The sequence below is a fragment of the Lacerta agilis genome, chromosome 11 (assembly GCF_009819535.1).
Source record: "Lacerta agilis isolate rLacAgi1 chromosome 11, rLacAgi1.pri, whole genome shotgun sequence".
NCBI lineage: Eukaryota > Metazoa > Chordata > Lepidosauria > Squamata > Lacertidae > Lacerta > Lacerta agilis.
Window position 1 is genome coordinate 24775948 of NC_046322.1, and position 249133 is coordinate 25025080.

The 249133-nt window shown below is 41.3% G+C and overlaps 3 protein-coding genes across 6 annotated transcripts; 2 read left to right on the top strand and 1 right to left on the bottom strand.

Annotated features, from left to right (window-relative positions):
- Positions 1-31651: 31651 nt before the first annotated feature.
- Positions 31652-82444, top strand: RGS7BP (regulator of G protein signaling 7 binding protein). 4 transcript variants are annotated; one of them, XM_033164119.1, is made up of 6 exons: positions 31661-32601; positions 35925-36091; positions 70743-70873; positions 78747-78894; positions 79309-79379; positions 81411-82444. In XM_033164119.1, exons 1-6 carry the CDS (start codon positions 32440-32442, stop codon positions 81506-81508), a joined length of 777 nt encoding a protein of 258 aa, XP_033020010.1. In that variant the 5' UTR covers positions 31661-32439; the 3' UTR covers positions 81509-82444. The 4 variants fall into 4 exon arrangements, with proteins under 4 accessions (XP_033020011.1, XP_033020013.1, XP_033020010.1 ...); XM_033164121.1 differs by lacking the exon at positions 31661-32601 and adding an exon at positions 37264-37323 and having other exon boundaries at positions 35989-36091; XM_033164120.1 differs by lacking the exons at positions 79309-79379; positions 81411-82444 and adding an exon at positions 79208-79302 and having other exon boundaries at positions 31652-32601.
- A 14875-nt stretch (positions 82445-97319) lies between these two features.
- Positions 97320-106802, bottom strand: SREK1IP1 (SREK1 interacting protein 1). The gene is made up of 5 exons (XM_033164359.1): positions 106663-106802; positions 102290-102337; positions 100386-100526; positions 99468-99546; positions 97320-97626 (listed from the first exon to the last, which is right to left on the bottom strand). The coding sequence occupies exons 1-5, from the start codon at positions 106673-106675 to the stop codon at positions 97437-97439; spliced, it is 471 nt and encodes a 156-aa protein (XP_033020250.1). The 5' UTR covers positions 106676-106802; the 3' UTR covers positions 97320-97436.
- Positions 106803-107485: 683 nt separating this feature from the next.
- On the top strand, positions 107486-217364 carry CWC27 (CWC27 spliceosome associated cyclophilin). The gene is made up of 15 exons (XM_033164839.1): positions 107486-107616; positions 109946-110042; positions 111373-111485; positions 112821-112964; positions 113705-113803; positions 114664-114767; positions 115032-115101; positions 116564-116643; positions 116960-116993; positions 117566-117568; positions 118871-119025; positions 179801-179904; positions 191910-192019; positions 193337-193440; positions 217039-217364. The coding sequence occupies exons 1-15, from the start codon at positions 107575-107577 to the stop codon at positions 217199-217201; spliced, it is 1422 nt and encodes a 473-aa protein (XP_033020730.1). The 5' UTR covers positions 107486-107574; the 3' UTR covers positions 217202-217364.
- Positions 217365-249133: the final 31769 nt, after the last annotated feature.

Consider the following 249133-nt stretch of genomic DNA (forward strand, 5'->3'; position numbering starts at 1 on the left):
TTTATTTCTATGAGCCATTATATTATTCTGGGATACATAGTTCCACCTGTCATGTTTATTATGGGGCTTACAGTAGCATCTGATATATATTTGGCACCCGTTTTAAATATTAGCTTATCTTTGGAACAATTAAATTGGAATATTATTTGCAATTCAATTTTATGTCTCTGCTTTAATTCCCTATGTACTTGGAAGCTATAGACACCACTCTTCACTTTTTGTAAAAGTATTGGTCTGTGTTCGCTGCATGATAACCTAAAACAGCTTGAAGAGCTTTAGTTTGAAAATTGATCTAGCATATCTGGCTGCAATACGATTCCAATGTCACCATAATAGCAGTGTAACTGCACGAATATGCAAGTTTCAAAGGATGGTGAATTCAGAGCACAGGCAAAGGGATAACCTCACCTACTTCAGAGGCAGCAATGGGGAGAAAGGAGGACAGATAAGAACCTCATGGATAGGCAGAGGTAGGGAAAGATGCATATATGTCAGAGCAAGATGGTGTGCTGTAAAAAAAAAAAAAACCACAAGGATGGGCCCCTGAATGCATCACCAATCAGATTGTAGTCTGGTATGAGAGATGTAGAAGTTTATTGATATACATTAATGGAAAGTTAGGATGCACAACCTTCAAAGAAATGTGATTTATATAATGAAAAAAGTCTAATGCAGTGGTATTTCTATGGAAAGATGGGCTATTCTTGTTGGTCCTTGTCTGGTGGGGGTGGGAAGAGTGTTCTGGAGTGGCTCAGTAGTATAGTGCCAATCCACTAAAAGACTGTTTTCCATACTTCTGATATATAAAGCATACTTCCCTCAATGGAAAGTACTGCACCTATGAATCTACACATAATGACACCAGGTGAACGTCACTGAGGAAGCTGTTCCATGACTGCGGTACCAGAGTAAAACAAAACACAAAACAAAACAAAACTTTCTCAAAAGTTTGTTTTATCTCACCTCTGAAAGGAAGATGCATTCAGAAAAGGGAATCTGAAAGCACCAGATGGTGGATATGAGAGTGAGGGGTTCTTCAGGTAACTGGATCCAAAGTAGTTTGGGCTTTAACAGGGCATACTAGCAGTTATTTGAGAAGCAAGTAGGATGGATTTATTTTTCAGTGGTTAGAGTGTTGGACTAGGACCTGGGAAACCAGGGTTCAAAGCCCAACTCAGCCACAAAGCTTACCAAGAGACCTTGACCCAGTCACTGTCTCTGAACCTAACCTACTGAGAAGGGAAGAATTATGTGAGATCTTTGGTGAAAAGGTAGGGAATTAATAGGAGGAGGAGGAGGAGGAGGCTTCAAAACCTACCTAACTTTCTATTGGGGGGTTGCATTCTAGGCCCAATTCAAAGTACTTGAATTAGTGTTTAAAGCCCTAAACAACAAAGACCCCAAATATCTGAAAGACTGCTTCCTTCCCCATAGACTGTCTTGGGTGCTAAGATCAGCGGAGGGGCACTCTTGATGACTCCACCCCCAAGGACCCACTTTATGTTTTGTGACTGCATTTTGTAGTTGTTATTGACATCCATCTGTCTTGAGAAATAAGGGGTGAAGTGAAACTGCTGCATTAGCAGCACCGAAGTAACCTCCCAAGGTTTCAAGCGTGATTGGTGTGTATAAATGCCCTGGGCTGCCCAGACGACAAGACACGCCCCTCCCCTTTGCCTTGCAGATGTGGTCCAAAGGAAAGCAGAGCAATACATTGGCACACATTATTGGCTGCAGGAGTTGCCATTAGGAGGAATCTAATGTTTCTTGCTCCCCTCTTTACTTTCAACTTTCCTGAGCATATGAAACTAACCACAATTATCTCGAATTTTTGCTTAACCCTCAAGAAAGAAGGGCATTTTCACTGGCCATATTAACTCAAATCCATCAAACTCCTTTGGGGGAGGTTTTCAGGCATGGTGGAAGAAGGAAGAATCTGCCCATGTGAAGACCTGGTGGAAACTCTTACACATATGGTTCTTAAATGTAAACTATATGCTGATTTCCACCAGCAATTCCTAAATCAACTCTGTATCCCTAAATGGAAACCAGAGTTGGAGGTCATACATTTTCTACTATTGGGGAATGATCAGGAGCACACCACGTTAGTGGCCAAATATGTTTATCTGGTATTCTGTCGTCAAAACACATTGCAGACGTCTGATCTCCCTGGAGACCTAGTGATGTGACAATAGTCTGCTCCATCTCTGCCTCTCCTTTTTTGGTAAATGTTCTGTACCATGGGAGAAGCAGTGACTGTATTGATAGGTTATGGATGTTTGTATGTGATGTAGCCCTTAGTCTGCATATTTGAAAGATATTGTCTAAGGTGTTGTTTTTTAATGTTTGATATTTTATTGTTTTCACATATGCTGTAAACAGCCCAGAGTGGCTGAGGAAACACAGCCAGATGGGTGGGATAGATAGATATATATTATTATTATTATTATTAATAATAATAATAATAATAATAATGTTTCTCTCTTTTTTGTAAGTTTTTAAAACTGTTTTTAATGTTTTATTTTAAATTGTTGTAAGCCATCTTGGGATCTGAGTGTGAAAGAAGGGTAATAAATTAAAATAATAAGAATAATACCAACATATGTCAACACTGTAAGGGGATCAGGGCTTCCCCTATTTTACCACACCATAGTTCTTGTCACACATGACTTCGGCTACAGTGCATTTCCACAGGACAGGAAGGCGATCACGCTGGAAACCAAGTGTGACCAAAGGACAAACTGGTGTACAAACATATAAAAATATGTTTGCTGTCTCATAAAAACATATTCATGTGAGAACATGGACTGGAATTAATGGAATTTAAGATTCAACAGAGCTATATTTGGCACTAATTAATTCTAGAAAAGACAGGAGTTTAGTTTTCTGACATAATAGTCTATTACATTACAGTGTTCATTAAATGAGGAAATGAAAATAATAGTTTTAAATACCTTTTATTATCTCACCCTGCCTTCAATAATAATGCTATGGGAATCTCAGCTTTTTAGATAATCTAGCTACCTTTAAAGAATGTTTGTTTGACTCACAGCCTACATGTAAATAGGAAAGTGGGGGGGGGGGGGCTATTTTCAGTCTACAAAACTGTTTGGCCCAGGCAAGCTGAGCCAATATGACAATATGACACCCTGCCTCGCTGGCCGCCCCTGCGGCTCCACCCCAGCAGTGCCGAAAATAGCCTTTAAAAAAAAAGCCCAGGGGGCGGGGCCACCACCCAAAGTGTCACCCCCAGCAGGGCGCTGCCCAAGGTGGTCCGCCCCCTTGCTACGCCCCTGTTCGTAAGCTGCAGATGTGACCTTTACATAAGGAAATAGAAATGATGATGATGACAATGATGGTGTAGGCATCCATAGAGGTTCTTAGCAATTCCACGAAGTTGTATTTTATTCAGCAACAGCCAGTCAGTTTATTATCACTATTGAGTAGACTCAGTCCATATTGGGTTGTTTTGAGGATCCCTCTACTTTCCCCTCTCTAAATGATTTGTTATACAGGGTTTCCCCAAGCCTGCTAATAGTTGCCTCTTAGGCATGGGTGTTGTCATTTTCTGGCTACAAAAATGGCACCCACATCAGGAGCAGAGGAAACGATTTGAAAACAAGTGCAGAACCCTGACAGGAACTCTCTGACTGATTTCACATATGTTGAGCTGTCCCATTGTGAGTACAACTTGGGATAATACGGTATACCCGTTTTTAGACTATCCAAGCAGTTTGAATATAGGCTGCTCAGAGCTGTTTTTATAATCAGGCTTACAGGGCTATCTGACATCCAGTCATGCTGAATTTTGAAGGAAAGCTTTTTGCTGACCTTTCTACTTTTTGTGTAAAGATTTTTAAATGAATTTGAAGCGCATAAAAATGGTTTTTCATTACAGAGGCTTTAACCAACATAGAGTAGCATAGATATATTTTCATGAGCTATACATTAGTTTAATTCAGAAACAGGTTGTCTGGTCTTTTCTCCAAATGGAGATTGACCAGTTTAGTCAATTAACTGATCAATTAAAACATAAAAAACTATAGTGAGTATGCTGAAATGGGTGACATCTGGAACATATTTAACCATGCTTAAATAAGGAGGTAATTTCACTGGACAAGCTAAACCAAAGTAATTGTTTATTTACTGGAAATAACTGTGTGTGTGTGTGTGTCCCCAGAGAACTGCACACTTTAAAAATATCCTTTATTGGTTTTGTAAATGAGAACATAAAAGGACCCCCTTTCCCTCAATTATACTTTTTTTTAACACTGGCACTAGCAGTAAATATTTTTGCCCAGGTTATAGCCTGTGATTAAGGATCAATTAATGTTTTCAAACCAAATTAAAATGAAACACTAGCCAAAATAAATGCAAGCTGACAGCAAAGGATACTAAAAAGAATTTGAGGAGCACATTGCTAAAATATTTAAGGCCATAAAATTTATAATATTTAAATATGCTAATAACAGGAGACTGGTTAGAGAGGCAGTTGGACCCTTGAATGGCAAGGGAGTTGAAGATTCACTAAAGGAGGATAATGAGATTGCAAAAAATCTGAAGAGAATATGTAAAATAAAATGAAAACCAGAATCAAAACATTCTAACACAAATAATATCGCTGCAGTGTCACTTTACACCACTAAGGTAACATTTCCCCAACGATCTGACTTGGCATGAGATGGTTTGGGTAATCCTAATCTGATTTCTCACCATCGTTGCTAGGAAGTGGAGAAAATGCATGGAAACTATTCAAAGCTGTCGCAAGTATTCCTTCATGTTATTTGAAATGTGACAGCTCCTTCCTTCTACACCAGGCACAGCAATTACCACTTCTTTTTCCTCTGTTTGTGTTTCAAAGGCTTGAAATTAAATAATGAGATATTAGTCACTGGCTTATTAAAACCTGTCTTGTACTCTTATGCTTAAAGTCTTTCACTGTTTTAACAACACTTTCAGGGATACTTCAGCTGGGGTCTACAAACCAGTTCAGCCAAAGAATGCATATAAACCAGTTAGAACCACTGATGATGAACCTGTGATGGCAAGTTATTTTTAGTTTAGTCAGAGCAACATGGGAAGCGGCTTTATACTGAGTCTGGTTATTGGTCCATCTTGGGTTCAAGCCCCATGTTGGGCAAAAGATTCCTGCATTGCAGGGGGTTGGGCCAGATGACCCTTGGGATCCCTTCCAACTCTGCAATTCTATTATTCTAAGCTCAGTATTGTCTACATTGACTGGCAACAGCTCTCCAGCCCTACTTGGACATGCTGCAGATTGAGCCTGGGATCTTCCAGTGAGCTTGTGCCATTTTTCATTTGCTACAGAAATGTTATATTTCATCATAGCACACAGTACATGATTCTGTCCTTAGTTTTTTTTCATCATTCTTTTGCTCCAGAGCAGTGATTCAGATTATCCTTTGAAGATACCCATATAGTAACTATGTTTTGCCCCATGGAGCAGCTTTGGTGAAGATCCATTTCAGCTGGGAAAAGAAACATGGGGAAAGCATTAAAACACTTTGCCCCAGTGCCCTCCCCCAGACTGCTTTCTTTAAAAAATCAGCAGGATCTCTCACACTATATGTACCGTATTTTTCGCTCCATTGGACGCACCGGACCATAGGGCGCACCTCATTTTTAGAGGAGGAAACAAGAAAAAAAAAATTCTGGTTTTCCTCCTCTAAAAGCCCTGGTTTTTTTAGGATCAGCTAAAGGTTTTGCAGCTTTCTTTGCAAAGGGAAAAGCCCTGGGTTTTTTTTGTTTTTGTTTTTTTGAGGATCAGCTAAAAGTTTTGGAGCTTTTTTGCAAAGGGTAAAGCCCTGTTTTTTTGAGGATCAGCTAAAAGTTTTGCAGCTTTTTTGCAAAGGGAAAAGCCCTGGGTTTTTTTGAGGATCAGCTAAAAGTTTTGCAGCTTTTTTTGCAAAGGGGGAAAAGCAAAGCTCCTTTTGCAAAGGGGAAGACAAAGAGGAAAAGCCCCATTTTTATGGGGTTCAACTCACATTTCTGAAAAATCTTAAGGAAAGGGAGCTGTTTCTAATGTTTCCAGACAGATAATCTAATCAGCCAGTCACATGTCCTGGGGAAACAACAACCTCCCTCTGCAGCACATTCAACAAAGGAGGGTGGGGCTGAAAGGGAGCCGGGACTCTTATCTCTCTCCCGATCTCTTGCTGATCAGCTGCTGAGCGGGGGCCTTTCAACACCCCCTTGTTTCTTTGTAAAATAAAAAGCACAACCTGCTTCTGGCCCCTGGGCAAGTCAGCTTCAGGGACCACCATTCGCTCCATAAGACGCACAGGTATTTCCCCTTACTTTTTAGGGGAAAGGTGCGTCTTATGGAGCGAAAAATACGTCGTTTGATCCTTAGGTTTAGGAGAAGTCTAGCAAATCTATTCAACAGTTGTTGTTGCTGCTGTTGTTGTTGTTGTTGAGAGAGAAAGAAATGTATTGTATTAGAGCAAAGGGTTGTTTTTTTTAAAAAAAAATGAAACATGAAGTTCTTGATCCTTAAACTGCTCTTCCCTTGTTTATATATTACTAGTATATTAACCCCGTTAAATTAACGGGCGCTAGAACATATGTGGTCAAACTGTTGCCCTAGCAACGTCGGGGACATGCGCAGAGCTGACTGAGCGACTCTCGCTTATCTCGTTTTTTTTCTAACAACCGAGCAGCTCTCGCTTGACATCGCTTGCCCGCCGCCACTTGTAACGGCTGCTGCCGCTTAGAAGCAAGTCCACGCGAGCGTGCACCCGCCGCGTACCCGCGCACACCCGCCGCTTCAACAGTTTCGCCCGGCCGCCCGAAGTCTCTGCGCTCCAAGTCCCAACAGCTGTCTGTGGGGCACATGCACAGTAGCGCAATCCCACAGACACAGGGACTGGATGCAGAGACACTTGCACTTTATTATAGGTGATGTCACTTCTCAAATCCTTTCTGGATTGCAGGTTACAAATTAGTTTGACATAATTGCAGGCAGCATACTTGGGCCCCTTCTCTAGCTTTTTATCAAATTAAAAAAAGTTTTTGAGAGATAAATCACAAAAGTATACATTCTTGCGTTAAGACTTTGATAGTTTAAATAATGAGAATGGTTTAAAGCCAGCTTGCTCTCACAATCCAAAATGCTTTTAAAGTAGATGAACTGGAGGAATGATGAGCAGCCCACACAACAGCAAGAGTAGCTTTTCCAGACAAGCATCACTCAGAAACAACTTAAGTGAGTAGCTAACAGCTAACTGTGTTTGTGCTCCTTGCTCACCTCTGGCTGTCTGAAGATGGCATATTGAATTATGTGGGTGATGCTACCAGGGCAGTTCACTTTCTTTGTGAAGTGGGCAGTTACTTTCTTTGTGACTCTTCCATTACATATCTATTCATTACCATTTGGAAATTTGGACTCTGTGTAGCAAAAATTTGTAGTAATTTTTCCAGCTGTCAAGTTCACAAATATTGCTGAGGCTGCACCCACTACAGCTTAGTTCGCACTGTCATCCAGGATACATTACATTACATTACATTACATTACATTACATTACATTGATGAGCTGGCTCTTTGTAGTGCTGGGTTCAAAGGCTGGCTTACGTTTTTGTTCATTTATGAATCACTTCCCATGAAACACCCCAAAGCTATCCAAAATAAAAAGATCAGCAATAAGAAGATATATAAATACAGTTTCTAGCCCAATGCAGATAAAGACTACTCAGCATCACTTGGAAAACTAGAAGTGTGAACTGAGCTTTTTATAGTTTTAATAAACTCAAATTATATCAGCTCAAATCCCTTCCTGCCCCCATACAATTGACTCAGTGGTGGAAGTTTTTTTGTAACTTAACGGTATTTATTTTTTTAAGGAGACTATGCCTTCATTAGGGACGCGGGTGGCGCTGTGGGTTAAACCACAGAGCCTAGGGCTTGCTGATCAGAAGGTTGGTGGTTCGAATCCCCACAACGGGGTGAGCTCCCATTGCTCGGTCCCAGCTCCTGCCCACCTAGCAGTTTGAAAGCACGTCAAAGTGCAAGTAGATAAATAGGTACCGCTCCAGTGGGAAGGTAAACGGCGTTTCCATGTGCTGCTCTGGTTCGCCAGAAGCGGCTTAGTCATGCTGGCCACATGACCCAGAAGCTGTATGCTGGCTCCCTCGGCCAGTAGCGCGAGATGAGCACCGCAACCCCAAAGTCGGACACGACTGGACCTAATGGTCAGGGGTCCCTTTACCTTACCTTTTATGCCTTCATTGAAAAAGAACTAAGTGTAAGAGAGAGAAAACACGGGCAATAGTCCCAGATGTATCAGTGCTGCCTGCATGAGGATGTGATGCCAAATAACAAGAAGTCTAAATTTGAAATGCGCATTTCTAATTCACTGTGACACAGAACAATTAATAGTCCATACTTCATTAGTCATAGCAATTGCATTAATTCTGGTAACAACAAAGGTAGCAAAATTCCACTAAGATTAATTTCCTAGCACAATGTCAGCTATTCACCTTCCGGCAGCTCTGAACCTTAACCAGCCCTCTAAGAGGGAAACAAAGCTGGACTGGAAGTGGAAGAGTTCTCATTGTAGGTGTGCAAATGTTGCAGTGTGTGTTCCATTTCCTACATAAGCCTCTGGGCAGCAAAAGCAGCAGGTGGCTATAGAGCTGAAGAGAACAGTAAGCTTGGCAAAGCAGCAGTGGGTGAGACGGCTTGACTGGGGATGGAGTACTTGGATGAGCCACATACTAAAAGCACCTAGGGAAGATACATCAGGCTGAGGGGACTGTGTAATCCTACAAGGATCCACCTATAACTAAGCAACCCAAGGAGCATCAGAGCTAATGAAGAGTTGAGTCCCCCCACCAACATCAGTGGAAGCTACTCCATCAGGGCAAATGGGGCACTGCCTCCATCTGCCCTCAGCCAGCCCCCACCTGCCTGCCTTCTTAATTACAACCAATCCAAGGGGGTGGTGCTATCTATCAGATTCCTCCTGCTTGGTCTCAGTAATGCCTTTTAGAACTTAGCATGAAGGAGGATGGGGGACAAAAAGCAGAATTAGTTGACTCTGCTTGTCATTGGTTCCAGCTCCACCCTCTATTGGTCTCCTTGCCTTTCATCTTACCAAGCTCACTGGGCACCAGTCATCACCACCTCGCATCCTGACAGAGAGTAGGATTGGGAGGTTGGAAAGGAGAAATTTCCTTCCTGAGATGTCAGATGACCAGCTTCAAACCCTGCCTTTCGACTTAAAAGGAGAAACAACCTGACATAAACTTCTTTTCTTTTAGCTAGGTGAGAAAACAGTGGTAACCCAACATATTTCCAGTAGAGAAAATAATCAACATGGCATATATGGAGGAATACACAATGGTTTATTTTAGGACAACACTCCTTTGGGCAAAATTAATTACTTATTTGTATCATGCCATTATCTATTTACCTATTAATGAAGAGGGTGTGCATTTTGTAATTAAACTCATTCGGTGACCAGAGAAGCAGTGCTTGATTCCTCATACAATCTTGATGGAGTCAAAGTGATTAATAACTACTGCGGAAAGTGTCTGCGCAGTTTCTGTATCAAATAACAGGGAGCAATTCTGAAACGTCATGTAGCCATCCTTTCCCTGAAAAATCACAGACATTAAACTTGTTCCCAAGTATACATACTCCTTCAGATACAGGCATCTAAATACATATTTTAAATGTGCATTTGATTATATGCACAATGGGCATAATAAAGAATGATTATATGAAGATTTACTGGCAAACTAAGAATGATGAAGACTCAAATATATCCAATGCAAACATTTAGTTTGGCATTACTCATAGAGCAATGATCTTTGAGTGCAGCTTCCAAATCTAAATATTCATATGTGATATTTACCAGGTTTGTTTAGTATATTTGTAAAATTTAACTCCAAGATTTCCTTTAGCTTCAATTAGAATATGGTATATATATGACACCATAAGGCAAATGTGGAGAGACGGTCATGAAAAGGGTACTTTGCAGCATCTGTGGTACACCTGACCCCTGGGTGGAAGCATTTTAATGTCTTTGAAAGGGCTGTGTGCATAGCCTCATCTGTTAAATCCAAGTGGGAAACTGAGCATACAGCACCCAGTTGGGCACATGCTTCCCAAAACAGATGGGGATATAAAATTCTCAGAAGCTCGCATTTCAAAATTTCAATTGTTTCAGAAAGTAAACTTGGTGAAGGGACCCCTGACCATTAGGTCAAGTCGTGTCTGACTCTGGGGTTGCGGCGCTCATCTCACGTTACTGGCCGAGGGAGCCAGCGTACAGCTTCCGGGTCATGTGGCCAGCATGACAAAGCCGCTGCTGGCGAACGAGAGCAGCACACGGAAATGCCGTTTACCTTCCCGCCAGAACGGTACCTATTTATCTACTTGCACTTTTGACGTGCTTCCGAACTGCTAGGTGGGCAGGAGCTGGAACCGAGCAACAGGAGCTCACCCCATCGCGGGGATTCGAACCACCAACCTTCTGATCAGCAAGCCCTAGGCTCTGTGGTTTAACCCACAGCGCCACCTTATTAGATGCCAAGATTCTGTGAAAGTGAAACTAAATGCTAGCAAAGTACTTCTCCTGGAAACACAGGAGGAGGGGAGGGGAAGCATGCAAGTCCAGGCCTTCACTTCAGCTCATTCCAGCTAATGTGCATAGCACTAAACCATAGTTTAGTGTGACATAAATTCAGACAGTGAGAATAGTATAATTTGCATACAATACGGAAATTGATAAATGCTGACTATTACAACATTAAAAATCCATTTTCAGATGAGTTCAGGAGTTGGAGGAAGAGGCACTTAAAATATATATACTTCATACCTTCCATCAAGAGCTGGGTATCTATAAACTCCATTTTCAAGAGCTTCCAGCAGTTGTTTGCCTGTCACTCTGATAACGAGAAGGGCATCAGTAAAGGGAAGAATATTCAAAAGGTCATGCATTGTAAAGTCTCCTGCTGGGTGTATTCAATTTGAGCGAAGTGTTCCTATAAAAATCAAAATAAAATCAATCAAAATTGCAACACTGTTTTGTGAAACTGAACAGATAAACAATTAATGATGTTTTATTTAAACAGTAGTAATGCTGGTACAGTAATTCAGTGGGGAAATGTTTAAGTCAGGGCACAGGAGGCTACATAGGGGTGGGATTGGTGAAAATAAAGTATCATGCCTTGAATAAACAGTAATGCTTTTCACTAGTGTAAAGCCACCACTGGATACCTTCGCATTTCTAACTTTATTACTAGATTTTTAAAATTTGAGGTAGCAGGCTATTTGCCATAGTCTTGGAGTCTGGCCTCCAGCTTTCTTTTCTTTAAAGCAAGGGATATATTTGGGAAAGGTTACTGTGTTAATAATTCAATTATTAGGTTTAGTTACTAATGATGCTGTTTTGTGAAGTTTATTGTAGTATTGCATTGTAATTTTATCTGACTTACGTTTATTTTCCCATTAATTATGCTGCTTTAAATGTGTCTTTTATATGAGATCTTCATCTGTAGTGTTTTGATATTTTGTAATTTTTATTACATGCTTTAACTTAGATTGTATACATGCTTTGAGGGTTTCTTTAAAAAATATAAAGCAGTATAGAAATGATATGAATCATTTGATGAAACAATTAAAAGGCCACCTGAATTATGCAATGCTACATCTGCATGAGTAGCTTCCAGCATTGCATTAGCTACCATATTTCCCAAATTGCACTCCATTCTTCTAACAGTTTTGAGACAACCATCTAAATCAACATCAATTGGGCAGAGAACTTCCTTTAAAAGATTCTACAAGAAGAAAAAGGTTGAAGCAGTTCATTAGAAGCAAATTTTGCAGCAAATTCCAAAGCACCATATGTAATATTAGTCAGGGAATATGTAGGAGAATTCAGGAAGTCTTCTCCCTCCATGTGCATTTCTTGATTTGGCCCCCTTCCTTGTGTCACTGTTGCCATTCCACAGCCAGTCTTATCTGCAATGTTCATTTAAAGTGCATGGCTTTCCCTCAAAAGTTCTGAGAATAGCAGCTTACCCGACAGAGAACTACAACTCTCTGCACCCTTAAGAATCTAAAGTTCCAAGGATTCTTTGGGGAGCAGTCATGCACTTTAAATGTATGGTGTGGATGTGATACATGTGCTGGAGAATAAGCTTCTCCAGTAGGCCACCTGCTCTGTTCATGTAGGCTCCCTCTGTGGCTTGGAACAATGGGAGTTCAGGGTTCCAAATCTAGTGGGAGCCTACATATGTAAAAGAGGCTTCCCACTTATCCCTCCAACTTATGGAGCACAGCAGGAGTGGCCACAGTGATATGAGGGAGGGGATGCCCTCTTCCCCTTCAATCACACAAGGGAGATGCTTAGGGCTAACAGAAACAATCCAGGATGAAGTTAGATAGGGTCACTGTATATAGTAGGGCTTGCATCTAATTATTTTAACTAATTAGTGAGATGGTGCTTTGTTGATTAAATGCGCATATGATAAACATTAGTTATGAGGGGAAAGAATTTTTTTTTGTTTGTAAATGATATCTGCATGCATTGGACCAGGGACAATATTGATAGATCTGACCAGGGACAATAGTCAAAGAAACATTTTCCTGTTTTATGAGAGAAAGAGAGGAGTCTCCTCAAAGATTGTGCCTATTACCCAGTTTTTATGCTTGCATATATTAAAAGTGGCAGTTCTGATATGCTGTAGACTTCATTGCTGAAGTAAGGAGCTAACCCACACTGATAATCTTGCTTAAACCAAGATTGACAATATCATTCATTGTTATCCTTATCCATGTGATATCTGAATGAGGCCTAGGGATGACATAGCTTTCCAAAATGAAAAGTAGTACAGTACTTACCAAACACTGCAAAGTGTACTCCAAATGCATTTAAAATTGGAACCATGTTTTCCTTTTGTTATCACACTTAAGGCTGATGGATTTAAACAGTCCCCACTAAATATTAGAAGTGGACTCAGTAAACTGAACTTTTTGATAGCTATAGCAAACCTGTAGGACAAAAATGTAAACATGTTCTTGGTTTTCATCTGGTGCTATTAAAATACAATATATGAACAAAATGTTTTCATAAGGTAAATCAGGTCATCAGCCTGTTAATTCCTTTGCCTTTCTGGGGAATATGTTTGAATGGTTGCCTTACACTTCCCCAGCATCCTGTTTTCACAGTTGCCAATTTTCAATATTATACTTTCAGTATTACAGTTTTTTTATAAAAATTGATAGAAATAGATATGGACAAAAATTGATTATTTTTCAGTACAGCGGGGAACTGTTCATCATCAGAGATCATAAACAGAATGAATGTCATCATAAATTATTCCTAAGTATGCAAAGCTGATCCAATATTTATGAAAAGAACCATCTTGATTCATCACTGTGCCATGATTCCCAGAACTGTATAAAGTCCATTTATAAAAGTCCAGTATGTTGATGACACTCAGATCTATTTCTCCATAATATATGAACCAGGAGAGGCTGTGCAGGCCCTGGACCAGTGTCTGGATGCAGTGGTGGGCTGGATGATGGGAAATAAATTGAGCTTGCATCCCAACAAGACAGAGGTTCTGTGGGTTAGTGGTTGCTGCATCTGAGAAACTGGCCAATAGCCTGCCCTGAAGGAAGAGGTATGCAGTCCAGTAGGTGCTCTTGTATCCACTGGAGGCCCAGGTGGCCTTGGTGACTAGGAGTGCCTTTTTACCAGGTTGGGCTGGTATGACAGTGGCAGCCATTCCTTGATCAGGATAGCTTGAGTACATTAGTCCTGGTGCAATGCACACTTCCTGCTGATTAATATTACACAGGCACCCTTGCAACATTGTTTTAGTATTTCAGCAGGCCTATGCAGACACATAATTTAGTTATATATACTTGTTTACAATTTTATCTGTGTATTGTTATATTTTGTACTATTGTATGTGCACTGCTCTTTTTTTTATTAAGCAATTTATAATTTTATATATACACACACATGAAGATATTTTACAGTGTCTGACATGACACTCACTTCTATTCTTTCTTTTTTTCAATCACACCTACAAAAAAATTGTTAAAGTTTTAGTTCTGAGACAGTTCTCAGATGAATACGATTAAACAAATTAATCCAGACTTGTTAGTAGTGATGGTACTTATGGCTCTCTGGAATCCTAAGGAAGTGAATTTGCAAATGATTAAAAGATGTTCCCTCCAATGGTTGAGAAGCTGCACAGCTGGTCATGGCCTCAGTTTCAGCTTTGCTTCTGACTACCCAGTTGGCAGCAAGGTTCCTTTTACAAGCTGTTTATTTATTTTCTTACATATATATTTTATCTTCCTTCCTTCATGAAACCCAAGGCAGCATTCCCGGTCTCCACCCGGATGCAAGGTGGTAGCAATCCATGTTCCTTCAGACCACACCCTGGGGCCATTATAACTGATTAAATAAATATCGTTTTTTCTTATGACAGGAGCACTCATATTTTATTTACTATTCTCAATAGTTGACTAGTACAATGCACTTTACATGGATATATGACTAAAGTGCCATTCACATAAGTTACTTATTGTCACAATCAAGTCGCAGCGTTCTAGATCACGGCTGTTGCGTCTTACAAAGTGGACTACTCTACATTATAGCTAACTCACTGAATGATTTTCAGCTGCCTGCTATTTTATGCTGATTACTTATGGTAATTTTATGGAAGGAAATGTGTACTTGGGGAATGTTTAGTGTGACCACTTTTAGTTATTATTGTTGGTACATTTTAAAATTTACTTGTTTACTATGTAAAGCTACTTGAGAACTTTGGGTATGAGACAATGCATAAATAAAGTAGTGGTGGTGATAAGAGATATATTTCTTTCCTATGTACTTAGTAGTGTACTTTGTAGTGTATTTGAGTAACATTCCAATTTAGTATACTCCTTTTTCTTTGCTACTTGAGTCTATAGCCCACAACTCATGTGGGTGATAGCTGGGCAACACAGATGGAGAAGTACTTTAGCTGCAGTAGATGTATCACTTAATTGAGTCCAATAATATTTGCTAGCAAGCTGTTACATTATTGTGTAATTTATTCATCACAGCAGGAGGAAATTTATTCGAATTCTGCCCACTGCCCTCTTAACTTTAAGACACATTTGTAGGCGTCAATCCAGCAGTTATACAAACTTAAAGCTCACTGAGCACAATGGATTTACATGTGCATCATTGTGCACTAGATTATATTACTAGAATCCTGCTAAATTTTATAAAGTTATAGAACTATAGGTATTTATGAACAAAGTTTCTTTCCCTTGGAACAGATTATATTTTCTTCTGGATTTTAAATGCGGTTACACCGCTTGTGCTTGTTTTTAGCAGGTAAACTGAATGACCAATTTTTATTGTTTAAAATGTATCCATTCATGTTTTAATATAATGTTTGAATTTATTTATTTTGTTTATTTAACAAAATGTATATACCACTTGATTGTTTAAAAAAAACCCTGCTAAGTTTACAAAAATACAAAACATTAAAATTATATGTTAAAATGAGTATTCAAAAATATTGAATCACTATTAAATAAATTGTTGATTAAAATCAACAAAAGCTAAAAAGAAATACAGTAAAACACATGCATCTTCTGCATGTCTGTTGAGGTTTGCCTTAAAAAGATGTTACAAGTAGGTGCTGAAGAGTACAGCAGAGGCAGCCACCTGATCAGTAGGCAGGAAGTTCTAAAGTGTAGGTGCTGCTACACTAAAAGATTGATTTCTTATACGTGCAAAACAGTGCCAGTTCCACAGATTGAACATAGGGTAATGCAATCCCACAAGTAAACATCTTGAACTTGGCCTGGTAGCAACTGGGCAACCAGTGAAAATCTCTGAGCAGAGTGTCATTCTGCACTAACTGTAGCTTTCTGATCAAGTACAGTGGTACCTTGGGTTAGGAACTTAATTCATTCTGGAGGTCCGTTCTTAGCCTGAAACTGTTCTTAACCTGAAGCACCACTTTAGCTAATGGGACCTCCTGCTGCTGCTGCGCCGCCAGAGCACGATTTCTATTATTATCCTGAAGCAAAGTTCTTAAACTGAAGCGTTATTTCTGGGTTAGCAGAGTCTGTAACCTGAAGCGTCTGTAACCTGAGGTACCACTGTACAAGGGAAACCTCAACAGTGGCGTAGCAAGGTCAGGTGGTACCCGGTGTTTTCTTGTCACCCCCCCCCCACACATTTATTTTAATTTGCTTGCAAAAAATGGGAAGCCAGAGTTGTTGAGCTTTTTTGCAGAGAGGAGTCTGCCTGTCACCCTACAGCTGAGGGGGAGCCGGCAGGCGGACCATTTCGGCAGCAGGAAGCCTTGTGTGCCGAAGCCTTAGCATCTCTCACAGATGTTGAGTGCTGCACAGCATTTTGTCACACACACACCCCGGAGGTGACACCCAGGGCAGACCGCACCCACCTTATTCCGCCCCTGAGCCTCAAATACAGTGCATTGCAGTAATCTGATATTGAAGTCAGTAGTGCCTGAACTACTGTGGCCAAGCTCTCCCAGTTCAGGAATGGCCATAGCTGTCACACCAGTTGCAGAGGGTAAAAGGTGCTTCTAGCTGCTGAGGTTACCTGGGTCAACAATGCAATAGCTGGATCCAGAAGAGCCCCCCAGACTATGTACTTGTATCTTTCAGTGGAGCATAACCCCATCCATGACAGGCAGTTTACTATTTTCTTGGACATGGAAGCTACACACACAGTGTAGATTTTTTGAACACCACATGAGCTGTCGAAAGGAATTTGTTGATTGGGTGGTCAACAAATATTCCACAGAAATAAGTAATAATTTTAGGTTTAATTATTTTCTCTCAGAAGGTTGATCTCTAATACTTTTTGAATTGTCAATGTACATATTTAAAATATCATAGACGTTTTAGCTCAGTTGGTTACAGCATGGTGCTGATCCCTTCCAACTCTACAATTCTATGATTACACCCCATATAAAAATAAAATAAAATAATTCTAGGATTCTAAAACACAAAATTATGTCTTAAAAAGGTTTACTTCTTGCCAAGCATATACAGAGGCAAGTAACAAGGCAAATATTCTTGGTAAATGGAAACAGATAACAAAACATTATAAATTATAAATTGTGCCGAGCAGATCTCAATGAACCAGATGCTCCTGCAAGTGAAAAGAGGTGGGGTGATTTTTGCTGGTTTCTCCTTCTCCATGCAGTCCCTTGTGCCCCTGCTCTCAATTTGTTCTAAGGGGTTGGGCAATCCTCCAAAACAGCATGGGAAGTAGTGCTGGGGGAATTAAGGGAACAGGAGGAATCAATGAAAATTGCTTCCCCACCTTCCATTCCCGATACTGCAGGTGTGGTTCCAAACCTATGGCACCACAAATACACACATATTATAAAGGCAATTTTAATACACATAGTTCCCATTATACCCAATGGCTGTCATCTGTGATAACTTGCAATGTTCTATTAGTTTTGGTATGGCTTTTGTTGGTTCAGGCTCTTTTGCATATGAGCAATATATGCTGTCCTAAAACAGCAGCAGTACATAAAAAGTCTGACATGAATATGCACATAACACAGGGCTAAAAGAATAGGGAGAACACTGTGTGGAACAGGGAATTTCAAAATAACTTATTCCTAGACAATATCTACTGGTGCTGTGAGTTATAGTAGCTTAGTGCTCTTTGGAAGACAGGGTAAGTGGGCCTCTTGGGGCCTATCATTCTCACTCTCTCTGCATAGTTGGAGGGTATTCATATAGCTCAAATCAAGCATGCTGTTCCTTGCTCTCAAAGTTTATGTTTGTCTCTTTCCTTGCCATAAAGTGGGCACCGGGGGGGGGGGAGCCCGTTCACAGTAAGAGGCTTGGAATGGAGGCAATGCTGCATTTTCCATAGACAATATGACAAACAAATACTGTAGAAGAATCCAAACTGTAGTTCAGGGGTAGTCAGTGTAAGGTCATCCCAGGCCTGACTGTGCCTCACCCTCATCCCTCACCCCCTTCCCCAAATCCTAGATACATTGGGGTTGGTTGTGAATACTTAGAGGTGAACAAAAGACATTCTACTTGTGCTCAAATCATCTGTTCTTCCTTCCCATATCACCATGCTGAGTCCTGACACTGAAATAATGTGCTAAGGCTAAGCTATAGTGAGCCCCAGCTAAATTTAAGCTCTGGCACCAAACAATACTTATTTTCACCCACATCTCCATGGTTGGTTGGTTATGCAAAGACTGACAGGCTCCCACTTATTCCATTTTGAGACAGCATTTGAAGTTTGGTTTTTTTATATACCGGAAGGCATTTAATGACTAACGGTGCAAGCCTATACATGTCTACTTACAAATAAGTCCAAGTGATTTGAATGGGGCGTCCCCCCGGGTAAGTATGTATAGCAAGTGGCTAACTTTTTTGCTTGAGAGCCGCATTCACCCTTGGCCAGTGCTCTGGGGTGGTTACGCATATGCAACACACACAGGGGCACACAACCCCTTCTCATTTCATGTGTGGAGATCAACTGAGGAGAGTAGCTATTGTGTTGTTGTTTTTAAGCAGTTTTTCCAACTCTACAGTAAAAATAAGTAAATAAATAAAAGCAGAACAAACACAAAGTGTGCTTTACACCTTGCTTATGTGACTGTTTCTCTCATACTTCTTATACAGTGACAACACATTTATGAATCCATCTTAGTACAGTAACTAACTGGTGCAAAAACAGGAGTACTTTGTGTTTACAAGGATGCGGCAAAGCATTACCTGCCCAAAGATGAAGGTGAAGAAGAAGCTATTCGAGCCAAATAAAGGGGGTGTTTTACTGTGGTTTGGACATTAGGCATTCTACCCTTATATAATTTGTGTACATGCTCACTCTGACATTACCTGTCATTTAACTGCTTAATGAACACATACATCTAAAATGTCTCATTTCAAACTTTGTATTATCAGTTTTATGCACAAATATTTCACTCCTCTGTAGCCTATTTTGTGTCTAACAACACAGAAAAAAACACCCTCCCTACCCATCAAACTATCAGTCTGATTACTGAGGAGGAAGCAGTTTCTGTCTCTATGTTTTATACTAGGTGGAATCGTTTAAACCTCTCCGCTCACACCAACCCCATGTCTATATTACATTTTCTTTTTCGCCGCCGCCACCAGCAAATTTGAGAGGGGTCTGGGGGGAGGCAGAAAGACTTGCTTGTCACGTCAGACCCCTGGGCTAGGGATTAGTCACCTGTGACAGATAGGATTGCCTCCTGAGTCTGCTGTTTTTAATGTGTGTGTGGTGGTGTTTTTCATTTGCAGCGTCATTTTTACATCATATATGTTATTGTTGTTAATTTGTTTGTTTTTTTAAAAGCAAGCCCCTTTTAAAACTTCATCTGAAAAAAGCATGGCATGCAACACAATAAACAAGTTAAGTTTCCTGGATGAAAGCGGTGCAAAAGATACCACAGAAGGAATGCCTTCTCAGAATCTGATGGAAGGGAGGAGCAGAGAGAAAGCTCTATGCCCTAATCTGTCTCGTGAATAATATCCCCCCCCCCTTTCCTCAACCCACATTTCCCAAGTTGAAAGGACCTATCTATTTATACTTCCTACAGGTTCCTCTTTTCTAGACTCCACCTCATAAACATCACTGAAGTGAAGAATAACCAGGTCAATCTGGCTCTCGTCTGGTGACTCTGGACTAAGACTAGTATTATCAGTTTTACTAGCCCTGTCTCTGGTGTCTGAAGGAAAAGAAGAGCAGCCTTGCTCCTCAGAAGGCAGATTTTCCATTATTCTTTGTGAGCTAGGACAAAATGGCTCCTGGTTATCAGGAGTGAGACAGGATGACATTTGGAGTCACATGTTCTGAGGTTCTGAGGGAGATGAGGGGGTGGTGGCAGAAGAAATTAACTCTGGGGGAATTTGATGCTTCATGAGAAAGGAAACGTGTGTTTATTTTCTGAGGAAACGTGCAAAAGTTAATTCTCAACACGCCTTCCTATCCTATCATAAATCCTGTTTATCTCTCAGATAAATTCTTCATAGAGAACTTCCCACTGGAAAAGGCCTTGTTTCTATTCCTCCAGGCAAATCATGTTTTTTATATTTCCCCAATGATAAGGCGCACACAGGGCCCTAAATATAACAGCTTAGTGCAACATTATTATTTCAGAAACCATGGCAACAAGAAACCACAGACCATCACAACTTCATCATGGCTGCAGCCACAAGGAAACAGCAGGCCACGCCTCTATCCCACAACATGATTTTTTTTATCTCTTCAGGATGGGGGCATGGTGGTGTGTCTCATTTTGAAAAGTGATCTCAAATCCAAGTATTACGTTCACTGATATTTCAGACACAGCTTTTTCTCACAGGACATGCCACCACTGAGGATGGCAGCTCTATATTCATAAGAAAGGCAACTGTTCTGCAGTTTGGGGAAATAAATAGCGCCCTACCCATTTGGATCTAGAAAACATTTTTATTTTATTTTTTTTAAAAAAATTGTACTTAAAGAACTGCTTTCACAGAACTGCTGCTGTTTGTTGCATGTGTTCATAAATTTAAATATATTCAAATTAAATATGTCCATAGCCAAGCATCAGAATATCTTTATGTATCAACTAGTACATTAACCCCATTAAATTAACGGGCGCTAGAACATATGTGGTCAAACTGTTGCCCTAGCAAAGTCGGGGACATGCGCAGAGCTGACTGAGCGGCTCTCGCTTATCTCGGGTTTTTTTCTAACAACCGAGCATCTCTCGCTTGACATCGCTCGCCCACCGCCACTTGTAACGGCCGCTGCCGCTTAGAAGTAAGTCCACGCGAGCGCGCACCCGCCGCGTGCCCACGCAACCCGCCGCTTCAACAGTTTCGGCCAGGCGCCCGAAGTCTCTGCGCTCCAAGTCCCAACGGCTGTCTGTGGGGCACATGCACAGTAGCGCAATCCCACGGACATAGGGACTGGACGCAGAGACACTTGCACTTTATTACAGAGGATTGGCTGAGAAGTGGGGGTGGGGGTCACCCAGGGAACATGGCAGCTTAGGCCTGTACAGTATCTCACTTCCATAGTTCCAACCAGAACACCACTAAACTAACTAGTTCAGCAGCTGCTAAAAAGAAGCACCCACACAGGGCATGTTACAGCACAGTTTTGCAAAAAAGAATTGACCATGGATACATATTTTTGGACTAAAGAAGCAATTCCAGCATCTGAAATAGGACAACAAAGAGGAGTCTTCCCTGTCACCTAAAGTCTGGAAGTCTTGAGTTTTCAGAGTTTAGGATTGAAATGACAGCTCTGTTAGCAAAAACTGAAACATCGTCTTACAGTGGCGTGGACCTCTCCAAGCTAAGCTTTTGTAGGAATGTGGATACAACCTCTGAAATAGATGTGATTGCTAATGAAACCAGGATTCTAGGGCTGTAAACAGAAATTAAAGTAACATCTCTAGCTAAGAAAAGCCAAGAGCCTCAGTTTAAAATGGAAAACATAGAAAACTGCTATCACAATTTGACCACATAGTGATTGACACTTCAATAACTGATTTCTGTCCTTCCTAGTGTGGGATTGTGCCTCATATTTGAACCAGGGATCTACAGCATGTAAAATAAAGTGTTCCACCATTTCAGATTCTGGAAAAGTCTAAATACATCCATGATCTGTGTTGATTGCATTGTTATATAAATATGAATTGCAGCTTAAACTACCGGTACTCTGAACACATGAAAGTTAGTGAGGGGTTTGTTCATGCTTGCATCAAAGTAATTTGTTTTTCCACATGAATTCGTGCAGCAATTAGCTTAGCCTTTGGGGGAGAAAATATGAAAGAAAACTGGCAAGAGGTAAAAATAAAGACTTTCAAAAATAATTTTCACAGCTTCAAGTCAACCATAGAAAGGTAATAGGGCACAATAAAATATATAGGCAGAATTTACACTGTGTTCTCTGGAAATATTTGAAAGGAATCAAAGTTCAAGTTATACAGGAACAATATCAATAATTACAATACTTGGTTGAAGGAACAGCTGCAGGGCTTTTCCAGCTTGTCCTATGTGTTTGTTGCCCACTTGAAGCATTGGACATTCCTACATGGTTTCTGCTATTAAATCACTGGGCAAGTGTGCAAATCTTGTGAAGAGCTTATGATGCCTTTGTGTCTGTTGAAGTGCAAATGGTCCCCTCAGTGAGTAGGTGTGATCTTTTTGTAGAAACAGGCTTCTCTGTATGTCTGCTGCAACAAGTTTGCAAAAAGGTGTGGCACAGAAGGGCAAAGAACGCAGAGAGCAATCACATGAAACCTTACTCCATTTGTATCTGCATGTGAGTCTGTGCACAAGCTATTGCTTATGCTCACAGATACTAGTGAAATGAGCGACTCTTTTGCTGCTCTCACTATACTGTGTCAAGCAGGCATTGTTATTTGTGATATTGCCACATAGGCTGTGTGCACACTGTACCCTTAAAACACATTCAAAACACATCCCCCCCTCCTTGTTTGTTAAAAGGGTTGCTGGGAGTTGTAACTTTCTGAGGGGTAAACTGCAGGACCCAGAATTCTTTGAGGGAAATAATGTGCTTCAAAATGCTTTAGGTATGTACAGCACCAGTCTCTGCATTTAGAACTGCTTTAATTTTCCCTTTGTGATTTGCTAGCAACTGATAAAGCGTTGCTATATACAGTATCATCATAAACTGATTGTTCCTATTTAGTAAATCTAACCCTAGACAAGAAAAACCTTCCTCTGCCACTCTGAATTGCAAATGGAGCATCAGACCTTGCATTGTCTTTTCACTTCAGCCATACAATCTGTTTTATCTCAGTCATATTCAACCACCCATTAATATTTCTTCTACAGCTCAGTATTTGACAGTGTGGATTGGATGTCTGTTTAGTTGACTGGACAGACACATGTGTTTGAGGCCAGAACACCCACCAGCCAATCTGGTTTACCGCCTATGACTATTACTGGAAGGATCTCTGAAATAGTATAAATGCAGGTTACAAAAAAAGAAAATGTAAAGAGAAAACACCATCTTCACTTTGATTGCAATTGACAAATCCTGTAAATGGCTGGACAACCAATAAACATCTTTTGGAACCACTTCTCTCCCTTCAGGTCCCGTCCCTCATCAAAACCACATTTTCTCTCTCTTAATTCTCTTTCCCAACTTTTACGGGCAACCAAAATTACCATAAAGCCAGAGTAACTTTACTATGAGGAAAGGCTACAGGATCTGGGGCTCTTTAATTAGAAGAAAGATGATCAAAGAGGAACATTTCAGAGATTTATAAAATGATGCTGCTTGGGATGGAGAAAGTCTTTCTCATCCAATGCAACTTGATTGGTAGGAAATTCAAGGCAAATGATAGAAAGCAGCTTCTTCACAAAATGTGAAGAATTCACAACATGGCTTTAAATGTGCAGATTAGATTCAGGGAGGATAAGGCTACTAGTCATAATGGCCACATGCAATCTGTAGCCTGAGAGACAGTATATTGCCGATTACCAGCTGCTGGGGAGCAGCTATTGCCTTCTTGCTCAGCTTGTGTGGGCTTTGCCATGGTGGGAAATGGGACCAGAAGGACTAGTAAGCTGCCTTGACTAATGCATACACATCAATAAGGTTTAATAAGGTGGGGCAAAAAAGAGAGAGGTATCATTATATAAATAAATAAAAGAAATCCAGCAAGACTTCACTTATATAAGCAATTGCATTTATTGTTACTTAATTAATTGTTCTTTGTTTACACATTTATCAAAATGTTTATGCCAATAAACATCAAGATATCCAATTGGTGTGCAAAAAAAAGGAGAAAAATCCATAACATAAAAAAGATTATGTCAAAAAAGAGAGAGCAAATTTGGCAAAAGCTTAAATTGCAGGAGCCTGGCACATTTCAAGAGGAAGGGATTTACGGAGAATTGGTTACATATTAGGCCCTGTTCCATGTAGACAGTGGCATAGCTTCATGCTCCGGCACCAGGGTGGTGGTGGTGGAGAGCAGGCGGGGGCGGGGCTGGTGCCCGTCCTGGGAGCGGGGCGCCCAGTGCGGGGGGCAGCCACAATGGCACCCTGCCAGGATTGCGCTGCCGGGGCGGTGCGCTCCCCCCGCACCTCTTCCTCCGCCAGTGCATGTAGAGGCCCACCAAGCCCCAAAATTATTGTGAACTCTTTTTAATTGACAAATAGATTGAAATGTTAAAATAAATCAAATGTGTGCTCGTTCATTCTTCAGTACTTTTTCTCCTCCCGCCCTGTTGCTTTCCTAATATCCATTTAAATTGTAAGGTCCTTGGAGCAGGGACATGTCTGTTTTTGCCAATGTACAGTGACAGTGCTCTATAAACACAAAACCATTTAAAAGTTCTAGCTCCATCTTTTGTTGAAGGTACAAACTGTACATAATAGTTTTCAATATATCTATACAAATATCACTTCCAATACAATATCATTTCTGGCAGCTCATCTGGCAAAACGCCACTTGAAACATTGCCAGAAACCTCTCTTAGAGGCTTTCTGCTGAGTTCATGTTCACAGTCTTGTGGATAACTCTTAAATATCTGTGATGTTTTGGACAACTCCACCTGGACATCTGATCAAATACTGTAGTTTACTCTCAGCAGCTTTCAGGAGTCATTTTATTTTCAGACTGCACCCTAGTTTTCTGTCTTGTGGGCTGCTCTTCATTTTATTGACTGTGGGTCTTTCTAGCAAATCTGATGGCAGATATGAATACATAAATTTTCACAGGGAATTTTCTTTTATGCAACTCATTTTAGCTATAAATATCTGTGTTTTTGTAGCACTGCGAAGCAAGGAAGGGCATGGACTTCATCAAGGCTATGAAAGCCACTCTGACAGTTTTTCCTTCCATTTATAAATTAATGCAGCACTCTAACAACAGCAACATTTTAAAATGAGAATCACAAAAGTTCAAATTTATTTAGGTGAAACCTAATAGGAACCACCAATGTCCAATCCTTTACACACCCTTTTACACACTACCGTCACAGAAAGCAGAGCTACAAAAGGAAGCAACAGAGGTGATGGTGAATGCAATGGAGTGTGTAGGCAATAAGAACAGCTGGGGATCACTCACAACAGTGGCTTCAGAGTCTCTGACACCATACTATCACTCCATGCCCCAAAGCCCCAGGGGTCTTGCAGCACCTGTAGCACAGAAGCAGAGTTGTAATGAGTACTGTGGAGGCTGTCACTGTAATCAGGCTGGTTAGCCATATTTCTCATTGCTATTTTACTTGGAAGCATGTTCCAGTTAATTAAAAAGAACTGAGAAAATTTGCTAAGGATCAGGCTTTATGTTGGCATGGTTAGCTTCAGAACTGTCCATACTTGATTCAGCCACTATATAACTTGTTTTTTTAATAAAGAAAAACATTGACAGCTTCCATCTATAAATCTTTTCTGCTCCATAATGAATTGCATAATAAAACAACAAGTTCTTGCAGTATCACTGGATGAGCATTGCCCAGCAAGACAGCCTAGAAATATTTTTAATGGCCATTGGCTATACTGCCTGGGACTGATTGAGTTAAGAGTCCCAAAATCTGGAGGGCCAAAGGTTACATGTCTCTAAGTCCTAGAGCAGGGATAGCCAATGTGGTACCCTAGAAATATTGTTGGGATCAGGGATTGCTACCATCCCTGACCATTGGCCATGTTGGCTGGGGCTGACGGGAGATAAAGTCTATTAACTTAAGTGACCTTAAAAAAGCCTTACCCTTCAACCCCAATCATGCAGTTCCCTTGGCATCTAGTTACCATGGTGGTACACAAGCAGCAACCCAGTAATTGTTTCTCAGGCTAAGAAATTGGGACCTGTGGTACCTGCTGCTGACATAACTTTGCTGTTGGCTTGGAAGCCAACGTAACAGCAGCAACTCTAATGGGTAGTAATTAAAGGCTAAGTTCTACACACAGTACTTTAGATCCCTAAAGAAAGTATTTGCATGTTATGTTTTTGGCTTGATAATTTCTCAAGTGTAGGCCTTTGTTCACACTCATTAGCAAAGGTCTGATGCAATCACCTCAAGTGGAAAGCTAGTACCTTCCATTCTCCAAAGATTCTTGAAAAACCTTAGTGGCTTTACATTTAATTACTTCTTCATTTTAGAATTATAGCTTCAGTTTACCCCATTCCAAAATCTCATGGTGCCCTACCTTTTTTTTCTTGTTGTATTACATTACAAAAGAAAATTTGAGGAGCCATTGTTCAAAAGAATCTCCTGCAGAAACCAGTGATGCTCACAAACCTTTGGCTCTATTACTGTCTCTAAGAGCATCAATCCATATAATATGGAAAGCTCATGATCTGCTAAAGATTCCAAGGCCAAAATATATGTGGTTACCAGAGAGGTGAATTGATCATAATAATAACTAGTGAACATGACCTGCTTCTGCATTGATACCTGTGCTGTTTGAAAGACTGCTGTCCTCGTGTGAATTTTGTTGTTTCTATTGCTAATATTATTATTATAAGGAATACTCATAATACAAAGCAAAATCTTGCAGTTCTGATGTGCTTTCTCTTCGATGTGATATTTCTGAAATTCCAGATGGCTTCATTTTCTCCATCTGTGGGCAGACATTTAGAGGATTTGTTTTGGAAGGAGAACCTCACCATTCCAAGCCGATGTGATCTGGACATTTGTAACAGACTCTAAGTCTATATGAGTAAAACGCACTGCTGGTGTAAATAGACCATGAGTGAAATAACAGAGAAAGCCAGCATGAAAATCTTAATAAAGAACCACTTAGCTGGAAAGGGCCTCAGAGGTAGTCTAGCCTAACCATCTGATCAATGAAATATCTGCAGTGCAGGATGAAAGTGCAGCTTCTCTGACAGACGGCCATCTAGCTGCTGCTTATACCTCCAGCAAAAGGGGAGCCCTACACCTAAGCAAACTGTTCCACTGTTGAGCAGCTCTTACTATTAGTGAGTTTCTCCTAACACTGAGCAGAAATTCACTTCCTTGCAATTTCCACCCACTGGTTTTCATGCTGTCCTCAGCAGTAACAGAGAACAAGTCTGTTCCATCTTTGGCATGAAAGCTCTTCAGCAATTTGAAGATTGCTCAGCACTTCCTGCAAGGTGGTGGCATGAAGCTCCTGAAGTCAAGCAACCAGCATGGTATAACTACTATACCATGCTGGTTGCATGACTTCAGGAGCTTCAGGAGTCCTGGACTAGGACCTGGGAGACCAGTCGCCCCGCTCAGTCATTAAGTCCACCTTGGACCAGTTGCTATCTCTCTGCCTAACCTACTTCACAGGGTTGTTGAAGGGATAAAATGGAGAAGGGAAAAAGTGTGTGTGTCACCTTGAGCTCCTTGGGGTGGGGGGGTGGGAAGGTAGGATATGAATGTAATAATACAGTAAATAAATCTGGCAGCAGCTGCACAATTGCTTTCAGGTATGGGAACAGCAAGAAGGGCAATATATGAAGAGGATGCATTTGGGTGAGGCTAGCACAAGACAGTTCTCAAAAGCTTCACCTGTTGTAATTTATTTGCTGTGTAAACTCTGGGTCTGGGGAAAAATATTATGCTACCCTTAACCGTCTTGCTTCCTTCTCTGCCTGCCCACACCCTCAAAAATGAAATTTGACGATGGCTGTCTCGTCTCTTCCTTAATGTTCTCCAGCTCTTTCAATCATTCCTCCTATGACTTTTTCTGGGCCTCTTCCTACCCTTGTCTCCCTGTTCTACAATGTCATTCTTAAAACGTGGTGCCTAGAACGGGATACAATACTCCAGACTATCACTGTCCTACTTGCTTCAAGGGTTTTCAAGCTGGGCTCCCATGCCTTTAACAGACAGGAAGAAATTCAGTAGGTGAAGCTTTCCCCATCACATCACTTCTATGCTGGCAACAAATAACTGCTCAGTTTATGCATCCTATGAAACTGTTAAGGAGTAAGAAATCAAGTAAGGAGAGAAAAACAGACAACTTTACTTCTGGGGTTTTCAAAATGCTAGCCTGGGTGGTTCTATATACTTTTAAATGTTTGGCATCTTGATTGCCATTTAGGATTGTCTGCAGTGCAAAAACAACTGTGCCCATCAAGTGCTGGTAGCAGAATGTTCTCTGTGCACAGCATTTGATTCTGGAAATTGTTTTCTAAAAATATGAGTCCAAGCCAGTCAAAGCCGCTTCCCTCAGTGAACTGGCCAAGGATCATGTTTTTCTCCATCTGTGTAACCACATAACACAAGTATACTTGAACACCATTAGTGTTATTTATTCCAATGAACACAATGATTGCTGTTATTGCTGTAATCCGTAATACACATGACAAGGCAGCACTGCAAGAATACAGGAAGCTCCCTTGTACAGCGTTAGACCATTGGTCCATCTGGCTCAGCAACTACTTATACTGATTGGCAGTGGCTTCCCAGGGGTCTTTCCCAGCCCTTCCTCAACCTAGATTGAACTTGGAAACTTATGCATGCAAAACATCTCCTCTAACACTAACTTGCAGCTTTTCTTCCAAGGAAACATAAGCTATAGCACTGGCATAATTAAATCCTTATCATCAATCAGCTCACCTTTCTGCATTAATTACAGCTCCTTTGCCTTCCAAAATATGGTCCCTTCTATGCTGTGGTTGGGACACGGGTGGTGCTGTGGGTTAAACCACAGAGCCTAGGGCTTGCTGATCAGAAGGTCGGCGGTTCGAATCCCCGCAATGGGGTGAGCTCCCGTTGCTCGGTCCCAGCTCCTGCCCACCTAGCAGTTCAAAAGCACATCAAAATGCAAATAGATAAATAGGTACCGCTCTGGCGGGAAAGTAAACGGCATTTCCGTGTGCTGCTCTGGTTCGCCAGAAGCAGCTTTGTCATCCTGGCCACATGATCCGGAAGCTGTACGCAGGCTCCCTCGGCCAGTAATGCAAGATGAGCGCTGCAACCCCAGAGTCGGACACGACCGGACCTAATGTGGAATTTGCTGCCAAGGAGTGTGGTGGAGTCTCCTTCTTTGGAGGTCTTTAAGCGGAGGCTTGACCGCCATCTGTCAGGAATGCTTTGATGGTGTTTCCTGCTTGGCAGGGGGTTGGACTGGATGGCCCTTGTGGTCTCTTCCAACTCTATGATTCTATGATTCTATAATGGTCAGGGGTCCCTTTACCTTTACCATGCCGTGGTTAGTACAGCATGCCAATTTGGTTTCATTGCTTCCTTTTGAGTGGTGTGAAATAATTCTGCCATATAGATCAGAACACCATCTTCATTCATTCATTGTAGAGATGAAGGATTAAGGTATACTACGGTGTATATCAGAGCCTATTCTGCCCGACAGGTATGCACTGGGCAGAGCTGTAGCTATGTGAGCGGGGGAGGGGGAGCTGGTTTTTTTAGCCCATGTAGGGCCTCCAGAGCGGTGCCAGCCTATGTGTGTGTGTACACAAATGTGTGTTGGGGGGGTGCCAAACTGCATCTTTAATCCGGTTGAAAGAAGGCAATTCAGATGTGCTACACATTAACACATTTCAGGCATGAGGTTCAGCTGCAATTTCCTTATGGGTGAGAGCACCTTTGCTCCGCTGCACATATCATGCTTCAAGGAAAGTACCGGTATGTGGGACTGCCTTTGAAGGCAGTTTGGAAAATGCAGCTACTGCAAAATACAGCTGCCAGAGTTTTGATGGGCCTAATGGTACAAAACCATATGACACCAATGCTTAAACAGGCACCACTGGCTGCTTATTTGCTACTAAGACCAATTCAACTTGGCTGTGAGTTCTGGAAGACCTGCAACCTGTTCTCTGCTTTGCAGACCTTTTCCCACCTGCGGCCCTGATTGGCTGTCTCTTAGTGTAGACCCAGGACACTGAGTCTGAGCTTTTGTAGCTGCTGCCTGCCATGAAACACCACTAGCAGGATTGGCAGCAACAACAGCAGATATTTTAGTATATTGTAACCTGCTTTGAGATGTATATAAAGCAGTATAGAAATGAAATTAATAAAAAATAATAAAAATACACAGCTTAAGGCCTAATTACATGAAGGAACACATCTTCCTATGATCTGAAATCTGTTGGGGAGGCCCTTCTGCTAGTTCCAACACTTAGTATGTGACTCATCAGAAAGCCTTCTCAACAATAGCACCCGGGTTATGGAGTACACTTCCCTCAAAAAATCAGCTGTTGCCAATTTTTCAGTGCCAGCTGAAGACTAGCAGTTTTCCTCGGGCCTTTCAAACATGAAGGAACTGGCCTGCATAGTGATATACTGACAGATGGTTGAAGTTTTATTTAACTATACTGAATGGTTTATTTTGTTTTAATGTTTAACTGTTTTATGTTTTATAGCTGTTATATCCTGCCCATCTTCCAAAGTACCAAGGCTGGATAATTCTCAAACACAAATTGATTAAAATAACAACCACAGTCCATGTTGTGTGGATATTAGTCAAAGAAACCTAAGTACCGATTTTCTGGATCAAACCAGGTCCACCATTTTCCTTCTAGCAATAGCCAGCCAGATGCAAGGAGGTGCTCACAAGCAGGGTATGACAGCAAAACACTTCATTTGTTGGTTGTACCTTCCTGTGCTCATGGAAGCTGGGATAGCTAATTGTTGTAATTATTCCCATGAATTTCACTACTTTTTTTTTTAAAAAAAAAGATCATCTAGTGATAGTGAAACCAAATTTGTGATTGTGAATTCAGTACATTGAATTAAGTGTTGAACACAACATAACCTTCCTGAACCTGCAAGCCAGCCAGTTTCATTGGGTGACTGAATTCCAGTGTAATGTTTTCAGGCATGTTAGATGTGTCACAGGTGGCCCTTGAGGGTAAGCCTCCATTTTTCGAAAGATTTTTGAAAATGTTTTTTTTTAAGTCAGCATTTCCCAGGTGATAACTGGTGCATTACAGATGTAATGATTTTGTGCTGATAGAACAAAAATTCTATCATATTTGCAAGGGGCTACAGAAAAGGTATGTGTACGCAACGAAACGAAAAGGGGTATAATATAAATTTTTCACCTGCTGCGACACCAATGTGTGTAAGGCCACCCTAACCAGTAACTCGCCCTGCCCAAAAGTGCTGTTATGGCTGGTTTCAGATCCAGCATGAATGGGTCTGGTTCCTGCATGCATTCCTTGGAGTATGGGGGGCTGACTCCTTTGCATGAGTAATCTTGACCAATCTGTGGTCAACACCTCTTTCTGCAAAGCACCTGTCCTTTTGCCCGTGGCACCCCACGATCCAGATTCCAGATGGCACACAGGTTGACCTAAATCTAAGTCTTTGCCATAGCAGGCAGAATGGAGGAGCGGAGGGGGAGGGGGAGAGAGAGAATGTGAAATAATGGGTCACAGCGCCCTTGCGTACTCCCAGAAGTGGCTTTTTGTGATGTCCTGTCATGCAGCGCAATCCCAAAACTGATACCAAATTTACAAGGGCCCATTTTCAAACCTTTTCCCCGGCCGCTCCTGTTTTGATTCCTAGGGATACGAAGGACCGTTTGGGGATAGCGCTGGGGAGGGGGGGGTGGCGTTCCGCCTGCGTTTGAGTAGCGCCAAACTAGGCACAAAATAATCTGGAGAGCTAGCCCAATCCTCTCCCTGCAAACCTTTCGCCCTGGGGATCCTTGGCCAAGGGAGCCTTCTTCCGGAGACGGGTTTAAGGCGAGCGATTAGAGCCGAGCAATTCGAGCCAAGGGAAAACGAAGCGGCCCACCTCTCGGCTTGCGCCTGCGCGCGCCCAACTCCGGCTCCTATACACACGCACACATGCACCCGCTCCGTCTCTGCTCTGGCGCGGCTGTTGCGGCGCGGAGGGAGGGAGTCGGCGAGCCAGAAGCTCGGCGCGGAGGACACAAAGAAGCGGCTCGCGGGCAGCGGCGCAGGGCTTAGGGACGAGACGGGAGAGAGACTGCTGCGCGTCGCTCCCTCCTGAATGGAAGCGCCGCTTGCGCAAAGAAGCGCCCTCGGATTTATTACTCTGCCTGGAAATCGCGGCGGGGAAGAGGAGGAGGCGGCGGCGGCGGCGGCGGCGCAGGAGACCAGGAAGGAGGCAGACAGGCTCCGCGATTGCTCCAGGGATTGAAATGCTTCTGCCGAAGGGAAGAAGTTGCTTAGCATCCCCCGCGCTGACCTCGCTGCTGTAGCCGGAGGAGAGCGATGCTGCAACAAGGCGCGGCGACCGCGTACCCGGCTGCTCCCCTGCAAGCGGAAGGCGCCCAGGACCCGCAGCAGCCCTCGCGCCTGTGAAGCGGCAGCGGAGGGGGAACCAGAAGAGCCCGAGCGGTTCTGGGTCCCTCGTCGGGCTCATCGTCGACGACGCGCCGCCGCCGCCAGCGGCGCTTTGGGGCCGGCGTGCTGGAAAGCCTGTGCCCGCCCCGGCTGGGATCCGCGTAGCAGCAGCAGCTTAGTGGATGCGTATGAATGAGTTCTGCACCGAATGGGCGCAAAAAGCGCCCCAGGTCCGCGGGCTCTATCTTCCAGATCAACAAAACGCCGCTGCACAGCAGGGACGGTGAGCGCAGAGGCAGCGCCTCGGAGGGCGCCCCCAAGACCCAGAGACTAGCCCTGGATGACTGCAAGATGGTGGGTAAAACGCAACGGCTCTCTCCCCCACCCCTGTTTCTTTTTGAATGCATTTGGCTTGTTCGTGGTAGGGACCACTCCTCTACCCCCCCCCCACTTTTTTTCCTTTTTCGCCTTGTCTATTCTGATCACGTGCAGTTGCACTATTTGTAAAAACTGCAGTACGTATTGGAGTTGACACCCTTTCCTCTCCCCCCCCCCCCCGTGAAGTCGTCGCGGCTTAAAGACAGGCGACGTACAGACGACATGGAGAAAGAGGGGAGGCATACTGGGATCTTGCTGGTCCTCGGGCAAACGTTTCTGTTGATGTCTGGCGGGAAGGGGAGGAGGAGGGAGAATGGGTTTAGGGGCCAGGGTTGGATCGTCGAAGAAACAATCTCCTGTGATGTGGAGGGAATATTGTGAACTCCGTGCATTCAGTGCACCCGAGGCTGCAAAAATCTGGACTAAGCACCTGTAACTCAAGCGCAGGCAAAATCCCACCCCAGGAGCTAGCTGCGTGTTGTATGAGCTACACAGGAAGCGTGTATTCGTGTGTGCACCGCGGGGGAAATACGCTTCCTTGTATCCCGCCGTAACTGTGCTAACTGATCTGACACAAATATTGACAGGTCTGCTGAATTCTGTTTCCAAGCCTCCCAAGACCAGCCCGAAGTGAATCTAGACTGGCCATAAGTATGCTGTTGCCAAATCTCAACGCTAATGAACTCAGTCTGCTCTGAAAACTCTCCGCAACTGGATAAACAGCTGCTGACTACTGCAATCTCATAAACTAGTTTCCTTTTGAGCACATCAGAATTGCCCCCCTCGACTGGGTAGCGCAAAGCTGCTGTTATTTTTAAAGGAAAGTGTTTTGTATATGCACAGCCTAAACCTCAGTGCTAGGCAGAGTAAAAAGAGGGAGCCGAAAGCATACTGTACTACACCTTATGTTACTGGTGAGGGAGAATGCCCTAGGTTTTTAACTGCCCCCTTTTATCCACTTTGGGGGGGGGGGTGTCTTCTTTCTCCTGTTTTACTGCTTGTAAGGAGAATAATTTTCGACAATGCAAGTGTGTCATAGCAGACACTGACATCAACTAGAAATGAAGCCTTTCCTAAATTGTTGTAAGGCTGTAATCCTATACACATGTTTCCTGGCAATAAATTCTGTTGAAAACAGCAGGACTTACTTTTGAGTAAATGTGTAGGGTTACACTGTAAGCCTTTAGTTTCTCTTAAATCTTGAACTTGTAACAAGTCACGGAAGTTGAAATAGAGTTAGAGAAGGCTTGCTTTTTTGCAGATGAGCAAAGGGAATTTGGGAGCTCTTAACTTGACAGGTGGCCCAAATAGCTTGGACCCATTAGTAGACCTCTTTTGTGTTGGATGTGGACTGTGTTGGGTACCAGATATGTTAATGTAGCCGAGTAGGAAGCACATCTATCTTCTGTTTAGAGTACTTAATGCAAATTCCTGGTAACTCTGTTGAAAAGTGTCCAATTCAGATATTTACTGGGCCTGTAGTTATTATTATTATTATGAGCACCTCTGTTTAGCACAAAGGTCTAAGAGGCCTAATTTAAGCTAATGTAGATACACGAGTTACATGTAATTAGTACAATTTGCATACACTTTTCAAGATCTAGCCCGGTTTCAGTTGGTGGGACAGTTGAATTTACATTGAAGCATTCTTACCCTAATCCTTTGCATGTTTACTAAGAGTAAGTGCCATTAAATTCAGTAGGGCTTACTCCCAGATTGTTTCGCGATCGTATTCTTAATTTTTTTTTACACTCCATCATGAAAAACTTGAATTGATCATTGACTTTTCAGTTTATGGACTGAGCTCTGAAAAGAAATTAATTTGAACCTACTTTTAGCAGCATCCTTGTTTCAATCTATCATATTTCTTAATCCTTGCACTTTGCAAACTTATTTATGCAACAATGAGGGCTGGTAACTTAAACTTTATTAAAAATAAAATATGGAATTCACAGGACTTTACCAAGGCCCTGGAAGCTTCACAGAAGAGCTTTGGAGGATAGCATTGCCGAATCCTAGCTTGGGCGATCTGTCAAATACATATTTTTGACAGTCCAGTGGATTTTTATGCTGGAAAGAAAAGACATGGAAGATTAATTTTCACTCCACAACACTTCTGCACAATAATACCTTGGAGCCTGAACATACTGGGTGGATTATCCCTCTTTATAGTAATTCCTTGTAAAAAAAAATGTAAAAAGCAAAAATTGCTACTAGATCATATGAGCTGTCTTTTAGTTATGTGCTAATAGCAGCAATGATTTGTGCAGTAGGAGCAAAACTGATTTGATAATGCAATTTGAGATTATGGCCCAACATTTGGCTTTGAGATCTAGGTTTTTGATGAAATTAGGATCCATGTTACCATCATGCTTTTGGTAGGGATGCAATTTCCCCCTGTTTTATGGCAAGACTGAGGATTAAGGTTAAAAGCTGAGCAAACCTGGGAGGATCAATATTGTTATTTCTCTCCCAAGGAGACATTTTGGAGAAAGCTGTTCATGCTTTCCCTTGTTTCACATCATAAACAAATGCATTTTATGACCACAAAATAAAATGAAGGAGGTTAATCAAAAGTAAATTAGCACTTGAACAAAATAATAGTCTTGATAGTGCTCAGCTTGTAATGATTTTCCAGAAGCATAAAGATAAATTTGCTAGTTTAATGCTGGTTTGAAGTATTTCAGGTGGGGGGAGGGAATCTGTTTTTCCATCTTGTTTGTTTTGCACAGTCCAAAGAGCTTGCAGGAATACTAAACGGTGAGGGCCTTTTCTAATAGCTCTTATTAGTCAGCAAGTTCAGATTCTTGAGTCTAGTGAAAACTGTGTTGGAGCCAGGAGGAAAATAATTTAACAATAAGTTAGCAATCTCCAGTACAGAAATGAATGGCACATTCCACTCCCTAGATGGGCAGCAAATTGCAAAATCAGTGGGGGGAAAGGAGGCAACTATTTCTGGCAACGTTATCTTCTTTCATGATAAAATAATCCCCCGGTTCTGAGAGAAGAGAAGCTGTTATTTATGCTTGCTACAAGATTTAAAAAACACTTTCAAATATTTTGAGCTTGCAGGATATTTTTTCCCACTGGAAATGTATACTCTTGAGTGTACAGAGGGCAGATCCCACAATACCCTTAGCTGTTTATGACATCATTGAGGCTGAGCCTGGTCCTGTTTAGTATCCAAGAGTGCAGGCTCGTGCTGGGGAAGCCAAACACACACACACACACACACTTCATTATCTCTGAAACACCTTGCATTAGTAAATAGGCGTATAATTTTTATTTTTATTTTTCAGCTTGTCCAGGATTTCAACACCCAGGTGGCTCTGTACCGTGAGCTGGTCATTTCCATTGGTGACGTCTCGGCCAGTTGTCCATCTCTGCGTGCCGAAATGCAAAAAAACCGAACCAAAGGATGTGAGATCGCCTATCAGGCCCACCAAAAGCTATCGGCAATTTCTGGGTAGGAGGCTTCTTCAATTTCTTCCCGTTCCAGTGTTTATACATGTAGAAGCTTCTGGGTGGCTGATAATCCTGTGCAAGTCTCAGCAGAGATGATAGAGGGCTGTGGTGCATTTAGGTGGCACATAATACTTCTGAATTCCTCTTTTGACTCACCCTGCACACACTCAGCTTATATACTGCTTGGCCTTAGTTTCCCCCTGGGACTAGATGAATGTATAGTCTCTACAGTGGTAAAGGACTACAGCAATGTTTAAGAGTGTTACAATGAATTTTTATGCCTTGATGATGACTGGTCTCCCCATACTTCCAATACGGCTCCAAACGAGAGAGTGGCAAAGAATGTAGCCAGGGTTTAACCTACTTTTAACATACTCCTTCTCCCGTAGAAACTCTAGATGTTGTGTTTTTTGAGGAGATACTGAAAAATCTGTAACAGAATTCTAAGTACTGTAGTTCAACAAACTGTGGTTCTCAGGACTGGGTGGGGGATAGCCTGGAGTGGGACTATCCTGGTTTAAAATGCATGTCTGTCTGTCTATATCATCTATCATCTATCTATCTGTCATCTATCATCTCTCTCATGTAACTAGTAGGTGGAAGTGCTAATTCACTGAGACTGTTAAACTGTGAATTGATGAATGCAAAGAGACATGCTACAAAGAGTGGTGCTAGATCAGTAGTAGCTAACCTGTAGCAAGAATCTGCAACTCCCTTCAGTCCTGACCATTGGCCCTGCTGATTGAGGCTGATGCCGGTTGGGAATCCAGCAATAGCTGAGTGGCCACATTTTAGCCATTCCAGATCAGATTTTGTAAATATGAAGCCATAGAAGAAAGTTACTAGACCACAACTATGCATAAGCCTGTGCTAACCAGACAATGGCACCTCACCTAATGTAATTTGCTGCCGGGTAGCTGGACTTTTGTGTGCCTTTACAAAGAATGAAAGAAAGAAAGAAAGGTAATTGCAGCCGAGACAGCAACTTATACCAAAGAAATTCAATAAGCAATACCCTGTTGAAAACGCCATTTCCCTCTTGCAGGTACAGTTTGCATCTGTAAAATCTTTGCTTTTGTTTAAATGCCCACCTTTTATATCTGAGGTGCAAACAGAATTTGGAACACATTTCATTTACCTTGCCTGTTCGTTTTTATGTATCAAAACATACAGGTACTAATTGCACCTGCAAAAAGGAGGCTAAAAATCTATCCTTTTGAAAGCTTATACCAGGTAAGTAGTGAATACTCAGTTTGTACACTAGATACATAGAGTCTGATGCCCATTAGGGTCTTTCTGAAAAACATTTTGAAAGGTGCTCCCAATTTGCACAGGTACTTATAACTACCAGTAAATTGTTCTACATGCCTTAGCTTGGCATGAAGGAGGCTGAACATACCCCATCTTGTCACATTCCAGAAGAGGAATCAGTGCAACTGCTGTGGTATATTTTGGAATGAGGGCACAAAGTTTCTAATTTGCAGTGCCAAATGCCCAGAAAATGGCTAGAAGCGAAATATTTGCAGGTCCCATTATGCCACTATTTTATTATTGTGACAGTTACAGGAAATGCATGGTAGTTGCCATTCAGATATGATGTACACTAGTTCTTAACATCAACTATGACTGAGGAAAGAAGATTAGGTGAAAAGCAAACCACCGTGAACTTAATTGAAAGATCTACCACAACCTTACAGAGAAGCATGATTTGTATTAATTTTATTGTGTTTGTATATTTTCCTCAAATAAGACCATGGGCAAATATCTTTCCTCTTCTGCACTAATTTCTTGTTTGGATTAGCTCTTTAATGTATCAGGGACCATTGGATAGATGAGGGGAAGAACCCCCTTTAGAACTGTTAGCCACACTGGTTAACATTACTGTAGCAACTGCAAATTAGACTTAAAGAAGAATCTGTAGCTAATTAGGCATAAGCAATGGGCAATTGCAGTGGTTTATATAATAACTCATATAGGAAAATAGCTTCCAGATGTCTTTAATACAGACTTGCCCAACCTGGCGCCCTCCAGACTGCAACTCCCATCATCACTGGCCATTGGCCAGGCTGACTGGGATTGATGGGAGTTGCCGTCAAAAACATATGGAAGGTACCAGGTTGAGGAAGCCTGATTTAATATCTAGATATATTAGCTATTCGGAAATTTAACTGCAATTTTTTTCTTCTTGAAGTAATCTTTTCATGTATCTGCTGTTTCTCTCAACTATAAAAAGAAATTCAGAAAATGCTATTCAGAAAACCAGTATTTTCCTAGACTGGGGGAACATTCAGAAAAAGGAATTAATTTGTAATGTGGGAAGTGTCAGAACTTGCAACCGTCTACAAAACATGTTATCTGTACTGGAAGCCTTTCCCTGCAATCTCAGGTGCCTGGGAGCAAGCACTCTGAATATACTGAGAAGCACTCTTTCCCATTATTACCTTGCATACTCATTAGCTGCATTCATGCTTTCATTACAGACACATGCCCTGATGGAGTGACCCAAAGCAAACTGATCAGCCTATGCAATGTAGTTGCATCGTGCAATACTCTGGATAGTGCTACAAATGGACCAACCATGGCAGCTTTAGCTCCTGCTCAGTTCTTGCCATGTCCCCCCATCTCCCGATTCTCAACCTCTGCCTGTCGCTAGGTCGCCTGAGTAATTTTCAGCACCCATGTCGTGCTATGTTTCTTCATAGCCATAATGTTCAGATGAAGTTTTCATAGTTTCAGAAGCATACACTGTTATCATCAAACAAACATTAATATCATCACACACAGGCAACAATTCCATTTGCTTCAGTGAGCATTCACTGGAGGCATTTGCAGTCAATTCAGTAAGCAGCAATAAAAAGTTCTAAAAAAACCCAAAACAACCACTCTTCCTTCAAAAACATAGATTAAAAAAAAATAGGCCAGGCATTTTGTGGCAAAGGAAAAGCAGAGCCACAGAAATCATGAGTAAACACTGACAATAGCCTATAGTACATATAATATAGGAACATCGGAAACTGCCTTATACTGCCTTCGGACTGTTTATCCATCTAGACTGGTGTTACCTATTCTGACTGCCAGTGGCCCTCCGGGGTCTCCAGCAGAGCTCTTTTTCAGAATGTTCTTCCCATAATCTTAACTGGAGACACCAGGGATAGAATTTATGACCTTCTGCAAGCGGAGTGTGTCCTTTGCCGCTTTGCTTGGGTTCCTTTCATATATGTGTGCTTAAGCTCCTTTGGTTTAAACAGGACTTGCAGTTCCAGTCCTAAGCATGTTTACTCAGAAGGGAGTGAGTTCAGTGTAGTAATTAGATTTAGGGTTGCAACCTTACGCAAGCAAACCTCTGTGGTGGATTGTGGCCCATTTAACACCCCATGCAGTTAAGTCGCATAATGTCCATCATTTGTTTCAGGCAAGAAAATGTCTTTTGAGTCATCACTCAAACATTTAAGAGCTGCATGGGTACTCGTGATTGTGCTCAGAACTTTGACAAGGCATTTTTGAATGTTCAAATTTATGGATAAATTATAAAGTGTGCCGCATTGGCCAGGCTCCACACTGTGACCAAAAGGAGAGTGCTTCGGCTTGCACACAGTGGGTCTGGGATGTGTGTTTGGCAGCTCACCTGAGTGCACCCCATTGTGTCACATGGGCATCATGCTCCTGGTAGTGAGTGGGGCTTGAAACTACCTAATCCATGACTGATGATCCACACATTACACTTTGGATTAACACCAGTGTATTGCTACATGCCACACCAATGTCTGAGCATTCTAGGTGCGCTTTCCCTGGGTATGTGTTTCCTTTTGGAAAATGAGGCACAGCGGAGACAGTGGTGCCTCGCAAGACGAAATTAATTCGTTCCGCGAGTCGTTTCGTATTGCGAAAAATTCATCTTGCGAAGCACGACCATAGGAGTGCATAGGAATTTAATTCCCATAGGAATGCACTGAAATTTTCGTCTTGCGAAGCACGACCATAGAAAAATTCGTCTTGCGAGTCACCTAAAAATCGCAAAGCCCTTTCGTCTAGCAAGTTTTTCGTTGTGCGAGGCATTCGTCTTGCGAGGTACCACTGTATATGGTTTATATTCACATATATACAATCTGAGTCTATGATGGAGGGGTTCACAGCATTGACACTCCAAGTGGTTCTGGCTTCTCCCATAAACATAGCAGCTGTGGACTTAAGCAGACCCCAACCATCACTATTAAATGTTGCTCTCTGACTCTCTCCAGTCCTATTTCTGTCTCTCTTGCATTGCTCCTAACAGCCTACTCTAAGCTTCTTGGTTTTATCTGTTGAGAGAGGGAGGGCCCATTCATTTGCATCTCACACCTAGTCCTTTGATCCTGTGTACTCTTAATGGCCCATTCACACAGGCTATTACCTCAAAAAGAAATTAGCCTGACCTAATTAGCTTTTCAAACTTGTTGATTCCCTAGAATTAAAGAGGTGCCTGACATACAACTTAATACGCACAAGTCAATTCTAATCAATTCTAACACGTGGGAGTCTGACACACAAGCCTTAATTAAATTCTAACACTAGCTTGATCTGGAATTTAGGGTGTTTTGCACCCACAAACTCATAAAAGTATATTCAATGGGAAGTCCTTTTTCTGAAATGCTTAGGCTCACCTTATAGAAAGGAGAAAAACCCCAACCACAATAATTATTGGAATAAGTAGAGTCTTCCTGTGTAGTTTGACCACAGTGCTTGTTTTTATTATTTATTGCTATAGTAGTAATTGCCATTTCTGTATAGTTCTCATCAATTTGCTGTATGGGTCACCCAATACCTTGGGCAAAGCAATTGTAGCCCTGGCTGAGCAACAATGAAGTGTGACAGAGAGATGTAGCAACTAGCACATATACAGCCCTGCTTCTCATTCCAGCTGGGGTGGAAGATGAGCAGGTGGCAAAACCCTGCTATACCAAGCTGGAGCTGGCCTAGTGTTCAGGCCCCATGCTGTCATATGGCAGCAGTGAAGCCAGTTCAATACCCAGTGGATCCCAGTCCAGCTTAGTCCCTCCCTTCTTCCCTTGCAAACACAGGTGCACACCATACACTCGCAATCTTGCAGCAGTTTCTGTTAAGACACCAGAAACTGGAGACAACCAAGGTCAGCTTCACTGATCATTTTCAGATTGCTCTGATGGTCTGTTCCTTTTCTAGTGAAAATCAGTTGTCATACAGTCATCTCTTACCATTCCTTTATGCATTGTCAGTGAATTCCACACTGTTTTCCTACCTTGTCCGTTCCCTTGTTCTTGGGTAGCTATTGGTAGTTTAGAGACATATATCAGTGAAATCAGACAGTATGCTTGACATAGTCTTTATTCATCAACGCATCTAGTCTATGTGAATGTGTCCCTTCACATTCTATAAAATGGGAGCCCTTTATGTATGAAATTGGATGGATGGTGATCCATGGTAGATTGTAAAATGCCTAAAAAAGTAATGCCATTTTTGTGGGAAACATGTAAGTCAGGCCAATGAAGAACAGGTGCATTATGCATTGTAAGCACTGGAAAACAAATGAGAGTAATGAAAACTAATGTGATTTTGATGAATTAATAACTGACAGAAAGAGGTTTTAATAATAAAAGTAAATGGATGTATCCATTACTTTAAATGTTTTCAGCTAGCCAAAGTAGCTTGATGTACAGATGTGACCAAGTGATAATTTTTGTCTCAGTGCTGTAAAAAGCTTCCTCTGCTAATTTCTGCGTATCACACTGTTTTTAAGGCACAAGAGCAGCTTAGGCCACCATCCAAAGCTTTGGACAGCTGTTGTCATTCCAAGTAGGTAGGAGAGGTACATACTTCCTATGTACCGGTACCTGAGAAACTGTTAAAGGAGGCATATTTGGGCAGATGTTCAACTCTGGATATGCATTAATGCTCAAATGAAGGAATAAACTTTGGTTGCATTTGACCCTATACTGCCCTGGCACTATTGCCTTCTTGCACATACTTTCTGAACACATTTCATCCCATTTTGAATCTTTCCAGTAGTGCAAAGGAAATTCTCAAACATAAATTCCTAGTCGAAACAAAATAAAAAAAATTCCTTCCAGTAGCACCTTCCAGTAGGTATCTGAAGAAGTGTGCATGCACATGAAAGCTCATACCTATAGCTAACTTAGTTGGTCTCAAAGGCGCTACTGGAAGGATTTTTTTTATTTTGTCTCAACTACGGCAGACCAACACGGCTACCTACCTGTAACTATAAATTCCTAGTTTTGTCACTTATATTTTTGTATCCTTGCCATTATTATTATTATTATTATTATTATTTATATTTTACTGCATCTTATTCCCAGAGGACATTGTGTGCAGGAAATACAGTCAGATTTCTTTGTAATAATGTTTCTGCTATATTCAAGGATTTTATGCTCTCCATCTATTTAATGTATAGCGTAATCTAGTTTAATAAACTGTGTTCAGAATCCTTTTTCGCTGCTTCTCTCACTCTACCCTTTTCTGCAAGAATACTGCAACTTCAGAAGCAATAAATATATACTACAGATTGGATATAATATGAATGGGTGAAATGCACCCAGTTTTCATTTGAGATTAGCTTGTACAAGAGAACATGTATTAAAATGTAGGAAAGTACACTTACAGCTTAAAGGCTGTATCCAGCATGGTGCTAAGTTAAAGTCACTCAGCAGTATATTTGCTGCATTGGTGAAATATTCTGTGCCAACAAAATGCTGTGCAAGAGAATGCATTGTTGTTGATTACTTGGTTGTACAATTAGTTGCACAATCCGTTTGTTGCACAATCTGTTGCATAGTGAGTTTCTGCTAATGAACCTGGAGTGTTGGATTCCTTTGTTGCACAACATTAGCACTCCCCTGTCTATTAGTGCAAGAGTATTGGATACAGCCCTATATGTTTAAAGAAAACAGCATTAAACTGGAGATTTTTACATGTCAAAGAAACAGATTTTCCCCCAACATAATAATATACAGTATCACACTTAATATTCATTAAGTGTAATGACCATTTAGATCAGCTAAGCTATTTTAGAATTCCTTTTTATATTCTTTTGCCATCTTTTAAAAGTACTTTTTTGTACTATTGGATAATAATAAACACTTTTAAAAATAGATTTTTATTTTATTTTTTAGACCTCATTGGAGTCTATAGGAAAAACAACTGCAGAACTGTTCCAGGACAGATTCTCCAGAGCCCTGGTCTGAGCATATTGCAGAGTTTTAACTTGCAAATCTAAGCATGCTGTTTTGGGATTAAGGACTGTTGAAACCAGTGGGTTTTATTATGTTTAGGATTTTGTTGCAAGGTTCAGTTTGTTTTGGCTGTTTTTACTAAACAGGAACATGATAATGTGCATGACGGCCAAATTCTCATATCTGTAAAAGCTTCATCTGTTCCACTGAACTGGTGGATTGTATATGTTTACGATAATATTATCTGGCCGAAGTCTTTCAAATGGGATGGGCCTTAAATTGAATACTTATGCTTAAGACAAAGCTGTACTGGAAAACTTTGCTTGTCTTACTTAAATGTTGGAATTATGCATGTCATGTAGTTGAAGTATGCAGGATTACTGCTAAGGAATTTTGACAACCTTTCTTTAAATATTGTGTTGATGGCGTTTCTGGTATAGAAAATGTCATTCCCATGTGTTACTGGGGGAACTATTGGGGAAATTCATAATTATTTGACCCCTGGCTCCAATAGTTTCTAAATCCAAGTTTTACCAAAGTAGCAGAATTACAGTGATAGTGAAGGATGCTGGATCCATCTCTGGAATCATGGCACAGAATACAAGTATAAACTGTTGTCCTCATATGAACTGGCTCACGCCATCAAGCTGAACATGCCCCTGACAGTTCTAGCTAAGTGCATCTCTCCTGCTAGGGTGCCTTTTCAAGCTGTGCCTGGAACATGTGTGTCCATTACTTCAATGGAAAAAGTGTCACAATAATGTGCACCAGAAATCAGAAGAGACCACTGTGAACAAAAGCAAGAGAGTTGGATTTTTAAAGAAACTGGTATCTTACACAAGGGCCCGGTCTATTACATAGCAGTCTATTTGTTGTATATCAAGTGCCATCCATGTCCACAAATTTCTGTTGACCTCTCATGGGCCTGTTCTGTCAAGAGTAGATTGGCAATCTCTCCATTTCCCACCTTTTACTTCCACCTTCCTGGGTTCTTGGAAGTTGCCAGTGGCCCAAATGTCAAATATTGCCCCTTAGAGCCCACAAGCCCACGTGGCCATACCTGATTGGAAGGGTCCTCTCTCTTGTCGATCCAACCCTTGATGGCGCAGAGTTTAAAAAAATGGGTATTTCCTAGGGGGGAAATGTCATTGCTGAAAATCATGTGTGAGTCTTCTTCATGAGTAAGTTTGAGACTCTTCTTTCTGGTTGTCTAGTTTACTCTTTAAGGAAGAATCTTTCAAGGATCCTTTGGTTGTAAAAAATGTACAGAAATCCAAGCTGACAAACAGTTTTATTAAGATGATGTGCGGAGATACAAAGGATAAGGTAAAAGTTAATAAAATGGCTTTTTTAATTTAGAAGATTGGATTTTGCTGTATACTTTAGACAACATAAGGATTTTTGTTTTGTGCCTGACCACATTTCTAGCCTAAATACTTAGATCAAGCAGAGTTAGAGAGGAAAACAGATGGAACTTAACTCAGTAGTGACTGCAGAGTTAGCTCCTTGTTGCCCCCTTTCAGGCTAAATCTCTTGGAGTTCCTCACTCAGGAGTTGGGTGAAAGGAGAGGTGATTGCAAATGTAAATTGGGATTTTACAGGCTGGCTGTGGCCTTAAAGCAGCTGGGCAGTTACTACAACCAACACCCAGCTTTCTACAAGTAGAACAGGAGATGAAGGAAGATGGACAAGTAGCAGAATCCAAGAGTACTATTGACATGTTGGGTGACCTTGGCACAATGTTAAGTGACCTCACTGGCCAACTGGCTACAGAGAGAGCTGGCATATAATCTCAGCAGACCCCAGGATGTCTTGCAGGCAAAAGGACAGACCTCCCTGAATCTCTTTCCTACATTTGCAGCATGCTCAAAGAAGATAAGTTTACTTTGGGATTGTCTTACAAGGCTCTGAAATGGAGATGTAAAATTTCCGGAAATTTTGAAGCTCGGAAAAATTGAAAATAATGCTACATTAGCACTTCTTTTTTCTTTTCCAGACTGAAAGTCATTCTGTTACTTTAGAAAGATAAAATATAACTATGGACAATTTTAATGGGCATAAAATTATCACAACTAGCATATTAAAAGTTTAGTGTATCCAAACAATTATTACAAACAGAATTTACTTTTAAAATAATATTTATTTGCATTTGTAACAAATGGAGCAACAATCTCCTGAACTGTTTACTAGTTTATGTGGAACAAAAAAACTCCACAAAACAATTTTTAAAAATCCAGAAGTAACAATTATTCATATTTCCTCTCCACAGTATTTAAAAAAACATTCTCATAAAAAGAACTGAAGAAGGAAGTGGGACTAAGTTTCAATGAATGGGCATGAAATTTAATCAGAATCATTTTCTGAGCTGTAATTAAGTATATACTTTCAGGCCCTTTTTGTTGCTCTATATTTTCTTCCAGTGCTTTGAGGCCTAGTGAAGAGGAACAGAACCAATGCATACCAACACGCATGCAAAAACAAAACTGAAACCTTTTTCTTTTCTGGTGACAACAACACCTCCTAAAGGAAGAAATGTATCTTGTTCTTGCATTGGAGAGTTCAGTTTGTAACCTAGGACTTGCTTGTCCTCACATAAATTAGAATAATCTGATACCATACATATTTTTTAGAAATGATTTATAAAATATTTGAACTCCTTATCTTAAAATATTTTATTCATCATGTTAAACTAAAACATTCTATAATCTATTTTTAATTTTTCCAATTTTTCGGGGGGAAAACAAAACGCTTCAGGAAAAAAATGGGAGGAGACTGGGGTTTTTCCCGAATTTTTCCACAGGCCTTCACATCTCTACTCTGAAATACTCAGATAATGTTTCCACTGGGACTGGTTTTGCTGCCGAAAATAAATATATACCCATTGTTTTGATTCTACATAAATGCTAAATGGCTTCAGGGTACACAAGATGACTGCAATAAACAAAGGCAAAGATCAGCATACTTGGCTAAGGGTAGTGTTAGGGCGCCAACAAGTTGGCGTGCTGTAGCGCAGCAGTCAGTCAGATAAGCCAAGGTCGAACAGTCCGGGTCAGAAGCCAGCCGAAGTCAGGAATCAGTATGGGGTCAGGAGAAGCCGAAGTCAGAACAGTCCAAGTCAGGAACCAGCCAAGTCAGTCAGGGAAAAGCCAGGAACTAGGAACAAACCAAGGGTCAGGAAGAAGCCAGGAGTCAGGAACAAGCCGAAGGTCAGAAACAAGCCGAGGGTCAGGAACAAGCCGAGGATCAGGAACAAGCCAGGAGTCAGGAACAGAACGAGCAAGAGCAACCACGCACTCAGCATGTCAGTTGCAGGTGCTAGCGAAGGGAGGAGCTAGCCTTTGTTAAGTAGCTGGCCTGCAACCACATCTCTTACGAGATGCAGCTGCCTCTAATTGTTCCCTGCGTCTCTCAGCTCTACGCTCTACAGCTGAGAAGGGAGGAGGGGGAGGGCTGTTTCTCTCCTCACAAGGGCCTGATTCTGGCTCGACTTCCTCCTCCTCCTGTTCTGGTCTTTCCCCCTCTCCATCTGACTCTTCCTCTTCCGAGGAGTGCCGCCACCAGTCTTCTCCAGGTATGAACTCCTCCACTTCCCCAGGTTCATCCGTGGGTGCAGCCTCACCAGGGGGGGCTTGCCACCACTCCTCCTCATCTGGCTCAACCCTGACAGGTAGGAACCTTCATATTTGTAAGATGAATGCTTTCATTAGGCCCTCCTTCAAGTGAATGCTTCAGTGATGCTTTCATTGGGATTCCTGCATTACAGGAGGTTGGACTAGATGACCCTTGGGGTCCCTTCCAACTGCACAATTCTAGGATTCTATGAAAATGCAGTAAATGATGCTTTAAGGCACAGTCTACCACTGGCAAGGAAGAGCAGTAGACTGCACATGGAATCTAATCTGACCAGCCTGTTGAGAAATGACGTTTACTACTTGGCTTCTGGAACAAACAATATAATGGCATGATGAACCATACTGTTTTTTATAGTCCTTACTATAATGTCCTCCTGCTTGCTTGTGTTCTTGCTCTTTTTTTATTTACCTTGGATCCCAAGCGCCCTGGAACTCGGATGTTTTGGCTCCCAAACACTGCAAACCCGGAAGTGATTGTTCTGGTTTGTGAACGTTCTTTTGGAACCCGAATGTCCGACTGGGCTTCTGCGGCTTCTGATTGGCTTCAGGCCGCGATTTGGTTTTAGGACATTTTGGAAGTCGAACGGACTTCCAGAACAGATTCCGTTCGACTTCCAAAGTACGGCTGTATTTATATTCTGCTTTTCATCAGAAAATATCACAAACTAGTTTATTTTAAGAAAATACTGTGTATAAGGCAACAAAACCCCTCAGAATCCATAGGATTCCACTCATTCATTAATCACACAAATTCCACACCTAACTCAGCCATATCTTTACCTATGCTCACACACAACACACTCACTCTCAACAGTTCTTGATCCCAGTAATCCCCTCGGTACATGTACAAAAACATGACTATACACTACAATAATGCATTTTTAATATTATTTTAAAAATTAGAATTGTGGGGTGAAACCCTAGCTGAGTTTTGTAGCAGAAGCGCAGACACAGAAGACCAAAGCTTTGACCTCTGGCATCCTTAGTTTAAGTAGGAGCTGATAGTGGGTGATTTGGCATGAGAGCATAAGAGCTCAGTGGGATAGGCCAGAGCCCAGCCTAGCTCGGCATCCTGCTCCCCAGAGGGACCAGCCAGATGCTTATGGGAAACTTGCAAGCAGGAACCGTGCCAGTAAGTGTAGTACTTGGCTAGACGAATAATGCCTGACCTAAGGCAGCCTCTTATGCCCCTGTAAAAGGACTGAACATGAAAAAACACTGACTTACTGTCAGTTATATAAAAGTAAGTGCTGCAAAGCAACAGAAAGTACTTAAGTGCGAGAAATGGAAGTGAGAAGGCAGGATTATGGTGGGCCTACTTGCATGCCATCTTAATGATCCTCAGGGAGTCAACTGTCTTGACATATAACCCATACTTGAAAGAGAAATGATAGATAGCTGGTTCTAATGTATATTGCTTTGTTTACCTTGTGAATCTAAGACTGTAAAAATTAGGACTCTTTTAAGGTTTCTTGCATGCCTTCTTAATTGCTGTGTATCAATCAGTTCTTTCGTTGTAGGTTTTGGAATATATAATTTCTGCTTTGTATACAAATACCAGTTTCAGTTTGCTGTAAATTGGCAATCTAGCATATTGCAAGTGCATCTTGGCTGAAAATATGAGCATGGCCTTTTTATGAATGACAGCAAGTGATTTTATTATTATTATTGGCCACCTGACAATATCAGTCATCATTCCGAAGTATTTTTGTCAATCAGTCCAAAATTGGACCTAAACTTTGACTTGTAGGGTCACTATCAGATGTTCTTTGAGAGCTGAAATATGAAAAGAGTTTTGCTTGGCCAGTCTTAAGTTGCAGGAGGAAAAGAAAACAACCCAAAAATAGCCATCTGTGGTTTCAGACACTTTTAAGAGTCTCTCCAAGTCTCAAATCTGGGGAAGCAATTAATGAAGTAGAAAACAAGGTCACTTACCTATAACTTGTTCTCAAAATATGTATGCTCCATGGATTCACTTTCACCTCTCAGTCCACTGCATCTCTTGAGGGACTTTCTCGGAAGTTGCAATGCAAGGGTAGAAAGCGCTGGTGCCTCCTTTAAAAAAAAAAATCGGAACAAGTTGGAGCCTGTTCCTTTCCCTGCCTGCTTCTCACAGGCATTCTAGTTGATTTAGAGGCATGTGCAGAACAAGGCAGTAGCATATATTTTTAGGACCCAAGGACCCATCTTATTTATGTATGTTGTTCTAAACTGCTTTTAATAATTCTGTTGTAATGTTATGTTGTAACCCACCCTGGGACCTTAGAGTGAAACTTAATAGGGACTGAAGTGACTGAGTTTAAAAACAAGACCACTTATCCTACAAATTTCTTCCTAGGCAAACAATATTCTCCAGACCTGTTTTAGCAAAATAAGACTGAGGAAAAATTGCAGCAGATGAATGGGGCCTTAATCTACATGAGCAGTGTTTATTTGAAAATGCTGTTGAATGGATTTGGACTAGATAGTGGAGGTTGGGCTACAGCGACCATGTTAAAAGCAAACACAAATGTTTGAGAGGGAGAGGGAGAAAACCATGTCATTGCATTATTCTTTGCATACTCTGCATTTCCTTTTCCTCTGACCTCACTTCTTACCATTTCACCCTCAACCACGGCTATATACTTAGGTGTTATACTTGTAACTCAGGATAATACCTTCATGCACCTGATGAAATAGACTGTAGCTTATGACATAATCCATTTGCTAGTCTTTTTTAAGGTGCTGCAAGATTCTTTGTACTGTAGTTGCTCCTGCAGCATGGATGCCCTTCCAAAAATAGTGAGAATATTCCCATCTTTCTTCAGGTGGACTGCACAGGGGCACTTCATGATTGTTCCAATCTCTGATATTACTGACAGTGCTAGCTTTATACAGACACCATCTAGCTTGAGTGCTTCAGCTATGGCTGCACCTGCACATTTAAAACAGTATTATGCCACTTTAAACCCGCAGAATCCTGCAAACTGTAGTTTGTTTAGGGTGTTGTTAGTAGTTAGGGGACTCCTGTACCCGTCACAGAGCTACAGTTCCCAAAGCTGTTTAACAGTCAACCCTTTCCCTAGAGAACTCTGAGAATTGTAGCTCCAGGAGGAGAATAGAGGTTTCCAAACAATTCTTAGCACCCTTAACAAACTACAGTTCCCAGGATTCTTTAGAAGGGAACCATGATTATTTAAAGTGCTGTGGTACTGCTTTAAAAGGGGATGTGGGAGGCGCTGTGGGTTAAATCACAGAGCCTAGGGCTTGCTGATCAGAAGGTTGGCGGTTTGGATCCCCAGGCCGGGGTGAGCTCCCGTTGCTCAGTCCCTGCTCCTGCCAACCTAGCAGTTCGAAAGCACATCAAAGTGCAAGTAGATAACTAGGTACCGCTCTGGCAGGAAGGTAAACGGCGTTTCTGTGCGCTGTTCTGGTTCGCCAGAAGCGGCTTAGTCATGCTGGGCACATGACCTGGAAGCTATACACCGGCTCCCTCGGCCAATAAAGCGAGATGAGCACCGCAACCCCAGAGTCGTTCGTGACTGGACCTAATGGTGAGGGGTCCCTTTACCTTTACCTTTACCTTTACCTTTACTGCTTTAAATGTACAGTGCAGATGTGGCCTCAGTTTAGGATTCAGCCAGGGAGTGAGAATAAGAATTTTCACAAGTTTCAAACTTGGGGATGGTAAGGGATGATTTGACGTGCGGTGGATGGATGGCACTTTGTCAATACTTGTTCGTTAGAGGCTGACCTTTGTTGCATTTTTTATTTTATTCCCTGGTGTGCTGTGCAAAGATAAATTACTGTACTTTGGTTAAATGAAGTGCAGGCCAGTTGGCAGTCCTTACCTTGATTTCTGGGTGGTCAGACTACCAGTTTCTTCACCCAGGAGTCAGGCAGAAAACAGACCTCTCAGGGTCAGTGGCAGAGGGCAGCCTAGCAAGCGGTTTGGCTGGGAAGATTCTCAACCCCCAGGCAAAAACAGTTGGCTGTTCTGCTTTCATCCATTTATATTTATGTCCCACGCAATTCCTAGTGCTTCATGTCAGGCAGCAATTTTCTCCCCAGCTATTTCTCTTTGCAATAACCACGTGAAGTGGATTGTTACTGTTCCTATTTTAGAGATGTAGGAAGTAAGGCTGAAAACTATCGACTTAGCAATGCCTGAGGCAAGAGTTGGGGGCCACATTTCCATCAAGTCCAATACCTCCTATGGTTCATTGGCATCCTTGCTGAGAAGACTAGGCCTGTGTTTGTTGTATTGACTATTGCCCAATAGCAGGTTGTTCTAAACAGCAAACCCAAGAGGGTGGTGTCAACAGAAATGGAGCAATGAAAAAAACAGATGAATTTGATTTTATTTACTGTATTTCTATGCTGCTTTTCATTCAAATGAATCCCAAATCAGGTTACACACAGTAAATAACAATAACATAATAGAACATCACAAATACAGCATAAATCATACAAAATAACTAACAACCAATTATACAGTTACAATGTATAAAACACTATTAACAAAGGCCCCACTTGTTGAATTCTGAGGTGGAGATGCACCTGTAGGGGGCAGAGTTTGTGTCTACTCACAAAGAATGAACCATCAGCTGACATAGTTCTCCACTGTAGAAGAATTATGTTAACCAAGGATGGAGCCTTTTGTGTATTGTTGACCTTTCCTTGCAACGGGAGCCAGCAACCTCTAGACAAACTAAGGCCCGGGGGCTGGATTCGGCCCAATCACCTTCTAAATCCAACCCGCAGGTGGTCCAGGAACCAGTGTGTTTTTACATGAGTAGAATGTGTCCTTTTATTTAAAATGCATCTCTGGGTTATTTGTGGGGCCTGCCTGGTGTTTTTACAAGAGTAGAATGTGTGCTTTAATTAAAATGCATCTCTGGGTTATTTGTGGAGTATAGGAATTCGTTCATTCCCCCCCCCAAAAAAATATAGTCCGGCCTCCCACAAGGTCTGAGGGACAGTGGACTGCTGAAAAAGTTTGCTGACCCCTACTCTAGAGTCTAGAGTCTAGACCAGCTCTGCTGGCCAGCTACTAAAGAATTCAATGCAGGTTGTAGGCAAGATTGTGTGCATTAACCTTTGCTTGGTTGACTTCAACGCAATATTTGCACCACCAGTGTGCTAGTCTGTTGCTTCATTCATAGGCCATAGCTCTCCAGAATACCAAGGAGCCACTTGGGCTCTGCAACACTGGAGAGGACCCCATTAAATTTGGCACAGGCTTATTTCCAACAGGAGAGTTTGTGTAAAGAAACCTGTTCCGCCCATGTGTGGCCCACTGTTTCAATTACAAGTTTTTCAGGTGCCTTAATTATTATTTCTATAAACCCTGTTACAGCCATAACCTAATCCTAATATGAATATGTGTATTAATCTGTACAGGGAGAGAAAAAAGAGAAGTCAAATTTACATAACATATCAACATATCTTAAACAGATTCTTAATAAATGAGCCATAAATCATTTCTAAACATTCAGTATGAAGTTCATTATTTTCTACACTGTTTCTAATGGATGTTTTCATTATTTTGAAAATTTCAAAACATTGATGAACACGTCTTTCTCCATCACTTCCTTACACTCTCTCTGTTACAAGTAATTGTCTATTAAAAATGTAATAATACTTACATCCCACCCAGAGGTATTGTGAGAATTACTTAATACTGTAAAACACATTTCAAGCTGTGGAGGGAAGACACAATTAACTGCTAAGTGGCACACTTTTATTATCCTGATTGTTCCTAGATAGGACCAGAAAAGTTGTCCTTTTTATGATAATATTATCCCTAAAGAGGCAAGTGGGATGTATCAATTCAATGTCATGTTAAACAGGGTGTAGGTATAAAAGAATGAGCTTTAAGTCTCGTCTCAACTTCAAAGCGGTTCAATGTTTCGCAGAAAGTCTTTTTGTAGCATTGATCTTCCATCTTATGTCGTGAAGTATATAACTGGCAAAACTACGGTCTAGAATCCTATAAATATAAGCAGATAAAGCCAGTTTTCTTTCTTTATTTGTATTCTCAGGTTATCTGAATGTTTCTAGGGAATTTGTCATTGTGTGAATAATAGAATTGTAGAGTTGGAAGGAATCCTGAGGGTTATTTAGGCCAACCACCACTAACACAATAATCTCAAGTAGATCATACATGACAGATGACCATCCAACCTCTACTTGAAAACCTCCAAGGAAGGGAGAGTCCATCACCTTCAGGGTCTGTTCCACTGTTGAACAGTTCTTAATGTCAGAAAGTTAAATCCTGGTGTTTAGTTGGAATCTCCTTTCTTGTAACTTGAATCCATTGGTGCAGTTCCTAGCCTGCATCTTACACAGTGATACCCTAATCCTATCTACACAGTTGGGCTTTCTCCTGCATAATTGGGGTTCAGATTGCAGTCTTTCTGTACAATGCCAAGAATCCTATCCATGGTCACACACTTTTCCCTTTGCCCCCCCCCAAGATGTGGTCCCTGAAATGTTGCAGAAGATGGAATGCAGCCCTTAGCTTTGTGAGGCAACAAGCCAGCAAGCCTACTAGCTACATTCAGTGGCCAGTAAACAACTACTCTTTGTTTTTTTCAGTCCCTGTCAGGCAGCAGTAAAAGGAGGTTTATTGAGCCCCTAGCAAGGTACTGTACACCAGGAGAGGGCAGAAGATTATGTTGGACTACAACTACCATCAACCAAAGCCACCATAGCCAGTGATCAGGGTGATGGGAGTTGTAGTCCAACAGCAACGGAAGAGCATTGCATTGCTTTCCCCTGCAATAAGGAATCAGAACTGAAAAGGAACATTGGTTGTTGTTGGGTTTTGTTTTGTTTTTTACAAATGGTTCTTTTCCAACTAAGAGGTAGAATGACTGGAGGCAGCTGCATTTTAGAGAATACAAATCTACTTTTAAACTTGGGACACAGTACATTTTTGGCATTTCTATTTTGTGCCACCCTCAGGCAAGGACAAGATGATATAATTCCCAAAAGCCAGCTCTGTTTACAACTGTGGGCTGGAAGGCCTGTCAGCCTATCAGAGTAGTCATTAGCACATTGTGAGTTTGGGCCGTGTGTGTTTTTTAATAGACTTTTAACTTCAGTTTGCGCTGACTTTTATCATACCAGAGCAGTGTAATGGAAAATGAACTCCGACAGAGAAATAATGTTTGTTTACTAGCAAAACACTGAGGTCCATAATGTTCATTATGAACATTATAACGTTTCCGAAGCTTTCAAGCTCCTCAGTTCAACCTTGGCTCCTTTTCTAGCTGTAGTATTTTTCAGCGGTGGAAATTAGAAGGTTTTGTTTCTTTGGATTCTCAGGGATTTTTTTTAAAAAATACCCTGCAATTTTAGAGAAGCAAGAAGCCTGTTCACTCACTCTGATCTTATTCATCTTGATGCCTTTAAGATACATTCTCTTAGGCTTTTGCTCAAGGGTGGGGAATCCTTTTCAAGTCAAGGTCCACATTTCATTATGAACAGCCTTCTAGGGTGGGTGGCGGCCAGAAGGCAAAGTGAGTGGAACATGGGTGTGGGCAAAGGGGGGCAGCTGCAGCCCCTAAACCAAGTCAATAAATAAAAATACTTAACGAACTGGCCAGTCACGTCCCAGATAGCTCAGTTCTGCCCCCTGCCAACATAAATCCCATGGTGGGCTACATTCCAGCCATGCAAAAACCAGAGGTTTCTGCACTACCACCCAACACCTATCGCTCTGTCTAGGCAAGCAAGAGTCATTGTTGATCACATTTCAGTGGCATATTCTAGTCAAGGAAAAGCAAGCACACTACACTCTACATACAAACAACATACAAAAGCAGAAGTTCTTGCTGCACTTCTCTCACTCACTTCACATACAAGCTGCATTCAAAAGGCTAGGAAAAGCAAGAGGTTTTAGCTCCATCAGTCTTCCTGCATTTTGATACTGCCACCCACATGCACAAACTGCATCCCAAGCTATGAGATTTTCCTTGCATTTTCCAATCTCTTACTTAACATTTCAATCTATTGTCCATCCAGGATTTCTTCCCCTACAAAAAGGGGGGGGGTGGGGAGGAGGAGAGACGTTATTTGCATTCTTCTTCCTCAACAAATCCAAGGTACCCTCATGAAGTGATAGAAATCAATCCTCTCCATGGTTAGCCTCCCTTGCTCCCAGTCTTCACTGGTATCTTTCATTTAAGTTTAGTTGTGACCCTTTGGTTCAAAATTGCATTGATAGAAAGGAGGTTGGCAGAATGCTTGAAGAATGGCCAACATAAAGTTTAAGTCAATGTTATGGTGAACAGGTGACACTGAACAGGTGACACTGAAAACAGCAGCCCCTCCATCTCATACTCTCCATCTGATAATGTCTAGTGATGCAAGATGCATGTGACCTCTTTGTATACTGTGGAGTTTAACTGCGCCACATTTGTTCGTGTTCTTGATCCAGGTCTACTACAAATGTATGTGAGAGGACTTGAGTGCATGTGATTACATGTGACGCTGCAATATATGAAATTTGTCTTTTACATGCATCCTTTTTAAGGACCAAAGAAAAAAGGGAAATAAATCCATTATGCTGTACAGGATGAGTCCTTTAAAAGAGGCCTCGTGGATACAGAGTACACATGTTCCACGGGGCCTCTTTTAAAAGACTCACCCTGTATATACACAATTATATTTGTCAGTATCTATGTCCCCTCCTAAAAGAACAGAACAAGTTAGAACAATGTAGGGTGGGCCAAATCCTCACAAAATTCACAAGCCATGTGTGGCACCTAACGGGGAGCTCATTATACCTTCTGTTTCTGCTGTCTACCAAGGGCTGGAAAAAATAGGGTCGTCCAGAAGCAGACAGGTTCATGTGCTGCAGTTGGCCTGGTGTTGGCCGCATTGTGCATGTTTGACATATGGCAATAGAAACATTATTTCGCTCTTTTTTGTTTTTGTTTCTGTCAAGCTCAAGAGATTGACGCATTCACAAATCCTGCTCAACAAGCTTTTAAAAAGACGTCCAAATTGAAACCCTTGGATTCTGGCTGCAGTCCACAAACCACTTATTCCATCGTAGGTCCATTGAAATTATTGGGAGTATTAGAGAATAAGTGGGTTTTGGCTGTTAGCCCAGGTCTTTAAAGACATTTTCCTTTTACAGTAACAGCCCATATTTCATCTTCAGTCAGTAAGCAATGGTGGGTTTTCATTATTTTTATTTTTATTTTTATTTTTATTATTTGTGTCATTTTATTATGGGATGCAGCCCCCTAAAGAAGAACATTGAAACACATGTTGCAGATATTGGAAGTAGGAATTAACATTTTCCTGTGCCCACTACTAGGGTAAATTCAACCTTTTTTTATCCAATCACTTTGAGCATATACCATCTTTCTTTTCTGTGCAACTCAATGCAGCATACAAAAAGTTCCCAGGATATCCCCATCCACCCAGGCACTGAACTAGACCGTGGCCTGTTTATCATTAGCTGCATCATGTACCAGTACCTTAATACCATGCCTGACGCCTGTTTGTTCTGTTTTGCTCATTCTTGACATTTGAAGATTTTAAGAGTGAGATGTCTTTATATTTAGGGTTCTGTAAGATAGCGTACCATTGCATGTTGTCGTATGTGAGAGTTTGCTGTCATCCATTTCCATATAGCTTGCTTCTTTGACTACCGAAACAGGAAATTGATGTCTTTGTTAGTAATTGATCCAGGTAGCGTTCCTCCCGGGCAAACTCCCTAGAAATTACTGAAGCATGTGTCACAGACATGCTTGACAGATAGTTCCCAGTGCATTTTTCCTGATTATCCATCCAATTTTTCTATGCAGCACAATATTTTTGAGTATTGAAGTTGCATTTAATGACAAGGCTGCATAAATGGGGAAATATTATACCAAGCCCTCTTTTTCTCTAGCTTTCCTTTCCTTTGTAAAACGAACAAAAAAATCCCTTCAGTGTTTATTTGCCATTCAAAAGAGGAAGTGGGAGATATAAGAGGAGTGAATTATTGTAGGTTAGTGATACCTGAAAGATTATCTCATTCCAGATACTATTTTATGAGGTCTGTTCCACCTAACATAGGAATGTAGTTCCTTTGGTGTTGTGCCCCCCACCCTTTGGAATTCCCACCCCTTGAATATAAGGCAGATTCCATTTCGGTTGTGTTTTTGTCACCTGCTGAATACTTTTCTCTTAGAACAAGCCTTTTAAACGAGATCTTTTCCAGTTTGCATCTGTAGTAGAATGGTTTCTAGACTTTTAAATACATTTTCATTGTTCTGTTACTTGTTGTATTACCCCTAACCCCCCCCCCCGGTCTGGGGAGGGCGGGGTATAAATAAATAAATAAAATTATTATTAATAATATTATTATTATTACTTTGACTAATGGTCTCATCTAACCAGTGAATGTGGGTTTTTCTCCCAAACAGGCTCTCTTTTCTTTTTTTCTCCAGGGTCATTCCACATCAAATCAACACAAAAAACAAGGGCTTCATCACCCACCGTCTCGGGTTTTGAAGAAACTTGGTGTACACCCTTCCCTTATGGTTGAAAGAAAACCCCTTATTTTTTCCTCTCTATCTCAAACGGTTTAAATTTTATAGCACTTCAAAGTTTCGTGAAATCTGCGTTGTCTCTCCCTCTTGAGACCCTTGGCACACGTACATTTATTTATTTTTCTCCATAACCAATGATCAGTTCTCTTTGAAATTTTACACAAAGCTCAATAAGAGGATGAGGATTTCAGGGGAAAAATACGCCAGCACTCAAAAGATTTTATAAATGCCTAAAAAGTGCATTATAAAAGTCCTGATGAAGAGAATATTATCTCATCCTATTGCATTGTTTCTGATGATTTGCATGCATGATGTGAATATGGTGTACAAAACTTTCCTATGGGTTGTAGGAAAGTTGTACCCAGTAGCCACTTTTTCTCCACAATGTCCAAAAAATGTAAAAGTTTCGTTACAAGGAATAAAAAATAAATAAATTTCATTCTTTGTCGAGAAAGAGCATGTCTTTGCAATAATTTTCAACAGCAAAACCTTTTGGTTGCATCATGACCACATGCTGAAAATTGAGGTTTTCTAAACCTAGGTTTTCCACCAAAAAAGTACATTTATTTAAAAAAAAAATAGGCATTTATAAAATCTTTTAAGTGCTGGTGTATTTTTTTTCCTGCAATCCTCATCCTCTTATTGAACTCTATGTAAAATTTCAAGGAGATCTGATCATTGGTTATGGAGGGGAAAAATAAAATGCACAAGGGTCTCAAGAGGGACAGACAACACAGATTTCACGAAACTTTGAAGTGCTATAAAATGAAAACCATTTGAGATAGAGGGGGGGGGAATTAAGGGGGTTTCTTTCAACCATAAAGGAAGGGTGTACACCAAGTTTCATCAGAATCCGAGACGGTGGGTGACATGACCGCGTTGACATGACATGGAATCATGCAAAAATTAAAATGGGTTTTGTATAATGTCAGCTCTTCATTGGTGATTTTTAAATTTATTTTTATTTTTATTAACAGTATTTATATGCAGTCCAATAACAAAGTTTTCTGGCCAGGTTATAATAATAATAAAAACATTAAAATGTTGTTATAAGCCTTAAGAACAAGAAAAATTCCAACACAGCATACAACTTAGCAATAGAGAATAAAGCTGGTCTAATTATTATTATTATTAATAATAATAATAATAATAATAATAGATTCATCTGACTGTGTTGTCCCAGCCACTCTGGGTGCCCTCCAACAAATCAAAACATCAAACACAGTAAATATGTAACATTAAAAGCTTCCCTATACAGGGCTGCCTTCAGATGTCTTCTAAATGTCTACTAAAAGTCAAAGAAAAATTGTATCTTTAAAAGGTCTGAGAAGGTTTTTAAAAATGTTTGTCTGGTCCCAAACAGAGCACAAAGAAGGCACTGGGTAAGCCCTTTTTTGGGACAACATCCCACACCATCAGAAAGGTCCTCTCACCCCAGTATTCACAGTCTGCATCCCACTTCCTCAGGGCACTTGGAGGATTAAGGGCCTTTGAGGATACTCTCAAGGTCTAAGCAGATATACGCGAAAAAAGGATTTTTTTCAAGTTAACATTGACCCGTCAGTATTTTATTTTTATTATACACCTGTCGCACTACTTCCTTCTCTTATCTAGACAAACACAAAGGGTATTTTTTTTTTTTGCACTGGGGCAGCCTTGAAGCATTAGAGAGACTAAATGGTGCTGCTTGGCCATGATGGACCAGCTCTGCAGTAGCAGTACAATACTTATATACTGCAGGATTTGCCCTTAAATTCTCTGTTGCCTTTTTTTGCTCTCCTGTAATATTTGCTCCCTCTCCCTCTCCCCACTTCTCTCTCTCATTCTCTTCTATTCTTATCTTGAACAACTTACCTGGTTGAGCAATATTTTCCAGCAAGCAAACATGTGAGCAAGAGTTCAGACTTTGCCATTTTGTGTTAAGCGATGTGTTCAAGGTGGCTGAAAAAAGCATCTTACGTTAGCAAAAGAAAAAGAGTTCGGATTTCTCTGTAGGCGACAGAAAAGTGGATACTCTCGGGTTCATGCAAGCACAGGCATCCACTATCCTAGTAAAGGCCACTTGTGGTGGTAAGCTTAGATGTTGTTCTACTGTTAAAAGGACTCTTGCTTGAAGTTACCATCAAAGGAGAACGAACTAAGGCAGCTTTTAATTGGGCTTAGGTGATTAGATCAAAATTAAAAGATGTTATATGGCCATATTGTTTTAAGCCTGGCAGGCTGGAGTCACCCAAAGTGTGCAGTCTTTGTCCCTCATTTCCCTGTCACCTTTTTATGTGTTGGATCCTGAGAACTCTGAACAGAAGGAAGCTTGTGGGTGGTTCCTCACCTGTTATCCCCTTGTCACTCTTAAAAGACAACTTGGAAGTTTGGGGGACCCACCTAAGCAACAGGGGTTCTGAGGGTGCTAGGAAAGGTGGAAGGGGCCAAAATTAGTCAGAGAGGATGCTTGTGGTCGCTGCCCAGTTCTGAATTGAGCTATGAGTACAGTTTACTTTGTACTACCTATTTCTCCCACCTGACATCCCGACAACTGGAATACCATTTAAAATTGACAAGCATCATGGCAGTGAGGATGCTCTTAGTCCAGAGATGGAAGGAAGGAGAAGTACTGACCAAAGAGGAATGGCAGACCAAGCTAATGGAATATGCAGAAATGGCGAGACTGACCAGAAAGATCAGAAACCAGGGAGATCAAGTATTCCTAAAAGATTGGAATAACTTCTTAATATACTTAAAAGACCAAGACCACTGTAGACAGTTAAAATCATTGGCAGGATTACAATGGCACTTGTAATGTCAAATGAATTTTGGTAACTATGATTATATAATAGATGAATAACGGTAAAAGATGCAGAAAAAAAGAAAAAGATAAAAAAAATTGGAAATGGAACCCATGGAGGGAGGGGAGGAGGTCCGAAGGTTTGAAAGAACCTTTTTATTTTTATGTTTTGGAATGGTTATAGTTATTGTGTATAAATTTATGTAAAACCAATAATTTGGGGGGGGGGGAAATAAAATTGACAAGCATCATCATTCAGTTTTTTTTAGGAATAATCATAACACCCACAGCTGCCTGCTGAGCACACAATTGAATATTAATTTTTCAAGTTTATTTGCAAAAAGTACACCCCACTTTTCAACTTTGCCAGTTTCCAGAGTTACTTTTAAAATGTCAAAATACAGCAATAAATAAAAATGAACAATCCAAAGATTAAAACAAAATAAAGAAAAACAGCAGATTTACTGAACAGCAGATAAAACTCCAACAAATGAAAAAACAGGGGGGGAAACCAGCAGACACAAATCAAATGCCGTGCCCCACTTTGTGTCAGAATCAAATTTCTATCTTCCTATGTGAGTAGGAGCCAGGGACTGATGTAATATCTGGGTTCCAATATGTGCATTGTGTGAAACACCCATCATATGGAAAACTAGAGGGTCACAGAATATTAGAGCTGGAAGGGTCATTAGAAATCATTTAGGCCAACTCCTGGCTTAATGAATGAATCTTGTAACTACAGTATAGCATCTCTTGGTAGCTGCAGCAAAGGAGAGCCCACCAACAATGTCTGCAACAGCTTGTGCCATTAGGAAGCTTCCCCTAACATTTATATTTTCTGTGGTGGCTCCACACTTGTGGAATTCTCTCCCCTTCGTTACATATCTTCAGGTTCCAGGCAAAAACATTCCACTTCTCCCAGGCCTTAGGCTAATTAAACAGTCCATAGCCTTTTAAACTTGCAGGGGGTGTTGTTTTTGTTTGTTACTATGTTATGTATTTTGTGTTTTTATGTTGTAAACAGGCCTGTGATCCTCAGATGAAGGGTGGTAGATGATGATGATGATGATACCTGAAATTTGCTTTCTTGAAATTTCCACCCATTGCTTCTAGTTCTGTCCTCTGGAACAACAAAGAACAAATCTGCACCATCTTTTGCTTGACAGCCCTTCAGCTATTGGAGCACAGTTATCAGGTCTCCCCTTAAACAGTCTCTGGACCAAGAGCATACCCAGCAATGTAGGCAGATGCAAGATTGGGAGGCAATTCTTGCCTTTGTTTAAGAACATTAGTCTCTGACCATATCTATCCATGTACAACTAATCGTGTGCAACAATGAACGGGAAATAAATGTCTCCATTTGCATCCATTCAGCTCTCTGGAGTCCAGCTATCTATAGCAATGTGAATTTGGAAGTGCCCTCAGAAGTGCATTGGGATCTGCACTGCCCAGTTCTACAAAAGTCCATTTCTATTTGTTGCTCTCCCATGCTAGATAGGGATGAATATATATTGCCATTTTTCTTCCCCTGATCAGATATTAATGAAGCTTTTCTTATTGCGTATTAATGAACGCTACGAAATGAGAGCTCTTTTTTTGAGGGAAACTTGCATGAAAGGCATAACTTACTTATTGTAAGTTCCTTCTAGCAATAAACTTTACAAAGGCAGGTTACAACTTGCCCCAAGTTTGCCCCTAGGCAGTAAAACTGTGCTGTTGATAGTTATACAGTATAGCTTCACCTAGATCCAAAATGCTTGCTCCCTTATATAGCCATTACTTGAGACTTTGGCATTTATAAGCGATGGTATTACAGAAAGCTTACTTTCATGACAGTTAATAGCTAAAGGCCAAGTTCCAAAGAAGCATGAAGGAAGAACTGTGTGGAGCTTTTCTTTTTTCTTTTTGCTGTTGGTTTTTTGTTGCAGCAGTTCTCACAAGCCTTTTAAAAATCTGAATAGTAGATTTTCATCTTCAAAGGTTGGAAATGCCTCATTAAAAAGATAACGCAATGATTCCTTTGCATGCAGTTTTCACAGTTTCTTTTAGATCCTGGCTAAACTGATTTAAAAAAAACAAAATTGCACATCTATCACAGACTATTTAAAAAAAAATACAGGCTGCACAAGCTAACATGCTATGTATTTTAGCTTGCAGGCCTGTATCCAGGGCTTTGGGTTTCCCCCCCTCTTTTGTACAAATCCCAGGACAGAGATATCACAAATAGTATTATTGACGTCACATGGAATCTTCTTGGGCATTCTTTGTGGGACATACTTAGTTCTTGTCAGACATCAATGTATTGGAGGGGAAGGTGGTTAATGGTGAAAATGTGATCTCTTGGGAAGCTTTACTGCTATTATTTTATTTACTGATGATTGCTTCAGAACTCAGAGACTTCCTTGTCCGTATAGGTTGTTTTATCGCACACTTGAGCAGTGTTATGCATCATTGTAGGAAATATGACCAAAAGATGGAAGTTTCTCAAAGGGTGTTTTTTAGTTTGCAGCTAAACACAAAATGTAGAGTTGGGGGGAAATTATGGAGTTGGAAAGCTGATAATGTGCAGTTGGGAAAATGAGAAAGTAGACACATTAAGTGGTATATGTGTATATTAAACAATTAAATAACAGTCCATGTCAGGGACAGCATGTTCACAAATTATATAAGAGTAGAATGTGTTCCTGCTTAAACTGAGCAGACCATACCAAAACACCTTTTTCTTTTTGGTCAGAACCTCCTTCACCTTACATCCTTCTAAATACCCTTAAAATGTTTTGGTATCTATTAGTTACTGAACTAAGGCAGATTCATAAATGAAGCATTGCTGTGCAGTAGATAAGAACTGGTGACTTCTATGGAGAAAGCTTCAGTGATACAAGGTTTAAGGAAGGAGCAAAGCATGCTGGGTTGGGGGGGCAGTGCCCCATTTGCTTTTTGGATCAGCCCCCACTGCTCTGAAGACATCTGTGTAGAGTCTACACTGTAGACAGAATAGTATGTACCAGAATCTGGGGAGTGGAAGAAGAACCTCTGAAAGCTAAAACATCCTGCCTGAAACATATGTTGCTATCTACTCTCCTGCCCATCCAGCAGTTTAAAAGCACGTCAAAGTGCAAGTAGATAAATATGTACCGCTCCGGCGGGAAGGTAAGCAGTGTTTCCGTGTGCTGCTCTGGTTCGCCAGAAGCGGCTTAGTCATGCTGGCCACATGACCCGGAAGCTGTCTGTGGACAAACGCTGGCTCCCTTGGCCTATAGAGCGAGATGAGCGCCTCAACCCCAGAGTCATCCGCAACTGGACCTAACGGTCAGGGGTACCTTTACCTTTACCTTTAATCTCTTAAAATTAGAGCCGTTTGGGTTCATCCAGATTCTAGAGCAGTGATTTTGGACATCCAATGTGGCCAAACTGTCTCCTAAAACAACTGACTGGGTTGATCTTTCCCCAACGAGAAAAATATCACCATAAAGCTGTTCACTGCAATCCACCACTTCCTTTCAGGATCTGGGGGCTCCTGCTGCTTGCTTTTCAGAGACATTAGAAAAGGTAACTAGAGCATTGGAGCTTCGAATGGATTTGGGGTCCGGCCCTGGTCTTTGCTCACATTTGGGTGAGGATACTTTCCATGAAGGGTTATTGGAGTTGAGGGTTGGGGAATAATTGTACCAGGGCCTTCCCCCAAACCATCACCAACTCCTTATCCTAATATTGACTTTAAATTAGAATATTAGAGGGGGGGAATTATCTGGATTTCCCCTAGCATAAGCCTGTTCAACTCCAGATTTATATTGACCAGATTACGACTAGCAATCTGAAACTGAAAGTTTTACATTAAGAAGCAAGTGTGAAAATCTTACAATTTAAAGACTGGCATTCATGGCATATGCTTCCCAGTGCCTAAAAAATGGAAGACTTTTTTTGTGAATTAGTGAACACCGGTAAGATTATTGGGGTTTTCTAGCATTTTAAGCAACTTCAGAAAAGGAATGTGATTTAACAAGCGAATATCCCAGCCACATGCCACAAATAATTTAAATTAACACTTCTATTTATGGTCTCATATTTATTGAATGTAACTATATCTGCTCTTCGGCTTGCTATTGTCAAGGGTGCCATACTGTGCTGTCATATCCTACTTAATCATGTTTCATCGCTAAGGGATCGTTGTATGCAAAAGTAAGCATTAGCATGGAGAGCATAACTTCTGGGAATAGATATCAGCTTTTATTATGAGTTCATCACCTGACTCAGAAAGGGCAAAGCACTGCAGGTCAAAAATGCAAGTGCCAAAGAAACGTCAGAGACTGTATACAAGTGTCAATATGCTAATGCTAGAAGCCCCCGAGACAAGATTTGTGAACTGGAGTGCTTGGTCTTAGAGGATGGCATTGATCTGGTAGGCATAACTGAAACCTGGTGTAACAGAGAGAACCAGTGGGACATGTGAGACACTGCCAGTGCACCTACATGGCCCTGACCTTTCCTGTGCCCCACACTATCCCAGTAAGCAGGAGACACACCACTGTTGGCAGGGCAGCAGCACAACACTGTACCATCTACTCCTGCATGCTCCCTTTCTGTTCTTTTAGCATGCTAGTTGTACCAGTTTCAAAGGATGGCTCTGCCATTTTGGAACTGGCCATCCATGTGGTGGAATTCTTCGGTGGGGATAATGTGAATTGATAATTGGGTAGAAAGCCAGAAATTAAGAATATAGCAAACATTTTCAAAGCAGTACGATTAAGGGGGTGAAACTTCCAGGTAGTCAAGGGAACTGGTTGTCTTGCATGCAAAATTTTAAAAAACTCACACAGCTTGGTTTTCCAGTTTTAATCCCAATCTGTCTACAAACAATATAATGATAGGTTAAATTAGTTACTATATATTACATAGTTGCTTTATAAGTATTTTAGAAATAATATATTCGCTGGTTGGTAACAGCCCCAGTGACGTGAGATTTTTCTACAATCAAGCAGTATATAAATTTTTTGATATAAATAAATATTTTATTTCCAGGGATAGAATCCTTTGTCTGTATATTCCTTTCTGTTTTATGGGTTAAACTGGTTGGTGGTCAAATAACAATGCTGAAAAGGTAATGATTGGTATTAGAGCTCCCTCTATGGGGTTTATATGTAATTGCTTAGTAGCTTGTTTGTCAGTGTAGATGTGTTCTATATAGTAATATTTGTTATTCCGGTTATTATTAGCTAGTGTCATTAATTCTGAATGTCTTAAAAGTAGTGCAAATCCGAAGAAAGATAACTGAGTTTCTTAGCGTTAACAATGTATGTTAAATTGATAACTTTGATAGCATACAACACAAGTTGACTTTCATAGTACTAATTGTAAGAGATTTATTTTGTGATTTTGGACTTTAAGGTCCAAGTAGGAAAATTTATGGATATGTAGCTTTAAAATGGTAGCCAATGGAGAAGTTGTTCATGTAGTAACATGCACTAACTATGGGTTGCTGACTGAGCCAAAATGGGTGGGGGACCTTAGAGGAAATGAATAGGAATAAGGGTGAAATTTGATTCAGTACACATTTAAAGTTGAATTTATCAATTAGACACTTTCCAAAGCAATGTGAGAACTGAACACAGCCATCTTTCAAAATTCTCACTTAGCCGAATTCTGTGATGTACCGGTAGTTCTCCAACCAGTGTTTACAAAAATGCATTATATTAGGAGAGGTTGCTTGCATAAATGTGTGCATTGGTCAGAACTGCAGACAAAAATGTGTTTACTATGAGAAATTCACACTAAAATACTGAAGAATTTCCATGAGGGTTTTTTTTTTATAATGAAATCGACAAATCACTGCAGAAATGTGGAGAGCTGAATTTAAGAATGGAAAAATGAGAAACAGATCCTTCCAATCCTAGAAATGAATATGTGCAAATGGGCATTCAGATTTTGGCTACTTGAGGGTGGCTACATCAGGACATTGGCATCTGGACTTCTGGTAACTTAACTAAGGAACTCTAGGTTGGAAACAGCATCAGCCACATCTGAGACCATTTGTAAGTGATGTTTCTAAAAAATCTTAAGCAATAATAACTCCGGCTCACTCTGAAGCACTATATTTCAAACCTAATTGGAATTACCCTGTGTCACTTAGGAACAGACACATGAGTGAATTCTTAACACTGTATTATCTGGCTTGGTGCTTGTGAAGGGTGGATCTTTTACACACACAAAGGATAGTGATTTAGCCTCTTATTTGCTCTCAGGATGTTCTCAAACACCTGTGATTTTGATACAGAATTGTTTAATGTTCAGAGCTTTGCTGCATACTTACTGTTTTGATTATTTTTTATCACATTTCTTCATCTAGAAAAGTAACACAGAAGCATTATATAGGGTAAAACATTGCTATCAGTGATAGACATCATTAGAGAAGATCAAACCTATCCATTCTTAAGGAAATCAGCCATGAGTGCTCACTGGAAGGACAGATCCAATACTTTGGCCACCTCATGAGAAGAGAAGACTCCCTGGAAAAGACCCTGATGCTGGGAAAGATTGAGGGCACAAGGAGAAGGGGACAACAGAGGACAAGATGGTTGGACAGTGTTCTTGAAGCTACTAACATGAGTCTGACCAAACTGCGGGAGGCAGTGGAAGACAGGAGTGCCTGGCGTGCTCTGGTCCATGGGGTCATGAAGAGTCAGGCACGACTAAACGACTGAACAACAACAACAAATTGGTCATAGAAAAATTCTACTAAGCATTACAGTACTTAGGATTGCTGTTGCTAGTAATTACTGTAGTGTCTTGTCACAGTGACAGTAAGATGTAAAAATCAATACAGTGTAAAAAAATAAAGGTCATATGAGGTATAATAAATGATTACTGGTCGAAATGTTTTGAAGGCCTTTTTTAAAAAACAGGAAATTTTCTGTGCCATAAGTTCATTAGTAACAAAAAATAAATACCAAGCTTGATCATTTCAGCTTATTATTATTATACTAAATACAAGAAAAATTAACATGCTAAATTACATCACTCTGGCACAGAGATAACCAATGTGGTGCCCTCCAGATGTTTTGTTGGACTACAATTCCCATCATCCCTGACCATTGACCATAATGAATGCGGGTAATGGGACTTGTAGTTCAACAGCATCTGAAGTCAATTATAAGATCTTCGCTGGAGTAATGGCAAATACACAGAAAGAGTATTTAATTAAAATAATAAATAAAGACCAGAATGGCTTTTTACCGGGGAGACAGGTTAAAAATAATACAAGGATAGTGATAGACCTTTTAGAATATATTGAGATGAAACCTAGCAAGAAAATAGTGTTATTCCTGGTGGATGCAGAAAAAGCGTTCGACAGAGTGGCATGGAACTGTATGATTTACACTCTGGAGAGTGAGAATAGGTGGAAACTTCCTGAAGGGGATAAAAGCAACATATGAAAGTCAGAAGGCCAGATTAATAATTAACAACAAAATTACGAAGGAGTTCAAAATAGAAAGAGGCACAAGACAGGGATGCTCACTGTCCCCGCTTTTATTTATTGCCACGTTGGAATCATTGTTGACAGCAATAAGAAAAGAGCCTGGAATAAAGGGTGTTGATATAGGTAATAGGTGCTATAAAATTAAAGCCTACGATGTGGTCATTATAACAGAGGACCCATGGGAAGGAGTGCAAAAAGCCCTGGATAAAATAGTAGAATTTGGGGATATAGCACGATTCAAAATGAATAAAGAAAAATCAAAATTAATAACAAAAAATCTAGATGGGAAAGAACAAGAAGAATTAGAGAGGATAACATGTTTAAAAATATGTAGTAAAGCTAAATATTTAGGGATATGGATCACGAACAAAAATACAAATTTAAAGACAATTACATTAAAAGATGGAAAGAAATAAAAGGGGAGTTAACGAAATTGGGAAAATTAAAGCTGTCTATGTGGGGAAGAATCTCATTGAATAAAATGGTAACCCTCCCAAAGATGCTTTATTTATTCCAAAATATTCCAATAATCATAGGTACGAAATGCTTCAGGGAATGGGAAAGGGACGTATCAAAATTTATATGGGAAGGGGGAAAACCCAGGGTAAGATTCAAAATAATGAAGGAGCCAAAAGAAAGAGGAGGGTTCGCAGTTCCGGATCTCAAAATCTACTATGATGCTGCAAGCCTGGTGTGGCTTAAAGAATGGATGTTACTTGAATATAATGAGTTATTAGACCTAGAAGGGTGGGACAGGGTATTTGGTTGGCATGGCTACCTAGGTTATGAAAAGATCAAAGCTCATAAGAACTTTACCAACCATGCAGTAAGGAAATCTCTAGTCGAGGTTTGGGAAAGAAACAAGAAACATATTATAAATAAAACACCATGGTGGATATCCCTGATAGAAGCCCAAGCAGAACACAAATGGAACAGGAAGGAAACTTGGCTAAAATATAATGAATTGGTAGAAGAGATTAATCAATATCCAGTAATTTAAAAAAAAAATTGTTCAGTCGTTCAGTCGTGTCCGACTCTTCGTGACCCCATGGACCAGAGCACGCCAGGCACGCCTATCCTTCACTGCCTCCCACAGTTTGGCCAAACTCATGTTAGTAGCTTCGAGAACACTGTCCAACCATCTCATCCTCTGTCGTCCCCTTCTCCTTGTGCCCTCCATCTTTCCCAACATCAGGGTCTTTTCCAGGGAGTCTTCTCTTCTCATGAGGTGGCCAAAGTACTGGAGCCTCAACTTCGGGATCTGTCCTTCTAGTGAGCACTCAGGGCCGATTTCCTTGAGAATGGATAGGTTTGATCTTCTTGCAGTCCATGGGACTCTCAAGAGTCTCCTCCAGCACCATAATTCAAAAGCATCAATTCTTCGGCGATCAGCCTTCTTGATCATCCAGCTCTCACTTCCGAAAACCATAGCTTTAACTATACGGAAATATGAGGAGTTCAAAAAATATGAGGAGTGAAAAAAATATGAGGAGTTAAAACAAAAGGGTTTAAGCTGGTTGGAATATCATCAGTTAAAATCAGTATATGAGAAGGATAAAAAGACAAGAGGCTATGAAGAGAAAATATCAATTTGGGAAAAGGAAATACTATACAGTAATCAGAAAAGTATGTCTAAAATATATAGGCTGTTACAAGGAGGTAACACACCTAGACAAGAAAAAAGCAGGGTGATGAAGAAGTGGGAGAAAGATCTAGGACATAGTATAGAGTATGAAAGCTGGGAAAAGGTGTGGTCGAAAACTATCAACATTACCTGTCATTCTTTTTGGGTAAAAGGCCCCAGTCCAGCACTTTTAAAAGAGAAAACAAAAGACCTGCTTCTCTTGACCTCATGGTCCACTCTAACTGCAAACTTGGCATAAGAACACCTCTGAGAGGACTCTGCTGGCATTAAAAAGAGAGTTCTGAAACAACGTACAAGGAATGAATCTTTACAACCACCAGGGATGCTGAAGAACATCTTTGTACAAGTTATACTCAGAACAGGATATTTTGCCCTCATGAGTGTGATTTCAAAAGAAATCAATGAAGATAACAGCCATGCATTTGAGAACGGAAGTCAGCTGTAATCTAAGAAGGAGGGTTACAAAAATAGCACATTAACAGGGCATTGCAGCATTAGAGCAGCAAGTCAGCATCTGATCGTGTCTCTGGGCTTGTTGGTTGGAGTTAAAGGGTGAGAGGGTAGAGCCAAAGGAGAAATTGTGATCTTTAAAATCAGTAATTACTCTGAACTTGTGTGGCATCTGCTGCTATAAATAGTGTTTAATCCAAGGGTGGAATTACTTTTGACAGGAATCAGAAATTATAGTACTTAAGTTAAATCTTTCCTCTTTTTAGTCCAGTTTTTATCTTTGTGCAGTACTGCATGCAATTTGAAAACATTTAAAGGTGTCTGACCAGGTTAAATAAAACATCAGGAAAAATGACATTTTATTCACACGTTCGTTTTGCAAGTCCCTCAGAATTCATTACTCACCCAGGGGTGATTGACTCTTTTTAGACTTAAGGACAGAACCTAAATATTGTGGGAAAATTCACACCATGCCTCTCCCCCCCCCCATGCTTCTTTCGTGGTATACTTAGGGCTACAAGCTGAGCTGGTCCTGTTTGCAATTTTTATTTCAGATCAGTATTACAAAATTATTGGTATGTTTTAAACAGATTATATAGGTATGTATATAGTTTTAATTCTATCAATGTTTAATTGTATTTCAATGATGGATTTCTCTACGTTTTAGCAGTTCTTGTATTTATCTGTAAGCCACCTTGAGTCCCACCAGAGAAAAAGGTGAAGTATAAATACATAAATAACAACAACATTATTATTAGCATCTGTATTGTTAAATCATACACCTTCAAAGATATCTATAGAATTACAAGGTTTGTATATAATTTTTCAAAAAATAGACCAGTTTTAAAAACTCTAGAATGTCTAAACTGTGGAGACGGATTAATTATGGAAATGATAACATTTTCTGTTTGTTTTTTTATATATTTTTGCAGCCCAGAAGATGGTGAGATTCATCCTGAGATCTGTAGACTATATATCCAGTTGCAATGTTGCTTAGAAATGTATACGACAGAGATGCTAAAATCCATATGCCTACTAGGATCACTTCAGCTTCATCGAAAAGGTATTCACCTACATCATAAACCCTCTTGGTCTTGCTTCATTCACTTCAGTTGTCATTGGCTATGTGTGAAACAGGACTTTTGCCATGCAGCTTCATCTGTTAGCCTCCAACCAGCCTGCCCATGGGATGTTAGAGCGCTTTTATGCCTCATTCTGGACGACTGTGTCCGAGCCAACATGCATCTAGAAGTCTTGAAAACTTAGCCTACACTGTTGATTTCAGTGGAATGTGCACATGGATTAGTTGCTTCCATTGAAATAGAAAGAATGAATATATTGATCATAGCCATAAGTCATTACAAGATAAAATTTAGATAAGTAGCAAAAAAGTTAATCCAAGAACAACACTATTTCCATTGGCCCATAATCATTAAAAGAGATGCAATGGCTTCCTTTTAGAACTGTAGTTCCTATTTGGTTTTTCCACCTAAATAGGCCTCGGGTGAATTGATTGGGAACCTATGGTCCTCTTGTTGGATGCCAGCTCCCATCAGCTCCAGCACACATGGCCAGTGGATAGGAATGATAGGGGATGTTTTCTCCAGATTGATGTTTGCCTTGATTTATAACTAAAGGGTGGGTTTTCCCTAGGAAAAGAGTGGGGCAAGGGGAAAACCTCTCATGCCCATGCTTTTTAGGCATGGGACAATCATGCCTATGGATGAGCCCTAATCCCTAGTCCCTTCGTCCTCTTCAGTTCTTTCATACTTATCAGTGGGCTGCACACTGAGCTTGCATATGTCTATCTGGTGTAGAGTGGTATGTTACAACATATCTAGCAGGTTGCATTTCATCAATATATTTCACAGCTGCTGCATCTTCTATGCCTAGCACTGCTGCTTTTGGTGTAGCTCTGAATGCGTGGCCAGATAGCCCAAGTGTCTCTGTGTACAGTTTTCCAAGGAAAAGTGTACTGAGCTAGCCCTATACATTGATTTGTGTTAGATTTATCATGGAAGTTTTCCTGAGAACCAGAAAGGGCTGAACAAATGTTAGCATTTGTGAATAAGTATGGCCCAAGTCTGGTCTGTGCTGGAGGAGAGGGGAGGGGGGAAGACTGTGATTATAGGTGTTTAGCAAAAGCAGGCTATGCTGTTCAGCACTTTTGCTAACTTCATCTTCCTCATGGGTATAAAACAGCTCTGCAGAATCAAAGCCTGGGGCTCTTTGTTGCTTTTTATATCTTTTGTAAAGTTCAGCTAGTTACCCAAGTTCAGACTACTCCTGGAGGGAGCTGACCTACAGGAGGAAAAGTAGGCTGCTTGTATAGTGGAAAAAATCTCAAGAACAAAAATAGCTGCTCCACAGAAATACATCAAGCTGTTTCTAATCCAGATGTGCCCTTCTCTTGCAAACACGATGCTTTCCTCCCACACACTAATTGGGCAGAAGACAACGTTAGCATGCCTTGTGCTGGGCACATCTACTGTGGAGCCATATAAGAAATGCATCTCCACTCATCTGTTCTCTGTTAATTCATGCCAGTAAACAATACTAGGAAATGTGGGGACATACTTTCCATCAATAGGACCTATTTTTACAGCCGTCATTATTTATAAAGCACATTTATATAACCGGTGAACGCTTTTTAATGCACAAATGCTGTTGGGTTTTTATAATATTTTCACAATAAGCCCTCATATCTGTAGTAGCTTGCTGCTCTAAATGTCCAGTCATAATTTGGGGAGCTGCTGCAGTGTGATGTGAGTTGGGAAGCCCCATCTGGTTCAAATATTTACTTCAACCATGAACTTGCTAGGTAGCTTTAGGCAAGGCAGCATTTCCTCAGCTTTCTTCTACCCTCTCCCCAATCTGTAGCATGGCAACAAAGATATATTTTACAACATTGTTGTCAGGATTACTAAAGATACATGTGAAATGTTTGGCACAGTCAGGAAAAGTGTTATATAACTGCAAATTTTATTAGAAAATATTCATAGGGAACAAAGGAAGGTAGCCTACACCAGGTCAGATGGTTTTTCCTTCTAGCCCAGCGCAGTTAGGCTGAAAAGTATCCAAAATGACATACCCAGACAGTGTCTTAACTGCATCCACCCCTGACTTTAGGTTAACTATAGCCTCCTGCATCCACCCCTGACTTTAGGTTAACTATAGCCTCCAAGCAGGAATAGAGGTGAGTGGTCTTTATTTGGAAAATGTGGTGCAAATTGATCTCCGCAGGCTTTATCCATTCATCACCTGGGCCCATGTGAAAGAGGCCCTCACTACTCAAATTAGATTCACTGGCCATTGTGGCCAACATTATGCAGTTGCTGTGGTGGTGGTGAAGTAAATTTTCTTCACTACTGTCGCCACCACAGAGCAGACCCTAAAGTGGTTTCTAACTAAAGCTGGAATGAAATATTTGGTCTAGCTTTTTCCAGTATTTTTAAGAGGTGAAGCAAAACACCCTTCCAGTGTTGATTCAGTCTTTGGGGAGCAGGTAAAATTATTTCATGGAGAAGTCTCACCCTTCAAATAACAGGTAGCTGAGAGTGGTTCCTTTCCCTTTTAGCTGTTTCAAGGTTCAGCTTGATTGACCACAGCCATTTAGTAGTATCCATGGGGACAGAACATCTGTGGGAATGATGCAACTTTATGACGTAGCATTGCTCTCCAGAACATTCTTGTGGAGAAAAGATGGCTTCCCCCATGGACATCTAGTCAGGGTGATTGAATCCTAATAAAGCACAGCTACAGGGTTTTATATTTTCAGGAATTCCCTTTTAGGCAGCAACCTAATATATGGAAAGGGTTTTTTTTTAATTGAAATTTGGCTAGGAAAAGTCGTTATTCAAATATTTTTTCACTTAGGCTAAATATGTCTATAACTAATCTACTTTTTAAGTAAGTTGCTGAGTACCACACAGATGTGATTGCAGAAGTGTTGAGTGCACCTATTGGATGGTGCTTGTAAAATCTCAAGTCCATCCCTTCCCTTCCCTCCAGGCTGCCATTTTATCTACTTTTTAGAGCCGAGCACTTTCCCCAATAAAATTAGCTGTGAAGCATGGAGAGAGACGCTTAGAATTGTCAAAACAACAGGAACAACTTTTAAGGAACCCCTTTTTTCACCCACTGCTATTCAAAGGCTATGTACTCTTCTTTTCTACATTTTTAAAATTGCAAACATAATACGAAAAGTGGGTGAGGAAACAACGTAAACTCCCATTAACAATAAAATAATCCATTGAGAAAGATCAAAACAATCTCAGCAATCCTAATTTAAATAAATACATTAATATAAACAGTCCATATGTTCTAATATGAATCTAAGCGAGATTGACAGTTATAAAAGACGTTCAGATGTAGAAAGGGCAGTAAGAACTTCAAACCACTGAGTAATGGATGGTGGGTGTTTGTCCTTTCAGCCTTGAACTATAAGTCTCTTTGCAGTCATGAAGACTCACAGGATCCACTTTTGTTATACCCTTACACTCCATTGCTAAGCACACTCACTTTGGTTATTTATTTCAAATACATCTAAAACTATTTTATTTCCATGTATGAATTTGTTGTATTTATACATCACCTTTCTGTCAAGACACCAAGGTTTTAAAATGCCAAAACAAGCCGAATAAGAGTTTTCTCGGGTCATTTAAGTGGCCCTTTTAGGAGCTGACAGCAGGCCTCCCTTTAATATTTATTATCTACTTTTATTTCTCAAAGGAAACCAACAGCAGGCAAGGGGGTGGGGGAACAGGTCAGTGCAACAATGTCAGAACAGTCAATGTAACAGCGGTTTGAACAATAAATTAAATTAAAATAAATTTAAAAATAAATTAAATAAATAAATCCACAGTTATACCAAATGAACATCAAAACTGTGCCACAAATTCAAAATGCCTATCAAAATTCAGGATAACATGCATTAAATGGCAATTCAGTTCAGGAATAACATAGTTTAAAATCCAAAAACATAGCCTCCTCTCAGTGGGGCTATTTCTCTGTACCAAGGGTAATTCCAGTACACATATCCAGTAAACATAGTAACCTGTCTTGCAAAGCCTAAAATGGATTGGGCTATTGTCAGGAATGCAGCCCAGGATTGCAGGAGGCGTGCACAGAAACCTAGGCAATGCTACCAGTTTTCAAAATACAGTATAATTTCATTTCTTCAAGAGCTGTCAGTCATGCAACACATTCACACATGCTCTGCAGTGATACAGTTACCAAGATATTTGCTCTGTCTAACTAGATGGCCAGTCTAGTAGCACAGAGAGATGTATGAAGTGGGTGCCTATTATTATTATTATTATTATTATTATTATTATTAATACAGTCATACCTCGGGTTGCGAACACTTCTTGTTGCGTACTTTCAGGTTGCGTACTCCGCAAATCCGGAAGGAAAGATTGCCGCGTTCCACGCAGTCTGCGCAGTTCGCGCATGTGCAAAAGCGCGATATCGCGCTTTCGCACATGAGCAAAATGGACGCTCAGGTTGTGTACTTTTCAGGGTGCGAACGGCACCCCGGAACAGATCAGGTACGTAACCCGAGGTACCACTGCAATAATAATAATAATAATAATAATAATAATAATAATAATAATATATATGGAGGTCTCAGCTTACCAATGTAAGCTTCATATGCTGTTTGGTGTGCTACAGAGGTTTTCAACCAAAAGTGGCTCTGGGCCCAAATTTCCTATATGGTGCTTAATCTGTTGCTACTTGACTAGTGAACTGATGTGTTGAATGCAGATATCTTTGGAATTGCAAGGACTTCTCTCAATATGTGACCTAAGGTCATGATCTCTGACCTCTAGAGGGCAAATGGGCATAGCTGTCCTGAAACCTTACTGTTGCGTTCCGAATGCAACATGGAAAACTGGACTCTGAGAAAATCACCACTATGTGGGGTTTGCATGTGTGCAAGTGAGGAAGAGATTTAGAAAGGAAAAAAAACAGAGACTGAGCTCTTGACCAGCAAGGCTCTGAGACAGAGTGAGAGAGGAAAAAAGTCTCCCTCCCCCTCGACCCAGGCTCTTTTATTAAAACAAAGGGAAAACATACATAATTCAAACTAGCCAATCATTCATACAACACACCTCAAGGAGTCTTCACGTGGTAGGCTCAGGTAAACAAAGACATTCATGAGAGACCCAAGAAACTTCCCACACATTCTCACACATCAAAGGACAAGATACATCAAAGGATGGGATAGATGTCCAGGAACAGGAAAGTCATAAAGATAGCAGGAGGATAGCAGGAAAGTAAGATCTAACATCCTAACCCTAAAACCAAATTGTTTACCAACTCCTGAGATTGATCAGGCACTTTCCCCTCTAATGGTAAGAGCAAGATGCTAAATTCAAAGGAATACTGGCAAATGGGACGCAGCATCTGGCCGCAGCAAGCCACAACTTAGAACGTGACCTGCCCGCTTAGAGAGAATGGAGGAGAGAAAGAGCCCTATGGGAAGATGCACAGCCTTATGGGATATTATCAGAAACTTATGCTTATGAATCAGGCCCAGTAATGATATGATTCATATTACATAATTCCTCATCGTAATCCCCAGGTGACTGCCACACCTTACGCTCTTCTTCCAAGGGCTGCTCTCAGTAAACAATGTCCTCCTTATAGCCATCAGCAATCTGTTTTTTTCCCTCTGTGGCATGCTCACATTCTAAGCATTTCGTAATTCATCTCATCCCTACAATAAATTCTTAATCACAATGTAATTGATTACATTAACAATAATATTATAAAGGTATATGAATATTTGCAAAATCTATAGACACATTTGGCAAAATAATACCTGACTTACTGTGTTGTGGGACGGCATTGTCTAGATAAGTCCTTAGACATGTCTTATACGATCCTTGAAAAAATTGGTTGGCCAAACATTTAGATACAAGGCTGACTACTGCCACATCCTGAAACCTCTTCCCTGTGTGTACTTCATAAAAAGAAGCAGAGAGAAGACTAATGTGAAAATTAATCCTAACCATTAACAGGTGAACCAATGACCAGGAAAATCTTGGGAACTGTCTGGCAGCTTATTGTTAGTCATGCCTCATGACAAATTTGGGAATTTACAAGGTGTTGGCCTTCTGTGCACAGATGCCACTTCAGAGTCACGCTTTGTCTGGGGCTGATCTGCTGCACTGGAAAATGTGGAGCGACTGCCTGGAGGCAATCAAGTGCTTCTCATGTGGAAATTGCTGAACGCCAGAGTTTATTACTTTGTCCTCATTGTGAGTGTGCAACTAGCACTTGTGCTGTCTAAAAGAATTCATTATTTTGCAACAGTGCACTCAGTTGTCTCTTATATTCAAACAAATTTTTGATTTAATTCAATTAGAAGAGATTCTGAGCAAGGAACCCTCTAAACTATTAAAGGCTCCCTTTTGCTTTATTTTTTACCTTTGTGAAGCTAGCCCATCACATTCTACCTTACCCCTTTGACTCAGACTACTTGTGTTAGCCTGAGTGAGTTACCTTGTGTGTTAAATGAATTATTTCCAAAGCATGGCATTTTACCTAAATGAGGCCAAAAAAATCAATGTGAGACATGCTCTAAGGAATTCATATAATCAAACAGGTAGTTTTAAAAAATGAAACATCTGTGACTCTGTTACAGTGCTTCCCTGATGGAAATTCAAAATGATATCGAAATGGTGCGCTGAGGAAACTCCAAAATAAAATCAGTGCTACACGGCTAACTATTTGCCAGACCCAGTTCAGAAACCTCACAAACTGAAACTCATTGCACATTTTTTGCTTAGCATTTTGTGTGCAACATATAGCAAAACATCTTAGAACACAACAGTTTTTGATAATATTTTAACTTTCCAGGGTTAAAATATTAAACCAGGGTGTGTTTCTTGTCTATTTTTGAGCTAAGTAAGCATAAAAGGAATAAATTGGTTAAATAATGTGTTCTGGTTCCCTCACTCTTAATTTCAAAACATAAAAGTGCTATTGGAAACAAAAATCAAGTGGGAAGGGGGGTCTTTAGATGTGCTGAGGAGGAGATGTTGAAATCTACTCACCAGTTTTCATAGAGAGAAACGTGGACCCTGAAAATGACTTTTATGTTGTGGTGACTAAAATTGGTGTAGATGTTGCCTGATGCTCCAGGTTTATTCTGCACTGCTGTGTTTTATTTAATTATTGTTTTTTATGTGCCATACTTTATTGTATTTATATTATGTTGGAAACTACCCCAAGTTCACTGTGTGATGAATGGCAGTCAAGAAATCATATATAGAGAGAGGGGGGGGAGAGAGGGAGATTTCTTAGCAGAAATATCAATAATGACTCAAAAAGTTTGTAGAGTGCTGTACAGCAATTGCATTCAATTACGCCTGACAGACAAATTAGTTAAGGAGATCATTACAAAATGCTTCGTGATAAGAATGGGGCTGCATGAAGGAAGAGGCATCATTGACAAATAATTTCATGCTATAAATAGAGTTCATAAGCAAAGATAGCCTTGGAGATGTGTGCATAACAATAGGTGGTGGAACCTCAGAAACAAGAGAGGTGGCTGAAGAGAAGTTGGACTTCTTTGGGAAGAGTAACAGAATAGAAATTTAATAAAAAAAATAATAAAGTTGCCAGGAGGTATCAGGCTGCAGCACGTAGCTCACTAGTTGTTCACTTTCCTCTACTTTAATAGAAGGGGGATGAACTATGCAGAATATGTAAACCCACACAAAATTTCATTATTTATATAGGTCACAGAGAATTGAACTTTCCATAGTACAGAATTTTTATTTATTTTACCTTATTTCGTTAGTTCATAGTATACATAGCACTCAAGTCCAGCAATTATTTCAAGAATGAGAGATGCCGGGTGTGGTGAAATGTGGTTATGAGGCTTTTTGTAATTATATTTTGTTTTGTTTTTGACCATTTGAAAGGGATAGAGACTTGTGCAGCACCCAAGATCATAGACAGTAAAGTAGAGGAGAGTTCAGAAGTCCCTATTTTAGAAGACACATCATCTTCACCAACAGACATCCAACAACATTTATGGCAGGTTTCCACGGATATTGAAAATACTGAAAGGTATGTTTTCTATTTATTATTCCTAATTTGATCCCATTAAACACTGAGGCATGTGTGGAAGTAGACCTTTGTCTCCACATCCCTTAATGGAACTTCACAAAAAGCTTGCTGGAATAAAAATTGCCTCCGAATGAGCAGCCATTCTCCTCCTTAATCTTTATTACTGATCACAATGGAAGAACATACTTGATTAAAATTGGAGACTTACAGTGGTCTTTTTTATTATAACTCCATCAGTTGTCCATTTGACATTTGCAAAACTTATTCAGTCCAACATTCTGATTTTTATTTTATTTTTATCCTTTTTGTTCAGACATAGTACTATTCTCGGAATCCTGAAAAGCAGAAGTAGCTTTTATCTAAGCTTAAGCAATGTCTGTTCTATTTGAACAGTTCTGTGCTTCATTTCTACAGGGATATGAGAGAAATGAAAAACCTTTTAAGCAAACTCAGGGAGACTATGCCTTTGCCACTGAAAAATCAAGGTAAGCCTTTCTTTTCTGCATCTGATAATTGGATAGTTAAGTGATCAGACTTGGTTTCTTCTGCTAATGTTAAACAAACTCCTAATATTCTAAATATGACGATAGAGAAAAGGTTTGACACATGTAACGTTCCTCTAAATTATTAAACATTTTTTGGTAGAAGTGTGGCTTAGCTTCTTAGCCTTTATCCCAGTTGAAATAATGTTTGCGCTCATATACATCCCTTTATTCTTGCCTCTTTCTTTCCATTCATACTTTCCCTCTATGGTCTCCCTACTGTTGAAATTTAAATTGCATGCCAAGGAAGATTGGAAAATGTTTGTGGATTATTTAAAAACTCAGTGTAAACATGTTAAGATGCAAATAGGATTTGACTGAAAGCAGCAGTGGAAACGACAGTAGAATTTTGTGTTGTTGCTTGCTTGTTTGTTGGTAGAAGCAAAGGCATGTTGTTCAGTTGTGTCCGACTCTTCGTGACCCCACGGACCAGAGCACGCCAGGCACGCGTATCTTTCACTGCCTCCCACATTTTGGCCGAACTCGTGCTAGTCACTTCAAGAACACTGTCCAACCATCTCGTCCTCTGTCATCCCCTTCTCCTTGTGCCCTCCATCTTTCCCAACATCAGGGTCTTAGCAAAGGCATGGAGTAACTATAATATGCAGCACAAATTTAAATTTTGGGGTAACCATGGAGGGAGAGAGGGAAAGTCCTAGGTTGACTAATTTATTGTAAAACCCAAAATGTTATTTTATTATTATTATTTTTAAAAGATATATAGATAAAATTAATAAACCGCCCTGAGAGCTCCGTGTATATGGCGGTATATACCGGTAAATTCAATAAAAAAAATGAAAAAGAAAAAGGGCAAGGTTTAGGTTAACAAGGTTAGAAGAAACTGTGGTGTGACTTGAGGGAGCAAGGCAAGCTGAAGGGCAAGAATATTTGCCCATTGGGAGAAGCAGAACCCTCTTGGAATACTGATGCTCTGAACTTCTCCATAGCAGGTTCAGGTTGTATATATGGGTAAATAAACCACACAAAAATAAAAAAGAAATTTAAATTGCTTGCTTCTCAAGCCTGCTATTTTCCTCTCTCATGTTAGTTTGTAAACTTGATGGCACTATATGAATAACATTGTTAGTGACATGGCAGCCAGACCTTGCCTGGTACCCATAGATCAGAACATACAACTATGGTCTTATGTCTCAATTCAAAGTGGTAGTTGTGGTCTCTAAGATCCTTATTGGGCCTGGGCTATCTTAGGGACTGCTTTTCCTGTATAGATGATAGTTGGATTTCTTTTCGTTTCATGTATTTGTAAGCTTCTTTGGGTACAAAAGTAAAAGTAAGGGGTAGAAATAAATAATTATTAACTAGGAAATTATTGACAACTTAAGGAATTAAGAGCTGGACAACGCTGAATTATGAAGGGACATAATATTCAACTTGCTGTGCCTAGAGGAGTTACTTCTCTACTAAAACATAATAAAAATGATGGAGAATAAATTCAAATATTTTTGTGGAGTTTAAATGGAGGTTGCCAACAAAACTCACATTAAAGTTCAGTATGACAGCGCTCATTGCTATCTGCCACTCAGTGATTAGATTTAATCTCCCATTCATCTGGGTCCTTTTTTATATCTTACAAAATGAATTTAAGCACTGGTTTCAGAATAAATTTGAAGATTTTCCCTCCCTGAGCCAATTTCAAATTATACATTTTCCTTCATGGATGAATACTTGCAGTGAGCTGCTTAAACTCCTGTATGTGCAGGGCTGGCCCAAGACATTTCAGTGCCAGAGACAAAACCCCATAACAGCGTTCCTGTCTCCTGCCATTTAGCAGAGGTTAAGAACATAAGAGCCTGCTGGATTAGGCCAATGGCCCATCTAATCTAGCATCCTTGCAGATCATGACCCACAGGTTGCAAAACTCTGAAGTAACACACAGGAAACATGTCCTTCAGAATATATGCTTTGCTGCTGCTCAGTTTAATGCTATCTTTTGGTGTGTTTTTTTAATCACAGATGACAGCAGCCTCCTAAACTTGACTTCAACTCCTTATCCATTAGTGCGAAGACGGAAGCGGAGGTTCTTCGGATTGTGCTGTCTTGTCTCGAGCTAGATGATCCAGTACAGAAATGCACAGATGACCACAGCCAATACAATTTGACCTTTAGCGGGATAAACCTTAATGCTCTAAGTGGTAGTGTGTGTTTTCTACACGACTAATTATTTCTTCCCTCCTTTTCAAGAGTTTTACAAATTTGTTGTTGATAAGAACCAAATCAGGAAACCGATTTAACATTATGAAGAATATTTTTAACTTTTTTTAAAGGCATACTGCATGCCTGATTTAAACCATTCTATGATTAGATGCAAATGTTATAATTATGAAATAAAACATTCAGATATTTTTTTTTCATGTACAAACCACCACAGCCAATTGTGTACAGTACAATAGTAGGACTGTAGCTCTTGCTAGTATGATGTTAAACTATTTGAACATATTCTATTAAGCAATCCTAATCCATAGAAAACTATTTAGAACAGCAAAACTGTGCTTATGTTCTAAAAAGCTAAAATAAAAAGAGCCAATATCATAAGAGAACTTGCACAAACTCTCCTATTGCTTTTTATGCTCTCATTCATATTTAGTCTTCCACTCTATATCTCAACTTATACAAGAACTTCATAATACAGTATCTTAATTTCTATTACACAAGCAACATAACATCGATATGTTGATCCTGTAAATATGAGATAGTTATATCTACATATGTACAATGCATAGAAATAGCTAATTTACTTTTTAAACCCCCCACAAATGTATCTATTTCAGCTTTGGGAAGAAAGGCTAAAAATTTAAAAGATGGTGTAGGAAACTATAAAATCCACAGGTGTAAAGCAAATTATCCTATTTTGTCTCCATTAAAGGTTAAAGCATGGTGTCTGAACATCAATTTAGTGTTACTGCTTTTAGGGCATGCCAGAAGTAGCTCTAACTGTAAAATATTAAACATTTTACATTGTTAATAAATATTTTTTAGTTAAACTAAAACATGTCTTTTGGGTAATAATTGTACAGCTAAATACCATGTATGGTTGCCTCTACCCATCTTGCCTGCTCTGTTTAGAAGAATTTGGATCATTGGTCTCATTCACATGTAATAATAAACCATGGCTTACCACTATGGCACAAGTTAGAATGAGTCTGACCAAAGCCTCAGACTTGCAAATTACACACGGTTGGTGTAAGGATTTCTGCCATGTTTACTTTCAGTTTCCATAAATCCTGCCCTATTGTTATGTACAAACTGGGGTGTGTTTGTGGTCTAAAATAAACTCTTGTAAGTTTCAAAAGTAGCAAATTCAACCCATGGATTATGAAGCTGGTTTCTCAGTTTGTTTAAAAAGACCATCTCTGGAGCATGAATAAACCAGGACTCATAGAAACTGAAAATAAGTGTGGCAGAAGTCCTTCTCCTGGCCAAGATGGAGGAGGCAGAAGTGTTGTAGCTCATGCAGTAAGTAGTGCGAAATCACGTTTCCATGTTATTTGCAAATCTGCACACAGTCTGGCCTGTAGTTGAGATCCCTGCATTGCCGAGGGTTGGACTGGATGACCCTCTGAGGCCATTCCAAGTCTACAGTTCTGTGGTTCAATGACCTGGTTACCTTGCTCTTCCACTTCACCTATGCAAAACAATGGAATGAAGGTGTAGCATATGTGTGCTTAGAGGTGGCCTGCTTAATCCATCTGCCTGCCGCTTTCCCTCTGCAGTCTAGGCTGCAGTCCTTCTACTTTTTCATAAATGTAGCAAATATGTCTTAAATAATGGGGAAGGTGTTTAAAAGACAAAAACAGCATTCAAGGAGGAAGGTTCAGCAAAGCTTTCTTGCCTTCTGCTTCTACATTGTGAATTGCCCCCTTGTTCCTTGGCTTTGAAGCTGGAATATTGATAGCCAAGTTCTCAGACTTGAGCTTGTTTCTGAACACCTAGTTTAAGCTAGTGAAAGGGAGACATTATTCCATATTGTAATTATTTTATCTGTTTCTTGCAGTTTTAGGCACCAATCCAATTGCTTAAACTGGAGCAAAAATAACAAATATATCAAATGCTACCACCAAGTAGCAAAAAAGTGGACTAAAGTGTAAATGATGTCCAAATCTTTACTTCAAATGTTGCTTGCACATTACTGCACAGACTCTAGGAGGGGAAATAATCTTAAAAATAATGTTGATTCTCACAACACCATCAAGGCAAGTCTATGTACTTCTCAGAGGATTGGATTATTACGGTACTCTAGTGATGCCTTCTACACAGAGGGAAACTTCCTCCTAATGAACAGCGAAGTGAGAGTTGTTTATCAACACTCAGTACAGCAATGCCTGGAACAGAGCTTGCTTATTGTTTAACAGCACAATTTTATGCCTGTTTACTCAGAAATAAGGCCGACTGTATTCATTTGAGCTTGCTTTCCTAGTATTATTTTATCTTGTTTATTTATAACCTTTCTTATCCAGAGTGGATTACAAATGGAAACAAATCTAGATGCATTCTATAAGTACTATGAAAACAAAACAGATGATTCTGACCAGTCAACTAAAATAAATATCAACACTGGCACTAAATTGGTCCACCCAAATCCTTGATGAATAATCAGGTCTTCAGCTTGTGCAAAAAGGTTTAAAGAGTAGGTGTCAGCCATATTTCAGAGGGGAGTGAGTTCCAAAGCCGGGTGCTACCACCAAGTAGCAAAAAAGTGGACGACAATATGAATGATATCCCAATCTCTACTTCAAATGCTGCTTGCAAATTACTGCACAGTCCCTAGGGGGAAAAATGAGAGGGTGCAAGATGCTTCCAGTTGACCATGTCCTTTTTACACTTACTGGCCACCTCATGAGAAGAGAAGACTCCCTGGAAAAGACCCTGGTGTTGGGAAAGATTGAGAGCACAAGGAGCAGGGGACGACAGAGGACGAGATTGTTGGACAGTGTTCTCGAAGCTACTAACATGAGTTTGACCCAACTGTGGGAAGCAATGGAAGACAGGAGTGCCTGGCGTGCTCTGGTCCATGGGGTCATGAAGAGTTGGACACGACTAAACAACAAGTCTGCACCACAGTTCCTTCACAGAGCATTGCTGCTGCTTGAGACAGAGATGAGGATTATAGCAGCCTGGTTCACAATTACCACTGTTTGAATAGCAGTTTTCCCTCCCGTGTCAAAGCAACTTGGAGGTGGCGTGTCCATCAGGACTGGGTTAACCCCTCTCTGCCTGCACACTGAAGTCAAGAGCCTTACCACCATCCCCCCCGGTTTGTTTATACAATGCTGAACAAGATGCTTAATATAATATGCAATTTGGCCCTTAGGTAATTTTTATACCTAAAAATATGTACCGGTAGAAGGAAATCTAGGTTTTTTATGTTGAATGAATGGATCTCAATATGAATTCTGAAGAGAAGAAGTGACTCAGAAGGCAGATGGGATGAGAAAGTTCCTGCAATATAGGAGATGAATTTAATTTTAAAATTGTCCTCTCTTTCAAGAAAAATCTCCAAAACAGAATAGTTTTAACTTGTCATTTTTCTGTATTCTGCACCAAAAAAAGGTAATTACACTACAGTATAATAGACACAGAGAACATAAGACTTTAACTAAAAATTGGAGTTTTTAAGTACAATATATTTTATTGGACCACACTAGTTATGTATAATAATATATGTGCTTTTGAGTTGTGTGTAGGTTATTCATGTAGGTTGTGTGTAGGTTATTCAGAACAAAGGCAGTATGATAGATGCTTCATAATTTTGGATTTGGCATCCTTTCTCATCTGACTAGAATAAAGGAAATAAAAGGGTAAAGATTAAATTGAATTATAATGCAGGATGATTCAAGAAACAATTATCAATGGCTTTTAAAAGTGTATCTAGTGCAGAATTGCCAATCCATGGACACATTGCAAATGCTGTGGTGACTGTCCTCTCTAGTTGCCTCCCTAGATAGAAAGAAAAAAATAATTTTATTAGCTTTTCCATAGAGTTGGGATAAAAGATATAAAACTAACATTAAAGCTAATCCTTTTGGATCTGCATGATTTTACATACTATTCCCCCAAAATCACCAGAAAATTAAAGCTTACAGTGGAAGATCATACAGTAATGGATGATAAAAACATAAATTACAGAACATATCTGTGGACATAGAAGCGAACTATCATTTGATGGTGCTTTGTGGGAGCTTTCAAATGGAATGCCACAGGGTTTTGCCCTTAGTCCAGTACTTCCTGTATTTTTATTAATGGTTTTTAAGTTAGAGTGCAGGAAATATGTAAAAAAAGAAGTTTGCAGATTGCACAAAATTGGTTTTGATACACAACACCAGAAGGTGGGAATGACATTCGAAATGGCCTTGATAAAATGATAAACTGGGTTGAAATGAAATATTAAAATCAACGGGGGGTGGGGAATAGCAAAGTTCTGTATTGAGGCTATATGAAAGAATACACACAGGTATATTGTACTACGTATGAAGTTTGGCTCCTATGGAAACAGGCACACGGTGGTGCACCTGTTGAATTTCTGCCGTCTCTTTACGGGGCGCAATACGGAGCGTGTGCAGAGAGAGACTGAAATGGGGAATCAGCCCAAACCTCTTCCAACCCGCTCAGGGCAAAGGCGAATCCTCGCCAGCCTTCTTCCAGCTACCACCATGAGCAACAGCCTCAAGGGTTTGCGCGGGCTTCTTCGCCCTCAGCTGCTCCTCCATGGAGGCTTTCGCCTGCCCCATGAGACAACCAGATATGCTGCTCTACTGCTGCAGCAAAATGGACAGCTCTTTACCTTACCGACCAACCCCGTTGCCCGAGGCGCCTCAGGTAAAGGGGAAGAAGGAAACGTGGAGAAGCCGCCGGGCGGGACCAGGGAAGAGGCCGGGGCTGTTGCCGGAGGGGAAAGCAGGGGCTGAAGAGATGTTAACAGGGAGCCCCTGGCGGGGGGAGCTGCGAGGGAAAGTGTGGGGCGACGGAGAGCAGAGGAGTTTTAAGGGGGGGGGGCTAGGCGAATTCATTGAGCATATGGCTAGCCATGACCTAGTAGCCCCGAGGGCGAGGCTCTAAATGCCCATGGCGGGAAACCGAGGGAGGGGAAGAGGGCTCTTGGGGCCCGGTCGGTCCCGCTTGTGGGTTTCCCCAGGCATCTAAATGACTTTAGATGGGCCATTGGCCTGATCCAGTGGGGTCGTCTTCCGAGAGAGAAGCAGAGATCTCTCTTCCAGTCACCGCCTTTGTTTGGCCTGGTCTTTTTATGCCTGTATGGAGCGTGATGCTGGTAATGCCAAGTTTTCAGGTTCAATCCTCGTATGGGACAGCTGTGCCTGTTCCTCCATTGCAGGACTAGATGGTCCTCAGGGTCATGGGCATAGCCAGGATTTTTGTGGGGGTGGGGCAGAACCAGATCTGTTTTGATTTAGATTGATGGGGGGGCTGTCTTTGCTACTCCCAGCGGTGGAGCTAGCTGCTCGGACTAATAATAATAATAATAATAATAATAATTTATTGTACCCCGCCCATCTGGCTGGGTCTCCCCAGCCATTCTGGGCGGCTTCCAACAAATATTAAAATACATTAAAATATCACAGATTAAAAACTTCCCTAAACAGACCTGCCTTCAGGTATTTTCTGAATGTCAGGTAGTTGTTTATCTCCTTGACCTCTGATGGGAGGGACACCCAGAGTGGTGCACATGCCATGCACCTGGGGGCAGGGCGATCTGGGGGGGGGGGTGATCCAGCGCGGCGGCGATCTGCCTAGGGGGGATTTTGTCACCCCTCCATCAGTGATGGCACTCAAGGCGCACCGCCCCCCCTTCCTACACCCCTGGCTACACCTGTGCTCCGGGACCCTTCCAACGCTACAGATCTATGATTCTATGCATCAAGGGGAGCTGGGGTAGGAATTTGGGGTGTGCCACTTTGTAGACTATGAGTAGCAGGTGTGCTCTCGTTTGTGATTGCTTCCCTAACACAGTGTTTTTCAACCTTTTTTGGGCAAAGGCACACTTGTTTCATGAAAAAAATCACGAGGCACACCACCATTAGAAAATGTTAAAAAAATTAACTCTGTGCCTATATGGACTATATATAAAGTAATTTTTCAATTTTTCCCGCGGCACACCAGGCAACATCTCGCGGCACACTAGTGTGCCGCGGAACAGTGGTTGAAAAACACTGCCCTAACAGGTGGTCAAAAAGCAGAACAGAATCTGATAAAGCAGCTGGCAAGGAAGTGGGGTGAAGTCTTTCCCCCTGGTGGGCCACATTTACTGTATTATGCTTTCCAGGAGGGGTGCTCATGCTTTTGTTCTTCAATTGTAGCTATTTATGTTTTATTAGTCACCTGTTAACCTAGTCCTCTCCCAGCGGCATACAGTGATTTAGGGAGCAATGCCAACTCTGAACGGTAGTGAGGTGGAATAAATTGGCAGAGCCACCACTTCAGGGTAGAAGATGGTGGTGGGGACACTGAAAATGTCATCTGTTGCTCTGCTTACTCCAGGCCAGTACAGTAAGCCCACAACGTACGTGGGGGTTACGTTCAGAGGACAGCGTCTAAAACCAAAATTGTGTATAGTCCTGTGTAATAGCAGGTAGGATTGGCCAAAGTCTTTTTTCCAGACTTCTAAGCTCTTTCCAACGTTTTATTTCGTTTTTTGCCAGACGCATAAATCTGAATGAGCACAAGTTAAATGCACATACAGAGGCTTGGATTGGGGCCACCACCAATAACTGGATGCACTCCAGAAAATCCTTAGCTTGTCCTGCCCCCTGTATGCACTGTGTGGGGCAGGAGGGGGCATAGCTTCTTCCATCACAATGTAGTAGTGGGTAATTATACTTTTAACTATTGTCTCTCATTATTATGGGTTGGCGATAGGACTCTGTAGCTTGCTCGTGTCGTTATTTTCATTGTGGTTATTTTCATTTTCCTATCCAGTTGTGTTAATAGCCTCTTGTTCTGGGCTTACAAAGTGAGTAGCCCTCTTATATTAAATAAGAAATAAACAATTGGCATGCCTGTGTTATGAGGCAGTTTCTGATGTTTCTATTCAGTGGGAAAACATGTGATGTCTGAAGTGGGGAAAGGGTTTTTTTGTGAACCGCTGAGAGGTTTTTACAGGTAAGCAGCATACCAACTCTGTTAAAGAAACTTTATACAATATGAGGATCAATGAGAGTGATGCAAGAAAGGGGGTTTCACTAGAAGCAGGAAGTAAGTACAGAAAAAAGAAAGTCTAGTAAAGACTTTTAATGAGAAAATTGGGTTTGTAGGAGGACAAAATATAATGAAATATGAAATAATTTATGGATTATGGTATTTTCACAAAAACATACTTTGTGAAAATAAACAACTCGAGCCAAAATATTTATTTTATTTAGGATTTTAAAAATTTGAGCTGCCTGGAGACAGAGTGGAATACAACTGCAATAAATATTATCATATCATATCATATTTGGGTCACATTGTTCCTTTAGGACATTGCTGTTTTGGAAGTGCAGAAACAGCTTATAGACTGCAAATTGAGGAAATGCTCACTATGTGTCATAAGACAGTAGGACACTGGTAGCTAATTTTATTAAATAGAGTATCTAATGGTGTGAAAAAAAGATTATTTTATATTGATTCCACACCATTTAATGTCACTGTATAGTCAGTATTTGTGCTTCTTTTTGTCATTTAACATGAATATAAATTATTATTATTATTTTGTATTTCAGTATAGGAGCATTGATTGGCCAGGGGATTGCTGCACTGGTTTTCCTTGCCTTCATCATTAATGTCTTTGTGTTTTTCTATTTGTTTCTTTATGCAAAGCCAAGGAGATTACATACTAGTCTAAAACTACAACATCTGTAAATTCTTTCTGCTCAAGAATGTAGGCATTGAGCCCACTTGACGTTACAAATAACGTCTAACAGTTCCATAATTATTCCATAAAGGACACAGAATGTTTAGTTGGAGTGAAAATTAATTATATCTTGCAGAAGTGTATGTGACTGTTTACTTAAAGACAGAACATTTCACACTGCTTATTTTTACTTGTAGTCTGATACAAACACAGAATGCTGTTTTCTCATGTTTAACTCAGAAACCATTTGTGCTAAACAAGATGGAACGATATTTGTGTGGCCAAACTCTTGTAACAAAAGCTTTATAGTACTTATATAGCACTATAGAGCTTTTGTTGCATCTCACATACCTTATCCTCCTTACAACAATCCTGCAAAATAGATTGGCATTTATTTTTATCCTACCCTTTCTCCAATGAGCTCCTTCCTCTTTTATCTTCACACTAAACCAGTAGGTTAGGTTGACTTATTTGACTAGCTCATCCACTAAGCTTCATGACCAACTATGGATTTGAACCAATTTTCATAGTCCAGCCACTATATCCATATCATGGAAAAGTGCTGAGTATAAGCTATAAAAGTACACCTCAGGCCACCTAGTTTATTAATGGTTGAGGTACAGTCTGAACCAGAAGTTTCTGGCTCATAGCTCACACTACAACTCCTAGAGGCATGAAATGTTAAATAAAAAATACATTCTGCTCCCACAGAAACAATTTCTTTTTCTTGGCCTTTTCCTCACTTTTAGACTCAAGCCATTAATCTTTCTTAGTTGGTAGAAAATACAAAGGGAATAATAATGCAGCAAATGACTTTGGCAGATACAGTGCAGAAAAAGGACATCTTGTCAGAAAACAGAACAAAAGATTAGGAACTAAACAATGCATTTTAAACATGTCAAAATCAAATATATTAGTTAAGCCAAGATTAGGCCCAGTATAATTTTCTAAGCTTTCAGTACAACGTCTTCTTTCACTGGCTTCAAATATATCATACACGTTCACTACTGTTTAAGCAGAATCGATATCTTAAATGCACTCTTAAATCCTAGTTCAGCTCTCCAAGAACAAAGCAGCCTTCCCCTGGGCCTCCTGTTCCTCATCTGGCATGGCTGCAAGTAGGTGTTTGGAAGCCTGTTTCCATTTTCTAACTGTGGTTTGCAGTGTTTTCAGATTAACTGCAGTCAATCTTAAATCTGGCTGCATATGCAACACACAATTAAAGCTCATTCAAAGCACATTATTTCCCCCAAAGCATCCTGGGAACAGTAGTTTTTTTAGGCTGCTTGGAGCAGTAGCTCTTCAAGCAATGAGAGCGTCCAGGCTTCTTTGTAGGAAATAATGTGCTTAAAATGCATGGTGTCTATGCAGCCCATGATTAATGGAAACTGTTACCGGTATGTACCGGTATTAAGTGTTTTGTGTTTGCCTGCGCTTGAGTCTGGACTAAGGATTCTGAGCCCTGCGTTCTGATTCGATACATGATGTCCAATCACAGAACATTTCAGGATTTGGGCCTCTGCCATTGGCTCTTGAACTCTGAGTTGTGATTCGCAGCTTGGAAGTTTAGACAGCCAATCACGTTGGGAGTGGGAGTGGCCCAGGCTTTCAGTTGCTTTGCCCCTGTTTCCCAGTTATGTAGATCAATAAAGGTTCTTGCTGTTATCACTACGTCTTGCCCACCTACACTTCAGAAACAAGTCATCTAAACCAAAGCTGTGGAGCTATCTTGTTTTCACTAAGCACAGTAAAGGGTCCACACAAAGCACTTAAAACTAAAACAAAGTGCAGGGGAAGTATGAAAGCCAAACACAGCCATGGTCACTTTAATGCAAATTATAGAAATCAAATATGTGAACACTCTGAGTCCAAAATCCTGTTAAAAGTTTGAAACTATTCTCATTCTTGTGTTTTATTTCCTGCTAAAATTACTTTTTTGCTAAGTGCCCCCCCCCATCCTCCGCCTCAAAAAGGTATTAACTTCCTCTCCATATTTTGTTCCAGTTTAGACAATACTATCAGGGGGGAAAACCCCAACTGCTCAAATGTAGCTTGGAATTCAGCTGAACAAAAATATAACTAACCTGAAGAATTAATTCAGGAAAGGTTTCAGGGATCCAAACAAGCCAATCTTGTTGAGATGTAACAACCAAATGACATTTATAAGTAGCATAATCATTTGTAATGACTAGGTCATTGTGGAATTTATTTTCCAGAGAGGTAGATGTTTATCTGCTACTGTAACTAAAACAAGAAAACATTGTAGTATCTTAAATATATTGTGCTATAAACCTCCACAGATTAGAATCTCCAAGCAATGCCATAATTTTTTTTCATTATAGTACTGTATGTGTGTTGTTGATTGTATATTCATATGTATTGTATTTATAACATGGCCATAGTAGCTGGATTTTTTTTTATCACCCATTCACTACTATTGAAGCACAATCAGTTTATGTATAAAACTTCTCCCAGTAGCAATTTTCATTGTTGAATTAATTGGCAATATGGACTACCATCATTATTCAGTTCTGTAGAACTAAACTGTTGAATATATGAATCTAAGGCAATCCTGATTATGCTTACCTTGCAAAAATTTCTATTGAAATTATGAGGATTTAGTTCAGAGTAAACATGTATAAGATGGTACTGCACAATACTTAGTCTTAAACAAAGCTACAAGTTGACATCAGCTTAATCAAAAAGTCAAGAAGGTTTTAGTTATTTATCAGTGTGGCAAATTTTAATCACCAAGGCTTATTTTTGAAGGCATTTTGGCTGTTGTGCATTCCAATAATTGAACATGGAGGAGGGAATAAAAATTTAAAGATTTTTCTGTCTAACAGTGTTTCACCTTTTTATTATTAAACTGTAAATCTTCCTACTCCCTCAATTTCCTTTATGGAAATTTAACACTTAATTGTTTAAAAGCTAATATATTAAAACTAAGGACAACTGTAGTTTTGATAGAGAATACATGTGCAATACTATGCTAAATGTGGAAACAAATGATACTCAGTACAATTGAACTTACTTTCTAGTAAGTATGTTTAGGCTTTCAGCCCCAACCTTTCTGCCTTGCTTTCACTAGCAAGCAAATACTTTTTTTCCCCAAATAGAGTAGACCTTTGTCCACTAACTGGCTGTTGCGACAGGGTCTTCTAAGGGTGGGTGGTATTCTCTTTTTTTGCTGTTAGATGTTTTTCCGTGTTTTTCTGTTACGTTTTTAATGGGGCTACTTATTTTACACACACACACACACACACACACACACACACATTTGTATTTATAACGTGGCTTAGTTGTATCTGATTTGATTTATGATGTGAGCCACCTTGGGTCCTACAATGGGAGATAGGTGGGATATAAAATATATGGATGGCTCCCTTGGCTAGAGCGTGGTGCTGACAATACCTAAGGTTGCAGATTTGATCCCCATAAGGGACAGCTGCATAGTCCTTAAGGTCCCTTCCAACTCTATGATTATATGAGAAATAAGGACAATGAACAAGCAGTGTTACCCAGAGGAAGCATAGAGATTTTCCAAATAATAATAATAATAATAATTTATTTGTACCCCGCCCATCTGGCTGAGCTTCCCCAGCCACTTGGGGCGATTCCCAAACGAATGTAAAAACAATACAGCATTAAATATTAAAAATGTCCCTAAACAGGGCTGCCTTCAGATGTCTCTTAAAAATAGGATAACTGTTTATTTCCTTGACATCTGATGGAAGGGTGTTCCACAGGGTGGGTGCCACTACCGAAAAGGCCCTCTGTCTGGTTCCCTGTAACCTCACCTCGCAATGAGGGAACCGCCAGAAGGCCCTTGGCGCTGGATCTCAGTGTCCAGGCTGAACGATGGGGGTGGAGACGCTCCTTCAGGTATACAGGACCGAGGCCGTTTAGGGCTTTAAAGGTCAACACCCAACACTTTGAATTGTGCTCGGAAACGTACTGGGAGCCAGTGTAGATCTCTCAGGACCGGTTTTATGTGGTCCCGGTGGCCACTCCCAGTCACCAGTCTAGCTGCTGCATTCTGGATTAGTTGTAGTTTCCGGGTCACCTTCAAAGGTAGCCCCACGTAGAGCGCATTGCAGCAGTCCAAGCGGGAGATAACCAGAGCATGCACCACTCTGGCGAGACAGTCCGCGGACAGGTAGGGTCTCAGCCTGCGTACCAGATGGAAAATACACAGTAGAAACAACAACAGACAGTCACGGTATCTGTACCTCAGAAAAAATACAAAACCGTGTATATCACTGGAAGAATTGCATAAATATGAAACTAAACTGATAATATCATAATGCAAAGCGCATTTATAGATATTTCATCAGAGGCAAACCTATATGTGCTTTAAATCATCAAAGTGCTAGTACAAAGTGCAATTACAAAGTGCAAAAATACAAAGTGCCATATAATGTTCAATATAATGATGAAGATGGTATAGCAAATGTCTATCAGACGCGTAGGTCCATCCTCACAATGTTGGGGAAGGTTATTCAGAATCCCTCCAACATGTGGGTGTGTTCTCCCGACGGGTGGCTAGCTTCAAACTTCCCGTTTCACCAACGGTTTCTTCAAGGTCTGGACTTTTCTTTGGTAACCACAATACAAACCATCAACTTCACTACAGATATAAATTCATTAGCTGTATTGGAAGGATGGGAGTCTGAGGCACTGAATAGCTGAGTTATGTTTTCTTTCTTTGTTCTGATTTGATGGTGAGTACATGAATTTTTTATTGTATAATTGAATTTTTATTGTATAATTGAATTTATATGGCACTTTGTATTTTTGCACTTTGTAATTGCACTTTGTACTAGCACTTTGATGATTTAAAGCATATATAGGTTTGCCTCTGATGAAATATTTATAAATGCCCTTTGCATTATGATATTGTCAGTTTAGTTTCATATTTATGCAATTCTTCCAGTGATATACACGGTTTTGTATTTTTTCTGCGTACCAGATGGAGCTGGTAGACAGCCGCCCTGAACACAGAATTAACCTGCGCCTCCATGGGCAGCTGTGAGTCCAAAATGACTCCCAGGCTGCGCACCTGGTCCTTCAGGGGCACAATTACCCCATTCAGGACCAGGGAGTCCCCCACACCCACCCGCCCCATCCCCCCAAAACAGTACTTCTGTCTTGTCAGGATTCAGCCATCCATTCTCCAACTGCCTCCAGACACTCACACAGGACCTTCACCGCCTTCACTGGTTCTGATTTAAACGAGAGGTAGAGCTGGGTGTCATCTGCATACTGATGAACACCCAGCCCAAACCTGATGATCTCTCCCAGCAGCTTCATATACATATTAAAAAGCATGGGGGAGAGGACGGAAGCCTGAGGCACCCCACAAGTGAGAGCCCAGGGGTCTGAACACTTTCAACACCACTTTCTGGACACGGCCCTGGAGAAAGGAGCGGAACCACTGTATAACAGTGCTCCCAGTCCCTCTAGGCGGTCCAGAAGGATGATATGGTCAATGGTGTCAAAGGCCACTGAGAGATCCAGCAGAACTAGGAAACAGCTCTCACCTTTGTCCCTAGCCCACCGGAGATCATCGACCAGTGTGACCAAGGCAGTTTCAGTCCCATGATGAGGCCTGAATCCCAATTGGAAGGGATCCAAATGGTCCGCGTCCTCCAGGCGAGCTTGGAGTTGTTCAGCAACCACCCGCTCAATCACCTTGCCCAAGAATGGTAGATTTGAGACTGGGCGATATTTGGCCATATTGGCCGGGTCTAAAGCTGGGTTTTTTTAAGAAGCAGTTTAATGACCGCCTCTTTCAGCGGGTCTGGGAAGACTCCCTCGCAGAGGGAAGCATTCACCACCCCATGGAGCCCATTGCCCAGCCCTTCCTGGCTTGCTTTTATTAGCCAAGATGGGCAAGGATCAAGGAGACAGGTGGCTGGTTTCACTCGTCCAAGCAGCCTGGCCACATCCTCGGAGGAAACAGATTGGAATTGATCCCATGAAACATGACTAGACATTGGCTGTGCAACTGTTTGAAAGTTGCTTGAGAGGTTTTGTTTCAGCCTTTGTTTGACTGACATGCAAGACAATATCATGCTGATGAAGCACCTTTGTAGAGAATGAGCTAACAGTTCAGTAGCCCATAAATTTTGCTTACATTTGCACTTAATACGAATGCATCCTGCTGGAAACTTACTCTGAAATATGATTTGGCACCTGCCTTCTATCTACACTTAAATTAATGCCATCACCAGATTCCTTGTCAACAGTTTGACAACTAAATTGTTTCCGTTGCTCCCTAAAGCATTAAAAATGTTAAGTTTTGTGTTTGTTTATGGGCATGATCCTGACAAAGCTCAGCATTTTCACTTTCAGTCTTTCACATCTTCCTGTTGAAATCAGTGGGACTTAATATTGCTAACTTGACCACGTTCTCTGCTTTTATATAACTGGTCATATTGTTAGATCAATAAAAGGATTCAAGGGTATAAGAGTATACGTAACCACCACTACCACTAAAGTTCTTAGAAACTTTTAATTTGTTGGGCAGTTTTATATTGGGCTGACTCTCTAGGACTAGTGTACACCAGATATTAAAGTTATGCATTGAGTTGGAACAGCATCCTGTTTTGAGCTGAACTAAATTAGGAAAAATTGTGAAATACTTCTTCCTTCATGTGTATAACTTGTAATTTATTCAGTGGAGCCTGACTCAGGCTTGGATTGGATTCAGATGTAATCATGCAGAGTAGGCCCACTGAAATCCATGGGGCTTGTTAGCCATGACTATCGCAAGTTCTATAAATTTAAACAGGTCTGCTCCATGAATGACTAAGTGTGGCTCTGACTCCTATTTCCTTATCATAGAATCACTATTGGCGTACTGTACCATTCATGTTTAATGCCATATTAGTAATCACAGAAGCCGCTTCCTTTAATGACAAGTTGGTACTCATGTAGCAATATTCCCCATACTGTATTCCGGACCAAAGTTCTGCTAACCAGAAACTGCTACATGACGTTTGCTTGCTGGGTAATAAATACATTAATAAGTGCACTCATGAATGAGTAAAGATTTAACCAACTAAGAGAAAGCCTTCCCGATCAAATTAGCTCTGAACTTGTGTTGTGTTTTTACTGCAACAAGTGCTGCAGAGTATTCATTTAAATACAGTTGTCCTTAATGACCCACAAGCTACTTTTTCATGTGTACTATTGATTTGCTGCAATAGCAAGATGCAACATGGGGGAAAAATCAGCCTCACAGAATCATACGATAGCTTTTATCCCAGTTCAGATGCATTAGGGTGGGGTAGCCAATATGGTGCCCCTCCCCCCCCACTCCAGAAGTTATTGGACTAACTCTCAGCAGCCCAAACCAGTGGTCAGGGATGACAGAGCTGTAATCCAACATCTGGAGGGCACCACATTCACTACCCCTGCATTAGGGGGGGGGAAAACCCCACTGGTATGTACTTAAAAGCATACCTTCTAATAGGAATGGTGAGCATGGCTTTTAAATTTTATCTTATGTAATTCCATTCATGAGTGATTCCTGTATTACCACACAAACATAAGTCTTGATCCAAAGATGCACCCACAATTTATATGCACACTTGAGCTCTCCTAAACCACAGGGTGCAATGTACAAGAGGCTTTGACAAAAAATTCCTCCGTTTATGCTGATTCTTTTAGGTGCATTTCTACATTATGTGGCGAGGGTTGCAGTTCAGGAATGACAATCCTATATTGCTAATGAATTGTGGCTAATTTGAAATGTTTATAACGTTCATAAGAATGCTTTCATTTCCTTACAAGTTCTTGCAGAAGCTTGAGGGCATTGATGAATGTTACAAAACTTTCAAAACTAACAATAATGTCCCACAGATCAGCTCAAATATTTTCAATTGATTGTAAAGACATTGAACAATAATGATGTAAAACTAGTTCCTTCTCCAATATGATGTTCAGATAAAACAGTTGTAATGCTTAGAGGGAAATAAGTCTCTGAATTTCAAAAAAATAACCAAACCCCAAACTTTAATGTAAGGTGAAATATTTATAAATAACAGACGTTTTCAATAAAAATATACATATTTTAACTGGGCATCATTATACTCCTAATCAGGACTGAACTACATCCCTAGGCTTGGTCCTCAGTCACTGCTGGAAGAGTCTGAGCTATCAGAAGATGAAGAATCTTTCTCCTTTTTTCTCTTCTTTTTCCCCTTTTTGTGATGTTTTCTTTTCTTGGATTTACTCTTTTTCTCCTTCTTTTCCTTTTTGTGGGATTTCTGCTTTTTCGATTTAGGCTCATCCTCTTCTGTGGCACTTGAGGAACAAGACCTTTAAACACAAGAACATCAATTTGTTCAGTTGTACACCAATGCCCCTAAGTGAAATATTGGAATCTGAGAGATCTTTAGCTAAAAAGAATTAACTTGGCTAAATACACCTAAGCTCTATTGTTCTAAACACCGGAGGACCCTGAACACAAGGGCTGGGCAATACTGGGTTCTCAACATTACAATGTATCACCAGCCAAACATCACAGCTTAGCAATAAACCATGATGTTGAAAGAAGCTGCGTTGGCCCTAGCCGGCGAGATGCGAGGTGAAACTGCCGCAGCTCTCATTGTGGGAGCTGAGGTGCTTACAATCCCAGCGCCTTGGGGGCTGTGGCCAATACAGCTGGCCCCAGCCTGCTGCTCAGCCGGGGGGGTGGGGGTGGCGGAAAGGCTCCTGCACCCAGCTGAGCGAGCTCCAATGTCCCTGCTGGTTAGAGGGATCTCAGGGCGCCTTTGCGAGGCTCCCTTCGCAGGAGCAGGGGGTGGGCAAGCTCCTTGCCCCCCACTCCCAGAAGATAGACCAGGCGCCTGTCAAGCTCCGTGGTTTTGATCTCTTTCCTTGTGGGGTAGTCGTTCACCCCAGGAGGAAAGACGCAGCCCACCCTCCCAACAAAGTCCACAAGGTGCCTTGTGGAGCGGGGCTGCCTGAGGCTGCTGGTGAGTGCTGGGCCCGGCAAAAGCATCAGAGAGCTTCTGCACCATCTGGCTGCCTTGGACCAGGAGGGTGGGCTCCGTCTTCCCTCTGGAAAGATGCAGCCAGGCAGTAGCCAAGCAAAGCTGTCTCTACCCAGAGCCCACACCCGGCTGCCGGCTTGCCCAAGCCAGAGGTGGGGGGGGGGGCTCCTTTAAACTTCTCCATTGAGGGATGTGCAGCAGAAGGCGATGGGAGTTTCACTGAGGTGTATCGCTGGTGCTCCTGAGTCCCTCTGCCTCCATCTCGCGACTGCAGCTTGTTTTTTCCTGGAGGCAGTGGGACTCAGGAGTGGCGGTGGTTTCACCAGCGATACACCGCTGAGTGAAGCTGTCTTTGCGGTCTGTCTCTCATAGTGGTCCTAAGCAATATATTGTTATGTCGCCCAGGCCTAATGAACAATGTCTGTGCTGTCTGTGAGAGGAAACCTGTGGCAAAACCTTGGGAGAGCATAAAAGGTTTTTTCCGGAGATACTCCTCCAATGACCAGTGAAACCAGTGAGAAAAGGGGCCATCTACACTGCATGAAGCAAGGTTTCAATGAGCAAAGGAATGGAAGGTGCCTCTTCTGGGTGGATCTGCCTGGCAAAGCATTCCACAACCATCAACCATTAGAAGCAGGTCCAGCGTCACCACCCCAGCTGATCTCTGGAACATCCGAATGGCTCGGGCCATTGACACGATCACCCCAAGTGCTCTCGCACGCTTCACAGAACCTGTTTGACTCCCTGGTATGCTCTAAAGCATAAGGCGAAGAAACAGACTGGAAGACAGCTCAAACATGAGTGGAGGAAAACTCCAGTAGAATGCAATTGAACACTGATAGGGCTCATCATCACACCTAACTAGTGGCAGTGAAGGCAGCAAAGAAGGCGTACTCCACCCAATACATGCTTTTACTTGCAGAGATTCGTGCAGGATTTAGTAGCAACAGCAATTCATCTTTGAAAGGAAATTAAATTTCCGTTTCTATTATAAAAAAACTTTTTGAACATACAAAATCTTGGATTAGAAAAAAGCCCAAATGGTTTCCCACCCATCTTTAAATGGTGTCATTACATGCAGAGATTCAGATTTGAAGACAATCTGAGCACAATATGTTTCAAGCTTCTCCCTGTTATGCAGAGACAAAGCTTTCAAAATTATACCTTTTCCTTGCTTTCTTTATTTTTGATTTTTCTTTGCCTTTCTTTTTGGTCTTTCTCTTTTCTTCTTCCGCAGAAGTTCCTGTGAGTTAACAAAGTAAGATGTTACCCCTCAAAAAAAGAGATTAATACATTACTTTAATTGTTATAACCCTTTAAGAGGTAAGAACATAAGAATAATCTGCTGGATCAGGCTAATGGCCCATCTAGTCCAGCAACCTGTTCTCACAGTGGTCAGCCAGATGCCTATGGGAAACCCGCAGATAAGAACCAAGCACAAAGCACTCTCCCCTCCTGTAGTTTCTAGCAACTGGTGTTCAGAAGCATTACTGCCTCCAGCTGTGGAGGAAGAACATAGGTATTGTTGCTTGTACTCTCTGAGCACCTTATTATCCATGAACATGTCCACTTACTGTATGTAAGCAAATATAATCCAGGCAAAGCTTTCAGGATAATTAAAACTAACAAATCCATGTACAATCAGGAATGGGTGATAAAACAGTACGTAATCTTAAAACGCAATAAATGGCCATTGCAAATTAAGCAGTGAGATCAACAATTACTAAAACATTGAGTTAAATAACTCTAACCTGAAGCCACAATGAAAAGAAGGTTGTCACTAGGAGAATCTTAGAGAGGCAAGGGCATTCCATAAATGGGGCACCACTACAGAGAAGGTCCTCTCTTGCATCACAAAGGATGGAGCTCTAAGGGGAGCCTTCCCAGAAGATCTCAAAACGTTATTTACACCTAGAACTGGGCAGCTTTTAGTTCTGCATGACTGTAAAATTTAAAAAGGATCATTCTTTTGCTTGGTTGCTATTCTAGTAACACATAAGCAACCAGACTGTTCTAAGAGAATGAAGACAGGAGATATAGATATATTATACACAGACACACTTTTTTAAAAAATCACCTTACCCTTTTTTTCTGGAATGGCCTGCAGTTTTCCCAGCTCCTCTTCTTCGCTGTCCTCACTGCTTGTGCTGCTGACATCTAAAACTATGTCTCTTTTAGGGTCCACCCGAAGAAAGTTTCGGCATTCAAATGTCAGGTGACCAGCTGCATATAATTAAGCAATTGGGGGGAGGAAAAGCCAACAAAATAATTAGCCAGAGGTTGCTGGGATTGTATTATACTCTTCCTGCCACTATGTGTAACAAACATTTTACTCTTAAAAAGCAACGTGAATGATAATGTTGTTCCAATGACTTTTGTCAGAAACATAGCCCGGCTAAGGTCAGCATTCTAGGCTGGGGAGACATATTGCTTGGTCAGCCATATTTTACTCGGATTCTTGCCATGCTATGCAATGTCTGTTTGCACCATTTACTGATCCAGATTCTCAGCTTTCATTTAAAAGAAAAAGCAAGGGTTGTATCTAACAGAATGACCTCTGCAGGCTTAATGGAACTCTCCCCACACTTGCTGGCAGCACCCGATTTTTCCAATACAAATGTAAGTGCTATGATACCAATATTGGTGGGATGAAGGGTGGTTCTGTGGCTGAAAGTGCATGGGTTGTATAAATCCTGCATCGTAGCCCAATGCTGTTATACCCATATTGCTGAGAGGGGCTAAGAATCATGTAGCGGTAGTCCGCTGTTATTATCCAACCTACTGGCATGTTGGATTTTTTTGGGGGTGTGTGTGTGTGCAGGGGTTTGGAAAATATATTTGGGATGTATGTGAAGTTGACTGTTGCAGCTGTGCGTGGGGGAGGAATGATTAATGCCTTAATGGGGTCAGGAGAAGAGAAACGGGGGCTTTTGTGGGTGGGTGGATTTTAATTGCAAAAACTCCCAGAAGGAAAAGGCTAATCACTCCTCCTTCCTTAGTGCTGCTTCTGCAAAACTATGCAGCTCTGTGCCGCATTTCCCCAAACAAACAAACCTAAAACAACTGTGTAGTTTGAGAGTTAAAATTATTAACAATAACTGTGTTTTAAAATACTACAGTAGAAGTCTGATCAGCAGTGAACAAAATGCTTTGCATGCTTAAAATATTTTCCCCTCGCTTGTATTAGCACTATCAAATCCCCCAGTCTATAGATTTTCTCCCACCCTGTGTGGGCTTTCAACTGTCACGAAATGTGACTCTAAGCAGTGAAGTGTGTATGCATACAATGCATGTTATAATGTGCACATAAAGATAGCATTCCACCACTCAGTTCTAAAAATTTCATGAGGAAAGCCTCTGGGCATAGTCATCTTTATGTGTTATGTATGTATGTGCATGAATTCCCCTTTTGGAAACAAAACCAAAAACCAAACCCATAATACATCCAGCAGTAACAAATCATTTAAGAGCATAGGCCAGTTGTAGTTCCAGGCAGGATCTCACTATTACTGACAAATACTTGCAATGCTTGGTAAGAGATCCCATTTCTGAGGAAAAATGGGTTTCTTTCATGAAATGGATCTTTTCATAAGACAGCTTTTCCGGCAGGCAGGCTGATGATGGATAACACTGGTTGAAGAAGAGTTGTTTAACAAAAAGATACACAAGTACAGCTTTAATATGAAAGCACACAAAAACCGTGAAAAATATCACCCTAATATGACTCCGAGACATTTTAACAGCCTCTGCCCTATTTCGATATTACTTTCAGCAATTTATTTAACAATTCATTCTCTGTGTGTGTGTTCCTTCCTTCTGTTCGCAGTTCTCAGGATCCGAATCAGTGTGTTTTGCTGTACATTAAATATGCTCCTACTCAGTTGCTATACACTGATAATGGCATTGCCTGAGTACAACAAACTAGTGATGTTTGTGGTAAATATTAGGAAATACTTAATTATATCTTCATTTTTGTAGATACTTACGATAGCCACATTTCTTGCACCCTGCTCTGATGTTATCTTTATTTCCACCTGAAAAGGCCAAACATATTTCATATTAGTTTAAGACAGATAAATGTGGAATATAAAGGGTAACAATTGATCTGCCATACACATCAGTATTGACGTTCTCCTATACAGAATATCAGTAATTGTATCAGCCACATACTATTACCAAAATGTATGTTGCACTGCATAATAGCATAACTTATCCTGACAGCCAGAGAAGTTCCCAAAGTATGATAAAGACATTATGATAGCTGCCATGCCTTTTGCATCAAGCCCTGCCATTCCAGTTTTGCAAGGCTGGATGCTCAGCCAAATTAAGATGCCATTTCCCCCTTATAGCTTACAAGCTATCAGTGCTACCTTCAGCGGGCCAAATATGATCATGTTTACATACATTATCATTTTCTGACATAGATGGACTAACGGCAGTCATACCTGTATATGAGGCTGGTGAACTTGGTGGGTTCTGGTTGACCAAGAACTGCCATAAGATTCAAGGAAACCTGAGATAAAGTTAACAGCTAAGCCCCTGCCTGAAATTGCTGTTCCTTAGGTTGCAAAGGCTGTATTAGCACACATTCAACTAGCTTCTTTATGCATGTAGATGAAGATTATTCTAATAGGGAAAAATTGTTTGGAATATATCAGGATTTCATATTCCTTTTTGTTTTCATTTTTAAAGATTAGTAATATTGTGGAGGTTAACCAGAGGGCAGCAGCTCAAAATAATATAATGGTGAACATAAGCTAATTAACATACAAACTAAGCAACACTCTAGTTTGCATGAAAAAGCTCCGCTGAATGAATTCATTTCCATAGAAACTGCAGGGGCCAAAATAAAATTAACAGAATTGTACTGATGGTGGTAGGTACATAAATAGCCCATTACTTAAAAGATAATTCAATTCAAAACTCTCCCCATGTTTATATCTAATGAGCTGATTAAGGTTTTGCAGATCATTTTGAATAACCATTGCAATAGCAAAACAAAACATCTACTGGGATATTTTTTTTTTTAAATCTAATTACAAACTAGATTATGAGGTTTAGCAACTCCACTCATCTTATTCATACTATTCAGTTATTATTTCATGCAATAGAAAAGGTAGATTTAAAAGTAAACTTTCACCTTGGAAATATGATTAATAATCTTTATATAGTAAATGGATTTCTACTTGGGATAAAAATGCATCAAATGCCCATTATCTCTAATTATCCTATTGTATCACTTATAGGAAAAAACAGAAGATCTTATTCTCTTGGAAGGAGAAAGCATTGCATACTGGTCACTGACTATGCTGATCAGAGTTGGAGTTGAACAACATCTAGAGGCTCCATGTTGGTCCCTTGTGAGATAATATTTATAGTTGTTGTTGAACTTATTTAGATCAACTTAAGCCAAACTGTAGGATATTAATATGAACTTCTAACTTGGGAAAACAGTTTGTTACATCATACTCCATGCTCAAAGAAGATTGCTTTGTTGTTATATTATACACTTTTGCTTAGTTTAGTATGTGCAACATTTCTGAGGCAAAGAAACTAAAATAGTGGAAATGTCAAAACAAATGTACTATCAAAACCTGGCATAAATATGGGACTTTCTCATCATTCACAACTGTCTTTCCCATAAGAATTTCTAAGGAATAAGATAAACAGAACTTTTCAAACTTAACCTGGTATGTAATTCTGGCAGAAGGCCCATTCAGCTTTACTTGATATATCACACAAAGTTTTGACATAATAATTATTTGTATTTTTTGTATTATTTGTATTTGTATTTTTACACAGCATTGTAACATGAACTGTATTTTGGGTTTGTAAACTTGGGTTTTCTTCTCTGTTTTGTTGCTTGTATATTTTTGGTGGAGAGAGATCATTAAAAAGTCTAAACCAAGTGTGAGGAACCTGTGGACCTCCAGATGTTGTTTGACTACAACTCCTATCATCCCTGAAGGCACTAGTTCCTACTTCTGGTTCAAAAAAATAGATTTTCCAACTCAACAATAAATTCTAGAAAAGGGGAATAAATGTTCTTCCTTTCCTAAAGAAAGTTCTATAATCAAATACGTTTTTTAAATCTATACTTCACATAGCCTTTGGAAAACATTACTGATTTCAGAATCAGCACAAGTTTATAAGAAGCAAGGATTTCTGCAGCCCCCCTTTTAAAACCTTGCACAGTTCTAAAAACCATTATGTCAATGTTTATTCAAGTACTCCACCCACTTAATAAGCAGAAACTAATTATATTATACTTTGATAATATGCTATTATCAAAATCATCATTATATGGTGCCTTTTTGGTAAACAGTGCCACCAGGGGGAGAAACATGCAACCCATTAGCACTTCTGACAAGAAGTGGATTGACATGCTGTCCGCTCTTGGGTTCCGGACAATTGTGGTACTGTACAAATTTGATGCAACAGCTGCAGACCTGCTTTTTTAAAAACTGAGTCTGCCCCCATCACATATAAATATGAAGCCAAATGTTTAAAGCAAAAAGGCATGTGAGTAGTTCTAAAGACTTCTCTGTCCACAGGTGCCTCCCCACCAGCCTCTTCCTTGATGTCACTCCCCAACCCTTCCTGATTGGACCCTAACACCAAAAGCAAGCCCAGCTTGGAGGAAAGCCAGGGGTGGGGTGGGGCAGAGACAAGAACCAATGGGTCACTAATAGCAGACATATTCCAACAACCACTAACCCAAGCATGACTCCTCTTGCTAACTTTCTTATCTACATGCACCTGAATGCTCAAAGTAAATAAATACAGGTGGTAGTAATATTTATTCTTCCTTGTCTAAGTCAGGGGGGTGCCAAAGCGTGATATCTCAGTTATGTGTGGGTCAAATAAAGGCGGAAAAAATATTTGTATGTTTGCCTCAATGGGCTTCAGTAAAAACTCTTGCTTTTTCCTCATTTCTATTCCTAGAAAGTTACTAGGACTGAATGTATTTGCTGACAGATCAAAAATCATTTGAAGGCAGTTTCTTTTGCATGTGTGTTCTTAAAATCAACTCTCAACTAATCCAAGGGGTCACCTGTTCCCTCTCTGTTGACCAGGTCAGATCCTGCTTGTTATGGCTTTCCCATAGGCACCTGGCTGGCCACTGTGAGAACAGGATGCTGGCCTAGATGAGCCACTAACCTGATCCAGCAGGACACAGAACACTTGATGTTTCCTGGACACAGTAGCATCAGAGAAGTTCAGTTAGTCTAGGAGCAGGCATTTGCCTCTTTCCTCTCATATAGCACAACTTTACATGGCCAGAGTGGTCCAGCAGGAGGGGCCTGCTGTATACAGCAATAGGAAGCTGCCTTATCCCAAGTTTGTTTATTTCTCCATCTTGCCTAGTATTGTGTACTGACTGGCAAAGGCTCTCATGAGTCTCCATTTTACAACTGTAGGAATCCACCCCTCCCAACTCTAATGAAGTTACTATCTTACAAAACAAGTATTTTAAGTCATATTTTTCTCCCCCTTTTTATGAAAAGTGAATCACAAATTCAGTAGAAAAGAGGAGGCCAGCAGGAACAGGGAAGCAGTGGGAGAGACATTTTACAATTTATCATATGAATACCGTCACCTAAGGTTTTTGTTTTTGTTTTGTTTTTTACAATAACAGCAGCAGAACACTGCTCCTACATCTTAACACTTGGAGATCAGGCACTGAAAAAAACAGTATCACAACCTCAAGTAGTATACAGATATCGTAATCCAATTCCTACTATTATTTCTTTTAGCTAAGCCCGGTAACTTTACACAACTGAAACCTTCCATCTGAAGTTCTTGTGTGTGTAAAGAACGCAAAGCAAAGCAAGACTGTCAACTTTAAGAAGTTCCGCATTTAGCACATTCCCTCCCCGACAGAGCAAGAGTCACGCCCCTTAACACAACTCTTGCACAACTCTTACAAGCTGCACTGAACCAGTTACAGGTAGGTAGCCGTGTTGGTCTGCCAGTCAAAACAAAATAAAAAATAAAAAACTCCTTCCAGTAGCACCTTAGAGACCAACTAAGTTTGTTCTTGGTATGAGCTTATGTGTGCATGCACATTTCTTCAGATAAGAACTCAGCTCCACTGAGTTCGGCAGGATTTAATCCCCAAACTGCAATCCCGATCACTTACTTCAGAGCAAATCCCACTGAATTCAGTAGGGTCTACTTCTGAGTAGGCATGCACAGGACTGCAGATGCTCCCCGGGACTCCCTTCAACTCGAGAGCACGTTGCGCTCTTCCCCTCGTCCTCGGGTTGAGCTACAGGAGATGCGGTGACTTTCCACACTGCCACGATCTCGCGCTTGGCCCTTCCGCGCCGCACCCGGTTGTCTGAACCGCGCTCACCTGGCAACGCCATGCAGCCCCCGACCTAGACGCCACGATACCCTGCTCTTGGCCGGACGAGGTAGAAATGGCAGCGCTTCCCCGCCGGAAAACTTTGACCCGAGCACGAAGGGCGCGTACCATCAGACAGAGAAGAGGGGTGGAGAAAGGAGAAAGGGGGGCGATATTGCCAGGGGGACAAGTGAAGGAACTGCAGATAGGGAATCCATTTCTGATTCCCGGAGAAAAAGCTTTAAGGTTGACAGGAGAGGCCCTTCGCTGATTCCCGGACTAAGGTGTCCCAGGCCACGCAACTGTCACAGAAACCCTGCAGTAGTGCGATAGTCCCTTTCCTATGAGCCACTCCTAGCCAAAGGAGGCGGGCTGCCTAGTTGATTGGCAGCGCTTCTGGTCCTTGTCAATCGGAATGAAAGCCCAGTAGCTAAAGAAGAAAAAGGAGGGGGGGGGAACAGGTAAATGACTTTTCTTTATTTCCACCCATACTGTAAGAGTTTTTCCATCTCCACCGTTCTAGGGCGGATAAGAACAGTTGCGGCGCCGCTACCCGGCCGGAAGACTTTGTACCGCACACAGCGGGTTGTACCAGTATTCCAGATCTGCGGGTGGATGCCCCTCCCCTGCGATAGAGGAAACAGCACAGTTCCATTCGTAGAGCGGATGCTTTGGCTTAGAAGCTCTTGAAATAGGTTTGTGTGGGTGGGGGAATTTTTGTTTGGTCTTCGATGGTGCGGGTGGGAAGCTTGCCTTCTTTTTAGCGCTGGTTCCCCCTCCTCGGGTAGAAGTGGTAGTTCCCGGCTTCCAACATGGCGGGAGGTTCGCCCTGGATTCCCGTTTAACCGAGTTCCGTGCGTCCGCCTACTCCCGGGACCAGGGACCGCCGCGCAGTGAGCGAGCTGCGTCCAAGCCCACACCATGAGTAACATCTACATCCAGGAACCGCCGACGAATGGCAAGGTTAGGGAGGGGGGTTGCTTGTGGCCGTAGTTAAAATATTCCCTTTCCACCGCTTTTCCTTTATCGGGCTGCAGGTCCCTCCTTACATCGTTTCTTCTGTTATCTTCAGTTTTGGCACTGGTTTCCTTTTGGGTGAAGACAGACGGCAAATGTGTGACCCAATGGCATTTCTCCATCTTCGCCACGCAAGGGACCTACTACTACTTGCTTGTTCTTCCTCTTGCTTCAAACATAGCCCAAGAAACCTTTTGTTATTTTTTAATCTCTCTTGCAAGCCTGTTGCCCTGAAATACAACCAAGGAATAAATAGCGTTTTGCTCTGATATCCTCTTACTTAAATTATATCAGTTATTTAAAACAAATGTAACTGTTCTCCATTCTACTCATTTTGTGTTCTGTGTGAGTAGTTGGCGGATCATATTATTGCTTCTAGCTAGTTCTTTGTTGCTGCTTCTGCTAACTGCACGTGTGAATGCTGTTTCATACGTTATGTAGGGTTGCCATATTTCAAAAAGTAAAAACCAGGACACTGAAAGTTGTTGAGTTTTTTTCGGCAAAAAACCCACAATTTTCCGGTTGATTTGCCTGAAATCCAGGACAAAGCGGTACCTTTAGGAAATCCCTCCCCCTTCAAATGTCAGCTCTGCCTTTGAAATCCCAGGAAAATCCGGACGTATTGCAGCCCTATGTTATGTTATACTTGAATAAACATTTACAGTTTATGTAACACAGGCAATCATTCTCTCATACTGAGATTTTGGTAAATTATAACTACTTGGATGCAACCTGTGAGGATAAATTAATGCAATCTATGATATTTTTGTTTATCAATGTGGTCCAGATTGTCCTCAGTGCACACATTTCCCAGTGTTCCGGATTAAGGAGAGTTTACTTCTCTGAGAAATAGGAGAAATGAAAATGGAAATTGGAAAAGTAAAAATGGGCTCTGTTCTGTGCTTGGTAGGCTCAAAGGACTCGACACTACCCTCCTTTTTTAATGTTGTTTATCAAGGAATCCCGGCTTGTCTGGAACATTAATGGAGCTGAAAGTGAAGAGATACTCTGTTTCCAACCTCTGACCAAAATGTAGATTTGGGAATTAGGGACTGCCTGTGGTTGCCACTCCAAACACCAGGCCAGCTCAGCCCCAAAGCTGAGCAGCTGCTGTCTTCTGGTGGTGAAGGTAGGCTCAAGATGGGAGATAATCAGTGACTGGCTGCTGACATTGTAGCAGGTGGAGAAAATGAAAGGATCAGGTGCACTTTTGCTATGAGGGACTGTTGATTAGTGGAAGAAGTTGAGCAATGGTGGGCAACCATCGTTTGGAATAGTCCATTGCTCCTGTGTACGCTGCTCAGCTAACTTGACATGGATTTATATAGTTTATAAAGAAAACTGAGCAGCATGTGTATGCTTAGACCCATTAGTGTGGAGTTTGGGAGGGGGTTACTTTGAATTGGAAAACCTTTTTCTAGATAATGTTCCATGAAATGTTCAGTCTCCTTAATCAACAGGGATCTAGTTTAGCATGTTACACTTATATTTGGTAAACAGATTTTTTAAAAGCATGCCTTGTTAATGTGTTAAATTAATACCTCTTTCCCCCCTCTAAGCCATAATAATTTGAAATGAAATGTTTGATATGGTGTGGGAAAATCAATAAAGCACACTTACACTTCAGTCTTGTGTATGGCTACACAGCACTTTTTTCCGAGTAGACATGCACAGGATCACACTGTTAATAGAATGTTTAATGCTATCAACAAACAATTTTGAAGACTTCTTTGATTTTTATATATTTACCGGTATATATATGTTACTGTTTTAAAGTTTGTCAACACAATTGAAAACTTAATATGCTAATTCTAGCATACTAAATAAGCTGTGCATTTAAGTTTACTATATATGCATGGATGCTTGCCAGAGACAGTTGATTAGTGTTGCATCCTAACACACCCATTATATTACCACTTCGTTTTTTTAGAATGCGGGAGTAGGGTTGGTTGAGGGGAGGGTAAGGGTGGGGGAGCTGCAGGTTGCTAGGGATTGCATTTGTATGTGTGCTCTCATCTATGTGGTGTCAGTTTCACCAACCCAGAGCTTGCCTGACCGCACCTCTCCCCATTCCTGTGAATACAGTGCCACCACTACCGTAAGGGCACTGTTGCCACTCCTTGTAATAGGATCCTATACCTGTACACAGGACTTACTCAATTTCTTGTTTTTAAGACAGTACCCTGAGGCAAGATGTATTTCTAGTGGCAGCCAGGAAACCATACTTTCTAGGAGTACATATATATTTGTAAAATAGACATATGCTCTTCTACAGGTTTTATTGAAAACGACAGCTGGAGATATTGATATTGAGCTATGGTCAAAGGAAGCCCCCAAAGCATGTCGGAACTTTATTCAGCTTTGCATGGAAGGTAATGATTAAAACTGAAAATACCTAATTATGTTTTGCATGAAATTTAAGGCACCAAACACCTACAAGAATGCCTAGTCCTTAAAGGGGGGTGTGTGTGGACCATTAAATAACCTATCTGTAGTCTATTGCAGTTTTCCATTATCATGATGGGAACTAGTCTAGGGCTTCCTTTGGCTTGCAAGCTTCTCCTATGGCATGACCATGAGAAGGACTTTAATGACAGTTTGCCGGATCATCAGAACCCAAGAGTCTTCTGTTAACTGTTTGTTTAATGCTGATTGTTTCAACAAAGCATAGTTGATGTAAACCACAATTTAGGTTTTGAGTGTAACGGCACACTGTGGTTAATTGAAATCAGAAGTAAAAATTTCCAATCTCCTTGTGGCTTGTTGGAAGAGGCAATGTGAATAGTGAGCATGCAAAGTGGAAGGGACAGGCTGGGCTCATTCCTAGCACAATAAACCACAGTTTATCGTGATGCCCAAATGCAGCCACTGTCATATTGATTGGTAGCCAAGAGTCATAGTTAGAAAAACAGACAAAAACAGTATTTTAAGATTGTTTCTTATCCAAACTTCCATGCAGCTGAGGCAAGGCTCTGCCTCTCTCTCAAGTCCTCTGAGATTAGCAGAGGGCTTGTGGGGAGGTTGGGGTTTCCCACACTTGACATGAAGTTTGGAGAAGGGGTAAAGCAGCAGTCGAGTCTCCTGCACTTTCCTTCCTTCTCTCCTTTCTGCTGCAGTATGAACTAACCTCAGCCTCTTCCCAAAGTCCTGTGTGCTTGTGCTAGAGAAAGTGGGGAGAGCTGGTAGTGAGGACTAAGAGAGGCTGGCTAGTAAACCAAACCAATACAGTGGTACCTCGGATTAGGAACAGTCCTGTTAATGAACTCTTCGGTTTACGAACTCCGCAGAACTGGAAGTAGTATTCCGGTTTGCGAACTTTACCTTGGTCTACGAACGGAAGCTGAATGGTGGAAGGGCACCAGCGGTTGGAGGCCTCTTTAGGGAAAGCATGCCTCGGTTTAAGAACGGATTTGGTTTAAGAACGGACTTCAGGAACAGATTAAGTTTGTAAACCGAGGTACCACTGTATTTGTGGACGACAGAATTTATTAACAGTATTAAAGATAATCCTTTTAAATTTCATAACTGAACTAAGTGGTTTTGGTAGTTTGGATTTTAGCTTCTTCAAAATTAGCATATGCAGCTAATCTTAAGAGGAGAGATATTTTGAAGGAATAAAATTTTGGCAAGAAACCAGAATGCTGTTTATAATGAAAGGTATATAGTCCATGTTAGCTACTCTAATGCTGGTTTTCTTTTCAGATTATTACAACAACACAATATTTCACAGGGTTGTACCTGAGTTTATAGTGCAAGGAGGAGATCCAACTGGTACTGGGTTAGGTGGAGAATCTATCTATGGGGCCCCTTTCAAGGTATGCATCTGTTTTCAGTGGGTTTTATTGTCCACTTATTCCACTGCTGTAGAACTTTGGTTAAAATGGATTAAGATTCAATAAATGTCCCAGCTACAGATAGCTGCCCACCCCATGTACACACAGCGGGTGGCACTGTGGGTTAAACCACGGAGCCTAGGGCTTGCCGATCAGAAGGTCAGTGGTTCGAATCCCCGCGATGGGGTGAGCTCCCGTTGCTCAGTCCCTGCTCCTTCCAACCTAGCAGTTCGAAAGCATGTCAAAGTGTAAGTAGATAAATAGGTACCGCACCAGCGTGAAGGTAAACGGCATTTCCATGCACTGCTCTGGTTTGCCAGAAGCGGCTTAGTCATGCTGGCCACATGACCTGGAAGCTGTAAGCCGGCTCCCTCGGCCAATAAAGTGAGATGAGCGCTGCAACCCCAGAGTCGTCCGCGACTGGACCTAATGGTCAGAGGTTCCTTTACCTTTACCTTTTACACTTAGCTGCCTACCCCATGCACACATAGCTTACAGTAGGCCCCATTGCACTTGGTGGGATGTGTAAAAGTGTGTAGGATTGCATAGTTAATCACTTTTAATTTCCTTTATTTCTTCGTGAGATAATTTGAGCACATGAGATTTTAGTCCTATTTGAACTGGCGGGACTAAAATGACTAACTTATGTCTAGATCTGGGTCAAAGTTTGGGGTTATTGAGGGTCACTTTTGTGAGGAAAGCAACATTATTATTATTATTATTATTATTATTATTATTATTATTATTATTATTATTATTATTATTATTATTCCTGTCTATTTTTAGAACTCTGCATATAAAATGGCATTCTAAACAATTATAGTGAAATGTAGGCTGTTCATAGAATGAAAGGATGGGACTTAATTGCCAAGCTTGGAAGGAAGAACAGATCCTCATCTTTCAAGATTTCTTGTCTATAAGTACAAATAACCATGAGAAAAGCGTTTTTAAAAAGTTCTAAAAGAAACAATTATGTTGTGCTTCTAGAATTAAGAACTGCTCCTCCTACTTGATAACTAGGATAGCCCCCCTTGAACTTCTTACTTCTGGTGTAACTTTCAATATTTGCATTCTTCCAAAAGACACGACTTTTATCTATATCACAACTCCTTAAAATTGGGACGATTTTTTTTATTGTGTTAATTAATGATTTCTAGTTTTTCAATGGAAGATAAGCTGGTGTCAATAATGTAAGTGATTATTGCTTTGGGATTGTTTTTGATGTCATATCCCAGAGGTGCAGCAATGGACAAGCTGTGGAATGAACAAAAGCAGTTTAAACTTATGCACTAATTGCTCTTCCTCTTTAATTTGCAGGATGAATTCCACTCACGGTTGCGCTTTATTCGGCGGGGACTGGTTGCCATGGCAAACGCCGGGCCTCACGATAATGGCAGCCAGTTCTTCTTTACTTTGGCTCGGGCAGATGAACTTAACAACAAGCACACCATCTTTGGAAAGGTCTGAAAGACTTCTATCCCAAGCCCTGTTATTTGTCTGCCTAAATTTGGTTGTGGGGGCAACCATGGCGAAGAAAACCCACCAAGAGCTGTCCAAACTCATCAAATGCAATCTCTGATGAGTGGAAGGGCTAGGTGTTTGGATACCCTCAGCACAATAATTTTATCTGTACGCTTTGTTTCCATAGTTAAAGCTGGGTTCAAGGCAGCTGACAGCATAAAAAGATTTACAGAACAAAAGCAGTCATAAGCAATAAATAAAACACATATCAAAGATACACATCCAGATTGAACAATTTCCACATAAATCATAGGATCTAAAAATAAAGATACTAGAAATGAAGATCAACAACAGCAACAAACCCCTGTAAACAATATCCCAGCCTCAGCAGCCTCAGCTTTTGTAGCTGGAGTCAGTCAGGGCCCCACCCTCCCAGGTCATGTGGAAAAAGGCCTGCAAGGCAGGGAACAGATCCTCCTGTTAAATATATCTATTTCGGCTTAGCCCTAGCATATATATCTCTTATGTCAGGCGTTGGAATCCTCGTATGTTTGTAAACTGCACCTTTTCCAATTGCATTTCTCATTGTGAAAAAAGGCTACATTGATATAAAAATTCATTTTATATGCTGTCAAACTGATAATGACTTTTTAACAGAAAATATGCAAGCTTTCTCAAACTTTCCAGAATGTACTTTGAAAATAATTTAAGCTTTAAAGAACCCTTTTCTAATTTGACAGATTACTGGAGATACCATATATAACATGTTACGACTTACAGAGGTTGAAACTGATGCAGATGAAAGACCACTGAACCCACATAAAATAAAAAGTACTGAGGTAGGTTTAATGTTGTCTAAAATGGATTAAAATATACATTTTCATTGCCTTCAAACCATTAGAATTAAATGTAATTTATTCGTATCTCTGTTTATCTCAAAGCAGTGATCAAAATGAGTACTTTATACAGTTATTTTAGCCTATTAATATGCATCTGTGTCTGCCATTTGTAATATCATTTTAAAAAGCTGTATATTTAATACCTGCAGTTTTGGAATTGACTATGTGTGGTATTCAGCTATGTTTTAATTCGAGTAGACCAGGCATAGGCAAACTCCAGCCCTCCAGATGTTTGGGACTACAATTCCCATCATCCCTGACCACTGGTCCTGTTAGTTAGGGAGATGGGAATTGTAGTCCCAAACATCTGGAGGGCCAGAGTTTGCCTATGCCTGGAGTAGACCTATTGAAATTGGTGAATGTGATTAAGTTGGGTCTATTAATTTCAATATGTCTACTCGGAGTAAAATTTAGGGTGATATTCAACTATGTCAGTTGCCATGAACTGAACTGATGATGACCATGTAGTGGGTTCTTATGGAGAACAGATGTACCTGTGTTATCCTGGTCCTAGGCTGTGAAGAGTTTGGAAGTTAAGCTTGCAGGCAGCAAATGCAGTTGCAGCAGCAGAGCTGGGAACATGCGTTCTCTTCTCCCTCATGCCACAGCATTCTGCGTCTGCTCCAGTGTGAGATTTCATCAGGCTCATTCCAACTCATGCGTGTTATGCTAAACCATGGTGCAAACTGGGTCTTGGTGCGTGGTGGTTTTGTACGTTGTAACTCTTGCAGTTGTAATTCTTCACTGTCTGTTTTACTGCAGCGACCTAAAAGAGGGTTTCTGAAATATTTTTCTTCTAGGTTTTATTTAATCCTTTTGATGACATAATTCCAAGAACCGGTAAAAAGCTGACGAATGAGAAACCAGCTGAAGAAGCGAAGAAAGCAAAATCCAAGGGCACAAAGTAATTATCGCCTATGGTGGCTCCACAAACTCAATATTAACATGGTGAACAAAAACTAAGATCTACTTATATATCGCCACTGAATGATCGAACCCTTATTTATACCCTGTGAAGTTAAAGCAGTAAAGCTCTATACATTTTAGTTCTTTGAATGGGATATTTTGTTCAAAAGTATTCTGAAATGTCATTTCCAGGAAAACAATCTATATAAGATAATACTGTCCGTCTGTCTCCCCCCCCCCTTTTTATTTTTTTGTTTCTAAGGAATTTTAGCTTACTTTCATTTGGAGAAGAAGCTGAAGAGGAAGAAGTAGAAGTCAACAGAGTTAGCCAGGTATAGATACAGGCTAACAATATATTTTTGTGACACTTCTTTGCTTGCTTATATTTGTGAATAACTTCCTTTCCTCTCGGAACCTTCACCTTACAGAGCAGGGCTGGGGAACCTTTTTTGCCTCTGTAGGCCAAATACTTATAAAACCCAGCCTTGTGGGTCAGATTTGACAAGTGGGCAAGGCTGCCCACATGACAGTTCACCTGACATGACCATGGCATCAGGTATTGGGTGCTTTGAAGTCCAGGCATTGGGACTTCAGAGCACCATGCAGGGCTTGCAGATTACTGTCCATCGCTCAAAGCCTTCTTCCTGCAGTTCCTCCACACACAACCATTCCAGGGTGCTTTTGGTCTAGCCTTCTTTCTTGCAGGCATCAGCTCCATGTGCAAGTTCTCCTGTGGATGATGAGCAGTTGAGCCAAAGGCTGCTTCCCTTGCCCCATGGGGAGCGCACTTTAAGATGCATTGCCTGCCACATCTCTACCTGCCCCATATCTAATGACATCAAGTGTGGGGCAGGTGGGGTGGTTTGGGGAAAACTGTCTCTCAGGCCTACTTTGAACCCCTGGCAGGCCAAGTATGGCCTGCAAGCTGAAGGTTCCCCACCCCTTTTGTAGAGCTTTGTGAACCAAATCATACTTGATACAAGACACTGCCAAGTTCAGATAAAACAGGAATATAGAGATGGATGTGCTTATCATGCATCCTTATAAATGTTGTATTATTGTAATACTTTGCTGCTAGATAATTGGTCCTTCACAACTGGCTCCTGATTGGTTTTCTGCCTCAATGCAAAGTGCTGATTATACTGAATATGACCCCCGTAAGCACTGCATGGTCTAGTACCTGATACCTACAAACCTGTTTTTTCTACGTGATCACATTTATATATTTAGTTCAGGGATGGGAAATTTGTGGCGCTCTAGGTGTTGTTGCAGTCCCAGTTCCCATCACCCCTGACTATTGGCTGTACTGACTGGGGTTGATAGGAGCTGGTGTCCATCTGTATCTGTAAGGCTACACGGTTGTGCATCTCTGCCTTAGCTCATGTAGGGAAACTTCGTTTTATGTCCCCCTCTCTGTCTGAGGTGGTAACTTAATTGTGGTAAGACCTTCTTGGTGGTGGCACCAAGACTGTGGAACTTGCTCCCCAGCAAGTTTATTGCAGTTTTTTAAGCAGCACATCACAATTGTTTCATTTCAAGGCACATTTGCAATGAACAATATTGGAAGTTTATTTAACTTCAGCATTCTCTTTTGATGTTTAGTCTTTTGTAGTTAGGTTATGGTACGATTTTTATTAATTGTTATAAGCCCTCTCCTCTTAGGATAAGAACCAATGTGTTTTACAGGAGAGTGATGCTATATTTTTTCAGTTAGTTTGTGTGAGGTTAAAAGAGTGATCCCCCCACCCCTTTTTCCTACTTATTGTTCTGCATCTCTTCTTCTTCTTCTTTTAGAATATGAAAGGAAAAAGCAAAAGCAGTCACGACTTGCTGAAAGACGATCCACATCTGAGCTCAGTTCCTGCCATTGAAAGGTTAATATACTACTTGCTAATCAGCAGCTATGTCAACTTGGGGGAGGCTGCATCTCTGTACCGTAAACTCACAACTACCTGTCCACTTGCCTAACTCTTGCTTTTTAGATCTAGGGGGCTATCCCTAGACCTTTTTTTTTCCTGCCCCTGCTTTGTATGCAAGGTACATATGTAAATGAGTGGAACTCCATGATTTATTTTTTAAAAAATGTTTGTATCTCTACCTGTGTACTTTTAAATTCAGTTTTTATTTCATTAAACTAATTCAAGTAACGTTAGAGAATAATCTACTTACATAAGTTGCATTTCCTTTCAGTGAAAAAGCAGATGACAGTGATAACTCAGATGAGGTGAGTAGCATTTCTACATCAATAGGGAGCCCATTTTGCTGTGAAGTTGTAACATTCTCAGGAAAGTCACACACTGAAGCTTATACATGTTGCCACCAGGACAGTGGTTCTGGGTGTGGGTGATTCCTTTAGGTCAAAACAAGCACCTTGTGTTGAAGTTTGAGTCCATGTGAAGTACACAGCACAAAAACGGTTTAAACTAAAAATACCCAGTGGAGAAGAACCGTATGCAGATGCTCAAATTTTATACATAGTGAAGAATAGGGGCTGTGCTGTCCCATCCCTCTAATGCTTTGCCACTCACTCTGATGAGATGGACCTCCAGTTGTCCTTTTTATTGCACATTCGTGTTAATTTGTGCTCATTATAGTTGTTGTTTAGTCATTTAGTCGTGTCCGACTCTTCGTGATCCCATGGACCAGAGCACGCCATGCACCCCTGTCTTCCATTGCCTCCCGTAGTTTGGCCAAACTCATGTTAGTAGCTTTGAGAACACTGTCCAACCATCTCGTCCTCTGTCCTCCCCTTCTCCTTGTGCCCTCCATCTTTCCCAACATCAGGGTCTTTTCCAGGGAGTCTTCTCTTCTCATGAGGTGGCCAAAGTATTGGAGCCTCAGCTCATTATAGTGGCAGGGCTTTAAATACTGTTTGCGCCTTCAAATGTTACAGGGTGGGCATACAGCTTCATTTCTGCTTGGTGTGTGTCACAGAATCATAGAACAGAACATAACAGAGTTTGAAGGGACCCCAAAGGTCATCTATAGTCCAACCCCCTGCAATGCAGGAATCTCCCCTAAAGCATCCAATGCAGATGTCCTGTAGCTTTCTCCTGAAAACCTGTTAATTTTCATATCACAGATGTTTTGGGGTTGTTGGTGTTTTTTTGTCCTGCTTTTGTTTTGTTTTAGCATAAGAGTGCTCCTCCAGACAGTGATAACATTGGGGAAGCATTGCAGAACAACTAATAAAGCAGAATGCTGTGCATACAGTTCTCTATGAATTCATTACTAACGCACCAATGACATGTTACATAAATGACCATCAGAAACCAAATACTGGTCTGGAGAGGCCTCTGTGAATGTAGGTCCTTCACATCTAGATCTTGTGGTGTACAGGTCCTGTGGATTTGGCCTTTGAGCATTGGGCTCCCCTTTTGCATCTGGGCCACAGGCATAAATTACACCTCACAGATGTTGAGTGGGATGGTGCACGAATACAGTCCCGCTCTCCCAACTTTGTATGTACTGTAATTTGGATATCTGCACAGTGCTGAGGAATAAGATGAGATGATAGTGATGTGGAAAATGAAAGAAAAATGTTGCTTTGAACCAATTCAGATTGGTTCAAGTATGCTGGAGAAGAGGAAACCATATTCTGTCACATTTTAAAAACTGGAGTGTAGTGGTTCTACTAGATCCTAGGAGGCCAGGGCTCGAATCCCCACTGCTCCATGAAGCTCACTGGGTGACCTTTAGCCAATCACTGTCTCTCAGCCTAACCTACCTCACAGGGTTATTGGGAGAATAAAATGGGGAGATGGTGAAACCATGTACTCATTTGCTACCTCTAGCCCCTTGGAGAAAAGATAGAATAACAACAACAATAATGAATAATAATAATGAGAAATATAATAATAATAATAATAATAATAATAATAATAATAATAATATAGAACAGGAATTTTAACTACTTCTTGAGGAGAGCTTAAAATGATTAGAAATCTCTTTTCTTCATGTAAGTATCTCATTGTTTTAGACAGTTGTGTTCTCCAATGTCTATTGCCTTTGGAAATACTCTTCCTGTGATGAACTGAAGTTGTCATGTGTATGAAGAGCAATGAATGGATATTTTATCAAACCAGCCTATTTGCTTGGCAGGAAGAGGGTGCATATGGTGAGGAAGATGAAGAAATTGATAGTGATGAGAAGTATCAGATGAAAGAACGCATTGTGAAGAAGTTAAAGAAAGATGCTGATCTAACAGCTCAAAAACCAACTAAAGAGAAGGAAGCGGAGAAGAAAAGTAGCCGCAGGTGGGTAATGCATTATTTTGAGCTTGACTGTAGTAAAGTAACATTTTCAGATATTCCACCATTGACACAAATAAAATGCTGAGTAAATTGATTTTAAGTTTGTTCCTCACATGATTTTTTTGGTTAACATTTTTAGAGGAGCATCTCTCCATATTTTCATTCTTCTCTCTGGCCCCACCATAGAAAGCTTTTGATTAGCTACAGCATATATGTATACCGTTCCCCCTGTTTCCAGTGTTCAAGCTGTGAGTGACATTGCTGAAGTAACCAAAACCAGTGTCAAGCCTGCACAAAAAAGGATATGTCAGCAGGCTTGTGGGAACACTGCAGTTTGTAGAAGTACAAAAACTACCCAGGAGAAGAAACACAACCCAGGGTGAGGGGCAATAATGACCCCAATGAGGACTGAGCATGCTCATTGGCCGTGGAATGCTGATGGTTGCAGTGGGGAACGGGTGGAAATCTAGCGTGGGAGAGGAAAAATGGAGAGGCTGGAATTCTGAACAGAGAGCACGCCACACTACAACACTTGGTTGCAGATCTCATTTGCAAGCATGCATTTTTATTTTTCTAGATAGTTGTTACTATGAAGTAATAAGCAAAACTTGGGTGTTTCTGACTTCAGTAACAAAGTGCTTATAAACCTTGTGTGTGTAAAGAGTATTATCATAATGTCATCTGCTTGGCTTATGTTTTATCATATTTTATAAGCTATTAGCTGATTATAGAAGTGGGCCCAGACCCATGAGTTAGCGCCACAGCAAAGAAACTCCCAGGATATACCTTCAGTGTACCATTTGCTGTGTAGTTATGCACTGACACAAGGTACCCTATTGGTAGAGCGGGTTAGGGTGGTGCTTTTTAATTAGTAATGGTTACCGTCTTCATGTGCTTAGTGTGCAAAGCTTTTGGACAGATTGAATGGGCCCACCTGGGACCCAGCTGCATCAGTGCAAGAGTCCATGCCTGGCATGTGGCAATACTAACCTGTTGTACTTGGGTGCTTATGGGTCCTGGAAGCCAGAGGAGTGTTTGCAGAAGTCTGTTCATATCTCTTGTCTGCTGAGAAACCTTCACAACGTTAAAGCATATAGTAAGCAGAAATGCACAGCATGCACAGGCTCAAGCTCTTCTCGCATGATCATAACACTTAGTACAGTTCACCGAATAATCAAAATGTTACTTACGACATTTCCAAGTACTGATTTCTCATGGCAAAATTTTGTTAAGGGCAGGTAACACCCTTTTTTGGCATCTTTGAATCATTAGGAGTTGTTGGTTCAATGCCTCTCTTACTCAAGGAATATCACAGTGTTTTCTTTTTGTTTGTTCCAGCTTTGCTAAGATCTTTCACGTTCTGATGAACTCAGACCACAGCCTCTAGCTATTGCCTAGACAATAAATACTAACTTGCACACTTCCATAGTAATCACAGATGCAATATGCTTTGCACATCCACCATTTTTATACAGCTGTACTTGAGACAGTGCTCTGTGTCTAGTGTGCATGCACACGAAAGCTCATCCCAAGAACAAACTTAGTTGGTCTCTAAGGTGCTACTGGAAGGAATTTTTTTATTTTTATTTTGTTTTGTTTTTTGGTGAGTGTTTTTATTTTAAAAAAGAACTTACAGCCTACCTAATTTTTAAAAGAAATTCAAAGTGGCTAACAGATCCCAAACCTCACAATCCCTATATCTGACCCAGTCAGAAAATCAGCATGATTAGCACAACCCTATATCAATTACAATAATTACTTCCTAAAGGGCTACTAAAACTAGAACATCAGCGATATGTGGTGTAGTGGTTAAGAGTGGTGGACTCGTAATCTGGGGAACCGGGTTTGTGTCTCCACTCCTCCACATGCAGCTGCTGGGTGACCTTGGGCTAATCACACTTCTCTGGAGTCTCTCAGCCCCACTCACCTCACAGAGTGTTTGTTGTGGGGGAGGAAGGGAAAGGAGAATGTTAGCCGCTTTGAGACTCCTTAGGGTAGTGATAAAGCAGGATATCAATTCCAAACTCCTCCTCTTCTTCTTCTTCTTCTTCTTCTTCTTTTTCTTCTTCTTCTATACCAGAAAAGTGATCAGCCGAAAAACCTTTTAAAACTGCCATGGTTTTATCAGCCACCTGAAACAATACACGTGAGCCCAGGGCCAGGCTGGGGCAGGCTAGGAAAATTTTGGACTAGGAAAAATACGCAGTGTTTGAGTTTGGGTAAAAAATAAAAGTCCAAGTACATGTGACTGGAGTGTCATGTGTAGTTTTTCCCTAAGAGCAATTTTGTTTTTGTTTTTTAAACACTATTTTGACATCTGCTAGTTCTTTTAGACCATGTGTGATCTATTTAAATTTGCTCTCCGTTCCAATTTGGCTTTAATACTTAAGGTATCTGTTGCATGGCCACACAGTTTATTAAGATACATTTTATTGTACCTCAATCATTTTCTCTTTCTAAGTTTACCTAGTCTGTTGTTGTTGTTGTTAATTAAATTTAGTATAGTTCTTCCTAGGAGTTTAATTTCTGCATTTGGTATGCTACAGCCTAAATACCACTTCTTTAAATCTTTTGAAAATAAATGTTTCTGATCTCAAAGGTATGGTGTGATACCTTTCTGAGTGGTAGAAGCAATTGCTGCAGTTCTTAATGTCACTTCTTAGATATTAGCAGTGAGTTCTGTTTCATTTGAAAACTGTATTAGCCGCCTAAGCAGTGGCAATGCAATTACATATGCACTGGAGGGTGTGTATATGGAATCAAAGATATAAAAATCAAAGTACTCATAATTTACAGGGAAGCAGTAGCTTTTCTACTAAAAGTAAAATCACATTGACGTAGGCTGAGAGTCAAAATATTTATCCACTCCTCCTAAATTTCCTTTTAATTATTATTTTTAAGTCGCTTTTTTCCTGGACATGTTCCATCAGCAGACAAACTTTTAAAATAGAAGAAATATACATTTTAATATTTCTGTACGGTGGTACCTCGGGTTACGTACTTAATTGGTTCCGGGTTGCCGTTCGTAACCCGAAAAGTACGCAACCCGAAAATCTTGCTTTGCGCATGCGCAAACTGTGCAGAACGCTTCTGTGCATGCGCGTATCACTTCCGGGTTACCAGAGTACGTAACCCGAAAATACGTAAGCCGAAGCAGACGTAACCCGAGGTACTCTTCTGTTCTAACATGGCATTCACAATGGTCTTCTATTCAATAAGATGATCGTGTCATGTTCCCCCCACCTCCTTATTAGTTTCAGCAGAATTTCTGCCTCCAAACTCCCAGTCCTTTCACTAGACTCAGAGGCAGGGAGTTATGAATTCAACAGGGATCTGTTGATTCCACCAAAACAAAAATTTAATGTGTTTTGCCAAACAGTTTGACCATTTTTTAAATCAAATGAATAAGCTTTGAAGAATCTACTTCTGGCTGCATGGGACCTGGTTTTAAAGTAGCAGCACTCAAATCTTCCTCTAAAATGTTTCACTTATTTGTATCTAATTTATTAATGTGCCCTCCTTTCCACAATGCATTTGTCAAATATTGTGGGTTAGTCAAATAAGTCATAGTTATCAGCTTATATAATTAATTATGCAAGCCACCGAAGTATCTGTTATGCTTGGAAAAGCCTGTCACAGCGTACTACAGACTTCATTTAGTAATTGGAAACTGAACTTCATGTCATCTTATTTCAAGATGACTCTTACTTTATACAGATGTGCTGGAAGCTGGCGATGCAGCACATTCCCCAGAGAGAGTTTCAAGGATGCTGATTCAAGCGTGCATTGATCAAAGCATGCAGTGAATCATGGGTCTGGGGTGTCAACAGCCACAGAATGGAATCCATGGTGTATGACTTCAGTGGGAGGTTCAGGGAATGTTTTGTCAAACATCTGATAGCTATCAAATTTTTCATTTCATCTGAAAGTTAGATCAGCAAGTGTTGAAATGTTAAGTACTTTATTTGGAATAGCAGCTTATATTTAAGACGGCACTTAACAGCAAGTCTGGTGCAATGGTCAGACCCTGTGCAAATCAAATGCACAAAATAAAGCAACCGCTTTTTGCTTCTGACTGTTCATGAGAGAGCCGTTCTACACTGCTGAGAATTGTGAGTCTAAGGGCAACTGCTTGTTTTGCTCTGGTACAGAAAAAGACATACAGTGGTACCTCAGTTTACGAACTTAATCCGTTCTGGAAGTCTGTTCTTAAAAGGAAACCATTCTTAAACCAAGGCATGCTTTCCCTAATGAGGCCTCCCACCGCTGGTGCCCTTCCACCGTTCGGCTTCTGTTCTTAGACTGAGATAAAGTTTGCAAACTGGGACACTAATTCCGGTTTTGTGGAGTTCGTAAATCGAATAGTTCATAAACGGGGTTGTTCTTAAACCGAGGTACCACTGTACTCCATGTCTTATGTTGAAGGTCTCATGGGTAGGTGAACTATTTCTTTTCTGTTTGAAGCACCTTGGAAGCAACAAACACCAAGAATTGGATGCTCACTTCAGTGCGATCTTCATGGGACACTCGTGCTTCGGTTTGCCACCCGGCCTAGTACACAAATCTATTTTGTTCTTGGTTATCCACTCCAAGTACAAAATTTAACACGAGAAGCTACCCTAATTCTGATGTGTCAGAACTGGACTTTTGGGGATTGTTTGGGCACAGTGCTAAGCCCTCTACCATGGATAAGCAAATGTATCTGCATATGTGTTGCGGTATGCAATGCAAGTTGCCCTACTTTCCTCCTCTTCCATTCTTCCAGGAGGGAAACAAATCCTAAAGCTTTTTTTTTAGCGTTTATGTCTGTATTAGCACTTGCGGTTTGTTTCACTTCAGTCAAGGCAGAATCGGAAGCTATGGTTTGTTCCCAGTTGCATGCGTTTGAGAGAAATAAACCACAAGTGTTTGGTTCCAGATGTACAGTGGTACCTCGGTTTACGAACTTCATCCGTTCCTGAAGTCCATTCTTAAACCAAATCCGTTCTTAAACCGAAGCGCGCTTTCTCTAATGAGGCCTCCGGCTGCCAGTGCCCTTCCACCGTTCAACTTCCATTCGTAGACCGAGGTAAAGTTTGCAAACCGAAACACTACTTCCGGTTTTGCAGAGTTCGTAAACCAAATAGTTGTTAAACAGGACTGTTTGTAACCCGAGGTCCCACTGTACTGCTAAATTAGCCCCTCTGTGGTTTGTTTCTTCATTGGAGGAAGTAAGGAACTGGTGGGGGTGGGGAGCACTCAAGCTGCATGCACAAGCACACAGTTCATGCACAGACTCAATTTATTTAACCATGGTTTGTGGCTTAGCATTGTGCCCTAGTGTGGCCTTTGTAAAGAGTCTTGAGTACAATAGTTATTGAGTGTTGGACTGGAACTGGGGAGATCTGGGTTTGTAACTACTCAGCCATGAAGCTTGCTGGGTGACCTTGGAACAGTCGCCACCGCTCAGAAAAACCTTCCACATTGGAATATTGTGATGATAAAAGGGCAGGGTGGAAAACTCCTGCAAAGTAAAGGAAGACATAAGCCTCCAGTTGGTGCTAGAATGTAGTTGTCACTCTTGTAATGTTTGCCAGTGCATTTCAACAAAAGTCTTTCCAGGGGCCATTAAAGCAAATCCCACACTCTCCTCTTCTAATCAACCATCAAAAGTTTCATTCGAGTCTTTGCCCTGTAGGTGGAGCTCACATGCCACAAATTTATGGATAGACCCTGGCTTGATTCTCCTGCCGTTTGTTGATATGGCAGTCCCTAAGCTTTGTTGAAGTATGTAAGAGCAGGGAGGTGCTGATTGCTAACAACAGATGATAAAATAAAGGCTTTACAGTTTATGACAATATTTTGTAAGACTGTGGCCAGCCTACAGAATATTGTGTTTCTTCAAAGGTTTGTAAAGTAGGGTTGCAACATTTTAATTGGTCCATTAATAGGCAGGGACCAGTTTTGTTAAAAGCCCCTTACTCATTTAAAGTCACAGTTTTTGTTTGTTTTTAGGCTATTTTGGTTTGAGCAATGCATTAAGAAATAAAAATACATTTCTTTTTAAAGCAATGACTGTCTCTTTAGCGTTTGTTATTTCACACACTTACTTCAGCGTCTCTGAAAGGTTTAGTGAAATGATCATTTATTTATATTTTGTTTAAAGTTAATTAAAAAGCAGCATGGAGCAGTTGTGTCTTCGCTGGGATACATTCAATATCCCTTGCCCCTCCGTTGCTTCTAGGCAACACACTCTGACTGAAAAATAAATGAATGTTGCTCTGTCCCCCTCTACTGCTGTTCAGTGGCAGCAGCTGGTGAATACTATGTTCTGTCCCTCTCCAACATCTGCCAAGTTCAATGGAAATTTATCTTTCCAAACAAATTTTCCTTTGGAAATCTTTATTCAGAGCCAAGTCCACACATGAAGAGAACTGTGCATGCACAGTGCAATCCAATATATGTCTACTCATAAGTAAGCACCACTGAGTTCAGTGATAACTTATTCCTATGTAAATGTGTACAGGGTTGCAGTCAAAAGGGCTGGATGGTTTTTTTCTCTCAGCCATTTGCAGGGCTGAAAGACAAGCAAATTTTAAGGTCAAAAGCAACTTGCCTATAGAGTTTACACGAATAGCCCCATGCTTTAAACCTGTGTTTTTCTCCAGTGTAGGAATGGGATTTAAAGAATTAATGAATTCAGGTTCTAGAAACTGGAAAACGTTGCAATTCTAAGAGCACAGCATGCGCGTGTGTGTATAATCTCTAGTGAACACCATTTAATTCACATTTCAATCTTGTTTAAGAAATGAATGGATATCTGATTCAGTGACTAATTAACTAATGAAATTATATCGGTGATCTTAGCGCTTCTATAAGACAACCTTTAAAACTGCATTCTTTAATTGGTTCATGGAGGAGTTTTTTGGAAAGTTAAAGCATGAATCACAGTAAACAAATGATGCAGATGTGGGGGAGAGAGAATTCCCCCCCAGTATCATTTCACTGTTGGAATACAACTATGTCTTGTGGTGCTAAAACATACTGCTTTTAGAGAACCCAAATTATTATAGGTAGAGTCTCATGTAAAAATCTTCCCATAAAAGGTAACATCATTTTTATTCTGAGCTGTTGCTGTTGCTGTTGTTGCTGTTGTTATTTATTTTCATACAATTGTATATCTAATTGTGGTTTCAAAACTACATAAGCAGAATAGATAACACAAACATTCCACTATAGTGACACAAGTTAACCAGACTTAGGACGTTGTTCAGGATAGTAGAAAGCCAACTACTATGACTTACGTTTAAAAAGAAAAAATGTATTGGTCAATAAAACAAGCAGAAATTATTATTTTAAAGCCTTTGAAAGAGTAAAGTATTTGATGCCTTTTTTTAATGCAGAGAAAGAAGGACATAGCACAGCAGATTTCCACAAATGTGGGATCTCTGCTTCAAAAGCCCGGCCATGGGTTTCTTGCCAGTCTGATCCCCCAAGTTTTAGAAATTCACTGTTGTTAAAGGTGAAGTTGATAATGGTGAAAATCTGTGTGCTTTCACATCACCCTGTTCCTTCCCCTGCAACTGCTTTGAAAGAGTTGTAAGGAGCACTTGCTCACTAGAACAGACACACAAAGTGAGTTGTTGAAAGTCAAAACATGGCGTATACTTGAAGCCTATTGGAATGCGCTATTGCTTTTCCATCTGTTATTGCTAAATAGTAAATTTGCGGTGAATTGATTGTTCCTTTGGATGGTAGTGGGAAAATATTCCCCCTCCTCCTAAATATTCCAATGCCTGTTTAAAATATTGTAAAGATCAGGTCGCTAGATAATTCCTAGAGAAAGTAGGTTGAGTGTGTACATTTGGGGAAGTTCCTATGTTCAAATACCTACAGGATCTCTCAGTAGTAAAATGTACCAGCTAATTCTTGATCTCACCATCGGGTAGCAAGTGGGGGGGGGGAGCAATGCCATAAGGAACCATAATTATGTCAAGTGCAAACCGTATCTTGTGCGCTTTCCCCCAATTGCTATTTGATCAAACAAAAAATGCAATTTGCGGGACAGTCTTATTTTTTACTGGTAATCATGATATTCATAAACTATTGCAATAAATATACAATAAACAATGAACATTATACTGTTTGTTTAACACCAACAGCTGGGGCCAATCTTGGGCCCAGTTGTGGGATATGGGTTGTACCACTCGAGCTAAGCTGCCGATGGGAAGGGAAGTATAATATCTGAACAGCATCAAGGGAGGCTATGTCAACAAATCACCATCAATGAAGCGTTTGGGTTCTGTTTAAAAAAAAGAAGTTCCCATGTTGCTCTTCTGCACTATTAATTTCCAGTAGTCATTAATGAATGAATACATTTTTTCCCTTCTACGTTTGATAAAGCATGAACATAAACAGAAGAATGATGGGACTAGCATATTTAATCTTGTTAGCAGGGATTATCCTGCGTAACCCAATTTGTATTTTACCTCACCCATGTTGGTGGGCTGATTATATTTATAAAATATGACAGTGTTTTCCCCAGTTTACTCTGTGTGAAGTCACTAGCTGTGCTTTCAAAATGTTTATTATTTCAATTTCTTTCAAAATTTGAAACGTGGCCATTACTGCATCTGTATGTGGTATTTGCTGTTGTCATGTGTAACCTTCTCTTTCTGGAAGCTCAGTGGGCTAATTGGTCAGCAATTTCAGTCTTTTTTCTTAATGGGTGGTTCTGAATTGCTAGGCAGCTGCGGCATAAAGATGATATCCCGGTTCATACATTCACTGAGGCCTGTACCCTGTTTTTGTGGAGATGGAGCAGAGTGAATCCTACCCTTTGTTCCAACAGTATATTTTGTTGATTAGTGTTCCCTGTGACTACTTGATCACATATGAATGTCATGCTCTCCAACATTTCTCTGATGAAAATAGGGACGTCCCATTCCATAATGATAATTTTACTGTTTATACCCCACACAACTTACTGGGTTGCCCCAGCCACTCTGGGCGGCTTCCAACATGTATAAAAACATAATAACACATTGAACATTTTTAAAAACTCCCCTGCCTTTAGATGTCTTCTAAAGGTTGTATAGTTACTTATCTCCTTGGCTCAGGGGTTGGATAACTCCATACCCTCCCACATAGGGACATCCTAAGGAGAAGTGGGACATTCTGGGATCAAATCATAAACCAGGACAGCTTCTCTAAATCAGGGATGTCCTTGGAAAATAGGGACACTTTGAGCATCTGGAATCTTCCCCCTCAAAGAACAGAGTTTCTTCAAAGTGCCTGAGATAGGATTATAGGTTGCTGCAGTGCTTTTTTTCTTCATCTAAAAAATGTTTATGAGTACTCTCATTTTCCTACTCATATCGAAATACTGCCCCTCAATGAGGCCAAACTTAGATTCACAAAATGTTTAGGGGTATGTGTACCCCTGCGTCCCCCACAGAAAAAAAAGCACTGGGTAGCTGCCTTACACTGAGTCATGGCTGGGTCCATTTAGCTCACCAAATAACCTTTAAATTTTTTAAAAAATGGTCTGTTGTCTTCTGTTTGTTTGTTTGTTTGACTGGCTGACTTCTTCAAATTATATTTTTGCAAATGCTAAAAGACTAGTTTTGTTTGCGTTTAGATCCATTTTAGACTTTTGTTTATCCATGTGGGAACATCCAAATGAGACACAGCAACCTCACTAATGAAGGAACAAAATTCAAAAAGGAATTGTGTTGTGTAGTCCTGTACATATTTACTCAGAAATAAACCCCACTGTGTTCAGTAGAGCTTACTTCCAGGCAAACGCATATAGTACTACATCCATAGTTTCACTTTTGTTGCACAGTATCTGAGGCTGGAAACCCCATTACGTTTCACATACCCTGTTCCTGAAGATATGTACCGGTACTCCTTTGAAAACAAGGCATCTAGGACTAATTAGATTTAGGTCACATTCACATTGTACATTTGAAGCACATAGCTTCACACAAAGAATTCTGGGAACTTTGGGTTGTTAAGGGTACTTAATTATAGCTTGTTCGTTGTTGTTCAGTCATTCAGTTGTGTCCGACTCTTCGTGACCCCACGGACCAGAGCACGCCAGGCACGCCTATCTTTCACTGCCTCCTGCAGTTTGGGAATTATAGCTATGTTAAGCATAAACTCTCCTGCCAACCTAGTGGTTCAAAAGCAAGTCAAAGTGCAAGTAGATAAATAGGTACCGCTCTGGCGGGAAGGTAAACTGCGTTTCCGTGCGCTGCTCTGGTTCGCCAGAAGCGGCTTAGTCATGCTGGCCACATGACCCGGAAGCTGTACGCCGGCTCCCTCGGCCAGTAAAGCGAGATGAGCTCCACAACCCCAGAGTCGTCCGCAACTGGACCTAATGGTCAGGGGTCCCTTTACCTTTACTTTACTTTAAATTAGGGTTGCCATATTTCAAAAAGTGAAAATCCAGACACAAAAGTTGTTGAGCTTTTTTATAATTGATCACAAATTAAAAAAAATTTAAAATGCATTTTAGCTATTTTTGAGGAAAATAAAACTACACTTCCGACGTGGGTTGCCATATGTCTGGATTTTCTCAGACATTTAGGTGATTCCCACCCAGGCACTGTTTAAGAGGGCCGAAATTCCGGACGTATGGCAGCCCTATTTAAATGCTATGTATTGGCCTTAGAGATTCTGAGCAGTTATCAGCAAAGAGTCTTGTGGCACCTAAAGGCTAACAAGATTTTATTATGGCATAAGCTTTCATGAGTACATTTCATCTGATGTGAGATACGATTCTATCAGATATGAAACTAGTCATATAAAACTTACTGCTCTAACCCAGCAGCACAGGTCTGTGGGCTCAGTGGTTTGGTTTTGTTTTGTTTTTTTGCTATTTCCTCTGAGGTGGAGCTGAGGTTGGGACACCTTGGGTGCATGTGTGCCTGATTTGAAGAATTAGAATTTTTACCTTCTTCAAACATCCTTCGTTCATCCTTCATCTGTGGCTTATTTAGTGGTGCCAAGCAGAGCATAATTGCCTTTAAACCTAGTGTGTTTGAGAATTTTTGCGGGGAAGAGAGAGAGAAGCTTGGGAGGAAAATACTTATTTAGTTCTGAAAATGATAATTGTGCACATTTATAATATTTTATCTCTCAACATTATATTACAATAAAAGGCAACTTATGCCTATTTAGCTTGTGCGCATTCAGCTTTAATGCACATGGCCAAAGTAAAAAAGAAAAAGGGGTTCTAGGAAAAGTGACTTTGGCATTCGCATCCACCATTTTGGCTTTAGGCATGATCCCCAGAACATAACATAAGTTGCGGGTTTGCTGTATTTTAAGTGCAGGATATTGTGCGTATCCTGAATTGAAATTCTCTCCAGAAATGTATGTTATTAATATTGTAACACTGGAGGAGCCTTGCTAGATCAGAGCAGTTTTCTATTACCTCAGTGGCCACACAGGTGTCTGTGGAAGGTCCACATGAGTTCAATAGGGCAGTCAGTCTCACTCATGGTCCATGGCAAAATTGTCTGTTTTGCAGCTCTAAAATAGTAGTTTTTCTTCTTCCGTGTTTCTAGATTGCTTGGGATCCTCTGTGTTTCATTGCTCATAGAAATTTTGTTGTATTACCTATAAAGTACTGCGTTGTGCATTTACACTGCAGGGTAATCTGTAAATTAGCTCTCTTTGTTTGGTGTTGAAGGCAAGATTTAACTGATCTTTAAACTCTGAATTAGTTGCCTGAGAAGATTGAGATTGTGGTACTCTGTATTAACCGGTGGGTTGTTATTTATATTGTGGTGTGTTGTGAGGAAGAATCAGGCTTTGCTCTGGGCCATGCTTCCTGTGTTGTCCTCCAGAATCAATTAGATGCAGTATTCATTGTCGTATTGTGATGGCACCAAGGGGCTGAAGGGCACATTGTTTTGCTAGCCACTGTACAAATACAGGACAGGAGGATAATCCCTGGCCTAAAGCACTGACAAATAAGATGGACAAAAGGAGAAAGGGGAAAAGATTAACATACAACTAGAGTAAATAAAAAGAGGGGATGCTGGGTTATTTGAGTTCCAGATTCTCAGTGGCTCTTTCCCCTTCCTATTCTGTTTAACCCTTTACTTTCATTATTTCAGTGTCCATGTAATTTATTTAGAGAATTGCAGCCCAGAGCTCTCAGGTGGGCTAATGAGATATCAAAATTCTTGGAGAACGTTTTAGATGTAAAACCATAAAAAGGGCTTCCCGAATATGCTACTTGTGCATTTAAACAGCAATGCATCTATAAGGCCTGGGCAAATAACAAGCTCTGTTTTTGTTGTCACTTTATTTTGGTCCCCACCTACATCACTTACCTTATTAAGCAGCGAATGATAGCCATTCTTTATGCTTGCAATCCAAGCTACGCAACTAGTTCTAAGAGGTGGGGGGTGGCGGCTTTGGAATTCTGCTTCTTAAATACCGTATTTTTCGCTCCATAAGACACACTTTTCCCTCCTAAAAAGGAAGTGGAAATGTTGGTGCGTCTTATGGAACGAAGGCTTCACTCCGTGCTCCCACCCCCTGCCGCGTTCGGCGGGAGGTGGGGGCGGCGGCGGAGATGTTGCTGGGTCCCCCCCCCCCGCATCTTCATTCGCAAAAACAGGCTGCGGGATGGATCCAGAAGTTCCTCCTCCGCACTGCCAGCCGATCCCAAAAGCAGGCTGCTGCTTTCTCCACCACCCCATGCCCCGCGCCAATCCCAAAAGCATGCTCTTCGTTACTCCCTGCGGGGGGGCGGAGATGCTGTGCGTGGCGGTAGCGGCTCATCTCCGCTTGCTTCAAAGCAAGCGGGGATGAGCCGCTCTGAAGGGGCGCATGGCCCTACCGGGTTTCCCCTTTCTTCGCCCCACTTTAGCCGGTGTCGGCAGGACCGGGGAAGGCAGGGGAAGCCCGGTAGCCTGCCTCCTCAGCACCCCCTCCCAGCCTTTTAGAGGAGGAAAACCAGAAAATATTTTTTCCTGGTTTTCCCCCTTTAAAAAATATGTGTGTCTTATGGCCCGAAAAATACAGTAGTAGCGCTTCCTGCCACATGGCAAGCCAATTTTGAAACAGGGCAGTTCTCAAAAAAGTTTGATATGTAAGATTTTGGGATCAGACCCAAAACTTGGCATCTTGTTTCCGAAGGAAACCAACTGGATGCCACTAGGAATTCCACCAACGGAGCCTTAAAGGCTGCAGAAGTACTTTCCTGCTATTGCTTCCCAATAAATGTTCCTTATAGCCATCATGAATGACAGAGCATTCCAACCACTCTTTGCACTGTTTAGGGTGGCAGTGAATTCGGTGCCCAGCCCTGCCATTGGCCTCTGTATGCAGAGTGAAGCCAGCACTAACCACTGGGCTTAGGACTTTACACTAGGTGCCACTGATAGCCTTAGTTTCTATGAATTTTCATAGTTTCATATCCTTTTAAGACCATCTAAGCTGGTATCCATTGTTTCCTCTTATGACAGTGAAATAAAGTACATGTTTCATGAAGAAGTGCTTCCTCTTCTCTATCCACTTTCTCAAAATACTTGTAGTTTCCTGATCAATCTGGCTGCCCTTTTCTACATCTTACGGAGCTGTAGATGGTGCAACAAGAAATGTACCCAATGGGTGGTAATCAAATAAGTTTTATTTAGAGTCGAACCCATTGAACTTGATAGGCCTAAAAACCTTGTTATGTCCATTAATTTCAGTGGGCCTACTCTTGATTAAAACTTAGTTGCATACCATCCAGTTTTACAAATCTGGCCACATCATAATTTCTCTAAGGGCAATTTAACACAGTCAGTTTTATTTTCAGCTTGTTTTCTAATAGTCCCTCAGAAAAAGTAAACAGATCTTTATTGGGTGTGCTGATGGTAGTTTTTTTGGAAAACCATCAAATGTTTGGATTGAGCCAAATATGAGTAGTTTTTTTGGTTGTAGTCTCAAGACTATAGCATGACCTGGAGAAGAATTTGAAATGCAGTGTTTCTCTTGATCCAAGCTTTTGAGACCAGCTAAGGTGATGTGGCTAGGTTTTTATGATGTTGGTTTATAGGAACTACAGTTTTGATTCTATTGGTTTTTAATGTTACAAGGCACCTGAGGCCTGTCAAAACATGGGGTAAAAATTGATGGCGTAAACAAAAACAAGGTTCATATGTTTGCTCACATCACTCTTTTCATCATAAGGTTGGAAAGAGTTTGCATCTGTTCATTGGAGAAATAGACATCAGTATTCTGTCAGGCTGAAAGTAGCTCAGAATGTTTGTGTCTGACTCATAAGTAGAAACAGGTAAAAACGTGGGGATTACCATTGTGGTTGACCTCAAGGCACATGGTGCCGTTCTGCTACTGAAGTTGAGTGAGTCAGGCTCTGAGCATTGCCTAGAGGAGAGACAACGTGAAAACCACATGTAGGTCATTCTGTGCTCTTTAAAGGAAGAGCAGGGTACAAGCGTATTCAATAAAGGAAGTATCTGTACTGCATTACAAATATTTAGCCATCTAACTGCTTTCCTGCAAGCTTATTTTCCCCTGCTTTACTTGCTCCAGGACCTTTCTAGCATGTCGTAATGATGCTGCCATTAAGCTCACATTTTTGTTAGCAATTTTGGTTTGATTATGGTGTGCAGAAGGAACACCTGTGTTTTACTGCGTGGTGAAGCATACTTCATTACGAAAAGGGAACAGTTGTGATGTTTGCTTTACCCTCCAAAACTCATCCACTTCCCCTTGTTACGGCTCTAGGGTCTGCTACACATTAACTTGGGTGCCTTATGTTCCTGAACATCTGGGAGAGTAGGAGTGACCAGGGAGGCGGCAGAAGAGAGTTGACTTCCGATGGTCAAAGTTGCTCTTTAGACATGCTATACCTTTTCAGCTGCTGAGTCGGTTCCCTTTGAAATATCACATTGTTCCAGGAATCCTTTATTTCAAAAACGTATCTCCTCCCAGCCCCCATTTAGCTGCTTGCTAAACTACATGACTATACTTTGTACATGAATATAAACTTAATTGCATGATTTATTCTTTCACAGTACTGTACATTTGTCTATATATCTCCCCCCCCCACGCCCCCGTTATTGGGCAGTGGGGAATCTCAGCCATGCTCTTCATGTAGAGTGCATGATTGACAGGACTTTGAAAAGAGACTATAGTATATTAAACACAAGCACAGATTGTTTAGGCGCAAAAACTGTATCCCAGCATTGAGATTTTTATTGGCTCAGCTTCAAAGCATATTAATAGGTATAGTCTTGGCCTGAGACAAAGGCTTGATTGTTACAGTGGTATATTTCATCCTGCTGCTACTTGGCAAAAGCCAGTGCACTTTTAAAGTGAAATTTGTGCGTGCACTTGTCTAGTCACCTGGAAAAAAAGGATACTTAGCTTACCCGTGAAAATGCAGCTAGTATGGTAGAAGGTGAGAATGTGTAATCCTTGTTATGCAGTAGATTGTTAATGCCATATGGAGGGGAAATATATCATTTCAAAGCACTACAATGCTCTTGATTGTTTAGCTGTACATTCAGTTTCTGTAGTATATCTGGAAGGATTTAGTGAGGGGTCCTTGCATGCATTTCTTAAGTGCCAAACTTTTATCCTCCTCCTTGCTCCTGTTTCAGTGGAGTTGAGTTAACATGGAAGTATGCACTTTGTTTTTTTTTTTTTTTGCACCTTTAGCTATGAGTAGATGCAGAAATGTGAAGAGGGCTTTTTTATTTGGTTAATCTTAGTATCTGTGCCAAGATGCAAAGTGCTGTATATTCATTCAAAGCATCAGAAGCATATGACTGTTTTAATGAGTTACCTCCGTCCCTTAGTTTTGCTCTTAGGCTTTTTGAATGCACGGCAGATTTAGTGTGATAAATAACCTAAAATATATTTGTGCTCTGGTTGTCAGCACTGTTGTTTGAGGGGGTTATATCAGTTCCTAGTCAGACACATAAATTTAAGCAGGATGAAATGGAGGACTCTGCAGAACTAGTAGCCAGCTCTAGCTGAAAATATAAGGAAGGTGGTATTGACTATAATCCAGTAGTGGGCATCAGTCAGTGTTTGAGGCATAAATGGAGAACCTGTGGCTCTTCAGATATTGTTACTCGAACTTTCATCAGCCCAACCAGCATGGTTGTCAGGGCTGGTTCAGATGCAGATAATTATACAATATGCAGAATTTGGCAGTGTAGTTAATTCTTTATTCAAGAAAACGGCATACGGCTCAGCAATACTTTCCAACGGGACTTGCCCCTATAGAGCAATTGCCAGGACAGTCCTTTCCCTCTCCTCTAGGTCTCCTTCTCTGCTGGATGTTTCCCAAACATCCTCAAACTACGTCAGGGCACCTGTAATCTCTGTTCTGCCCTACACATCACCCTCTGTGTCCTTGGAGTCAAGGGAGGAGGAGAACTTGTTGCAAACTCCAGGGATTCTCCTGTAGTCTTTTGCCTGCCCACCCCTCTGAGTCTGAGCTGCTCCCTGTCACAGGCTGTCCTTGCTCACTAAAGCCTGTTGCTTCTTCAGCATCCAACCACTCCTCCCACCCATCCTTCTCCCTCTGACCTCTCCTCAGTGTCCCACCAACAATCCCTGGACTCTGAGCCTTCCTCCTTTGTGGCTTCCCTTGGGGGTCCGCCAACTGGTACCTCCCACCACTCCTCATCATCTAGCTAGTCCCTGACATTGGCCCAATGGTCAGGGATTATGGGAGTTGAAGTCCAACATCATCTGTAGGCTTGATCACCCCTGATTTAAGAGGTGCTGGTTGGAGTACAGGAGTGGGATCTCTGGCTCAAGGTCAGAGTTGGGCCAGTAGTTAGATATTGCAGCAAGGTAGTGCAGCAGTAGTTCCATATATGTTTTAGTGATAGAGAAAATTGTGTCCACACATCAGTGCTTCTCCCACCCCCTGAACTAGATGTCAGCAAGGTGAAATGTGGTTGGAATGTGACTGCTAAGGGCACGCACCTTAAAGGAACTCAATATAGCAAATGGTCAAAGCCTCTGACCCATATTTGAAAGAACAGGCTGAAGCAGGAGCTGAGCTTGCTCACCAGCATTTGAGCAGGGATTCTTTCTTTCTTTCTTTCTTTCTTTCTTTCTTTCTTTCACCCTTTTTAATGCGTTTGAAATACCTCTTCATTTTCTTCCATTCACACCTTTCCCATGAAGCTTTTGGCACAACCTAGATTGTAACTAAGCCTAAGTATGTGCAACCTTATGGAATTCTGTTTTATCCCGTTTACTGCTTTGCCTCTATTTCCTTTCCTTTCCTCCATATCTCCGGGGTCAAATCATGTCTAGTAACCACCTTGGGTTAGAGAGCCAGTGCGGTGTAGTGGTTAAGAGCGGTAGACTCGTAATCTGGGGAACCGGGTTCGATTCCTCGCTTCTCCACATGCAGCTGCTGGGTGACCTTGGGCTAGTCACACTTCTCTGAAGTCTCTCAGCCCCACTCACCTCACAGAGTGTTTGTTGTGGGGGAGGAAGGGGAAGGAGAATGTTAGCCGCTTTGAGACTCCTTCGGGTAGTGAAAAGCGGGATATCAAATCCAAACTCTTCCTGTGCAGTAAATAAATAACAAGTTCAAATAGCCCAAACGTGTGCTTTTCCTCTCTGCCTGGGCTGGTAATTTTTTAATACTCCCCACCCCCACCCCATTCTGGATCCAGTGACCAAGTGTTTCTAGCTGCTCTCAGACTCTGAGTCGCTGCCAGGTTGAAATAGCTTTGAATGGGAATTGCTCAGCCAAATAGCCCAAAGGAAACCCATGTAACAGGGCAACTTCAGTTATTATTTTGGGAACAGGAAATAACCATTAGGAGCAAGAGTTCCAAAGAGTGCAAGTTAGACTTGGCACTAGGCAATTGACCACAGCCAAATGCTGTACAAAGACAAATTTCTGCTTTAAGCCAGCTTTCATGTGAGTGAGATAAAAGTTGTAAGTAAAACTAAGCTAAGCCCACCACCTTGCCTTACACCAGGTCACACTATTTGTCCATTTAGAACAGCCTTTCTCAACTTTAGGTCCCTAGATGTTGTTGGACTACAACTCCCATCATTCCTAGCAGGCATGGCCATTTGTCAGGGATGATGGGAGTTGGAGTTCAAGAACATCTGGGGACAACAAGGTTGAGAAAAGCTTATCTAGATTAATGCTGTCTACAATGGCTGGCAGCAGCTTTCTGCTTATTCTGGCATCTCCCAAGTTTTTTTTTTTAATAATTGTTTAAATTTGGGGTGTTCTGCATGCAGAGCATGCCGTCTGTCACTGAGCTATGATCCTGTGTAATTCGCCACAATCTGGCATTAATATTTGCAAATTGACTGGCGGATGGAATGTTCAGGCAAGCTTCAAGAACATTAGCTAGCCTGCACACAAGCTCAGGCACACAACTCACATGCAAGTGATTCCCCATTTATGTGGGGGTTACATTCTAGCACCCCCCAATGTGCATAAGTGAAATGCACGTACATGGGGAGCACCCCACTGCACTTCCAGCTCAACAAACTGGCGTCAAGAGAAACTTCTGATGTCACAATAAGGCGTTCAAGTCTGCACCAGAGGAGGATAGGTGCACAAGAAGTACCTCATCCCAAGGCTCATCCTTATAATACAGTCATACCTTGGTTTTCGAACAGTGCAGTTCTTGAACGTTTTGGCTCCTGAACCATGCAAACCCGGAAGTGAGTGTTCCGGTTTGTGAACTATTTTTTGAACCCAAACGTCTGACGGGGCTTCTGCGGCTTCTGATCGCCGCACTTTGGTTTCCGAACATTTTGGAAGTCAAACGGACTTCTGGAACGGATTCCATGCAACTTCCAAGGTGCGACTGTATTATACAATACATAAGCAAAAATCTAAGAAGAATAAAATCACGTCTTCAGAATTATGATGGAATAAAAAGGATTTCAAAGCCCAACAGGAAGAAAGTGGTCTTGGCAGATTACCCAGGCACAGTCATGGTACCATGAGAGAGAAGGCCTCATTTCTGGTACACAGCAAGATGGGCTAGAGAACAGGTTCTCCAACCTCAAGCTTAGTGCTTGGATAGATTCCTATGGATTCATTAACCTGGCCCTTGACTCTGTCAAACGTCATCACTGTCCATGCAACATGATAGTTTCATGACAAATTTGGAAGAACAGTTATTCTTCTCCGCCATTTCCAAATGTGAATACTCTTTCTAAGGCTTATTATTGCCCCTTTGCCATTTTATTCTCCAGGCTTGCTTTGCAGGGCAAATTTGTAGGCACTTGCTGTTTTTGATTTAGATGCCCTGGTACCAAATGAGTTAAATCACACTGTTTTGACAACTTTCCAAATTAAAGAATAGCAAAGCATTCCGCAGTCACAGTTGGATAATTTTACAACAAAATCACTTTTTAATGAGAAGTATATCAGCAGTACAGAGCTTTTGAAGTTCTTCTTAGGATTGAACTGATAAGCAGCCATACTGAGCTCATGAATGGAAAAGCATCATTTTCCGAAGAAAACTCTTGTTAAAGACTGGAAGTCGCAGTTACGTCATTGCTTGGTTAATTGACTGCACCTGTCATTTGCTAACTGCCATAATCCAATAGTCTCTAAACCACTTGTTGAAAGGTCAGAAGGATCAGGAAAGAGCTCAGTTTACTAAGGGAAAATTATTAGATGTTCTAGCTTGGCTGCCTGTTGTGCTTGTTAGGTTCAAACTGTAATTCTTAAACCATAATGTCTGCTTCCCATACAAAGGCATTGCAAATAATAAAGGTTAAGTTAGTTAATATTGGTCCCCCCTCCAATTCACAGTTTATTTAGTACTCTTAAACTTTACATTTTAAATGTTAATTTTTCTCTCTTTTTAAAATTTTGATTTGAATTATTTTGAAGGCAGGGAAACAGGGTTAGTGCTCAGCATAAAACCAGTGAATGACTTTTCTTGTTGCTCTACTGGCTGAGTAGCTGATGCTACAGAGCACATTGAGTGTTACTGGCCATCAGAATATATATTATTAGACTGGGCAGACAAATAGTCCAGTCTAGTATATAGCAACTTCTTGCTTTATCAGAAAAGAATTATTATAAATAATGTATGACTTCTTTATGAAGTTGATTGTGTTCATGGAACGGGTAGGGAGCTGCTAGGTTCCCACAAGACCATTTTGTCATATATGACATCAAATGTGGAGCTGGTAAAGCTCGAAGGTGTGTTTGCAGGCACCACTGATCATTGCTGCCTGCAAAGCCCCTATCAAAGCACACGGCAAAGTAGGCAATCAGCTGATGGTCAGGACTTCAGAAGCCGAATTCAAAGCACAGTGGAAAATAGTGGGCATCTAACATCATTTTATGGGACTCGGGTGGCACTGTGGTCAGAAGGTCGGCGGTTCAAATCCCTGTGACAGGGTGAGCTCCCGTTGATCGGTCTCAGCTCCTGCCAACCTAGCAGTTCAAAAGCCCGCCAAAAGTGCAAGTAGATAAATAGGTACCACTCCAGCGGGAAGGTAAACGCCGTTTCTGTGCACTACTCTGGTTTCGCCAGAAGCGGCTTAATCATGCTGGCCACATGACCCAGAAAAACTGTCTGCAGACAAACGTTGGCTCCCTTGGCCAGTAAAGCGAGATGAGCGTTGCAACCCCAGAGTCTTAACTGTCAGCGCTCCTTTACCTTTAACATCATTATGAGATTATGATATAAGGTCCTTTACTGTTTTAATGCCATCTGTTTATATTATATTTCTTTCTCTTTGCTACTGATTTGCTAACAGCTGGCATGCTCTCCCTTTCCTGCATGCCAAAGAATGTTTACTAGCGAAAGTTCTGCCATTTAAAGCTGGGGGTGGTCTGGACCAGGCATCCCCAAACTCAGCTGTTTTGGGACCACAATTCTCATCATCCCTGACTATTGGTCCTGATAGCTAGGGATGATGGAAGTTGTCCCAAAACAGCTGGAGGGCTCTGGACACAGACTGACTTAAAGATTCCATCTTCTGCATTTTCCTATCTCATGTGCTTGCTCTTTTATGAACCATGCCTGCTTTTTTAAAATAAATTGCCTTCACTGTCAGAGTGAGTATGATAGCAAACTAGGACAGGATCTTTTTTGTGGTGGCATTACCATTATTGAATTTTCTCCCTGTGGAGGTCCACCTGAATTGGTAGATCTTTAGTTCAGGGAGGCAGCTGACTCTTTTGCATCAATTTCAAAAGTCAAATAGCAATTGGTTATGGTATAGTGCGTATTATTGCTTTTAAATGTGTTGCAAGTCTCTTAGAAGCCTTTGAGTAACAAGCTACTAACAAGTCTAATAAATAATGAATCAAGACACAAATCTTTAATTGGTTCAGTAATCAATTTAACATTGCAGCCAAAGCTCTAGGCCTGATTTGATCTTGTTTACATGATAGATTATTGTTTCTATCCTGGTGTGTGATAGCTTGATTTTATTTTGTGTGTTATAATCCTGAACTGCTGAGAATCCTTTGGGAAAGCTTTACATGATAAATACAGGATTTATATAAATGCAGGATTACTATCATGCAGAAGGCTCTAATACTCAGACAATGAAAGATAGGATTGGCCTAAGGGAGCTTTTTAAGTTGCAACTACTGTTTTCCCCCTGCAGAGATCTGAAGGTAAAGTAACTGATTTGATGTGACTGTAATTAATAAATGTATTAGCAAACATTTGTTTCTCTGTGTCACTGTGCTCATTCAGGGTATTTATTTACAGATTCACTGTTCCAATTCCTTTGGCTCACTGAATTGTTTTTACTTCAACGATTGCTGAAATGATAGTTCCTGTCTGTTGGCAGAGAAGAACAATTTTGAATGGTGGCTATTGTTCTCTCAGTGCTGGACCCCTCTAGCTACAGAATCAGCAAGATTGCCTGCTAAGACAAAGTGTCAAGGTTGTCTCCTGATCATGGGAATAGCTTGCTGCTAAATTATAGTTATAAGAAAAGCAGGGCGGGGGAACCATGTTACGTTATCCTTTGTGAATTCCACATCTAAAAGCATAAAGTGGCTTCACACTTCCCTTAAAAACTTCTCACAAATGTCACTGATTCTAAATACAGTACTGTATGCATTATATTCTCATTGCCCTTTGTTAAACATGAAGAGCAGCATGTATCACAAAAGAGGAAAGTCTTTGCATCCATTTAACCTAGAGGCAGGAGATTTCTAGAATTTATTATTCCAAGACATTCTGCTGCTAACTTGAAAGTCACCAGTTACAGGTAGGTAGCCGTGTTGGTCTGCCAAAGTCAAAACAAAATAAAAAATAAAAAAACTCCTTCTCTAAGGTGCGACTGGAAGGAATTTTTTTATTTTTTATTTTGTTTTGAAAGTCACCATTATTAAGCAAAGGAGCTAAACTCTGTTTACATGAAAATATTCTCAGAGAAGGGTTAAGTGCCTACTACTCTCCACCCCGACCCCCCCAGGAAATCATGTTCTCTTTACCCTCAAGCCTAGCCAGGCTATTATGACACATGGTAGTTCCGCCCTCCACTATATCGTAATCCAGTGCTGCATTCGTTGTGTTGCTTGTTATTGTTGTCATGGTTAAAGTATGATTGTTGCCTAAAGAAAGAATCACTTAATAGTGTGTGTGGCCAAGATTCCTCATTTTCAGTGTTTAAATACTGTACAGCGTAGAGCTAATATGGGAAATAACATTTACAGATACGTTGGTACATTAATCAATATATGTTGTTTCAAAATCAGAAGTACATGTTTTTGCTTACGGATTTATTCTTCTGAGTTCATATCATACCTTATGTTTGTTATCCAATAGGCATTTCCTAGATTGCCCTACAAAGTAAATTTATTCACTCTTGAGTTTTTGAAGACTTAAAATAAGCATGTTTGCACCATAGCTTTGTGGTCCTGTGGCTTAAAAAGAGCCTTACACATATGCTAATTGTTGCATCAACTAAACCATAAATGTACAAACCAGACTTTTGTCGTTCAGTAAAAAGAATTGACATATTTCCTGTAAACCTAGCTTTGACATATGTATGGACCAACTGCTATGATGCTGAAAAGAGGTCAGAACAGAGTCCCTCTTCTCATTATTTTATTGTGCTAAGTCATCAAATTGTCACAAAACAAACATTGTTGGTTTCCAGCCATACAAGCAAGACCAAGCATGTCCTTTTTGTCCTTAACCTTTGTCTTTAAAATGTCCTGCTGTGGCCATGAACACAGATCACAGGGGGCTAAAAATTGTATGTGGAGCGATGTGGAGAAATAAGTATGAGAGAGGAAATATATCCTATGTTTGAATCGGAAAAATATCATTCATATATTTTTAGTTATTTAGTTAAAATTATTCTACTCAAGTGCTGACATCAAGTATGTTTCTGAAACTTAATTCAACTAAGTTTGTAATTAGACCTCTAAATTGTCTATATGTTTGTTTTTAAAGAACATGGTGTATGTGATTGTTATCTTTAATCAGATAAAGATAAGGCATTTCACTCTAAACAGAAGGAACATAAACCACCCTTGGGATATTGATGTCATATTCAATAGCTGGAGAAAAGGTTATCTAAAACTCTGTGTTGATACAGATTTACAGGTGCAAGTTCTATTGATTTCTCAACTTAAAAAAAAAATTGAGTGAGTCACAGATGCACTTTCTTATTCACAACTGTTGTAAAATGTGAGGGCATTTTGGGTCATACTTCTCTCTTTTTTCAAACACTGACGGCAAGATAAGCCACCATATTGGGCAGTGAATTCAGAAACAAAACTTATCTAGCCTACCTGATTGATTGCCTTTGCCACTGAAAAAAATACGCTTTTCCTCTCATGCCTTCAGGCACAAAGTTAGAAATTCCCACTCCGAATCTTCTATGAGGAGTCCTGTCCTCACTACAAGCAGGGTTCTGTCTCCATAGGGTTATATAGGATATAGCAGAGCTTTCCAAACTGTGTGTTGTGACACTTTAGTGTGCCACGTTAGTGTGCCGGCTGCAGTGTGTAGGTGTGTCACACGAATGCTTCCAGCGCTGCTCCTGGAGCTGGAAATGGTTAGTTTAAACCTCTGGTTTGCTAGTGCAGTCATTCCTTGGAAGTAAAAGAATTTAGTTGTCTATTAAAGGAATGGTAGATATGATACCAAATGGTTCAAACATATTTTTGAGAAATTTCTTAGTTGTCATGCCAGAGCTGCCTGGATTCAGTAAATGTACTTGATTGAAAATCAGGACCAGGTTACCAAGTCTCAGTGGACTACTTATTTTCATTAGGGAATAATTAATGTTTTCCCTTATTCTAAAGTTGTAAAATTTAAAAGATGGAGTGCGTAGTTCGTGAATATTTTTATGACAACTAATTCATTCTAATCAGTCTGTGATCAGCAAACTATATTCCCTTATTTTTCATGTTAAGTGCATAAATAGATTTCTCGACATTCATAACTTGGTTGGTGGATTTGTACTTTTAAAGGCAGCCAGAATTTCTGACCTTTTTATGCAAGCTTACGACTTTAGATTTTAAAAAAACAACAACACTCAAATTAAGTTAACTTCTACAGTTTTAATTATAAGTATTCAAGTACTTCCAAGTATGTACTGTAAGTAATGGAAAGAAAGAGTCAAATGCTAGGTTTGGGATATTTCAAAGACGTTCAGCAGTATAAGACATTTTCATATTTTTTTTTCCTTTACCACTTTTCATGAAAGAAGATCTGTGCATGAATCAATATAAAATAAAGCAACAACAATGGTACTTTTAACAGTATAAAATGAGATATGGCAGACAATTTTAACTGCCTAAATCCAACTGTGAGTTTGCCTTCCCCTGCCAAACATCTAAACATCAATATAAATATTGCAGCAAGAGACAATGGAACAGCAATTATGCACTAAATACAAGAGACTTGGCAGAACATAAATGTTCTTAAACAGCTGCATAAAGCTGTATAAGGAGCTTCAATTTATACCTGCAGAAGTTAATATGGGGGAGGGGGAAGAATGGGGAGAGGGAGGTTGCAGCTTCTCTCCCACAATGCTATGGCCCCAACCCAAATCCCCTGCCGCACACATATACAGCTGCATCTTATCAAAGAAAAATGTTGCAAGATCTATCCCACAACATGTCTTGTTTGGCCCCACTGTCTGGGAAACCTATTTCCCTCTTTCTCTCCTTTTCTGCAAAGAGCAGCAGAGGTCAGCTAAGAAGAACCAAGCTAAGATCATGTCATTAGCCCATCTAGTTCAGCATCACGTTCTCACAGTGGCCAACCAGATGCCTCTGGGAATTCTGCATGCCGGACCTGAGTGTGAATCCCAGCAACCGATAAACAGAGGCACTCTTCCTCCAACAGCGGAGGTACAGCACAGCCTTTCATAGCCCTGTCCTCCGTGAATTTGTCCGATCCTTTTTTTAGAGCCAGGTTGGTGGCCATTACTGCATCTTGTGGGAATGAATTTCACAGTTTAATTGTGCACTGTGTGTGTGGGGGGGGGGATATATATATTTTCAATGGTATTTCCTAAATCTTCCAACACTCATCTTCAGTGAATAGCCCCTGGTTCTGAACACACCAGAAAAAAATTACAGTGGTACCTCAGTTGTCGAACGTAATCTGTTCTGGAAGACCGTTCGAATTCCGAAATGTTCGACAACTGAGGCGCAGTGGGCAGTCAGCAAATTCCATTGAGAAAATGGAGAAACGTGCCTTGGAAGCCGTTCAACTTCCGAGGCACGTTCAAAAATGGAAGCATTCACTTCCGGGTTTTTGGCGTTTGGGTTCTGAATCGTTTGGCTTCTGAGACGCTCAAAAACTGAGGTTCCACTGTATCTCTATCCACTTTCTCCCCACCATGCACAATGTTATACACCTCTCTCATTACTGCCATTTCTCGCCTTTCATCTGAACTAAAAAGATCTGAATGCTTTAACTATTCTTCATAAGGGGAATTGCTCCAGCTCCTTTATAATTTTGATTGCTGTTTCCTGGACCTTTTCTAGCTCCACAATGCCCTTCTCGAGAGGAGCTTACCAAACTTGTGCACAGTCATACCATAGATTTGTTCAATAATACTGGCAGTTTTGTTTTCAGTCCTAGCGATCCCTAGCCTTGAAGGATATGTGGGTTTTCTTTCTTTCTTATTTAGTTTTCCATTTACATACCTCACCTTTAGAATCCTGTTTGCTTGAGGCAGAGCCTCTGTGACTCCCATTTTTCCATGCTGACTGGGGCTGATGGGATTTGGCTGCCAGGCTGGGGAAGGCCTGTATGCAACTCTTGACTCTCAAAAATGACTTTCTTGTAACGTAATACATACTATAGAATGCGGTAATTAAAGTATATTCAGAAATAAGATCTGTCAGTCACTTAACCCTGGTGTTCCGGACAGACTGTAAACTCTACCTTCATATTTAAAATGTCTGGCTCTGATATTGTATAGCTTTTAAGAACAGTGCATACATTTGTCATTGTTGATATTAATTGTTTATTCAGGGTGAGATACGGAAGTTTAAACTTAATGCCCCACCTGTGACACTGGCTAAGTGCTGCTGTTATCTTCTAAGGGTTCTTAAAGGTCCTTTGGCCTCTTGGATGAATGAAGGACCAAAAGACAAGTCAGAGGGATTGCTAGTTCAGCTGCCATCTGAATTTAGTTACACGCTTCCTCGGAACAGTTTATATATTTCCATGTGTGGCAATTTGCTGCTTAGAACATTTTCAGTTGCTTTGGCATTACGTTGTGTGGGTTATATGGTAAATGAAACTACTATAAATAAAAATCTTATTTAAAAAATAGACACACACACACACACACACAGAGAGAGACAGACAGTATTCTATTTTAGCTTTATTACACTTTAAGATGATAGTAAATGATAAAATTATTAAATATAGCATGCAAAAATAATCAACATTTCATTATACACAGGGATTTTTTTTTCAGCTGGAACTCACCTGAATGCAGTTCCAGCATCTCTCAGGTGGGTACCATTGCTATTATAAGAGAACAAGAGAGGCGCTCATGGTGAGTTCCAGCACCTCTTTTTCTAAAAAATAAATAAATAGCATTGATTATACAAATGGTATCACTCCTGTTATAAGAGAGAGAAAAAACTGCTCCTTTTCCCTTATGGGGCACCCAAGAGCCCATATAGAGTCCTTTTGTAGGTTCTCTATTGGTAGGAGAAAAGAGGCCAGCCAGAGAATATTGAGAAACAAAGCAGCTAGTAAGTCTGATCTTTATTAAACTGTTGCAACAGGGTCCTCACTCACCACATGCTGGAGGGAGAAAGAACCCAGAACAATTGTGTGCAAGGCATTATATAGACTTTTGGAACTGCCCACCCTGGAGCCCAAGACCATCCCCGATTACATCATACATCCATCCATCACAGAAGGGGCGGTCTACAGCAGAATCCTGTCTGGCAGGAAACTTGTTGATGGGTTTACCTGGAGACCAGCCTAGCCATTCTTTTGTGATGATAAATACTTAATTCCTGAGTCCAGGTCACAGGCTCATCCTATCCATATACAGATACGCCCTTAAGACAGGATTTGTGAGCAAAGAGACAAGGGGGGGATGTTTCCCATTTCCTTCCTCCTTGCAGAGGAATATTGGAACAAATAGGCTTTAAAATTACGGTCTGAATGAGCATAGCTAGGGGGCAATATGATCTCTCTCCTGGAAAAGGGTGATCAGGGCAGTTTCAATGCTAGCCATGAAACCAGACTGAAAGCACTCCATGTAATCTGTATCATCCAAGACCACTTGCAGTTGGTCCAACACTACTCTCTCGATCACCTTGCCCAGGAAAACTGCTATGGTAGTTGCCTATAGAGCGGAATGGGGAATGTGTGGCCCTCCATATGTTGTTGGACTATAACTACTATCATCACTGACCATTGGCCTTGGGTTGATGGAAGCTGGAGTCCAACAACATCTGTGCCCCTGCTGCAAAGAATACCGGTACATAAAGTGCTCTATATGTCAGAGATGGGGGACCTGTGGCTTTCCCAATGGACTACAGCTCCCATCAGTGCTATCCACTATTGGAAGTGGCGAGAGATGGTCCAACAATATCTGGAGTGCCACAAGTTCCCCATTTATGCCTCTCATTTGCTATGGAATTAGTTGCTACAGCAATCACCAGGGGAAGCCTTGATTATTGTATAATAGATTATTTATAGAAAAACCTCTTAAAAATACTTTATTTTCTGATAAATTGTGCTGAGCTGCAACTCTTGAGATTATTCTAGGTGAACGTACTGAAATAGGATGCAGTGGTTGGAAGCCAAGTGTTCCTCACCATTGAGTCCTGGCTTCTTTCACAGCTGTGCTATGTGCTGCATTTAGTTTAATACGTAATATTGGAACACTTTGTAATGGTACACACCCACACAAGCACATCCCTTGATTACTCAGTGGCTGATGACTTGCAGCTGAATGCATGAACTGGCTGGTATCAGAAGGACACAGTGACAGGTTATTGATCATATATTGAATATATGCCGGATTTGATTAATGAGAAATTGTCATCCTAATTACTGTACTGTATTTTGAGGAAATTGCTTGTATTACCTGCCCTGGAGGCAGAATTTCTGTGTTTTTGTAAAAAGAATATAGTATGTTCCTGGAAAAGGAGCATTAATTTAAGCAATGATATCATGCTGTCAAAACACTATATCATGCAGTGGCATGTATAGGTACGGGTGTGGCTACTTATTTTTTAATGCATACAGTTTGTTGGGTTAAAAAAAAGGCACACTGCAACAATACAAAGAATGTACATGAACAATAATGGAAAAGCAAAACATCGCAGCAAAACATGTCGATTCAAAATACCAGTAGGAAAAGCAGACACATGCAATCAAAGCCAAGAAGAAAATAAATAAGATTTCAAAATAAGAATGAATAAAAAACAAATGAAGAGAAACAGAGACTTAGAAAGGAATGGCTCACATGCCATACAACTTCTGCAGACAGTTCTAAGTAGGAGTTGCAGATGTCCCAGAATTTATTCTCTTTCCACCTGATAAAAAAGTAGCTCTTTAATATGCTGCAAGGAAGAAAGGTCCTCTAATCAATGAATGGCTGGGGGAGTCATTTGATCTAGTGTTGTAAGACCAGTCACTTGGCTACCAGTAAAGAGGGCAGTGTTCAACTACGGTGTACCTCAAGATACCATGAACATCTGAAAAAAATTGAGATTTCCCTAGGGCCAAGTTAATATGAATAAGGACTTCTGCCTCAAGCAGGACCACTACAGGGCAAGACCAGATCATATGTTTCAGTGCTGCCCCTGCCTCACCACAACGCCAACACACATCAGTAGATATAACACACATGGGGAGTCAGTGTGCCCTAAAAACAAGCTTATGTTGGATAAGACTTAGCCTAAAATTCAGGGAATGAAAGGACCACCTTTTTAAAGTTCTCTGGTCTGTGTTAATTTGTAACCAAAGTATATTGGATCACTGAAATCTTTAAAGATGGGTATGAAGCTCTATCCAGGGACACGGGTGGCACTGTGGTCTAAACCACAGAGCCTAGGGCTTGCAGATCAGAAGGTCGGTGGTTCGAATCCCCACGACGGGGTGAGTTCCCATTGCTCGGTCCCTGCTCCTGCCAACCTAGCAGTTCGAAAGCACATTAAAGTGCAAGTAGATAAATAGGTACTGTTTCGGCAGGAAGGTAAATGGCATTTCCGTGCACTGCTCTGGTTCGCCAGAAGCGGCTTAGTCATGCTGGCCACATGACCCGGAAGCTGTACGCCGGCTCCCTCGGCCAATAAAGCAAGATGAGCGCCGCAACCTCAGAGTCGTCCGCAACTGGACCTAATGGTCAGGGGTCCCTTTACCTTTATGAAGCTCTATAGGCAGGAAAGTAAACAAAGTCTCAGTTTTTCCATTTGATAGGAAGTCCATTATCAAGAAATGTTTTAGTGAAAAATAGATGTGAGCTAATGTAATTAGTTCTACTGCACATGACAAAGCACTTCCATTTTTATTTTGTTTAAATGTTTCTGCCAATTGAGGCAGCAGAAATATACAGTAAAACCAAATGTATCATTGGACATAAAGATAAATACGTCAGTCTTGATTAGACTTTCCCAAACATTGGTATAAATCCCCCCCCCCCAGTTTTAAAGCAAGTCTATTAATTTCTCTTTTGAATAGGCGCTTAAGGTACTTTTAATTCTAAAGAGTTTCAGAGAGGTCATATTTTTCTTACTTAAGTAAATGTCTTTTCACAGTGCATCATTTTGTCAACAATAAGTTTTTAGGGAAATTGTAGCTTGGTGAGGGGAATAGGGGGGGTCTCCTAACGACTCTCAGCACCCTCTCAGGACAACAGTTCCCAGGATTCATTGCAGGAAGCCATGCCTATTTAAAGTGCCATGATATTGCTTTAAATGTATAGCAAGGGTGAGACTTTACTCCCTTTGCCTTTCCCTCAATTGTCACCTAGTGGCAGCCATGACATCAGGCAACCCAAACTGTTTCCATCCCAGTTGGTCATTATAATGACCATAACTTCAAGAACGGGTTCCTGTACTTGCTTTTTCCCTTCCTCTCTTTTTCCTAGTGTGTCATGCCTTTTAGATGGTAAGCCCGAGGGCAGGGACTGTCTTACTCTAATCTTGTAAACTGTTCTAGGAGCCTTTGGAGCTGAAGGGCAGGGTTAAAATGCGTTAGATAAATAATTGCAAACATTACAGAATTCCTTAAGTTTTTCCATTGATCCTTTTGACGGAAGCAAAACTTGGATAAGCTCTGTACCCCTTGAACTTCTCACCTTTTGGGAAAGTAGGTTGGCTGTATTATTATAATATTTTATATTTTGTGCTTGGGGTCCATTCATATATGTCACAGCTGCTTGCCCAATGCTACTGAGAGGTTTGAACTATCCCCAAGGATTCTGGCCTTCCTGCAGTCTTGGGATTTATTCCCTTTTATAAGAGGTGTTCTAGGATCCTGGAACTAAAATGGTAGCAGCTGTTAAAGCTGGTTCTGCAGTTTTGGGGATCCTTGGAAACACCCTATTGAATCTTTTACAATGGTGCCACATTCACTTATAAACTGTCTGCCATAAGCTAATAACAGCAAGGTTGTATACTTGCATCCTGAACCAATTATCTAATATGGGCATGAGGAAGTAGATGCACTCTTGGAGCTCCCCAGCCCAAATTAACTTTCAAAGATGGTAACTGATCTGCACACTCTTATTTTGCATACATAGATTGGCTCCCTCCTTTGAAAGGAATAGGACATTGCAACAGCTCTGTATGTGTGCAAAATGCACGTGGAACTTTGGATAGGGTGCTTTTTAAAAAAGTATCTATGCCTCTGGGGAACAAAATACTATTATTTTGCTGTTGGTCTGGTAAATGCTTGTGCACATTTTGTTGGTGAAAGCTCCTTCATTCCCTTACACAAATCCCTCAGACGTTGAGATCTCTTACATAATTTGCAGTGTCCTATTGTAAAAGGTACATTTGCCATCTAAACCAAAGTTACTACGGCTCCCCATCACCTCCGCCTCCCCAATTACAGAAATTCTTTTCTCTCACTAGAGACTTACGAAATGTCTGCTTAGTTTTCAAGAAAAGGAAGAAAAGGGCCTGGCAGAGAGATCAGTGGCTATATTTTAGTAGAGCTCTTGACTAATTCTGCTGTTTTATGTCCTGCTGCACACATTGAACTGCTCTTGGGCGGGGGGGGGGGGAGGAATCTGAAATACTACTTTTTTTTAAGTGCTAGTCATAACAGGACTTTCAGCTATGCCATTCCTCTAAAATACAGGGATAAGAGGTTTTCCTGTATGGCAGCCCACAGACTTCTATTTCAGACTCCCTGGAAGTGGCTGCTGAAACCATTTGCCCAACAGGTTCACTACCCACTGTGTGTGTGTGTGTGTGTTTTAAATTGTGTTTGTGCTCCAGAAAGCATTCCATATTAACATCTATGACATTAGACAGCATTTTGTCCAAAGTAGACATAGCCATGTTTATTGTGGGTCTGGTGCAATCACAAGACAGGTTTTACAGCAAATCTCCATTAAACAAAGGCCTAGTATTCACACAAGGAGATGAGGTGATAAACCTATGTCTGGACTGCACCACTTCAGACAGCGGGTGTCTCCCTGATGTGGTTGTTTTAACATAGAGTAGCAAAAAGCTAGTACAAAAAGGGAGACGGCTGTCCTGCGGGATGCCACCTTTTCCACTGTGCATGAAAATTGTGCTCAAGGTTAAGGCCACATCCTCACTATATAGCTAAAGCAATATAATACCACTTTAAACAGTCATGATTTCCCCCAAAAGACTCCTGGGAGCTGTAATTTGTTAAGACTGCCGAGAATTGTTAGGAGACTCCTAATCACAGAGCTTCAATTCCCAGAGTAGTTTAACAATCAGTCCCTCTTCTCAGGAAACTCAGGGCAATGCAGTTCTGGGAGGATAATAGGAGTCTTAAACAACTCTTGGCACCTTTAACAAACTACAGTCCATAGGATTCTTTGAGGGAAGGCGTGAGTATTAAAGTGTTATCATAGTGCTCTAAATGTCTGGTACTGATGTGACCTAACATAAGCAAAGTCCTGCTGGATCAGGCCAGTAGCCTATCTAGTCCAGCATCCTATTCTGACAGGGACCAGTCGGATGCCCCTAGGAAACTCACATGCAGCTCTCTTCCCACTTGTGAATCCCAGTGACTGATACACAGGACGAAATGCTGGTAAGGAAACTGAGTGATCAGTCTAGGAAAAAGGAAGGCCCATGTGGAAGCAAGCTGACTCAAGGAAATGGGCTGGATCAAGATTTGCTCAGAAGTCTGCTCCACTTACCTGTGGGGAGGGGTTGCGGTGGACCGCGTGGCCACCCACTCTCCTCTGGGGGCAGGGACGTCGTTCTGCACTTAAGCATTGGGTGACATTATGATGGGGGAGGGGAAGCCTGGCCATCGCCTGCCCCTCCAAGCTTAAGTGTATTCCGTTAAAGGAATCCGGGGGTGTGGATCTTGTCCGAAGCCTGGGGCGGGGCTAGGGCCATGCCACAACCCCTTCAGGAACCCAGGGGGGAGCTCAAGTTGGTTTGCATCGACAGGGCTCCATCTACATGTGGTTTACCCTAGCAGACTTCCTGCGCAGAGGGCAGGAGTCAGATATAGTCTGGTCTACTCAATGCCTAAGCCAATACCGCTCACATTCTGTAACCAATAAAGTTGTGGCCAAAATTTGCCCAATAACATTTATATCCTGTGTCTTGGTGTTTTATTAATCTTTGAGGGGGTGGTTGAGGGGTCTCGACACGCAACAATCATTATTTCTCCATAGGAGGAAAATGGCATTTCATTATCTCTAAGGTACATGCAGAAGAAGAGCAGATCCACGATGGCCCACAGTAAAGGATTCGGGCAGGGTGTGTGTGTGTGGAATTTGGAGGCTAAAAATTACTTCAAGAGAAACTAATGATATGTGGAGACAGTCCAGACATGGAAGAAGATTGATATATTGGCCCCCTCAGGAGATCAATATTCTGGTGTGGAACATAAACATTTTAGGACACTAGTTCCTTCACCAAACTCAATTTTTGTTGGCTTTTTTGTTGTGGTTATTCTAGTTAACATGCTTACAAATGGTCAAATCAGAAGCTTATTTTTCTGTAATAAACAATAATATCCTATTTTGGGGGGTGGTGTGGTGATTATTGCTTTTGCAAATCCTTGTACCTATACTTGTGCGGTTTGTACTGCCTGCCTTTGTGTGTGTGTTTTAATTTTAGTATAAGAGCTCTACCAGACCTACTGTGAGTACTCTCAAGTGTTTTATTAAATTGCAAGGGTGTAGCCTTTGGCAGTACTTAATATTTGCAGTGGTCACTCATTACCTATACTGAAATATTTGTAACAGTGAATTAAAATAGAATTTCTTCAGGTAATATTTATCCTGCACCAGGATTTTCCCTCCAGATTAAATGCCAACAATAATAACTCTCTTTCTTCTGTGTTTTATTCCAGATGTATTTATTTTAAACCAAATTCTATTATGGCTCTGGACTGTTGATGAATTCTGAAATTACATACGCATAGCTTAAAGACGTGACTTGATGCCAAAACCTTTTCTCTAGAGGGCAGTTCACTCTCATGGTCCTGGCCCCCTGGGACGAGAATACTACAGACCTTTTAGAGTTTGTGTGGTTTTGATCCAATTTGCATGTCTGAAACATTCTTGGTCTGTTTCCTAGTCCAGGGTCTGTAGTCCTTACCAGTTTGATCCTGGATTTTATTAGTCACAAGCTGTCAATAGGATGGTCCCTGGAACTTTCTAGTAGGTAAATAGTTTTTCTCTACTTCTCCAACCTGGTGCCCTCTAGATTTTTGGGGCTATATATGCTAGGATCCCCAGCCATTGCCCATGCTGGATAAGGCTAATGACAGTTGCAGTCCAAAACATCTGGAAAGCACCATGTTTGGGGGGGTGCTCTTGCACTGTTTTTGAGATCCATTTGCCTTTACATTCAGCTCTAAAATAGAGTTGCAGAAATTCCCTTGAGGAAAATCTGCTTCTTGCTTTACTTCTGGGGAACCCAGTGTTGTTTTCTCACATAAATTCTAAGCTGAAATTTATTAGGAACTAGCTTAGACATCTGGGGTGGCAATTGCAGGGAGCACATTTGCCTCCCTCCACCCCGATACAGTTTCTATGGTCTCCTATTTGTATATTCAAGTCCCCATTGCCTTCTGTGGAGAAGGGAAGGCTCTGTAATCTGGAATACCCCCGAGGCAAGGGAACATACTTGCTTCTTGCTGGCCTATTGTCCTCAAAGGCTATAGAGGTGGGAAGGCCATGTGAGCCCCACTTCCACATAAGTGAACAGACTAGTCCCTTTTCTCATACATGTCAACATACTCTACTGACACGTATGGGCAGATTTGATTAAAGCCTGACCTGAATTGCAGGATTCAGGTCAGGCAAAGTGTTGTTTGCTGGGTCAGGCTATTTATTATAGTCTCATACAGAAGGATTTTAGCCAGCAGCCCTACATTTTGTAAATTTGAAGTGCATACACAGAATCATGGAACTGTAGAATCATGGAAGGGATCTCAAGGGTCACCTAGTCCAATCTCCTTGAATGCAGGAACCTCAACGCAAGCATCCATGACAGGTGGCCATCAAACCTCTGCTTAAAAACCTCCAATGAAGGAGAGTCCACCACCTCCTGAGGAAGTTCATTCCACTGTTGAACTGCTCTTACTGTCAGAAAGTTATTCCTGAAGTTTAGTCAGAATCTCCTTTCTTGTAACTTGAATCCATCTTCCATGTGAAAGCCCTTAAGATATTTGAATATGGCTATCACATCTCCTCAGTATCCTCTTTACTAGGCAAAACATACCCAGTTCCCTCAACTGTTCCTCTTAAGACTTTATTTACAGACCCTTTATCATATTGGTCTCCCTCTGCAAACATACCAACTTGTCAATAACCTTCTTGAACTATGGTGCCCAGAAGTGGACACAATACTCCAGGTGGGGTCACAGAGTTGCTGTGAGGATAAATGAGAGGTAGAACAATGTACAGTAATCTCTCATTTTACGTGTGGGTTCAGTTCCAAGGGCTACATGTATACATGAAAATCACACATAAGCAAACATCTGACCCGTGGCTAGCAGATGAGGGGGGAAAGAGAGAACATTCCCAGTACTCCCACAGCTGGTGCATTGAACGGGTCTGAGAGATTAAAAGCTCTTTTCACACTGGGTCTGCTTTGGTTACTTGCTGGGCAAAGTCCATTTGCTCAACTGGCTGTAGAAGATTAGGGACACATGCAGGACCTCATGGGAACTGATTCCCCTGGCAAGCAACTCTCCATCTTGCTTGGGACTTGACTTGTGCAGTTTCAACCAGCTCACCCTCAACTGCCTATGGCTGAAACTATGAAAGCCAAATGCCCTTAAGAAGAGAGATTACTGTATGCTGCTTTGAGCTCCTTAGAGGAAAGGCAGGATAAAAATGCATTAAGTAATAGTTGTTGTTGTTGTTGCTATTAATAATTTAATTCAATGAGACTGCAAAATAAGCTTGCATAGCTTTAGATTCGTTTTGCTTAGCTGATCCGTCTAAACTCAGTTCTGTGCATGCATACTCAGAAGTAAGTTGTGTGTACAATGGGGCTTACTTCCAGGGGAGTGTGCACCACATTGGTTGCCTGTTGGTTAAATCTGAATTTAAGTGGAGTTCCTAGTTTCTGAATGCCTGATGTCTGGGCTGCTAATTTTTGGAATTGTTAAATATATATCCTTGAGGCATTTGCTGCAGTTTCATTCAAGTGGCTTTATGAACTTATCCTGCTTTATTTATTTATTATAAAGATGGCAGTAATTTTATCCTGCCGCAGATGAACAACTTGCGTACAAAAACTTCCAGTAAGAAAATACAGTGTAAGGTTCTGACTGCTCTATTTTTATATTCTTAAAACATCACGGCAATTTCTCTTGCATGAACTTCAGAAGTCCCATGCTTAATTTTGAATGAATGTTCAAAATCTAGCCAAAACATTTTGGTCAAGAAATTGGGCTGAAATATTTCCCATGTGATTTGCAATACTTCCTGGCTTTGGTTCAGTTTGGGAATATAAAGGATTGGCACACACACTTCTCCCGCCCCCTACCTTTTTTTGCAAATGTTTTGTTTTAAGAGTAGAAGAAGAACTGTGCACCTGTGAATTATCTTAATTTTTTCTGTAGACCCCAGTAGGTGTAATGGGCATAATCATGTCTATGCCTAGGATTAGATTTTTGTAGGATTTTAGTGGGCTGAACTGTGCTGGATTGCATTTAGTGGGCACAGCCAAGAGAAAATCAGGTATGTATAAGTCCCACTGAAGGGGGGGGGGGGAAGAATTTTAATTTTTGCTCAGTGTATCCAGTGCTCTGCTTATACTGTTCATCTGTTGTATGCTCAGTGTACTTTACTTTGAGCCAAAAGTTAGATACAGCCAAATGTTGTGTCTCATGCATCATCTTGATGCTTCAAGGTTGGGGGACAGGGAGCAATTGCACCTCTGTTGCTCGTGCCTCAGCAAAGTTTGAGGGTCTTGAGGGAATTCCCCAGAGTTTTTACTGTTAAAAACCTTTACAGGGAACATGTATATTATGGTACTTAGCATATTAAATATCATATAAGAGATCAAAATTAAGAAAGCAGGAAACCGAAGCTGGATACCATAATCTTCTTAATTATAATTGCATTCATATGTTACAAAACATCAGGAGGAGAATGCTGGAAGTTCTGTTTGGTACATTCGGAACCCCTTGGACTAAATTCTCAAAAGTGAGTGGAAACAAAAGGAGCCATTAGAAATGCATCCTATGTAATTAGAAATACATTTAGTAAGAAGAATATTCTGTTGATCCGCTCAATTTGCTTCCTGCACCCAAAGCTTAGAAATTAATTTGAAAGAATTTTCTGAGGACACGGGAAACATCATTGTACATTCTTGTCATCAGCTAATATCTCAATGCATAGAAAGTTGTGTGTGTGTGTGTGTGTGTGTGTATATATATATATATATCAGTTTGGGTTGGAGAAATGACATCATAAAAATATATCCTTCTGCTGCAGCCAATGGGACATGCAGCCATTAAATCACGGATCAGCAAACTTTTTCAGCAGGGGGCCGGTCCACTGTCCCTCAGACCTTGTGAGGGACTCAAATATATTTGGGGGGGGGGGGATGGACGAATTCCTATGCCCCACAAATAACCCAGAGATGAATTTTAAATAAAAGGACAGATTGTACTCATGTAAAAACACGCTCATTCCCGGACCGTCCACGAGCTGGATTTAGAAGGCGATTGAGCCGGATCCAGCCCCCGGGCCTTAGTTTGCCTACCCATGCATTAAATGTTATCGTGGTTATATTTCAGTGTCAGTATTTGGAAGAGTATAAGTAGCTATAGAAAGAATGACACGAAAATATCATTTGAGTGCTGATACTTCCTATACAGCATGGATTATATAAACTCTTGCTTCAAAAAACACTTTCATTTTAAAGCTTACTCAGTAGGGTTTTGAAGTTGCACGTCTCTTGACTATTAAACACCTATTGCAATTGTAATGTTATTTGGAGCAATCTTCGCTTTGTTAAATGCATATTTTTAATTTTTCTATGTTTCTCTCTTATTGTGTTTTGTATTTCTCCTCACCACATAACACTGAAATGACAATATGTTTCCCAGTATCTTCAGCTGTCTACTCTCTTCACCTCCCACCCACCCTCAGGCCACTGGCATCCATAAGTAGATGACAGATTAGACTGGAATAAAAAACAGAGGCAAATTAACACCCCCTCTTAAAACTTCATCTCCTGTGTTCTTGGTCATCCTTCCTCTCAGTCAGTAGAAAAAGAACAGAATGCTTAGTGTACCCTGCCAAGTGTTGAGCAAATTGCCCAGGGCAAGTAGCCATGATAGAAATCTTCCCTTCTGTGGAAATTTTCTAACGAATCCAGGCGTTTGTACATCCGAGATAACATCGAAGTTGGCATAGCTGTATGCAACCAGTGGATGGATCTTTCTTTCTCCATTGACTTGACCAATGTGCAAAGCTCTTTATCAGACTTTTCGCTAGGAGTATTGATGGCTTATTTCAGAACTGGCTTTCAGTTTTCTTCAACTGGCTTGCTACATTCAGGGAAGGAATACTAGCAAGTATTTTAGTTGTGGAATGGAATCACCCTAATAAGCTAATTTTGGCTAAAATATATGGATTTTGTTCTCTAAATATTTTTGAGATTAGCGTGGGCTGTATTTCAGACCTCATCTTACTTACCAAGACTGGAATGATCTTGCAAAATCTCACAGGAACTCAGACAGCACCGCGAAATCTTTCAAGAGCCTTCTAGAGCACAGTTAGCAAGGTGGGGAGTTTAAAAGCTCTCTGCCTTGCTTAGGGGGTTAGACCCATTTGGGAGGCTTGCTCTAGAACAGGGGTCTGCAACCTTTAAGACAAAATGAGCCACTTGGACCCGTTTCTGAAGAAAAAAAAAGAAACTGGGAGCCGCAAAACCACTGCGACATTTAAAACAAATATAACACTGCATTTTATTTTAAAAAATCCGATTTAAATTTAAAAAATCCGATTTAAATAAAAAAAATCTGATTTTTTTAAAAAATCATTCATTTTTATCCAACCTGGGGACCACTACCAGGTCACAGCCTGATCCAAGGTGGGTTGCAACAGCATACAAATATTTGATTTGTTGTTTTTTTTTAAAAAAAAAATGAGTCCTCAACTGCACACTTGTGTTAAATGTTTGTCCCATGTCTAATTGAAGACTGCTGGCTTTTACAATAATCTTAGTGTCTTTTACCCTTAATATTCCAGACCAGAGGCTATGCTCACCTCTTCCAACCTCCTCTCTTGCTAAATAAAGCACAGAATTGCACCAGAGAAGCCTGTGATGTTTGTGCTGACTTGCATACAGGTGGCTGTAGTAGTTCATAGTGTTCAAACCTTTTTAGGGGAGTTCCCTGCCCCCTTAATGACAATGGCGATAGATTTTGCACATGAACACAGATCCAAGTTAGGACTCCTCTCTTCCACGCCAACAGGTGCTTTGTCAAGGCTCCCCTGACACACACTCAGGACAGAGGAAAAACTGCAACCTTTTGGGGCGTCATTCTCCTACCCATGTCTCTGTGAGAACCAGCCCTTTATTCTGCCTCCCGTAGTACATCCTCCACCTTCAAGAAATCATTTCCTTTGGACTTTCGGCCCATCTCCACCCCTATTACTCCTTGCCCTCGCGAAGGAAGCATTTTCACAAGTTTTCTTTTTGGTGGGCTGTCCGTGCTTCCAAACACCTGGAAGTCACGACAGGGGCTTCTCCCCCACCTAGTAAATTCTGCCTCTGCATAAGTTACTCAGGTTTGGGGGGGGGAAGGAAATGAGAGGGGGAGGGGGGAAGGAAGCGAGAGAAAGCTTTCCCAGTTTTTACGCAAGCCGGAGCCTGAAAAGTTGCCAGAGCGCGTGCGGCAAGGAGACTAAAGAAGTGCTATTGTGGGTCGAGTGACCTAGAACTGGGAGAAAAGAAAGCGAGGGAGAACAAGCCCCTCTTTCAGCCGCCGAGGAGGAATCCCCCGGATCTCCTCCAGCCACAGGCTGCCCAACCAAACTTTGCGCCGCGCGTTTGGAGAGGCCACTTTGGAGAGGCCACAGCCGGAGGGCGCGGCGCAGGCGGCCAACTTGCGCTCCCGCGCTCCGCCCGGCAGCCTAAGCAACACACCTGAGGAAGCAGCGGCAGAGGACTCCCCCTCCCCAGTCCCAGTCCCCCACCCCAAGGGACTCGTTGGGGGGTTGCAAAGCCCCCCGCCCACGGCAGGCAGAGAGCTCGACGGTGGTTTCTGCCCAGCCAGCCCAGCTTTGCGCCCTGGAAGGCGGGGGCGACATGACTAACCTATCTGGTGAGGTCCGGCGGCGACTCCGCTCGACGCTGCTGCGGAAGAACGCACAACTGCCTTTTCCTCCATGCAGCCTTTTTAAGCAGCCACGTCCCTGCTGTGCGTGCTCGGGCTCCTAGGAGCCTCCAAGCCCCCTCGCGACACGTGCACCCATTGGCTCCTGAGACGCAGGTCCCGGGCAAGGGCGAGTCCCGGCCTTGCTCCGGGGCGGAGAGAGACGCGCGCCCACGAGAGCGCGGTCTGAGGCTGTGAGCGGAACCAGGAGTGAAGGAGGCAGCGGCAGGGAAACAGGCGCAGCTTCCTCGACCATTTTTAAAAGGAGGGCTTCCCCCCTCGCCCTCGCCCACCACCCGCCGCCCCTGGCCCAGCCCGCAGCTGCCTACCTTGTCGTCGCCTCGATGCAGCAGCCAGCAGCAGCTCCACACCAGCAGCAGCAGCCACACCTCTGGAGGGAAACTGCTGCTGTCTGCTGCTGCGCCTGCGCTGGCAGAAACGAGGCACGACGCATGAGCAGAGCAGCACAGCAGCAGCACCCTCAGCCTCCGGAGGGCGGGCCGCCGGCCAGCTGGAGGGCGGCCGCTGCCGCTGGCCAGCTGGAGAAGTGGACAGGCGTATCCGCCCCAGAGCCCCGGAGCCGCAGCAAAGGTGTAAAAGAGCCACATGCGGCTCCGGAGCCGCAGGTTGCAGACCCCCGCTCTAGAAGGTAAGATTGCTTGCATCTGGGCAGTTCCAAGTTGGTTGTTCAACTATATGTGTTTTTGCGTATATGGGCCATGCCTGAAATGTAGCCCCCACTCGTTGCAAGTCAGCTGTATAATATTAGTTTATATCTGTTACGTTGTAAAAGTGACGCCACCATAAATGAGTGATGCTAAATGGGTGTGTCCATAAGGGCAAAGCAGATGTGGCCCACCAGTGAATTGAAGATAGTTATTGTAGTCCAGCAGCTTCTGGAGGCACCAGGTTAGTCACTCTTGCTGTAGAAGGACACGGGATGCTACGAGACCTGTAGGAGTTTGTTTACTACTTGTATCACTGGCACAAAAACCTCAAAGGCACAAATAATCAGGCTGTTTAAAGACACTTTAAATTTTGGGCTGCGCTCTTAAGATGTGCTGATGAGTTCAGTGCAGCAACACTCAGAGAAGAAAACAAAACCACAGAAAAGGGTTAGCTGCGTGATTTACAGCACCTCTGGGGATACAAAGCTCCTGTCTGGCTTTTTGTGGCTGACCAACATCCTACAGCTCAGTCATGATCTGAAATGAAACCCATTTTACATAACTCTTATTTAGTCTGTCCTGAAATGAAATTAACTTTGTAGAAGTTCAATGCAATCCTGCAGGTTCAATAAACTGACACAATGATTTCATTTTAAAGAATTCTGCTAGCAGGCTGCTGCATTCGACAAAGACTGGATTGTTTTGTGGCAAGATGCTTCAAAATTTCTGGGCATGTGGCTGAGACTTGGCTACTTACCTGTAGCATATGACCAGGCAGTAACAAAAACAGTGAAAATAGGTTTGTCATTATATATATATAAGGTAAAGGGACCCCTGACCATTAGTTCCAGTCGTGACCGACACTGGGGTTGCGGCGCTCATCTCGCATTACTGGCCAAGGGAGCCGGCGTACAGCTTCCGGGTCATGTGGCCAGCATGACAAAGCCACTTCTGGCGAACCAGAGCAGCGCACGGAAATGTCGTTTACCTTCCCGCCGAAGCAGTACCTATTTATCTACTTGCACTTTGATGTGCTTTTGAACTGCTAGGTGGGCAGGAGCTAGGACCGAGCAATGGGAGCTCACACCATCGCAGGGATTCAAACCGCTGACCTTCTGATCAGCAAGCCTTAGGCTCTTTGGTTTAACCCACAGCGCCACCCGCGTCATTCTCATATATATATATAGAGAGAGAGAGTAGTAATGTATTTAGAAAATGAGAAGCAGTGATTAAGCCATGTTAAATTAACAAAATTAGATAAGGTAAGTCCCCCCCTCCTATTTTCCTGTCACTTTGTACAGTTTTTTGGCATTCTCCTTTCCTGTAAAGTGAGCCACTTATACCTTTTGATTAAATACACGAAGATAATGTGGCTCAAGGTTCCTGGAGTAGCAAATAATAATAGTCTAATAATACAAAAACAATGCAAGTATTTGGAGGCGTTTTGTGGTTTTCCACAGCTCCCCCCCCCCAAAAAAAAATCAGTAGAATCTAAGGTTTCATAGAAATTTACCAGAGAACAAAATGAAGGTGTTGAATACCAAACTTCTCTGAGCCCTTTTAAGGAAAGTGTATTTGCTTTATTTATCTTAATGCCCTTCTTTTTTACCCTATTTTTAAAAAAGTGTCTAATAGTTCTTGAAAACTGAAGTAGGAAGCTTTTCTTACTCTCTCAAAATATCTGCTAACTCAGCATGTGTACTGTCACAATGATATTACTAACGGTAATACTAATAGATCAATATACAAATGATGATAGGAGGTTCTTGCTATAGGGTTATGTTCCTTTGTAAATGGCAGGCAGAATGATGCTTAAGCCGCTCCAAAATGGGGCAGCAGGATTGTTAACTGGGACTGGAAATATGATCATATTATGTCAGTGTTTTGTTGTCTGCTTTGGCTTCCAGTTCATTTCTTGCCCCCCAAATCAAACTGTTGGTTTCGGCCTACAAAGCCCTGAATGGCTTGGGACCAGGTTACCTGAAAAATGGTCCCTTCCCATGTACACCTGCCAAGACCTTGAGGGAACCTTTAGAATCTCTCCTCTCCTTTCGCTTTGCGCTGTGCTTGGGTTCTCTCAACCCTCAGAACCAATTTCGGGGGGCATGGGGGGAGAATGCCCTGTTGCACTAGTGAAAGTGCAACAAGCAGGACTAGTAGGCTGAATCTTTCTCAGATTTGATTTTTTTTTAAATCATATGCAGTGGCTTTTCTTCTGCTGCTGTTTATATTTTATTTCTGTGCTTTCCGATTTTAATTTCTTTTACTGTAAACCGCCCAGAGAATATTTTATTAATGTGGCAGCACAGGCAACTCCCCATTTGTTTGCATTTGGCACCCATGCAACCGCTGACGTGCACGCTGTTCTCAACACCGAAAGCGAGCAGGTTTGCCTTACGCACACCCTGCCAACAGGCATGGTACCTCAGAATGCAAGCGACACACAAATGGGGAATTCCCCGTATATAAATAATGCATATACATAAATACATTAGTACCTCCGGTTGCAGACGGGTTCCGTTCCGGAGCTCCAGTCGGATCCCGAGGTTTCCGCAACGGGAGGAATCGCTTCTGCACATGCGCACGGCACAGTAAAACGCTTCTGTGCATGCGCGTGTGGCGAAACACTTCCAGGTTTGCCGCTTTCACAACCCAAGGTGCTACTGTATATAAATATGAAGAACAGCTTTAGTGGCATCTGCCTTCTCAGTGACCTGGCAGAATGTGTGTCCTTGTGATACTGAGGAGTTTTTGTTTTTGTTTGTTTCATTTTAATAAAAACCACCCTTCAGCCAATCAATTTGTGACTTTCACACTTTCATCTTAAATGTGTTCATGTGTTTACAAGTCTCTGCAAATGCACTTGCCATATTGAATCTTTGTAATGAGCATCACAAACCAGCAGTTTTCCTCCTGGCGCTTATACTGCGCCAGTGGGTGTCAAACTGAAACTCACCAGCCCTCCTTATGCAGGTCTAAAGCCTTGGAACCATGCTTTTTTGCCACATTGCCAAGGGTTTCACTTGCTCCTCCTTGTGCCATGTAGTCTCTGTAGCATTGGCAATGGGTGAGAAAAGGACAAGTGAGAGTTAAGTCGGGGTGCCTCATTTGTGTTTCCCACGGTGCATGTTTGTAGGGAGTGTTGTGGCCCACCTGCTTTAGGGAAGGCAGCTGAAGCCCAGTCAAGGAGCAGACAATGTCAGGAAGAAAGTTAATACAGTACCATAAAAATATATCAGTTGTGTTTTCTGGAGAGAAGGTGGATTTGGGGGTAGGGTCACAAGGTTCTGGGTCACAATTACGGTAAGCAGTATTGACTTGGGGTGGTTCTAAACACAGGGGGGAAACACTATAAATAAGTCAGAAATTATATCTTTATAACAAAAGGGGGGGAAATACCTAAGGAAAACCGTGTTTTAAAATTTTCTGCTCTCTGGTGCATTCTGGTGTTGCATTTAAATCGTTTTTTCTTTACTAACATAGCTGAGTCCTTGTTGTATTACAAAAACACAGTGAAAATCAAGGCGGACATAAATGGCATTCTTTTTTCCAGGTAATAATGGAGTGTATAACAGGTAAAGGTAAGACTGTTGTAGTTATTATAATAATAATAATAGGATAGGAAATGGTCTAACTAGGGAATGGATATGATTTCATTTTTTGGTAGTGACATATTTGGTGATTTAATCTGTGTTGCTTTTGGCTTTATTGTACGCAGAAGTGTACCTAAGGTCCCTTGTGCCATTGGCAAGAAGATGTATTGGTGTCCCCAGCAAGAAGCTGTATTGGCACTCTCCCCAGGAAAACAGCAACACTTTACTGCACACCTTTGTGCCATGGTGCAAGAAGAACAGGAAGCTTCTCCCACTTTTGATCTAGACCACAACTGTGGTGGCATGTACTTGTACACATATACACCATGCACTCCATAGTCTGATAGGTGATTTTTGCCTCTCCCCCTGGACATACACTCCTAGCATGGACCAGTTTCACCAGCACCTAGGTAGGCCTCTGGTTGTTTTGCCCTCAGTGTAACAAAACTCAGTGGTAATATATGCATAATGCAACCGAAAGAAAATATTTAAGCATAGCATTCGCACTTTATTTAGGCGCTTCCTCTAAATGACCACAGGTTTGAAAATGTATGGCAAGTCTTGCTCTTTTATTTGTGAACAAACCATGTCCTGCCGGTTTAAAGAGTAAGCTGAGATAAGCAAGACATAGGCTAAACATACTCGAGTGACTACCTAATATTAACAGATGCAGAATAGTTCCAATTATTTTTTTCCATTAAGTTTAATGGGAGGTGCTTCCAGGTTTCATTGTACGAATGTTGAGACAAATTAAATTTTAAAGTGTCAGATCAGAAGTCTGGGGGTTGATTCATTTTTTAAAAGCAGAATTTTATCTTGCCTTTTCCTCTGGGAGTTTGGTCATCTCATCTGATCCTCCCAACAGCTTGGTGAGATATGTTAGTCTGAGAAATAGCGACTAGCCCAAGGCCATCTGGTGAACTTTGTTGTTGAGCTGGAATTTGAACTTCGTTGTGAAAACACCACATTCCTGTTGCCTTCGGTGTGTGTGATGCGTGGGTGTATGAAGTTGTATAGATGGTATAACTGCTGCGGTAGATTTTCAATAATTGTGTCTGGTGAACTTTTACTTTATTGTGATTATTATAATTATTTATTTATTACCCATCCTTCACTCTGAGATCCCCGGGGCAGATTACAGCATTTAAAACACAATATTAAAAACAATTTATCTTACTTTGAACATCGTAGGCTCCTCTTACTACTGTACTTTTTTTTTTTTTTTTGGTAAAATCTCTTATGATGATAGTATTCGTATTATTACTGCTGCTACTACTATTACATATAGCCTGCCCTTCCCAGTAGATGCCAGTTGTGGGATCTAAAGTACAAAAATGTAATTACATAAACATACAACAAGAAATATAGAACCCATTTAAACAATAGGATCAGCTCAAAACCACAGCTAAGTCTGAAAAAAGGCAGCTGACTAATACTGTAAAACATAGGAGTTATACAAAAGAAACTTCCACAGTAGAACTTTGAGCTGGATAAAGCAGGGGAGAGACGGGTGTCTTGCCCCCTTTTTGTCCCTCGGCGTGCAGAATATCTGGAACGAGACTGTAATGTGGCTTGACATTAAACCAAGATGTTCATGCTGGTAGTGAGGATGCAGTGTCTTTTCCAGTATTTCAGGGCCACGAAAAGGCTGAGCCTATACCCTTTCCAAGGCTATTGTTTCAGCAGATTCAGTATGTTTGTGATTAAGTCAGCAGACTGGCGAACATGAAGGGTGTGCTGTTCAGTGTGGAATCACTTCCATCTGTTGCAAATTCTTGTCAGATGTTGGGAAAACAGCAGGCAAAAGCTAATAGCAAGTGTTCTATCCATGTTCCAAGGAGACGTTATTTGTTGCATAGGCTTATATTCTGCTGTTAATTGAGTTAATGTAGTTTGTTGTTTTTCGGTGTGCTCATTTCTTTGGGCCGCAGTCTGGAGAGCTAACTGTGCATCTAGCAAGGCCTTGTGCTTACATCTTGCCGAACAGCAGCTTCCTGCGACGGCTCGCAGCAAGCCATTTTTGAAATTTTGAAAAGCAGCTTGCAACGTTGCTGTGTGGGTGTGGAGCTGCCCTCCAAAGAAAAAAAGTGAAGACCACTCAGGGCACCTAAAGGGAGGGGTGAGGATCCTGCTTCAAATGACTAGGCACTAACAGTAATTAAAGTAATTAAAGAAAGGATGGATAACTGTCAAAGGAGGAGTGATCCCAGAAAAGGAAGATCTGTGTTTGTTTACCAAGATTTAAGTACCAGGTGGCTACTGTCTCCTACTTTCAGGAGATTGGTAAAATAAGCATAGACTCAAGCTGCTTGGTAGGAACACACCCTTTAAAGACAAGTGGACTGGGGTTTAGCCATGCTTACTGTACAACTAGTGTTTGATTTCAAAACAGTGATTGAGAACCAGTATGCACAATGAGTTTCAGAAGAAAAGCACCCCATGGAATCTTAAACTTTGTGGTGAAACTTTGCCTGTTCACATTGGCTGAGTTTAGATGCAACAATAGACAATGGTTTGTTGAAGAGTGCACAAGTCGTGAACTTATGTGCTCCCCTTTGCCTCTGGTGCAGCCTCAAAAAGAAAAGTGGAAGCTTCTGTTTCTGATTTCAGTTAACCACAGTTTAGCATTGTGCCCCTACCCTAGACAGTGGTTAATACACATTATGGTGAGCTGAAACAAGTTGCCAAAGTGATTAAAATATGGTTTTTATGACTTGTTGGATTGTTTTAACTAACCGTAGGTTAACTGCAGTTTGTCAAGGTTCAGAGAACTGTGGCTAGTTTAAAACAGACATTTTTTAAATGAAATCCTCCTACTGGCTACATGGTGATGAGGTGCACGTGAGCCCCAAACTGCTCTTCTTTTCTAGTTTGTAATGTTTGTAGTTTGTTATTTTAACATTATTCTGTATATTATATTATTCAGTTTTGTAATGATGCAGTGTTGTTTACTGCATAATACAGTGTTGATTATTGATAATGTGAGCCAGTGTAGATGTAACATCATTTGCAGGAGTGTGCCCTCTTCCCCAGGCACACTGAACTCCTAGAAGGTAATTTGAAGTATCCACATTCAATTTTAAGCTAACCGTAGTTTCCTGTGACATCCAAACTACAAGCTCTCACACCAGCCACTTGTGTAAGCAAGCGGTAAGTCTTTTGTAGTGTTGCTGATGAGTTGTTGGTACTGGTACATGTGCATATCAAGATGTGCTCACATCAGTTCTCTCCTCCACCCTCCATGGGATACATCCTGAGAAAAGCTGGGGCACTCTGAATAAGCATCGGAGATGAAATATATTTGTATATGAACATCATGACTTAATCACTGCAAGTCTGAATTGCCTAATCAAACTCTGGAGTAACTAATTTACTATTTTTAACATCTGTATCACTGAAGAAGACCATCACTTTGAAATACATTTGGCAATCATAACTGTTATTCACCATACATATTGGAGATTTGAACTGTCATTCTCTGCCTCTGCCCAAGGATATAATTTTTCAAACAATTTGTTGAATGTATCTATTTTCACTGGCAACTGTGGGACCAGTGGTGCTCCTTAGGGCAGTGTTTTTCAACCACTGTTCCGCGGCACACTAGTGTGCCGCGAGATGTTGCCTGGTGTGCCGTGGGAAAAATGGAAAAATTACTTCATATATAGTCCAGTGGTGGCGAACCTATGGCACGCGCACCATCGGCCCACCCGCGCCGCTGTTGCCGCTTTCTCCCCAGGCTTGCGTCCGCTGCCGAAACCCTGAACTTTTTATTATTATTTTTTGCTAGTCGCCGGAGATTGTGTTCGGCGATTGATCTGCCCCTCAATCCGCCGCGTCAGCAGTCGTCTCCGACTGGGCACAACAGCGCTCGCTTCTTCAACCCCCAGGGCCGGTGTGGGGCCCCCGCGCGGGATGGAAGGCGAGGGCGGCCGGCTCCGGGCGGCATTCCCTTCTCCTGCCTTCTGCCCCCTTCCACTTCTGGCTGGGAGTCCGCTGAGGAGCCGCAACGGGCGAGGAAGCGGGGCTCGCCGGCTGGGGTCGCCTCAAGCTAGCGCGGCTCCGGGAGAGGAGAGGCCCGTGAGCTGACAAAGAGCAGCCGTACTCGCTCGCCCGCCCGCCCGCTTGGCCTCCCCTTAGTCCGGAGCCCCCTCGGCTGCTCCCCTCTGCCTGCCTGAGGGCGATTAATAATGGGGCGAGGACAATGTGTCAGGCGCTGCCGTCACACGCCCAAGCGCCCCGGCTGAATGGGCGAGGCTGGCACAAAAGGCGCCGCCGCGGAGGGAGCCGTCGGCGGCGCTGCTTCTCAAGGGCCCCGCCGGCCTCCCTCGCTCGGCCCCTGCGGCCCTCGCCTGCGAAGTGAGCCGCGCTTTGGTGTCTTTGTCGCCTTGGGAGCGGGGCGGTGGCGGCAGAGCAGGGCTGCTTCCCTTTTAACCGGCTGGCGCCACGCAGCCCCGGCCAGGTTGGCCCAGGCGAGGCGCGGGCGGCAGGCGAGGCGAGGCGCGGGCGGCGGCTGCTTCCTTTCCGGGGTCCCCGCCGCCCGCCTGCCGCTCTCCGGGCAGCTTGCAAACTCCCCGCTCCAAATAAGAACAGTTCAGGGGCACAAGGACAAAATGTGGCGCAAGTCTTGTCTTTAAGCAGGTATCCATATAAATATTGTTGTTATTAAAGGTGGGGCGGGAAATCGAGGCCTGGTTTTTAAGCCAGCTGGCCTGCATTCCCACATAGTGTTCCCGTGCTTAGGGTGGATTAATTAATTAGTTAATTAATAATAGATGGGCGGCAGGCGGGGAAGGCTGGGGCTGACCGCTGCCTCCAGCTTGCAGGACCCGGCCAGGGCAACGGGATGGTCCAGCCCTGGGCAGCTCAGGGAGCAGTTTTCCTCCTTCATAGCAACTTCTTTACAGGCCAGGGGAAGTGTGATCTGCAGTGCCTCCTCAAACCCACAGTTGCCTTTTGCAGACCCTCCAAGTGAAATATGATTGGCCGGGGGGAAGGTCATCTCGCCTAGGGCGCAAAACACCCTAGCACCGGCCCTGCCCACTGCGCTGTGCGCGCGTCCCCCTGGCGCCCCGGCAGACGACGTCGGCGCTGCATGCCAACTCCAGCAAAGGTACCACCTGTCATCCACTTCTGTTCTCTCCCCCCCCCAAAAAAGCTCAGCAGCCTTGGGGCGCCCACCCAAAAAAGCAAAGCAACCCCTGTGCAATCCCCCCAAAAAGCTCCAAAACCTTGGTCGGCAGCTCCCCAAAAAAAGCTCAACAAGCTTGGGCACCCCGTGATAAACAAGTGGGTCCTGGTCTACAGTTTGGGCACTCGGTCTCCAAAAGGTTCGCCACCACTGATATAGTCAATATAGGCACAGAGTTAAATTTTTTAACATTTTCTAATGGTGGTGTGCCTCGTGATTTTTTTCATGAAACAAGTGTGCCTTTGCCCAAAAAAGGTTGAAAAACACTGCCTTAGGGTGTCTGATTTGGCCAACGTTTGCTGATCCCTATTCTAAGAATTCTATCCTGAGATCAAGAAGTTTCTATGCTACAGATAAATTTTGCTTCCATATCATTGGAACCTAGTAATTGGGCACCTTGAGTATCAAGGAATTCATGCAGCCATTATTATTACAGTACTTCCCATTCTGTTATTTACATCCTAATCAGTAGTTTTTATTTGCTGCTGCTGCTGCACAATGAATGGATGTCTTTCATTCATGAGTTTACAAAGATGCTTAAGCTCCCTTGTTGAGTTATATTTGTTTAGAGCTCTGAGGGGGAAAGGTTTGAGTTGTCAGGGTAGAAATAACTTTGCTTTCAGAAGCACAGCATACTGCATTGCAAAACTGTTGCAGAGGGTGGAAACAGACAGGAAGGATACTCTTGTGGTTATGATGTCTGTTGCCATCACTCAAAAGGCTGGGTTTCCATTTTGCTTGTGCCACCTACTTCCATTTATACTTCACTCTTAAGACTTTTATGAATAAGCCATTTATGGCCTTATTTTCAGAGATCTTGTTTTCAAGATGTTAAGCCAGCTTCTTCTGTATGGTCCAGCTTTTTATAAGCTAATAGTGGTATAGTAACGTTTTTCTATTTCACCCAGGCAATTTGGTTTTCTAATGTTAATGTTTAATGTCTGAAGCTCAACATCAAAAAAACTAAGATCATGGCCACTGGTCCCATCACCTCCTGGCAAATAGAAGGGGAAGAAATGGAGGCAGTGAGAGATTTCACTTTCTTGGGTTCCATGATCACTGCAGATGGTGACTGCAGTCACGAAATTAGAAGACGCCTGCTTCTTGGGAGAAAAGCAATGAGAAACCTAGACAACATCTTAAAAAGCGAAGACATCACCTTGCCGACAAAGGTCCGTATAGTTAAAGCTATGGTTTTCCCAGTAGTAATGTATGGAAGTGAGAGCTGGACCATAAAGAAGGCTGATCGCCGAAGAATTGATGCTTTTGAATTATGGTGCTGGAGGAGACTCTTGAGAGTCCCATGGACTGCAAGAAGATCAAACCTATCCATTCTCAAAGAAATCAGCCCTGAGTGCTCACTAGAAGGACAGATCCTGAAGTTGAGGCTCCAGTACTTTGGCCACCTCATGAGAAGAGAAGACTCCCTAGAAAAGACCCTGATGTTGGGAAAGATGGAGGGCACAAGGAGAAGGGGACGACAGAGGATGAGATGGTTGGACAGTGTTCTCGAAGCTACTAACATGAGTTTGGCCAAACTGCGGGAGGCAGTGAAGGATAGGCGTGCCTGGCGTGCTCTGGTCCATGGGGTCACGAAGAGTCGGACACGACTGAACGACTGAACAACAACAACAATGTTAATGTTTATGAGTCTAAATTCTTACCTACATGGTCACTATAGAACTGCTATTATTACTGCAGCGTGCTTGCGTGTTTGTTTGTTTGAAACATTTCTATCCTACCTTTCACTAAGGGTAAATAACAACAAAAAAGGAACAAAATATTTATAAATTGGAAACCATCTACATAAGCTGACCTGTTCTGTCCCCGTCCTTGGTACATCCTTGGTGTAGGTTGCCGCTCCTTACCCTTAACCATGGTTTAGAAAGCGTTAGTACCGCCTGTGGTTAACGCTAACCTCTTAACCTGGGTTCAAAAACATGCTGTCAAATTTAAGCTGAGATTTACTTATTTAAATATGTGTATTCCACCTGTTATACACAAGGCAGTACACACAAACAAAAACCCCAGAAGTACCATAAAACTAAAATTACTGCATCACAGGTAGGGAAGTGGATCTGGCCAGTGGCCCATATTTTTATTTTCCCCCATTCCCCGCAGGCCAAGTATGACAGGTGGGTGGGGTAACTCTCCCGTCAATCACCTGAGGTCAGAATTATGTTGGGTGATCCATTTTTGCCTGTATGGCTTGAACTTGAACTGTGTCAGCAAAGGCACAGCACTTTGCAAGCTCAGACAACTGTCTGATTGCCTGCGCTTGCCAAGCCCAGCCAGAGTGATTCTAGTTAGATTATACGTGGTGCTTCTGCTCTTCTTGTCTTCGCTGCATCTCTGCAGCTCCTTTAGTCTGTGCGTGGTTAGATTTAGCACATTTTTGTGGCTGGACATTTGGAGCATCATAGATGCTTCAAGCAGGTGTGAAACAGCCTTCATGCCTTCTCTTGTCTCTAAAGTAGGCCTCTCTGCTGGCAACCGTAGATATCAGTTCTAGTTGTAAGAACTGGCTGCTTTTTCCTCTATGCAGTGTTGCTGCCAGGGTAGGACTAATTCAGCAGAATTAGCAGCAAAGCCCTCTAATCACAGCAAGGCTAGCTTACCAAATGCAAAAGAAAATGAAGTAATGCACATTACAATCTAAAGGGGTGGGGGTGGGCCTTTTAAGACCATTAAGTCAAGAGTCTAAAATTACCTAACTGCACCAGTGTCTTCATTTAATCCCTTCCGTGTGTGGGATTGCATGGGGGGAACGTCTGTGTGAGCCACTTACGGAAATGCCTGTCTGTGTACAGCCCAGTTTCACTGGAGAAATCTTGTATAGGAAGAAACTAGCTGCATTACAAGTGTAAAGTGGCCCTAAAAAATGGGAAACAAATGTATCATTAGAGGAAAAACACAGTGTTAACAGAAAACCTCATTCAATAGTTTTCTCAGTGTATTGTTGGCAGGAATTTGGAGATCCCATATTCCTTTAACTTTCCGTGTGTATGAAGCTTCTGTATGCCCAGAGTACATCTGAAAATGACTAACCGAACTTAGTGATAAATAGTGAAGTAAATATGTAGAGCAGTTGGGCAGAAGGAGCCATGGTTTCGTGGCAGAGTGCATACTTTGCATGCAGGAAGTCCCAGGCATCTCCACAATACTGAACTAGACGGAGAATTAGTTGGACCTGGCTTAAGACAGCTTCCTTGTGTTCAGTGTGACAAAAAAATGTAAATGAGAAAGTTTATTGCCTAAACGGAATTAAATGTATGAAGGTACTGTATATGGCATAAGAGATCAGTGGCGCAGGAAGGGGGTGCTCCGTCCTGGGTTCCAGGGGAGGGGGGTGACACTCCCTGGCCCCTCCCCCGCCGCCCGGCACCCTGCCCGTGCTTCTTTATGGACGGGGCAGCCCCATGACCCACCACTTGCTCACCGCCTTGCAGCAGCGCCCCCCAGATGCATCCGGCTGGTGCTGCTGCTCCTGCGGCGGGTTGTGGGGCTGCCCGACCCGCCACTCGCTCGCCGGCTTGCAGCAGCGCCGGCTGGATCCACTACACATGCCTGGAAATTCCGGGCACGTGCAGTGCATCCGACGCACCGTGGCGTCACGGCGCATGCATCATGACATCATGGCGCATGCGCTGTGATGCCCCGCCCCCAGGGGGTGCCTCCGCACCACCACCCTGGGCAGCGCAGAGGCTTCCTCCGCCACTGTAAGAGATCACTAGGCACATATATAGACTATTTACAGCACTTCACCTCTGTTAATTGGAAGATACTGGCACACCCTTACTCTACTATTTTATGTTTTCTGAAAACACAATATTTTATTTTGCAGATGCTACATTAATAAAAGCACCACAGTAATGGTGTTGCATAAAAGAGCTGCAGAGAAAAACATAATAACAAGCTACAATCTCCAGCATTCACTAAGGTGACAGCAGATGAGCTTCTGTGCCTGTAGTGTAGCATTTCATTACTTTCTACATGTTGTAAGTGCTGAAAACCATGCTTTTCAACAGCTTCACTCCAGAACTTGATGTTCATGAGACTGGTTAAGACTCTCACAAATGCACGTCCAATATGTCATGAGCTATTAATATGTTATTTCCTACCAAGCTGGTAAAGCTTCCTTTTGAATGTGTGTGTGTGTGTGTGTGTGTGTGAGCTCAGGATCCTAACAAGGAATCTTTTTATCCTAAGTGGAAGTGACTTCAGTGCAAAATACAGCATGTAAGCTACAGTGTCTAGTGGCTGATCCACCCTAAGCTATTAATACTAAAAGTGTTTTTACATATTGAGAGCCCTAATATTAACCAATCCAGACAGAAAACAACTTATTTATGAATGGGAAAACTTAGATGTGGAAAGGTGAAATGACTTTCCATGGCAACTCAGCCCTGAATGCAGAGAATAACGTTTGGTACCCTTTCACTTTGGGCTTAAATTATATGTTTCTCATTTATATTTTAAGGGAGAAATGTTTGGTGCAAATTCAGATAAAATTTCTCTCAAAAGGAGTGTGGGAAAAGTTGGTCAGTTAATACAGTAGTTTTTTTATGCTGATAATTTATGTTTCTCATATTGAGTGCTCTGTCTTTTCTCAATAAGCAGATGCAAGTCTCTAGAACAATATATCCTCCCTGCCTGCAAGAAATCCACATCTAGAGGCAGAAGTTCCTGCTTAATAAACTGGACAGATGCATTTTCAAAATAGCTGTTGCTTGAGCTTAATATTGTGGCAAAGATCCAAAAAATTTTCAGGACACAGATGACACCTTTAAATCTACGGTCTCATAGGCAGTATTTGTAGAAGTACTGTAATTTAACTTTTTCTTTGCATCAGTTTCCCAATTTCAGTAGGAAGAATGTCTGCCTCCAAGGGTTGCTATGAGTCTTAGTTAATATTTGTGAAGCACTTGACGATAAGTAAAAAATAAATATTAAGTACTTGACAAAGAGCAAAGGCTTGGCCTTGCTCCAGGTTGTAAGTAACTCATCTTCCTTAGCCTGCCAAATGAATCTAAACTAGTCAGCAATGAGACCTGTTGAGTAAGACGTTGTCAGTGTGCAGCTGGTAGAGGTGATATAGACGGAAATTATGAATGTGGGGAGGGTTGGGTCATGGAGAGGTTTCCTGCCTCTGCTTGCTGAGGCCAACCCCAATGCACAGCCCTATTGCCAACTTTATTTTAATTACAGTACAGTGGACATTTAACACATTGCACATGCAGGTACAGCACATCTATATCTCTGTCATGTTTTGGTTGTGCTGAAAGCCTCCTGTGCTCCTGTGGTGCAGGATTGTCTTAAATTTATGACCCTGTAGGCTCTAACCCATGTACTTTGGTTGCCCCAGGCTTTGCTCTCCTCCCCACACCAGCCCCAGAATAGCATGTGACCCTGCTGGAAGACATGGCAAAACCCCATCCCATTTGTCTAGGGGTGATAATTCAGTGTGGGGTGAAGTGGCTTGTCCCCAGAATGTGGTCACTTTCTGAGTGCACATAGGGAAGGGCCATAGCTCCATGATAGAACATCGGCTTGCACGCAGAAGGTCCCATTTTCAGTTCATGGCATAGTATAGACCTCTGCCTGAAACCCTGGAGAGCCACTCCCAGTCACTGTAGACAATGCTAAGCTAGATGAACCAATGCTCAGACTTTATAGAAGTCCTATGTTCATTGACCTGTTAAAGCTCTTTTTGTGTGTCATTCAAAATCATTAACTTACTCATTGCAGAGTAGCAGAGGACAATGAAGGGCCCTGCCAGTCTGAGTATCTCTTTCCAACGTTGAAATAATTTCCATATTCTGGCTTTTCCCAGAACCATAAAGAGAGAAACCATATCAGCCTCCAAATCCTAATACTTTTCTGTGTCCATGCACATAGATCAACAGATCATGAATGGTATGTGGAGACACCAAGCCATTTAGTAATTATGTGCTTCCTTCAAGATGGCTTCTGCCGTATTTCCAATTTGTTTCGGTGGCATCCAGTTGTCCATGAGACTTTCATTTAACACCAGATTGTTTTTTTTTCTACACAAGGTGTAAAGAATGGCTTTTCATCATTTGTTTTAACAAAGCAAAGTGTTTCTTCTAATCACAACTTGTTTAAACAGTTTCCTGTATTAAGAGATAAGTAGCTATTTTATCCCTGACACAATCAGATTACATAGTGCCATGCTGCAACAGTTTCTGCATGGGAGGTAGGATCAGGAAAACTGAACAGGTTTGGCCTTGCCGTATGTTTCATAGTAGAAAAGGGAAGGAGGGAGGGATCCTGATAAACTGGGACGTAGGAAGCAGCCTTATAAACAAGCCGTACTGCTGAGACACCTAGCTGAATATTGCCAACACTGATGGTCAGAATCTTTCCAATGTTCAAGCCTAGAGTCTCCCTACCTGGAGATGCTAGGATTGAACCTGGGATCCTTTGTACGCAAAGCACGTGTTCTGCCACTGAGCTGCAGCGCCCCCTTAGAGAAGCAAGAATTCTCTGAGAAATATGCATGTTCAGATACACATTGGGGTGCTTCTACACAACAGCCATGCTGGAAAAAGGAGGACTTAATGTGTTTGTCTCCTAATGCATCCAGTGAAGGAGAAAGTGATTGCTGATTTGTTGGTTATCATCATCAGTTTATTAATCACCTTCTCTACAACTGTCTTTAAGATGCTAGACAATACAAACAAAAACAGTTAAAAACACAAAAAGTAAATATATTTAAAACAAAACTGACACCACTTATCCAGCTGCAAAATGAAAGGTCTTTCATTGTTTCCAGAAAGTGCAAGATAGTAAGTGTCTGTCATATCTCATCAGGACAGCTATTCCATAGAATGGGGGCAGCCACACTAAAGACCCTGCTACAAGATACTATGGAGCAGGCTTCTGAGATTGTTGGAGCTTGCAAGAGACGCTCTCTTGCAGACCACAGCTGTCTCCCGGGCATATAAGGGATTGTTTATCAGTATTGGTAAATATAGCTAAAGTGCAGAGGAGCTGAAAGAAAAGAACTGGTATCTGGAGGGGAGCAGAGCAACTTCTTTGGAGCCAAAGCTCTGAAAGAGCTGCAACTAACTTTAACATGGGATGGGTTCATAATGAGTTTTGTTTGGTCGAGTTTGTTTTCTTTTAGTAGACTTGCCAGAGGCTACCAATGCATTTTAACAGTGAAGAGCACGTGCAGTTTAAAGTGTGTTCCAAGGATCAATCTCTTAAGGGATGGGAAACTTGTGGCCTTCCAGATGCTCTTTGACTGCCAACTCCCATCAGCCCTGGGCAGTGTGGCCAATAGTTAGGGATGATGGGGGTTGTAGTCCTACATTGGAGAGTAACAGCTTCCCCAGCCCTATTTTAAGGTATAATTAAACTGTTCTAACTTACCTTGAGTACACACTTTTGACTGTCTTGATCAGATTAAGGTCTACCTAATAAATCTCAACAACTGTTAACATGGCTACTGAAAATTAGTAGAGAGTGTCTACTTTCTGCCCAGCTCTGCTTATCTGTCCATGGGATAAGCTCAGGTTGGGGTGGGTCATTGGCTACTGATAAATATTGGCTCATATCTGTTAATACAATTAAAGCAAATGTCTTTGCTAATAGTATATCTAACCTATGGGTTTTATATCAATGTAACTATCTTAGCTTTTCCGAAAGAATTTTGGAGTTTTTTAGTTGGGTGAGAATGTGGTAGTGCCTTGTCACACAAAGTTTTTGTGATTTCCTTGGGAGATGGAATGATGATTTAAGGTCTGTTTAGATGGATCCTGAATGCTTTCTCATGCCCAGGCAAAGAAATAAGCATTACAGTCATACCTTGAATCTCAAATGCCTTGACTCCCGAACAAATTGGCTCCCAAATGATGGAAACTCGGAAGTGAGTGTTCCTGTTTTCGAACGTTCTTTTGGAAGCCGAATATCTGACAGGGCTTCCATGGCTTCAGATTGGCTGCAGGAGCTACCTGCAGCCAATCAGAAGCTACAATTTGCTTTTCTAATGTTTTGGGAGTCCGACGGACTTCCAGAATGGATTCCGTTCAACATCCAAGGTACGGCTGTACACGCAATTGTGTGCTTGTTCTGAGTGAATCTCACTGAATTCAATGGAACTAATTCCCACGTGTTTATATATAGGGTTTCAGCCTTAGATTGCTCTCCTGTAATTCTTCTAATTCCTGTAATTCTAAATCCACTGTCCAGTGATTTATTTTTATGTGTCTTGAAATTATTCCTTTGTCTTTTTGACCATTAATAAAATATGTTGCAAATATCACATAGGAAATAATATAGACCAGTTGGGCGATTACAAGAAATAAGAAGTCATTCCTTTGCAAATGGAAGAAAAGAAATAAGGATCCTTTGCTTAAATCTCATTTTGTCATCCTAGTTTCTGTGGGTTAACACGATGCTGAATTACTGTTATGAAAGGTTGGAGAAAACAGCTACAGATGGACGTAATGTAGGAATGTGCAGTGTAAGCTTCGCCCCACAGCTCTGTCAATGCCCTTTAATTCATCCATTATTCTGGACTTGGCTGCTTGCTCTTGAGTGATGATCTTTAACTCTGTGGTGGTGAACTGTGAATGGGGTACTTATGAAAAGTGCCAGACTGATAATCCTGGAATATGAAGTCATTGCTTTATCCATATAATGCACAGGTACTGAGTAGACAGCAATACTGAGACCTCACCATGCTATCCCACAAAATAACTTGGGGTTGACAGGAAAGCTTTCCCACTCTGCTTGCATAATCCTTCATGTCTACTGGAAGGAGTAACCAGAGGTTGCCAAAGCTTCGCAAAGAGAAACAGGTTGCTTTTCTGTGACAAAGTGCTGTTTACATGATAACAGAGAAGTTCCATTGTCATGTGTTGTATGTATTAGTCCCTGTTTTAGCTTTATTAGTATCATTATCTTCATTAATTCACATTATATCCTGCTTTGCTCCAAGTAGTTCATGCAGACCCCATTCCCCTTTTATCCTTTGGTTTGGCTGAGAGATAGGGGACCCAAGTCCACTCGACAAGCTGAGTGAACATTGGAACTTGTCTCCCTAATCCAACACTCTGACCCTTGTTCCTCCCACTTTCTCCATGAAATCTGCTCCTTCACCACCGGGAGCATGTTTCGACAGAGGAGGCCTACCTAAAGTAGATCTCTCCTTGCCTCCATCCTCCACAGAATCAGGACATCCTGGCCTCAGTTGGCAAAGCACAGCGTGGACCAAATAGGGTTACTCTGGACAGACTGATGGTATCATTTCACTTGATCTTACAACTAACCAAATCAGTTTATATCGCAATTGGAACATTAGATACAGGTAACTCACAAAAGAGTGAGTTACCTACCCTCTGGTGGATAGCATGAAAAGCCAAAATACTGTATAGTCAAAACAACCCCTTTGGAATCATCCCCATGTGAGCAATTTGTGTTCTGGGTCTGGTGCACTGAAACTCTTGCAAGATCTCACAGGACCGCCCATGATCTCGTAAGATGTCAAAAGAGCCTCCCATAGCCCATTAAGCAAGGCACAGAGCTTAAAAGCTCTTTCCGCACCAGGAAAACCCTGTTCAAAAAGAGCTTTTAAGCTCTCTGCCTTCCATGCATCAAGTATGTACAGTTGAAAATAAACAAGCTAAAAGCACATAAGTTGCAAGTTGCCTGTATTGCTAAAAAGCTTGGTTCATCTGGATCTGTACATTCCCTTAGAGCAGGCATAGGCAAACTTTGGCCCTCCAGATGTTTTGGCCTACAACTCCCATGATCCCTGACCATTGGTCCTGTTTGCTAGGGATCATGGGAGTTGTAGGCCAAAACATCTGGAGGGCCGAAGTTTGCCTATGCCTGCCTTAGAGCATGGGTAGGCAAACTAAGGCCCGAGGGCCGGATCTGGCCCAATCGCCTTCTAAATCCAGCCCATGGACGGTCCAGGAATTGGCGTGTTTTTACATGGGTAGAATGCGTCCTTTTATTTAAAATGCATCTCTGGGTTATTTGTGGGGCCTGCCTGGTGTTTTTACATGTGGGGCATAGGAATTCATTCATTTCCCCCCCCCAAAAAAAAATATAGTCCGGCCCCCCACAAGGTCTGAGGGACAGTGGACTGGCCCCCTGATGATAGAGTTTGCTGACCCCTGCCATAGAGTGTCTGTATGTGTAATTCAGCTTCACTCTGAGCTGTAAGAACATCATGGTGGTCCCCAGATAAAGCCTCTGTTGCATGAATTAGCACTGATCCCAGCACATGCAAGTCACAAGCAATTCTGTTTGTGTGTTTGCAATTGTCTCTAGTAAAGATCCCAAGAGTAATATAGCCAATTCTCCACCTGTAAGATACATGTTCATTTGAATGTGTGCAGTGGTGCTACAGCAGGTCTGGTAACAAAGAGGGAACTTTATTAGCATCAACATTACTTAGCATTTGGTGCAGATGTAACACTAGACCATGGTTAGGAGTCAACAAGGGAAGGAAAAGGGAAATTCTGCTGAAGAAGAGGAATGGGTGTACAGCCCAAAACATAGTGTTGTATTCAATGTAGTACTAAGGTTAACATTTTATCAATACAAGGAATTTTCCTTACGCTACAGAAAGTTCTGTTCCCCCTGCACTCACCCCAAACCTGTTCTGAGGTTTGCTTTGTTTTTTGTTAAATGCATCAAGAGTTTTGAAATTAAACAGGATATATAATGTTAAAATGAACCTGATAGGCCAAATCTGGCATAAATGAATTGCTGTACTCCATATGTTTTATCACAGTTTTACTGGGTCTTATCTTTGTCTCTTCTGGGTGGCTTTACTTTCTAAGAAAATTGAATTTATCTCAACATTGTTCTCTGCAGTGAGGACCTACGGAAGGAAGTGCGCCAGTTGAAACGTGAACTGTTAGCAGCAAAGCAAAAGAAAGAAGAAAATGCCTCCAAACTAGAGGAGAATAAAATTGAAGGTAAGAGATAATAAAGGCAACACATGTTTACACTTGTATACCATTGCAATGGAATAACTTTCTCAGGGGGACATGGTGCCAAGTATCCTCAAGATATCCAAATACCTTGTTCATCTTGTGTTCAAAAAATACAACTTTTCTCAGTGCTGAATCCCCAGCCAGTTATTTTCCCATATTTAACCTTCCCTTGCAAGTCTGTTGATTTAAATTTAGAGTGTCTCTCCCAACAATACTTTTTACAGAAGTATTTATTAAAATGTTGTCAGGGTACAAGATCTTAAGTAAACTCTTGTGTCCTGATCTTTTCTTTCCCTTTATATTTTGTTTATTTTTATTTTATTTATTTTTATTGCATCTCTCTTCTGCCTTTCCTTGAACTGTAGCACTTCCATGACAACTTATTTATTCCTTATTTATTCCTTATAATATACGTCATCTGACCCCACTGTGTTAATTCCTATGCTCCATGCCAGCATCTTCTGCTGCTGAAGCAGCAAAAGCCACCAAAATACAAAAGTTATCCCCCTTTCAATCTTTCTTTTGTAATCTCGCTGCCAAAACAGCCCAGGGTTTAAAAATGCATTAAAATACCTCTGACTGTATGGTACAGAATGCGTGCAAGAGTCAGACTTCATAAACCTAATTTAAACAATGGAGTTATTGCTGATGTTACGCCATCTGAAATAAAAACAACAAAGAGCCTTGTGGTACATTAAAGATGAACAAACATATTGTGTCATAAGCTTTTCTGGGCCAGAATGTCCTTTGTCAGCTGTTTTGGTAATACTTAGTCTAAGGAGAAAGAGGATATTCTTGCCATAGCAGAGCTAACACCCTGCCTAATGTGTTGTTGATGGGAAAGCGGTGAAGAAAGATTGGAGAACTTCAACTATAGCAGGGATGGCCCTCCACATGTTGTTGAACTCCAACTTCCTTCAGCCTTAGGCAGTACAGTGGTACCTCGAGTTAAGTACTTAATTCATTCTGGAGGTCCGTTCTTAACCTGAAGCGTACTTAACCTGAAGCACCACTTTAGCTAATGGGATCTCCTGCTGCCACTGCACCGCCAGGGCACGATTTCTGTTCTTAAGCGGAGTTCTTAACCTGAAGCGTACTTAACCTGAAGCGTACTTAACCCGAGGTACCACTGTATGACCAGTAGTCAAAGATGGTGCGTTGGTAACCTTGAGGCTGGATTACTGTAATGCGCTCAATGTGGGGCTGCCCTTGGGTCTGGTTTGGAAGCTCCAGCTGGTGCAGAATAAGGCGGCCAGACTGCTAAAGGAGGTTTCTGGTCAAGAGCCTGTTATACCATTGACGAAACAGCCACACTGACTGCCCATCTACTACCAAACCAGGTTCAAGGTTCTTGTATTAATTTACAAAGCCTTCAGTGATTTAGGTTCAGAGTCCCCTTAAACCCAGCTCATCCTCGTTCCCCGAGTTGGAGAGGCTCATCTGACAACAGCAAGAATATGAGTCCTTAGTGTCATCAGCCTAGTCCTGTGGAATATCCTACCAGCTAAGATTCAAAAGGCACGTCCTGTGCCAACTTTCAAGTGCCTGCTGGAAAATTTCTATTCCGCCAGGCTTATACAGGCAGTTAAGAACACATCCTTCCATAAAGGTTAATTGGTTAATTGGTGTCTGTTTTTAACTTTTTACGGATTTATTGTATAGTTTTATGTTTTATTGCTGTAAACCGCTTTGATATATTTCTATGACCTAGCAGTATATTAATATTTTTATAACAAAATAGGATGAAATTATGGGAGCTGGTGGGCCACTGTTACCCCCCACCCCACCCCCCACCCCACTGTACTGTTGTTATTCAGTCGTTCAGTTGTGTCCGACTCTTCGTGACCCCATGGACCAGAGCACGCCAGGCACGCCTATCCTTCACTGCCTCTCGCAGTTTGGCCAAACTCATGTTAGTAGCTTCGAGAACACTGTCCAACCATCTCATCCTCTGTCGTCCCCTTCTCCTTGTGCCCTCCATCTTTCCCAACATCAGGGTCTTTTCTAGGGAGTCTTCTCTTCTCACGAGGTGGCCAAAGTACTGGAGCCTCAACTTCAGGATCTGTCCTTCCAGTGAGCACTCTGGGCTGATTTCTTTAAGAATGCATAGGCTTGATCTTCTTGCAGTCCATGGGACTCTCAAGAGTCTCCTCCAGCACCATAATTCAAAAGCATCAATTCTTCGGCGATCAGCCTTCTTTATGGTCCAGCTCTCACTTCCGTACATTACTACTGGGAAAACCATAGCTTTAACTATACGGACCTATGTCGGCAAGGTGATGTCTTTGCTTTTTAAGATGCTGTCTAGGTTTGTCATTGCTTTTCTCCCAAGAAGCAGGCGTCTTCTAATTTCGTGATTGCTGTCACCATCTGCAGTGATCATGGAACCCAAGAAAGTGAAATCTCTCACTGCCTCCATTTCTTCCCCTTCTATTTGCCAGGAAGTGATGGGAGCAGTGGCCATGATCTTAGTTTTTTTTGATGTTGAGCTTCAGACCATATTTTGCTCTCTCTTCTTTCACCCTCATTAAAAGGTTCTTTAATTCCTCCTCACTTTCTGCCATCAAGGTTGTGTCATCAGCATATCTGAGGTTGTTGATATTTTTTCCGGCAATCTTAATTCCGGTTTGGGATTATCCAGCCCAGCCTTTCGCATGATGAATTCTGCATATAACTTAAATAAGCAGGGAGACAATATACAGCCTTGTCGTACTCCTTTCCCAATTTTGAACCAATCAGTTATTCCATATCCAGTTCTAAATGTAGCTTCTTGTCCCACATAGAGATTTCTCAGGAGACGGATGAGGTGATCAGGCACTCCCATTTCTTTAAGCACTTGCAATGGTTTCTGTGGTCGACACAGTCAAATGCTTTTGCGTAGTCAATGAAGCAGAAGTAGATGTTTTTCTGGAACTCTCTAGCTTTCTCCATAATTCAGCGCATGTTTGCAATTTGGTCTCTGGTTCCTCTGCCCCTTCGAAATCCAGCTTGCACTTCTGGGAGTTCTCGGTCCACATACTGCTTAAGCCTGCCTGGAGAAGGAACTGGCAAGCCACTCCAGTATCCCTGCCAAGAAAACTCCATGGACAAAGACAACCCCACTGTACTATAGGGAGTCAAAGAAGAGACAACTCCCAAAGGATTTCCTCAGATGTAGGCAGAGACTGGTGATCACCAAGTCCATTGAAGGTGAAATTGAAAGGACATGGGCAGACACACATTCATGACGGAACTTAGAAACTAAAGTAGAAGACTTGGGGATCCCAGTGTGAGATAGCTGTCAGGTGAAGCAACAGAAAGGGATCATCCCCACAGGGCCATGTTGAGGCCTAACTACAAGTCCGGGCAAGATAGAAGAGGAAAGCCCCAGAGTTTGTGGATGGCACTGTCTTAGATATTTTTGGCTCCTGAGATGAAATATTTTCAGCCTCATGCATGCATATCTAAGAAGATATAAAATGATACAATCTGACATTCCGCATCTCACCCTTTTTTACCATTAAAGAACAGTAGCGATGGCATACTTTTTTTCTGTAAAGGCTTGCCATAAATTATCCTGAGACTCCCTTCGCGTCTCACTTATCCAGTGTTCGGTAGGCTGGTTCTCTTGTTTTTGTTTTTCTTGTTTCCTCTTGGCTAAATTATATTTCTAAATCCCCCCCCCCCTCTTGTGTCTTTGAATTTTTTGCGCTTTATTCAGATTGGCAGCCAATAAAGCTGAGCCCCATACAGATGTAGGTTTAGGCAAATTTTCTAATCTGCTTTCAAAAAGGTAAGGTGTCAGTTCCTTTCTGGTGCATTATCAAAACAATGCCTCAGTTGTGAACTGACAACATTTAGACTAGAAAAGGCAACCTGAGCTTTGAAAATAAAGAGAGGATTAAAACCAGTGGTTATTTGAGATACACCCCAGGCAACTTGGAGGTCACATTCAATCATTTAGAAGTTTCTAAGAGCCATCTTAAGATTGGATGAAATCAGTAACAGAGCTGTGTATGTAGAAATTGAGATGCCTGCACCCGTATTTGTGTATCTAATGGAGCTCGGTGTTTTTAAAACACATGATTTTTATTAGAAAATGTTAATCTTAAGCCTTAAAAGATGTCCTATCACATCTGTTATGGGTAATATGCACTCAGGTACTTTCAAGAGGATCAAGCTAAGAATATTCTTGAGCAAAATGATATGCCTTTATACATTTGAGCATTAACTTACTTCTCTGTCCTATTTGACCACTACCTACCTCAGGGGTGTGTGTGTGTGTGTGTGTGTGTGTGTGTGTAAGACCTGAGATGAATAAATCCATTCCTGCCAGTCAGGTAACATTGATATATATTATGGCGTAATAAAAAGTTGCAAACTCTTATAACAATGGGACTGGGTGTAATTCCAGCTCCGGCTTATTTGCAAGTGGGTGGAGGCAGAGATTAAGAAAGTGTGGTGTAGTAGTTAGAGCAGGGGTAACCAATATGGTGCCCTCCAAATGTTGTTGGACTCCAACTCGAAGCAGCACCCTTGACTCCCAGCAGTAGCTGCAAGCACAGCCAGTTGGAAATTCATGGCTGTCTGGATTGTTATTTTTTAATATAATCAGAGGTTAGGCATGTACTGATTGACACAAGTATGGAAACAGACCAGTTCCTCATGATAGTATTACATATGTCTTCATTCAGAAGTCTGCTCCATTTCCATATCAATCTTAATACACCCACAGATATATCACATTAAAATTCATATTTAACTACATACTTTATTTCAATATATGTATTTCTATATTGAATACACATTGTTAATGAAGGGGAGGGGTTGAGCTGGGAAGTGTATTACAGAATTGAAGTGTGAAATCTGAAGAAGTATTCACACATTAGTCTAGGAAATGTGGACCAGGTCAACCTTCACTCCAGAATTTGTAAAAATCCAAATCTTCAAGCTCATCCCCATCAGCTGCCTCATTCTTTCCAGCCCTTTGGTGCTTTATGACTGTATATTATTCTACACCTTCTAAAGGTTTATTTTGAGTTTTATGTCAGTCACCTGAAATCAACACCTCTGACGTTTACCTTGAAAGTACCTATGGTGGTGGTTTTTCCAGCAACCGTTTTGCGCATTATGTTACATCTCTTCCTCTTTTGAAAGAAAGAAAATAGCCTGGGGGGCAATAATAATTTCACGTACTCCTTGTATAAAGGGACTGGCAATGTTTCAAGATTTGTCAACACTGTCCCATCAGATTACTACAGAACCAAATGCTGAGGGGCTGATCAGAATCATTATTCCTTATTTGGTGCCAGCATTCATGTTGATGCCACTACTTTGTTGTCATACTGGACCCACCTTAATCCCAGCAACAAAGATCTTCCCATCAAGCGCTTGTGTGTTGCACAGAACATGGGTCCCCTCTTGATCCCTAGGAACATAAAGCACTACACCAGTGTGATATAGTGGTTAGAGTGTTGGGCTAGGACCTTGGAGAACTTCTGAGTTTAGATAGGGCCATCTTAGTGGTAGTTCCCTCTGCCTAAGGAGAACCAACCACTCACCACTACTCCTTGTAAGTTACTTAGATCTTTTTGGTTAGACAGTCTTTTGGTTAATTGTGAGATCTGTTCCTGGTGTTTGTTTTGATTGTTGGTGGACTGTCCTATTCTTCTCTTATTTTAATGAGAAGCTTTAATTGGGTTAGTCTTCTGATACTGTATCTTTAAATCCTATTCTGAGCTGCCTTGGGAGCCTTTATAAAGGACTAGTTGTCAGGATACAAGATCTTAAATAAACTCTTGTGTCCTCATCTCCTCTAACCCTTTATATTTAATTATTTTTATTTCATGTCTATTCTGCCTTTCCTTGAAGGAACTCAAAGTGGCATACATGGTTCTTCCAGGTCCCCTCTTTCATCCTTACTACAACAAAATTGAACAAGAAAAATTTCCACTGTCCTAAGTCTAAGGAGTTTGGCTTTAACATAGTTTGTTTGACTTATATTTTGTAAACAGTTCTGATTTAGCGGGGGGCAACAAAAATGGTGAAGATCAAAATCCATTACGGAAGGTGGAAGGAGTTTGGTATGTTTACCTTGGAGAACAGAGAATTAAGAAATGACACGAGAGCCGTCTTAAGACATTTGAAGGACTATTACATAGAGTGTAGAACCTGGAAGAACAGGCTGAAATTTTAAAAAGTTATTTCATCTAGATATTATGAAGAGTTTTATGACAGTATGAACTGTTGAACCATGGGATGGGCTGCCTCAGAATGCAGTGGACTCTCCTTCATTACAGGTTTTTAAGCAGAAGCTAGATGACTACCTGTCAGGGATGCTGTAGTTGTGGGTTTCACATATTGGCAGGAGTTGGACTAATTTGCCTTTGAGGTACCTCCTAACTCTGATTCCATAAAATACTGAAATGCTCCAGCCAGCATGGTTAGACCATAGGTTTGCAACATAATTTACAGGAGGGCTGGACGAAGTTCACTAAATAACACTTGCATCCACTTTAATGACATTATGAAGCAGTTGTTTTAGATTACTCCTCAAGGAATAGGGATCCTCAAAACACATTGCAGCTATGTTTACTAGAAATGAAGTACTTAATATACAGTTAGCATCAGTTGCTTCTGGTTCCATTTTTCACTGTCCAATTCTTTCTGGCCCTGATACTTCATAGTATTTAGGCAAGTATGGATTGAATATCACCTGCTCTTTTTTAAAAGGGTTTTGATGGGATATTGCATGTGAATTTTGGCAAATAATTTCAGTGTGAATTTTTCAAAAAAAAAAAAAAGGAGGGAGATTTTTCCATATACAAACAGAAAAGTCTTCTCCCCTTTGTCTGAAAATTAGTTCATGCTCATTACCTTTAAATATCTGTTGGATTATATTGTATGAGAAACCCTTGTGGTTTTTTCAATGCAGTGTAAAGAGTCTTAATTTTTATCCCCTTTTTTGTAGATTCTCAGTTGAGATTCCCCCACCTCTTGCTGCCCTAAGGGCAAAAGGTCTGTCAGTTGAGACTGTAAATATGAAACAGAGCTCTCTCTGTGTGTGTTTTTATTTCCCTTTTCTGTTTGGTGCAAGCAGCCTTCTCTCCAAAGACCTGTCAGCCTTAGGTCTTGTGCCATCCATTTTAAAAAAATGACATCTGGGTTCAGTATAGATTTACTAATCTGCAACCTAGTGCATTGCTTCCCCCCTATAATTATCTGTCGTTTGATCTTCTGCTAGTGTCACTTTGTTCCTCAAGTTTCTGTGCCCCATAATTGTTTAAAAACCATGCCTGAAGTATCATTCTGGTTACAATATTGTACTGTATGTCTTCTTTCTCAGAATAATTAGTTGCGTTGTAAAGGTAGTTTAGAGGATGGTGAAACTGAAAAAAACTATTACATTTAGAGAGCATATATTGCTCAGTATAATAGCACTCTGATTAAACAATAATTCAAGGTTGTGGTGTGTATTTAGTGATGCCCCCATCACAAAAACACGTTCCTCCCTAGGGTTGCCTTTGTAAATAAATCCTGGTATAGACATAACGAACCATAGCTTATTGGATTGGTAATGAGTCATATGTAAGCACACTCTCTGCTTCCTCTTCCCCTGCTTTTCTCCCCTTATACCTCCAGTTTTCCCGGAGCCTTCCTGATGACATTTAAATAATGTTAAAAATATTTTCATTTGGCCTGCTATTCCTAATACGACTGCAATGATTTTCATCCAAAATTACCAAGTGAGTGAACAACTACACCATATCTGATGCACTGCTACAACAAATACTTAAATAACTTGCCTTTTCCGTTTTATGTTATTCATGTTTGTTTTTTTCTTATTAGCATGATGAAATCGGTTTACAGTGGGTTTTTTTTTTTTAAAAAAAGAAAAGAAATGTGCTGTTCCTTGTTGCAGTGATTTGTGGTTTCCTCAGCCAAAAAAGACAGGACAAAACAAGAAAGCTGTCAATAGTTCCCATTAAACATAAGAGCAGCAGCTAGTTCTAACAGCTGGAGAGGCTGTGCCTGGGGCAGCATCATTCAACATCCTGTAGAGCTAGTCTTGGGCACTAAATAAAAGAGTAAAATAGATTAAGACAAAGGATTGCTGAAAGCTGCTGGAAACCTGAATCCAGTCTTGCCAGTGAAGGAGACGTTTTGTCTCTTATCTTCTCACCAGTTGTTTGTATAATCTCTTGATCTTGTGCTAGTCTGAACCAAGTGATTTCAAGCCTAATTCGTTTAAATTACTTTTCAGCTTTGGTGAATGCATTGCACTAGTTAATTAAATTTGCATTTCTTTCCTAAATATGATTTCTTTCCTATGATCATTCAAACAATTGAGCATACAGGCCCTCAAACTGCTTTCTTCACACATTTCCTATACAGTGGTACCTTGGTTGTTGAATTTACTCGATTCCGGGAGTCCATTTGACTGCCGGAACTGTTTGAAAACCAAGGCATGGCTTCTGATTGGCTGCAGGATCTTCCTGCACTCAATCGGAAGCTGCGGAAGCCACATAGGACGTTCGGCTTCCAAAGCATTCAAAAACCAGAACACTTACTTACAGGTTTTTGGCATTCAGGAGCCAAAACGTACAAGTACCAAGGCGTTCAAGAACCAAGGTACGACTGTATGCCGTTGATAAGCATAGATGTTGGGATTGATAGTGGTGTTGGCTAAATAAATCATTTGAAATTTAAATTTGTTGTACTAACATTAGGCTGGGTTTGGGAGAGAGAGGACAGAGAAGAAGGGAGTTACAGTGAGGATGACCTGAGTTTGCTAGACAAACTGAAGCCATGAGGACTACAGAACTAGGCTAAAGTTAGAAATATAGGAAGCTACCTTATATCAAGTCAGACCATTGGTCTATCAAGCTTAGATTTATCTATCCTGACTGGCAGTGGCTCTCAAAGATTTCAGGCCTAGCCCTACCTAGAGATGCCAGGTGCCTTCTGTATGTAAAAGCAGATGCTCTGCCACTGAGCTTTGGGTCTTCCCCTAAAGTTGATAGATGACTGCATGTTTGCAAGAAAGAAAGTTTGATTTTTGGTATTTATAACTTGCCTTTCTGAGATAAAATCAAGGCAGCTAAAGGCCAATTCCCCGTGTTCTTTTCAGGCACTTACTTGGCATTTAAACCATCTCTTCCTAGAATGTGTAGTGTTAATAATGGATGAAAGGATTTGCACAGTTCCCTAATTCACCTTCCATACATAGGGGAGTCCATCAGTGCCTTGCTCACAGAGCGTTGTAGTGTAGTCAACTTCTATGAGCTCTTAAACACACAAACAAGCAGATGAAAAGAATATATTAATCACCTCCAGACTCCCTTTCAACATTGAGATTGGGGTCTGCACCAAATGTTAATATACTAAGTAGTGTCAGTTGTATCACTATAAAAACTTCACCAGAAAACCAAACATTTTGTTCGTTAGTTAGCAACTCCTAATTCCTAGTTAGTAATTCCAATTCCTGGAAGAAGAAAAACCTCACTTTGTTGCATGCAATTCTGTTCACAAATATTCTACTCACACAAATCTACAAATAGTTATGTCAAGATTTTTTTTTAAAAAAAACCTGTTTATGAAGTGGCTGGTAGGTTTTAGTGAATACTGTTTCTAGGATGTTCCAAAAACTGAAGGTACAGACATCTTAAAAATTGATAAATTCTACTGCTTTTAATATGTTTTCATCAAATTTCACATAGCAGGGTAGGGGTTTCAGGAATCTTTTTGGTTCCTGATTTAGGACCATAACTGCACTTTTAAGGAGTTTCACCAACAATTTCATGAATGGGGTTCTGTATTTATCTATGTGAATACACTTAATTGTTAAATATGAATATTCAAGTTTGTTAAACATGAATCAGAAACCCAAATTTGAACAAAATGAATCTTCAAATAAATAATGGTAGACCTTAAATACATTTTTATTAGATTATTGGTGTTCAGTTCTTTATAGAACAGGACTATGTTTACAATTATAACCTGAGAAAATGATTTTAGATAATGGTGTTGTTTTTGGCAGTGCCTTGCGGCAAAATATTTAAAAACAAAACTAATACAGAACACAGTAAAAACTGGATCCAAACCCTATATTTTTGCAACTTATCATATTTTTTGTACTATACAATGGGGCATAAAACTTTAATATTATAAAGTGGAATACTTAAGCACCAGTTTGTGAACTCAGCCAAAACCCAAAAAGAACATGGATAGCATACTACTTTCCATGTAATCACTATTCCAACTCGAATAAATGTCAGAAGCAAAGAATATTCTGTAGAGTTGCAGAGATGCAACATAACAAGGATAGATGAACAAAGTTGGCCCAACAGTCCATTTTTTCTAATGCTCATCCTTTATGTATGACAGTACTACAGTGGCATAGGATAAAAGGGAAATAGACCATTATGGTTCACTTGAAGCTCTGGAAAGCTAATATTATCTGTTATGTAGCAGGCTTGTACCTGGCATTGCATAGGAATTCTGAGAAACCAATAATAATAAATTCAGTTTAGTTAAAATCAGTGCATTTTTGAAATGTTCAGTCTGCCATCTTGATTCAAAATGGTGTTCAGTTGTACCCAAACTTAGATGAAAAACTGCTCCTTGAACTCAGGAACTATCATGCAGAATTTGGATAACAGATGTCCAAATGCATACCAAAAACAAACAAGCAAACCTTTCCGAAACAGATGCATGTCCTGTGTAGTGGCAGCGAGTTCAGACCATGCTTTCAGGACTTCCTTTCCCTACTCCCCCACCATAGTCCCAGACTTCACCACTAGGGACCGTCATAAAGGCCTGTTGGGGACACAAAGGCAACCTCAATACAAAACACATAGAAAATGCATTGAGTTTAATCCAGAATTAGTCATGCTTAGAGTAGACTCTTTGGAATCAATGGACCTACTACTCTAAGCATAATTAAGTCTAGATTAAACCCTTTGCTGCATGATGTACACATGTTGTTCACATCTGAGACATTTTGTTGCCTGAAGTGAAGCATGATTTGCTTTGCCTTTCCACATATTAACACCTCAGGTTGTAAGTAGTTTGTGTGAACTCCAGTGTACTGCCAGAAGCTATTTAAATCTTAACATATATGTTTTAACAAAATAACAAATAAAAAAATCCTTCCAGTAGCACCTTAGAGACCAACTACCGGTAAGTTTGTTCTTGGTATGAGCTTTCGTGTGCATGCACACTTCTTCAGAATATATGTCTTGTTCTGGTCAGGCGACACTGAAATTGTATTTTTTTACAAACTGCATTTTTTCTTTTTTGATTATCAATTTTGTGTGGGATTTAACTAACGAGTCTACTCATGCAATGGGGCTTTCCCCCAACCCCCTCCCCAAAATTGGCTCATGGGAAGGGTAGGAGAATCCCCAGAACAGTGTGCAGGGGAAGATAGTGGGGGATTGTTCTATCTAGGAAGACAAAATGCTAGCCCTGATGGAACAATCACCTTAGAATGATGTTTAATTCTTTCCGCGGGGGGGGGGGGGGGATATATTATTGTGAACCACCCTGAGATCTTGTGGTGCAGAGCAGTATTAAAATAAAATAAAATAAATAATATTCCAAGTACAAGTACAAATTACTATTCTCAAATCTATTCCCATTTCTTCTGTGACATGAAAAACTGATATAGAGTGATATATAGTGTTAGCATACTCAGAGTAGACCATAATTCACCATCCCTTTGACTTCAAATCGTTTTTAATCTGCCAAACTAAAACAGCAATCCTGTACTCACTTAGTGTACAAAACTCATTGAACTAAATTGGGGTTTTTTTTCTGACTAGACATGTAGTCAGTTAGTTTTCTCAGCAAATTGTGTTTTCTAATGAGTTCATATGTCAAATAGCTAACCAGACAGTATTCAGCACTAGAGGTGATTTATGCAGTCTTATTTCTCTCTCTTTCCCAGTGATGGCATCATAGTCATCCTTGGCTCAGTGCATGTTTTCATTGGTTTCTATATGCAGATGACAAAGCTGCCCCAAACAGCATTGTTGCAGAATATCTGGAAGGAAAAAAGAAATATGAACAACTGAAACAGCAGCAGCCGAAGAAAGGACCTTCCCGTGAAGTTCAGGTAAATAATCGAAGATGATGAAACCAGCATGATGTTTTTAAAACTAATTCAGTTATCCAGAAAGTTGAAGTATCAATGGCTACTAGTGACAAAGGCTGTAGCGACTATGTTCACCTTTCATTATCTGAGGCAGTGTGTCTCTCAATACTGTTTGCTAGGAATCTGGTTAGCCACTGTGAGAACAGGATGCTGGGCCAGGTGGGCCTTTGGCTTCATCCAGCAGGACTTTCCTTCTGTTCTCAAAGTTTCTCTTTGATTTTTGTTAATGTTGAATTGTGGTCTGAAAACTTAGCTTAATTTTTACAATCTGCCAATAAATCAGTAGTCTTCAAATGGTTTGGGGGTGAAAAGCTGAGATTCTGTGCAGTCGCACATAGAAATTCGGGAGCTGTGCAGAGCAACACAGAGAGCTTTCTCAACTTTAGGAATCCAGATCTTACAGGTGAGCAGTCTGTCTTAAGGCCAAGTAAGCTTCCCCCTCGACCACCCTTTCTCAACCTTGGGTTCCTAGATGTTGTTTCATTACCAGTGTGCATGTAAACCATTGATAATGGTGCTTATCTGTTTTTATTTAATAAATTAATATCTCATGACATATATAACCTAAGTTAAGCAAATTTATAACACTGTGATAATCTAATGGTTTAAATTAAAACACACCAGATCACACTAAAATTAAATAGCCTCAGCCAGCAATAATATTAAAGCAGCACTCAGTCCATTAAGGCCAGAAATCACAAAATAAAGCAGCACTGCAATAAAAGCAGCCTAACTAAAACACTTAAAATTATGGAAAGGCAGAGGTAAACAATTAAGTCTTTGAGGATGAGGATGATAGTATATATTTTGTTAAATTTATTTGTAACTTGCCAACGGATGCATAATGGATGCAGTTATAAAGTACTGCAGAAATCTGATTTTCACAGACATTTGCAAGACGATGAGCTGCTCCACTCCATTCAATGGAAATGAGAAACATTTTCCGGCACAGAAGATAACAAGGCAGTTCTGCTTGCACAGAGATCTGTATTCCCTTTGGAGTCAGGTTCACTGAAGCTGCATGAACTGGGGCACATGGAATTGAAGTGAGGCAGATGAGTGGGCATACTTAGCATCTTACAGAAACTAGATATATCTTGTTAGTAGTTCATTACATACCTAAGTAAATACTGCACACACAGTGCATTTGCTCAGCTGATTTCACAGTGCAAGTCATCACACCAAATGGATGCTTGCTCACTTCAAATGTTGAGTGTTATTAGGACTTAAAGGTGTGGTGAACTGAGCAAGTTTTCAGCAGTCTTGTTTTAATTCCAGACATTGGCATTGCTGGACAGATTCAAATCAAAACTGAACCAAGCAATAGCAGAGACTCCTGAAAATGAAGTGTCTGAACCTGAAGTGGAGGATGATGAAGGATGGTAAGAAACTTTTTTGACTTGAAATGTTTGCTTAGGGGGAAATGTAATCAAATTGGCTACTCTTAACACCAGTGGGTCTCAAACAGAGGATTATTTATTTATTTATTTACTAACTATTATTCAACTTATATGCAGCCCTATACCCGGAGGTCTCAGAGCGGTTCACAACAAGAATTTCAAATCACCTGCTAACTGTAGATGCCAGGGATTGAACTGGAACCTACATGTGCTTGATTGCTAAACTATGATCCCCCTCCATTTGCTGTTTGAAGTGGGTTTTCAGTTCTAGCATGGAGACAAGCTGTTCTTCCAATTCCGGTATCACAGCAAATTCTGGTTAGCTTGAACCAGAGGGAGGGAATTTACATTGAGGGAGGGAATTTACATGTACAAACAAGGTAAAGAGTACATTGCCTCGGTAATGGACTGGATAAGAGCCAGTAAACTGAAGCTCAATCCAGATAAGACAGGCACTGTTAGTGGGTGGTTCCCTAGGCTAGATGGGTGGAAGATTTCCCGCTCTTGAGGGGGTTATACTCCCTCTTAGAGGAGCACGTACATAGCTTGGGGGTGTTTCACATAGTGCCTTCTGCCAGCTTTGGTGGGTGGTCCAGATATGCCCCTATCTGGACAGGGATAGCCTAACTTCTGTGGGCTATATTCTGGTAACCTCTAGGTTGGATTACTGCAACCTTCGGGTGGGGGCTACCTCTGAAGACGGTTCATAAACTTCAGCTGGTGCAAAATGCAATGACCAGGCAAAAACATTCCTCTTTACCAAGTCCTATTGACTATTAAATAAACTATGCTTGTGAAAGTGTGGGGAAGATGACTGTTATTATGCTTATGTTATTATTAGGCTGTCTGTCAGTATGCTTTTTACTGTGCTTTTATTATGTTTTTATCATTGATGTTTTGTAATGTGCTTCTAATGTTGTATACTGCCCTGAGATCGTTTGATAAAAGGTGGTTGTTAATAATAATAATAATAATAATAATAATAATAATAATATAGTCATAACTGTGATGATCAAACTGAGTTGGTGTTACATGTGAACCAAGCAAGAGAGCTGTTCCTACCATTGGAAAGTCATGACTCCTTGTTTCATAAAAGCTAAAATTACAAGACTGAGTATATAACTAATAACTTATTCTTCATCATAATGTACTGTAACATTCAAAATATCTGTTTGCTAGCTTAATAGGCTGCAATTTGTGCTAACAAGATTTAAAAGTCAAAAGGAAATAGTGCTAAATATTTATTGGAAGATGAAACATGTAGGTGATGCTGGAGACATAAGGCCTTGAGCTGACACGTTAAGAATAACAAGTCTTGCTTCTCCATACACTTCATGTGTAAAGGACACAGACTTCCTCCAAGTTCTAAAGACGTTGCTTGCCAAAGAATGCCTACATTTGTTGCTGGCAAGCGGGGAAATGAGAAAACTTAATGTAAATAGGTATGGAACTAGATGTTCTGAGCAACTTGTATCTATTTATGCTAAATGCTTGAGTTATAGCATATTTTTGAGATGGCAGTAAGGAGGAGGGGCCTTTGGATAAACTGCTTGCAGCTACTGTGGAAATTTTCACTGTGTTTGTGTTTTCTGCTCTTAATGATCCTGGGTCATATAGCAGACTTAATCTCATTTTCTGTATTTATTTTGTGGTGATGATGAAGGAAGGGGAAATCACCTAATTGCTTGTTGCTGAACCAACATCCCCCCCCCCCCATCAAATGGTACAATCAAGTTTGATCTGCAGTGATCTCCAGTTTTCAATATCCTTTTTTTACAAACGATGTTTGTAAAAATGTAAAATGAAAGTAACAAGCAGGAAATTTGAGGGAACAGAAAATTTCGTCAGCAGTCATTATATGAACAGATAATGTTTGCACACCTATGCTGCATTTGAACCACGGACCTTTTGTTCTTCCCTTTTAAAGTTCTGCCATTCACTATGCACATCACTTTTAAGCTACAGGCGCTGAAGGCAGACTTTGTTTCCTCAGTAAAATACATGGCTGCTGCTGTTTTTTTCTGGAGATACCTAGAACAGCAGCATGGCTAGTTAGCTAAACTTTTGATTAACTGTTAGAATAACAATCCTGAGTTATAAACAATTCTGGAAACAGGAATAGTGTTTTCTTTCTTGGACATCCTGCCTTAGTTATAAAGTTGTATCTTCAGGCTGGGCCAGGCCAGTTATTGTGTAAGGACCATGGTTATTTTTCAAGAATATAACGTTAGAACATTTGTAATATTTTAGGACCTCTTCAAATGATACTTAGAACCAGGAATTCAGTGCTGATTTCCAGTGCTATTTTTCTGGAAAAAGAGGTGCCAGAACTCACCATGAATGCCTCCCTTGTTCTCATATAATGGCAATGGCACCCACCTAAGGGCAAGTTCCCGCTGAAAAAAAGCTCTGTTGGTTTCCATGGTGTAGTGTGGATATAATGATCCATAACTTCTCTGGATCAGTTGCCATACATCTTACTCTAGACTAGAGGACCCACATGTTCCCTCTGCACTTGCTGTCTTCTCCCATAAGATGAAAGTTTTGAAGTTAGATTTTGAGGGTTCCTAACACACACACACACACGTCTCCACTCATGTACAGCAATTCCTTCTCTTTGTCCAAACCAGGAAACTAATTGTTTAGGCATATCTTGGAAACCAAGATCAACTATGATATCCTATCCTGGTTTGCAGGTCAAGCACATGCATAGTCAGAGGGGTAGGGTGGATGAAAGACTTGAGGATTGTTGTTAAACTGAAGGCTCATTCGTGTAGCACCAAATCAAGGATAGCCTGTATCAGTCCATAGCCAGATATAAACCACAACAATAATATATATAAATTGCAACAGCAGAAACTATTCTTCAGCTTCATGCTTGACTACTTTGGAGTAGGCGGCTTGTAGATTTTGACATTCAGAATCTCAATAACCTTAAGACTATAAAAAGTGCAAAGAATCTCATGGTTGGGGGATTAGTTTGGAGGATAAAAAATATTTTTGGACTTGGATCCTTCTCCCCCACCCCACCCTTTGCAGTGCCTTTAAGTAGATTGGGTGGCTGGATCCAATTGTGGCAACTTTGAAGGAATTTTTAGTGCTGACTTCCAACCCACCCCTCATAATACAGCAGTGTGCTTGAGATGATTTATTATAAATATTGTGTGAGTGTGCATGCATGTGGGATATGCATAAATTATATGATTCCTAGACCATTTTATAGGTTACGGTTGCTGCTTTTATGGAAAGTGAAAGCCAGCCAGTATGTCGTGCACCACTGTCAGGGTGTGTTATCTGAAGTAAAATGATTGCCTGTAAGACATTCTTATGTGTCCACATGAGTGGCCACACATTGAGGTATAATTTTCATTTTCTGTCAAGATAGAAGCCATTACCAATTTGTTATATTTTCTTTTATTTGGCAGTCTCTTCCCTCTCTGCATTTTTGGCTGAATTGCCCTGTTGGCATGGAACACAGTAGACGTTTGGGTACTTTTCAGAAGTATTTTACTTCTCTGTGCAAAAACATTTTTAAAAAATTACAACTCTACTGTAAACAGTGTGTGTATGGTGCTTGATAATTACAACCAGACTTTACTGTTTTACAAGGCATTTGGGGAAGTGTTGTTAAAAGATCTAAGGCGTGCTTGATAGTATAGAGTTTTGTTCTAAAGTTCAGAAACTCTTGTTGGGACATATCTCTGTCGTCTGAAGCTCAGCAGCAGCTCTGCACCGATCGTTCTCTTCCCTCCACAAACCAGGGATGTAGAACGTAAAGTGCATATAAAGCTCAGGTCGTAAACGCTGACGGGGCATTTGCAGGGCTGTTGATGGAGCCTCGTGCAAAGCTTCACAGACCCCTTCTGCAGGACAAACCTAGTTTTGGCATGGAAATTGCAGTTGCCGCTTTTACTCATCTTTTCTTGGCAGCTGCTGAAGTTGAGGTGTTCAGTGCTGATAAATTTGACACCAACTATTTTCATGACCATTATTAACGAGGTGCTTTTGACTTGCCTTTGGATTTTTCTTTCAAAGCTTCCATCTTTTTTCTTTTCTTTTCTTTTTTTAACGTGTCCCAGGGGATAAAGTAAGGACAGTCGCTCAGTTTCCCAAAGAGCTTCCAATGGGGGTGCCCACAAGATTCAGTTTCATTGGCTCCTGAACAGCGTGTTTCATGAATTTGATGAATAAATGCAGGTCAGAAAGCATTGCAGGCTGACATATGTTTAGTAGGTAGTGGTGGTGATGGCAGACGTGCATAAATGCCAAGACAGAGAGAGTGCAAGAGCAAACGCCTGTCTTTCAATTTGCCATTGTTTTTTCCAACCCCTTGGAAGGATGAGACCCATTTATTTCTTCACTAGGAAATGCTTTCTATGATTTCTGAAACCCTCTGCCTTGGCATAGTCATGCATGTATCCATACGCCAGCCCTCTGAATTCTGTCCAACCCAGGGTGGTTGAATTTATGCTGGCTCAGTGTTCAGAGCCCCTCACTGAGTTCTGTAGAACATAGCAAGCAGGATGGAATCTAGGATGCATTTGTCCTATTCTTCATCCCAGATACTGAAGTCACCATGCACAGAAGCACAGATTTAGCCTCCACCCCAATAGTGTCCACAAGCACACATTACTGGATTCTACCCATATTGGGGAAAGTACTATACTGCACATGGAGACAGTGTTATAATCCATCGTCCTTGCTATCAAGTGACTCTGCCTCCATCAATAGGGATGTCATATCTATCACAAAGACTTAAAGAAATATGTTTATTTCCCTATTGTTTGGACTTACAGCCTGCCCTTCACCAAATGGTCCCCAGTGTGGGTTATAGAAAGGTCACAGTTAAATTAAGTACAATGCAGATTTCCAAAAAAATAGCAAGGAGAGACAAGAGGGCCTTCTTAAACGAGCAATGCAAAGAAATAGAGGAAAACAACAGAATGGAAAAAAACAGAAATCTGTTCAAGAAAATTGGAGATATGAAAGGAACATTTCGTACAAAGATTATCATAATAAAGGACAAAAGCGGAAAGGACCTAACAGAAGCAGAAGACATCAAGAAGAGGTGGCAAGAATACACAGAGGAATTACACCAGAAAGATATGGAGGTCTCGTACACCGTAGGTAGTGTGGTTGCTGACCTTGAGGCAGACATCCTGGAGAGTGAAGTCAAATGGGCCTTAGAAAGCACTGCTAATAACAAGGCCAGTGGAAGTGGTGATATTCCAGCTGAACTATTTAAAATTTTAAAAGATGATGCTGTTAAGGTGCTACACTCAATATGCTAGCAAGTTTGGAAAACTCAGCAGTGGCCAGAGGATTGGAGAAGATCAGTCTACATCCCAATCCTAAAGAAGGGCAGTGCCAAAGAATGCTCCAACTACCGCACAATTGCGCTCATTTCACACGCTAGCAAGGTTATGCTTAAAATTCTACAAGGCAGGCACTAGCAGTATGTGGACCGAGAACTCCCAGAAGTGCAAGCTGGATTTCGAAGGGGCAGAGGAACCAGAGACCAAATTGCGAACATGCGCTGGATTATGGAGAAAGCTAGAGAGTTCCAGAAAAACATCTACTTCTGCTTCATTGACTATGCAAAAGCATTTGACTGTGTCAACCACAGCAAACTATGGCAAGTTCTTAAAGAAATGGGAGTGTCTGATCACCTCATCTGTCTCCTGAGAAATCTCTATGTGGGACAAGAAGCTACAGTTAGAACTGGATAGGGAATAACTGATTGGTTCAAAATTGGGAAAGGAGTACGACAAGGCTGTATATTGTCTCCCTGCTTATTTAACTTATATGCAGAATTCATCATGCGAAAGGCTGGACTGGATGAATCCCAAACCGGAATTAAGATTGCCGAAAGAAATATCAACAACCTCAGATATGCTGATGACACAACCTTGATGGCAGAAAGTGAGGAGGAATTAAAGAACCTTTTAATGAGGGTTAAAGACGAGAGAGCAAAATATGGTCTGAAGCTCAACATCAAAAAAACTGAGATCATGGCCACTGGTCCCATCACCTCCTGGCAAATAGAAGGGGAAGAAATGGAGGCAGTGAGAGATTTTACTTTCTTGGGCTCCATGATCACTGCAGATGGTGACAGCAGTCACGAAATTAAAAGACACCTGCTTCTTGGGAGGAAAGCAATGACAAACCTAGACAGCATCTTAAAAAGCAGAGACATCACCTTGCCGATAAAGGTCCGTATAGTTAAAGCTATGGTTTTCCCAGTAGTGATATATGGAAGTGAGAGCTGGACCATAAAGAAGGCTGATCGCCAAAGAATTGATGCTTTTGAATTATGGTGCTGGAGGAGACTCTTAAGAGTCCCATGGACTGCAAAAGATCAAACCTATGCATTCTTAAGGAAAACAGCCTTGAGTGCTCACTGGAAGGACAGATCCTGAAGCTGAGGCTCTAATACTTTGGCCACCTCATGAGAAGATTTGGGAAAGATGGAGGGCACAAGGAGAACGGGACGACAGTGGACGAGATGGTTGGACAGTGTACTCGAAGCTACCAACATGAATCTGACCAAACTGCGGGAGGCAGTGGAGGATAGGGGTGCCTGGTGTGCTCTGGTCCATGGGGTCACGAAGAGTCGGACACAACTAAACGACTAAACAGCAACAATAGGGTTACTAAAATAAAATTTAAAAATCACAAAAACAACCAGTATCAGAGTAATAGAAGAGCAGCGCATTAATGTACAGCAGTGCAGAAGGAGGAATGATATCAATTCAAACAAAAGCCTAGGTAAATAGGTGCATCTTGATGGTGCCAGTTGCACCTCAGCGGGGAGGTAATCCCCTAACCTGGAGGCCACTACAGAGAAGACTGTCATATGTCACCACCACTCAAACCATTGTGTCTCTCCTCTACTCCCACAGATTTCTCTCCTTCTCCACACAAACACACCACCAGTCATAATGACAGCTGTGGTTCCTGCATTGCAAGGGGTCGGACTAGATTGGGGTTGGGTCTTTTCGAACGCTACAGTTCTATGATCTCACTGGTAGCGTCTTACTAACAGTGTTGCATATGTTTAGCCTAGATGAATAAATAGAAGGAACTGCAAATTCTAATGACACCTAGAGTATAAAAATTCAGACATAGCAAACTCTAGACCAGAGACAATAATCTTAACAGTGATTATGTAGGCATAGGGTGAAAAATCTAGTTCTGCAAACGAAACATGAAAAATAATGCCTCATAATGTGCATTGAACAAAAACGCACTCCTCTATCCACCTAGGATCCATTGCATAAAGAGGGCTGAGAGTTTCCTAAGGTGTTTCAATACATCCTTCTTGCCTTCTTGTAAATATATATATATATATTGCACACCGTTTGTGAATATCAACTTTCCTTCTATCTGCATTTTAAGGAGAGAGCACAGCTTTCATCCAGCATAGTCTTGCCCCAATTTGACAATTTAATGCAATGGACTTGGTTCTTGTCTGCTAGGTGGTTAAATATTTTTGATGATGGGGCTTAATTTTCTGTTTAAATCCAGATTAAGTTGGTTTGGGCGACTGTTATATAAACATATTCCACTCTGGAAGTGATTACTCCAGCCATTTCAAAAGCATGCACAACCTGAGTTAATATTTGAAGCAAGATAGTTAAATGCATTCCCTGGCTGGTCTTCGAGTATGTAGCATCAGGCTGTTCAGTGTCTGCATTCCAAACTTAGATGTGCTTGAGTTTTGAATGCTTCCTAAAACATTTACATGCTAAAGACCTTTCTTCTGGCTTGAATAAAAATTTCCAAGGGCTCATAAATGTTATAATAATTACAAGTTAAACTTTGTATGAAAAGTCAGATTAAGAATTTATTTCCATCTCTGACAAAATCTTGGAGATGGGGTGACAACCTAAGATCTTAATTCCCCACTAAGGCATCAAAACATGAGTCATAAACAGTGCAACAAAATAGATGGCTCCATTACATGAGCAAATAATAAAATAGACCCCATGCATACTGAGCTGAATTCCTTGGAAGAACAGGACATAAGCATAACAAGTTACAATGAGTCATAGGATACCAAGAGTTTATCACAAGCATGCAAGTATTTGGGTCCTTGAGAGTTTGGTAGCCCAAAGAGATGTCTTTACCCTGTCCCCCAACATTAAGAAGAATTATTATACGGCTCACATGCAATTGGCTTGGGTCACTGTTGTGACCAACTGAGGTCCCACAATTTCTGCATATTTTGTCTTTTCCTTAGTCCAGACATGGCGAACCAGCAGCCCTCCAGATGCTGTTAGATTCCAAATTTCCTCAGCCCCTGCTCAGGGGCTGGTGGGAGTCATAGTCCAACAACATATGGAGGGCTACAAGTTCTCCATTCCAATTTTAACCCTCCTGTGGCTAGTTGCCTGAGCAGCAACCTATGGATGATACCAGAAGGACATACCTTCCAACTTTTTCCAACACAAAACTGGGATGCACATCTTCCAGGACACTATCGGGTGAGTTACTTGACCTGCACCTCACACTTGCCCCAAAAAGTGCTTTTGGGGGCCAGATCTCATGCGGCCCTGAAAAAGTGCTTTTTCGGGACAAGAGCACAGCGTGAAAGAGTGCAAGGTCACGGCACACAAAATGTCTGCCAAGATCTTGCACAAGAAAACAGGATGTCCCAGGCCCAGTTTGACCCCCCCCCATGGGACCTTGTAAGTTACCTCTTTGGCCCTTTTATCGGCTCATGTGAGACCAACATGGATAGCTGGCCCTGATGAATACTTGAGGTTCCTGACCCCTATGGTTGTAATTCATGGGCAGTCATTTAATTTTATCCTGATTCTAATTTTTAATCAATTGTTTGATTGTATTATAATGTATTTGATATTTGATGTTAGCCGCCCTGAGCCCAGTCTTGGCCTGGGAGGGCGGGGTATAAATAAAAAATTAGTTACTTACTTACTTAATTACTTACTTACTTTTTCTGGGGTCCTTGGAAGGTTGGAGCTGGGGCCTAAATATTCTGTTCAACTGGATTATGCCGTAGCATTATCTAAATATGAGGATAATGGTGCTGACCTTCCTCATAGAGTGGTTGTAAGGATTGCTGGAATGATATATGGAAATCCCAATGCACTCTCAAAAGGCCCTATGTAATTGCTAATTGCCGACAAAGGTCCGTATAGTTAAAGCCATGGTTTTCCCAGTAGTGATGTATGGAAGTGAGAGCTGGACCATAAAGAAGGCTGATCGCTGAAGAATTGATGCTTTTGAATTATAGTGCTGGAGGAGACTCTTGAGAGTCCCATGGACTGCAAAAAGATCAAACATATCCATCCTTAAAGAAATCAGCCCTGAGTGCTCACTGGAAGGGCAGAACCTGAAGTTGAGGCTCCAGTACTTTGGCCACCTCATGAGAAGAGAAGACTCCCTGGAAAAGACCCTGATGTTGGGAAAGATTGAGGGCACAAGGAGAAGGGGACGACAGAGGATGAGATGGTTGGACAGTGTTCTCAAAGTGACTGGCATGAGTTTGGCCAAACTACGGGAGGCAGTGGAGGATAGGGGTGCCTGGCGTGCTCTGGTCCATGGGGTAATGAAGAGTCGGACACGACTGAACAACAACAACAACAACAACAACAATTGCTAATAACTTGGGCCAGATTCAAGTGAGTATGTGCACTAGAGGGAGCCAGCACATTGAGTCCCACTAGTCTAGTGCAATGTGTCTTTCCCACATCTTCTCCCTTGCCCTTCACAAATTGGTTGCGGGGCGGGGGGGGGGGAGCGGGTCTGAAGAACCACCAGAACAGCATGCAGTGGGCAAGCAGATGGAACAATCAGAATGCAGGGCTCCCTTTTGCCCTTGAGCTACCTTAAAGCTACAGTTACAAGTAGGTAGCCGTGTTGGTCTGCCATAGTCAAAACAAACAAACAAACAAATGCTATTGGAAGGAATTTTTTAATTAATATTTTGTTTTGCTTAAAGCTACACTTCACCATAGCAAGAGATCTGTAATAGTGAACAAACTGTCCCTTGGGTACCTTGACCTCACATTTTATCATTAAGGAAAACTTCATCGTCCAAGGTTCCTTGGAACATGGTTTTTGCAACATGCTTATCTGTAGAACAGGGTTGACTCTGATTTCTGTATTTTAGCCCAGCTCTGAAGGCCATTTTTCCAGTCTAGGCAATTGGTGTTTCTCAGAGAGTATAGAGCAAGAGGCAAAGCTAGGTATAAATCAAACTGCTCTGTCAGTAATTTTTCTACAAAGTTACATTTCCATGTGCACACATTAGTGATTGATGAAACTGATTAATACACTTTATTTGAATTTCATCATGGATAAAAATCTAACCATTATTTACTAGTATAATTAAGCTTTTCTCTCCCCCCCCCCTTCCCTTCTTTCCTATAGACTAAACATAGCCGGTTCCTTCATCCTTGCCTCATAAGTCTGGCATTCAATTTTTTTTTTTTTGCCTTCTTAGTTGCTTTCTGAACATTTTTCCAGCTTGTCAATCATCCACTAAAAGCACTATTCCTAAAGCCTGGACTTGCTGATAAGTCAGAACAGTCTAACTACTTCATTCATATTTATTATTATGTTGCTCTGTCCAGGCATGATTTTCATTATTATTTGGTTGATTTAAAATATTTTTATACTACCCTTCATCATATCAGATGTCTGGGTTATGTACAGCATAAAACAAATAAAAACATGTGTTAAAACAAGAAAACAGCAAGTAAGACTAACTCTTGCACAGTTTTTAATCTGTGACATTTTTATGTATTTTAATATTTGTTGGAAGCCGCCCAGAGTGGCTTGGGGGACCTAGCCAGATGGGAGGAGTACAAATATAATAATAATAATAATAATAATAATAATAATAATAATAATAATAATAATAATAATATGCCTCAGTTAAATAAAAATGTTTTTTTCTGACACCTAAATAATAGCAGGCATTCTGTTTGGAGAGGTCATTCAATAACTCAGACACCACTGGCAAGGAAGTCCTTTTAGATCAGTAGTCTTCAGCCTTTTCAGACTTGGGACCTACCTTTAACCCAAACATGTGTTTGGGGACACTTAAAAAAATATATTTTAAAAATTGTCATGTCTTTTTATGGTGGTTGGGCTCCGGTTGTGTCTCATGTTAGATCAGGCTGCAGCCCATGCATCTCAACCCATTTGCTGGAGACCAATGTTGAGATGATTTTTCTATCTCTGATGGAAGAGGTACATGGAGAGAAGGGCCTCAGAAGAAAATCTTGAAGAACAGGCAGAGTGAAATAGGAGTAGGTACTCCTTCCAACAGAGGTTCAACCTAGGGGTTCCCTCTACATCACCTTATATAAAAGATTGATAAAATGGCAATAACAATAATCTATAGACAGGAAAACATGCAGTGTTTTATCTGCAGAATAACCAGTGTTACATTTTTTAAAAGGCCAAATAGATGATGATTTCCCAAGTCCACCTAATGCATTCATATCTGAAGTGGGATTTGAACCCAGGTCTTCATGTCCAAATACATTTTATCAAAGAGCTCAAACTGGATTTGAACACAATTATTGTACAGTACATCATACCATTTACTGAAAGTTATTCTGATAAATCATAAGTAGCTGATAAGCTTCACTAGTGTAGTCATTTTTTCTAATTAACTCTCCCCTTGCATATTCTGAACTCAGGTTGATTAAAAGTATGCATTAAGCAACTTTCTTAATCACATTTGTGCACAGTGGTCAAAGCCTTGATCGATTAATTCCTGTCCCAGGGAGGGAGGGGGTGTTGCATAATGTCCAGTAGCTTCTTCTGCCAGAGTTGTAATTTTTACTGTTGAGAAGTTTCATGTTTCAGAAGAAATGACATTTCTCTTACATATTTTTTAGTGTGTGTTTGTTTGAGCCAGGCATCTGACCATTTGGGTTCAGCAGCTTGTCTCTTAGCACATGCAAAGATGAAGCCCCATTGAGATAATCTAGAGATGTGTAGCAGTTTGTGAACAAACTAGAAATCTTAATGCTTTTGAAGTAATCATGAAAGACTTATTGGCTTTATACCTCAAGATGAACTTCCTAGCTGTGTGCAGAAATGGTCAAAGTGGGGTTGTGGGGAAATATGCAGTTATCCTTGTTGTTGTTTTACATAGGCACCTGCACCTGCATATTTCAGAATGTGAATTGTGCAGACCTAGAATGAGGAATCCATGGTGTGCTGGATGTTGCCGAACTACAGCTCCCATCATTGCTAGCCATTAAGTCATGCTGGTTGGGGCTGATGAGAGTTGAAGACCAACAGCATGTGGAGGGCCAGAGGCTCCCCCACCCTCCAGGTGTCGACTGCACAGCCCATGCCATAGCTGATAGGATAGTTCCTATCAGCCATATTACCCCATAGAGGACTTCCACTTAATGGGTCACTGCCATGGTGCTTCCAGTCCCCACTGAGTGGCTAGAAAATACCTCTAGGAGAAAAAAATTACCAAGTATTTCTCCTGTTTCTTCCATGGGGAGTAGATGGGGCTGGGGAAAAAATGCAGTGCTTGTCAGATTGCACCCTCAAGTGTTTGAGCTCTTGTCAGGTACACCATGCCTTTGTGCCAGGTCACTTCTGTGATGCCCAAGAAATTTGACTCAATCCCTATGGGTTATGTATGTGTTCTCTAAGGAATCCTTTGGGAAATAATTTCAAACGTTAGGCCCCAGCATCACATATGTAGGCACCTCCAAGCCCAGACATCTAGGATTTTTCCAGCCCAGACATAAAAGCTAGAGTCGACCACTAGATAAAAATTTGATTGAAGGACTTGGTCTTTCTTCATAACTGTCTGTTTGACAAGAGGCTTTCAATCATTCCTCTGTTATACTTCTGGTACCATTTACCAGTAGGTTTCCCTCCCAGCTACTCTGATCCTCAGTGTGCTTACCTACTGTGTAAACGTGCTCTGAGGTCAGCGGAATATCTTAAGAATGTGAGCCACAACTAGGATTGTAGACTAATTGAATTATTGATCTGATCTAGTAAGGAGGTTCCTGTATCTTATAAGACCCGCTTTGTAACATTGTGTACATCATTGTGCTGTCTGGGATGACATCTGGCCTTCACATTATCATGTCTCCTATCCGTTTGCAGTACTGGTATGTTCTCTTTTTGAAACACTTGGTCAATCTTCTTTTATCAAAACATTTGAAGTATGTTTCTTCAGCAGTTTTGGGAAATGTTTTAAATACAGTGTATGTGTGAACTGTTCCTGTAAACAATAGAACAAAGGCATCATGTCTGTGCCTTGCACAGTGGAAATACTGGAAGCATAAATCATAACGGTTTTATATGTCTGTGTTTCTGATGCTATTGCAAAACCCAGTCGGCATTTTTTTGTTTTTGTTTTCCCCCCAAGTAGCAGTATGTCAGTGCTGTGAGTTCTGGTAGCTTGGCTTTTCATAGACACATTAATATCCCACTAGACAAGTCGTTCAGAATGTTTTAAGAGCAAAATGACCACATTGGGCCTCTTAAAAGACTGGGGGTGGGGGAGAGATAAATATGTGGAGGCTCCTTTACAAAGCAAATAAGTTATCAACCTGATTTCTGCTTGGAGATGATGGGGGTGGGTGTTCTTGTGACCGGGTGTAACAATGAAGCAGTGTGCATAGATGCAAGTGTTTACATCAGAACAGGCATGCACAAGCAGCACGACGCAGGCTGCACTCTGATGCTTGCTCCTCAGCCCAACTCAGCAGAACACGGCAAGAGCATCACAACATTATTTAAAAGGGAAGGGCCATAGCTTAGTGGTAGAGCATCTGCTTTGCATACAGAAGGTCCCAGGTTCAATCCCCGGAATCTCCAGGTAGGGCTGGGAAAGCCTGTAACACTGGAATGCCACTGCCAATTATTGTAGATGATACTAGGTTGGGTGGACCAAAGGTCTGGCTCAGCATAAACCAGCTTTATTCATTCCTGTAATTCTGTTGCTCCTTCACATCCCTTTCAGAAAGGGATGGTGCTGTTGCTGTGTAGTAAGAGAGTGGGAGTGGTTCTCAAAGGGTGTGGCATGCCACGCTGGTGTGGCAGGGGAGGATGGCAAGTGTGGCAGAAAGATTCAAGGACAATCAAAAAAACATTTAAACATTTCAGGAGTATAGTATAGTATAGTATAGTATAGTATAGTATAGTATAGTATAGTAATACAGGTGAAACTCAAAAAATTAGAATATTGTGGAAAAGTCAATTTATGTAAGCAGTTGTTTTCATTAGCTACTGGAGTTTAATATACGAGATAGACTCATGACATGCAAAGCAAGATATGTCAAGCCTTTATTTGTTATAATTGTGATGATTATGGCGTACAGCTGATGAGAACCCCAAATTAACTATCTCAACTTTGGGGTTTTCATCAGCTGTACACCATAATCATCACAATTATAACAAATAAAGGCTTGACATATCTCGCTTTGCATGTCATGAGTCTATCTCATATATTAGTTTCATCTTTTAAGTTGAATTACTGAAAGAAATTAACCTTTCCACGATATTCTAATTTTTTGAGTTTCACCTGTATATATATATAGGATATGCAACCAGAAACAATATCCACAACTCTCTTAAAGAGCATTGGCTATTCTTCTGTAGGTCTCCACAACATATTGTTGTGAACAGGGATTTTCAACTCTGATAAATAAGAAAGAAAACAGAAAGGCTTCTTTGTGTTAATAAAGAGATGAGAGGTTTTTTGTCTCAAATAAGACCTAATATAAATGAGATTACCCAGCAACAACAAGCTCACGCCTCTCATTGAGTTTGTATATATAATTAAGGTACGTATGCAAGATGCTCATTTATAATTAAATTATGGGAATGACTCATGTTCTTACGTAGTTGCATTGTGTTATACTGTCTGGATGTTCCATAAAGTAGTTGTGTTCTATGCAATAAATCAAGTACTGCTAGGAGTTTTTTCTTTTTGTTTTCCAGTGTATTTCTTATCAATTAAAAATTTGGTATGGCACAAGCAATCCCCCCCCCCCTGAAATTGTGGCCAAGAGGAAAAAGAACCACTGTAGTAAGAGCACATATTCTGCTGCCAGGTCTGGCCCATTCCTTTGCTCTGGTCAGACACAGAATTAAGGTCAGTTACTGTACCAGAAATGAGCCTTGTAATCGTTTACCTGTATCTATGGGGTTTCACTGTAAGTACATTCCATTCTATTCTAATTGACCAAGCTAGTTCATTAAATTGCAAAGTGGTCACTGTATCATGCAAATTACAAGTCGGGCTCTCCAAAATGCATCTAACCCCCCATCCCTCTTATAGAAATGTAATCTTCAAAGCTTTAGTCACCTCTCAAAGTGGCCCTTCCTGTCAAGAAAGGCTTTGATCAACTTAATTGGTAGTTCTGTTCCCCTGTAGTAGAGGCTGACGAAGGACTTCTGTGAATTCCACTGGCCACACCTTCCTGGTTAAGATGTTCATTTGTTCTTTGTAGACAGACTATGTATGTGTTACTTTTAGTTTCCTATAGAGACTAACCTACTAGAATTAAACATAAAGATCCCATAATAATGAGAGCAGATTTGAAAGTAGGAACACTACACTTTGGCCCTTATATGCAGAATTGTGTGTGTGTGTGTGTGTGTGTGTGTGTGTGTGTGTGTGTGTGTGTTACTGGAAACCCAGCCAGATGGGTGGTGTATGAATAATAAGATTATTATTATTAACTTGGGATCCCTGGCCAAACAGGAAGAAGGCAGGGAAGTGTAACCACTGAACTTGTTTTCAGTGTTTCAGAGGCTTGAAATGTTTGCTCAAAGTCCAAACAGTTTTGGCTCAAAGGGAATAAGTGACCAAGTGGTCACTAGTTAACTGGGCAATGTAAGGGTGCAAAATACCTGGTTGTTTTGTTGAGCCTCATGTTAAGCTTGGTTGGCAACTTTTGTTGATTCGCTTTCCCTCTCACATTAACACTCTAAGGGTGATCCTCTGGTGCTCTTCAGGGAAGGTCAGCTGGCAATCCTTGCTTTCTGGTGCTGGCTTGTGTGAGACACTTTTTTAAGGATGCGGAAACCTTCCAGGCAAGCTTCAATTTCCCCACACTCAGCTTACATGTTGACTCCTGGCTGGGCTTCCATTTTTAACTTACATAACTCCTACTTTATAACAGCTGCACTAGTTGCCAGTTCATTTCCGGGCCCACCGAGTTCAAGGTGTTCGCATTAGTGTTCAAAGTTTTAAGCGTTTTAGGCACAGATTTGTGAAATATTTCCTCCTTCCCAGTGGCAGCCCTAAGCTGTGGAATTCCCTTCCCACAGAGGGGTATCTGGCATCTTCATTGTATAGTTTTTAGCATATGCTGAAGATGTGTCTCTTTACCTGGGCCTTTGACACCTGAAATAGACAGACAGACAGACAGACATTAGGGCCCACCCTATTTTTCCAGTGGTGAATTTTTAAATTTAAAACTTACTGTAATTCTGCATTTTTTTACATTGTGACAGGTAAGAAATCTATTAAAATAACAACAGTGGCACGAGTGCTCTAGAACCTAGCTAAACAAACCACCAAACAAGAACCAGTGGTGAGTTGTTAGTTCTTCCTTCCAGCAATGAAATCTTGCATCTCCTTTGATGTCGTCTACCAGGTGACAATGAAGAGGTTGTTCTGTCTAGAGGCTGTGATACCTGCTACCTCCCTTTTAGTATACAATGCAGTATTTGAGTACATTTGTAAATCAGGAATGTATTTATCCACTTCCATTGCTTCAGAGTTAAGGAGATTTGTTACCTTGTGGGGGGACCTCATTTAGACCCTGAGAGAGTGTTTATGCATTCTCTCCAGTAATTAGTTTTATTGTTTGGAATTTAGAGACAGTACATCTATCTTTCTTCCATTGCATCTACTAATTAGCCGTTTTATCACAGTTTTGGTTTTGTACCAAAGTCTCCCTCTCTTGTGATTGATTAAATACTCCCACTAGGCTTTTAAAGTACACTTTAAGATTTGCAGGGCTTGCACTTGGAGATTACAGTTGCAATCCACCAAGTACTGTCATTGCAGAGCTTTCTTTAATTTTGCTGAGGCTTTTACAGGAGGTACGCTTTAGGAGGTCAAATGAAATGCAAAGGAGGGTGTGGTGTGCACTGGCAGTAGATGTGCGATATTAGGTTGATGAATTGTAGCCTAGTGCTTTCTGGGCCCGATCCTATGAGCTCTCCGCTAAGTGGCAAGCAAGGATCACGATTTCAACATTTCAGTCAAAACATCCAGCAGGAAAGCCAACAACTTGAATTCCTCTCCTATATGAAGCAGCTGTGCTTTGAAGCACCCAAGTAACAGCAATCTCATTCAGTGTAGTTTTTAGTTTACTCCTAACCTACTAATTTATTCAGCAGAAACAAATCATAGTTGTTTTTCTAATGTGCACAAAATAGGCTAATCGGATAGAAGCAAAGGAGGCAATTTTGACTAACCTTTAACTGCTAATTCATAGTGGTTCTCTTTCACTCCTGATGTTGCTAACTTTCTGCATGGTGCAGAGCTGGGCACATCTGAACCAATTTCAGTGGGTTTAGACATGTCTAACATAGCTTAGGATCAGAAATATTCCCATTTTTATTTTCTGTTTGGTCATTTCCTTTCTGTCTCTCTTCCCCTTTCCATTCTTTATACTTCTTCTGCAATTTATTTGTCTTCTTGGTCTCCTCTGTTTCTCATCTGTCTCTCCTCTTCCTGTGCCACCCACTACTCTGCTGGAAATGAAAAGAGTGCCAGTGAGTTCATTCTTCCAGAACAGCTAACACTTCTTTTCCTGGGGAAGGAGACCTTTGTTGCTTTGATCGGTGGATTCACTCATCTGTTTTGTCTGCCTGCCTGCTTTGTGCACTGCAGTTCTAGGGCAAATGGGGGAGAGGTGTTGCAACATTTTCTCTCGTGTCGTTTTTTGCGGTCCTGACTTTTCAAATACAGTGATTCACAGCCTTTTCTGGAATGTTCTGAGGTTTAAAGGCATACTTTTCCTGCTTTTATTGCCCCTTTTGAGATGGCAGATTGAGAGCACTATAAAGCAAAGAGCACATTTCTGTTGCTCCTTCACACATGCCACAATGCTCAAACACAATGACTTGGTCAAGGGATGGCAAGCGCATGAAGCAACCTTCCCCAGCTTGGTGTCCTGCAGAAGTTTTGGACTGACATTTCCCATCATTCCTGCCCATTGGCCATACTGAGTGGGGCTGCTGGGATTTGTAGTTCAAAACATCTGAAGAGCGCCAGGCTGGGAAAGGCTGGTCTGAAGTTCCCTCCTCTGACCAGTTAGCCCTGCTAGTGCGGCAGGAAGGAACGTTGCCTGGTTCACAAGGCTTCCGATTAGATCCCCATGGCACCTGGCACACTGCAACACACATGCAGCAGATATGCCAACCAGCTTTAAATTAATCCAGGTTTTTAAAACTGTCTTGGGCATAGGAAACAGACACACTTCAATTTATATATTGTTTGTAATAAGTTCCCTTCCTAGACTTAGGGTTCTTGATAGCCACCCTTTGCAAGCTGGGAAACAGATTTCTCTGAAATCGTGGGGACTTGGTTCCAAGATGTGTAGAATCGGGGTGTAATGTTCGGAGTTTTTAATGAAAGTAACGCATTACTTAACAATAGACATTGTAGAGATGGAACATTAGCAGAGAAACAAATAAAGGTCTCTGTGACATAGTTAAGCTCTACCTTACAAATAAAGCTTTGAAAGTCAAAGCTTGGAAATTCTTTTAATGTATTTTTGGAAGTCACTGCAACAGCTGTCAGAAAGTTTAAAAAGCCAGCTGTTTCCTCTTTCAGCTATACTGAAAGGGTGAACCCGACATACCATATAAAATACAGTGGTGATTATTTACAATAGTCATGTCTTTGGTGTGCTTTGCAATATGATTAATCATTCTAAACTAATTTGATTTTAAATATGGAAGTGATTTGTAGGTTTTCTTCACTATCTCTTCGGCCTATGATGTTTATCCTGGCATTGTACAAGGGGCATATTTCTAACCAGCATTTGCTTTGTGCATGCATCCGTTTGTTAAGGCAACACTTGCGGTTGTGCCTTCAACTTCAATATACTTTGGGGACATACAAAATACAATGGTCAAAACTTTTGTTCTTCAGTTGTAGACAACCTTTGCAGTTTCATTAGAGCAATCTGTTGGCTAAGGTTCTGCCTCCTCCTGGCAATATGATTGTGTTAGCACCCGTTTCTCTCAAATGCTCAGGCTAGCTTGTCTTGGTGACTGGAAACAGGGTTCTTCTGAAATTTCAGGGCTTTGTTGATGTCTTTTCTAAAATATTTCAAAATTAGAGGATGGAGGGCATCTAATTAATGCCCCTTAAAAAGGTCAGGTCTTCTGCAAGGCCTCGGATATGCAAGACTGCACTGGATTCTGTGCTGTCATCCATGTGTGCTTAATGTTCCGCCAGAGCACGGAAGAGCATTAGCAAGAGAGTACAGGGTGAGGTCATGAATATTCTGAGGGTGACCAGAGCCCAAAGCATTTGGTAGTTATATCCATCACCGATTTCCTCTGAAGCCTTCAGCAACCAGTCTCTATATACTTGAGAGTATAAAGGAAGGGATAGTCTACAACAGTCATTCTCAAAGTATAAGGCAGAATTGGTTACAAAATTAACTGACAACCATTAAGGTATGTATGTATAACTCATCCTGTCTGCTCTCATTCCTCTGTGTTTTGGATAGTAAGTTGAGAACCATCCACCTCCACCTACAGTCAATGTAAACAGCATGGGGTTTCCCCACTTAGGCTGATTACCATGAACCACTGGAACAAATTGTTGCTTTGCTTCCCTGTTATGTCTGCTCCCTCCCATTGTCTGCTCCTTCTGCCTCTGTGATTCTGATCTTTCTTTCTGTCAGGTAAACTACCTGTTTCAGTTCTCCTTCATTTAAGCATTTGGAGCAGGCATCCCCAAACTCAGCCCTCCAGGTGTTTTGGGACTACAACTCCCATCCTCCCTAGCTAACAGGACCAGTGGTCAGGAATGATGGGAATGGTAGTCCCAAAACATCTGGAGGGCAGAGTTTGGGGGTGCCTGATTTGGAGCTTATTTCAATGGTCTATCTACCCAAAATGGTTGAGCGCTATCTTAAGACCACATGTGGCCACACAGAACCTCTCAAGTCTTGAGACTGATATAAGGGGCGCTGCTCCCTGACCTGTCATTAGCAACTATCCAATTGGTATTTGCAAAGAGCATAGCCTTTTCACTGGTGGCACCTAGGAAGGTCTGCAAACCTACTTTTCAGTGGGTGGTGAAAACATTTTTTTAATTATTCAGAAAGGCTTTTATGACTGTTTTTATTTTAAATAGTCCATTTAAAAAACTTAGTCTAATGATGGCATCTTATCTTCCCCCATGTGGTCACAGAGAATTAAATCAGTATTAGAAGCCTGCTTTCATTCCAAACTAATCTTTGGTGTATTAGATCAGTTTAATTTAAGGCAAGAATCCCAAAACATGAAGCCCAGGCATCTGCTGCAGAAGGTATGTACATTTCCATCTCTCTAGCCCCTGGATTTGTTGAAGAGGCCCCTGGATTAGGTTAGGAGGCAGAATGTGGAACCTTTCCCCATACAGTGGTACCTCGGGTTACATACGCTTCAGGTTACATACTCCGCTAACCCAGAAATAACGCTTCAGGTTAAGAACTTTGCTTCAGGATAAGAACAGAAATCGTGCTCTGGCGGTGCAGCGGCCCTGGAACGTCCCATTAGCTAAAGTGGTGCTTCAGGTTAAGAACAGTTTCAGGTTAAGAACAGACCTCCGGAACGAATTAAGTACGTAACCAGAGGTACCACTGTATTATAACCAAAGGGGAGAGAGGTAGCCAAGTCCTCCCTCAGTTAAATAATTTTGTTTCTTGCGACATTGCACCCCCTGGGACCAGAGGTGTATTTGACAACCGGTGTTTTTGTTATGTAATAGCTACGCTAGACCAAACACAGTGTTTGAAAAGAAATAGTGCTGAATGCTGTATGTGATTGATGAAACAAATGCTTAGGATACTGGTGTGTTTGTTCATTCATTTATTTGTTTAACTTACCAGTTTTTACAGCATCAAAGTATCTTTAAGTTACAAGTTAAAAATGCAAAGTTGCCATAAAATAGCTAGAAGCAATAAATCAACACATAGTACTAAAGTTGTTCATCCTCCAACAATCAATATTTTAAAATATCAGGGCATTATATACTGGAAACAACTCTATAACAAGTCTGGGTATGTATTCTCATAGGAGATTGTAACTTTTCAGCATGCTTTCAGTTCACTACAATTAGTGATTTATGGAGGCACACGGCGCAGGAATTTGTGCTGGGAATCACAACTAGTCTGTTGCTCAAATCCCTTCCCGCTCCCTCCTTTCAAGAAGGATGAAAGAAAAACAGATGGAACTATTTTTGTAATCATTTGTAGTGTACTTTTGCTTTCAGATAAAACAAGGCATGTGATCACAGAGCTGTGTATATGTTAATTGTTCCATTACCTGTTGCGTGTTCTTCCTTATTGCCTTATTTACTAACACACAGCTGCTTGGGAGAAAGTCTTGTTGCTCAAAGTAGGACTTTCTGCTGACTGCAAAGCTCTGAAGATGTCTTTGAAAATTACATTTAAATGCATAGGCTTTTTTCCTGCCTAAGAAAAGGTGCTCAGGGTGGCTTACAACAGAATACTAAAAGCATAAAAAGTCATTAATAGTCATTAGAAAATCTTATAGGGGCAGCAGGTGAGTAGACTACAAAAGTTAAAGCAACAAAAATCAGGAAAGGGAATGTGTATTTGGATGTTTCACCTATTATTGTAGTTGATTGTTTCATTATTCTTGGTTAAGAATGCAGGAGAAAGCAGTGCTATCCAATAGGCCTGGGCAATGTATCGATGGGGGGCAGACCGCGATGGCGGCTTCACGCAGCACTATATTGCAGGTGAAACTGCCACCGCTTGACTCCCTCCAGTGGGCTCTGGTAGCAGAGAGATTCAAGAGTGGCAGCAGTTCCATCAACAATATACCGCTGAGTGAAGCTGCCATCCCATTCTGCCCTCATACTGGCACAGAGGGAGAAACAAGCTGCATCGGCAAGGCACCAGTACAGCTTGTTCCTCCCTCCTCTTTTTTAAACTGCTTGGCTGAGGAGTGTGCCACTGCCCTCGTCTCAGCCAAGCAGTGTTATGGGGCCTCCATCCCACCACTGGCTCGCATCAGCCAGAGAAGCATCAGCGCTCCCTCAGTTGGGGGCAAGAGGCTTCACACACACCCTTCCCCTGAGCAGCCCTGATGCTTCTCCTACTTGTGTGCAAGCCTCAGCGATTTCACCCCAGCATCTCGCAGCGCTGTGGCAGGAAGCAGGGTTTTGAACATCATGATTTATCGCCAGATCATGATGTTTGCCCGGCGATACATTGCAATATTGAAAACCAGACATCGCCCAGCCCTTCTTGTTCAGCACCACAAATTATTTCTGTTTTGTGTCATATTATTTCTGTGTCATATTATTTCTGTTTTGTGTCAAATTATTTCTGTTTTGTGTCATATTCTAATGAAGCCTTCTCCAAGCTGGTGCCGTCTAGGTTATGTGTTCTGGACTACAATTCCCATTAGCCCCCCAGAGCTGTCACTCAACTTCTTGTCCACTAGAAGAGTCCAAACCCTGGAAGGGCTAATGTACTGACTGGGGTGATAGGAGTTGTAGTTTGGGGAAAAGGCTGGTCTAGTTGACATCAGTCGGCTTGTAAAATTCTAGTCCTAAGGATCCACAGGATTTAAATTTTATTTTATAAATTTTATTTATTTCAAGCATTTGTACCCTGCTTTTCCACAGTCTTCCAAACAAACAAAAAGCACAGTGGGGAAACACTAAAGCGCTAAGCAAAACTGTTTTTTTATTTACCAGTCCAGCTGTTGAAAAGCAACGGAGCGGGGGGGAAGGGCTCTCCAAGAAGGTAGAAATAAAGTGAGTTTTTCATATGAAGCTTACAGCTTCAGTGAAAATTATTACTCCTCAAGGCATTAAGTAAAGCTGCATTCAGTTCAACATGTGATGTGGGTCTTTGATTTCTCAATAGGTGTGAGGGGAACCCTACCATTCTTAAATCTGTCATTAGCAAGAAAGTGGAAGGGGAGGAGTATCCTCTTTAATGGGGTAACAGAATGGAACATTCTGCTCAACATGTGAGTTTCACCTACTAACAAGTGAGTTTGTTAGTACCTACTAACAACATGTGAGTTTCACCTACTAAACTTCCCCTGGGGCACAAAAAATAATTGAATTGAGTATCTCTGAGGCAACATCTCTGCTAATGCTTATTATTATCTTTTTCACTGCTAGGAATGTGTTTTTTCCAAGCCCACTTATTTGTAAAATTGTGTTGTTTTTAACAGTTTCATTATATCTAAGGTAAAAATGTGCAAATTGTTTACTGCTTCTTCTTATAAGATTTTTCCTATGTTTGTTTATTTTCCCATCAAAAAGCAGGTTACAAAACATTTAAGTTTAGCCTGGCCAACAAAATGAGTGCTTATCTTTTTTCTTAACAGGATGTCACACGTGCTCCATTTTGAAGATAAAACCAGAAAGGTGAAAGATGCAAGTGTGCAAGATGAAGATACTTTTGAAATTTATGATCCTCGGAACCCAGTTAATAAGAGACGAAGGGAAGAAAGCAAAAAGATTCTGAGAGAGAAAAAGGCAAGGAGATGAAATGAATGTAAAGTTTGCCAGAGCCAGCTTGGAAAATGACTGCACAAATGTTCTGGCTCTGTAGTAGCTGGTGTCCCAAAATATATCACTTACAAGGTGTGAAAAGGAATCTGGTGTCTAATTTGGAAACAGTGCTATCTGCTTTGTTTTGTGAATTCTGATGGGGGAAAAGCTTCCTGAAATCATTCTTAGCAATTATTGTGAATAAATTAATTCCTTTTCCGTTCTCAGTTTCTGTTTATGTAGTTGCATTCTTAAAGTAGAGGGTTCTGCATTTGCTATCTCTCTAGAATACCAAAAAGCATCTTTTTGGAATATGGAACAAAAGGTTTTGCCAGTACTAAATGGGGATAATGTTGTTATCGCTCCCTCTAATAGCAAACTCAGGTGGTGAGTGCCAACAGAATCAGAGCCAAAACAGGGCCACTGAGAAAGGGGAGGGGCAATGGCATGCTGAGGGAAACTCTGAAGTTTGAAGAAATACAACAAATATTTAAATAAAAATGTGCAAACCATAATCTACCCTCAATCCCAGAAAAGGCCCAATGAGAATTGGCCATGCTCTGCAGCTGCAGATGGTTAAAACTCAGTTGTAAAAGACAAAGAGAGGGAGTGACTGACTTGACTTACTTGAGCTTCTATTGGCTTCTAGTATCCGGAATAGGGGCATGGCTGGCTGGAACCCAGAACGGAAGCATTCCTGTTTGGAATACAAGGCAACATTTTATCAAACATTTTTAATATTCATAATGCTTCAAATCCTTGAGAAAAATATTTTCACCACATAAAAAATACATAAGAAACAGAATTAGCAGCATTCACACACACACCAATAAATGTACCAATTATTATTTAAATAGTTTCCAATAATACTAATGGTCAAATATTCTCTTGACTCTTATTATACCAATACATGACAAGAAGAGGAGGAGTTTGGATTTGATATCCCACTTTATCACTACCCTAAGGAGGCTCAAAGCAGCTAACATTTTCCTTTTCCTTCCTCCCCCACAACAAACACTCTGTCAGGTGAGTGGGGCTGAGACACTTCAAAGAAGTGTGACTAGCCCAAGGTCACCCAGCAGCTGCATGTGGAGGAGCAGAGACACGAACCCGTTCCCCAGATGATGAGTCTACTGCTCTTAACCACTACACCACACTGGCTCTCTATATATACAAAGCTGCTATACTTTTCAATAAATTAAATGATCAAGTTGTCTGCCTTCCCTCACACAATATTAGTGAATTTTACTATAGATACAACTTTCCATATTGTTACCATCCAGTTTTCAATTGTAAGTCTAAACATATTTTCTCCAGTAATACCATACTGCTACATGAGCATCTGGCTGTTAGCAAATTCGTTACCAATTTCATGTCCACTAGGAAAACTAGATCTTTGACATATCCAAATAGTATAATTAATGAGCTTATTGGAAAACCATACCATGTTATAAGTTTGATCTCATTTATTATAGTCCACGAAAATGTCATTATTTTGGAGCAGGACCAAAAATTATGAAGCATTCCATGTTCCGCATTTCCGAACATAGCTGCACCACAATATGTGACGAATGCATGCAGGTGTTAAATACCAGCAAAATATTAAATTATAAAACCTTCCTTTTAGATTTGTACACATAGTCCATTGTGGAATATGTGGCCAAATTCATTTTCATACTTCTTGCAGAATGTGTTTCCCTTCTTTTAGTTTTTCTCATTGTCACCAAGCTCACAATAATATGATCTATTTTTTCTCAAAAGTTTTTGTTTGTGTTGTTTTGCCATTAGGTTTCCACATTCTGCTTTCAAGAATGCTTGTTGCAATCTTGATTTATGTTTGTTCTTGAACACTTTTCAGGTCAGCCATCCTGTGTTCTTAATCACACTGACAAGAGTGCCCTATACGTTTGCCTGTTAATGTTCTTCTGAAATAATTTGTCAGTTCTGGCAGGACTGTGCTTGGCAAACCTTTAACCCAGCTTTCACCAACCTGCTGCTCTGCAGATGTTTTGGTCTACAACTCCCATCACTCAGCCAGCATTAACCATTCATCTAGCAGAGAGCCACCCCACAAGGCCCTCCCCTTCACACAGCACAGAGGGATATTATCACTTTCTCCTGCTTTAGAGATATTCCCAACATCTTTAGACACTATCCCCTACTCCCGTTTCAGATATGTTTACATGCCTAGAAACCAACAGTACCTTGCACTAAGAAAAATATTTCTATGCGTAATACTCCAGTAGGCACACAGTGGATATACAGTGATGTGCTGCTGCTGCTGCTGCTGCTGCTGCTGCTGCTGCTGCTGCTGCTGCTGCTGCTTTGGCGATCACTCGTAGCCAAGTAAGATTGTCTTCCATAAACACAATTTTAACAATGAGTCCGTAGGTGACCCATGGAGGCCAATTCTGGATCCACACATCCTTCCACAGTGGGACATTGGTTTCCAGGCGAGAGTTGATCACAGTGTGGATTTGCCAAGCGTGCCTTCCTCTTAGCACGTTTCTCCCTTGCGGCTTGAGTTAAAGTGTCTTCAAAGCCCATGACACCTTTGGTAAAGGTTGTTCTCCAGTTGGAGCGCTCGCAGGCCAGTGTTTCCCAATTGTTGGTGTAGACAGTGATGTGCAACACAACCATAACTAGTATGTTACAAGAGCCCTTGTGCTTTCTTTCCCCTCTTCATTTTTAATGGGGCTTTTACAGGAAAGTAATCTGGTGGATTGGGCGCAACATAAATCATGCATGCATGAAGTCCAATGGTCTTTATTAAGATGCATCAACCAAGGTCATTTTAAAAGCTGAAGTGCAACTTCACTGGTGTTGTTTTTAGAATGAGTTCAACAAGGTATAGTATCTTTTATCAAGCCATGATAACTACGTTTCTTGATAGGGTCTGACGTGTGATGTACATAAAACTGTCTCATCATGTTAATAGGGTTCCAAGTGGTGTGATTCAGTTTAGTGCCGAATATTGTTTAAATGTGCTATGTAATCTCTCTAAGATAACAAGAAAGAGAAATGGAGGTGTGAAGAGAGTCCTTGTAAGAGGTTGTCACTGTCCCCATTTCATGTGTGGGGATACAAAGGAGTTAACAGAAGATGCATTCCTCAATTATTATTATTTTGCAATTAGAAGAAGACGACGAAGAGTTTGGATTTGATATCCCGCTTTATCACTACCCTAAGGAGTCTCAAAGCGGCTAACAATCTCCTTTCCCTTCCTCCCCCACAACAAACACTCTGAGAGGTGAGTGAGGCTGAGAGACTTCAGAGAAGTGTGACTAGCCCAAGGTCACCCAGCAGCTGCATGTGGAGGAGCGGAGACGCAACCTAGTTCACCAGATTACGAGTCCACCGCTCTTAACCACTACACCACATTAGTTAAAACTAATGTTCTAATTTAGTGTTTAGAACTAACAGTTAATAACAACTTTCCCTCCACGGACTGGCACCCTTTTTGTGTATTTCCCTCTTTGTAGATAGAAAATAAATTTTCACCAATTTTCCTGAAGACCTCAATATCCATTGCTACTATACACCCTCAAGATTATTGGTCCATCTAGGTCAATACTGTCTGTCTGCACTAACTGGATGCGTCTCTCCAGGGTTTCAAATAGGGGTTTTTCCCAGCCCTACCCAGAGGCATTGGATTGAACCTGGGAGTTTCTGCACCAAAGCAGATGTGCAACCACTAAGTTACAGCCCTTCCCTGACACTGTCATCATCATTACATTGTCATTCACCAGCAAATATAAAATTCACTATTATAAACATTTTAAAAAAATAATAATACAGGAATAGGGTGGGGTATTGCAGGTATTCCAGGTGTAGTTGAGTTCTGCTTACTACCAGGCAGGTGTGCTGACTTGATAAAATATGGGGATCATTGCTCACAAGATGCAACACGCACACCATTTGAATGGCAATGCCAGTTGACTTTGGGAGGGCTTGACCCCCTCAAATATTTTATTGAGAGGGGCCAAAGTGATCGCAACCCCTAGGAGTTGGCTCCTATGTTACCAGGGAAACAGTCATCTCCCCCCCCCCTCCTAAAAGTGTGTGTGTTTAAACCAAGACTGTTGGAAGCTTTTAAGTGCTCCACTGGGCCAAAAACTTCATAAGATGCTTTGTCAACTGTCATACCAGGACTTGTAACTACCGCTGACAACTTCACATCTTGCAAGGAGTAGAAGAAGGAAGAGAAGAAATGCCTTTCTATCATTTCAGCAGCAGACCCACTTATAAAAAACATGGACAGCCCTAGCTGACATCAACAGCTTTTACTAAAACCTGTTCCATATCTCCCTAAACAAAAGGTCATGTGCTCTGAGTAGAGAGTCGCCCTGAAGGAAAAGGAGTTCATAAATTGACTGTGCTGGTCTATAAAGAAGTCTAGTAAACGTCACATTTATCAGAGCCAAGATCTTCATGGGCAGCATGCAGCCCAGAATGGAAACAACTGCTGCCTGAACAGCAGATGAAAAAGCCTATAGCATAATCTTGTATATTTTCACTTACTGGAAGGTAATTTCTATATTCAGGAGAACCTGGCATAGATTCATGGTATCTATGTCTGAATATAAGGAATCTATGAAAGTGAGCAGATCCTGAAGTTGAGGCTCCAGTACTTTGGCCACCTCATGAGAAGAGAAGACTCCCTAGAAAAGACCCTGATGTTGGGAAAGATGGAGAGCACAAGGAGAAGGGGACGACAGAGGATGAGATGGTTGGACAGTGTTCTCGAAGCGACTAGCATGAGTTTGGCCAAACTGCGGGAGGCAGTGAAAGATAGGCGTGCCTGGCGTGCTGTGGTCCATGGGGTCACGAAGAGTCGGACACGACTGAACGACTGAACAACAACATCAATGAAAGTGCCTGAATATAATTGTTTGAATTCTGAGAAGCATCTGTGGCAGAGAGTTCGTCAATTTTCTAACCACCACCCCCTCCTCTTGCAGGAAAAGCCGGTCCTAAATGATGTGGGCACAGGTATCCATCTCAGCGCCCCAATGTCACAGTCTGCCCACATTCAGGAGGGTCCCCTGAGGGTTTTTCAGAGGCTCTTGGGGAAAGGAGAAGGTGGATAAGTCAACTCCAAGGTGGATAAGTCAACTCCACTGGCACTTCCCAGGATCCAAGTCTATATAACTACAGTAATAGCCTTTTAAAAACCTTTTAAAAAACACAAAAACCCTGCATTTCTATTATACTACAGGTATGACTGGGTGTCTTGGTTTTTTTGTTGTTCCTAAAAGTCAAGATTATATCTTAATCCCCTTCAATTTGACTTTCTCCCTCTTACATCCATTCCCCCCTCCCTCAGGGAAAAAGGAAAGATAAAGGAAGTAATTACATTAGTTGCACCTCTGAACTGTATGGCTCAGCCTTCACAGCTAATTAAGCTGGAACAAAATTTCAAGTTTTACTCTTCAAGGAAGTTGACGTGCATCCTGCTTTTGCAAAGTCTCTTGCTCCTAACTTCGTTGACCTTGGGCATATCGGAATTAAAGCACTACTTTTTTCTTCTATAACATCCTCCCCACCAAATGGGAAACTGCAACCTGTGAACCAAAGAAATCACTATAATAGAGTCTGTTTAGTGATTGGTGTGTTTTTGTATAGTGACTATACAAAACTCCCTGGCTGATGGGAAGTGCAGTCCAAAACATCTGGCGGGCACCAGCCTGGGAAAGGCTACACTAAACAAGCATTATACAGAACAGGCGTCCTCCTCTTGCTTGCCTACTGATCAGGGTCACAATCCAGTGAAAAGTTCTGCTGCTGTGCTCTTGCACAGACCTCACTGCTTTCAATGGGGCTTGCCTGCTAGGGCATTTATTTGCCCATTCAGTTAGCTTTATCGTATTTATTTGGTGATTTATTTTGATTAAGCTAACTGGAACCATGCCAATTATTGTATATTCATTTCAGAGTGTGTGAAAACTTGCACTCCGCCTTCTGATAAAGAAGGTTGATTATGCCCAGAATTTTTTTTTTAATCAGTTAGCATGAATCATTTAAAATAAATATAAGCTAAAAAATACAATTACACAATACTGGAAAACAGCAACTTAACTTGACTTTAGTTAAGGATAGAATATGGAATAAAGCCCTTATGGATAAACTAACAAAGCATCTTAGAGTGCTTAGGAGCACAAAGATCAAAGACAATTTTGACACCGTATGGTACGTAGAAGAATAGAATTGTAGAGTTTGAAGGGACCACAAGGATCATTTAGTCCAACCCCCTGCAATGCAGGAATCTCAGCCAAAGCATCCATGACACATGGCTATCCAACCTCTGCTTAAAAACCTCCAAGGAAGGAGGTTTATTCAGTACACCTGAAAGGACAATGTTGTCCCCTCACCACCAACTACCCATGGCTCCCTTGGGACAATCTGTTAAGACAGAGTAGAAGATCCTTAACTGCTATAATAAACTCAACTATTGTACTAATGTTTGCAGCAATTACATTGTATATGCATGGAATGTTTCTTGGGGGTGCAGAGTATATGAGGGTTATTTGTTACATGTATTTTTTGAGGCTGGAAAAATAAATAAATTTTTAAAATTGTCTTTCATTTTATCAGCCCACCACACCACCTGCCGTTTTTATTAATTAAAGCTGCCCCCGTGCTATATGTATCCCTGAAATTCTTTCCCTTTGAAGCTGAACAATTGTTCGTCTTTACTGCAGAAGGATTGTAAATCATTCCCTTTTTCCCCCCCACATGGCTTCGGGGGTCTCTCTTTAGATGGTTTATTATGTTGACTGACTGACTCGTACTTTTTGTTTTTATTATTTTGCCTTGTGTTTCCTGATTAAATTTATACATTTTTGTTTAATTCTTTCTCCTGTTGCTGAACACTGCTTTGAACTTGTATTGAAAAATAATAATATGTAAATGCTTAAAATAAATAAATAATATTTGGAAATGGTTGCAACCTTGTTCTAGACCATACCTTGAAAGTTTAAAGCAAGGAAAGTTCACAGATCATGTCTATCCACAAGATGAATGTCACTGTCGCCTCATTATTCTGGCGAATTTGATAAAAGTAGCTGAAGTGTATGTAGTACCTTAAAGTTTATTGTGGGCATAGTACATTGACTTCTTATTTGAAATGAAGACACTTAATTCTCAATTGTGACCTGGACTAACTTCTTATGTAAGGAAGCAATGCTGAGAGTTAATAAGCCCAGAATGGACATGTCTCATAGAATCAGAGAGTTGGAAGGGACCCACCCCAAGAATCATCTAGTAGTCCAACCACCTGTAATGCAGATATTACAAGGGGGGGAACTGCTCCTTTCCCTTATGGGTTACCCAAGAGCCCATATGTAGGTTCTCTATCAGTAAGAGAAAATAACACAGGTCAGCCAGAGAATATTGTGAAGCAAAGCAGCTAGTAAGCCTGATCTTTGTTTAACTGTTGCAACAGGGTGCTCACACCCCCACGCAGGAGGGAGGAGGAACCTAGAACAAAGGTGTGCAAGCCCTTATATAGACTGTTGGAACTGCCCACCTTGGAGCCCAAAACCTGTTATGAAAACTTCCCGCGGGGGCAAGTTGAGAGACTGACCCCAAGACGGACGAAGCTTCCGTGCCCTCTGGCTTATGGAGTCCAGGGGCACAATTGTAATATGCAGTTGTTCCCAGCTTGAAAACAACATACACAAGCCATTTGGCTAAGATCTACTTTATTGTAGAATTAGAGCAGAGTATGCCTCTGCGTAGCAGCTCATTATTTCAGAGCTGTGTCTTAAAGCATCTTGCACCTCCTGATGCAAAACAGAAAGTAAGTAAGTACAATAGTAAAATACAATGACATCACATGTGTGGGAGCTGGTATGCCCAGTGTAATTCCCACAGAGAGGAAACATGACTCTTGAGTCTTGTGACCTTGCTGCAGCGTTCGCAGCTCGTCATGTACTAATATCACAACATCCTCCCCCGATATTAGACAATGTGAGAGCGGCGAAAGTTAAGGCATTATTAACAGAAGTAAACAAACAGTTATCATATACACAGTATGAATCTGAAGTCTTTGTTCCACCCTTGGAACTCTCTGAGACTGGTTCTACCAGTTTGAGCCTTTGATAACCAACTCTCCAGGGGACCAGAGCATTTGCTCTGTGTGTGTTGACAGAAACAGTGTTGAACTTTGCAACCTGTTGTGGTGGCTTTTTCACATCTGTGAAGTGAGCCTGAGTGCAAACTACAGCTACATTTGCAACAGCTGAGATTGCAAACTCATTGGAGTAGCGTTTGGGCGCCTGACCCTTTGTTACTCTCTCAGATCTACGCACAAGATGTAGATCTTCTTTGCTGAGTTTCTCCTTAACAGGACTTTTTGGAGAAACTTTACCAATTGTAAACAGTGGCTCTAAAGATCCTAGCACATCATCATCTGTTGATGGCCTGGTACTATCATGAGCTCCTCTCTCAATGACAGTTTCACCTGTGTCGGAACTAGCCGTGGTTGAGCTTGCACTGCTACTGCTGGTATCAGAATCCTCATTTGTATTGACATCAATGGGAAAGCTTTGGAGAATCTGTGTCTCCGGCTTTACAGTAAATTCTACCTCCTGAGTAAGAATTACTGTGTTTGAGGAAGGCAATAGAATTCTGTATTGACCTTTCTCATAGCCCATAAAAATGCCTTGGATGGTTGCACCTTCAAGTGATTCCACCCACATCTGAGAACCAAAAACCTTAAGATGCTTAACAGAAGGCTTTCTGTTAAACAGTATCTCATAAGGTGAGCATTCCATTCCTTTTGGAATACTCCTGACCCATGCATAAGTGAAGGCAGATAGGCTTTCAGCCCAATTCTGTTCAGACAGCTTTGCACTTAGCAATTGCGCCTGCATACCCTCACGTAGTATTGTGTTAATTTTAACACACAAATCTTTGTTCCATGATGATTGGCTGACGGCAACTTTGTGCCGAATGCAATGTTGACTTAGGAACTCCTTGAACTCCTGTGAATCAAACACTGGTAATTGATTAGTATACAAACATTCAATTTTGCCATCATGCATGAAATCTATCTTAGCACAAAATTCAGTGAACTTGGCCAAGACTTGCTGCGGACTTTTCATAGTATAAATCCAAGAAAATTTAGAGAAATGATCAGACAGCAATAAATAACAGGTAGCTCCGTCTCTAGATTGTGGCAAAAGTCCTATTACATCAGCAGAAACCTGCTGGAAACATCTTGTGACCTTTTCTCTGCGTGGCTGTTTGGTAGTCTCCTTGGACTTAGCAGCACCTGCAAAATAAGAGTCAACAACATCATAACAACAGTCAGTAAAATCAAAAGACATTAAAAACAGTCCATCTTTGTTCTTCTGAGCTGTAAGGATAACTTCTCCATCCTTATAAATTGTGCATAGTCCTTTGCGTAGTCTGAGCTCGCATCCCTTCTCGGTAAGCTGCGATGCACTTAGCAGATTGTAGGCAATTTCTGGGACATATAGCACGTTGCTAATAGATAGCTGGAGACTCTGAAGATAAACAGTTCCAACTCCAGTCGATTTCAGGTGTGTTCCACTCACCTGCGACACGGTGGAGTCCAGCTTCTTAAAAGTCTTAAACAAACGTTTGTTTGCGGTCATGTGGTGCGAACAAGCTGAGTCTATAACCCAGGCTAAGTCAGTATGCTGCTCCTGCACGCCTTGTGTAAGCAGTGCCTGTACGCCCTTTGGAGACTTTGGCTTGCGTTTTGCCTGTAGATCCAGCTGCATTTTGGCTCTGGATAGATCCCTTCTTGGGCTTCCTGCAGGTCTGGAAACTGTGTCCTCTCATTCCACAGTTTGTGCAGCGTATGACTTTAAGAGCTTGCACATGCTCAGTTGGACCACTAGGTGGGGTTGAGGACGCTCTTGCTTCACTCCCCCTTCCATTAGCCTCATTTTGAGCAGCACAACGATCTTGCTCATTTAGCAAAGTTGAGAAGACTCTGGCAACGGTTAAGTTTTGAGCACCCAGGGCACCTAGCTGTGATGCAATAGCACTATAACCGGCATGGAGGCTATTCAAAACCATGACTGGTAATTTTGTCCAGTAAGCATTGGACAAAGGGAGCTGCTGCTCTGCTTGCTATCCTTTGCCATAGTGGCGAAAAAGCAGGCTTTTCACTCTCTGTCTTCAGAAAGCAATTTAAGCAAACAAACCTAGCTTTCTGAGGTTTATTGCCTCGTAAATCAGTCCGGCTACTCACAGTCCAATTAACGCGTCTTCTTCTCACAGCGGGAAACGGCCGTCTTCAGCACGAAATAACTCCCCCAGAACGAAGCACGCAGTTTAAGGCTGCTTTCTTTGCCGGCAGATAAACATCAGGCAGAAGTCATCAAAGGTCCGATGTTCGGAAACCATCCTCTGCTACCAATGTTATGAAAACTTCCCGCGGGGGCAAGTTGAGAGACTGACCCCAAGACGGACGAAGCTTCCGTGCCCTCTGGCTTATGGAGTCCAGGGGCACAATTGTAATATGCAGTTGTTCCCAGCTTGAAAACAACATACACAAGCCATTTGGCTAAGATCTACTTTATTGTAGAATTAGAGCAGAGTATGCCTCTGCGTAGCAGCTCATTATTTCAGAGCTGTGTCTTAAAGCATCTTGCACCTCCTGATGCAAAACAGAAAGTAAGTAAGTACAATAGTAAAATACAATGACATCACATGTGTGGGAGCTGGTATGCCCAGTGTAATTCCCACAGAGAGGAAACATGACTCTTGAGTCTTGTGACCTTGCTGCAGCGTTCGCAGCTCGTCATGTACTAATATCACAACAAAACCATCCCCCAATACATCATACACACATCACAGAAGGGGCAGTCTACAGCAGAATCCTGTCTGGCAGGAAACCTGTTGATGGGTTTACCTGGAGAGCCTGGCCATTCTTTTGGGATGATAAATACTTAATTCCTGAGTCCAGGTCACAGGCTCACCCTATCCATACACAGATATGCCCTTAAGACAGGATTTGTGAGCAAAGAGACAAGGCGGGGGGGGGGTATTTCCCATTTCCTTCCTCCTTGCAGAGAAAACATATGAGATCAATTTGGGAGAGTCAAAATGGTTTCAGGACTGTTTGGTACATTTATGAACATTTATTTTATATATTAGACCTTATAATTCTCATAACACAGGAATATGCAGCTGTCCCTTACGGGGATCAAACCTGCAACCTCAATGCTATCAGCACCATGCTCTAACCGACTGAGCTAACCAGCTATGTGTTACCACTGAGCCAAACTCATCTTCACGTGGGATGCTAAGAAGCAGTAGCATGGATCAGCAGATGAGTTTGGTAAAATGAAGATGCCAGTTCACCCATGAGAGTTGGGCCAAATATTCACCAATGAAATTTTTCAAGATAAAAAAGTGAGGGGAGGTTTGTAGAGCCCAAAACGTTTCCCAAATATTTGATTTTCCTGTCTCAAGTTTCTCCCCTCCTCCCATTTGTCACAATGGTAGTGTCCCCTCTCTGCTCCAGATGCCTTCCTTCCCCTTGACCGATCCCAGCCATTTAGGGAACACATAAACCTGACTTCACTATATACGGTAACCAATCAGAGCTGACAACGTCACAGTGTCACAAGCCAATTTAAGGAGCTGACAGAAGCTTCATGCTTGCAGCCTGCCTGCCCAAACTAACAGGAAGTGAAGCTGCAACTAGATTTTGGTGAGTAGTCTGTGGGAACCATGTTATAAGAACACAAACCTTCATAGTTTAAGCCACTGGTCTGTTTTCATCTGGATACCTCAGGGAGTTTGCAACTGGGTCATAAAAGCGTAGCCATCCCATTGTTCACTTGGATCAAGTAAAGGGGCTCACATAGACACGGGTTTACATACAGAACACACTGTGTGCGGTCTGTGGCATTTCTGATTAAAGTCTAGCTGGTAACAGGACTGAGAAACATGTTTGCTTAAGATCCTGGAGAGATGGTGCCTGTGAGAGTGGATAGATGCATGGCAGGGTAAGGCAGCATTGCCATACGTCCAGAATTTCCTGGACATAGCCAGTATTTGGCCCTTGCAAACAGCATCCGGGTGAAAATCGGTCAAATGTTCCGGAAAATCCAAAAGTATGGCAGCCCATATCAGAAGTGTAGAGTTTGGTGAATTTCGTTTAAAAATACCCCAGAAACTCAACAACTTTAGGCAAAACTAAAAACCCTACAACTTTTGTGTCTGGATTTTAATTTTTTTGAAACATGGCAAGCCTAGGGTAAAGTGGTTCCTTATATCCACTGGAAAACTGCATCCTATGAAGATTACCTTGTTCAGACTATCAAATACACGTACAGAATTTCAGATGGTGGCACTCAGCACCAAAATCTTTCACGTTCCAGAGAAGCACAGCTCAAGGGACCTGGCGTCCTGCCCAATTCCTTACTAAGTGTGGAATGAGCTATTCCAAAAAGCAGTCTAACAGAAGCACAGTTAAAGGGATTCTTCTATTACATCTGACAAATAAATATTGTTTATTGGGACTTCGGGTATAATGTACATTTACTGCATCAGTTTTAGGATCACACTAGAAGCCTAAAATGTGGTCTGTAATTATGGCCAGAATAGTTGGGTACAAGATGAAAAAATAAAATAGAGAAGTTTGTGGGCTAAATTCTCGGTACGCTTATAGAAAGAAAGATGTTTTTCCAGACAGCTTGGCAATCCACTGCTGTTCTGGAGCGGGAGGGAGGAAGAGCAAGACTTTTAAATTTTTGCTTCCTTTTACCATTCATAATGTATATTGGTGCTACTTACTACTGTCTGAATCACCAGAAATATGTTATAGTCTGGCAGGAGAGTTGCACGCCCCAAGACTTAAGTGATAAAAATGATTGCCCATTGTTTCTCCTCTGCTCAATGGCCCTGGATTTTGGCAGCATGCTAGAATATTTGTGACCTTTGAAACGAGTCTGACAATCCTGTAGTAAAAGTTCTCATTATCTTAATATACTGCAGGTTTTTGAGGGAGAAAATAAAAAGTAGAAGCTCCAGACAATTTGGCACCAAATGAATAAAGAATAATGTGAAAGTCATGGTTTGCTTTACTGAGGGACCTCCGTGATAAGCAATTTGAAAAGGAAATCATCTTTATAGCCAGAATCACTATCTATCTTGCCTCAACTTTCCAGACAGTTGTTTCTTAGGAGACTACTGTAACAGCCATCATTCTTGCTGTCATGCTGTAGCATTCTATTGTGTCTTTGAAATATTCTCTGTTCAAAGGTGCCAACAGGCTGCCCTCTGAGTACTGATGGACTCCAATGCCCATCAGCCCTAGCCAGCGTTGCCAGCAGTGATAAAGTGAGCCATAGTCTAGTCACCAAGTTGATGAAGACTAATCTAGACATACATTCCAAATGGTATACATACATAGTCACCAGTAGTGTGCAGTCAGTGGACTAGGAGGACTAGGCCAGTCTCCTAAATGTTCCCTTGGTGCCTCCTTTCCAAAGCTCAAGAAGGTAAGCTTCTGCCCAGCTTAGGGTGTGTGCTGGTGTCTCGGGCCCTAACTATTCCCCTATGAAAAATTTCACCACACACCACTGGTATTCACTTACAGACATGCAATCTGAAGAATGTGATGCTCAAGGTTCTTATTTCTCAGGGTTAGGATGGGATAGAGTTCCAGAAAATGGGATGAATGCCTGGCATGGAATCATTCAACTTCTTGTACACAGTCCAAATCCTGGAAGGGTTAATATACTCACTGGGGCTGATGGAGTTATAGTAGAAAACATCTGGAAGGCACCAGGTTGGGGAAGACTGAGTGTGCCACAAATCTTTGTTATCCTCCCATCTTGAGATTATTATTATTTTTGCCCCCCTCCTACTTAGCATCAGGGTGCAATTGATATAAAAGTGGTAGTGTGTGGATAAATTGAGTTGGCTTAGAGGTCTTCAGGTGTTCACAATATGCAAGAGTTGAGTAGTTTCTGCCCTTTTAAGTTTGTTGTTTTTCCTTCATGCAACATACAATGAACACCCATGCAATTCCAAGCCAGTCAGATGACATTACCAGATCCAGACTAGTGTAGCTTCACCAAAGTGGCATGTACCTTCAGAACATACCTGAAGACATAAGCGAATGCAGACACCTAGTGGTGCCCTGCAGGTGTTCTTGGACTGCAAGTCCCATCATCCCTGATTATTGACCATGTTTGCTGGGGCTAATGAGACTGTGATGGCCTGGGACTCAGGCTCGGACTCGGAACCGGAGAAGTCTCAGCCTGCACCGGATCCTCTGCCTCGGACATCAGCTGAAGCAAGTCTGGGGCCTGATTCTGAGAAGCCTCAGTCTGCACAACCTCCCCTGCAACAAGCACCAGCTGAGCCGAGTCTGGAGCCTGAGCCTGCCCTGGTTCCAGATGCGGGGAATACCTCATTGCCATCAGCCAGGTCATCACCAGCAGCTGGCCCACTACCGGCTGAGGCTGAGGCGGCTCCTGGGTCCAGTAACCCACTGGCGTCTCCCGAGCTGCAGAGACTCAGGACTGATAGGAGAGACCTGAGTACTTGCAGGAGGAGTGCTCACCTTCAGGTGAGACGGGGTGATGAGTCGCCGTGGATCGGGACCGACCATTACCCCGTCTAAGATAAAAGGCAGTCAGACCCCGCAACATTGTTGGTTGCTAGATCCTGCCAGTGTTCCTGCTTCTGACCTGTCTTGGTTTCCTGCCTGCGTTCCTGTTCTTTACCTTGCCCAACTCCCTTGTTGATACTTTCACCCCTCCCATTGTGTGAATCTGCTGATCATAGTATCAGAAGGAGAGGACGGGAACTGCTTTTTATCTTCCTCCATCCTAGCCTGACTCTGTGTGGTTTTTGATCTGTAACTCTGTAGAGATAAGATGGAGAGTGAGAACTGTAACTCTCACACAAGTCTGTAGTTTGTAGTATGTAGAAATAAAGAAGTTGTGCTTCAATACAGCCGGCTTCTGCTGTTATTCTGCTGAAGGCTGCCAAGCCTCTGGTGCTCATAATATGTTCTATTATGGGTCCAGTGCACCAGGACCAGTTATCCAGGATTGGAAGGTCGCTGATGGTGCTCCAGTCACCTAGCCCAAGGCGTGGGCAGGACCGGGCGTACTGACATCCCTGACCTGCACCCAGCTTCAGCTACATTGGACTGTCTCTTCATTGAACCTTTGGACCACAGACCGGACTTGGACCTCGCCTCTCGGGTAACCCACGGGACCAACACAGAGACAACATGTGGAGGGCAACAAATTGACTACCCTTGACCTAGTTTCTTCCTCCATGCCTATGTGTGTTTATTCCTGTGCAAACATAAACATACACACAGTATTCAGTCAAAAATGCATTATTGTACGTGACTGAAAGGGATAAACCAGCTATCCAGTGTCAGTTTATTTATATACTCCCTTGCTGGGAAAATGTTACAGCACAGAAAATGTCCCTTCAAACCAAACACCATGTTCCCTGACCTGAGCCTATGTTTTTTTTTTTTTTAAAAAAAGCTTCTTTAACTTTCTTATCACTGTGTAGAAAGTTAAACTAACCAGGAACATCTGCAGAGTGCTTCATTTTAAATTTACAACACAGAACTATGTAACTGGCATATGAATATCTTAAATGAGGTGCCACTGACTAAACTCTTTTCTGGGAAAGAAAAAAAAGGAAATGACATGGGAATGTTTTGCAGGCATACCTGCCACTCGAACAGTGGGAATGAGAAAAATGTAAGTATGGGATTCCACTACATTTGGCTGTAAGTTTGGTTTTTCCCTTCTCCCTGTCACCCTATTAAATATATATAGCATGTATGCCATGGGCTAGAGGAATGGTTAGAGGACCCAGCTTGGGAACCCCCAAGGGAAGATGGCTCAGAATCCGGAGATTGGTGGTGGGACACAGGGAGTGATCAGAGGGAGAAGTGGGAGAAGACTGGGAGGAGGAGGAGGAGGAGGAAGCTGAAGAGGTAGCAGGGCTTAGGGAGCAGGGAAAGCCTGTGGCAGAGAGAAGTCAAGAATCAGAGGGAGGAACCTCTAGTCTTGGCGACTGCTTCAACCTGTGTTGCTGTGCTCATTTGGCCTGACACCCCTATACAGATGATCCTGTTTTGCTAATGAAGAGTTAACTTCAGGTTGCTCAGTGTGAATGACTGCTGGCTCGCTACTGTACATGTACCATTTCACAATCTCAGAAAAGGCTCTACTCCTTGACTAACCAGGTACTCCTATACACGTCTGCTCATAAGTATGCCCTATTCAATGGGTCGTACACTCAGCTAAGTGACCATAGAATATAGGATTGCCTGTTAGTCAAAGAGTAGGCCATTTTCTGGGATTGTGAAATAGTACATTCTATTTAATTGAGTGAAATAGGGAGAAGTCTGTGACTTGGATAATGACTTTGAAGCTCAACCTATGACTGTGAAGTTCAGGTTTTTGTCTGGAGCCTTCATTATACACCTTTAGGAGCCAGGCAAAAATGTTCCTCTTTAACCAGGCCTTTGGCTGATTGACATCCAATGCCTTTTTAAAATGTGTTGGAGGAGGAGGGTTATTGAGTTGTTTTTGTTTTTATTTTGATTATGTATTTTGTGATTTTATATTGTGATTTTATGTTGTAACCGCACTGAGACCTGTGGGTATAGTGGTATACAAATTTAATAAATAGAAATAATAATAACTATTCAACTGTCAATTTCACCTCTCCAACCTTCTAATTGTTCCAATCTTAAATTCAACTTGCAATTTATTTTTGAAATATTCATCAACATTTTAGTGCAAATGTCTCATAATAAAATTTTGTATAGAGTATTGACTAATATACACATTTTTGCAATATAATGCATTTTAATGTTCACTAATATATGATTTTTTTATGCACACTTTATTGTACTACATGCACTTGTGTACACATTACTTGGCTGAGGAACTGCATTGCAAATTTCAGAAAAGTGTGAGTTTTGGAATTGCTGTGTTTCAATTCGCATGTTGCTTCAGAAAGCACAAATTTTAAAAGTTTGTCTTTAAACGTGAACCGAATCAAATTTATTCCCTATGCCTAGCTAGGTTTAATATAGTCACTTGCTTTAATACCCCACTGTCCATAACGAGACATAGGTGGAGAAAAGGGGCAAATGTAAAAGAGCCAACCCTAATACTCAGCCCACCTTTATTCACAGTTTATTAGTTATGCACAGCAACCAGGGATTGCACACTGGAGGCGCACATCCCCATTCACAACATCTTCTCATTCAAACAGGTCAACAAAGCTCAGAGGAGCCTTGCAGTGCATCCAGGTGCACAGCTGTGCTGAGAGCATTTGTAGAAAGCTGCTTACACATGTAAGCAAAATCATCTGAATCTCTCTTACTGGTCTGGAGCAAGTACATCTACTCTTTCTATTCACAAATGCAGGTTTTCATGGAAATATATCATTTCGTTCTTCACAAAATGGAATGGATCTTGCCAAAACCACTAATCAAAAACTGACTTAATAACATGCAAGGAATTCTAAAATCAAGAGAAAATGGCCTATCAATCAGTAATATACAATGAAGCAAAAACATTGATGAGCAATCCAATACAGATGTTAGAAAATGTACACTGGGATTTGCCAGGCAGCTAGGAATTACAATCAATCAATACAATCACTTATTTAACAAAATTCATATACTACCTAACTGTAATTAAAACCTCTAAGAGGTTATAAACAATCGAAAATGTAACCTAGTAGGAAAGCTGGACATGGGTCCCTCTATTTTTCATGCTCATGTGGTACCGTATATACCCGAATATAAGCCGACCCGAATATAAACTGAGGCACCTAATTTTCCCACAAAAACCTGGGAAAGCTTATTGACTCGAGTATAAGCCGGTTCACCTTTGCCGCTGTAGAGGAGGAGGAGGAACGAGCAGCCCTTTGGGCTGCTCCTTCCTCTTCCTCCTTTGCCAAGTTTGCATTCATGTGAGCAGTTCAGGAATGGAACAAGCTGCCTGGGGAGAGTAAAGAACCGCTGTTTTGTACACTTCTTAAGGAATGGTTGACTGGGGAGAGCGGGTGGCAGCACAAGAGGAGAGAAAGGGCTTCTTTCTCGCCGCCCCCACCGCCCGCCTCACTCAAGTATAAGCCGAGGGCAGCTTTTTCAGCACAAAAAATGTGCTGGAAAACTAGGCTTATACTCAAGTATATACAGTAAGTGCTTTTGCTTATGAGGTCAAAACATTACCACCCATCTACAAGACAGCAGTGCCATCAGGCTTAGGGGTATCCCAAGACTTACAGAAGAACAACAGATCTTTAGGGTGGAATAGGGTTGGTCAATAGCTCAATAAGGTCAGGGTCTGCTCAGTGAGCGGCAATGCTTGCTGACTTTGGGGTGGGGGGCAGAAAACCAGGGTAGAGAGAAGATTGAATGAAATGGCAAGAATCCTGAGCAGAAGCTCTCCATACCTTTTGTTGCAGGCCCCATTTGTATGATTCAACGGGAACTTATGCAGAAGAATTTCCCAATGAACTGGGAAGAGCTACAGCTCAATTGTGGAGTACATGCTTTACATGCAAATAGTCCAGAGTTCAATCCTTGGTCTGTCCAGGGTGGATCTGCATCCACAATACAGATCTAGATGGCTTACTGATCTGACTCAGTGGAAAGCAACTTCCTGTGTTCCTATGATTGTGACCCTCATCTAAGCCACAGAGTTCTCTTGAGATCTGTACAGAGAACAGATCTGCATTCTTTATTTTCACCCCTGTCCAAGCTGACACAAATGAACCTAAATATACTGTTAAAAGAGGTCAGTGCTGTTTCCCCTAATGAAAACAGGGACATGTGCCTTGCTTAAATGGTACAAGACCAGTAGCTAGATGTGTTCACAGCCATCAAAGATACATTCACAAACCACCTAATAGAGTTGCTTTTTCAAAGTATTAGTCATTAGATGAAAATACTTAGTATATAAAAGAATGAGCAGCACTATGTCCTTAAAGAATTTGGAAAAACCTCAGTTCAATCAACCAAATAGCTAAAACATTACATATATGAAAAACTTCTGAAAAGCTTCATCTTGCCCTGCCCTCCAGTTTAAGTTTGCAGTTTTCACTTCTGAAAAGTTCGTTTTCTTCTTGCTCAACATGGTGGTGCTGAATAGGTGCTCTCTAGCAGTTCGAAAGCATGTCAAAGTTCAAGTAGATAACTAGGTACCGCTCCAGCGGGAAGGTAAACGGCGTTTCCGTGCACTGCTCTGGTTTGCCAGAAGGGACTTAGTCATGCTGACCACATGACCCGGAAGCTGTACGCCAGCTCCCTCGGCCAATAAAGCAAGGTGAGTGCTGCAACCCCAGAGTCATCCGCGACTGGACCTAATGGTCAGGGGTCCCTTTACCTTTAATCTTAAAACATGGGATGCGGGTGGCGCTATGGGTTAAACCACAGAGCCTAGGGCTTGCTGATCAGAAGGTTGGCAGTTTGAATCCCCACAACGGGGTGAGCTCCCGTTGCTTGGTCCCTGCTCCTGCCAACCTAGCAGTTCGAAAGCACGTCAAAGTGCAAGTAGATAAATAGGTACTACTCCAGTGGGACGGTAAACAGCGTTTCTGTGCGCTGCTCTGGTTCGCCAGAAGCAGCTTTGTCATGCTGACCACATGACCCGGAAGCTGTATGCCGGCTCCCTCGGCCAGTAAAGCGAGATGAGCGCTGCAACCCCAGAGTCGTCCGCAACTGGACCTAATGGTCAGGGGTCCCTTTACCTTTACTAATCTTAAAACACTGAAAGGGGGGAAATAGATGAAGATGGTTCTTCTCTGTGAACTGGTCAACCAAAAGAATAAAGGTACATCCCTGGGAGAACTTTTGCTCACAATGTCACTGATTTAATACGTCTGTCACTCATAGCAGTGCTATAATTATAGCATAATTATGAGCAGAGTGATAGATGGCTGAGATGAAAGTTCACTAGTAAACTTTTTCAGTTCGAGGGCAGGTGCTATTATGAGGGGCAAAAGGTCTTTGCAACATGTACCACAGCACAGCTTTTTCATTGCCTTTTACCACTTGTTTGTGATTTTGGTGACAGCAATGATTGCTCTCCCGATGACTGCTGGGTGTCATCTTCAAACCTTTAAAAACTTTGTCCCTACCTACTCTGTTTTATCTCCCTCATACATTATCACATAGAAAAATCTCACCATGAAGCCAAGAAGCTACGCTGCCTAACCTCACTCCGGCTTTCAAATTAAAAAAAAAAAAATGGCACCCAGCAACACAAAGGAGCATGATCACTGCTATAGTGAGTGGGTTGAACACTTCACCTTATTCACAGCCATCACCTCCGAATATTGCCTCTAAAAAGGGTTGCTAATAGTCTGTGAACGAAGTAATTAAGTAAGGAGGGTCATTTCAGATCAGCCCTATATTGCACCTACAATCCATATGAAGAAGGTGCCAGTTTCCAGACACATCACTGTTAATTCTGGGATAGCTCAGTCAGTGGAGCATGGGACTCTTAATCTCAGGTCATGGGTTCCAGCCAAATATTGGACGAAAGATTCCCACACTGCTGGAGGTTGGACTAAATGACCCTTGTGGTCTCTTCCAACTCTACAATTCTAATCCAAATCAACACAATGCTGTGTTCGCTAAAGATTTAGACCCCCTCCAGACATCTTTCTTATTGCACATTCATGATTTGTGTTCATTATGCTATCGGGGAAGTCACATGCAATCCCAGTTTCAATACTGTTTGATCCCGCAAAACATTTGTAGTAGCCACACTGCTTCATTTCCATATCCTATAACTTTCTGCTGAAATCCCATAATTATTTTTTGTCTCTCCGGACAGCAGTAATACCCTAGAACTGGGGAAGCATTGCAGAACAAAGTAAAGCAGAACAAATCCACCACTAACACACAACTATTGTGTCTAGAATATGTTACCAAAATAAGGGGCCCGTAGTTTGGGCTGACAAAATGAAAGTTGCTATCAGTTGAAAGTAAGCTTTCCTATAGCGGCTAGTAGTAGTGACCGTTGGGCTGATAAGTGCAGAGAGCTTTTTGCCAAGTCAATAAAAACATGGCACAGCCTATCAAATTAACATGAAAACTAAAGATTCCCCTTTCATACACACAGAGATTATGGTAGAGGAGGGCTGGTGGTGGCGGGGAGAGAATGAGCATGTTTAATTCTGAAATATTAATCTGGAATAAATTAAATTTGTAATCTAAATCAGAATCAAATAGTAATAATAAATCTATCACCCATAATCGACACACACTATTATATTAATGTTGGATTCCAACATTATTTTTTAAGTTTGCATTTGAAGTTTGTTTTTCATTGTATTCCTCTCTTTCTTTTTGAAAAGAAAAATCAGCTGATACTATTTTCAACTCTTTCAAAGCATTGGCTTTGATAAGTCAATTTATGTACTGTGTTTCATGGAGAAACCAGACATGTTGTTTGGCAAAGCATAATTATCATACTGAACTACAGAGGGAAGGAGGCCGAGATAAGGCATACATGGTACACCACAGACATGCATGTCATGTTCTCTGTTTCAATCATAAACCTCTTCTTTGATGTAGCACTGCGAGTTATCAACACCTCTTCTTATGTTCCTATCTGAGGTGCTTGTTACATTAGCCTCCACAGGAATTTCAGTCTGCATGAGAAGTGGCTTTTAAAAATGAACAGAAGTCTTTAGAAATACATACGGCTTCTATTGGATTCTCTTAAAGCAATCTTCAACGTAAATATAAAACCTCTACTGGCAAGAAAACACACTGAATTTCATCCCCAACCCCCCACATTAATAACATTTACATATAAAATAAAGTTCAAAAAGTGGTTTGGTGTTTTGTGAAAATATAGCCAAAAGATTTCGTTTTTAACCACACCTGTCCTTCTCTTTACATTGCCTGCATTCATACCCCAGCTTTCCTCTAAGGATCAGGGCAGCATAAAGAGTTTTCCCCCCACAACAGTTGTAGGCAGAGTAAATTCTAATGCATTTGTAGTGCAAAAAATCAGTTTTTTCTCAATCCCAAATGATTCATGCTCATCCTCAATATGCTGCTTTCAATCTAGATTCATTCTAGATCCTGCTATCCCGAAGGATGGTGTGGTTATTTGATACATGTTTGAAAACCCTCCCCTTCATTAGGTAATCCATACCTATTATTATTATTATTATTATTATTATTATTATTATTATTATTATTATTATTATTATTATGCTATCCTTCGTCCAAAGATCTCAGGGCAGTTCACCTCCTTGCACAGTGCCCAGCGGAAAGGAAGAAGGAAGTGATGATTGCAATCTTGGTTTACACCCATCCACAACATCATTAGCAGGTGTCCCACTACAGATGTTAAATAACTGCATTGCAAATCTGCTTGTTTTATCACCTATTGTTCACTGTCTGTACTTTTTGCATTCAATTTCCCTCTGCTTACAATTATCTCCTACACACACGTGTGTGAGCACACACAAACACACAAATCCCAAGCATACATATACATGCAATTTAGGATTACACACATATCGGATGGGAGTAGACTGTAGTCAATGCTGCAACACAACTAAAAGTCACCCTTGCCTCAAGGTAGCATATAGATTACTCCGAAAGGAGCCCTTTCCTTCAAACCAATCCACAACCCACAACTTACATCTACAACTGTTTTTAATGGAATCATGCTAAAATAATAGAAGGTTGCTTCTCCACCCACACACCCAACCAATATGTACAATGAATTACCTCCTTTGTATATCTGGAGGGAGGAAGAAAATGCTAGATTTCTCCCTCCCAGTCCCTGACCCTCTTTTGTTTTTCAGTCTGAAAGGTCTAAACAAGCACTTCGACAACACAATTAAACAACTTTCTGCCACTTCAAATATTTTGACCTCAAGAGCTCACCATGAATGAAATGTTAATGAGCTCTGTATAGAGACATTACAGTAAGAGATTTATATTGCGCAGGCTGGAGGGTTCATTGCATTCTTTTGTGCATTATGTGTTTGCTTTCAAATTATTCCACTGCTCCAAGAATTCATTTGCTGGAGGGGACCAGCTTACTGTCATATAATTTAGCCTCAGTCATACCTCAGATAATATTTTTATAAGGTCACTTTGCAGAAGTATGTCTAGCTTACCCAAATGACAATATTTTTTAAGCCAAAGGTTTCTCTTTGGGGATGGAAATATTCCAGCTACTGTGCAGTTTAATGGGCAAAATGGACTGGCTAAGAAAACATAATTTGTAGCAGAAACTGTTATATATATAGTGCATAATTAAGGAGCACAGACTGATTATTGGAAACGTGGCCTAACGCAGGCCCCAGCCAGAAAAGCCACAGAAGCAATGAGCTTCTGAGTTTCTCTATCCAATATTATTTTTGGAAGATTTAATCTTAACCAGAAATATGAATGCACAACTTAGAAACACTTCTGAATATGATGGCTATCATATTAAAACACGGAGGCCAGTGGCCAAAGATTTGACTGGCTATTTCGAATCAATATGTGAAATTCAACCCTCCAGCCTGTCGCTATCAGCTTTCCCAGGCCCCAAGGCCTTGCAAATGTATGTTTGGAACCCCATAGAGAGAAAAGCAACCAGGGGGAGGGAGCCAGCAGGGGGTTGGAGATGCTGCAGGTTCAAGCAATCCACACCCTGGTTTTTCAAAGGCCTGGTGCTAAGGTCTTTAAACATCAAAACCAGCAATTTGAACCAGGCCCAAAATGGACTGGAAGTTGGTGAAAATGGCACAACACAAGCATAGGACAATCATAAAGGCCGGTTAGTAATCTAGCATGCATTACTAATAGCATCATCAGTGCTATTTTTTCCTAGAAAAAGAGGTGCCACAACTCACCACGATTGCCTCCCTTGTAGCCTACTCTTATAATGGCAATGGTGCCCACCTGAGAGCCCTGGTCTTCATTTACTGCATAGGATGCCCCAGGTGTACATCATTACTGTAATCTAATTGAGAAGTTACCAGAATGTGGCAACAGGATAAACGGCCACTGATGAAAAGGGTTTATAATGTCATGCACCTACCACTTTTAAAACCTGTCTTTAACAGTTATATATGACTTGCAGAATTGTAGTTGCTATGCGGGTATGTACAAAATGTTACCTGCAAAGCAGCTACTTTGATGTTGAGCGGAATTTAAACGGAAGCTGTAATGTTTAAAAATCCACTCCATGTTTTCCAAGCGCTTCCAGCATGCTAGATTCTGAATCAACCCAAGTTTATGCTTCACCCTCCCATCTCTCCCTCTCAGACCCAGCCAGGCAGTCATCAAAGATTCTGGTAGGCCTCAATTTAAATACTTGTTTGATACTAACCTTGTTGCAATAAAACCATACTCCGTCTAGACCACTTCTCTGCATTTTTTTTCTGGGTCCCTGAAGAATCTTACAAAAACAAAGTCCCCTCAGTCTCTCAGCTTTCCTAAGAGGGACAGGCAGAGGATGTGGATTTCCTTCTAATAAAGAGGGTAAAAGTGCTTTAAGCTGCGTCTCTCACTGGTTTAGAAGCCCTTAAAGTGACAGAGATGCCTCAAAGGTATCTGCTCCATATTTCAGACATCAAATTGGTTTCCAGACAAACAGAGGTGGTATACTTTTATCCTTCTATCAACTAATTCCAAAGCCCAACAGAATGGAATTAAGCATACTGGACGAAGCTCAGAAGCTGGAGACCAGCATGTTCAGACTTTCTCCTGTTCTGCCAAAGGTGCTTTTGGTGATGCTTCTCTGGAAGAGAGTTCGAGAACAGACAGTGGGGCTGCAAAAAATGAGCTGGAAAAGTACCGGTATATACAGAATATACTTCAGAGAACAGTCTCAGTTATAGGAATTTTAGGATATGCAGCTGTGGCAAGATAGAGAATGAAAAAAGATGCTGAGGAAGAGGGAGAGAGACATCTGAACATAGGATGATGCCTTAAACCACACCAGACCACTACTCAATCTAAGCGCATTATTATCTACAGGCTTCCAACATTTTTTTGGCATGATATCCCACAATTTAATTGGTATTGGGGCCTATCAATTTTTTGTCACATGAATTTTGGACCTTGCATTTTTGGCAGTGGTCTATTTTACCTTCAGATTTGCCTATTTTATCATCATTACTTGAGGCATCCAAGCAAAAATGTACCATACCACATTAATGTCCCTCTTAAAGTGGAATTTTGATGAAATGTTTACAGTATCTCAAAAGTTATTCATAGTTTTGTTCATGGGAATGCAAACACACCATCTGATGGTAGGACATTTTGGCCTCACTTCTAAATCCACAACTCACCTGCACAGGGTTCACAACCCACTTGTAGGATGCGACCTGCAGGCAGGAAACACAGTGATAGAAAGCACTCTTCAGAGTTTCTGACAGGAGCCTTCCTTCTGGATTGACCCTGGGAACCTATACATGAAAAGTATGCTTTATCTACCACTGAGGTACAACCCTACAGTCAGCATTTACTGGGTGTGCTTCTATAGTCTCTATAGTCTATAGTCTCTATAGTCTCACATACTTTTGATGAACTTTAGTAAAGCACAGGAAAATGTGAGGTATGGCGTGTGAATCAGATATAGCTGTAGTTCAGGCTCCTTCAGATCAGCCCACAGAAAGTGGAGGATGTGAGAATTGGGAGCAGGCGTTGTCTCTCTGTGTGTACACACACACACACACATTCTGCTTTTTCTCCAAGAAATGCAGGACAAAGTTTTAGCCACAACAAGCTGTGAAGTAGGTTAGACTGAGAACTAGCGACTTGTCCAAGGCCACCCAGCTAGAGAATGCTTTTCTGGAGTGGTTATGAAACATATGCTATGGCTGGAGTGGTGTGGTTTACCACACAAACAAGCAATCTGGTATGTGGCACAAAATTTGGCATCCTGCGATGCTCAGCTTTATTTTTTTTAAATATATTGTTGTCATTTCCAGACTAGATCAGATCTGCATAGGGTCCGGTGACGCATTACAAATCAGATGAAGCTGAAGCGTCCACATGTTTATTAGCACATTTCCATATTGTTCCCAATTTTTCCACATGCTGTTCTGGGGATTCTCCAGATACTAAATCTCTGGATACTGCATCGGATGCTCCTGACCCTCCACAGGAGATTTTGGGAGGATGTGGGTGTGTGCAGGGGTAGAAGGGGGGAATCCCCCTGCGCTAGCTAGCAGGAATCATTGTGCTGGCTTCCACTAGTGCAACCAGAACCATCAAATCTCCTTGTTAATAGAAGTATTGTAGTAAACAAGAAGATTTATGCAGGATCATATTTCATTTCACTTTTTACCAATTGTGAAGCCTTCGTTGATTGTATCTTGTGAAAATCAATACAGACAAGAAGTAAATGCTTAGCTCAGGAAACAATGTTCATCAAATATTTGTTTTCCATATGAATACTCAGGAGCTGCCATTTGTTAAAAGGACATAATACAAACATGTTTTGCAACTAGTAGCGAGTAAAGATGCTGGTTTGACTGATTATGGGAAACATGCTGGTCCTTTTTTCCCCAGAAGGTTCTGGCATCGAGCCAAGAACAAGGAGTTGCGAGTTCAGTAACTACAATTCCAATGTCCACACAGTAGCAAAGCGCTCCCATATGCTACAGGATGTTACTGTTCTCTGGGGCATTCTTTCTAAATCTAGCAGCTTCGAAGTCATCCTGATGTCTGCAGATTTATTGGGCTACTGCAAACAGGACTTGAATAAACAGAAGCATAAGATGAGACCTCACCAGCTGGAAAGGAAGATGGACACATAGTTCAAATGTGTACGAGTCCCAGACAAACAGCAGCTCAACATGACCTGGCTGAAATATTGTGAGGTGTGTCTGAAACAAATGGAAATAATTTAAGGGACTTAAGGATAGACTCAATACTACTCCACATGGGTTATGCTTAATTACATTGATACAATTTCAGCACTTGACGAAAACTCATTTATTATCAGAGGATTTTTGCTTGCTGCTAATACACATTTGTTTGTTTGTTTTAAATTGCTGTTGTTGTAGTGGCCATTTCCCACCCCCACCCCCCGCCCAACTGTAACATTATGGTCCTGATGCTAACTGCCATGTTACTGCATATAAAAGATTCCTAAATGCTTGGGGGGATTTTGCAGCTAGCATGTCTTAATTCTTTGGTTCCTTAAGCAAGGTGGTACTTTCTGTCAGTTACTCAACCTTTTAACAATCACAATCCTGAGGTACTCCTGGTGGTATAATATACCTCTAAGATCAGAGACTTCTTTCTCAAGCTGTATATATTTTCCTCAGGGTCAATGTTAACACAGAGAGACTGGAACCAACTCACCCTCCCAAAACCAACCAACCTCCTTCCTAACTATCTGAACTCCCTCTCAGAAACTGCTCCTTTTATTCTCCCTCACAAATTGCTAGCTGTTGTGGCAGCCAATCAGAGAGAGGCTCTAGCACTCTGGTGGAAATCTGAAACTGGGGACTCAGCTATACAGCTGCAAATAAAATGTTCTAAGTGTGTTTTAAAGTTCGTTATTTAAATGTGACACTAGAGGGCAATGGTGAGTTATGGCAAATTCAATGTATATTTTTTTTCAAAAGGTTTATTTTTTAATGATTTTCACAGCGTTTTTTATATGTGTCTAGATTCCACCTCTGCACCACCACACTCTAGTCTGGCTCTGCTGTCTGCCACACTCCTCACCCCTATTTTATCCTCACAACAAGTGATCAGCTTTTATACATGGAATGGGGGAAGTGTGCCAGATTGTCCTTTGCCTCAGGCAGCAAAATGTCTTGGGCAGCCCCCGACTCCTTCCTTGTATTCCTCTTAATATCCACCTTGGAAAAGGGTTTTTGATGAACTTGAACTTGACTGTGTCTTTGTGATCTTTTACTTGGCCTCAACAAAGGCATTACTTGCACAACTACTTTTCCTTTTCTCTAATGGGCCAAGACAAGCTGTCTGCAATTTTTGCTCGGATAATTAATCCTCATGTTAATTGGTTAGCTGCTGTTAATTATGCAAAAATGAAGATAAAGCTGGCTGTTCAGGAATGGGAATAAAACCGAAGAAACTAATTAAAACAAAACCTCAGGTTCTATGTTGGAAGAGCTAAGACAATAGTATAAAATTATAGAGTTGAGTAGTTTGGAAAATGAACAAATAGCTCAGGAGGGAAGCCAGCAGAGAGGCAAACCCCAAAGCAAGGATGGAGTGGAAAGATCAAAGTGGAGACTTACTTAGTGATAGATGGATATTTTGTTGAGAGTCTGAATGATTTCCTCATGTCAGAACACACAAAAGGAAAGAAGATAAGAGGCCTGGTAACTCTGGCTTGTTTTCCTAAGCTTTGGGGAGTGAATTGTTGAAAGGCTTTCCCTTCATGCTACAGCAGATAAGGAGGCAATTAGAACTACTGAAAGCTAACAAAGTACTAGAGCCAGAAGATTTAAATCACCAAATCATGAGAGCAGGCGAGCTACAAAGTGCATCTTGCCCCAAATATTTGTGACAACTTATTCATGAAACATGGCTGGAGAGATACGGTTGCTGCTTTTGATCTTTAATAAAAACAAAATGAAGGAGCCACAGAATATATCTCCAAGGTATATATATATAAGATGAACAAGGGGCACTGCATGTTTGAGATGATGCAAGGAATAAACAGTTGAAGATTTTGTAGAAAGAAAAAGATTAGGTACATCTGGGAATACATGCACATCAAGAGACCCATTTTGAAAAAGGAAATAATGGGGTGTGTGGGTAGAATTTGAGGTGGTTTTTTTTAAGCATTTCTGAAGCTTTAATGTGAACATCCACTAGATATCTTGAGCATCATCTACAGTGACTTCACCACATTTGCTGCTCAGCCACTCGTAATAGTTTGTACTAGTAAAGTTTACATTTTATTTTATAATAATTTACACAGATTCTAACACTTTATTAAGTCTGTAAGGCATGATTTGGGGGACACATTTGCAGAGAGAAGCCTCCCTTATCACACATGACACTCATAATAACAAGGGGGGCCCTCACAGCTGTAGTTCATTAAGGAAAAGCAGAAGTTGATGTTAAATTTTAAACATGTATTTCTTACTTGGGCAACTCTTCCACTGACATTTATAAATTGGGTACTAATACGATTCAAGCTAGTTTTGGAGAGCAGCTTCCAGGTGTAAGCAGCACTTCGGCATAACTGTTGGGACAGGTATTCATTTAGATCCTATCTTGAGATTCATTTTGCTAATGCTCTTGTTTTGATCTGTTCTCTCCTCACTGTTTCCTGACTTCTCACATTCTTCAAGGTCAGGCCATGCCATCTTGGGGTCATCTGAGCCTAGGGGTAGAGTGTGGGGTGCATGATACAACTTCAAAACAATCAGCTGTATTTAAGAGAAAGGGTACCTTGAGTAGTCTCAGGTGCAAAGGGCTATATATAGGTGATGTGGTATCTAAACCTATAATCATGTTTTGCTTGGGGCTTCTTGAGCAATAAGGCCTGCATATTATAAATCAAGGGGCAACTGTGAAAGAAGACTTTGCTATAAAAAATTTTAAAAAATAAATGAATTGTTTTTTGTAAAGGCATTGAGGGTGATTTCAGACTCCTAGCTGAAGAGCAAAAGGAATGGGGGCAAGAAATAGGCCTTGAAAGGCTAAACCAGCCTTCACCAACTTGGTGCCCCTCCTGATGTTTTGCCATGTAGCTCCCATTAGTTCCAACTGGCATGGTGTGTTCGCTGGGGAGCAGGTAAACCCACAAATGCAGAGGAACAACTAGAAGCATTAGAATTACGATTGTTCCATTCAGTACCTTTTAAATTTTGAGCCAATTACAAGTCCCCCTGGGATTGGTTTTACTGAGTTAAGACCACTGGGGCTAAGGCTTAGATATTATATTGGTGGGGAGGTTTTTTGTTTGTTTTCAAATACAACATTAGTTTTTATTCTCCCCCCCCCCCATATTTCTCAATTTACAAATATTTTAACAAAAAACCCTGACATCTTATTCTTTTTTTATTCTTCCAGTAAGCCATTTCTGCATATTCCATCAATTCTAATTGCCGGTCCACCATTGTTGGAACTGTTTCTTTTTGGTTGTCACTTTTCATCAGAAACTATAATACTTTGGGGATCTATGGCAGGTATAAGGTGGCATTATGGTGCTGGAGGAGACTCTTGAGAGTCCCATGGACTGCAAGATCAAACCTATCCATTCTTAAAGAAATCAGCCCTGAGTGCTCACTGGAAGGACAGATCCTGAAGTTGAGGCTCCAGTACTTTGGCCACCTCATGAGAAGAGAAGACTCCCTAGAAAAGACCCTGATGTTGGGAAAGATGGAGGGCACAAGGAGAAGGGGGCGACAGAGGATGAGATGGTTGGACAGTGTTCTTGAAGCTACTAACATGAGTTTGGCCAAACTGCGAGAGGCAGTGAAGGATAGGTGTGCCTGGCGTCCTCTGGTCCATGGGGTCACGAAGAGTCGGACACGACTGAACGACTGAACAAATAAGGTGGCATAGGATGGAAGCATATTAGGAATAATTAAATTGGGTGATCTTTTACAGTGAAAAGCTCATAGTTTTACCGAGAAAATGTTTATTTGCACAAACCCAAACTGATAGATGAGAGTATATGCAAATAGCTCTTATGGTGTACCAAAGTTCATTTGATTTTAATGTACCTGCTTCAGACTTTTGTGTGCTGATCATAATCAGGAAGTCAAGGTTTAACTTGTGCAGCCCAGTTTGATGAACGTACCCCGAGGTTGCAGTTCCACAGGTGATTAATGCTCATGAAACAACTGTCTGCATGTCTGCCAGTGTCTGTCCAAAATATCACCATAGGATTTAAATAAACACTGATTTCTAAAGGAAAGATCAAGGAGCAGCACTCTGGGCTGGATAACTCAAACTTCTAGGAGCAATCTGTTTCCCTTTAGAGTTTATTCCTTAAAGCCTGATCTGTTAATTAGTTAAGCAAGAACTTTAACTTGACTCAGCACTGTCCAGTCATCAACTTCAATGAGAGTGAGCTGTTCTCTCATATGAGCTGCTTTCATAAAAGAATAACGGTATAAAAATGCATTAGACAGTACACCTGGCCTGGACACTTGGATTGGTCTTGCTCTCCACTTATGGCACAATATATTCAGGATGATGCTCTCCAGTACATAAGCCAGCTGATGGATGGTGTTGAAATGGTTTAGTGCTTAGACTTAAAGTATACTTTCTTAACAGAGGTGCTTGAAATAGCTGGTCATCAGGTCCCTCCCAGTCCTTAAATTCCACCATACTATTGTTCTGCAGACTGAATATTTATTAAGACAATATAGTAAATACTACGTAAGATGTACAGATTGTATGTGGGAAGCTGTAGTCAATCATAACTTTCTAGAGCATTGACACACAGGAAAATGCACACCAGCTGGTCATGTGTGTTGTTTGGTATGGGAATCCTTTTCACCCTCAGTGACCTTTCTATTCTGCACCATACCACATGCATCTTATGAATAAAAAGCTTGTTAATTCTAGAGAACTCACCTTCCTCAACTGTTCTGCTGTTGGTCTTTGAAGAGACACATTTACTGCATGAAGCATTTTAAATATTTTATCAGGAGCAGACTTCCAGATATCACAGTATCCACTTTCCCCTACCATTCACTGAGAAAGAAAAAAAATTCAGTCCAGCCTAACTCAAATACTGTTGATCTAGTTCAGATTTTGTTTATTTGCTCCATTCTATTTCTTAATTCTATATGCTCTGCTAAGCCAGCTACTCTTAAAAGAACAAGCAAAACCCAAGGAATTTGTAGGCGTTTGTTACCTGCTGCTTCCAGACTCTGATTCCCTTTCTCCTATGGTTCGTTTGGGTTTTCTTCCCCTTCAGATGGTTTCCACTGTCAACTTTCATTTCACTTGGA

Bases quoted from the DNA above. Each gene is read 5' to 3' on its own strand.
- RGS7BP (XM_033164119.1), top strand. From the start codon at position 32,440: ATGAGTTCTGCACCGAATGGGCGCAAAAAGCGCCCCAGGTCCGCGGGC. The intron at 32,602-35,924 runs GTGGGTAAAACG...TTTATTTTTCAG, and splicing joins CCCTGGATGACTGCAAGATG to CTTGTCCAGGATTTCAACAC. The intron at 79,380-81,410 runs GTAAGCCTTTCT...TTTTAATCACAG, and splicing joins TTTGCCACTGAAAAATCAAG to ATGACAGCAGCCTCCTAAAC.
- SREK1IP1 (XM_033164359.1), bottom strand. The intron at 100,527-102,289 runs GTAAGTATCTAC...AATTATATGCAG, and splicing joins GTGCAAGAAATGTGGCTATC to CTGGTCACCTGACATTTGAA. The intron at 97,627-99,467 runs GTATAATTTTGA...TTGTGTTTAAAG, and splicing joins ATAAAGAAAGCAAGGAAAAG to GTCTTGTTCCTCAAGTGCCA.
- CWC27 (XM_033164839.1), top strand. From the start codon at position 107,575: ATGAGTAACATCTACATCCAGGAACCGCCGACGAATGGCAAG. The intron at 110,043-111,372 runs GTAATGATTAAA...TTTTCTTTTCAG, and splicing joins TATTCAGCTTTGCATGGAAG to ATTATTACAACAACACAATA. The intron at 192,020-193,336 runs GTAAATAATCGA...TTTTAATTCCAG, and splicing joins GACCTTCCCGTGAAGTTCAG to ACATTGGCATTGCTGGACAG.